This window comes from Tinamus guttatus, unplaced genomic scaffold (assembly GCF_059628265.1).
Source record: "Tinamus guttatus ecotype Peru unplaced genomic scaffold, ASM5962826v1 Tinamus_guttatus_pri_ptg000193l, whole genome shotgun sequence".
In the NCBI taxonomy this organism is placed as follows: Eukaryota; Metazoa; Chordata; class Aves; order Tinamiformes; family Tinamidae; genus Tinamus; species Tinamus guttatus.
In genome coordinates, this window is record NW_028288727.1 from 290,551 (window position 1) to 578,908 (window position 288,358).

At 37.6% G+C, this 288,358-nt stretch overlaps 2 protein-coding genes across 2 annotated transcripts; one reads left to right on the top strand and one right to left on the bottom strand.

The window, feature by feature from the left end:
• The first annotated feature begins 54,976 nt into the window (after window positions 1-54,976).
• CD36 (CD36 molecule (CD36 blood group)) lies at window positions 54,977-76,993 on the top strand. The gene is made up of 13 exons (XM_010220068.2): window positions 54,977-55,230; window positions 62,339-62,499; window positions 64,798-64,942; window positions 66,709-66,888; window positions 67,028-67,119; window positions 67,539-67,585; window positions 70,261-70,330; window positions 72,034-72,221; window positions 73,037-73,155; window positions 74,539-74,612; window positions 75,387-75,441; window positions 75,670-75,838; window positions 76,548-76,993. Exons 1-12 carry the CDS (start codon window positions 55,111-55,113, stop codon window positions 75,832-75,834), a joined length of 1,416 nt encoding a protein of 471 aa, XP_010218370.2. The 5' UTR covers window positions 54,977-55,110; the 3' UTR covers window positions 75,835-75,838; window positions 76,548-76,993.
• A 24,929-nt stretch (window positions 76,994-101,922) lies between these two features.
• SEMA3C (semaphorin 3C) lies at window positions 101,923-215,243 on the bottom strand. The gene is made up of 18 exons (XM_088523515.1): window positions 215,118-215,243; window positions 211,957-212,097; window positions 150,969-151,129; window positions 148,710-148,772; window positions 146,150-146,269; window positions 142,261-142,351; window positions 137,965-138,084; window positions 135,706-135,848; window positions 133,685-133,799; window positions 131,521-131,590; window positions 128,823-128,967; window positions 124,220-124,442; window positions 115,957-116,045; window positions 113,793-113,834; window positions 112,373-112,530; window positions 109,257-109,324; window positions 106,147-106,277; window positions 101,923-103,217 (listed from the first exon to the last, which is right to left on the bottom strand). The coding sequence occupies exons 2-18, from the start codon at window positions 212,057-212,059 to the stop codon at window positions 102,804-102,806; spliced, it is 2,256 nt and encodes a 751-aa protein (XP_088379641.1). The 5' UTR covers window positions 212,060-212,097; window positions 215,118-215,243; the 3' UTR covers window positions 101,923-102,803.
• Window positions 215,244-288,358: the final 73,115 nt, after the last annotated feature.

The window sequence follows — 288,358 nt, forward strand, 5'->3', positions numbered from 1 at the left end:
CTGGATACTAACTGAATTTACAGATTAACTCGTACAGACACAAACCATGGATGAGAATATTATCTCCAGATACAGGGCCTGATTCACCACTGCATTACTCTAGGCATGCAAAAGTCCATAGACCGTTACAGGATGCACCCATGAATGCTGAGGGAGCTGGCTGTTGTCACCGCAAGGCCACTCTTCATTAGTTTAGTAACGTCGTAGTAATGAGAAGAGAATCCAGAGCACTGGAAGAAAGCAAATAACCTGTCTTCAAGAGGTAAAAAAAGATGATCTGGGAAACTACAAGGTGGTCACCTCCATCCCTGGGAATGTGATGGAGTAACTAATCCTGGACACTATTTCCAGATATGTGAAGGAGAAGAAAGTGACTGGCCAGCATAGACTTACAAAGGGAAAACCATGCTTAATCAATCCGATCGCTTCTATGATGAGATAAAGGGAGAGTAGTGATTTTTTTTTTTCATCAACTGTCTCCTAAAACATCCTCATGGGTGATAGTGAAGTTCAGGCTAGACAAGTGGTCTGAAGGTGGACTGAAAACTTGCTAAACCCAGAAGGTTGTGATCAATGTTGTGAAGTTCTGCTAGAGACCAGTGGTGTCTGGTAGCAGTCAATACTGATGACAATACTAACATTTTCATTAATGACCTGGATAATGTGACCAAATGCACCTTCAGCAAGTCAGCTGATGATACAAAACTAGGAGGCATGGCTAACACACCAGATGGTTTCTCTGCCATTCAAGGGAACTCATCAGGCTGGACAGACAGGCTCATAAATCTCAACAGAGGGAATCACAAAGTCCTGCTCCTAGAGAGGAATAAATCCAGGCACCAGACGTTGGGAAACAACCAACTAGAGAGCAGCTTTGAAGTAGACATGCTCAGGTCCTGGTGCACAACAAGTTGACCATAAGCTAGCAATACACTCTCAAGGCGAAGGCCAGCAGAATCCTGTGGTGCAATAGGGAGATCACGCCAGCAGGTGGAGGGAAGTGATCCTTTAATCAGCCTCTATGAGGCCACGTTTGGAGTACCGTGTCCAGTTCTGGGCTCCCCAGTACAAGAGGGACATGGACTTCTTGGAGCAAGCCCAGCAAAGGGCTCTAAAGATTTTTAAGGAGCATCTCTCGTATAAGGAGAGCCTGAGATAAATGCAGCTACTTTGCATGGAGAAGAGAAAAACCAAGGGAGATCTTGTCATCCTATTATGAATATCTGAAGGGAAGATGTAAAGAGGAAGGGGACAGACTACTCTCAGTGGTGCCCAGTTGCAGGACAAGAGGCAAAGGGCACAACTGAAACATAGGAAATTCCACTTGAACACAAAAAACACTTCTTCACTGTGTAAGTGTTTGAACATTGGGACAGAGAGGCTTCGGAATCTCCTTCCTTGGAAATATTCAGAAATAAACTTGACTGTTTTCATTTTACTTGGAAAGCTAAAGCAGTTTTTGGAGGATAAATAGAATTTTTTTTTTTTTTTTGCTTTGAACATTAACTATATGCTCATCAAGGAACATTCTTACTATCGAATGTCAAACAAGAAGATAATAGACATTGGCTTACAGGATTCAGTGAAAGATAACATGTTCTGTGATATCTTTTTTTACTATCTCTTTTAGGTGTTTCAATAAAAATACTGTCACAGAAAGGGAGTAAGTCTGGAAATGGTCCTTTGAAATACAGTCTCTCTTAGAAAAGAAAATTAGCTGCATGGTACTGGCATTGTTTCTGATGATGTACTTTAGGTGGCAGTGATATACAGCATCATATATTGTGCCAACAATACACTAAGGGCATTTTGTAGCTCGGAAGAGAAATTGTAAGTAATAGAATTTCTGAAGGTTTTTTCAAAAGATCAGTTCTGAAGTCATGATCTGGAATTATTAATTCCATATTCAGATTTTGAATTTAGACATGTTAACCATCTCCTGGTCTTGGATTTTGATTTGGCTAATGCTTGGTAGCTGTGCTTGCAGAATCTTTCAGTGAATTTCTATTCTTATTTTCTATTTCTTCTGAAAATATTGTGCTACACAGCCAAGAAAGGGGATAGCTTTTCCTCTCTTACTTACCTACATTACAATTTGTCTTCCCCACATTTCCCTAAAAATGAATATTTTCCCCTTTCCCTGGTAACATTTGGAGGAATAGCACCAATGAAGGAGGAAGTTTTAGTAAGAATAGAATTATCTAAATATAATAACTTTCAATACACTTCCTTCAGTATGCTCTTAAATGAAGGAAACCTCAAAAACTTTCAGTACAATACCTGTTACAATCAAAGGAAACTCTTCAGCTATTTCAGTTGTTTGCTGAATTGCTTCTCATGCACAAGGAAAAAAAGCCCCCAAAACAAACAAAACAAAACAATACAAAAAAGTTGTATATTGCCCATTAGCAACATTTTATGAATAAAACATTCTCCTTACACCTGACATATTGATAAGTCTATATAGACCTTCATAACTACTCTTGGGCAAAATCTTGCTGAATGACAAAAATTCTAAGGACATCAAGAAACAGGTAAAGAGACTCCCAGTGCGTGCTCCCAGTTGGCACTGATATTAGCTAAGACCTATATCAACAGCAAGCTGTATTAACACGGTGCAAAACCAGAACGCTTAAACCCTGTTAAGAGTCGAAGTTTGTTATCTCTGGCACTTGGCCATGGTCATGTGGCTATAATGTTTATAGATTTAAGGTACTTTCTCCACATGTGGCTGCATTTCACTGTATGAAGTTTACACTTTGAATCGTCTATATTGTACAATATTATTTGACTGTGGTAAGAAGTATGCCAGGACACCAATCTTCAGTGATCTTTTGATCTCTCAGACTCACAAGAACAGGAATGTTAGAGATGCCTGGAAAAAAACAGTAGCTGACTGCAGAAGTGGTAATCTGGCATAACAATAACTGATAACAGGTGGAGAATCTTTGAGTAGTAGATTTACCATGGAGGGAGCCTAAAGCTATCTTCCCTTATGCCTCTGGTCCTACTCCAAGATATCATGACTTGGTCATAAAACTGAAACTGCTGAAGCTTAAGCATGATGTGATGCCAGAAACAAAATGTTCAGATAACTATCTAGCGTCTCTGGAGAATCATCCCCATACATCTCAAACCAAGTGGAATGGTATATTAAACACAATAATAGCTGTACTAAATATCTGACATAGACCAAGAAAATGATACATTCATCTAACTGGTCATACCAGCCAGATTCATAATACTAGAAAAATTTATAGAAATAACAATAGGAGTCTGATATATTTCTGTTATTCCTCACTGTCTCAAAGATAGAACCACATCTTTCAGAGTCTTTGGCAGGAGGTTCTTGGATTTTTCCCTTTAGCACAGATACCATCAGTTCTACCAGGGCATTTATGCAAAGTGCTTGATCTTGTTGACTCAAGGGTAGTCAGAGCTAAAACTTCCTCAGTTTCTTACTGGGGAATCCAACCACAGTCTTTGAAGCACACTACCTTAAGGAACTTATCTATCAGTGTCAATGTTGACCATAAAATCTGATGGAGATGAGTTTTCAGATCTTACCATGCTATCAACCTCTATTAAAATACCTTGTATGTGTAAGATAATGTGACTTAATCAGAAAATCCTCTCTGCTTCTCTGTCCTTTCAGCCGGAGAATACACTCAAATTCTTGGTTGCAGATCACGTTCATTCTCTTGTAGTCCAGATGAGTGGTTGTTCCATTTATGGATGTGCACATTGTGGGATCCTTTAAGTTGCTTGACAAGAGGGTAGTAATATTACGGTAGTAATATTATGAAATGAAGGTCTGTTTAGATACCTGTACTGGAAGAGCTGAAGCAGAACACCCCTGTAGTGGAAATCAGGGTATGCCTGAGAGATCTATTGGCTTATTACTCGTGTCAAGTACAGTGGATACTTTTTCTAATCCACCTTTTTCCCAGTCACAAAAATAAGTAGTGACAAATTAGGGGGTAGGTGGCATAGGAAAGAGGGACTCCAGAGGGGCAGGTCACCTGGGGCCTTGAGAAGCCCAGATCTGCTTCATAATTTGTAGTTAAGGTAAAACTAGTTGTGATTTCAAGAATGAGATAATAGAAAAAAGTAGTTTGGAAGGGACCTTTGGAGGTTGCTAGTCCAGTCCTCAGCTCAAAGCAGAGCTAACTTAGTTCAAGTTTCTCGTTGCTTTGCCCTGTTAAGTTATGAAATATAGAACCATAGAATCATTATGCTTGGAAAAGACCTTTAAGATCAAGTCCAGCCGTAAACCTTTCGACACCATGCCCGCGAAACCATGTCTGTAAGTGTCTCCTCTACCCGTTTCTTTAACACTACCAGGAGCAGTGACTCCGCCACTTCTCCATGCAGTCTGTTCCACTGCTTCACCAACTCTTCCCATGTCTAACCTGAACCTCCCCTGGCACAATTTGAGGCCATTTCCTCTTGTCTTAACTGTAGTTATTCTGGATAAGAGATCAACACCTGCCTCACTGCAACCTCCTTTCAGGTTGTTGTACAGAGTGATAAGATCTCCCCTGAGCCTCCTCTTCACCAAACTAAATAACCCCGGCTCCCTCAGCCGTTCCTCATAAGGTCTGTGCTCCAGCCCCTTCATCAGCTTCGCTGCAATTCTTTGGACATGATCCAGCCCTTCCATGTCTGTCTTGTAGTGAGGAGCCCAAAACTGAGCACAGTATTCCAGATGCAGCCTCATCAGCAGGAATGAAGAGCAAAGGAGAGGAAAGCTGTGGGTAGCAGGTGCTTGTAGAGAGCTAAAGCCCCAGGGCAAAGAAAAGAGCTCTGCTTAAACACAGGTAGCTGACCCTGTGCTGAGGAGCCAGCACGGCCTCGGCGGAAGCAACATGGGCTGCACACCCTGCAATATCCCACTTGGTGTGCAGCCACCCCTCCGGCTGAGCCAACACCGTTTCCTCTCCGGTCCCGTGGGAACAGCAGGCGCAGGCTGTGCACAAAGGCAGCACCCAGCCTGTCTGGCACATGCACTTCCATTCTCTCCTCACGTGCAACCACGCAGCTAGAGGTCTTGGACTGGGGCTTTCTCTCTGCGTAAGGTGACATCCTAACTGCAGTCACCACTACATTATCTGTACATGTCCTCCGTGAGAGTCACTCACACTGCCTGGAAAGAAAAGGAAAGCTCCTAGGAGGCAAGAATAGCTCAAAGCTGCAAGGAGAGTAACCGCTGTGCTCTGCTGTTGGAACCATCTCAGTGTGGGTCTCATGGGAGGCCAGAAGGGAAGAAAAAAGTAGGAATGAAGAACAAAGGGGAGAAAACAGGAAAGAAAAGAAAGAGGAAATGGATGGGTGAGAAGAGGATGGAGGAGAGCAAAGAGTGAATAAAAGAAGAAAATGAAAGAAGCAAGAGGCAGGAAAAGTCCAATGTAAGGAGAACTGGAAAGCAGAGCAGCTTCAGGAAGATCAAGGAATCCCTCTTTTTTTTTGGATGATAGAAGACTACAATTAGATTCCCCTGTAGCCTTTTCGTCTATAGGCTGACCAAACTGGGTACCCTCATTCCAGGTGCTCCAACCTCTTATTTTTCTAATTCGTCTTCTCCCATCTAGAAATCATCACTGAATGGCAAGAAAAGAAAAGGAAATTCTGTCGCTTTTCTCTATAAAAAGTTACAGTAATCATACTGTAACATTTTCAAAGTTGAAGACTTTTGTTTCATTAAGAAGAAAAGAAGGATTAAGTAGGAAAGAAACAAAGTCCATCATTTTTATTGCATTCAAAGGTGAAAGAAAAAGAGGTAGAAGAGATCAAAACTATTCAAAGTAACAAGAGAAAATATTTTTGAAATAACAAAACTGTTACCTTTTCAATCCTGTCACTCTTTCGTTTTTCAAAATATTGATATGTATAAAAATTAATTGGCCTTTTTTTCCCAAAAATCTCGGGATCATGGTGAGATGCATAAACTCTACATACTAGGTTTAGTAGACTAATTATCCTCATTTCTATATTTACAGCACTTGCTGATGCAATGGAATAAATGACATTGTGAAGATTATTGACAGCTGGGTGGGGTCTGGCTGGCTGAGTATCAGTCTAGATAAGACTCACACAATTTTGGCATGTTTACAAATATTTTGACTGAGCATAGTCTGCATTCACTGTGAACCTCTGCCAGTTTTGTGTTAGTAGATTTAAGGCTAAGCTACTAGTCCCAGATAAATGTTGTTCCAAAGTTTGTTGCTTGATGTTGCTAGATGTTGCTAGATCACCAGGAAAAAAGTAATATCCAATGTGAAGCCTTCAGTTTCCCCTGAACCAATACTCTGATTGCAGTCCATGCCTAGAGGATGTCTATGATGTATCTGGAAGAGCTATGAACTGCACTGGGCACTGATTTCCTCTCATTTATCACACAAAGAAAGCAAATAACTCAGGATCTCCCCTTTATACTAAGAATCTCTCTGCTATGGTGAGTTTAAAGTTTTTTTTTCCTGGCCCATTGCCAGTTCACCTAAGAAAGTTAAAAAGAACAGCCAAAATGTGATCCGTTGTAATGAATAAATTCAGTTAAGTCTCTGAACGGATTTATATGTATTTCCCACTGCAGTATCTGACACTCACTCCAACTGACAGATGCAGGAGTTGCATCTCATATTTTTGGAAATAATTTAGGGTATCTTAGCAAAAAATGGGGATGCCTGGTATTTCTGCTAAAGTGATTTATTTTCTAGTACAGGGTGAACAGTCAACACAATACTTTTTTTTTTTTTTTTAAAAAAAAGAAACAGGTCTTAAAACAATGGGATAATATTTTGTCAACATCGCTCACTGAACAGTCCCAGTTCCCAGTAGAGCCATACAGGATGGCCTGCCAACTCCCACATTTCCCTGGACAGCCACACTAGGAGAAAGAGGAAAATCACACAGAATTATAATTTGAGTTGTAAAACTTCTTAATTAACAAAAATTATAACCTTTCCTTCTAGTGTCAAAAGAACATGAGGGAAAAAATATTGAAAGGACTGAAACATACTTTTCCCAGAATCCTGCATTCCTCCCCTTTCAGACATTTCCCAACTAATCTACCAGACTTGCCTTCACGCTACTGCGGTTGCTTCGGCAGATATGAGCAACACACGGAATAAGAGCAGCTCTGTACTTAGCTATAGTGTCTGGATAACATTTCTGAATAGTGAAGAAAACATTAGGCATCTTCAGAGCCTGGGGAAGGGAATTTTTTAGGGAAAATTATTGTGGAAGTTGTGGGTATTTCTTTTCCATAGGAGCTGTTGCCATATTTTTATAATCCCTATGGAAATAACTATAGAAAGAGATTATTCTGCTGCTGAGATGCACTGTGTCTGAAGAAATACGTTTTACTCTTTGAATTTTTATGTATCCCTGGGAGCCGAGCAACATCTATTGCATGATATCTTCAGATCCCGGGTCATAATCCCATCTAGAGAAGATTCTCATTTGGTAGGTTTTAGATATGTCAACAAAATGTATTTCAGCAAAAGAGAGAGAGACATCCCGAGGATATAATTTGAAATTATCCCACGAAAACTCTGTCTCCTACTCAAGGTTTCTTCTGTAAGAAAAATTGCCGTTCCAGAGTAGCAAAGCTGTTTGTCATTATCTTTGTGACTTGTAACCAGTTTAGCCTCTGACTGAGCACAATACCTTCTCATCTTATTCCATGGTCTGTTCTGTTTAACTTTCGAATATCTTCAGCCAAGATGCCTAAAGTAATTTCAGTTTTGATGGTGTCCCGAACTAATCTTAGCAGCTTGATATGCCAGGTCGTGACACATGCAGCATATTCAGGAAGTACTAGGACTTTTCACTCTTTGGGGATTTTAAGAATTCTAATATAAGAATTATAGTACAAGAATTATAATTGGTGTTTTTCCTTGTTGCTTATAAAGCACTGTTATAATTAATGCAAGTCTACTTGACATTTCCCCTAGAAAAATATGCATTGTCCTGTAAAGAATTCAAGGGAAAATGGAAATTCTCTCTCTTCTCAGGTCCCACTCCCCTTTAAAGAGGAACTTAAAAGCTGAGCATTTCCTCCTGAGCTGAGCCTCCAGCCCCAAAATATTTTGTTCTTAGAGAGGAAAGGAAAAACAAAAACAAAATGCCTTTACTACTCTCCTGAATGAAATGAGCACAGCTCTCAGATTCCCTAAGCATTTGGGAAAGGACATTCTGAGCCAATATGTTAAGAACTCCACCCACATACTCCACCCCATTCAAAATAGCTGGGGAATAAAGTTTACAGGTCTCACAAGAAATGAGGTCAGGACCTAGACGCAAAGGAAATGAAAGAGTCTACAGGACTGACATTTTATGAATGCTAATAATGCCCAAGTGTTGTTTCATAGCACACAAGCATGGGGAGTGGGTCTTTGGTGGTGTTCAGTTCCAAATGCCTATAAGGAAGTGCAAACCTCAAATGATAATTATAGAGATAATGTTGAGATGGGGAACATCTTCATACCTTTAGGTAGCCACTTAGTTTATGCCTTAAAGAATGATGTTTTTGTTACGGAAAGCCACATGTTTACCTCCAGAATTAAATACTGTCTTTCCAGTTTTATTGTCAAAGTTTCAGATTTAAGCAAAATTTCTAGTCTCTCTAGGGCTTGTTTTTTGGCCTCGACAGATGCTTTGCACAAATCTCTCTATCTCTATTTTGCCCCTTTCAACCATTTATCATGTCTCAAAGCTGATTTTGTCTGAGTCTGTCTATAACTGAACAGTGAATCTACATGTTTTTGGACAATGTAGCTCTTTAAGATATTGTATGGGATAACTTGAGTTATTTTAATCATGTCCAATGACTAAAATAACCCAATTTTTTGTTTATTTTGGCAATTTATTTTGCATTTTCATGATTATTAAATCTGTTGGGGAAGTAGTTTCATGAAATGTGGAGTGAGATTTCCTCCAGGAGTCATTGCAACTCCAGTCCCTTATTCTAGAGTAAGTGTTGTGCAGCTGGTAAGCTCTGTTACTGATATTTCACACAGCTTTGTCAGGTTATTTATTTATCTGCATGTCCTCTGCTGCTCCAGAATCACCCTGATGGCAAGTCCTCTCTGGGCTGAAACACTGGCCTGAAGCCACATTTTGTCCGTTGTGACTCCAGCTCTAAGGAGGGGGGCTCACATACCTGTCACGGTCCTGCTAGCTGAGTAGTCACGTCTCATGCTTCAGTGCTGGGCTTTGCTGAGGTTTTAGGTATCATTTGTGCCTCCTCAGTTAAGTCCTCTTAAACTGCAGATACTACCTGGCTGGATTCCAACAGTTGTGATCAACCCCCTCATAAATATTCACTCATAAATATTCTGTTCAGATTTCCCCTTCATAGCTAAGCCATTCCTTACATATCTGATATATCTTAGCAGTGCTACTTGCCTTTCCAGATGATCTACTCTCCTGGAATATCTTGAGACATGTGACAGAGAAATAAATCTTCTTACTCGATATTTGCCCCCTATGGTCACTTAGTCATTGAATTTATAGGCAGCCGCTGTGCTGTTGCATTCAAGAATGTCTGGAAATTATTCCGGAATGGGATCGTATATGCTAGTGAACTGTTAGGACATTCCTAGACAATAATTTCTTATGTTCCTGACATTCCTTGGACAATTCTTGGATCCAAAACCTTTATTTCTTAGTAATTAAAACTGAAACACCAAAAAATAGATAATTTACAACCTTGTCAGTCTGAAGGCTTTGACAGTTTATGAACATGGACTTGGACTTTATTTCATTACATCCTTCTCCGATTTTTAGAGAATGCTTGAGGTTAACATCCTGAAAAGTAAATGCTGCTTTCAGATATGTAGAGCTTTCCAGTCTCTCTTTATGCCTTGCTATTTTGTTGAAATTATTAATCTGTCTCTGGTCTTTCATACTTACAGTAATTTAACTTGCTTTTCTTGCTCAAGCTGCTATCAACTATCTGCTTACCATCCTTCATGTGTCTTTCTCCTGGAACATTTGGCCATTTAAGGGCAAATCCTGAAAATGTCTTGTCACTTCCAAGATCCAAGACTGAAAGAAGTTTTTTGGGAAAAGAAAACAAAATAAAAAAGGGAAAAGAAATGGTCATTGTGCACAGAGACCTGTAACTTGTGCAGTATTGGCCTTTTCTTTTCTTTTTGTGTTTTGCAGATGGTCTAGTGACAAAAGATAGAGATGTTGTTAGTGGTTCTCTAGGTTATGTGAAAACAGTAGGAATGAGTGGAAAAAAGTAACTTTTAAAAGATGCCTGACAGACATATGCAAGGACAGAAGAGAACATTTCTGTGATGTGTACTTTGGAAAATGCTTATGACATTCCCGAGGGACATTTTTAAATATCTTACACTGTGCAATGAAGAAATGAAAGTTGCTCTTACTTTATCACCATTTGATAGCCCAAGAAGTCATCTTAAGCATAATTTTGTATCTATGAAAACAGAGAAATGCTTTTAGGCTAGATTTAGCTATTGTCCTAAAATGCACATGATTATGTAGATGTATTTAATAATAATTTATTTATAACTTTAAAGTTGTATGTTCTTTATAACAATGTATGCGAAATATGTTCATTTATAATGCAGAATCATTAATGCTGGATCAAACCCTACAAAAAACTATTGTCACTGCACCAATAAGTGGCTAAAATACCTCCAAGCACTGTCACAGTGTCAAAACATATTCGTTGACAATAGTTGCACCTATGTTCAGACAGCTGCCGTATAGAAGCCTACATCTGAACTAATCACATTTTATTCGCTTTATAGGCAATGAAAAAGAATAGGCACGTCTGGATTTCAGTTTCCTCTCACACTTGGAGCACACAGGCCTCATCTCCAGCTGCTAAAACTCTTCAGCAAGAATGATTTTTCTCTCCATACTCTCACCCATATTCTTGCAATGGTTGTGCTGAGAATGCTTATCCTCATAAGCACCCATTTTGCATCAGAATCCTCTAGTTTTTTCACTGCTGCAAATTTAGCTATTCTCCAGAGAGAATCTGATTAGTGCCCTTCCGTGCAAGTATCCAATGAAAGTTTTTATTAGAAGACAAGCTAAGAATGAACAGTTTTTCTCAGAATCTTTGGATAAAGAACTATGTCACCAATGTCCAGAGGGACTCTGAGAGCCAAAGATCATTTTCCGGTCTTAGGAGAACTCTGTGTAAAGATCCAAATGTTAGGAGTCTTTCCAAACTTTGGTGCACAAACACTGTTGACCTGTTATAGCACACTAGCTGCAGAAAGCAGTGAGAACCACCCTGATAAACTCTAGGCTCGCTGAATAAAAATTACTCTTGAATGTCATGAGTGGCTCAAAAGAAAATTTTGAAAACTGACAAAATTCAGAAACTGGCCAGACCTAGGAATAATTTCCAAAGTATTAGAATGAGAATGGCAAGATGCAATAATTTTATTGATAGAAGCACATATTTCATTAAAATAGGCCCAATGCCTGACTGACCTACAGTCACAAAATGAGGAAATAGTGACCAAGAGCAGTGAGAGATGGGAAGTATCCTGTCATGATAGCCACAAGTACTTTCGTGTTAACAAGATCTATTTGTTTATCTATTGCTTTCTATTCTGCATGCAATATAGCATATTTAATTTCAATAAATTAGTTTTATAGTCTAGCCATCAGTTTAGGTCTCACTTTTGAAAGGATATTTCTATGTCAGATGCTATATCTAGTTCGTAACTAAGAAGGAAAGCATTCTCTAGAATAATTTCTGCCTGTTTCATTGGCCTCTGGGTTGAATATTAATGTTAAAATATTTATTCAGAACTCATAGTTTTCAAAATGGAAAGAAAAAGAAAAAACAAATGATACCTCAAGCAAATCTATTTTCTCTTGCAGGATATATATATATATATATATATAGCAACTTTTTAGGCAAGTAAAATTGGCTGAAATGTTACTTTACAGGCATACCTTCTGCTACAGCAAAACAGCTGTGTTACTATAGACCAGGCTCTGAATTCCTTTGAGTCTGTGTGGGTGTATGTGGAATTTACACGTACAAAAGCAGAGACAATGATCTGGAGGAAGGAAAACAAAGAAGGTCTCAGTTCTCCACATATGCTAAGAGGACAACGAATGTACAGACATGTTCTAAATATGACACCTATCTTGGAGTTGCAGATTTGTCATAACAGACATGCTTAAAAGGAACTGTGGCTGATAATATCCAAGTCAACATAGTAAAGGAGAGGTGTTCCCAGAGATAACAATACCCTTCTAAAATAGAAGATGAGCTTTCAGCACATAGTGCTTGGTTCTGCTGTCTCCTTAGAGAAGCTTTCTCACAGTCGGGTGTAGACGCTCCACTCTGTGTGCTGGTAGGGGAACATTGCTCAAGAGCAGCTGAGCCCTTCTCCACAGTAGCAGAGAGGAGCCTGAGAGCAGTGGGGCAGGTAAGACAGAGAGAGCTACAGGTACAGAGCCCGGCATCAGGGGTGACAGAAGAAAGAAACTTCTCTGAGGGCCCAAGAAAGGATGTGCAGAGTGTATTACAACCCAAAAAAGCACTGAATTGCAATTTTCTTTCCTACATGATTGAAGTTTCTCTATTTAAAATGTTCATTCTATTTTCAAACACATATTCAAATATAAGAGTTTTCATGACAAGTGTGATGTCTTTACAAGAGTTAGGTAGCAACAGGCAAGTCATAGCATTTTCCATTTTTGTCCTCATTCAAATATGCTATTGCACATTTTTTGTTTGCTTGGTTGACCTCTTGTTCCTCAAATAGTCTTTTTGGCTGCTTGCAAAGATCCTCACGACAGTTTCCCTTTCCTTCTTGAACATTGCAGTGAAATGTCATACCACATGCCTTAATGATGTATGCCAGATGAAAACATAGCTTTTTACTTACTTTAAAGAAAATGACAAGGATTTCAGAGACTTTTTTTAGGCTGAGGTTTTTTTCTGCAACCTCCAATCATGTGGTAGTGCATTGCTTTCAAAAGGACTCCCAGGCTCCAAGGGACTCAAGAGCGAAGAAAAAAAATGTGACAGAACCAGGAAGTTGGGCACAGAATTAATCTAGAATAATTGAGGAGTGTCTAATTAACCTAGCACACAGTGGTATCTGATCCAGATTCAAAATGCAAACTCATCGATGTACACTTGTTAAGTGTAGAATGGCAGAAAAAGTTTTGTTTCCCCTTTTCTGATAAAAGGGTAAGCTCACCTTTTTATGTCTGAATTGTGATGACTTAGAAGGGAAATCCATGGGCTGTTCTGACCAAGAAAATCTGAAGGACTTCATGACATAATGTGTACATATCATCTGAACTTGGTCATGTTCAGAATTACATCATGCTGAAGAGCTAAGGATTTTCTTTATTCATCTTAAGCCCCTTAATTACCTCTCAGGTTTATCGTAGGCACCAAAGGAGGTGTGTATCCTGTGTTTTTTTCAGCATAGGAATAAATGAATTTGGGTGAGTCTCATTAACTTATTTTATATTTATAGAAGTTCATAAATTCCTGGAATATTTTACTTTTTAAGGATGTCTCTAAGACTTCAGAATAGCCATTAAGGTAAGGAGATTGTTTAGCTACTTTCTGGCTGTTTCCTTCTTTTGTTGAATCTTTGGAAAAAAAGTCAGAGAACATTGCTTAGCTGGTGATACAAAAAGCAGATGGTGGGCTAAAATCTCCTGGTATTGTATGACAATTACTCTTTTTATAATTCTTTGTCTTCTCTCCTTCCCATCTGCAATTATTTGATAATTTGGTTGCAATTTCTAATAGTCTAGAGGCCGAGTACTGTGAGGATGGAGCTGTTCAAAAAAGAATCCAGGGCAATGCTATGTCCTGCGTTAACAGACAGCCAGAAAAGACAATCTCAGTGCACCACTGGCATTGTAATTCGTGGACCGTTTTGTGTTGCACACTCAGCACTGAACACCAAGAGATCTGATCTCCACTTGGTGTCTTTAAGTGCTACAGTGGCACCAGCTGCATAATCATCTTTAGTAACATAGCTCCAAAACAACACACAGAAAGCAGAAGTCGATTCTTTAAATTGATAGAAACTAGTTGATTAGAAAATTACATATATGCATATTTCCATGCAAGGAAAAATTATTAAAAATTACCTGTTGATACTACATATGAAGAATATTGCTGTATGCCTGTTTACTGAGACTTACTTACTGGCTTCACAGCGCTTTAATAGCATTATATCCAGGAAGTAGAAATGATACTGCTATTTCACAGCCCTGAACACAGGGCTTCTTGGAGTCTTGTACTCTTACTATAAATCACTTTCCTCCTGTTTCTTGGACTTGGTCTAAAATGAAAGACTGGTACTTCTGAGAATCTCAGATAGCACTGAGTGCTTTAACTAATTTACAGGTTGGTCTAGCTCAGAGCCTCCGGTATGGTCAAATAGGACTGCAAAAGGAGAGAGGATGAAGCACAAGCCGATCCACTCCCTCTGGACTGTGATTCCCTCAGCAGTCCTGCTTAAAAGTCTCTTTATTTTCAAGAAGGCAAAAGAATCTTAGTTTTCTGTACCCCACCATGGATGTTTATCTCCATTACAAAAACACCAGCAGACCTCTCTCTTCTCTCTGAACCATTAGTGGTGCCTATTAAAGTGATTCTAATATTGAAGGAAAAGTGATTCTGATCATAGAATCATAGAATCATAGAATGCTTAAGGTTGGAAGGGACCTCTAGAGGTCATCTAGTCCAACCCCCTGCACACGCAGGGTCACCTAGAGCACGTGGCACAGGACTGCGTCCAAGCGGGTTTTGAAGATCTCCAGAGAAGGAGACTCCACAACCTCTCTGGGCAACCTGTGCCAGTGCTCTGTCACCCTCACTGTCAAGAAATTTTTCCTTAAGTTCATGTGGAACTTTTGGTGTTTCAGTTTGTGGCCATTACCGCTAGTTCTGTCAGTGGCCACCACTGAAAAGAGGCCAGCACCATCCTCTTCACTCCCTCCCTTGAGGTACTTAGATACACTGATTAGATCCCCTCTCAGCCTTCTCTTCTCCAGGCTGAACATGCCCAGCTCCCTCAGCCTCTCCTCATAGGGCAGATATTCCAGGCCCCTGATCATCCTTGTAACCCTGCGCTGGACTCTCTCCGGCAGCTCCACATCCCTCTTGTACTGGGGGGCCCAGAACTGGACACAATACTCCAGATGTGGCCTCACAAGGGCTGAGTAGAGGGGCAGGATCACCTCCCTCGACCTGCTGGAGACGATCTTCTTAATGCACCCCAGGATCCCATTGGCCTTCTTGGCCACGAGGGCACACTGATGCCTCATGGTCAACTTGTCATCCACCATGACACCCAGGTCCCTCTCTGCAGAGCTGCTCTCCAGAAGGTCAGTCCCCAGCCTGTACTGGTGTCTGGGGTTATTCCTCCCCAGGTGCAGGACCTTGCACTTGGCCTTGTTGAATTGCATACGGTTTTTCACCTCCCAGTTGTCCAGTCTGTCCAGGTCCCTCTGGATGGCAGCACAGCCCTCTGGGGTATCGGCTACTCCTCCCAGTTTCGTGTCATCAGCAAACTTGCTGAGGGAGCACTCTGTGCCTTCATCCAGGTCATTGATGAATAAATTGAACAGGACTGGACCAAGGACTGACCCCTGGGGGACCCCGCTAGCTACAGGCCTCCAACTGGACTCTGCACCACTGATCACCACCCTCTGAGCTCTGCCATCCAGCCAGTTCCCGATCCACCTCACTGTGCACTCATCTATCCCACACTTCCGGAGCTTGCCCTGGAGGATGTTGTGAGGGATATGTGTTGTGATGCCTTAATGAAACCAGAAAAGGCAATGAGATAGAAAGAGAAGTCTCCATTTTCAAGCTCAATGTGATTAACACAAATGTCTGAACAGATCAAGAGCCTAAAAAAAGATAAAATTAAATGATATGTTGTCCATCTAGTCCTAGCTCCATTTGCAGCAAAAATGTTCATTCTTTTATACAACCCTGGTCTTCGCAAATATCCATAATAACAATCAAGCCCATTATTTTGATGCATTTTGTTAGGCAGTCAAAATACTTGCATTGTGCTACTGTGTGTCATTTATTATAATGGAATTTTTGCCTCCATAATGGATTGGGTGAATAGGAACTTTTTGTCTTCTCAATTTTTCACAACTCTATAGAGCTGGTAGAAATGTATGAAATGTATGTATCGGTTTTGTTTCATGTTTTGCCTTTCGTTTTTCTTTCTTTCTTTCTTTCTTTCTTTCTTTCTTTCTTTCTTTCTTTCTTTCTTTCTTTCTTTCTTTCTTTCTTTCTTTCTTTCTTTCTTTCTTTCTTTCTTTCTTTCTTTCTCTCTCTCTCTCTCTCTCTCTCTCTCTTTCTCTTTCCTTCTTTCTTTCTTTCTTTCTGTCTGTCTCTCTCTCTCTCTCTCCTTTTCTCTCTCTTTCTCTCTCTCTTTTTCTTTCTCTCTCTCCTTCTTTCTTTCTCTCTTTCTCTCTTTCTCTCTGAATTTCTGAATTTATTTCTTTCTCTCTTTGTCTCCCAGTTTCTGCCTCCTACAAAACATAATGTAATACTATGTTCTCAATTTGGGACTGTCAGAATATAATTGTTTCTAGAAAACTGAGAAATTGAGATAAACATTCAGGTAAAAGGTGGCTGCTCTGCAGTGTATATTACACTAGAGAACCCCAACACAGCAGAAGAAATGGGGATGCTGCCATCATGTGTCACGGGCTCCCTACATCCTCCCCTTCTCCTCCAAGACTCCTTAAGACAAACTTGGCTTATGGCCCTCCGCTCAGGAGGAGTGATGAGGGCAAGGGTTCTGTGTTATTAAATTATTAGGAAGATGTTTCATGCAAATCCTCATAGGACCTTCCCGAGTTTCTGCCTCATGAGGGGTACGTACGCTCCTGCTTCAAACCACAGCCCTGACCACCCTCCCACCTCAACATCGAACTGATAAAAGTACTCCCTAGGGAGGCTACCAATCTTATTTCCCCTCTTGCCTCTGAGATTTTTTATGAGAACTCTAGTGTTTGTCCTTTCTTGGTCATTTTGCAGTTGGCGGATCACTATCAATGCAGTAGAACTCTTCCCAGTTTCCTTTAACATTGATGGCAGTTTCAAATACTGGTGGATAGAAATAAGGATGCTTTTTTTTTTTTTTTTTCTGTCTGATCTGCTGACGTGGAGTTTCCACTAATTTCCAGATACACAGTTCCGGGTTTTCAAATAAATTACAAAACTGCAATGAAATAAAAAAAGAACAATGATAAGAGATTTATTTCAGTACAGATTTCAGTACAGAAGGCAACTTTCTCTATGTACTGATTACATTGACTGAGAAAGGATGTGAACTCTCTTTTGGTGATTATATGTTGGAAGTTGGACGTTCTCTTAGGTTTCCAGATAAAGAATGATACAAGAAAAATAAAAATAGGTGACTACTGGTTAGTGAATTAAAAAACTGTTCTTCTATTCCCAGGACAGCCACGAGAAATAAAACCAACATTTTTGTTAAGCTGAAATCAAAAATTTTTACTTAATTTCATAACATAGCTGACAAACTAAAAGGTTAAAGGAAAAAATGAACACATAATTGAACTGAAGTAAAAATACTTTCAAACTCAAAATACATCATATTAAGAAATAAAGGGATGGGTCTCAGTCTCAGAAGATTTTGAAAACCTCAAATCTTGTTCTTTCACTTGTTTGGAATGGTGCTGAAACAGTTGAACACACAAGCACATCTATATTAAATGCACAGAAAAAAAATGGTTTTCTGTTTGGGTGGTAATTAAAAGTACAGCTCTAAGTAACAGAAGAGTTACCTTCTGTAATGGAAACATAAGAATAAATGAAAAACCTAGGAGCTATAGGTAAGGAAATTGAAAACTTCTAGGAAAAATTTGAGGCCTTACTGCCTCCTCCATTTTACAAGTTAGATATAATATCATTTCATGGGAAGAGTTCTGTCCTTAAGCTTGAATTACAGAGTTTACCTTTGTTTATTCTGGAGACATAAATATTTTTCCTTAGGATTGTTGCGTGATGACCTCCTCAGTGCACACCTAATATCTAGATTTATCTGGCACAACAATCCTCTACCTTGAACACTTAAAAACGTATTGTTAGAGGCAGCTCGAGCGTTGGAGGAAGCACTGAATTTTGCTATTTCAAGAAAGGGGCTTGGAGGTTGTGTGGGAGGGAGGCTGTCAGTGCTGAGCAACTCCCACTACAAGGATAGAAGAGGAAGCTGGCAAGAAAACACGAGACTGCTCCAGTGACACAGGAGACAGGGAAATAAGAATGGTGCCTGGTGCCTGGGAGGAGCTCCTCTTCCTTCTCTCCACAGCAGCATGCACCAGCTCACTCATCACAGAAACTCTAATCAACTTTGTAAGGCTCTGACATCATGCAAAAGGATTGAAGTGGGGAGAAGGACAACTGCTTTTTTTTTTCCCTATATTTGTTTTTTTAAGTAACCATCTGTCTGGCCTTTGACTAAATCCATCATCTACAAGAGCAAGTCAGTATTACTGTGGACCTTAATCACAACTGCTAAGTCTTTCTATTAGAGAAAAGGAAAAAAAAATGTTAGTTTTTCAGAACGTAATGTTGACAGAAATGGCTGCAGGTCTACTAAGGTATCATTTCTTCATCTCACGTACAATCACTTTTTATGGCAATGTGAACTCAGTATTAGCTAATTTATCATGATCTAAGTTGATAACATGGTTGTTGGTGTTAGTCCAGTATGATGAGAGTTTCCTTTTGGAAAAGTCATCAAGTATTTCTATAAAAACTGCAATCTATTGTGCTGCTTCTTTGGGTACATTTAGTACTGTTCCTGTCTAGAACTCGCTACACGTCTTTTCAGTGATTGTCTCCTGAAACACAAAATCGTCTCTTTTTCTTTCTTGTCTGTGTAAATGTTTGGGGTTTTTTTATGTGTAGGCTTCAGTTTCAAGTGCTGAGCTTGAGATTTGCATATAATATGCATACAATATATGAAAGGGGCGCAAGATTTCACAGAGTTCAAGTGTGAAACTTGCTGGAGTATGCTTATCAGTACAGGGACACTCATATGACTGGAGGAGACCCCAGCATGGTTTGCAGATCCTTATTTCATTCCAGGAAAGTGTTCCAGTGGCCTAAGTTATTCTTCAGAGTTATTTGGGAATTCCTATATGTTGTTTTGGAAACAGTGGAGGAATAGACATCTGGCTATCTATGTCCTACACTGGTGTCATATTACTATGGCTGAAGTTACACACCACTGAGCATTTTTCACAATCAGAATTCACCTTTCCCTCTCTCTTTTAAAACTTAAATGGATTTCAGCAGGACTGGGTAATGGCTATTATCTGCGGAGCATAGCTGGACATGGCTATCATCTGTAAAGTTTCCAGGAATGCTTATCAAACAGTCTCTTTTGACAATACATTTCCTCAGAATGTGAAAGAACTTTACATGCAGTGTCTTGGTTCCTGCTGTTCGAAAAAAGTTTTCAAGTTGAGTTGAATCAGTTTTCATTAGCATGGCTGTAAATTTCTTTTATATCTTATATCAAGATTGTTGCCACTACAATCAGAGAAAAAAAAAGAGATTAAAATTTGTTGGTAGTGGCAACTTTCAGGTAACTATGTGTCTTTGCAAATATGACAAATTACACGTGCTTATGCCTCCTTAAATCCAGTAGGATTCCTATGCCTTGTACTTTGGCATAGTCATCATGCCTCTTGCTGCTCAGGGAAAACGACATCTGTTCAGCACAACCACCAACTTTTCAGTTCCCACCAATTATTTTTTTCCCTTCTCACAACCTTTCCTCTTAGACACCCTGTATAAATGGAACAAGGAGAGCTTGCAGGTTTATTCTTCTCTTTATAAGTGGACTCCAGTTTGTTTTTTCTTTTTTTTTTTTTTGGTGGAGGGGAATCTGGAACTTTTCCAGGGGAATACAAAACTTGGAAAAGAGAGTTTGTTATTGTTAGAGTTTTCTGTGAGCCTTTTGAAAACATGAACACAGTTGCTTCCAGGCACCTCACCTGGGATGCTTAGGCTTTGGTGCTTCATATTTGTATTTGATAGCACTCCAATACAAAAAAGGGCAGTGACAACCTAAAATACTCAATGCAGCAATTAACATGAAAATTTTGTTTTAACAACCTGTGTTCTTATGACCTCTGTCTATAATCCAGAGAAAAAATCCAGGTAAGGAAATCAAAGTCTGAAAAAGCATGAAAAGAAATACTACCAGGGCTTTATCAAAATGGAAAAATGGGACTCTGATCCTGACTTTTGAATTAGCATTATGCGAGGACTAGTCCACTGACTCCAGGAAGTTATTCCAAACTTGCATTGAAGGAGTAGTATATCCTTCTCTGCAGTTAACCATCAAAGGATAAAAACCTCTGAGGGGGTGGCAGTGGCTGCAATGCCAAAACTGAAGAGGCAGCAGTGGGCTTTTGGCTAGCCTTAACATATGTACGTACAGCCAATGAACATGGCTACAAAGTACTCAGCTATACCAGTTTTCTCCCTAGTGTTCTGTAACTAAAGATGGTAATTTGAGTTTTTTTGTTTGCTTGTTTTCTTTTTTTTTTCTTTTTTTTTCAGTATAGTTCAGTAGGAGGATGTAAGTTCTCATAGTAATTTCTTTCCTACAAGATGACGAGCGGATCACTTTTTGTAGTAACTTTTGCTATCACATGGTTTCACAGTTAGGATTTAAGAGGAAGCTGTTATTCTGGTAGCCCTGTATTTCCCACAGCTACAGCTCAGAAGAATCAGTCATGTTACTAGAGCACAGGTCCTTCCCCTGATTGCTCAATGATTAGTTTCCACTTCCTGCTTACTTGAAAATGTGATTATTCTTCAAGATGCAGGAAAGCTCAAATTTAGAGATAGCCGGGGAGAAGAAAAAAAATGGAAAAAGGAGAGACGTTATTTTTTTTTCCAGTAAAATAACAGAACAACTTGTTCATATAAATACTGGCACATTGTTCCCAGCAGTCCTACACAAAATGCAGACACTTGGCTGCAGTTCTACACTGCTCCTCAGGCACAGATGGAGACTTAGTAAAGAAAACCTGTTTCTAGTAAGCACCACAAAGAAAGAAAATTGCTTCAATGACAACAGCAGCCACCTATCAAATTTTATTCAAAGGTAGTTAGAACAGCTCCATTTTGTGTGAAGAATTTCAATCAAGAGTTTCTTTAAAATCATTCTAAATTCAGAATAAAGGATATTCATGTAATTGCTAGATTAGTCACTTCAAAACTTCTGACTCAGTTGCTTTCTGTGTTACTTTCTCCTTAGTTTGTCATACAAACCGCACTTACTCCCTATGGCCCACTACAGCCCACAGAAAAGTCAAGGTCAAATCTTGAGGCCTATGGACAAGCTTTGTTAATTGCAGAGAGTCGCAGAAGATCACCATGCTCTTGAGGTGAAAGAACTGAGTGCTTTAGCTTTGGACATTTGTTAGTAAGTTAATCAAAGCACTCTTATTTAGAAGTGTTTCAGTCCATGCAGCAGTATAGAATCAACTCTATTCCTCCTAATGCCTTACTGTCCTATTTAGTCCTTAATGTCCTACTACTGCCAACAAAACAGCGCGAGACAAGCCTATGAGCATCCAAATCTACACATGTCACTTTGTAGAGCAAACAGTGCTCTGGATTAATAATTTGGAGGATCTGTTGTTCACAGCAACTGATAATTTTCTGCTGTAACAGAACATAGGAAAATGCTTACGCTATAAAGGGAAATGTTCTCCAGCTGGCTAATGAGTAGGTGAAGGGCCTGGCATGCTGGGCAGGAGCCTCCAGGCTGCTCGGCTTGCTGCCTGCCCTGCTTGCAGGCCTGCTTTTCTCTCTGTAGGCACTTGTCCATTGACACGTTGCTCTGGGTTGCATAGTTGGTGTCACTTTCTCCCATGGAAGATATTTCCAGAAATTTGCTACCATCTACATTTTTACATTTTTATGTATTATTAATCATTCACTTTGGTAATGGAAAAGTCTGGAGTATTTTTACAGGATTTGGAAAACTCTAGTCCCCCAAAGCTCTTACATTAAAAAAGTTTATACTTCCATTCTAAATAAATGCTTTTGACCAAACATGTTGCACACACACACCTCTCTCAATATTGGGAGAGTGAAATAAATCTCAAAATCTCATACAGGAAGTTGCTGACAGAACGTAATGCGTCAGTTGTTTCTTTTGTGTTCTTGATGAACATAAAGCATATTTCACAAACCTTCTGTGACTGATACGCATATATATGAAAGACTTCTTTTTAGAAGTCTTTCATTTAAAGACATTGAAAGACAGAAAGTGAATATCATTTTTTCTACATAAATAGTCTCATTTATCTTTTCTTGATCTGGAATGCCATTCCATATGATTAAGTAATAAAGGTTATGTAAAAATAACAAGCAGCATTCCAAGTGCACCATATTTCTTGCCAGTTCCACTATTCCTGATAAGGTTAGTTAAATATTAAAGAGGATTTATTTGAAATTTTCTCTGCTAGGTTATTTTCTCTGACCTAAATGAGATAAAACACAGAGACAGCTTGCATGTTTTCTACGCCACTGTAGAATTTTAAAATACCTATTTTATTCTTTATATACCATACATTTCTTCAAATAACAAGGCAGAATCTAGAAGATTCCTGCCATCAGGCAGTGGGAACAAGGGGAACATGTGGAGTAGTGGAATCCATGGGAGAAGTGGGAGCAGTGGGAGGAGTGGGAGACCACTTCACAAGCCATTTGTATGAAGGCTGTGGGGGGACACAGATCTTATGGCAAAGGGAGGGAGTTTGGAGACAGGCTCTCCTCTACTCTGGTACCAGCTGCCTGGGCTCTGGGCCAAGATTCTAGTTGAAGCTCAGGGGATCTTGGGGATCCCTCTGACCCCTGGTGTATCTCAAGCCAAGAATTTAATGTAGTTACTCTTGAAGGAGGAAGAGTAATTTGGGTTTTGCTAAAACATATTTATTTTCAAACGTGAGTTTCTGGGCCAGAGCAGAAGTTCAGTATCACCCGGGAACCAAATTTATTTGGCTATAAGCCAGTTCTGAAGTAGGCTAGTGCATCTGAATGATGATAAGAAGATTTTTTTTTTTTTCCAGAGGCTTGGCTGTAGGATAGGGTCAGTGGAACGAAACTTTATCTAAAAGGTGCACATAAAACAAGAGGAGGAGCAAGTCAGGATAAAATTATGAAAACAAGTGGCAGTAAAACTAGCTAGCAGCTTTGTACCACTCAGTTAAACTGCAAAAAAATTAACCACTCTTCAGTACCTATAAAGCAGAGAATATGTTGCAAAAAAAGTGTCAGTCTTCTTGAATCCCTGAGAGAAGGGGAAAACATCAGAAACAGGAAATCTGGTTCTTTAGGGCTCTGGCTTCTGGCCATAACGTGCCTGTATGCATTGCCGTAGCATGAGCAATTGCATAGTTGTCAGACTGGGAATGCTGGCTACTTAGCAGGCGTCTGTTGAGACAACATCCAGCTTTGGGATCCCAGGGTGTGGGATGCCCTGTGCTCAACTATCCAGAGCGTGGGCTGTGCTAGTAATGTGTGGAAGGAGGTGGGGAGACCTAAGTTTATTTGTTAGTGCAGGCGGCTATTTCCAGGTAAATTTCTTCCTCTCCAAGCAGTGGTAGGAAGGGGAAAAAAATGAAAGTTTGAAAGAAACACTTAGAGTGTCTAGGTTCATAAGTAGAGTGTTTATGTTCTACACTACACAATAAGCTGGATTACTGGTATTTTAAAAACCAGCACACATTTACAATTGTTTGTTTTGTTCTGTTTTGTTTTAGGACGTTCAGACTGTCAGCACAATCTCTTTCCTTTCTGACACAATCCTGACAGGATGAAATTGACCTACAGTGCCTCAAAGGCTGAATTAAAATTTGGGCAAATGCCATTAGCCTTAGTAGTCTTAGGTCAGATGTCCTGATCACAACCTCTCCTTATGAGAGATTTCAACCACTGAGGCACTTTCTGGGAGGGTTACAATAGTGTTGTGCAAGAAATCCAGGGAATAATTAGATTATGTTGGTGGCAATTTTGTAATATAAATGCCAGGGAAGTCAAACTTGTCCATGTGATCTGCTGCTCACAAAGAACTGGTGGTAAATGTGATCATAGATGGCAGTTTGCATTGCAGTGACCATGAGATAGTTGAGTTCAAGATCCAGAGAAAGACTGGGAAGATAAACAGCAGAGTTAGCACTTCAATAAAATTGACTTCAGCTTATTTTGGAAACATCTAAGCAGAGTGCCCTAGGAAGCTGCTATGAGCAGGAAGGGCACTCCAAAAATCTGGTTAGCTAGCTTATTTTTTTTAAAAAAGAAAACTTGCCACAAGCTCAGACAACAAGAACAACAAGAAAAAAAAAACTGCTACATAGAAATAGAATTTTGGCGTTTTTAAATATGTTCCCAATCCAGGAGCTGGAAAAGATTCACCCAAGGATGATTGCAAATTTACTGTCTCTCATTTACAAAAAAATATCATAATGATTGAAGGAGGTCCCAGACTGGAAGAAGGTAAGTATTTTGCTCATCTTTAAGCATGGCAAAAAGGAGAGACTAGGTTGGCATCACCTCAGAATGAAGGCAATGTGCTTCTGCAATCTGCTTTCAAGCACTGTAAGGATGAAAAAATCCTTCAGGAACAGTCAGCATGAATTTTCAAAGGATAGATCATTATGGACCAACCTGATTGTCTTCTATGATGAAATGACTGTCTCTAGGGACAAGGGGAGGGCAGTGAATATCAGATACCTTAACTTGAATGAGGCTTTTGACATTGTCTTCCACAGCATCGTATCTCATGCTAAAACTTGACGAGACTATCGTCATCAAAGTTAGTAATCAATGGTTTGTCATACATCTGGCAGCTGGTAACAAGTAAAATACCTTAAGGGTCAATATTGGGAATGATACTGTTGAATCCTTCCATCAACAGCTCAAATATCAAGACAGAGGGCACCCTCAGAAAATTTATACAAGATACTAAACTTGGGAAAGTGAATTAACATGCTGAGCAGTGGTGCTTCAGTCCAAAGGGATTCTGAGAGGCTTAAAGACTGGAGCAAGAGAAACTTTACAAAGTTACTAAGAAGTGCAGCATTCCATGCCTTCAATGCCTATGCACCACTTCAGGCTTCAGACTGATCAGATGAGCCTCAAACTTGCTCCAGAGATTATAGTGGACACCAAACTAAACACAAACCAAGAGTGTATTCTCATTATGGATAAGGAAAACTAATTTTTGAGTATAAGTAGGAAATCATGTCTAACAAGGGAGGAAGTCATCATTCCTTTGTACATGGTGCTGGTATGGATGCACATGGAATATTCTGTGCAGTGTCGGGTCATTTCACCCAAAAAGGATACCAAGATACTGGAGGTCTGCTCCAACTGCTGAGCTGTTTAGGTGCATAGAATTTAAGACCTATCAAGTGATGTTGAGGTTTTGGGACTTATTTAGTCTAGTGAAGACAAGGCTAGGGGGTGTGGCCTACAACTACATCAGAGGGAATTGTAAAAACAAAGTCAATTTTTTCTTGATAGTGGCAGACTGCAGAGCCAAAAGCCACAAGCTGAACATTATTGAGCACTAGGAAAAAGTTCTTCACAATATTTGCGGGAGTGTAGTGCAGCTAGAACAGGCTATGAAGACTTTTTCCTTGGAGGTTTTCAAGACATGGCTAATGAAAGCCACAGCTGATGTAATACAGATCTTGCTTCAAGCGGTAGATTGGACCTATGGCCTCCAGAGATGCCACTTCTAGATAACATTTTTGAGATTCTCTTTTGTTGTGGACACTTCATGACCAAGAAATGAAGTTAGGGGTGATTACACTGGTTGCTCAGATCTCTGCTATGTTCCTTTGTGTATATTCCTGTATGTTCAAAGCTATCAATAAAGATAAAATATTTCTCGTATGATATCATGACATTGTAGTTAAGGAAGTGGGAAATATTACTAGTAATAATAACTAATAGCTAAACTTAAATGAGGATGTCATATACACAATTACAGCTCAGTACTAATCTCTATTTTAGCCTTTACTTCTTGAGTGCTCTTGAAACTTTCTTTAATTTACACTCTCATTTTTTTTTCTTACTATAAGTCCTCTTGTTGTGCATATAATAGTGATTGTCATTTCTACTAAATCAAATTTTGAGTCTGGCTCACATGACTGTATTTCATTTGTCAGCAATTACTGCTGAGTCAGAGCAATCCTGAATACCAGTGTACTCTGACTCACCTCTTCTAGCTAGCAAATCAACCCTCGTAGCATGAACCAAAAATCAGAGTTTGACCTAGATAAAATAATACTTCTGATAATGTTCTATACCAGGCATAGGCATGACATTTTTGTCCCTGGGTGGATATAGAAACCGGATTCCTATCTGTTTCCTATAAGGAACAGGGACATAAATAGGTACATATTTAAAATGAGCATATTTACAATGAATTGTCATGATATAGGTAATCTTCTAGGAACTGGCTAGAAGCTCCTTATTGATTATTTCAAATCAAAGAAACCCTAGAGGTATCTGTTATCTTAGAAACTTGAATTTGATGGTGGAGCTGATGGTGAGGAGAGGGGGGAGAGCAGATGTCCAGCTGTCTGAAGCCATGTTTAGATATCTGGCGTGAGTATCAGATTAATATTTAGACTAATTGAGCAGTTCCTCACTCTCGCCTTCCTGCTGCCACAGCGCTTCTTTTGCTGTGTGTGCACTTCTGCGTGATTCACAGTTTAGGGAACATATCCACCTGGAGGTTTGTCCCTGGGAAAAAAAAAAAGGAAGATTTTGATTGCAATGGCAATCAATGGATTCTGTTAATGGAAGGGGCAGATCAAGGGACCTGTTAGATCAGGGGATTAAGATGTAGTACTTGGTGATAGATGATTAATGCTTAAGGAAACACAGCTGCTCAAGAAAAGAAGATAACTCTTTGCACGTATGTGCTAGACTAGATTGCCAGGAGACCTTCTACTTAAAAAGATACACTTTGACATCCTCTTCTCTATGCAGAAGCCCTTTTCTACCCAGGAGATACTGTTTTTTTCAGGTCTGAACTGTAGCTGTCAGCAAGCTATACATCAGCTGAAAACATTTTCATCACCCAGGAATGCTGTTGAAGCTTACCACCTGACGTAAACCATGTCACTGTTTAATAAGTCTGTGACGACTATCTGAATGCTTGCAACACACAGGTGTAATGTGTATAAAATCTTGCTTCTCAGAATGATCCTCCGTGCGGTGACCTGTTTACGCCTGTCATCCTTTAGATGTATTTAGAAGTCAACACTATTTTTTTTATTACCTTCAGAGAAATGGGATGTTAAAAGGATTCACAATTTCTCCACTGGGCCTTTAGGTGAATATATAATGATAATAGCAATAATGTTTAATTAAGCATGTTCTGTCTTGATCTAAAGAGCTCTCAGAAGGCTGAAAAAAATTGTCCAAGGTCAAGAACTGAGCTTCCTGGGATGCATTGAGTCTAATCCTTCTGGTATTCAGATTAATAGAAGAAACTCTCCCAGACTTTAGTTGCGCTCACTTCATAATTTGTCTGTAAGTTTTTGGAACACCAGATACATTAACAGAGACTTGGAGAGAGGCATTCATGTGTCTTTTAAAGGCATAGCATTGCTCTTTGAGTACAAAATTAAAAAAAAGGGTGAAGAACTGTGTAGTGCACAATAAGGTAATTAAAGGTAATTCTTTTTGGGGTAATTCTTTATTCACCAACTCCTGAAGTGAGGTAGGAAGACAGGAAAAAAAAAGGTTTTCCAAACTCACAAAACTCCTGGATGTAGTCTCATGGTATAATAGAGGAGAAATAAAAAATCAATTAGTAAATGACAGTCCTAAAGGCACAATAAAAATGTCTTTAAAGCAAAAGAGAGATAAGAAGCACAGTAAAAGAGCACTATAAATCAGGAAGAAGATGGTTGGTTAATCACAATCACCCTTTTGATTTAGGTTTCAAAATAATTGTTAAGACTTTCTTGGTAATTTAAAATACTTCTTGCAGAAATAAATGAATCTACAATTGCTACATTCTATGTGAGTATTAAGATCACTCCTATAGATACTGCTACATACATTTATGAGGATAAATACAACAGAGGAGTGTTGAATCTATTCTACAGACATCCCCGCAAATCCAGATGTAGGTTCTCTAGTCTGTGAGTAACAGAGAGGCACATACTTTTTGCAGCCAAGGTAACTGTGCTTCTGAGTGTTTAGAGGAGTCCACATTCTGACATTTCTGTGTACATTTCTGCCAGGAAAGCAGATGGCTATATGCTGTTACAGGCATGACTTTGAAAGTAGGTAACATCTTACCTGACAGCCCATCTCTGTATATACGATGTTGGTATGAAAATGGCATTGTTCATTTTATTGCTTTTGCCACTGTTTGCTGAGCTTGTTTAAACAGCTATTATGCATAAGGGCCAGAGGAAGTTTGTTCTTCTCTGTGCCCATGTTAACATCCACTAGCCACAGTTCTGTAGTTCTGCAGTGTCCCATCCTGCTAAGAACCAAACATCATATATATCTTGATTCCTTATATCAGCTGCAGCTAGTTTTTAAAATTAGATTCTTTATACAGCTAAGTCAGTATCTCTAAAAGAGCACAGACCTTCCTGAACATCCTGGGACTGTTTCTAACTCTGGTTTTCTTCACCAGGACTGATCTGGATCCCAACCCAACCCGTCCTCAGCCCATCGGGGGGTAGTCAGGGCACTGGGGCTGTCCTGGCTGCTTCCATAACTTGATCTCTCCCAGGCAGTGGGGTAGGTCCTGGCAGCCTCTTACAAAATGCTTATTGTGTACAGGTCAGTTAAGGGATAACCTTGGTAGAAGTATTGCAGGTGATTATTACATTCTTCACAGACTTTTAAATTTGAGCCCTGTGTTAAAGCTTTGTAGGAAAATTAAATAAATGGCAGGTTGCTGTTTCTACTTTTGGCTGCAGGCATTGATGCATCCTATGAAATATGCAGAAGAAAAACCACTCAAGGTAAAAAGAGTGAGATTTTTTTACAACTGTCCTCAGAAAGAGCTGAATCAGGTTTGAAGATACCATATAATTTGCCAAGATGATGTTTTAAGCATGGTAAAATTCCAGAATACGCAACCCAAATAGTGCAGAGTATTTGGTCTACACCCTGCTATTTCAGACTACGGAGCCATATATTAATGAAACAAGATTTTGTGCAATGCAGTATTCTTACCAGGAACATTTATGGTCATTTTGTTAATGACTGGCTATAATAAATATCTTTGCTTAACTACTGAAAAGACCTTTTTTAAAAAACATTATTAATCTATTTTATAGGAACAGTTTAGTTCATGCAGGTTTAAAAAAAAAAAAGGAAGTGAAGGAAGTGGAGCTTGTGTTCAACTTTAACTCCCATTGAAGACTTGAACTCAATTCCTTCAACTCTAGTGAAGGAATTTATGTGGAGATCAAGTGGATCGCACTCTGGTATAAGCAAAATTTAATCTGTAGATACATACGCAGCACATCCTCTGCTGTAGTCCCGGTCACTCTAGTATCTCTGATTCTTACAACCAGGTCTATATTTGTCCTCAGTGAGGATGGATATTATTCCCAAGAGAGTTAGGGTCCCAGATCCAGGCATTTGGCTGATGCAATTAAGTTAGGAGGTTAGTCACTTCAGCTTCCTCTTCTAGTCCATGGAAAACATAAGGCTCTAGTCACACAGACCTGAATTGCTTTTCAAGATTCCTGACTGTCACCAAAAAGTAGAGAGGGAAATTTGTTTAGCTAAACCAAGGATGATTGGGGTACATATCTGTCACTTTAGTCACTCCTTAGACATCATGAGTATCCCCCAAAACTTCTTTCACCTGCCTGTAGTGCTAAGTGCTCTAGGACTATGCCAGTACTGCCAAATAAAAAGCAATCAGAACCAAGTGAGAGCCACTGAAGCTAAGGGGTGCTTCTTGTCTTACATCCATGGTGGCTACTGCTAGTTCGGCTTATAACATATTTGTCTTAGAGCTAGTCAGAGGGATTCAAAACTTCCAAGGAGTAAACTAAAATACTAAATGTAGAAGGTTACTACTCATTCTCACTATCCAGACTTTCCTTACTTATCTATACAGATACACTCATGTCTGTTTTTCGTGCTTGACTTTCTTCTAATAGTGCACATGCATACTCAGAGCTGCTCAGATACAGGGTGGATTCTTGAGCTTGATGAATAAAGCAGGTGAACACCATAAACACCTGATCCTCTTGGCCTCCTCCGAGCATGGCTATGGCAAAAGACACAACTGCGGAAATAGGTGTGTGAATTGATTAAGACATTTACTTGAGATTTGGTGACCCTGACTACCATGTCGCTTGGGAAGAACAGCTCCCTGTGAAGGAGTCCACCTCTGCACTTGAGAGTCCATGGTTTGAGATCTTATGCTGAATTAGGCATGCTGTAAGATATACGTATCTTACATATATACCTATACATATCTAGATAAATAACCTGCTTTCCCATTCTTCTCTTTTTCTTGCTTGGATAGCTTGTGCAGCTCTTCCCTTTTCTGTGCTTTATATCAGGACACATGGATCACACTAAGAACTTCATGAGATGTTAAACATGAATTTGAAGCCTTTGAGGGTGTGCAGCTGAGCAACTTGCAAATAGTCGTTAAGGAGATCTGTGGAAAAGCTGGGATTTAATCACTCTTCCCATAGTATAAGGAAGCATAATTCCTAACCTTTTTCAGACTGAGCCAACTCTCTCTTCTGCTATTTGTGTTTATTCCAGTCTTTGACCCCTTTAGGTGCATGTTTAAGGTTTCAGGAGTCAGGGTATGGATCAAATATTGGCATCAGGTAGTTCAGAGGATGAAAAGCGGGAGAAGATATTCCAGTGGGAAAAGGCCAGAGGATATTTTACAAATCCAGGGTCTGGAAAGAACTTAGTGATACTGTTACCAAATTTCATTATTAATGTTTGTGTTACACTTATAGCCTCCCTCCCATCAGGGACAGATATAGCAGCCAGTTATCTTGACCAGAAATCCTGACATCCTTTTGTGGAATTAAAACTGGGGGAAGGATGACTATGTAAACTCAGAGCAATTTGCTGAAGTCAGTGGAAACAAAAAACAAAACATCATTTAGGTACGGAGGCAAAGAGGAAAAGATTATTATTATTATACATAAAAGAGAATAAGAAAAGAGATTAGGAAAATGTGTTTGAAAAAAATAAGAAGAATTACTTCGGAGAAAGAGAAATAGGGGGGAAAGATAATGAGAATGGCATGAATACACATGAAATACTAGGGTTTGGAAAGAAAGTTGTTTGTTAGATATACGGAAGAAGATTCCATTTTAAATAAAACAAACGTTCTTCTGACTTTTAAGGGTAAGAAATGGTTCAAAAAAAAGAACCACAAATAATAGGTGTGAATTATTTGCAATATATTAGTGATTCGTTTACAGGCTAGCAGAACATCTCTTCAATATTTCACTCATTTAGAAAATGAGTGAAACAGGAAAGGAAATTTGAAATTCATTAAAGTTCACACCCCTAAAGCCTTGAGACTCTTAACTAACTTTAGTTATGATTCCTCAGAAAAAAACTAAAACAGTGAAAGGCATCACCCTGTTAAGCATCTCATGTGACTGTGTTTTCTAATTCCAGAATCAAGTGAGATATTCCAAACAGGCAGCACTTTCAACTTTGATTCAGCAATGTTCACTGAGAAATTCATTATGATTCCTTTAATTAATCCACCCAGTTTGAATGCACCTGTCATAATCTTTAGGGGTAGAGAATTTTCACCCACTACATACATGAAAAAGGCACACCTAGGCAACAAATAAATGGAGTGCCAAATTACTAGCAGCAATCATAACATCTGCTCACAGGAGCAATCCTGCCAAATATTTGTATCATGTAATTTATTTTAGCCAAATTATTCTTCAAACTTCCCCAAAATTAATTTAGTTGAAGGGACAGAAGACTACTTGCAGAAGAAATAAGGTCTGTAGAGACTGCAGTGGAACAAGTGAGTGAAAGAGCCGAAAAACATTTCGTACAATTCATCTCAAATCAGTGTTCGCCTGCTACCCCTAGAACTGCTGCTTTGTTCTTCTGAACTGAACTGTGACCCATCATAACTGTGGGAACATTGTAACTAAGAAGCAGAGATCTAGACTCATTATACTCCATTTAATTTCAGTGACCATGATTTAATCAATTACATGTAAAGCTAGGGTCTTGAGCATTACACAAAATATCTAATTTGCACAAGAATGTAAGAACAATACAAGATCAATCAAAAAATCTATCTAGTCTAGTATCCTGACCACTAGCAAATAAAATTTGCCTAAAAATAGTATAAGAACAAGACAAGTTTTGGTGGAACACTCCTCCAGTCGCTAGAAGACTTCAATTTATAGATTTACTGAACCTTTTGATATTGAATATCTTTAAATAGATTTTTGAAGTTTTTTCATATTGCTTTCTGAAGCGTTGTAAATTAATAGCAATAAAGAGTATCTGGACTGCTTATTATGGACAACATACAAACCACAACAAATTGTGGAAGTGTGCCATGTATTACCACTGATGTTGGTATATTCTATCAACCAGTCACTGTATTCTACTAACAAATCCACTGGATCCTAGAAAGTTGCATTGAACATAATAGTTCATTTTAGTAATTCCAGTTCAAATTCAACAGCTAAGGTTTGTTTCTTTTGCATCCCCTCAGTTACTGGTAGCATTGCTATAATTGTCTATCTCATTGAAAAAAAAATAGAAAAATATTGTCTTAATCCTTTATCTTTTATAATTTGGGCTAATTTCTAAAACATTTCTAATTAATGTTTTAGATCTTCTGTACTACATTTTTAACATCTACAACTCCGTATAAAGAAGAATGACCTAAAAAGTCTTTACAAACATATGCAATATAGGGTAACAGCTGCACACAGTGACATGTTATGAAATCTTTTTGCTTATCCTGGCTCAGATAGGGATTTTTCTCTGTTAATCATTTGTGAGCATGTTTTCACAGCCTATATTTCAATTCTGAGAGACTTTGAACACTTTTTATAATATCCTTTCTCTGATAAACTCCAGTTGCTAGAAAGGATTTCAGAGCTTTGCCTTACAATAGATCTTCCACATGACGAAGGACAAGATTAATTTAAATATAATAATTTGACATTCCTGCTGCTTTGAAGAAAGCCCAGTCAGATCCTCACTGCACTAGGTGCTGGAGTTAACTATTACATTCTGCCCTAACCTAAATTGGAAGATACTATCAATGCACAGGACACACAAGGGCATACTCAAACTGAGATTAAATTGTCACCTCAGTTGTGATCTATATTCAAACAAGGCTTACATTATTGTTTAGCTGAGAAATCAGCATTTAAATACAAATAGTAGTTTGAATTTCAGTAGTTACTCATAGTTCTCACTGAAGTCAAAAGTGCCCAGTTTCTCTACCAATTACACTGTGCAGTTAGTTATCTGAATACAGAGCAGAAACTTCAACAATAGGTCACTGAATTGTCAACTTTGTTTCAAAGTAATATAGAGAATAGAAAAATGCTGATTCTCATTTCCACCTCTAATCTCCTTTACTCAGATCTATTTAGAGGTCATCCCAGCTAAAAATAAACAAATCTTAGACTGTGTTAGAGCACTCTCTCTACTAGAATTTAGTACTTGTACCTACCATGAAAGAAAAATCGTCTATTAAAGTAGTATTTGTTCCTCACTTTTACTGCAGTGGTTTCTTCATGGCCGTTACCAGGAAAACATTCATTGAAAACAGAAGTGTTAAGGTGAAGGCAAAGAAAGACCGGATTTGCAGTTGGAGTGGTGAGCGGTAGTTTTAGCTACTCGCTGTTTAGCTGAAAGCATAACATGTTCTTGAGGAAATCTTGGGCTTTAGTAACATGTTTAATGCTGTTGAACAGTTCAAGTAAGCTTTGTTTTAATTTCAAAAGCTCAACGGAAGAGTTTAAGAAAAGTAATGTTGACAATAGCATAAGTATCTGCTGCTCTTCATGAAAGACCAGATACTCCTCAAACAACATTGCGACACTAATATAACTTCAAAATTCTGCTCATTCCCTTGACTGTTGCCACAACACAAGGACTTACGATGCTGACGTGCACTTATTTGTTTATCAGGCATAGATGCAAATTATTTTTTTCAACATATCTACAGATTATTGCATTATCAACAAAATCAGTATCAAGTGTTTTATGGCAATACATTTATGAGTTAACTTGCTTAATTCAATTTAAGTAAATACTTGTTGAAAGCAGTTCTATTGCTGTGTGAGAGGCTTTTTCATACTCTGTAAATCATTTGATTTCAGGTACAGTGATTTCTCTTCCATTATGCCAATTAGCTATTGCTATTTTATTCTTTTTAAATAGGAGCAATTTAAATCACTTGCACTATTTGAAGTAAATACTAGTTTAGGTGGCAATTAAAATGGGCAGAATTTCTAATTGCTGTTTGAATGATAGGGTACTACAAATAAGAGATGCACAAAAAACAATTGAGAAATCCTTCCTCACATTTGATCTCATCTTAAATGCTGGGGCAAGGTCAGGCCTGCCTGTTTCATGATTAAGGGCTGGCTTCCTTGTTTTGTTTATCTGCTTACTTCTCTGTGAAAAGAATCCATGTGATGCTGACAGATCACCAACAGAACATTTTCTCTTACGTGATATTTTAGATTGGACTTCAGTTACTTTGATTCATATCATTTTCAGGGATTCATCAGCTTCTTAGGTGATGTTAAATAGTTACAAGCTCACGAATATTTTCTTATCTTTTTACCTAGAATCGTCAACACAAATTCAGTGCAAGGTTAGAAGAATCAAAAAAAACTAATCCATCAAAACGAGGTTATTTATAGAACACTTAAATAATAATTTCCTGCATTTGTGTGAGTTGAAATCTGTAGGAAAAGAAGTTATTTTTCAAGGACATTTTAAGTGATATCAAGAAGACTTGCAAGTACAAAAAAAAAAAAAAAAAAAAAGTTGAGACACTGAAATGCAACAGATCTCTAATGAAACCAGAGGAGAGAAGCTATCTTTCTAGGCACTCTTTTGAAGTCAAAAATAATTTAAGGAAACCTATATGCTTCACTTATGAACAATTTCTTGTCCTTTCTTTTGCATTTACATTTGAAATGTAAAGTTGGAGTCTCCTTGCTGCATACAGATCTGAATATATCATCACTATGTAAAGTTATAGAAAAGTGAGAGGAATTCTATTTTATTGAGATGATTTTCTCCTAGGAATAATATAATAATACTATATTCCAATATTTTAAAAATGGTTACTGGAGTTCGCCTGATTTATGACACTTCAATCACATTTTGCAAAAATGGTACTGTCCACCGCAAAAATAGCTTCAAGAATAATGAATTAAGATTTCTAGAATTAGACTGTTTTCAGTGCAAGAATAAAAGTATACATGTGTGTGTGTTTCTCCATAGATTTAATAGCTAGCAACTTTCTTTTCCAGAAATGAAAGCTGAGATACTCATGACACTTAACACTTTACACTGCATGAATGGAGTTTAATCATGCCAAATATTATATCTTATAATTACACATTATAAGATCCCTAATAAAATGGGGATTCTACTAGGGGAAACATTAATACTCATGGCACTAACATCCGATACTCATGATACTGATACTCATGACATTAATACGTTTTTTTTTTTCCCTTGTTCAGTTTGTTATTTTCTGTGGTATTTTTAGTATCTCTTGGGTCTTCACTTTTCCCCTATTTTTATTCTGCCTCATAGTCACGTTTGAAAATCATTTGTCTATTTGCTCTCTAGTCCCTTGAGGCTGTTCTGATAGTACTTCTTCTTAAGCCTTGTTCTCCCTTTTTAACATCAGAGTTTCCGTTACCCTTTTGCATACTTTTTGGAGTTGAAATTTGCCTCCCAGCTTTCCTACAATTAGGTATTGTTTATACGTGCCTGGAACAAAGTGATTAAAAATGAAAACAGAAGCCAAGTATCTTTGGGCTACTGGCCTCTGAATAGTCATTCTTGGCACTTATTAAAGTATGACTTGTGCAATGTCAAGATCTGTCTCAATCCCAATATATTTCTTGCTCTCGACTTCTTGCTTTCCAGCGTCACATCGGCTGCTAGTCTTCCCACAATTATTGCCAGAGCCATTAGAGACTCAAAGTGCACATGTAGTTCCAAGTCTTCATAGAGTGCAAGAAGCTTTCTTGTGACATTTTGTTCAGTATCTGACCTGTTCGACAAGGATCAGTGTCCACTAGAGCTGCCCAGTAAGGCAGAAAGTCCTTGAGCACAAGAAATAGGCATTTCTGTACTTCATACTGGAGCCCATGTGCTTTGACCTTGATAACAATGCAAGTATTTGACTCTTTTGAACAAAAATTGTGACATGGAACTCTCATTAATTATAATATCTGCATATTCCGTAAAGGAGAAGTTCCTTAAGTTGTTTAAGTTTGTGCAGACTATGAAACAAAAGAATGTTTATTCAAGATTTAAACAGGGTCAAAATCTTACTGCTTGTTACTTCACAGAGGAATACTGCCTTGAGGAAACAAGAACAGAGCAGGTACCTCTAATATTATTTTCTTAAAGGAGCCTGTGTTTTAGAAACATAACAACCAGATCTATGGAGCTTACAGCTTTTTAATACAGCTTGTATATACAAACTTAAAAAAGTAAAATCTATAAATAGTAAACTCACATATTGAAACAATAATTATATCATATACCTGTGGCCTAGTTTAAAGGACTATATTCCATACAGCTTCCTTTGCTTAGAGAAAGTCTTCCACGGAGTTTAGTTTCAGACTCAAAAGTGGGTCAGATGGGTTTGAAATGATGAATTCAAAAAATATGCCATGAAAAAAAAAGAAATTACCATTCTTTGGGGTAGAAACCTGCTACTTGAAATACAAAACTATGGCTTCTTTTGTCTAGACCTGTATATTTGTTGTGCTTGCTAAAGTAAGGACCAGCTGCTTGTCAGAACCTTCGTAAAGCCTATGGTTTTTCCTCCTTCACCTCCAATGCACTTTCTTATAAAGTTATATATTACAAACTGAGAACGTTCTGAAAGACATATTTTAAAAAAGGACATGCTGGGGCATATTGGAAAGTCAGTACTTGTTCAAAGGCATAAAGCTTTTAGAATGATGGGGTCAAACAACTTGTATTTGCCAAATTGAAAGAATCTAAACCATTCATTTTTCACAACACAGACCTCCACCATATACACTATGTAAACAACGCAGGCACTTTCAGTTCTGTAAGTAGCTAGCAATTATTTATTTGAAAAGCTTTGGACAATATTAATGTCTCAGTTTGGGAAACACTTTAAGTAAGTGAATTACAAATTTCTACTTATATTTATATTCATGACATTTGAGACTATCAGGCCCTGTCTTAAAAAAAAAAAAAAAAAAAGAAAAAAAAAGAGAGATGGTAGAATACTTCTGAGGCATCTGAATTTTGACAGTATGAATGTCTATCTCTCATGCCAGGTTATGAACCAGTCAGGAGATATTTTGCTCCTCATTTTTCAGGAAAATGGAAATAAATAAATAAATAAATAAATAAATAAATAAATAAAATCCACCCTTAATATCTTTCTTTTCTTTCCCCCCCTGAAATGTCAATCACACATGCAATGTGCAACAAAGATAAGCTTAGTGCTGCTGTTTATTTTTGCTGAACACAAATGCGATGTACGGGTATGACAAAAAAAGTCATATTGGCTCAAATACCAAAAGGCAAAAGGCTATTAAAAAATGAAAGCAGGATGAAACACTTATTTTAATAACAAAAAGACCCTTGATATCAAGTGAAACTATCTCAATTAAAAGCAATAATTATTTTCTTGCCATTTTCTTTCCCCTCTAAAAGCCTCTAAAATCGTTTGAAAAAAATATGTCTGGGATTCTTTCAGCAGTCAAATAAGTTTAGTCAGCACATAGCAAGCATAGCAGTGTTTAGTGAGTTTTAATCATTTATCAATGAAGATATGGTGAGATAAAGAGTATAAGAAATAGTGAGATTAAACAACTTGATGAATCAGAATAGGGAAATTCATGTTGTCATTATTTAATAGCTATTTAATGGTTATACAAGATTTTTCGAATATGATGAAATTCATGCTGAATAAAACCTGAGAACAATGCCCATAGGCTATTTAAATTCAAATTACATCGTTCTGTTAAGTTTTACTAACTGCAAGCCTTTTTTCAGGATGAAATTCTCCCCATAACACCTAAGTCTGAGAGCCTAATAATTCCCAACTAAAAACTGAAGGTAGGCTCTGATCAGATAAAACTTGCTTGTTTTGTTTGCTGCTTCTCCCTCCAAAGACCTTGTGAAGTTGAATATAAGTTATTTCTGAAATCCTAAAAATCCTTCCAGATCTTTGGACTGTGTCTTCATATGCATTTTTGGGAGGTGGTATGTAGAATACTGCTTCTACATAGCTTAGGAAAAAAGGAGAATATTAGTCTCGAAATAGGAAATATTTTGAGACAAACTTGTGCAGAGAAATAGGCAGACATATCATATTACTCATGGGAATTACTCTTAATTTATTGCCTACTAAGGGTGGGAGAATTTATGCCCCAGAAAGGCCTATTTTTCTCTTCAGAGTATGAAGAAATTCTAAATAGGCATTCACACATCTACAATATTGACAACAAAAGGTAAAAGGATTCACACATGGGAAAAGATGCTCTAAGCCAGGTGCTTGAGGGCCATGCATCACCTTATATCATATATTAGGGCCTTGGTGTTATGTTGGCAAAATGTATTCATAATCTGCATCCTTATTAGAGTTTACTACTTCAGTATGTCTATCTTATCTTATCTTATCTTATCTTATCTTATCTTATCTTATCTTATCTTATCTTATCTTATTTCTCCACTTTCTTGATGTACTAACTAGGGACAGATTTACACTGGATTTTGATCCTTAGAGTTGTAGGATATAATCAAGACACCTTTTCAGGAGATTTAGAAAGATGTGGAAGTGGAATTAGGTAATGTACATATGACACGTGCATTGGGACTGTACACTGGAGGTTAGAATTTTCCTGTATGCAGAATGCTGTAGCAAGGCAGGGGTTGTTCCCTTCTCCAAAACAACTGCTGAAAATAGGACAAGAGGAAATGGCCTCAAGTCATGTCAGGGGAAGTTCAGGCTGGATATTATGAAAAATTTCTATATAGTAAGAGTGGTGAAGCACTGGAACAGGCTGCCCAGGGAAGCAGTGAAGTCACCATCCCTGGCAGTGTTCAAGAACTGTGTAGATGAGGCACTTAGGAGCATGATGTTGGAGGGTTGATGATCTTAAAGGTCTTTTCCAAGCACAATGATTCTATGATTCTGTGTTAGCACAAGCCTAGTGCATATTATGAATTACGCATGAAGTGTCAAAATAATACTTAGCTGAAGCATTACTCTTAAAATGGGAATGTATTCATAGAAGAATTTCATCATAATAAAAGCAAGGTTACATAGAAATACAGTAGCCACATTAAAGAAGGATATAGTACTTCAGAAAGGAAATTTTAAGCAATGCACAAAGTTTGGCAACATGTCAAGGAAACAAATCTCTATTACTGCCCCATTTTTTGGGTGAGGTATTTGACTGGTATGAAAAGTATGGTTTGGCTAAGGTTGTGTGAGGAATCCCAGCACAGTTTCAAAGGCCCGTATAGGCACAAATGTTCCTTGTCACATGTGTTTCAGTGTGATGCATACAGTTTTCAAGGCAATGGTGGTATTTCCTCAGGGTGTTTCCATGTTGAAATATGGCAATAAGCAAGGAGGTAGCAAGACACCTCAGCTACACACAAAGTCTCAGAAATGCTTTGATTTTGAAACTGGACACCGCCATGTTCATGTATAGATATAAACATGTATAAATGCTTAAATATTTGCTGGTCATAAATGAATTATTATTCCCCCTAAGGAGGAAAATATTTGTGTTTTACTTTGTCAGGGGAATATAAATTTTTCTGCAGGCAAATATATTGTCATGTCTACTGTTGAAGAAAGCTGCAATTCATGAGGCAACATTAGCCTGTCATGCCAAAGTAAAGATTTTCATTACACATTCAGGAAAAATCCAAATGCTAGTAAATGCTGCCTCCAAATAACAAAGAAGTGGCCTTTTGCTAGGATTTTTATAGGCTGAATGGAGGAAGACTCTCTGCCAGGAAAGTACATATGAAAACCCATCCACAGCAGTTGTTTCTGTGTATTATAAAAAATTCTTACAGATTGCTTGTATATGTACAGAGACACTCATCAGGTATGTGTATATTAGAACTAGATACACATTCAAAACAGAGAGAGGGGCAGAAGATCATCTGATACATATAAACTGATAGATAACCACACAATTTCATGATCCTGGCAGGCTTCCAGGGGCACACAGACTTTAAAAATGCACTCCTTTGTAAAAACTAGAAGTCATAAATAATGTTAAAACAGCTTTTACAGAACCTAAAGTGCAGTGGAAAAGAATTTTCCTGTTGTATTAAGGTGAAAAACTGAGTTTAGAATTTCTGTCTACACATTCAAGGCTCTTAAAGGAACTGTTATGATATGGCCAAGATTTATCCTCCAGGAGAAGGTGCACACACAGTACAATATCAAAGTTTTAGAGAAAGGAGAAGAAGTCTATGTTTGAATTTGGCAGCTGAGAAAAGGAATTTAAAAAAAAAAAAAGTGCGGAATAAAACCGAGTAGAAAACCATTACCACACTACCAGAGCATAGCGTAGCATGGAAGAGCTGGTTGCAGAAGCTGAAGGGAACGAGCATTTATATGTCTGTAAGCCTGTGGTTGTTATTATCCAGAAAGGCTTGGGAGTGTCCTACTGAATCATCTCCAATATCATTTTGGGAATCTGATAAGTGACTATTGTTACTTTTTGCCTAAAACAGAGGAGCCTGAGTATAATTAGGCAAGGGGTGTGCGTGCCACCACAAATATGCCTCGGGCACTTCATGGTGTGATGGCATGTTTACAATTCTGTAATCTTTATCCCATGTAATTTTAAATACTGTTTTTAAATGCTACGTACTAAAGAGTGCTCTGACTTCCCAAAACATAGGAAGAGGTGAAGGATCCATCCCATTTCCTTTCTAGCTGCTGTGGGATGGAAAGAACAGCACTGTTGTTTTTAGTAGTCCAGCTTTTGCACTCTTCCACTGACTGGGTCTCTGTTCAGAGAAGTCTGTTCCCAAACTCACCATAGGGCTGCTGCAGGTAAGTTGAGGATGCGGCTTACTTTTCATGCTTGCTTGTTTTTTTGGCATATGGGTTAAACTGTTTGACAGTCACCAGGATGAAAGACAGCTAGGGTGGGACACCATAAGTTTTCCTATTCTGAGGCTTTAGAAAGCAGCACAAACAAGGAATCATTAAAGGATTAAAGTTCCTGCCTTAAATCGTTATTTATAATTAACCTGCTCAGGTAAGTGTATCAAAGAGCACTGATAAATCCGACATTCAGCTTCAATCAGCTTTTTGATTAAGATTACTGAGACCTAAGGCAGAAAAAGAGAAAGGAAAGTAGGAGAGAAAATAAAAATGACATGGAATACTTGGGGAAATATATATGATATTAGCAGGGAATGAGGAGATTGACAATTGATATACAGCTATAAATTCTGGGAGAAGAGAAAAAATAGAGGACAAGTTGATGGGGGAGGAGACAAGATCAGAGGAGGCTTAATGGAGGAGTGACTGCTGAGATGATAGGGTGGAAGGTGGAACAGATATATGGAGTGCTGGAGGAGGGAGGAGAGTCTGAAAACATCTTTAATAAGGAAACAGGAGCAAAAGGAAGCACGTGTAGAAAGGAAGGCAGAAGGGAAGTCTGGCAACAGGCTGAAGGCTGCAGCTGCAAAAGCCACACAGGAAGCAATCAACAGGACTCCAAGCAGACCAAAGGTAGAACAACAACATTTATACACATGGAGAGGTCAGAAAATATCGGGATGAAAGAAATTTGTCGAATTTTTTTTCTTCCTTCCCTTTCCCTTGTCCTTTCATTTTTTAACTAGATTTAGGCTTTTGGGGAGACTTCAAACAAAGCAAGGTAAAGAAGCTGATGACATTGGATGTCTCCTGAGGTAGTACATGTGGGAAATATATTACCTCTCCTGAGGTAGTACATGTAGCTTTACAGCTCCTAACATGCTGACTCAACCTGGGGTCCAGCTTTTACTTTAATGAGGAAAGGCCTTGTCAGACAGGCTGCTTACCACTGATATTTGCTGTAACTGTATGGGAGGACTTGTCCTAACCTGCTGTTTAAATGCAAAATTAGTAAGCTGCTTAGCAGTTCATCTCTGGTGTATAAAGGGCTCTAGCAAGGATCTGAAAGAGGGCATAAAGAAGAAATAGCACTATCAGTTGACTTAAATGATCCCTTAGCCCACAGTGGTCTGAAGCAAACCTGCAGAAATCATTAGAAAGAGTCCCATAAATTTGAACAACTGCAAATTCAGCTGTGATCCTTCATTCTGATCTGTCTCTGTGCTTTATATTAATAAGTTAATATAACTCTAACTATAACGTAACTTAAATCAATAAGTATAATAAGCCCAAATCCGAAGGCTTAGTAGGAAACTTCCTACCTAGCTTCCAGGGTGTTGTGAGAATTAGCTGGGATTAGGTGATGTTTGCAAAGAGCTCTTGCAAAGAGCAAAGTCATTCAATCTTGTTCCCATGGATTGGCAACGGCGACCTGATATATTGCCTCGGTGCTGGGCTGTAGCAGTGGGTAAAGAGACCAGAGGCAGAGGCTGGAGCTGAAAGGATTTCACAGAGCTGGTCTTTCTTGCACAGTAAGTGTGAAAGACTATTATCTTTGGCTCAGCGTTCTTAAAATTCCATATCACTTAAGACAGCTTAACTGCCAAGGAGTTTAAAAGGTCTCTGCAACTTGTTTTTTCTCTTTGTGGCTGATCAAAGATCAATGGACGTGGAGAGGACTGGGCAGCCTGGGTTGCTATAGGGTTGCTACAGCAACTTGATTTCTCTGTGAATAAGGAGCTAACTTAGCAGGCTCTTCTGCAACTCTCCAGTTGCTGGTGGCAAGAGTAGTGAGAGCAGTTCTTCCTCCACACAGGTATGTGACCCTGCTCCTGTGCTCAACACAGCTTCTCAGCACACAGCTGGGTATTTTATCAAGTCTGTGTGAGGATACTAATGCACTGTATAGCTAGAAATATCTTTTAACTTATTGAAAGCAAAGGCAGGTGCCATTCAGCCTCTGTTTTTTGTCTGTTTGTAGCTCTAAAAAGAGCCCTTTTGTTGAAATTTAAGAAGAAAAATATACTGCTAATCAAATTATTTCACTTGCATGCTAATATAGAGCTAGCATGTCTATGCGCATTACAATAAAAGATCAACATATTCACATTTTATTTTTTTATAACATAACTATGTATAATTGCGTGTGAATAATTATTGTATATATAAAAGTCTAGATAATTATATCATATTTAAAAGTATAATATAGGGGTTACAGAAATATGAAAATAAATATGCATAAGAGAGATATTAAGTGTACAGATAATAATACATTGTGTATACTATAGATGCATGTTAGAAATGAAATTTTGAAAATGTTGAAGGAATTATTAAATACATTAAAAACAGGTATATATGTGCATTTTTGTGCAGATTTAAAATTATAATTCATGTCCAGTAAAGATGATGGTATAAAATATTTAAAATTCCTTTTGTGATAGCAGTCCAGAGTTCAAGGACCAAGTAAATACCGTACAGTTGTATCAATTAAAGTGACTTCTGTTATTCTACTTATCTGATAATCTGATATTTTTAACAACTGATATAAATACTGTTTTTCTTTTAATTTGGTTAAAATGTTGTCTGTGTAAAAGGTGTAGGACACAGTTGCTTAGTTTGGGAGATCCTTCTGCTGTCAAGTGATACTTGAGAAACATTTTTTTATAAGCATAGTTAGGAAAATGGTCAGTAATGTAGGTTTTTTCAGTTAAATTATTATATTTCAGAACAACTTGGTCTGTAACTGATAGTTATATGCATATTTCTGCAATATAGTTTCATCTGAAAAAAGAAAGCCACATCTTAGAAAAAGTACATAATCTAAGAAGTTCAGGAGTTCACAGCTGCCTGTGTCATTTGTTGCCAGTGCACAGAAATCACAGTAAGACTCTTTTATACTGGTGTGTTTTTTTTGTAGCTGTTAATGTTTCAATATACAATAATTGTCTACATATTTTCTTAATCTACTACCAAAATAACTTTTGTAGCAAGGGTGATTTTACGTACTTAGGCTTTTCTTTTTGTGGCTGGGTTTTATATTTTGGCTGCAAAAATTAAGTAGTTTTTCAAGAAAGAAAAATATAAAATACAAAATTTCCTTTTTCATCATGTTTACAAGAGTAGCCCCTTAGTACTTAGAATAAAGCAGAGAAAATACTTTATTGCATCCTTCCTCTAAGTGAATTAAGTTTTTGTACAATACTGTAGGTTAAATTAAGCCTAGCTCAGCAGATCCATAGGGAATGGTCACGAAAGGTGACCTCCATCATAGTCTGAGCACATTTGCTTGACACAAGTCTGAGTATTGCTTCCGCTCTCAGGATGGTTGGCAAAACCCACACTGTACCTACTAGCTACCAGCTGGAGGGGAAAATCTGGTTTTCTGACTCTATCTCTATTGGCTGTGTGTTGTGGTGGTGCATTCTGGAGATTCCCCCTTGAGAGAGAATGATTAATGAGGAATTGCTTTGGCCTGTACTAATTCTCCAGGTGATTTACTGTGCTGTCCTTTTGGGTAGTATAAAATGTATGTTTCCTTGGCAGAGTCCTGGATATCTTGATACTATCCGAATGACTGACTGTCATCCTCAAAGTGACAATGGATTTGTCCCAGGACATGGGATTAGTTAGGTTAATTTGTCCCCTTGTGCCAACCTGATGAAAAGCAGGTTTTTCTGGCAGTAAGCTCGTGATTAGACTTTAATGCCTGGTGTTTCAGTCTGAGCTGAAGTCCTGGGCAATGTCTGCATGTTGCTTGGACAAGAATGTCCCTCTAGGTCTGGAACATGTCTACTAAATGCGGTTTTTCAGCATGTAGCTGGATACTGTAGTAGCTGCATTGAGAGAGGAAAATAGTGTCAATTATTTGACAGGTCTTCATCTCTTGAATAGCCAAAAAAAATGACTAATTCTTTGCCTATTTCTGCTCTACTTATTAATTAATTTAAAAAATCCCTGTAAGTCTCTTACTACTTATTACACAGACAAAATCATGGTATAGCTGGCAGGCAGAAGCTAACATAAGGGCTACCCAGGCATTCTTCAAAGCCACTGCCACTGCATGTCTGGGATGATTCATTAAGGCCACTATTTCTCCACCAGCTATTGCAGCAGTGAAAGAGTTTCCAGTTACTCCATTATTCTGTGACTTCTGAGCCAAGGAGCAGAGTTTTGCAAGAAGTGGAATATATCCAACCGAGGACAAGATTTATTAAATTTCCCTTGTCTCTCAGACATTTGCTTTCAAAATTTTTCTCTTCTATCCATGCAGACTCCTCTCTATGCCCTCCTAAGTTTTCAGTGAGAAAGGTCTTTAGCATTAACATCCTGACCCAGCCTTTCAGGTAACAGATTTTTATAGCTCTGTGCTCCTTCAGAATTACTCAGAAGACTGAGCCTAATAGAGAAACTATATAAAATAATAACTCAGTCTTACAAGATTCTTTCATCTCTATGTCCTGAAACTGTTCTGTGTTCTCACTTGACCTATAACCATTGTAGCTGAAGGGTCAAAATCTGCTATGTTGCTTCCTTTTTATGCTTTCTTCACCTGATTCATCTGCTAAAAACACTTGAAAATAAATTTGGGGGACTGAGGAAACCAGTGTATGCATGACCTCAGCAGTGAAGAACAGCATCAAAAACAGCTTTTCTAGGGAAAGAATCTTCCATCACCCACTGCTGCCTATAAAGGACCTAGGTAAGGTTTATGGACGAATGCATCCCCAGCCAGAGCCAAGTGTAACACACTGTTTCCACTCTACTGCTGCCAAGTTATCTCAAGCCAATGGTATTCTAGGATATTTTCCATACCAAGGGAAACACACACGGAGAATCACAAGGGATAGGACCTTAGCTCCTCACACTTCATGGAAGTGGGAGAACTACAGTTTGGAGTCCTTAGTGGGTAGTGAAGGTGCCACAGCCCATACATGGTGGGTAGTCTGATGAAAGCCAAGTATCTCAAACCATTTTGGAATGAGTCTGCCAAGCTATTGTGATGGGGAATTTTTACCTGCTTCTTTGTGAGGACTTTTCTTGAGGTAGCTGAAAACTGGTTGATTTTAGTGTTTGAAGTATGCCACTGGAAAGCCGTGAGAGCCAACACATCTGCAGCAATAATCTGTGATGTGATGAGGCAGAAAATGATACAACACCTCTGCGATCTTCATCCAAGCTCTCTGTAAAGTCAGGTAGTAGTAGTACTTTTATTTTTTCTCTTTATTTTTTGCCAGTTGCTTCATAATTTCTTTGCATTTAGTGGAACTTTAAAAGCAGTTGTGATATTGGTACACTGATGAGAGGAGAAGCTGACCTCCTTTGAGACTTTGAAAATGTTCTAGCATTTACCTGTTAAAGGATAGATATATAACTTAAGAAAGTCATTTAAATCCTTTATAGTTAAGGGAGAGGTGCCAATACCTCAAAGAATATGCTAAATCCTTTCCTAAGGTGTGCACTGAAGGTAGAAGGCATGAATCCCTGGAAATTCTTATGTTTCTGCTAAGACAGGAAACCAATTTATTTATCTTCTTTAGACCAATTGCCTACTTTTTATCTGGGTAAAGTTATTTGCAAGAAATATTTGTGAATAACTTTAACCAAGAAAATAGTCATTGCTATGAAACTGCCTCTTTCCTTTTAATTTGCTTCTTAGAGATGAGGTGTTGTAACTAAAATATCTGAAACATCTTAGTGTTTCTTTCTTTTAAAGTGAAATGACTATGCCTGTCATATAACTCTTCTCTTTCCTGTAGCTTTTGGTAACTGAGACACTATGAAATACAAATCACAGTGAGAGCAGTTGAGACAAGAAGTGTGAACATATCATTTAGATATAACTATTAATAATTCTGTATTATTTTTAGTATTTTGGTATTATACAGTCAAGTGCTTTGTAGGCCGTGCCTAAAGGCAGACAATGTTTACCCTAGAGAAGACTTCTACTAATAGAAGTGAAACAAATTGTTGAGGCTCTTGGGGGTGGAAAGTTCACGTGCTGCTTCCACTGTATTTTGTGAAGGAGTGAAGCACAGGAGGTTTCCAGCTCTCTAGGAAATTGGGCTATCTTTCATGAATACAAAAATTCACTCTCTGTAATGGAGGGAGACCCAGACTCTCACATGAATGCAGATGAAGTACCATACAGTGGAGGCATATAGCACATTTTCTCCTGGAGTGATTCATCCCTCTCATTCTCTTCCTCCATAGTGCCAAATGCACATGACAGAACACGAAACAGGAAGAATCTTGAAAAGTGACATTTTGAAAGCTGATGATATTAACCATTGCAGAATCTGCCCCAGGTCCTGGCAGTTTCACTAAGGACTAGAAGGTTTTTGTTGTTGTCTTTAATGTCCCCTGAAAAACTCATAGAGGGTGAAAATGTATAAATAGGAGTCTTTTTGGAGTGTGCTAACCTGCTGGCTCAGCTCAGTCACATCTAACAAAAGGATTAATGTTTAAGTTTATTTTTTATAATTTTAATTATAGGCAGGCCAAGAAAGACCTTGGAACCTCCATGACTGTGCTGTGACTCGGTAATACTAATTCATGTCTTACTGTATGTCAAAGAACTTGCAGGAGATAAAGTTTATGTTGGCATCTCTTAAAATTCAATTTATACAAATCATAACTATATCTCATCTACTCTGAGTGAAGGGGTCTTACCTTAAAATTTTGGCTGGAAGGACACTGAATTTTTGGGAATCTCATGGCATATGCATAAAAAAAAATACTAGTCATCATTAACTCCCTCTGTGTTGAGAAAGTACTCCTAGGAGAATGATTTCCAAAAGGTCCCACTGTAAGATTCCTAGAAAAAAACAGGAATCACATTCACCTCATCAGAATTATTGTCCAGGAGTTTGTTTATTTCAGGAAATGCATGTGGAGTTCATGTGCAGTTAACAACCACATTTGTCTTGCTCTACTTCCTGTGATTTTCTGTGCCTTTGACAATCACGCAAGTGTCATTTACACCATTTCTCTTTCTTGGCCATTTGTTTTCATGGCTGTAGTTTGTACTGTCATGACAATTCGGGCTTGGCATAAGAACGTAACTTTGTTTTTTTCCTTTTTCCTTGTCATCACTCTGTCCCTGTATGTCTCTCTGTGTCTCCCTGCAACCTCTGAACTCTTATATTACCCAGCGAATACAAAAGTATAAAGCTGAAAACCAATTAAGCGCTTAGGCTTTTTTTTTTTTTCCTCAATTATATAGGGAAACGATTGACACCCAAACGCTCACAGCTTCTCCTCCAGGTTGAAATCCTTCACCTGTTTTCTGTGGTTGCACCTGGCGGTCCTCATTTCACCACCAAGCAGCATGTGCCAATAGAGATTTTGCCTATACATAATAATAGAATATTATTTTACAAATTTAGCTAACCCAGTTCTTCACGTATATGTGGCAATGCAAACTTCACTGTATCTGCTGTCAGGTCTTGCCATTTACATTTTAGAGTTTAATCAAAAATGATAATAGATTGTCCCCTCTGTTATGAGCATGTCATGTTAAATTCCATATACTGCAGGTAGAGAAAATAAGCATGTTAGTGAATAATTTCACAGGCAGGTGTGAATAAGAGGAATTACTTCCTTTTAGAAGAGGCAAATCAGTAGTGAAAAAGTCAGTGTGGTTTGAGAGGAAAGCTGAAGGATTCCTGGCGAGATGTTTCTCAGGAAAGCATCATACAAAATGTCTGATTGAAATAACTAATTACAATATTCATAAAAGTACTGCATTGAAACCATAGTGTGGAGGATTGTTTCCTTCAGCAGTTAAACTTCACTTTTTAATTAGAGACCTCTGTGTGCATTTATTGCATTTTTCATCTATATAAAACTGAAGCTAGCCAGAGTCCACAAGTCTCCCTCTTGCTTTTGCTAGTAGAAGACAAAACATCAACTTCAATAATCTTTATCCATCGTGGATTTACTTAGTAAAAACAGAATAAAAGAATGTAGTTTCTTCCATAATATCATTGTTTTCAAATAGGTCAACATCAAAAAAGAGCAGTAAACAATCAGTGAAAACATCCTGCAAATAATGAACATGTGGGTTGCAATCTGCATCCAATATATATACACCATGAAAGACCAGACTGAAGAAACTTCTAGGAATATTTTTGCCTCTTATACACAAATCACTTATAAATCATTTCCTTGTGGTATTGACAAAAGTACCTGTTCAAATAATTCATTATTGTGATTCACGTAGAGGTGAGGATGCATCTTAAAAATATCTCGGCAAAAATTTACCAAACTGATGGTTGTTCGCTGTTAGCAGACACTTTGCTGAGCTATGCTCTGGTCATGTAAAGCTCACAGATACTTAAGAGGAAGAAGCATATGGAACTAAATTCATTGCAATTATGGTAAATGAGAAAGAGGATTTCATGAGGAAATGCTGGAATCTGAGTTGAAGGAAAGAATATCTTTTAAAAAAGATTCTGACATTTCCTGATTTTTATTACTTGAAAACACACTATCATGATGATTAAAGTGCAAAAATGTTTATCTCATTTTTAACACACAATGCCTGCAATAACAAAGCATTCTTTATATAGCAAGGCATGCTATGTGTCAAAGGATATTTTGAAATGCCCTCTATTTTAAAGAAGCTGCTACAAACTGGCTAGTCGGAACTTAACAATCTGAGCAATTTTAAAGCATATGGATTTTAGAGAGGAAGAAAAACCAAAAGAACCAAATAAACGAGTTCCCTTTTGTCTCCTTGACCTTTGACTCACTTGGATCAAAATTTGACAAAGATTGCAGCTGTTAAGTATATTACCACGAGATGTAGGCAGTGGCTTTTAGTCAGACTATAAAAATAGACCCCCCCCATCCCCCACCCCAAACACCAGTACAACTTAGTTTTTTTTTTTTTTTTCCCTAGCAAAAAGATAAACCGTGAACTGACGTCTCTTGGAATATATAAGTGCCTCCCTGAGAGTGTAGGGAATACGTGCTTGGTGTGGAGATTTAGCTGCTTGTCGTCTGGTAACTTGATGCAAGTCATGTGTTAAGTACTTGTACATTCAGCTGAAAAGTCAGTTGCCCTTATTCAAGGTGAGTCATATGATACAACATTTAAAATGAAAGACTTTTCCTCCAAAATAATTTTAAATTCCACCATTTTTGGTGGAAAATTCTTGGAAGTATTTAGTTGTAATATAAAATAAAATGATAGGATTTTGCAAAGCTCTGCTTGCAAAACACAGTTAAGTAGTATATGTTTACTGCAATGATTCTTTACTATGTTAGTACTGACAGTCTATGTTCACTGTTTCTGGCTTTCCCAGTGGCACTCTCTCTTTTGATATTTAATGTTCTTGAAACTACAGTGCCTGGAAGCATGTGAATTTGTAAGAAAGGCATCTTTTGAGCTGGTAGTCTTTACTGCTGCAGATAATAAGCTTGAAACTGTAATTCTGAAGTAGATCTAAGATTAAAACTGTACACATGGCTTATTCCCCATTTAGTTTTCTTTCATTTAGGACAGCAACCCAGCTTCTCTGTCAGAATTAAACTGACAAAAAGTGGTTAAAAATGACTATGAGAGATGGAAAAATCATCAAGAAAATGCAGATATTTTGTAAGGGCTTGATTTAAGTTGACATGTATGAAAATACAAGTTAATTAGGGAATAAAAGGTTTAATAATATTTTGCATCTTTCCTCCTACTCTGTTGCTTATTAATTGCATTTCAGAGGTTTGAATGGACTGTTAAAATTCTAACAAGCACTTTAAAAGTATATTCTTAGTAGTCTAGACCGGGATAAATATTTTTAATAATATTGTGGACAATCTAAACTTAAATGATGTCACAATCTCATTTATTCTAAGTACATTCTTTTCTTCCTACAATAAATAATTATTGGTTGAATATTCAGTCACTGATAAAATTACATTCTTATTGATAGTTAGTATTTTAATCCTCACTTATTTATTAGTTGTAATAGGTAAATATATCTTATTAACTTATGCATACATTCAAGTGTTATCTTGGAGGCAGTGCTTTCCATGGCTATTGTGTAATGGATAATTTGACTTGCATAAACTGAGATATGTCTAGACTATTATTGCACTGTGTTTGGTGGGAGAAGGGTCAATATTTTACAGTTTGTGAAAGGTCGGAATAGGCAGAAGTTATCAGGAACAAGTTTGTTTCTAGTTGCTTACTGCTAGTGATCGTCAGGGACATCTAATCTGTGTAACACAAAAATCCATTGGAACAGCTTGCAGAAACTTAAACAGAAATATATTTCACTGGAATATGTATTTAGGTTGAATTGGAACCTTCAGTATATAAGTCAAGAAATACAGTCTGACAATTTTTAGAAGCCCTTTTTAAGCAATCTTGGAAAAAAAAATTCAATTTGCAATTATGAAATGTATATTTCCATGCTAAAAAAAATCTTCAAGAATAGATAGATTGTTATGTTTATGTCTAAATTTGAAAAAGATCATACTGAGACAAAAAAAAAACCAAATTTGAACTCTTCAGGTTTTTATTTCATTGAGAAGTCCTACCCCCTCCTTAGATTTGCTCCAATGTGTAGCAGCAGTCAGATTTTTAAATATTCTAGTGACTTAGAGAGTGAGTTGCACAGCACCATTAAATTCATTATACCTCTGTCAATCTAAACATACTGATCCAAACACTCTACAAATATAGGAGAGTTTGTCCCAGAAACTGCCATTTAAAAACTCATCAGATCTAATTTGAATTTCTGACTTTGCTTTGAAATTTTGCCTTTAGTCATGTTATGTACTCACCTAATATAATAAAGAGCCTTTAATAACTTAGACATTTATCATTCAGTCACGCTTTTAATTTTCTTTTTGAAAAGGGCGATATGTTACATGACAAATTGGGAAAATACTCCTTTTGTTTTTTTCCTTAATGCTACCTCTGTGATCAGTCAATGTCTTGCCAGTATACATGGGAAAATATCTGATCAAGAGGACAGCTAAGAAGCCAGAGGTTTAAATGAGGTGCAATTCCTCAAGAAGAGTCGAATTTTACAGCTATAAAGGGGCTCTTTTTCTGAAGAGCCTCTTCTCAGTCCAGCCTTGGCCAATCACACTGTTTTACCAAAGTTGGAAACCAAAAGGCAGTAACCTCTTCAGAGGTCTTCCTCATAAAAAATAGTTCCTGGTCAAGTCAGAAAAGGTCACCTAGGGTGGGCTGGTAAAAAAAAGTTTGGGAAACATTCTAGGCTAGTCCTCTCAATAGTGAGGAGCACTAAAACAGCTGGGCATGAGTTTTGGTTATAATAAAGTCAGAAATAGATTATGAGGTAGAACACAGGGTAAAACCACATCCAGGTGGATTTTGTATATCTCCAGAGAAGGAGACTCCACCACCTCTCTAGGCAGCCTGTTCCAATGCTCTGCACCCTCAGAGTCGAGATGTTTTTCCTGATATTCAGATGGGATTTCCGGAGTTTCAGTTTTTCAGTTTGTGCCCATTGCCTCTTGTCCTATCTGAATAACACTGAAAAGAGTCTGGCCCCATCCTCTTGACATCCTTCCTTAAGAAATTTGTCCACATTGGTAAGATCTCCTCTCAGTCTTCTCTTCTCTAGGCTAGATAGGTCCAGCTGTCTCAGCATCTCCTCATAGGAGAGATGCCCCAGTCCCCTAATCATCTTGGATTGGAGAAGGTCTACATTGGACTCTCTCCAGTAGCTCCATGTCCCTCTTGTACTTCCTAATCTAGGTTTCCATTGGCCTTCTTGGCCACAAGGGCACATTGCTGGCTCCTGGTTTACTTGTCTGCCAGCACCCCCAGGTCCTTTTCCACAGAGGTGTGTTTTTGATGTAGCACCCACACAAGATCACCTAGCAGCAAGTAGATGGACTACATAATTTTTATGGGGATTGTATTTTTCTACAAATGCAAGGAGTAGTAGTATTTTAGTCATTCTACTTGTTCTTCCATGTTTCTACGGAGAAAGAATTAAAATACCAACCAGAACTATGTGTGCAGAAATAGTCATTGTTAACATGAAGGGACCCATAAATTGATGCTAGTCAACTAAGCAGAAGGTTTTCCAGTACAACTAAAAGAAGAGCAATCTGAGTTCAAATGTGATTGTGATGTAATTTTTATGAATTTAAGTGGCACAAGAGGACTTAGCTTGCTGATCATGGTACCTTATATGTATTCATGTGTGTCCTTTTTTTTTTTTTTTTTTTTTTAAAAAAAAGGACCTTATAACTGCAAATGACATTTACAAAAATAAAACACATGGCTATTCCTATGCCTATTTTGCCATTCACTTTTAAATCCACGAACTTTTTTTTCTTTCTTTTTTAAATCTCACTATTTGGGAATTCAGTTTGAGCTGTTCTTCTACAGCTTCCTGTTTTCTTTAGTTGCTGTGTTTGGCCTTGAAAACTTAATTGATTCTACAACTAATGTTTACTTTGAAAGTGAGTTTGAGATTATCGCAATGTGATAATAAACAGAAATTGTTAAGAATAACAAGGTCTATGGACATTGACATCTGATATGGAAAGCAGGAAATTCAGTTAGCAGGAAACCTAAGGCAAATCTAAGCAAATAAAAAAAAAAATGGAGGAATGATGAATTTCTGAGCAAGAACAAACTAAAAATTGGCCAGGTCTTTGCTTCAGTTGTCTGAAACCAGTGACAAATAGAACAAGCTATCACTTGGACTGTATGTCTCTCTCTATATAATGTCAGCACTCGTATCATTCTGATTCTCTTGATAACTTCTTTTGACAGGAGCCAGATCTTAATATATGTTAGCCCGTATTGCCAGGAAATTCAATGTTCCAGTGTGTGATGGCCAATTTATTTTTTTTATGTCCCAAAATATTAGGTGTTATAGCTTTAGAAGGTCAGAATCTGCATCCACTTTTAGAATTCTGCCTTTCTCTATAGCAATTGATGAACCTAGGTGGTGGGATGGGTGGCAGAGAGCAACAATTCATGGTCCACAAGAAAAATTCAGTCATGCCTTTGCCATGAAGTCACTGAAACATTCTGTTCCTTTAGTAGTACACTGCAGACTGACAAATACTGTCTTCTAGACCCGACAAAGCAGAAGTAAAGACTCCTCACAGCTGCCTCTCAGCAGAGACTGCTGCCCACCAAAGTGCTGATGAAGGAGTTTCTGGGAGAAGTCCAGGCTATCACACAGAAACAGCCAGGGCAGTCCAGGCTAACCCTGTAAATTGCTAATTTTGCTTGAAGTGAGAGCCACTGGACTGTGACAAAAGCTGAGGGCTATAATTCCCCTCCTTTTTGCCAAAGAACAATTTTTAAAAGGCATTTTCCTCTTGAAGAGTGTTAATTGGGTCAGTTTGCCCTAATGCAATGGAGCCAAAAATAAAGAATTCACATGCTAATACATATAGCAAATGACTCCCTTTCCAAATATGTATACAGACTCTTTTTATTTGGCACTGCCCATGTATTAAATGGGACTATTTTTGACATGTTATCTTCTTATCTGCTTCACTTATGCACTTGGTACTTTGAGCTTTGGAATGTGATTTTTGTTCACTCTCTCCTTATATTAGCAGCTTCTCTCAGGAACACTGGTCGGTGTACTGGAATCCAGAAGTGAGGAAAACTTTGAGACTTAAAGCACAGGTATTTTTACACTGTTGATCTGCATCCTGACAAAGGAGAGGAATGGGTTGTAACAGAAACTGTGGGCTCCTCACTGGGGCCATCATCGGAGCTGTGCTGGCTATCTTTGGAGGAATTCTCATACCAGTTGGAGATAACATTATAAACAAAGCAATAAAAAAGGTACAAGTTTAATTCTAATCTCTTTTAATTGTAATGATTTGTGGTTACTGAATAGTTATTATTGCTGAATATTTTGCTAATTTCTGTTTCTATCTCTCTCTTCCCTCCCCGCCCCCCTTTAAGCCCCTGATCTTTGGAATGTACACAACCCCAATTTAGTTCTGGCTCTTTTTAGTCCCCGTGAATCAGGCAGGCTGCAGCAAAACATTTTAAAAAATTATATTAATTATGTTATTATGTGTACTTGCCTTTTTCTCTTATGATTCACATGAGGAGAAGCCAAAATATTGTTTCAAAGCTGTTTTCATTAATGTAACTTGAAAATAGTAATTTTAAATTTTAATTATTTTTTGTGATTGTTAATTATTTCTTGTTTATTATGATGATCTGCTTATTTTTCTGCATCTTTTTTTTTTCTTATTTTGGGACTCACTTCATGTACTTTAATATACTTTCTGCAAATATCCTCACTAACTCCTAACACCAAATCTAATGCTAGTTACATGTATTCAGCTCATGTTCTGTGACTACATAATTGAAAGCCAATGTGCCCACAGGCTTGATCATACTCATTCGTCTCCTTGATGAATGTTTCTTGATGAGGACTGTGAAGAATAATTGAAGCAGAGCACTGTAGAAGTTGCAGAAAGTTTCTTTTACTTTTAGAGAATTTCATCTCTTTAACATGTCATTTGGTCTTAAATTAAAAATAGACATTTTTCTCAAATCCTTGTGAAACCCCCCGCTGTGAGGGCCTAAACCATAACCTGAAGTGAAAGAACGTGGAAGCCCTGGGATACCCACCATAGGTTCTACGTGTGGTCACAGTAGCTGCCCTAGAGTTAAAAATCTAGAAATCTTAAGACTTTTGGCTGATTGTTAGTCCTTCTAATGAACCATCGGGGAGCTGAAGACCTTGAAAAACTTGGAGCCTTTCTGGCAGACCACCCTTATCTCATCAGCTGTTAAAGCCAACCAAGTAGCTGGATACATGAACTTCCAGGAAACATTAAACTGTCTGTTGAAGCCCTGTCTAGACTCCAGTAACATTTTGAAAAGAATTGAAACAAGCATAATATTTTAATTTTGACAAAGCAGCAAAGCCAGTGAAAAAGTCACTGCATAAGAATTTTATAGTTCTTAGCATATTTGAAAAATATTTTTCATATTTTTTTAAAGTTCAGATAAACCAAAAAAATTAAAATGAAACACAGGCAGCTCTCAGTAGACAATGTCTCAGCCACCTTCACACAATTTGCAAGACATAATACCTATTTTTGAAAATACTTGTAATTGATTGACACATTAAAGAAATTGGAGGTTTTTTTTTGAAAAAACACATAGTGTAAAAGATGTGGACCCCCCTTCTTACTTTGAATTACTTAAATGATTTGAATTTACTTTGAATTAATCCAGAATGTTCTTTTATACTTTCATATCTGTCAAAGCAAATTATATATATTGGCAAGGTTATGGGTTCATCTGTTTACTTACAATAATGAACCTGTACACAACATAATTTGCAAATTTCTACATGTTGAATTACACCTTCATAAGCTCTAAGTTTTAGTAAGGCTAATTTTCCGCTCTACTTCTCCACAAATTTCTTCATTGTTTCAGCCTCTTATACAAATGTTAATGCAGCTTTTTTGATGTATGTAAAAAGATTCAAGAGGTCTGTATTTCTCTTGTCATTGGGATAAAAAAAAAGTTTTCTAATGAAAGAGAGAAAAAAAAAAAGATTATCACATTCCCAAGCAAAACAGTCTCTTAAAATTCTACACAGTCTAAAATCTGAAAAGAGAATCCCAGCTGTTTTCTCTGCCTTCACAAAGTATATTCCTACCTTCCTTTCCAAAGTATATTTTTGTTTGCAGAAGTTAACCACACTTAGGACACTTTATACTATTCTGAGTCAAACTATCATAAGTTAATTTGTTACAAAGATTTATTCAAATCATATAAGCATTAGTTTATTCTCAAGAAAGTTCATTCGAATTTGCTGGTATTTCCCAGTAAAGAGGGACAGCTTCAGTTTCAAAATCAACTCCATTCAAATTGCTTTTGCAATTCTACTGGCAGTAGATGGTTAAGTACTGCTGGTGGTCAAGCACACATCTCTTTGGTAGGCCAGAACCCAGAGGCCCCATTTAATCTTTACTGCAGTCATTGAGAGATTAGCCTTGGTAAATAGTGCACAGAATATCTTCCTGCAAGGCTGTGTGTTGTTCCTACAGCAAGGAGAAAGTATCTGCAAAACATATGCAGACTCAGATATTGCTAGAAACTGGAACAAGAGTCAGTTATCTCCTCGCAGACAGATACTGTTTTCCACCCTTCTTTAAAACAAACTCCACATAACACATAATACCAAAATATCACCTGTTCATATGTTCCAGTTTATTGACCTGTAACTGCGCTTCAACACAAGACGTTGTTTTTTCTAATCCAAGTTTGCTACACATATGTCTCCAACTTTACTTGGTTGAGCTTGTTCCCCCCTGCCTCCAGCAGAGAGGCTTAAAGAATTTAAGAACTGTCTATTTTTGAATCTTTTTGGAAACTGTGTTTGTCACTTATAGAGCATGCTCAAAATGACATCAGCAGTGCCAGTATCTTGGCTGGGATCTCCTGGACAATCACAGAATCACAGAATGGTTAAGGTTGGAAGGGAACCAACCTTTGAACCTGCTCAAACAGGGACACCTAGAGCACGTGGCACAGTGTGGACAAGATCAGTGCAGAGCTATTTCATTGCTGGTACTATTCATGGCAGGGAGGTTTCTCTCTTAAAAGGTGCCTTCCATCTCAATCCTAAAGAACAAAAATCCTACTTTCCCCAAACGGTGCAGCTACCTGGGGGGCAGAGCTGTGATTCTATGCAGGACTTAGTGGTTTAGAAAATTGCTAGTGTTACAGTTACAGCAAAGCTTAAAAATTTCTTGCTTTGTCTAGCATCACACTTTTATCTAGTATTTTTTGCATGTCTAGTATAATGCAAATAAAAACAAAAAAGAGGAAGTCAGTTAAAATCAGAAAATCAGATTTTTTCCATCTGAAATTGTTGAAATAAAATGTTTTGGCATATCTGTATTACTACTTTTTGTCTTTCCTTCCTTAAACACAGTGCCATTGACCCAGCAAAATCCCTATCATTTCAATTATGATTTTCAATTTTTTGAAATTTTTGATTTATTTCCTTCAGATCATCTGTTTGTTTTTGCAGCAAGGTTTAATAACTCAAATATGTTGTTAGCTGATTTGTTTGTTGGATTTTTTTATGAGAGCTTTCACTGTCTACATTAGAACATAAACTCAGAAGGCCAGTGAAAGCTACAAAATGTTGCACAATATTTTAAATTCCTTATAAATTGGTAATACTGCCTGGTATATTTTAACATAACACTTCAGTGCTGCACTCTTTGTATAGAGTCCTCAGGGTTAGGCTTTGCTATTTTTAGCCATAAAGCCATCAACTGTATCTACGATAATATTTAGTCATCTGTCTCTACATACTGTTACCCAGTACCTCTTTCACCTCAGCTACTTACTGCAATAGAAATACTTCCATTTTGGTTCTTTAGTAAACTGGTGAGGTTAAAGCAACTGCTGGCTCTTAGCAGAACATAAGGGATCTAATTACACATATTCCAGCACTACTGATAATAAACTTCATTGGCTTCTGTAACTTTTTATGTTCAAGCAGTGAAAAATGACTAAAAATTTTCTTCCAACAATGCCTGAATAAAACAGGAGAATCATCATCACATTTCCAAAATGCTAAATGTCTATTCCTGTTTTCAGCTTTGAAATGGAAGAACAAGATTATTTGTTCTTCTGGAACTCAGCTTATTCAGTTTTATAGAATTGTGATGTTTGTTTTCTCACATTTATGCCTGCAGTAGAGAACATATAACATATAAACTAGTAGCAGCCTTCTTGCTGTCTAAAGTATTTGAGACACAACATTTGTGAATTCCCAGAAAAAAAAAATCTTTTCTCTTTTATTGATCAATTGTATTTTGTCCTTCTCCAGAAGCCATGACGACTGAATTTTATACAGCAAGCCACTATTGCTGGCTGACTCAGCAATATGGATCAGCTGATCCGTAAAAATATATTGCTAGTTGATCCATGAAAACTGTGAAAAATAATATTTGAGAAACAAAGTGGATAAACTTCCATTGGTTTCATCCAGACTCTTGCACAATTTGGGCATGGGATGAACTTGGCTGTGCAGCAAAGACATATTGTATAGTTACTTTTGCTACTGCAAGAACAGTTGACCTGTGTAAGGTATTAGAAATTACAGAAGCTAAAGTAAGTTGACTAGGGAGTTGGTTTGGATTATGAGCTGCAAATCAGTAGGGATTACCCTACCTTTCATCAGACCAGTGGAAGCAAAGCACAGCAGTTTTAACAGGGAAATATGAGTATGACCCACTGCAGAGAGGGAAACTCTGTTTAGGGCTGGCCTTACCAGTGGTCATCTAAATGAAAGCCAAGAGCTTGCTGGTGTTAGGAAATTTTATTATTAAATAAGAACATGAATGAGGATATAACTCTATATCTTCTTGCACTTTAAGTCACCTCTAAGCACGTAACAGAGACGCATCACTGTCACGGGAGGAGTATGTTGATACGCACAATGGCTCAAAAGAACTTAAAACGATGGCCTTGCTCCCTTCCTCCCTTTCTTTTTTTTTGTCCTATTGCTTCACTTGTGCCAGCTCTGGCATTCATCTGACCTTTCCCCTGTCCACACAAGGGAGCCAAGGAACTCGCTGGCAAAAAGCCAGAAATCCAGCAAAAAAAAAAAAAAAGAGGAAGCAATGTTACCCTGGTTCTGCACATAGACTCTGCTCCTGGAAGACTCATGGCTGGCACGAAGCAGGAGGAGGCACAAGGTTCAGATAACTGGTGGGCTGCAGATCCCTCTGACCCAGCTTCCTCATGTTGGCACATCCCTGGGACTGCTTTTGCAGTGCTCAGTCTTCTCTATTGGGATTTGCCAGGGCATAATTCCCATGTCAGGGTGGCTTTTCTCGCATGAAAAGTGTAGGAGAGTGCCTGGTTTGGGCACTGAAAACAGTAAATTTGTTCTAGATCAATAAAGAAAGTACATAGTATTGTACAGTGAATTGTGGTGAGCATAAAAAGGGATCTTCACTTAGCCTACAGTCTCAGTTTGTATGGAAAGCTATTCTCACTGTGGTAAAAAGCTGGTGTAAAGCCCTGCACAGTGTTTTTCAGCTTTCCCTTTAATAGCAAAGGTAAGAGGAAAGTCAGACTTATCATTCTGACAAAATAAAACCATTTTTATGGAGTAAGATATGGGTGATCTTATCTTTTATATTCTCACAAGTCAGTTCAAGTTTGTTGATTTCTGGAGAAGTGCTGTGCTGTGTCTTCTTGGCTATGCAACTTCCAGGAATCCTTTCCATGCTGGTTAAATAGAAGCAGTAGATTAAATGCTCGTGTCCCCAGATACTGATGAGTTTAGACTACAGCCAGATTCCAATCAGACTAAACTGCACATTTCCATTATATTAACATACATTTCTCAGAACCTTTGAGCAATTCTCTCTGACAGCTGAAAACAATTCCAAGTCATGAAAGCATTTATCATTTCACCTATAAAAAATCACAGAAATAGACAACCAAGGACATGGTATGCCCCACCTCCAAAAATGCCTTAACGCCTGGATTGCAGCTGTGTCAGAGTTGCTGGCCTCCCAAGGTTTGCAAAACAAGGCCAAAAAGAACTTAGCTATAGTAAGGTCTCAATGCAAGACCTCGAGCTGATAACACTTTTGCTGCTGCCAAGTTTCCTTTCTCTCTCACAGAAATGCACATAAAACACAGACGCTATGCAGAGGGCAAGCCTCATGTTTCATACCACCAGGGCATTTATAAATCCGCCATGTGAAGAGCAGACAAAGCCCCATCTGTGGAAAGTGTTCTCCAAGGCATTCTCACTGCAGTGCTCCTTAAGCAGGAATCCTCTTTTTTTTGATGCTGCTTTCTAAACAAATCTAGTGGCATAAAATTATGGTAGAAAGAATATGTGGCAAATGGTAATTTGAAATGTCTTTTCCTTCTTCAGAGCTCTCTGGAGGAAATCCAGCATTTTGTTTTCTGCTACCCTGTGAGCTGCGAAAATTAACTAATCAATATTGTACTGTATTGAACAGAATTTTATCATTTGGATTTAGGCAGCTTGGACTTTTCTACTTATTGCAAAAAAAATCTGAATTTTTGCCACCAAAGAGAAAATCTTCGTTATCCCAAGTCTCTGTGAAAATCACAGAGAAAAAGGACTGCAGATCAGGCAGAGTAGACATCCCCCCTGCAATAGTAGAACCATATTGTCTCCTTTCACTGTCTAAATAAGTACACAATCCAAAGGACTTTAAATGCATTTAGCATATTTTGTCCGTGTACCATAAGCATAAAGTGGTTGGTTACTCTAGAAGACCTTTGTCTTGTCCACACATTCATATTTTGATGTCATTTCCTCGATCTTGCAAACATTCTTAATGGAAAGTAAAAGCGGTGACAAGAATTTTCTGATAAAAAAAATAGTTCTGCAACACTATCTTCTTTTTCCATGTGTAAGATGGTTTACTACAAGACTAATGCTCAGAGATAACTCTCCGTTTGTCTCCTGGGATATGAGCAAATGTATGAAAACAGATTATAAATTTGAAAAACCGTTGGGTATACTTCAGTCGTTTAAAGTTTTAACTTTTAAAAATATTCAGTGGATTTGATATTTGGGAACAAAGACAATGTCCAGTCATGCCAACAGAAATTGCTTGAATTGAATTTGTTATGGGCTGCAATTGCAATTATATCATATTTGTGCTCTGTTATTCTAGGGAACCATTTTTTGCTCTTACTCTTCAGGAATGTCAGGCTGCATTTACACATTGGCCAAAAAATGTTTGCTTTATGCCTCATTTGATGATAAAATAGCTTTATTTTACTGTTTTGTTTGTTTGTTTTAAACCTTCTACAATCATCCAGAAAGTAAATGCTATCTGTCACTCTTTTTTTTCCTATGGCTAAGTAGCATTTTTTGTCCTTGTAATTTTTGTGCTTATAGGACGCTGTCATTTCAAATGGTACCATTGCTTTTGAAAATTGGCTTGTGCCAGGAAGTTCAGTTTACAGGCAATTTTGGATCTTTCATGTTCAAAATCCATCAGAAGTATTAGACAGTGGAGCAGCTCCTAAACTTGAACAAAGAGGACCTTACACGTATAGGTAAGAGGAACACTCTGAATATGTGAAATATCATATCTTTTAAAGGCCAGAGAAAGTTCTGATGAATTAGAATTTGTTCTTGAAAGTTCAGAGAATTATTGCAGTCAGACTTGACAGAAATGCCTAAGATATTTGCAGTTACTTACAGCAATCACAATCAATTTCTGTACTGGATATCAAAATAGGAAAAGGTATATAAGAATAGACAATCAGATGTGAAGCTTTTTGCTCCTGTGAAGAAATGAATGCTTATTAGAAAGTTATTCAGCATAAAAGTACACAGGCATGTGCATTTGTTGCTAATCAGTTTTTGCCAGCCTTTTACACAAGCAAGAAATCTGTCAGATGGCCTAAAAATGTAAGATAACTTGTTAATTTGAATAATATGTTTAGTATTATCCTTTATGATGAAAGTTTAGTTGATCCTTTATGAGCATTTTTAATTTATAGGGGTTCCTTACCAAGTTTTTCTGTGAAGAGCATTTCATATTCTGAATGTACTTGCTGATGCCCAGATGCAATAGTGCAGCATCATTCCAGAAAGGTTTTAATCATTTGTCTGACTCCAAAAGTGATTTTACCATAGGACTAGTTCATGCTTCCTACATCATTAAGTCCGGTACCTGCCTCTCACTGGCACAGTAATCGTTTCCTGAAGTGATAGGATATTACTTTATTGATAGATTTGGAGATGTATATACATGACAATTTTGGACTGCATCATATGAAGCTGAAATGCTGTGAGAGCTAAAGGAGCATTCATTTCCCATTGGAAGACCTTGGCAATAGAGAGCATGGGAAAATATAAGTATTGGTTCCGTAGGAATCAGGAAGTTAAGCAGGATGGGATGACAAAGTAGTAGTTAAGAAATGCTGGGGAAAGTAAGTACCTGCCAAAGAGAAGTGCTTTACTTTCTATAAAGGGTGGTGCTGGTTTTCTTAAGGGTTAATCTCTGCATCAGGATCAGAAGAGATTGTGTAAGAAACAAAACTCCTCTCCCTGCTGCAGGTCCCCCTCACCCATGACATGAAAGATATTTCACTTCCCTGCTCAGGGTTATCAAGTCTGCCTCAATGACTGAGACACTTTAAATCTCCTCTTGAATATTTAGCTATTTTATTACAAGCAGAACTACTGCTTTTTTTGTAAACATATTCTCCCTGGGATTCTGACGGAATATGGGAGACTTTGTTTTAAGTCTTTTGTTTCTATTCAGAGATAATGCTAATTAGAAAGCAAACCTCCAGTCTTTCAGTTAGTTGTGCTATACATTAGGCAATTAATTGAAACAAAGCGCACAGAAAACACTCCCAAGAAGCCATGATCCCAGCTTCTTTTGGGATAAGGCCCAGTTGCATTGCTTATTTATGTACTGTGGAAAAATACTGGATGAACCTTTTGATCCCTTTATTGGCCATACCGGGAGATCTTATGGAGTACATTGAAGACCCTTTTGGGCCCGCATCCCTGCTCTTTTTGTGTGTGTGTTTGACACCAAGGGGTGAGAGGGATGAAAAATGCTCAGATCTTGTCCTCGCGCAGAGTCCTAGTGTGATAGCAGCTCACCCCACAACCAGGAGCTGGGACGAGTTTCCTGGGCCACAGTACAGACTAATATCACAGTGTCACACAGCATCTGATGGCATCTGTCCCTGCAGGGGGGCGACAAGCGGATATGGAGTTATAAGCATCATAGGTCAGAGGTTTGTACTGTAATCATCTCCTAATGGATATATAGGTACTTAAAGGCACATTTGAGCAGCGCTTTTGAGAATCTCAGTGGTGCTGAAAGGCTGCTTATAAACCCATACACACCTATGAAATGTTAACAAAGTGACTCCCAATATTAACTTATCCTGTGATCTCCTTCACTGCAATTCAGGCCTACAAAGCTGATCTCAAAAGTGTTTTTCAACTACTCCCAGTCATCTTACTCTATCAATATGCAAGAAAACAATGTGATTGAAGCACAGTTAATTCAGAAAAAAAAATTAAAATGTACAAAGTTCTGTACTAAAATAACATGTAAAAGTAAATACGTATTAACATTTTAATATCATGAATAAATTTATATTAGACAGCAGGGAAATATTTGCAAAACAAATATTTTACATTAAAAAGTCATAAATGTTCGTAAATGAGAAGCTTTTTTTTCAGTGTCATAAATGGTCATAAAATGTTAAACATTCTTCAAAAATGTTCGTCAGCATTTCAGAAAACTTTGAACTTGTATGGTTATGTGCTGACTTTAAAATCAAATGTTAAATACAGTCTCTTCTTTACTTTTTCATTTCAAGGGTACGCTATTCACCCAAAGAAAACATCACTGAAAATCCTGATGGCACAATATCCTACATGTTGCCTAATGTTGCTAGTTTTGAACCTGGTATGTCTGTTGGGACAGAAAACGATACTGTTACATGCCTCAACCTCGCTGTTGTTGTAAGTAAAGAAATGAAACCATAATACAATCATATCTCTGTGTTCAAGGAAAAAAAGAAATCTGAGGGTACCTTGAGGTTACTTCAAGTTTTTCCCATCTCCCAGGGTAATGCCAACCATATTCATTTGAGAGTTGATTGTTCAGTGTCAGCAGAAGCACGGTTATCTGCTGGGATGAGATATCCCAAGGCGTCCTTCTACGAGCATTAACAGTATGAGGCAGGGCTGCCATACTCTTCATAACACTGCCGCAGCTTCTAACACTGGTGCCAGATAGCACCGCTGTGGTGGCTGTCCCTGAGCATCTTGTCCTATTGAGATGTCAGTCCTTTAAAGAAAAGTTCAGTAAACACCGTGTAAACAGGACTTCTCACTCTAGACATTTCTGGGTCGTTCAGGGGCCTTGCCTTGCTCACTGGACAGCTCTGACTTCAAAGCAGACATAGATCTCACTTTTTGCTTCGCAGCCTTGTGGTCAAAACGCTCACAGAGGAGATCTTTCACACTTGGCCAGCCTTGAAGGGAACTGAACCCACTTCTCCCCTATCTTCAAATTTAAACTTACCCGCGATTTTGGCTTGCTCTGGGTTCAAGTTCAGACAAGAAAGAAAGATTCATGGGTAAATAGAAAAAAGAGAAAAGAAAAGAAAAGAAAAGAAAAGAAAAGAAAAGAAAAGAAAAGAAAAGAAAAGAAAAGAAAAGAAAAGAAAAGAAAAGAAAAGGAAGAGAAGAGAAGAGAAGAGAAGAGAAGAGAAGAGAAGAGAAGAGAAGAGAAGAGAAGAGAAGAGAAAAGAAGAGAAGAGAAGAGAAAAGAAGAGAAAAGAGAGAGATTAACAGAGACATAACTCCGTCTTGCTTAATTTCACCTTCTAGCTGTCTTTGACTCTCCAATTCCTCTCCCCATAGTGCTAAATAAAAACTGAGAGTCCACTCAAAGGCCTGGGTTAGACTTTTATTTTAAGTGTCACTTGTTTTTACACGAATTTGCTCATCAAAATCATTACCATTTCCTGCTTCACCAGACAGGCCAAAGTAGATAATTTCTGTTTGCTTTCCACAAGCTATTCAGTGACTTTAAGGACTTGGTTTTGTGCAAACGTCTCTGCAAATGTTCATTATAGTTAATACTGGTAAAACACCATGTTCCTCTCTGTTGAAATAGGAAAAGCGTATCCTTTATTTATAATTAAAGCTGCTCAGAAAAAAAAAAAAAAGATATGTTTTCCACAAAAAAAATGTATTTTTTCTGAGAAAGAAAGTAATGGAGAGTCTGTACTTAGGCAGTGCTATGCAGAAGGCACTCATATTGCTATTGGTATGATTTTATTACCATAGAGAATATGAAGCACAGCCAATAAATAATAAGGCTCATATTACACATACATACATGTATGTAATACACATAAATAGTGTGGTTGAGTCTGAAGTACATGACATATGGAGGTGACATAGAAAAGATAAAAAAGTAGAAGTGTTACAAGCTTTTTTATATGATAGGGACTTGAGATAAAAAGAGATCAGGAATAATCTAGTGACCTGATGTAAATAATAATGGCAAATTGTCTGTTTTTATATGAGCATGCTAATTGTTTTATTAATGAGTGTCAGCTTTAAGTAGCTATTCAACTTTGAGTGAACTACAACTCTAAAATTTAGCTTTAATTGCCAGGTTTTCCAGAGATTTCTTGGAGTCAGTTTCTATATTTTTGATCCAAAGCACAAATAGAATTTTATGTGAATCATTAACCATTTTATTGCTGTTGTAGGCTGCACCAGCTCTGTACACAAACAATTTCATACAACTGCTATTAAACACTTGGATTAAAGCTTCTAAATCATCCATGCTGCAGAATAGAACAGTGAAAGAAATACTGTGGGGTTACAAAGATCCTTTCTTGAACAAAGTCCCTTTCCCCTTGGACCCAGTCCTGGGAGTCTTCTATCCGGTAAGTGAAACCAGTGAGGGGGGAAGGCCTTCAGCTACTGTTCTGTGAATAAAGATTGAGACAACTGCTGTTAGGAAGAAAAAAAAGCCCTTGTATTACTATGTCTAACTGTTATTCTTTCTTCTTGTGTCTGTTACAGTATAACGGCACATCTGATGGACTTTATAAAGTTTTTACTGGGAAAGATGACATAAGCAAAACAGCAATAATTGAAACTTATAAGAATAAAAGGTACAACATCATTATATATATAAATGCACACATTTTCAAAATATGGATTGTAAGGCTTGTTTCACTAACAAGTACAGTTAAGTGGAAAATCTACAGCAATTCCAGGGAATCAATACCCAGGAGCAGCAAAATCACCTTCCCTTTTTTATACTCTTATTCTGTTGTGAGCTTGGATCTAAGACCTTATTTCTTTGATATAAAAAGTTACTTCAGTTACGTATGCTTAGTTAGCATTAGTTCTCTCCCTTTTCCCCTATTCTAAGAAATCACATAGTTTTTCTGAACACATGAATTAACATCATTGTCCTGTGGCTTTGCTGATGAATTAAGGTTATATTGGACCAGTGAACAGAATGAAAGGATTATGTGGTATAATATACTACATGCAGTATGACATTTTTCTCTTTTTAATCTTAAAGGAATCTTTCATACTGGGAAGGTCAGTGTGACTTGGTTAATGGCACAGGTGAGTCTATTAAATTTTTTAAAAATTTCAATATTTCTTGGTATGACAGGGAACAATTCTCAAGTTAATTCCCCTGGGCTTTTCTGTACACATTGAGTTCTGTATTCTGCCTATTAAATGTCTATATGAATATGTATGTATACTTACTACTTACATACATAGGTGTTTATTACCATACAGATATAGATTGTTACACATTATTATGCATTATTTCATATTTATATATGTTTTATATACACACATATGCTTTTCAGCTACAGCAGACAGGAAGACACTCCAGAAAGGAATTCATCTCTCTTTCTTTTAGTTGTCTATGTTCATTTTCTTGACTGCAGCAGTTGAAAGTTATCTCTGCCTTGCAATGCTGCAAATTCACTTTTACTGTTGAAGAATAACATAAAAAGCACCATAATGGATTCAAGACAAAGTTTTTCCTGAGTTTGAAAAGATAGCAAGAGTTAATGATCTGCAGAAATTGAGGTGGCAAGGGAAAAACCTCCAGACAATCATCTAGTTTGGAGGCCATTAGCAGATAAAAAGGGAAGGAAAAGATTAGTCTGGAATCAGTCAACTGGAGAACATTTAAAATCTGCTTTTACAATTAATATAAAAACAGTCAACCTGTTCAAGGGTGTATTTATTCAAGGTGATATATTTGTTTCTTCTTGGTGAGTGAAAGTGTCACTTTGAGGACATCAGAACCCATTGAGTCTGGCTAGCAGATGTCATGGAGCAGGTTTTTGTGCTAATGAGAGTCTCACAGGCAGAGACCATGAGCTCATTCATGGGGAAAAGGGCAGAACTATATTTAAAGATGTGTGTAGCATATCTCTCTATGAAGCATTAGCTGAATGAAATTCAGAAGAAGCCACTAATTCATTTGGTGAAAAATAAGCAGCAGCAAATGACATTGGACATTGGATGATCATTTAAAATATCTCTATGACTTACTATTTTCTAAGGAAAAGATAGGAATCAAGTAGTGGTCCGATATCCAAAGAGAAGAAAGGCGATTTTGTAAGAGAGGTAGAAGAGAAACAGCAGAGGCAGAAATGAATCTTATGGGACTTTTTTTCTGGCAAAAAGCCACAGAGGACACAAGAAACTTTGAGCAATTTAGCTTGCATGAAAACCTGCTCCCAGCAGGTCATCAAGGAGAGGACCTGAAAACAAGCAGGTTTATTTTTGCTGTACCATTTTAGCTAAGGAGATCATTCTCTTTATATCTCATAGCACATGACAAGCGTTTTCAAAGTATTTCAAATACTTCACAAGAATTTGAGTTGCTAGAAAACTGTGGATCAGGAAACTTCAGCTCCTTTTTATACTATGTGAATACTTTTGAACCAGACAATGTTTTCTTAGGTTCTGGGACTTTTCTTCTACCTTATGGACCCTGAATCTCTTTTCCCACTGTCAGCTTTTTCTTCCTGCACAGTTGATAGAATTAACACTTAGGTAACTAGATTAGGAGCTCGAGTACAGTGAAACACAGAGCATCGTTACACAGTTCATGTGAACATTCAGTATAACTGCTGTTGAGAAGATCTGTGTTTAGAGACTTTTACATTGTCTTATATGTATGTAAGAGAATTGCTTTGTATATTGTAAACTTTCACATCAAAGAGGAGTTTTTGAGTACCATACTAAAGCAAATAACTGGATAACAAGATTAAACAATTTTCTGGTACAGGACTTGAAATGAGACAACTTTTTCAAACTCTCCAAGTCTTCCACAATTCAGAAACAGAGCATGTCTCTAGGACAACTTTGGATCTTCTTTAAGACAAACTGCTTCCCTCAGCATTGCTCAAGTGACAGTACCTAAGACACTTTCTCCCTCTTGCCAGCTTGATTCAAAGACATCACAGTTGTTTTTGATTCTTTTGTTATGGCTGCTGAATAAGAAACTGAACAGAAATTCTAGCAAGAAGTAACAAATGTAATGGCTAGAGGGTTGTTGCAATGCCTTGTTTTGGAAAACTGCTGAGATTCCTCTTGCCTAAATCTAGACACCCGCAATGAAGAAATGTCTGAATTATCTACGTCTTTTTTTTTTTTTTCACTGAGTGTAGAAAAGCTCTCACCAAAGTTTTGTTCCTCTGACCTATTTTGCATGTCTACCACTGGATCAGGTGAACTTGCTCTAGAAGAATTTCATTTTCTCCATTAACTGTATAGAGGAGCTACACTTAGCAAAGAAGAGCACCAATTGGTCAGTCTTTGGTGAAAAAAAAAATTAGTTCAATTTATTAAATATGTGGCTTTGAAGTCTAACTCCTGGTGAACCACGCATCTTTAGAAAGGTATTAAACCTCTGGACTGCCTATACCTCGAAGCAGTGGTAACAGGGAACAGGATTCCTACTGAGCAGGATTGGTTTTTGTATCCTCTGTTTTAATTGGCATGATCACGTAGCTTCACAGCAATGAAAAACTAGATCTCACAAACTGGCCTGTCTTCAAAACAAAGGTCTGTCATATCTGCGAAGGTACCTGTCACTGTGCAATAACTTAAGTAAATATTTTCTCTATAAATGATTCAGTTTTATTGATCATTTTTGTAGTTTTATGGGAAAGCAATAGCTGAACATTGAACTATAAATTAAATCATATCTTGTAAAGAAAATTGCTTTAAAGCTCTAAAGCTTTTTTTTTTTTTTTTTTTTCTTACAGACGGTTCATCATTTCCACCGTTTGTTAAGAAGGACCAGATATTGCGCTTCTTTTCCTCTGATATTTGCAGGTATGCTGTTCCCTTCCTGCTCTGCATATGTCCTTGCATGTACCACCAAACTGCTCTCTAGTTTCAGAGGGTCACTGCCTGGGCACAGGTTGTTGAGACATTTCAGCACAAATATTTCAGCAGAAATGTTTCACCTAAGCACCAGGAAATTAATGTGCTTCATTCATGATTTACAGTCTGATTCTTCCACTTTTATTTATGTCAAGAAGCAAGCTCTTTATAGTACCTGCTAGTTCAGGTAGTTACTGATTCAGGGATACCTCTGCTTGATTTCGCAGAGTGAGATAATGGTTCACAGAATGAGACCTATGAAAGACATTGAGGTCCACTGGGTTCAAAGTCTTGAACTTCTTTCAAGACAGGATCCAGCTTAAAACCTGCCTTATTTGGCCTGAGAATGCAATTTACCCCTAGGAATAGATAGATCAGGAAGTGGTCAAGCTCATCTTGAGGATTTCAGTAGCACACATCTATGCAAAAGAGAGCTCACTGTCAACAGCTACATACTCAGAATTGCTTTCTCACAGGATATTTTGGTATATTTTATTTTTATGTATTTACAAACTAACAAACCTGCTTAATTCATCCCATGCTGATAGATTTTCAAGCTGCTGCTTCTACTGTAACTATCCAGTGTCCCCATGTTCTCCAATGGGATAGCTGAAAGCAATGTTAGAAGATCTAAAGTGCATGAGAGTATATTTACTTTGGGAGGTTCAACCACTTTATTTATTTTGCTTCCTAGAAACAGCTTCTTCCTTTTGACTAGGTTTAAGGTGGACCATTTGTTTTGAAAATTGATTATTTTAAAATATATATATTTTACATTAAGTTTTAATTGTGAAGCAATTCGACCCCCCAAGCTGGAAGACATTTCTCTAACTGCAGAGAAGTAATTTTGTATCTTGATCCAAATTTGGATCAATCTTTGGATCAATTCGACACTATTTGAGAGGTACCTCTGACTAACTCTTCGCACAAATACTAAAGAATGAAGAAGAGCAGTAATGGTCTCCCAAAGTTTTGCTGTTAAATGGTTCGTGGAAAGATGTTCTGGCTATACTGCAAGACTTAGAACCCTTGTTCTTCTTGGCTATAATACAAACATTGCACAAACTGCATGAGTATTTAACAAACAGACCTATATAATAGATGATAATAATTTGGCAAAAAGAAGCTTAAGTGCTATTCTAATTTGTATGCAACAGAATGAGATATATGGTTATACCCAGCATACTGTCTCCACCATGAAGCTTAGATTGATATCATTAGGTCATAATAAAAAGAAGAAAAGTAGCAGAGGTGATTTTTTTTTGATGAGTATCTATAATGCAATCCTAAAAAAAAAAAATCAAGAAACATTTCATAATCACAGTATTTTCTCCGTAGATAAAAGAGCTGTTAATTAGTTTACAGTTAAATATTTATTAGTATAAATATTTTTGTCTTCCTTTTTGTGTATTCATATGCCTCCCTGTGCTTGTATATTTCTTCGTGCTCTTCATTACAGAGGATCCCCTCTGTGAACGGCTGTTAGCAACAACCTGGCCATTGGCTCTCTGGAGCGATTTTTTTACTATAAGGGAAAGACAGTCAGAGGGTCCTTAAGCAGTAATGCCATGGGTTCAGATTTGAAATCCAAATGACTGAGACATATTTTGCAGTCAGGTTTATCTCACATTTCTCATATTTCTTTTATTCAGATCGATCTATGGAGTTTTCCATAGCAAGCAGAACGTGAAGGGGATCCCTCTCTACCGTTTCACAGTTCCCCGTGAAGCATTTGCATCGCCTACTGAAGTTGCAGATAATTATTGCTTCTGCACAGAACAAGTCATTTCAAAGAACTGCACACTAGCTGGAGTCCTAGACATCAGCGCCTGCAAAGCAGGTAGAGTAGTGACGCGGAACTGCTGAATAAGCCATCTGCCTAGGGACGTCTATCTAGGTCTACCTGGCCTGTAACTAAGGTGTTACTTACTCTAAGGCCCCAAGCACTTGTGTTTATCTTGTGAACTCTTCCATAGATTGCCTGTGAGTGCTTTCACTTTTCCATAGCCTTATTTCTCAAAATAAAGACACAGGAATTTCCATTTTACATACTATTGTGAAAAATAAAATCATGATACTAAAGATGGTATGTTGAAATTGTAGAAATGCACAAATAGAAAGGAAAGAAGAGGGGTTTCATAGCTACTGCATAACAGCCAGAGATAGTCACAGTCTATGTATCTGTGGTAATTTTAACACACAAGGTATTAACCACATGAGAAGCTGAGAGGTGTTGTTGGCTTAATTTAGCGCAAGTATAATAAACTGAACACATATAGAGTCTGAGTTTGGTGAGAGTGGCTAACATGAGTTCCCTTATGGTTTTCATCCTACTGAAACAAGATCATGGAGGCTGGTAAAAATAATGAAGGTCTTGTTCTCACCTGAGTGTGAGAATGGAAGCACTTCCAGCCCCACAGCTTAAGCAATCAAATGATATTTGCCACTATAGTCAATTTAACTATGCAAATTTTCTTCATGCAAGTAAAATTACAGAAGTTCACAATTTTTTTGTTTTGGTCTATTGATAGTATTAGAATTTCTTGTGCACCTTTATAGCTAAATATGTGTGCAGGGAAAATAGTCTTCAGAAGATAAACAATGAAACAAGGCTTAATGACTCAAATGAGTTTATCTATCTTCTTCTACAAACAGGACGACCAGTGTATATTTCTCTTCCACATTTTCTTCATGCAAGTGATGAGATATTACATGCTGTTGAAGGCCTGAACCCAAATGAGGAGGAGCATGATACATTTTTAGACATAGATCCTGTAAGTCTAAATAGTTACAACCTTCAACTAAGTTAACTAGCAATGCTTAAATTTAGTAGAATAAATCTTTTAACAAAGGAATGAACAAAGGAGACAGTATTTTCATGCTTTCTTTTTCAAGACTTGCTCACAAAGGTTTTTAGTTCTCAGCAGGGAATATTTAGAGCAAAACTTTTTCTTATTCTGACTTTTGAAGTTTTCAAAATAAATTTGGATTTTTACTCATTAATAATACTGGATTAAATGGATTCTGAAAGCTTTAATGTATGCTATGAGGTTAACCTGTGATTTTCAGGTACTTTAATAACATTCTCTTCTACCAAAGCCTTTCTGTTCCTTCTGTACTTTATGTCTTTCATTTTTCCATAAGTAGCAATTTTGGTATAATTATTTTCACAACTGAACTAAAGGAAATAATACAGATCAATTTATTTCCAAGAAAATAACTAGAACTCTGAAGTGCAAACAGTTGTCTGATTGTAAAACAGATTTAATATATTTGTTGTAACTCTGACTGTCAAGTAAAGCTCCTAAAACGAATGAATTTAGAATGAATGAATTTAGGAATTTAGTCCTGACTTTGGTGGTCTCCAATTTCACATTTACTTCTGTCCCAGTGCTTCGCATTCCTGATTTTAAGTGTGTTAATCAGAGTCGTCTGAATTGTATTATGAATTCTACGGTTTCAAAATTTTATTTTGCTCTGAATTGGCATGGAAAGGTAAAATTCAGAAATTTTGACCAAAGCATTTTTTTAGTCATATAATCTGATAGTTAACAACCTACCTTCGGTGAGGAGATCTGAATTCAAGTCCTTGTTTCACTCATTTAGAATAGAGACATCAACCACAAATTTCCTAAACCTGAGCTGAAATACTCAAGATTCTGTCTTTTTTTTTTTCTTTTTTTTTTTTTTGGAGGACAGTGTGAGAAAGAAGTAGATGAATAAGAGAACTCCACTTTTGTTTTAATATGCTTGGAAAATACTTTCAAATGTTAATGTTTCTTCTTTTCTGTACCATGCAAATTAAACTTATCGGAAGAGAACATTAAGCATTTTCTCAAAGGGGGGTGGGGGCTGAAACTGATATGTTTATATGAATCATTATAGTATCAGGATTGATTTAACATTTTTCAACACTAATACCTTTGATATTAAACTCCTGATTGCAAAAGTTGCTATAGTAAATCCACAAGATCAAAATCTCTGGGAAGAATGAAGCACTCTTGGAAACATACATGTTTTATGAAAATGTAAACATCAGAAGCATAAGAACAAGATTTTGTCTACTACAATGCTTCTTGACACAGTTCATAGTTTGGGCTTATGTCTCCAATTCACTAAATATAAAGTCATACATTTTGTTTTCTTTCTGTCCTTAGATCACTGGTTTTACATTACGATTTGCCAAAAGGCTTCAAGTGAACCTCCTGGTAAAGCCTGCACCAAAAATTGAGTAAGTACTATTTCAGTATTATGTTTCTAAGTACTTTCTTCAAGATTGTTGATTGGTCTAAAAAGGTATTTATAGAAGTGAGTGTGAAAAGAAGAAATGTAAATACCTTTCCAATGCCTTTTCAACTTTTTTTTTTTTTTTCAAAAATTACAAGTGTGACTTTCTGGTGAATATAAATTTAAATGAAAGGGCAAGCCTTCTATTGCTAGGCACTACACTACTATTTTAATGCACATTTGATATCCACACAGAAACTCACAAGAGAAACATATACTTAAAGCTAACTTTCTTACAAAACCCTTTCTTACAAAAAATGAGGTCACGAGGACAAAGATCTATTTTCTGTAATAAATCAAATGAGAGATATAATTTATTAGTTCTCTGTCTTTGCATGGATATTATTGGCAGGGTTAAGGGGCTGCTAGGCTTACATGCACAGACTTAATGCAGGCTGGGCTCCAGTACATCTCATAGGTGAACATCACACAGACCTTTATGTCTTCCCACCAACACCTGGACATGTCCGGCCTTTAGTCTCTCTGAGTATCTACACACAGAGCACTAGATAGAAAGATATAGTTGCCTCATAGGTAAAATGGCTACTATTAATTGTAGGCTTTTTGTTTCCAACTCAAATCTATACTAAGGTACTTCCTGGAAGATAGCCATGTGGTTACTGCAGATGAAATATAGTTAAATGGAGACTGGGACTATGTACCATACTAAGGGTTTGCCATACCGTAATGTCATACTTGTTTTATTTTCTCATTTCAGAGCTTTATCAAAAGTTAAGCAGGCTTACATTTTTCCTGTTCTTTGGCTAAATGAGGTTAGTATATTTTTGTCTACTAATCTTCATTGTTAATACGGCAAATCATGGAAATCTGTTAGCAACAAAGAAAAGAAAAAAAAAACAGATTAATGTAACCTTTTCAGTCATGATAACCTGAAATCAGTCAATTAAACTGATGTTATAGTATGTACATGCCAAGAATGTGTTCAAGCTGGAGGACTTGCATGTTCAGCTTTCACCAATGATTTTCTTGCACTGTTTCAGTCTGCTGTTATTGGGGATGAAAAAGCAGAAATGTTCAGAGGTAGAGTCACCAATCGGATCCAGATGCTGAGTATTCTGCAGATGGCATTAATCATCGCAGGCTCTGTGCTGTTCCTTGCATTCATGGTTTCCTATTTCATCTGCAGATCAAAGAAATTAAAATAAGTAAGTGTTAATGGTGATTTTTTCAGCAACATTTCCTCGGGTTTTCAAGAAGTTAAACATTACATAGTTAGCTTCCTATTTTTCAAGTGCTAGTAAGGTTCGGTTATCATTTCAGTTCTCATGTTACTAATGATCAAAATACCTTAGCTAATGTTTTCAAATTTGTCTCCCAACCTTATCTTTCAGGATGCTATACCCAGGATAGGCTGTTGGGAATTTCCAAAAAGACAATTTGATCTTTGTGATTCAATAAAAAAAGACATTTTGTCCAAGAGAGCTGAACTTTTCAGGAGTGCCCTGCATTTCTGCAGGATAGAGGCCACACTGCTTCAGACTTCAGTGCTTTTCCAGGACATATCCCTGGCTGGGTCAGAAAGTCCTCTGTAAAAGCATTTTTTTTTTTTGTAAGTAAGTGGGTTGGGTAAGGTCTCTTGGATAGTCTTTCATTCAGTCTTGCATTACTTTCAGATTAGACTTACTAGCTCCTGGACTTACCTATCCCATTAAGACTAAATACAACTCTACAGTGGGTAGAAAGACGAGTGCACTGACATCAGTAGAGATGAAGAAGTCTTTGGGAATGATTTAAAAAAAGTGCAGAAGAATGAGGACTTCATTGAAAAGTGCAGTAAAGAGCCATTTTTAAGGCTACTGCTTATCTCATCAGGAAGAGTACTTATAACTTGCTAAATTCTGATTTTGTTCCATTACAGGTAAGAAAAAAAAAGTAAGAAAGAAAAAGACTTTAGAGGTAGGCAAAAAGACAAAAGAGACAAAAGATATGATCCAAGGCACACACAGTCTACATTTTATGGAATTCAACATGCTTTTCCGTTCTGAGAAGACCAACTCACTAACCCAGATAAGCTGATGTTTCCAAAAGCCCACATTTCTGATGTCACTAAAGAGGCTACCAGGGAAGTAACTTTCAAATAACTTTTATTATATGAACTTTGTTACAAATTTAAGTGACAGTAAAGCAGAGTGCAGCTGAGATGCTGTCCGCCTTCTGCCATTTATGCAACTTGCTACTTTTCTTCGTCTGGGATTCACAAGACAAATGAAAGCCAATTGCTGGTGTTCTGCCTCTGAGCATAGGCTGAGGAATGACAACGTTGTTGAGCTCATGTCGTGCTCTAGATGCTCTAACTGCAATGTTTTCCTTCTGTTCCTTCAAGGAATGGAAGCTGCTGCAATAGAACTGCTCTCTGTCCTCTCTTCAGGGATGTGAATTGTGTTAAATGTGAAGTTTATTATGTAAAGTTACTAACTGTAATAAATGATGTTAACAAAAGACTGATGAAAATATTTGCTGGCTCATGCACACATGAAGTCCTCACAGGTTACCAGGGTCACCAACATTTGGGTTTATGTCTGCTACTGATCTCCCTTCTAGCTCCCAACCTGCTCCACTGCTTCCTGCGAGCTCCTCTTTCTAGCTCTTCCCTCACTACCAAGGTCTGCTCTGCCCTAAACCCACTTTGCCTGAAGCCTTCTGTAAGGAATAATCTGATAAGATGCCCTGAGGCTCAAGAGAAAATATTCCAGAGTTCTAGATAGAGGAAAGACTGAGATCATGATTTTGATAAAAAATCAGACCATCCCACCTCTTTGATATAGTAGAAAAAAAAAAAAAGAAGACAGGTAGTCCCAGGTCTTCACAGATTAGCTATCTGCTATGAGGAAAGATGTGCAGTTATCTGTTTAATGAGGTGCACCAGCCAGTAGGCAGACAGCAAGCACTGCCATTTGTGTAAATGATTTACTTTTTCATTTAATTTGTTTGCCATATCTTAGGAATCAGAAGCATTGGGATAGTTTTTCAGTAAAGGAGACTAAAATGTTGTGATTTTAATCCCGTGTTCTCTGTGGACAGGGCTGTCTTATGTCCAATGGATGCATTAGAGCTGGTGGATCAGAGAAATCCCAAGAGAATTTTCTTGAGGGCAAGGTTTCATACATGGTTGCATTATTTCTATAATGATGAGTTGGAAAAGTTAAGCAAGAGGGCAGGAGATGTGAAACAACCACTGCACTGAAGGGAAGCTGTGCTTTTAAGTAGAGAGCTAACATGATTGATTGCTTGTGGTTCTAGTAAGTGAAAAACAAGCCTTTGCTCTCTTCCTACATCACTGCTGGTGCATGTATAATACCATGATCCTGCAGTAGCCCAGGGACGTTTGAAGCAAATTAAGTCTCCCTAGAAGCCTCTGGACTGGTCAAAAAAAGTATGAGGACAAATATAAAGGCTTTGCTTGAAGTCATTAAGTCACCTCCTCTTAAGATGTAACAAGCAAAGCTCTGCTATAGTTCAAGATCTGACATCAATTGTTTTTCTATAGTAAAACCATTTCTTTTGTACTAGAGTTTAGTGGTGGGGTCTTTTCTTCAAAGGAATAACAGCAAAGGCCCCATTGATTTAGATATACTAGCATTTCAACTTCATTTTTTGGCTTGAAATCCACTGGCACCAAAACAGCATTTGCTCTATTAGTGTTGCTTTGCACTATTTAGTGATCCAGCAGCAGTGATCCATGAAGTCAGGCCACGATTTTAGATGTCTCAGGGCCCAATTTTACATGCACACAAATAAGTTTGTTCATATGTATAATCTCATTGATGTCAATGCAGGTTTGAGCTAATAAACTGTGTTCAGCACCTAGACTGCACTTGAATTACAATTAATATTTTTCTTTGTCCAGAGCTTTGGTTACAGTTATTTTTAATTCATGTTATTACGGCTAATGTTAATTATTTGCATTTTTTTAAACCACATGTGGAATAAGCACTTACTAGAAATTTTAATGAACTCAATAAAAAGAAAACAAAGCTCAGAAATCTTCTTTCTGAGATTCATGTCAAAGTGTAAATAAACTCTTCTGTGTTGGATACTGAACTTGTATTTCTTTCCTTGGTGTTTTGGGTATGTTTTTCATTTCCTAGAGACTGATTTTATAAATTGATGAATAAATGAGCTTCAGATAACTTTACTATATCCATGTACTCACTGCCCATCACCAAGTTCCCTTTGGTGTTCTCCCCTGATGTGTCATAAGCACTGGGGACAGAAATGCAGCATTTATATTCTGGATTACCGCGAGGAGCAGGCTGTGCATTTGAGGGCAGAGCACTGGCATGCCTAAACTGAGCATTTTGGGAGAGATCTCAGGATACAAAGCTCCAAGAGAGGCCTTCTTCCAGCTCCCTTGAATGGGAGGTGTCACAGTGTGGGTACACGAGAGACGTATTTCAACACCCTACACCCTTCTGCTCTTGGTGCTGGCCAGGCAGGTTGCGATGGGAGGGGAGCCCTGGCAATGCTTGTGCTCACGTTCTCCACCCGCCCTAGCCCTTTGTGGGTGAAAACCACTGGGTGAAGCCTGGCCCAAATTCTGGCCAGCCTACGTACTCCTACACCCCAGAGCAGGTGTGCCAGCCCCAGCCCAATAAAGCCCTTCATCTCCAACTATAATTACCCTTTCAAAGCTTTTCTTAAAACCTGTTCTTCTCACTAAGCCTACCAGTGTCTGTCCAGGTCAAGTAAACATGTTACTACACCCTGGAAAAGAAAAATGATGTTTTGCTTGTCCGCTTAATGAGGAGACAAGGCAGAGACTTGTTTTATTGATAGATGCATACATTGTCAGTATTTAATAATGAGTGACTTTGATAACTAATGAAGCTTGATTAGGGCTTTGTTTCAGTTACCAGAAGCAAAAAGCAGATTACTCACATTTACAAAGCGCAAACTGCACTTACAGATCTCTTTTCACACCAGATGTCCCTGATACTCTGTGGCAATGTCCTCTCCCAGCCCAGACCTAAACAAGACACATAGCAGCATCAGGCTGCAAACTTCCCTCACTTTCCTTTCCAAGAAAGAACACAAATGCTTTGTAGTGGGCGCCACCCAAAGGGCATATATTTTTTCACAACTTCTCATGCATCACTTTGAGCACGACTAGTCCAGAATGATGCTGGCTAAAATTTTGTCATTTCTTCTTCTTCTAGTTGACACAATCCTGCCTAATTATGTCACCTTTAAATCAGTGTGATAAAAAAACACGTCCTACACTGCTGCATACCAGATTGTCAGCTTTCTGCTAAGGCAGAAACTGTGGCCCTAATGATACGTCGGAGTGTTTTGCTGAAGCTAGGATTTCCTTGGATTGTGAAGTGGGATTTACCGAACACGGAGTTGATGCAACAGAGGCGCACCCTGGGTTTTTCAGGGCTCTCTTTCTTGCCCAACAAGCACTTATGTAACACTGAGGAGGTATGGGCAAATCAGGACTTTTACATAGACATATGGACGCTTTTATATGTGACTCAGGTTTTGAATGCAGTTAAAACACATTTGCAATCTCAGTCTTACTGGATTGTTTGTGGGTTGTGGGTAGGACTGGGAAAATCTTTTTTTTTTTTTTCCTTTATTTTTCTTCAGTAATTTTTCCAAATAAAATGTTCACATATTTTCCTATTTTCCCCATTAGATATTTCCAAAGGAAAATTTCTTCGCTATTTCGTGGTGTTAGAAAAAAAAAAAGGATTGCATGACTGCATCTTGAAGCAGCAGTTGAAGAGTTGCTTCTACTCTGGATTCTTTCATATAAAACCAGATTTTTTTTCTCTTTTTTGTGATCTAAAATCAAATGTGGAAGTGTATCCTCCTCCGTATGCTCACCCTGCAGACATAGCTAATTGCCTATGCACTGCAATGCACACATTGGCTCTGCATTGGAAAATTACAAATTTTCACCCCAATTAATGCACACACACAATCTACCTGACTATAATGTGGCAGCAGATGCAGTTTGTTCTACAGCTTTGCTGATCTCAGCCTAGTTGTCTTTACCACGATAAAGTGACACTGTTGACATTCGTGGACTCACACTGATAGAAAGCAAGTACACGAAGGGAGTCAGAAGCTTCTATTATTATTGTGAAACTCACTCAGAAAGAGCCTTTGACAAAGCATACGCTTCAAATTAGTGCCAACTCAGTGCATTTAGGAGGGTAATTCAGGAAGTTTAATCCAGCCACCATCAGCAGCAGACAAAAACTTCCCTGAGCACCAAGTAGTTTTGCTGAACTGATGTAGACACCTATCTTCTGGATAAGGTCATTTGTTGTCCAGGGGGATCCTGAAGGAGCGCAGTGTGTATGATCTTTCTTGCTTCAGTGGCAGAGAATAGCAGGAAAAAATAAATTGATGAGTAAGGTGACGTAGACCTGTTTAGCCTTAAGAAGAGAAGATTGAGAGAGGATCTTATCAATATGTACAAATACCTGAGGAGAGAATGGAGGGAGGATGGGGCCAAACTATCCTGGCCTAGTTCTTGCCTCCTCAGTACAAGAAGGACTTTGAGCTTCCAGAGAGTGTCCATCAGAGAGCCACAAAGATGATTAAGGGACTGGAGCATTTGTCATATAAGGAAAGACTAAGTGATCTGGGCCTGTTTAGTCTGGAGAAAAGAAGGCTGAGAGGAGATTTGATTAACATGTTCAAGTATCTGAGGGGTGATTGCAGGGAGGATGGGGCCAGGCTCTTCTCCATGGTGGCCAGTGACAGGATGAGGGGTAACGGGTATAAGTTGAAACATAGGAAGTTCCACCTCCATATGAGGAAGAACTTCTTTCCTGTGAGGGTGACAGAGCCCTGGAACAGGCTGCCCAGAGAGGCTGTGGAGTCTCCTTCTCTGGAGATCTTCAAACCCGCCTGGATGCCACCCTGTGCCACGTGCTCTAGCTGTCCCTGCTGGAGCAGGGGCCTTGGACTAGATGATCTCTAGAGGTCCCTTCCAACCTCAACCATTTGGTGATTCTGTATCATCTGGGTTCTAAAAGCTCCTATTCTTAGTAGAATTCATTTAGATTATGCTTGCTCAGGGTAAATGTGCCCTGTCTTTCAGGTCATTCTTTCAACTGAAGCTTAATTTGTAGACATTAATACAGGAAGATTAAAGGGATCCTCACCATATATTGAGCATTGCTTGGGAAATAAAAAATATTTTTATACTGGACTTTTACTGGACTAAAAATGGAAGTAATCCTAAAATATACACTAGAAACTCTCTACTTCACTTTCCAGCTGGGTGTAGGAACTGCAACACAAATGTTAAGAACACTTTTTCCTTAAAAATGAGACAGATTTACCACTTTTGGGGATTTACATATTCTGTGGCCCAGCACACTAATTTTTATGAATCCAGGTATGACTCCAATTTTACTTCACCTTTCTCTGAATCCCTTTCTAAAGCTCAGCACCTTTAGCACTGGCTACCAGAATGCTTAACATCTTGTTTAATGCTGCCGAGACCCACCAAGGGCATGCTTCTCTGGAATGCCTGAGTGAGGAGGCTGGTTGCAGGTCCCTGGTGTCTGACTAAGCCTCACAAAAAGATAAAGAAAGGCAAGTCTGCACAGACAGTTTAGCACGGTAATGCCGCATACCCACATGGAAAAATTTCAAGAGAGTGTTTAGCTCAGAGTCTTCTGCTGAGCATGCCATTCGTGTAATTTGTGCTTCTTAGCATCACGTGCTTCATTAGTGGTCTGTGGCTCTGGCTGAGGTAGTTGAGGGCAGATGACACTAGGTCAAAGCCAGATAGCAGGTAACAGCTGGTATTCAGTAATGGCTGTTCATTCACTAATAGGTGAAGATTGGATGCTTTAAATTCTCAGCCTTGACTGAAACTCAGAATGAGTCAAACGGATGAATTTTAACCACCTGTGGCGGTAACACCTTAAATTCATCCATCCGAATTTGTATGCCAGCCTCTCTCACATAGCACATGCAGCAGACAGTTTAAGCTACTCTCTGTCGTCCATCAGTCTGAGTTGAGACCTGTTAAATGGTTTTCCGAACATTTAGCTGTCCATAACTGATACTATACATCAACTGAAACAGTAAATGTATTTGGGGAAAAGGAAACAAAAACCAACAAAAAAGAAAGAAAAAACAACAACAAAACTAGGCAGAGGGAATTGTTCCAGAGGGACATTCCAGAATCTGGAACGTCTTGTCTTAATGATTCTCCAGACTTCTCATCCTGGCCGATCACTTTTGGGAGAGCATTTCCTTTTGTTTTCCCCTCAGACTTGTCTCATCATCCTCCTTTTCCGGGCAGCACTCCCTGAAAATATGTATTTCAGTATAACTCGATAGTTACATTGTTCGATAAGAAGCTACTTTGATAAGAAGCTGCTCAATCTCGCCATTGATTATTCTCACTCATTATGCCAACAGTGCTGATTGATAGGCATATGCCTGATCAGGAGCTTATTTTGCAGCCCTAATTGGCTGTTGAGCCTTTTGTGAGTGCATTACTGGAAATTATTTACTATGCACTATTTCTTCCTTAGCAAACAGTTTTAAAATAAAAGCTACGAAGTGGGGAAAGACAAGTAGAAAGAGGAAGGAAGGCCAACTCCAGTGGCAATGACCATGGCTTCCTACAAACCCAACAGAACAGATGTAACCGCAATTTCTGAGTCCCCCAGTGCAAGACAATGGGGACAGATGTACTCTGAAATACCAGGGTAAGGAGCACGGCCACACTTGCAGGTAGGAGCATGCGGGTGGGTGGTTACAAAGTGAAAGAGGCTGCAGAGTAGCAGGGGAAGAGTCATCAGGATACATTCATGGACTCCCACTGATAGAAAGCAAGGGAATCAGAACCACGGCATTGCACAGCTTAGGGCTCCAGCATCACCAGGGATTTTGCTGCTCCCACTCACCAGCTGCTTGCTGCTGATGTCCCACCAAGTATATGAGTGGTGTATGCATTTGCAAGCTAACCAGGGAAAGCAGGAAAGGCAGGGAAAGCAGATTATGAATAGCCTCAATTCCCTATCTGTATAAATATAACACCGAAGGACATCTATTTTTTTGTTTAAGTTAAATTTAACTCCAAATAATCAAAATTGCTCCTCTGACCAAATTATCAAACAATGAAAGGACTTTGCAATTCCTGAGCACTGCTGTTTTAACCTCAGGAACTCAATCCATTTGCCAGGTGACATCTAGTGCCATTTGCAATGTGAAAGGACATCCCAACAGGCTGCAGTATCCAAGAAGGGCCTGAGTCTCCCAGAGAACCCTTACCATATGATTAGTAATTCCTGGATGTCTCATATATTCCAGAGTAGGCTACATGGCACTAGGGAAATCTTCCTTGACAATATTATAAACACCTTCTGTAGCTGTGTTTTTCAAGACTGGGCTCTTCAATGCAGGTCTTAGGCTGAGGACAAGACAGGAAGGAAGATAATAGGGGGCACACTGAAGTCCTGGAAGATGGTGGATTTTGTTTGTCTAACTTTGGCAGAGTCCCACTGAGACTGCTGGGTTTGCACGTTCCCAGCTCAGGCACCCATTTCTCCCTTCCCAAGAAGTCAATTTACCATCATAAATATGGGACTAGGTGCCTAAAATTTAAGCCCTTTTCTGTTTTTGCTTAATGTCCTTTAAGAGATCATTCTCTAGTGCTCTTTCTATGCAGAAGGGAGAATGAAAGAATATTATAAGAATACACACCTATATAGTTCTGGAATATATTCAAGCAACTCCCTCTTAGAAATCTCTTCTAAACATCTTTCACAGCTGCTTACTGGATGTTCCAAAACACCATTTAAGACAAAATGCTCTGTTGCAGCTTGAAACCTTAAATGGCCATTAAGGTGTAAAAATGTAAAATTCACAGTTTTGACTGTAGTGGATTTCTTGCAACATGTGCACCCATGCAACAGCACTCAGGAACATAACACGCCTGCAGCAAAGGGCATAGGTCAGTAGTTTGCAATTCAGTAAGTTGCTACACAGATTGTAGGAGCAATGGGGAGGTCAAAGATAAGTCCAAGAGGAAAGACTGAATATTTCTGAATGAGAAATTAGAGAGTTGCACACTACTAGCAAACAAATGCTGAGCTAAAATAGGAAATCCTCTGCCTCACTTACTTGTGGCTTATTCTTTCTGTATTTAGAAAGCGCTTCTCCCTGGGTTCTTCTTCACCCAGGAAAGGAAAATGGGATGGGTAAGAGCTTCAAATCCCTCCTGCTGATTCCTCAAAACACTGACACTTGCTGTTTTAGAAAAGCCAGGATGAGACTCTGAAGATTTTCATCTCAAATGTCCTGCTACCATTACACTGTCCTCATAAATAACCCTAGAACTTAGCATTTTTCACACACACTATTTTTGCAGACATTTCATGTGGTCCACTTAAATTCCAGGCCTTGCCATGCAGTTTCTGTAATGAGCACTAGATGGCAATGCTACATCTAAGGCTGACAGTCTAAAGCTCTCCAAAATGCCTGTTGAGGCAAAGCTGTCTCTACATTGGGTAAGGGTGGATACGCTTGGACGTAGTGAGATTTTAACTGAGGCCCATTTTTCCATTAAATCTAGCGCATAAAATAGGTATTGCATCACTGTCTCACACAGCTTGGTAGTGTTGCAATAATTACTTAATTTGCTCATATATGTTCATATAGGGGCTCTACAAAAACCAGATATTATAGAGAATATTTGTTTAAAAAGTAATTGCTTCTGAAGAAATAATAAAATACATGAACTGAGAGAAATCCCACGCCCTCAGGCCTGAAACTAACATATAAAAGATTTCACTATGTGACTGGTGTCCCAGGTGGCCCTGTTGCCTCCTTCGCCTGTACCAGAAGCTTAGAGAGACAGGTTGAACATAACCCAAAAGGACATACAGTGTTTGGCACCTTCATGTTGAGCAACACCAACTTACCATACTTAGAGCAACACATCCCACTTTCCAAGGCTCCCCCTGTTTTATACTCCATTCTCCATTCTGGTTATTCACCTTACCTACATCTCTCTGCTTCTCTTGGCTGTGAAGATATCTGACCATGACCTGTTGGAGCACTTAAACTCAGTTTTAGTTCCACTGCTGAGAATCCTTGAAATGGCTCTAGATGCATTTACACAGTTTGGCAGTTAAAATATTCACTTAAATATGGTTACAGTATCCCTCCTGGATTTTCCATTGCAAATCTGGCCCTTAAATGAGATTCTGTCTTCACTGCAGAATATGTTTTAGAAAAAGGAGGTTATGTTTCTATCTTCTGCATCCACAAAGTACATATATACTACAATAAAAATGGATGGACAGACAGAGAGACAGTTGAATGTTCAGGTAACATATCTGCACAAATTAGCACCCAATGAATTGCGCGCCAGTGCCCTGAATGACAGGAACTAAAAATTTATGGAGAGTGCAAACCTGACCTGTCTGTAGCCTACTTTCAAAAACCTGTCTACAGGCTTTCAGTAGGGTTTTCCAGTTCAGCAGTATTTGAGCTATTCCTGATCCCAGCCACGCAAGCCCTGCTGAGAACTCGGCAGCTCAGCGCAGCTCAGGGGTGATTGAAAGCCTGTAGGCTCAGAGTCCAGGCAGAACATGCTCCCCTCTGAGCAGAAGACCCTGCAGACATGCTGATTTTCAAAGTTAGGCTACAGGCAAGCCAGGTCTGGCTGATGTTTTGATTCACCTGCAGCCATTTATTATGGAAATAAAGTATTTATTATCCAGCTGAGTGTTTACTGATCAATTTATTGTCTCTAACCATAACATGCATGCACTTCCCAGAGTTTCAGGCATAGAACAACATCCTCTCTTTTACTTAGAACATAAAATTTCTTAAAAAACATATTATATGTTATTCCTTATATGAATATATTTTTAAAGCTAAAAGAATAAAAATATAAAGCTACATGAAAAGACTATTAAAATGATTTATCAAAAATCAATTTCCCTCACAAGAAAAATGTTTTGATAATCATTTCAAATAACATTTCAATATTGATATAACTGAAGGAAGAGTTGGCAACTTTTGAGTCCCCCTTGAAATTCAATCATTTAATATCAAATCAAAGAAGTAAAAATAAAGTCTTGTTGAGTTTGACCAGCTCTATTTCCTGGGTTGATTATTTGTACATGTGTGGAAGAGGTAACATGTATATGTGCATGTATGTGTTTGCATATCATTACTGACCTAAAGCTCAAGCACAGAGAGATGTTGGAGGTTTGTGCTTAACTAGGCAAGGGCTCTGATCTCTCATTCCAGTGAGATGACGTGCTAATACCTAGCTGAGAGCACTTCTTATAGCACTCAGGAGACCCTTTACGAGGATTAATGATTGGTTTATTTTTCAGGCTTACTGTAGCTATCATCACACAGCTTGAATTATAAAGACAGAGACGCAGCACTAGGCTCTAAATTCAGTTCTCAGAGAAAGACAGGCCAAGAAGTCACCCTAAAAGTTATCTATGTTGCTAAACAGACAAGGTGCTGAATGATGGACTTGTTCAAGATTCAATCTCTGTTTTTAGTTTCAATGCATGCCTGGATGTCCTGAAGATATCATTTCTGTTAACCAGGCCTACGTCTGTTAGGAGAAGGATGTTGGCTGTTAAGTATGCTGTACCAGCTGCAAGTGTTATGGAACTTTCTGTTAACAGTTGTTGGACTAGGATTTCATTCTGAATATTACAGTCATTTTGTATAAAATTTCTCTTATGACTTTTTATATGTAATTATCAAATTGGTAAACTGGTCTTTTCATATATTTTAAATATGGAATCAGTACCTTTAACTAGTGGCTGAATTTGCTTTTGGTGTACCTACTTTTTGCAGAAGATCAGCAAGTTTTGAAAAACTTTATCCAGATGAACTAAACTTGCAGCAGAGATGACTCTGTGGAGAGCTGGTGAAGGCGTTTGTGCACATTGACACAGAATTTTGTAGCCATTATTCAAATCAGATGTGCAAATAAACTTTGCTGAGCTGTTAGGCATGACCGAAGCTAGGCACGCGGTGGCTGGGCTTTCCTGCTGAAAAGGGAGCATCCAAGCTGAGTGTTAATGGGCAAGGACACTATTTGCAGGACTGAGGAGAGTGGAGGTGTGTTAAAAATGACAGATACGTAACACATCTCCATTACTACCTTTGTCAGAGACGATTCATATGCAGCTGCCATAACACCAATTCACATCCAAGCTGCTGCTGCACCATGGATCACGTCCAGCTGTTGATACATAAAATACTGTTCCTCACTGATTCCATCTTCAAAAATCTGCTTCCTCCACAGTGGCCACTGACAGCTTATCCAGACAGGCAGAAACAACCAACAAGCACCAAGGTCACAAACACCTAAGGTGAAGGAAGTAGTTTGCAATCACAAAAAGTGAAATTACTCATCTTGATAAGGAAGGTATTCCCCATTGCTTCACTGAAAACACACCTCTGACATTGCACACCCCATCACACCCTCCTCAACCATTTCCTTCAGCCTTGATAACCACCCACTCTCTTGATAACAACTTTTTTTCCGGCACTGTGCGCTCCTAGCACCTGGAATCCCCAGCTAGTAGTGCTGGAAAAGTAAGTGGTGGGGCAAGAGGGGTGCATTTAAGTTGATAAAAGATCTCCTGGCATTTCATCAGATCAAAGCCCTGTGCTATTGGCTAATGTTCCCATCTTAGCTCAGCCCAGTGAGAGTTTGGGGAACAAGCAGTACTGACACATAGCAGAATACTGCAAGTTCTTGCTTTTGTCCCATCTGACTCCACCTACTCAGATGAGATTGATAACATTTCTAAGCACCTTCACTTGAAGAATTCCCATGCTTCAGCAGGAAAACCTGCCCATCCCGTTCCCACTGCTTTTCTGTGCAGGGCATTCATGATCTACCAGTGTGTCAAGCGCTTGCTCAGCATGGACCATGGGTCAACATGAGGAGCTGGAAAACCCAAGGCTGGGCAGCCTGGCCATGCTGAAACCCATGGCTGGGCCCACCTCTGCGAGAGGCACAAGGGTCTGCAGGTGCCTTCAATTTCTCAGCTTTGCAGGATTAGGAGAAGTATTTGAAAAGAGTCAGGAATATCTTGGCAGAATAGACACATGTTAATAACTGTAATATCCACAGATAAACAAGAAAACTCTTTACTCTTTTTCCAGGCCGCAGCCTCAGTGAAATCAGTTCTTGGTGGTCACAGACAGGCCTCAGGCCTGCATTTTCCTCAGGTGACATTTTTGTCTTCCAGAACATAAACCTTCATTCACCATGCATTTAAGACCCAAATCTTCAAAGAGATCTAAGCACTGAAGCACTATTTACATGTACAAGGCCTGTTAATTTCAGTGGTATTAAATAAGAATTAGTCAGCTACCAGTTGATCTTAGGCCAAAGCTCAAGTTCCTCTGGTTATAAAGAGCCTTTAAAATGCAGCCCCAGCATGACTGATGCAAGACCAGCTTATATCCATCAAACCGAAAAGAGCAGCTGATAAGTACAACTGAAAGCTGAGTGTAATGGATGCCATTTAAATAGCACAGGTTGGAACTGCAAACCATGTGGAGCTATTGCAAATGTTTAACTAATCCATACATGTGGTCCACCCCAGCTCCCATGAATGCAGTGGAAGACTTTCCACTACCTCAAATCAGTGGGTGTTCAGCTTTTTACTTTAACGCAAGATTTCACACAAATAAGAGCTCCGTTTTGTTGTTCCCTTTATTTGTTTGGAGATCAAAGGTTGGGTACTGCTAGGTATGAAACTGGCCTTTATTTACTGAAGCTTCAAATTATGCTCTCCAGTAAGAGCTTTTGGTCTTCTATGATTTTTTTTTCAAATGAAAATCAGTGCTTTTCAGTCAAAGGTTAATAAATGTACCAGCTTTTAGCATCTGGAGAAATATTAGTCCAAAATAAATTGTATGCTTCACATATTGTTTAGCTCTGGCGTGGTCATTTGATTCCTGAGGAATGAACACATTCTGTGCATGTAGGACAAACTCTTCACCCTAAGAATGCAATCTAGCAAACACCAGCTGTTAAGAGTTTTAGCCAATAGGGCAGGAGGAGAGAACAAAAAAAAAAAAAAAAAAAAAGGCTAGAAAGCTGTATTTACAGCTGCGTTAACACTTAATACCATGAATTTCTTTCAGACTCAGAACAAAACTGACCTTTAAGAGTAGCAAACTTGGATGATAAATGCAAAACAGGGACTGACTATGGAAGCTCTGATATAAAGCAGGTTTTATTCTTACATTGCTTGTCAGACCCTCAGCTTGGAACTGCAAGGCACCATGCTTGCCGTGCTTTTCCAAGCAGATGATAAATCTGCCTGCTTTATGTGGCTTGATATGAAAGCATGGCTCGTGCTATTCTTTCAAGTAATGAAAACATGCCTGAGACCGCAAGATTTTGTCACAGATAAAGGAGGTCCATCTGACATTGCTTTGTGCTCAGTGATACTAAGGGCATTGAAGTGCTGCTGGCCCATGCACACAGTCACTTATTGATTGAATCTGCAGATCTTGTTACAGCAAATGACATTCTGTGCCCTCCTCCCTAATTACTTAATGAAATCCCCTTGAGTTGCAACAATTTCCATATTGAAGTGGGTGGTTCAGGTGTAAATGTAATGAGTGGAGCTGAAGCAATCCCTTTAAAAGCAGAAGCATAAGGCCAAAGATTGTTTCCTATAATTAAATTATATAATTTAAAAACAAGCTGGATAAGGTGGGATGTTGTGGTTAATTAGGTGTGCTGGGTGGTTTGCGTTACTATGCCATGAAAGGCACTGCTAAGGTTGTGCTTCAAAAAACAAAACAAAAGCTTCTGGAGGTCTGGTAGATGGAAATGGTGAAAGAAATGGTGGATACTGTTCCTCCAGTAGCCCAAAGAGGTAAACAATGGTCACCAAAATGGTGGGTATCTTGATCATAGCCTGGCAGATATCTTGCAGTGTGACTCCTTCATGCGTTTTACCTTGCTGATGTAGCTAGGGACTGAGGCTGGTTGGTAAAATCATAGGGTTATTTTTCACCTAAAGATTTTTGACATTACACTGTCTTTTATAACTATCAGGCAGAAAGAGGTACTTGTGAGTCATGGTTCCTCTAACAAGTTTAGGCCTATCTGATAATGAATATGCCACAAATGACAAGAGCTTATTTCTAACCCTTTGAGCAAGGAATTCAGACAAATAGCTCAGACAAATGTCATCCCTCATGATCTTAGGTGTGCTTAGGGCTGCCCAGCACCAGAGAAAAGTTTGCTTTGGATTATTATTTAAAGCTGTTCAGCCTTTCAAAGGATGTCGCTTTAGGAGAGCTATGTCTTGAGGTTGCTGCATCTGCTGCTAGATGCCCATATCTGAACTACCATCTGACTTACCTGATGTTTCCTGACTGCCTGTATCTGAGCAAACCGATCACTTAAGCTTGTGGAATTTTGAGGATTTCCACAAGGGATATTATTCCAACTGCCAGGCATGAGCCAGTAGTGTTTTCAGACTGTGTGCAACCCCAATTGAACACAGAGAAGGAACAACTCTACTGCACTTTTAGACAGGGTCATAGAATCATAAAATCATTATGATTGGAAAAGATCCTCAAGACCATTGAGTCCAACCGTAAGCCCTTAAACTGTGTCCCTAAGTGTCTCATCTACATGGGTCATGGTGCTAACTCCCAACCTGGAATCCATTTCTCTGGACTGTGTTCAGACTGGTCCTCCACTGTTTCTCAGGATGGAGCTGTTTTAAGTCTCATCCCTTGCGGAAGTTGAATGGCTTTGCATGGGGAAGCAAGAACAGAGAGGAAATGAAATCTTTGAACCTTGATACTGCAGTGCGCAGGCCTCCCATGCACCACCAGTGAAACCAGCACCCAGCTCTCACCATTGTGAGGCTGCTCTGTGCATTCAGCCCATTGTCTCTCTTCATTTTCTTCCGGGTGAAGCAGCCTGAGGCTGCGGACCGAGATTTGCTCAACATGGCTCTTCCAACAGAAGGGCTGACAAGAGCAGATCCCACATGCATAAATCAGCGACTGCTGCATTCATGTGATGGTTCCCTGTCCAAGCATTTTAAACTTACTCATCCTGAAAGTGTGTTAATGTTTATTTTAAAGCCCTTTGCCCTCATAGAGGTATTGTTTTTCTCAGTAGACTGCACTATAAACAGCTGCATCAATATTTACCTGAACAGAAAAGTATTTACTCTGTATCAGTTCTCTGCTTTTCTTGTGCATTCTCCGGCTGATGAGTTGCAAAACAACATATCTTCATTTCTTCAGTTTTCAGACAAGATACAAGAGGGATCTTCCTGCTATTTTGCAAGCATACAGCCACATTTATGTCACTGACTGAGTTGCCATCAACATTCTTTGCTTTTAGGAATTACCGTGTGGAAGGAGGCATGCTACTTGGATGTGCTGTACTGCAGAAAGCAAGAAGGTGTCGGAAAGGTAACTAGACTAGTAGCTAGTAACTAGTAGCTAGTTTCTGGTTGCTAGGACTAGTAACAAAATACCAGCAACTGTTTCAGTACAAAAGCAGGGTGCAATTATTGTATTTGTCTGTGCTCTACACTTAATTGCTGTAACTCATTTTCCAGCCGTTTAAAACCTTCTTTTATCTTTTCAAAAAGGCTAGTACATAGTTCAGGGTAGGTGGTGAAAAGCAAAGCTGAAAATACTGAGGTTAAATATCCTCTGAGACTGGCGTTTTCATTTCTGCTGTGGCTGTGTATGTGTGTAGTTGCCTGCGGAACAAAGTGAGATCTGGGATGACACATTTGTGCTGAATCACGACCAATTTTCTGACCAGCCAAATGGAAATATAAATTCAAACACACTGAACTGTGTCTGCAGCTTTTTTCTATTAATCGTGTCACATGTTTCTCTGAGTAAGTGCATCCGAGCGAGCTACAAACAAACAAACAAACACAGAAAAGCCAGAACTGCAGAGCAAAATGAGCCAGAGAGATCAAAGGTCAAGATTTGTTGCAGCAGGGGAAATTAAATGGCAGAATTAATACAAACTCCTATATCAAGGAAGATAAAATAATCTGCAGTGACACTAGGCAATAGGCTGTTCCCAAGCAGCTGTATCTTATTAAAGGGGATTTTTAAAATGTGTATTTTTTCAACTTCTATCCTTAAAATCATCTCATTATTCAATTAATCAGGCACCATTAATCCTTGCTGAAGAGGTCCTGGACTGAACTGCAAAACTGACTCATTTCACGGTTTCTAAGTGTGAAGGCACACATAAAAACAAGGCTTAAATACTCAACAGTAAGGAGAGTATGAGGCATGTGCCCATTAATTTGGCACAGAGGTGTATTCTAGCACCACCTAGCAAACTTTGGAGGCAACTTCAAGTCAGCAAACAAGCCAATACTGTCACTTTTCATCAAACTGGCAATCAATAGTATTGTCGTGATTGGTGGATTAACTAGCGTGGCTGTGGGACAGCCAGGATTGCAGTCATGCACATCTCCATTTGGATCATGGCTGGGTTCATTCCTCTATGGATGTAATTTCTTTTATAAGATTAACCCTCCAGGGAAGAAACTATATATATAGGCATCGTGTTAATATTTGTCATGGAAGTAATAAACATCTTGTTTGGGAATTTGAGTGTTTTCATGTATGGAGATAACTCAGAACAATAAAATTGCCACAGTTATGCCTGAGACTTGTCAAATATAAAGTCAACAGTTGGGTGTATCTTAATTTCTCTTTTTCTTCATAGTGATGGAATCCAAAGGTGGTTAGTAAGTTAATTCTGGTTTTGTTTCAGATTTTTGTCTTGATAGTACAGAGCTAATTTTTCTCTGGTTACTTTATATATATACACACACATATATATGTATATATGCACACACACATATATATATCTTCAAATAATTTCTAGTTATTTTTTGTCTTTGAAATCCTGACTGTATGGCCTAAGTGACATACATGAATAATAAGTGTTCTTGTAAGTCATTTGGAATGAACTTATAAAGAGAGGATGTATAGTACTGGTGGTCAGGTGCAGAGAAAGATTTCAAAAGCAGAAGACCCCAGACACAGAAAAAAAGAGGAGTGTGCATACTTCCCTGAAAGCCAAATCCCACAGACCTTATTTATCTCTCACTCATCCAAGCTGTGTAACTGGAGTCAGTAAGAGTTTTCACTAGTAACCTGGCTTAAAAAACTGTAAATATGAACACATTGGACCAACCTGCAATCTGATCTGTCTTCAAGGAAATTTTGCTGAATCTTTTTCTTGCAACTGGGAATGGAAACTGTTAGGTGATGTGGGAGTTTATGACATCTGTACAAGACCCAGGGTATTTCAACATGAACTGCCTTGATTTGGAAGTCTGGATCTTTCCTGAACGATGCATTTCCTGTTCTTTTCCAGTTGCTAAATTTCAAGTGCAGTGTGATATATCTTAAGTACCTCCTTCTTTAATGAAATGTGGGTGTATGGCTGGCAGAAAACATTACAGAAATGGTTCTTCCATCTTAAACTGAAAGATGTCCCAACCCAGCCTCAAACCAGAGCTGTCCTGGTTATCACAACAACCCTCCAGCCCAAGGCTGTCTGTGCAGCTTAGTGCTTTGTCCCAGTAAGGGGACATTATGGCCTAGAAGGGAAGGCAAATTATGGCCTAGATCCAAAGGGTTCACCATGGTTGCTTTGCAAAATTATGGTGATGAAAAGCAGCTGTGAACTGACTTAATCAACCAGTTAAATGGCGTTTATGGCTGTTTTGGCTTTCTGGGATAGTGCAAAGTAGTTGGAGTGAACCAGAGGAGGCCCAAGGTTCCCGGTCTGTAACGATGGTACTTGAAAGGAGTTTGCACCATCTTCCTTTCTTCATGTAGCGTCAAGTTCGGCAAAATCTGGTACAAATAAGGCAGGGGGGATGCAGCATCTGCTATGGCATGACACTACCTGCCACAATCTGCCTTGTCCTCACCAGCCAGTAAAAGCTCAGTCAATTGCAATTACTTCAGAGGTTTCCCTCAGAGTGAGATTTATTCTTGGCATCCAAACCTGAGTGCTCTCAATGCAGGAAGGCTTGTAAAATTTCCAAGATTTCTGCTGGCTGACTTTATAGTTGGCTGGAGGATGCAGGGGAAGTTTCTGTTCAGCTTATATGGTTTTCGCCATCGTGTCGTTAGCTCCTTTCAAAATAACAGCTTGCCTTCTTGACAGGAACGAATAAACTGGCAAGGCAGCTCTTTCTTTGTTAAACTCTAAGCAGTCTTCAGGAACACTAGAAAATGAACCGTCTCTAACTCCATTTAGGGCTCCTTGGCCCGTGCATGCTGCGCCACAACAGCAACGATGACAGGAGACAACTAGCATGCTCCAGCGTGCCAGGTGGTCACCAAATGGCAGCAAGCATCAGCCCCTACTTCTGCAGCATTAAATAATCCACCAGGCATGTTATTCCTCCTTTAACCATTTCCTGGTATACTATTCCAGGCATTGCTTGGGCCAGGACACAGCACATGACAGATCCATACGTAGGTAAATATCATAAATCTCTCTGAGCCTTAGAAATCTTAGAAAGGAAAGAAAACTGGTGGGCTCCTTTTATCCTGTATATGTGGAGGATTTGTTGCTGTAATAATGAAGGTGATCTTTGTTTTCCATGGCAAATGCCTTTCATCTCTTAGAGGAAAAAAAAAAACATTCTTAGGAACATTTTTTTTGTGTGTGTTCCACTGCTTTGGATAGTTCAGACTAATTCTTTTCATAGAATCATAGAATCGTAGAATGCTTAAGGTTGGAAGGGACCTCTAGAGGTCATCTAGTCCAACCCCCCTGCACACGCAGGGTCACCTAGAGCACGTGGCACAGGACTGCGTCCAAGCGGGTTTTGAAGATCTCCAGAGAAGGAGACTCTGGAGAAGGAGACTCTTTTGATTATTGACCTTTCTGAGTTAGAAAATAATTGTTCATAGAGAAAAATTAAGTGAATATACTTCAGACTGGCAATCTGTCAAAATGTTTGTCTGTTAATATGATCTATTTATATTTTTCCTCTCAATTATTTATGTTATCTCAAGTTTCCTAAAACAAAATGTTTGAGCTTGGACAGGGGTATCAGCAGGCATGGAACGTGGAATACTTCGCTGTATGAATGCTGTCCTGAGAAAACTAGAACAAAATATTAGCCAGATGTCTTTTGAGTGTGAACATACACATTCAAGTAAGTAGTCGGGTTCTGATATTTATTCATGAGCTCAAAGCCTTCAAACATTTTGCAAGTATTTCTTTATGTTTGTTTTTTAACTAACACTATTAAGTGGGCAAACTTGATAAAGTCAATAATGTGCAGCATCTGTTGTGTACTATAATAGGTAACATATCTGAGAGTAATGTAATGAATGGAGTTTGTAATTAAAACAACCAAATTAAGCTAGCTCTTTTGGGAGTACTAGTATGAGTTTTGCTGAGGAAAGAAATAAAGAAGAGAGCATACAGAAAAGCAAGAGAAGAACTCTAGAAAGAGAAAAGCTTTTGAAAGAGGAGATGGTTGAATATTCAGGTAAAAAAAAAAAAAAGAGAGAGAGAGAGGCACAAAAGCTGTCCAGAGGGTGAATCGAAACTTCTCTATGGGCAATCAAAGAGAAATGAAATAGACTTTCAGAGCTCAAAGAACCATTTTTTTTTCATTATCTAATAACAATTGGATAATGGCACATGGCATTACTTTGTTTGCCTGTGAGGATCTATTCCTACCTGCTTGTCATTCTAAGTAAAGGCTTAAAAACTATTGTGAGTTTTTTGGTTTTTGTTTTTTTTTTTCCAAATGCATTATCAATTTCCAAACTACCCTAGGCAGATACTATAGATAACACATACTAGAGTGTATATAGTACTTTTTGCACCGGAGTCTTATTAGGCAAAAGGAAAAATGATGCCCCAAGATGTCCTAAGACATGAACTTGAAAGCAGGTAAAAATGCTAGGTCCTTTAGGGATCCTTTGAAATGGAGACGTGGAGATATTTTCAGCAGATAGATACTGGAAAAAGAACCATTGCAAAAAGCCAAGGAACAACATCTTTCCAAACAACGTAGGAATCTAAGGTTAAGTAAGCATGTTTTTGTTTTCTCTTCCCCCATACTACAAGTTGCTCATCTAGAAAACAACATTTCTTATTGACTCTCTCATTGACTCATTTCTCAACAGCACTGGCCATGTTTTTGCTTTTCCTAAATCCTTCTGGATATTTTGGAGTGTTGTAAAATGTCAGATATTTTGAAATCCCTTGGTCTAAACTATCTTGAACGCAGAGCTCAGTAAACATTCTGGTTCAGTTTTAAGGCTGGTATTCAAACCAAAAGTACTGAAGCTGATATAGTTCTTAAGAATACTTGAAATGCTTTTTGCTTTGTAAAGCTGTATGTGGAATCCAGTAATGAATGCTGGGCTACAGGACAGTCTATCACTGTAAAGCAATTATTTGTTGACTGCTGAGCCAGCTGTGTTGAATTTACATCTTGGAGTGTTCAGAATGCCAAGGCATCTTTAAATCTCAGTCTATAGCTTACAGTAGAATGTTAAATGATAGCATATTTTTTATTTTATTTTATGCTGTGCTATAGTTTTCTAATTCAAAAAAAAAAACCTCATTGAGGTAGTGCAGAAGAAGGTAAGAAGGTAAGTTAAAAAGGGGATTCATTAGAAGGAAGTATTTTTGCAGAACAACCCATTTATCTTTTAAAATACTCTCAGAGACACTGTTATGCCCACAGAGACACTGATGTCTTTGGATCCTGAGGCTATATTCTGTTTGCGTTAAAATAGAAACAAGACTTACATTAGTGTTAAAGGAAGCTAAATGTATTAGCAAATACTGTATGATAAGGAAAGCTCCTCTGTGTGCATGTCCTTTTATATATACACATATCTATATGGAACCCACTGGTAAACGTGTGTGCATAATTTTTTGGGGGCTCACATCACATGAAGTCATAGCTCCCCAGATCACTTTGGGATACAGGATAAGGGCTTAGCAAGCCAGCTGCAACACAAAGAGTAAAGAAATATAGATCTCTTGAGACCTAGTCTAGCTTTAGACAAAAGTCATGGTGCATCAAACTGCTTTCATGGCCTGCCTCACAGAATTAAAGGCGGTGACTTAATTCCATAGGCAACAATTAATTCCATAGGTAATAATTCTGCTGCAATGCTGCAAACCATTCTGCTGTCAGTGAGTCCTTCTTGTGCTGGCAGTTTATGCAGTTCTCTCTGGGTTCCATGCAGGAGTGGTGCCTTCAGCACCGCTGAAGTCGAGAAGGCTGCATGGGGCAGATGCATTGCACCAGCTGAAAAAGAATCCCAACGGGCATTTGAAAGACAAAGGAGAAAACTTAGATCTTTGGGGATCTGATATCTGATGTCCTGAAGGTTAGATATTAGGAAGAATTTCTACATGGAAAGAGTAGTGAAGCACTGGAACAGGCTGCCCAGGGAAGTGGTGGAGTCACTGCCCTGGCAGTGTTCAAGAAACGTGTAGATTAGGCACTTACGGACATGGTTTAACAGGTGTAGTATTGAGGGATTTATGCTTGGACTCAATGATCTCAAAGGTCTTTTTCAACCATAACAATTCTATGTTTTCTGTGTTATATATAAGAAATGTTTTTTTCATCTCAAAGTGTTAAAATCTTAACTGCTCAGTTTTCTAATCCCTGTTTTCTAGCCCAATCCAGGCACCTCTCCAGTGAAGTGGGACTGCTGGGGACCTCAGGTTCAACTCCAAGCTCACTTGCACACTGAGGAGGTAGCTCCCTAATATCAACACAACTGCTTAAAACTAGCCAGTATGGAAATCTTGGAGTGAGGTAATTTTATCCTCCTCACACCTCATAAAACGTTGTAGGAGACTATCTATTTGGGTTTAACGATGCAGAACCTTGTTCTGAAGGTCAGTATTTGGGACATTTAATTTCTAATTATTGTCCCAAAGAACTGAGCGGGGCTTGCCCTTTCTTTTTAAAACCCATCTGGAAAAATAGGCTTCAAGAAGAGCAATAATGACACTGCTAAGACAAAACATGCAGGAAGAGGGCACGGAGGTGTCAGGCAGTCAATTTCCTTCCAAGGACAAACCAGGCAAGGGGATAGCACACATGGCTCCCTAACATGCAGCCTCCCATTCTGCCTCGCCTGTAGAGGTTGTTGGTGAATGTCTCGCAGCTGAAATGAAAGAAAAATCCCAAACAAAAAAAATAGTTTTATTTGCAGCTTTCCACAGAATGCACTTTTTTTTTTCCCACTGAACACACTTTTCATTGAATTTGCTCTACAATGGAAGAATGTTGACCTGTTGATACACAGGGTCTTTAAACAGCATTGTTTCTGAAACGGTTCTTCTCTTTTCTTCCAGAAATCTGACTATGTTTGGTGTGCAATATATGCAAAAACCTGATCAGGTGTAATACCTAAGGATGGGGTATTTTCTTGGATTTTTTTTATGAAAGCATATGGAATTACTATAAATTCCTTATTTTCAGCAGTCATCTATAAAGGGGACAACAGAGCAAAATTTTAAGTTGTTGCAACACACTTTATTTTGTCAGGCAAATAGTATTTTAGATAGTCAATTAAATAGCACTATGTTATACTACATTTTATTCTTCTTACACATGATATAATGCATATTCACTGTAATTACAGTTTCATCATGCTAGGAACTTATACACATACCTACACTTTTAAAAACAGCGTTTCCTTAATAAAACCCACATATCTACAATAACAACAATTGCAAAGAACACATTGTTAAGTCAAGGTTTCAGCAAACTTTACAAACTACATAAAAAAATAGCTAAAAAAAAGGCAGAGAACATATCTTTACATTTGGTGAAGTTGTGTCTAGAAGTAATTTTGCTTTTGTATTTTTTTAAGGAATAAAATTATATACATTATTTAGTAATCCTCAAAAGAGGAAGTATTAAATAGCACAAACAATATTACAGTCCTAAGTTTTGGTGTTACAATAGAGGGGCTATTTTAAACAAATAAAAACCACTGTCTATTCTGTACAATGAGGGCCAAGCCCTCAGCTGATATAAACCGTAGTACCTAAAGGGACAACAAGGAAGTGACAATGAGTTTATACCAGCCGAGAACGTGGCTCCTGACTGCTCTATACACAGGAGAAATCTGCGAAAGCATGGAAGCTTGGACCGGTTACACATTGATAGAAGTTGATTTTATATATATATACTTATATATATGCTGAAGTTTTCATGCAGCAGGAAAAATGTTAGTTTAAGTGTAATCCCTTAAACAGTCATACCATAATAATGGTATATGAAGCAGCTTTAAAAATATTATTTTATAATCATATGAAACTCTGAGCTATGCTGATTGTTTTAACGGAATCCCCTATTGCCAAAATTCTAGTAGAAAACAGTGTAACTATAATTTCTGAGGCCGAATGGGGACCTATTAAAATATCACTGTACCTAACCACTTAAAGAGTAAATTGTACCCTTAAGTACTTATTAATCACTGTATTTCATCTGGAAAGAATTATGATCCTCACAATAGATATTAGTATCACACTAACTCTGCAGTGAATCTGCTGGGGAAATAAGGAAGAGCATGGTAGCATACAGAGCATATGCACTAATGTCATTATAGGAGGTAGTTTCACTTTGTGGCACTCAAATTTTTGGTTTTGTAACTTAAGCACTTCAGAAGTTGCTCATTCTCAAAAAAAAACCAAAAAACAAAAAACCAAAAAAAAAAAAACAAAAGTAGCTTGCTGCACTGAAAGTCAGCTGGGAAAAAAGTAACTCACTTCTCACTTTAATTTCACCATCTTTTTTTTTTTTTATTTTTTTCCTATTTTCTTTCTTTTTTTTTCTCTTTTTTCTTTTTTTTCTTATTTTCTTTTTTTTCTCTTCCAGAATCTGCTTTGGTAGCTTTTGAGCCAGATTCAAGTTCAATGAAGTCAAAGTTTCCCTACAGTTTCCATAGGGAGGACGTTAGATACCAGTGGCTGCGTATCGTACAAATATGCATTTAGGCCTTATGATTAAGAAGAGCACTTAAATACATGGTACAGTGTAAAAATGTAAGCATTGCTATCCCCTTTGAAGCAAATAGTGAGCATATGCAGTCAAGTCCAAGAGCTCCCACCAGAGCTAAGGGGAATTAGAGACAATGTTTAAGTGGTTTGAGCAGGGCCCTCTGCCCAGATATTCTGCATCGGATGGTGATAAAGTGACATACCCAACTTTGGTATCAGTTAAATACCAGAGTTAACTCCATTGCACTAGATCTTAATTTATACTGGTATAAATCTACAGATGTCCTCCTAATTCCTGCAAGAATTACTCCCAGTGTAGTTTAGAAGAAGCAGAATCAAAATAATGCCCAAAGAGTTTCAACAAGCGTTCATAAAAATATTTAAAACTATACTTCTAAATACAGTATCATCTGTTAATGGAACTAACAACATTTTAAAAATTATTTTTCTTCTCTGGGTGCATAAGTTATTTTCCGTCATTTGCTTAGAAATGTACATTTTCTTCAACTGAACATAATTAATTAGCTTATATTTTTGTATACATAAAATATCACGGAATTAAACATCATCTTTCTAAGGCTATACATATTTAATCCCTGTTCTGCCCCTCCTGTGAACTGATCCACTGGATTCCAGAACTGTCTCACATAGTGAAATGACCAAGATTTGTTGCTACTTTTTAGCATTAATGTTGATCAAAAAAGGTGACAGTTTTTCCCATGATGGTTTGATAAATGCACACCTACCCACTCTTCTACTAAACATACTTCATTAGAGCTGACAGCTACTTCATACACAAAACATTTTTGTTTAAATCTGCCTTTCAATTTTCAAATTTTCTTTTTATTTTTGAGGTTTTGACCCAAACTTTTTTTATTTTCCCCTCTTTCTTTTTTTTTTTTTTTTAACTTTTCCTAATCCTCTCAGCAGAAAGCTGACAAAAAGAGTTAAATTATGGAAAAAAAATAAAATCAAAAAGAGTAAAAAAGACCAAAAAACATGATTGGGGAGGGCTTTAATTTAAAACAAACAAGCAAACATACTTTGAATGTTCAAAGCAACTATGTGGACACAATTGAAAGACAATATTTTTTCAAAATTTTCAAATTTAGCATCAGAAGATGCTCAAGACTTGTCTTCACATTGAAGACCAGGTCCAATAAAATTATGGAAAACTTTAAAGACAACCTGTGAGTTTCATTTCTGAGTAAATGGTATAGTACACCCACATTCTGCATCTGAAAAACTTGGGAGTGTAACTCTGAAAAATAGTTAAAATACCTAAGTCACTTAGGTGCTTTTTAAAATTATACCTACAAAGAACATTCTCATGCTAGCTTTGTGCCACTTATAAAGCTATGTAGTGTTATAGGGCACGCTCTATTAATAGAAATCAATATGAGCAGACATATTTTAAGTTACATTCCAGAACTTATTAATTTATTACAACTCATACTATGCACAATAATCAGTGTTTCCTCTGATAAAGTATAAAAACAATTATTTATTTCTGTTCTTCTACCTGTTCCTTCATTTGACCTCTGAGTGAAACATTTCTACTGTACTTTACTCGCTTCCTATCTGCATGCATTCACACGATTTGAACAATGATTGAAAGCTGTAAACCCAATATTGAACCGTAAACAAGTAGAAACTCATGTTCTTAAACGCAGTGCAAGGAAATCTTAGTACCATTCTACTCTGCATCTTAACCCAGATTCTTTCCCCATCCTTCCGTTAGGTACAGTTCCAGACTCATAAAGTAATACATTGATTTTTAAAAAGATTTCTATTCAACAGTAATTAAATATTGAGATGTCAAATGTGAATCTGGTTTAAGATAAATACTCAGTTTTGTGTCTAGGACAGGGCTCAGCCTAGTGCCTGTAAGCATCTAGGAAATAAAATGCTCCAATATTTTTCCTTAAGTTCCTTAAGTTACACTGCATTTTGTTGTGAGGAGAATCTTTTCTGAGGCTTATTGGATCTTCATTTAAATTTTTATCAAGTTTGCTCAAATTTGTTCTCAACAGGCAAATATAAGCCCCCTACAGTGAGGACAAAGATATCTGTTGCTACCAAATGAAATTAAGATCCAGGTAACTGATTCCTTCTGTTTCTACTTTTCCTGCTATTAATAAGGGCCTTTAATTTGCTGTAGTCCCCTCTCATCTTCTGGGACTGTTCCCTTTGCTGACCTTGCTGTCTGCTGTCTTTGCAGTACTGATTAATCATCTGCATTTCTGAATGGCTGAATGCTCCCACAAAGTCCTTTGGGTGGAACTGCAGCGCTCGTACTGAACTGGCCCAGGTCCAAGGTGACCACTTGTCAGTCATGAAGGCCACCATCTCGGAATCCAACACTTTGAAATTGATCTTGGCTAAGGTTTGCTTGAAGCTGTTCTCTGTGGCAATGCAGTGGTAGAGTCCTCGATCAGTGTCTTGGACAGAGCGAATCAGGAGACCTTGATCAGTAGCTATGATCCTCTCATTAAGCTTGACCTAAAGCACAAAAAGGCATAAGAAAATTTTTAGAGAATGTTACAGAAATAGGCAATGCTATGCTGCTATGTCTTTTTTCAAATACCTTCTTTTTTATGGGCTTCTATTCCTTTCTAAAAGCATTCTATTTTGCTTTAGCATGTGTCTCCCAGTGATCACCGTTATTGCTAATGTTAGGAGGTAGCTTTCCTCAGTTCAAGCAAGTGTCTTAAAGGAAAATTTTCAGTATTTTTGTTCACTATGTTACAGGAGATTTGATTGGGATGAAGGTAAACATGCAAACCTGGAGATTAGATGAAAGAACTGAGGCTGAGAACGCTAACTTTCATTTGCCAGGGTTACCTCCAACATGAGAAGTTGTGCCTGTGACTTAGTGGAAGAAAGGTATAGAATAAGGCTGAGAGTTGATCTGCGTGAACAAAAAAGGTAGTGAAACACAGATATATGGGCAGTGAGGTGGACTGAAAACTGGCTTAATTGTTGTGCTCAAAGCAGCACTACAAAGTCCAGCCTGTCAATAGTACTGCCCTGCAGGGGTGGATAAGGTAGCCAGTATTGATAACATTTTAATTAATTACCTACATGATGAGATCAAGTGTACCCTCCACAAGGCTGCAGATGATACAAAACTGGGAGGAATCATTGAGGCACTGGATGGCTATGCAGTCATTAAGAGGGACCTCTATGAGCTGGTGAAATGTACTGACTGCAACCCCAAGTTCAACCAAAGAAAATGCAAAGTTCTGCACCTGGGGAAGAACAAATCCATGTCCAATATAAGCTAGCATCCAGCCCTCTGGAAAACAGCTCTGCAGAGAAGAACCTAGGGTGGACAACAACTTGACTAGCCAATACTGCGCCCTTATGGCCAAGAAAGCAAATGGTAACCTGAGCTACATGAGGAAAAACGTTTCCAGCAGGTCAAGGACCTCCCCCTCTACTCAGCCCTGGTGAAGATTCCTCTGGAGTGTTGGTTCCAGTGCTGGGCTCCCCAGAATTAAGAGACACATGGACCTACTGGAGCAAGTTCAGCAAAGAGCCAGAGATGAAGGGTCTGAAGCATCTCTTATTTGATGAGTGGCTGAGAGAGCTGGGACTGTTCAGCCCGGCAAAGAGAAGGCTCAAGGAGGATCTTATCTGTGTTTATAGATATTTGACGGGAGGGTATAAAGAAGATGGAGACATACTCTTCTCAAAGGTGACTAGTGACAGACAAAGAAGCAATGGACACAAACTGAAACACAGGGAATTCTCTCTCAATTTAAGAAAACACTTCTTCACTGTGAGGGTGGCTAAGCATTGGAACAGGATATCCAGAGATGTTGAAGTCTCCATCCTTGGAAATGTTCAAAATCCATTCAGGTTTTGATATGGTTGTGTGTCACTTGCTCCAGCCTGAACCTGCTTGAAGAGGGGTTTTGAGGTAGATGATCTCCATAAGTCCCCTCCAACTCCCACAATTCTGTGATTAAGCATATGGTTTGAGGGTAGACTGGTTCATATGGCTAATTTCCAAAGAAATCCATCTATATTGCTGACTCTATGGCTTGGTATAAAAGTATTCATAGAGACAGTTCTGGACTGTGTCCCTGTATTACTTGGAATTTGTTCATTAGGATAGTAGAGAATTGCTGTAGGATTCTATTTCTAGTATCCTATTTCAGCTATCATCTGATTATAAAAAACAGTGCACATGTGCCTTTGCATATCAGCTCTGAAGCGCTAACTTAATCCATTACATGAGATTATCACTTCTGGTGTTTCTGGGAAAGGCTTTTCTTTTTTTGCCACTGGACTTTTCTTATATGCAATTCTTTTCAGAATTCATTTAAAAGCTATTCTCTTGTGAACATTTTGAGTTAGATTCTGGGGCAAGATTTTTTTAAAATTCAGAGGGATTCAGCTTAGCTTGAAACATAATGACTCAACCCTTTGATTGTTTTATTTTATTTGCTGCGACTTAAAACTTCATTGATTCTGCTGAAGTTATTGAACATAACGAAAGCGTTCAGCTGAAGTAAGGAGTTAAATGATTACACCTACATTGCTAGGATGGGGCTTGAGTCTTACCAGAGCACAGAAGAGAAAGAGGAAAGAAGGATTCAGTGGAAGGCTTGTAAGTCCTCTCTGATATTAGAAAATAGCCTGATATGAGAATACTGCTTTTCAGTATTTACAATCTATCAACAGACACTTAATTACTTAATTTTTCTTTACAAAGAAAGTTCCTTTTTATTCATACAGTAACTGTCTTGGCTTTGAAATGGATTTTTCCCCCTTTCAGATTACTTAAGGAAGGCCCATTCCCCATAAACAATCATATTGTATATTGCAGTGCTGAAACCTGAGAGCCTTAGAGAGTGCAGTAATGGAAACTGTGACTGCATCATAGTGGGAAAATGCTTTTGTCAATACATGCTCTCAGCCTGAACTACTTTCTTGCTAAGAAAACCTTTCACTTTTCTTCCACTTTTGCCTTTTATCTCTTCAATTGCACTCAGAGTCTACTGGATGCGGACTTTTTTTCCTGAACTTTTTACAGCTTATTGCTTTTATGCCCAATTCCTTGGTTCAGTTAGATGTCCTAAGTGCTGCAAACATTTGTTTTGCCATTAGTAAGATGTGAAGGAAAGATTCTTTAGTTAGTTCCCTGTCTTTAGGGCCAGGCTGGAATTTTCTAATAGGTGTCCTGCCCTGACAGAAATCAGCAAGACTGATGAATGGGTTCTGATTATGAAGACTCTGCCCTGGTGTATGCAAGAAAAGTGCTGGCCACCATCCTGCATCCATGCAGATACTCCAACCTGCTTCACGGTAACAAGATTGTCTTATGAAAGGCAAACGCTAAAGGCAAAAGCTATCTCGCCTTGATCAGGGAAATGGATTAGATGATCTCTTAAGGCCTCTTCCTACCATTCTGATTACTCACCTCTTTCCTTCTGTCATTGTCCTTCTGTAGTAACCATTTAATAGAAGCCTGAGGAGATTTGGGTGTACATTCAAGAAACGTGGTGTTGTTTTTTACTCCATACTGGACTATTTCTGCAGCATTTCTGTATGCTGAAAAGGAAAAGAAGACAGGTCAGGTTACTGTAAATGATAGTTTGATATGGAAATCAAGTAACTACACATTTGCATTATTAGCAAATATATAATTTTCAGGTCATCTGAAATATGCGTGATCCTGATGCTGGCAAGCTGTTAGTAATTTAGGGCACATATTTTTCATGGAAAAGGAATGAAATGTGAAGAAGCATAGCCAATTTCAAATATCAGTATTTTCAGTCAGGCATGGTCTGTTCTGAGAAAGTAGGATGCCTATAGGCCGACAGATAACTATGTTTCTAGACTCCTTACTGACTTGTGTCTTGCCTGAAAAGTTCTGCTGATTGAGAACCTTTAAGAGGAGAATATTCTTGAACTCTGTTATTCTTTCTCACAGACAGAGTAACTATCTGGAACTGTTCAACGAAAAATGAAGCATTTATTCAGTTTACAGTCTAGGGCAATATAGTTGGTGTGATTCAATACTGCACTATCCCAGGTGTGTTGCAGTATCACAAGGAGGCAAGAGAGGGCAGACTCTACTCCCACTCAGCCATCTCTGTTCCTAACAAAGCAAGAAAAGGATTTTAAATCAGAAATGCAGTGGTAGACAAGCTAGCAAGAGAGGCCAGGACAGATTTATCACACTCCAGCAACACAAAAGGCAAATGCTGAGTGTACGTCATTGCTTAGATTTACTGCGCCCCTTCATAGTCTCCATAAATGAACAACTGACAGTTACCGATAGGAACTATCATTGTTTTGATCAAATATTTGTCTTGAAAACATCACACTTCCAGATTTAAAAGTTTACCTCAAATATGAAATGCAAATTGGATTTCTTGATTCAAGAGCAATGGATACAGAGTGATATAAGAAATGGAATCACCCAGAATTCTAAGATGTCTAGAAATCAGACTGTTTTTATACAATCATGACTGTTTTCCCTCATACTGAACTTTATATCCCATTCTTTTACCTTATTTCATCAACTGATATGTGAAATGGAAATCTATGCCACTAAAATAGGGAGAATTTGTTTGACTTTTGTCCTGTAAAGTACATCTGTGAAGCTGAACGAAAATCCACTGTAATTTTCAGAATAGTGTGGAAAGATCATAAATTAGCAAAAAGCTTATCAGTGGACTGGTTAATAGAATGTAGCTGAATGAAACATACTCAAACAATAAAGGATTTTTACTCTTTTTATATGCTAGTATTAACTCTATCACAGAAAAACATTTTTATCTATTTAAGTGCTCAACATATACCCATCCTTCTTGCCTAGACCATGTCACTACTACTCTGTATCTGCTAATGAAAAGTGAGAGAGTACAAATACATTTTCCTAATGGCCCTAAGAACTAACAAAAGCTTAACAGGAAAAAGGAATTCACAGAACATTTTAAAAAGTCATATAAACCTTACTTCTTGATGATCTATTTAAAAATAGAAATATGCTAAAAGTGCTTAGTTTATATGAGCTAAGAAATCTAAGTCATACAACAAATCATGCTTAAAGCTTTAGTTTAAAATTATGGTTCCTTACAAACTTGGGTGCTTTCTTGCTATAGCTGACTTCCAGTCTTTTTGTCTTTTGGATAGATTTCATTTTTCTCCCAGCATAATTGTTTTTCTATATATATCTTGAATTATATCTTGACTAAGTCTAAGTTGTTACTTCTTTTTATTTTTTATTCTTCAGGGGGAAAAAAAAAGGAAAAAAAAACTCTGCCACCTACCTACACTATACCCCACTGTTGTCCTGGCCTCACCAAAACATCCTTAAAAATTGCTAAGACATCAACCCGTAAATAAATCTACCTTAAAACAAAACAAAAGCCCACAAGAACTCTGTATCCCAGAAACTAGCCAGGCTGACAACCCCAAAGCTGACAGTTGACGTTCTCACATTTTCCAGGCTGAAAGAGGAGACACCCACCCTTAGCACATACAATGAACTGTGGCCACTGCACATGCCTGCAAGGTAGGAAACTCAGGTCAAGTTACTATACAATTCAGAGCCCCAACTTTAATGTGGATGTCTCAGAGCTCAGGTGCATTCTCTAATCATGGGCTCATCTTTCATAATCACATGCTGAGGCTTCAACTTCAGCTAAGTGATCTGAGTCATTGGGGAAGACTGGTTGCCTCTCCGGACTGGCAGCTGTAGCAGGATTAGCCACATTCTGGCTGGGGGAGTTATGGCCTGCTGACTAGGAGATTCCTAGTTGAAAACTAGAGGTGGAAGAAGCTTGATTCTCTAATGTGTGCCCTTGGTTTGATGGGATAGGCTGTCACAGCCTTGCTCAGACATGCGGGGGTTAAAAGAGACTGTACTGCCTTGTTGTATGTGTCTACTCTAACTAGGTCTTTGGCCATATTTGACTGGTGTCAGTCAGCCTGGAATAGATGTGGAAAGAGTTAGCCAAGAGGGGCACCACTGTCCACCCTCACTGTGACCTGACTCACTAAACAGTTGCACAAGCGGAATAAGGGACTTCATTAGAAGATTTGGAGGAATTTATTTGCCTATGTGAGGGTAGAAAGGGAAGACTCATAACTCAAAAGGCAGGGCTAGGATGGTGTGTCTTTTACCAGCTGTTTGCTGAGGCTTATGTTCCAAAATATGACTCTCTCTAATGTTTAGAAAAATCCTGGGAGCCAAGACTTAAATGTATTAAGGGACATTAATAAAGACTGAAGGGATTTAGAAGCATAACAGCCTTTGATTTTTCTGTACTTGTTTCTAGTCAACACTGTCAACCTCCCATTTCTTATGCTATGCCGTGGTTCAGCATTTTATTATATATATGCAGGTTTCATATAAATGCAAGGAAAGATGTCAAAAACAAAACAAAACAGAGCACAACTCAAACTTGGAAAATAATTATGCTTTCACAGTAAACCACATAGATAATGTGAGTGATGGTGAGTCATATAAGGAAAGCCTTGCGCTCTTTTTATAGCATGAGGATATCTAAATTATAGTACCTTTCAGGTTGAAACCTCGGCACTGAGTCATAGGGTTTCCATGTCTCACATCTTGTCTACGACTCCTCCTGAAATATTGTGCAAACAAAAAATGTTATTCCAAGATAGTTACACTTTTTTTTTTTTTCACTTAGGTCCAGTATTAGTGGAAGTTTTCATATCCTATGTTGAGTGTGTTTTTCTACTGGCAGGCACACAGAGAAGATACTATTTCAGAGAACAATCAGTTTGCAGAACATTCTAAAGCTGTTGTACTTTTGGTAGGTAAAGACATTTTGCAACAGAGGTATAGAGATGGAAGGGTTCAAAACGATATAGAAAATGGACAGAGGTTCAGCCATATTTAACTGATGTCCGTCAATCAGGAGTAGCTGGGGAAAGCAGCAGTCAAGAGGAGCAAGGTATTTGCTACTCTGTGTACCCTCACTGACTGAATAAACAGTTGTACTGACAGAATAAGGGACTTCATTAGAAGATTTGGAAGAATTTATATTCTTGTGTGAGAGTAGAAAAGGAAGAATCGTAACTCAAAAGGCAGGGCTAGGATGGTGTATTGCTATTCTAGTAAAGCTCAGAGCCAGAACACTGAGCTGGAGGTCTGAATTCCACTGAATTCCAAGGTACTCATGCTGGTAAGATCATTGGCAATAGTGTGGCTCATAATTACCATTAGAGACTGAGGATCATATTTAGGATGCTCTTATGAAAATGGCAAAGGGGAGATGATTGGGGAGATCTCTCGTCTATAACTGAACCTCATCTATATCATGCTGACAACATCTTTTCAAACAAACAACAAACCAACAGAAAGTTATTACTTAGTGCAGCAGGGAATAAGACCTGGCTCATCTGAAATAGCATTCCTCTAGCAGGTCACAGTTCACAGAACACAATACATAAAAATTTCAAAGTTAAATTTTTGTTCTCAAGTTCTGTTAGTTTGTTTGCTTGAAATTCATAGGTCAATATTTATCAAATTCAATGAAAAAATATACTCGTAATAAACTCTACTGCAAAAGGATGCTTTTGGGATAGGTAATAGCCGTATTTTCAGTTATGCACTAATGATCTACGAGATCAGAAACCATAAAAAATCCCTAGAGCTCCAGCGGTGCTGAGTGAAGGGTGATGTCTCTGCGGCCTTATTATATCAGACACTGCACAAACACTGAAAGACAGCCCCTATAATCTCATGTCACCTGATGCTTTGCTATACTGTTTTAAAAGGAACCATTTGAAAGGTAGTCTTTCAAAGCAGTAATTTCTGACATTCCAAGTATATTTTTAATGCTTACTACCCCAAATTTCACATGACTTGAGCTCTTAACCCTCATGAACTGTACAAGCGAGTCAAAGGGGACAGTGAAGAATTTTTCAGTGAACTTCAGGATCCCTCTGGTGCCATGAGCTGCTTCACACTAACAAAGATAAGATGCCTATTGCATTAAACTAATTATGTGAGGGTAAACTTACAGTGTGATATTTATCTCCCCCCAAAAAACAGAAATATTTGGTTGAAAAGCTGATGTTTAGAAAATAAAGATATGGTCAGGTGCTTTGAGGCAAAGCAACCAGGGTGAGGAACTACAATAATTCATGGGAGACAGAAGTGGTAAAAGAAACAAATGACCAAATATATCTAGCAGAAAGATACTAATGTCTAGACTATGAGCCTCATCTCTAATTACTAATGTTTATTAGATAAAGGGCCAACTCATTTCCTTAACATCTAAAATACAGATTTTTTTTCATGGTCCATGGTGTTTATTTTGATTTGAAATAAAAAGCAAATTGCAAACAAACAAATATATAAATAAATACGTAAGCAACAGAGCAAGCCCCAGTGGAAATAACTATGGGGATATAATAGAGGTGGCAACGAATGCACTGGAAAAGACTGGGTATATCTGACCACACAGTTACGGCCCACTATGCTAGTGGGGAAGAGGGATGACCTGAGACTCGAGGAGTTTTCTTTTCCTTCCTTCTGGCCTTCGCTTCATGGAAGGAAATAATCAGGTCACAGACTGGAGGCTGAATTGGCGAGCTAAGTGAATGTAACAGACAGGCCAAGTACTCATTCCACCTTTGGTTGCTATATGGCAAGACTAGTTTTGCTCTGTAGTCTGAAATAAGAACTGCTTCAAAAGGAGAACTTTACAATAGAAAAGTAATCATCTTTCATCCCAAAGGACAGCATTGCCATAAGCTGGCTGGTTCACCAAAGCAAAGACAAACTTTGCCTCTTTCTGTCTCCCAGCTCCCTCTAATTTGGTAAAGAAGCACATTAATGGTAGCTAGCCTTGTGCATTTGCAACCTGGATGCAAGGATTGTGTACGGTGGCACATACTGAGTAAAGCCTGGGCATTCATCCAAAAGGCTTTGCTCCTCTGCAGTAATACTTCATCATATATTGTGTAGCTTTGTTTGCATATTCAGTGAAAGCTTAGTAACATGAGATGTCACGACAGCTCCCTGCTATTAAATATTTCCCTTGGGAGGGGGAAGGAGGCTCCTGTTTTGCATAAGAATTACGAGATGGAATATTAGCTGTTGTAAACTAAAGAGAAATTGCTTTTCCTGTATGCCTTAATGAATGTCACATCAAACCCCACAAATCTAGCAGGCATTGCATTGAAATCAAATTTGCCTAAGCTTCTCTAGAAATAGTTCTCTGTAGGAATAAGTGAGGAACAAAAAGAAATAAATTATTCCTCAGATAGCCTCAGAGATATTTGCAGTATTTAGGAGATATCTTAATTACATACATAGAGCACAACTGAATTTAAACAAAGGAAACAAATACATTTCACTGACTGCACGTGTATGAAAGGGAAGGATTTATAGTAAGGGAATAGTTCTCCCTCCATTTCTTTTTACAATCTTTAGATTTTCAATATTAAAAGGCAAGCTCTTACCATATACTGCTTTAGCATATGCTCCTAGGTGACGTACAATACCAAGCACAATAGCCACACAGGTATTGTTTGTACATGATCCATAAAATAAATGACATCTCACCTCTGTATCAGATTACAGGGCCCCAGGCTATATAATGGAAGAAAATCCCTATACTTTCCTTGCAGACTTCCCTGGGCTGTTAATCCTGACTCACCTTTTCCCTGTGGGATAGAACCGGGAGCAGGAACTGCCGTCCCAGGCACAGTAAGGGTCCCGGGCTAAGCAGCAGTCAGCACAGGCGGTCCCGTAGATATGGCAGCGATGCAAGGACACCTGGGTGACCCCCTCGTCTGAGCTCACATACAACTGTTGCTGCATAAGGAAATGAAAAGATTTATTTCAGATGTGAACCTCAGTGGAGGAGTTTCACCCAAGATGAAGCTCACGCACCTAAAACCCTTTCAATTAATTTTGCAAATAACTCAGTACCAAGAAGGGAACTGCTAATGATATAAAGCTAAAATAAACAGAAACCTCCAAGGTGGATAGGCCTATAATATTTCCACCTTCCTGTTAGAAAACACTTAGAAAAACTAGGGAATGTTAATGTTTTCTGGGACATTGAGTGTCATTGTTCTGCTCTGGTGCAGACAGGCTGAGTTAAACTGCTCAGATTTGAGAACATGGTTCTTATTTAGCGAGGATTATTGGCTTGAACCTTTGAACTAAGTATTTTCTCTGCATATACTCACTTAAAGTAAATATAATGCAGAGCTCCTGGTTGGATTCTCCAGTGCATAGATTTCCAAGGCGTAAGGCCCAAAGATTACACTGGAGCTTAGGGCCAGATTCTGTTAGACTTATTATTACTTGAAGAGTAAGCCAGCAGAACTGATGTGGTAAGAGCTTTTGCAAAGGAAGTTCAAGTTGAATAGGTCAGCATCCGAATAGGGGCCAAAATGATTCTTTTATTCAGAAACAATTAAACAGTATTTCTGAAAATACAAATCAATCTTGAACAAAAACCTGTAGGTCTATCCTCCCTATCATTTTGTCATAAAACTAACAAATTACACCCAGTTTATAGTATTGAGTAGTCTTCACTTGTTAATAACTTTGTAAAATGTTAAGCATCATTTTGTTTATAAAGTTACGGAATACAGATTCGTTTTTTTTCTTGTCTCTTCAACATTTCTGTAAGAACCCTCTTGCCTATGATAATCAAGCGCATTGCCACCATTGTCACCACCTTGACAGGCAAGCATAGTTTCACACAGGCTCAACATAGCCTTTGTTTTGCATAGACCAGCCTTACAAAGGAAAGTTTCAATTTATGAGTTATATAAATACGGGAAGGTTTCATCACATAATGGTGTTTGCCATTAAACAAAACAAAACAAAAATATTGACAATTTCAATGAATTGCAAATAGCAAATCATGAAAAAAAATGTTTTAACCTAGTGGCTCTGAGGCAAATACATATCCGATATATACTTCAGAAAGATTTCTTGGTATTCACCAACTGAAAATCTGCCTGCATTTAGTATGATGCATCACGTATCGTATTGTAGTGTCTTTTAATCAATTTTGTTCTCAAGTAATAAGCACTAGGTAAGCTTTCTCTTTTATTTACCTTTTTAGATGAAATCTTCATTGATGTTATTGGAGAATTACTCTGAAAGACAAAATTCCAAATTGTGTTGATAAAGACTCTCTTGCTGGTACCAACATGAAGTTTGATAAAAAGTCTTATCTAGTTAAAATTTAACTTTGAACATCTTGGAAAGGCATCATTCACCCCTACTCATTTTTTTGCTATTTTCAGAGCAAAACAAATTACATAAATGCAGTGACTATCTCACCAAATGCATAGGCTGAATTAAACTGTATTATTAATCATCATATGCATCAACGGGTTTCTGTACACGTAATGTCAAACTACATCTCTATTACCAATACAGGAGAAATATGTGTTTTCAACCAATTACTACACTTTAGAGTAAGAAACAATGTTTGTTCATTGAAGCTGATAATATGGAAAAAACATACAAGAGCTCATGAATATTTATCACATGATCAGGATAAGAATATGTCATATTTCTTCCACATATTATCTACAGTGCATACGGCTTGGTTGCCATCCATCACATACTCTCAGATTATAAATGACTTACATATTAAAAATGGTATGTGTGTTATCAAATGCTTGCTTCAGACGGACAGCCCTGTATCCTGCTGTATGTCAGCACTGGAGTCTATTACTCTCTATGCCTAAATAGATTGTTAAAGAACTTGAAAAGGAGTTATCATATTCCTTGCCTTAAGAAACTGGAGTCATTTATTATTCTCAAGGTAATAAAAATGTCCCTCATTTTTTAAAGCTTAGTATTGTCTCAGTCACAAAGAAAAGCCATACCGATGGGTCAGGATTAATTGCAGTGGATTGAGAGCACTGCTAAGAGGCCAGGGATAAAGAATCTGCATGCAGCTCACATGGATTGGTAAAGGTTTGAAGGACTGTAAAGCTGCTGCAGTGTTTCATGACCAACTGGTTAGGAGACCCAATACAAACACAGTATTGGATCTGAGGCCACATTTTCCTTTCCCTGCTTCTACTCCAGAAATCAGTCTGTGCTTTGCTTGCTCTTACTAGCACCAAGCTGGGGATCTCATTGCTCCCCTCCTGGAGAGTCATTAACATGCTGCTACCTGACCTATATGCCCTACTGAACTGTACAGCTTGCCATGGTAGAGGTGACAATATCTTGATTTTGAGGATGTGGATAAAAATGTCTCTGTACAGAGGTGCTGGAACCCTCTAGGTTTAGAGTCAGGATTCCTCCCATCCAACCCATTTATCTGCTGTGTTAGTTTATGTTTCTGTAAATGGAATTGGTATTTCTTGGCTGAATCCTTTATGTAATATTCATCACATAACTTTATTTTTTTTAAGAGAAGTCTTCAACACAGATCTAGGTGGAGTAGTAATGCCTCTGTAAGGGTTAACACCGAGAGTGTTCAGAGAGATGGGTTTTGCTGCCTGTATAGATAACAAGGTATAAACTCTTTTTTTTTTTTTAATCTATCTGAGGAATGAAAAAGACAAAGAAAAGCCCATGACAAAATCCATAACTAAACTTACAGATGCATACTACCACTCGCCCTCATACTACCTGTTAAAGAATAGCCCATTCAAAAATTTGTAAGGGCTTTTTTTAACAGGAAGGTGAACATTTCCTTTAGGTTATTAAGCTGCGACATCCTAGAAGGACGGATGAAGGCTATTTTGTTATTTTTCCCTGTATTTATGTTTCTTTTCAGCTTATGTTGTGTTGAGCTTGTAGCTTTTTTTGGTGACTTTGAAGAAATGGAGTTAAGAAAAAACGCTAGTTCAGTTCTGCAGCCCAGAATCAGAAAGATTATCAGATAATCAAAAGTAGTAGAAAAACCTTAGATTCCATCTGCAAATAGTGACAGTCTCACTATGTGATGCCAGTGATAAAAGGTTCTTTCTAGAGCCACTATAACCTGACCTCTTAAAAATGGGATTATCAAAATCCTTCTAGACAGGATAATAATACTAAAAAAAATACATGAAAAAAGATAGATCTTAGCCTAGCTATGGTTTTCACAACAGTAGACATTTTTGTATTCCTCTTTGAAAGGGTATCAAGCTGCCAATATGTGCATTCACTTGATCTTCTATCAAGTCATAGTTGCGCTTGCCAAAGTCTTTCAGAACAAGACATTTGTATGAACATACATATTGGAAGAATAAAAGCAAGAGCAAGTCAAACCTGAAAAACCTCCAGCTCTTCTAAAATGAGTTCTCCACTTGCAGAGAAGTTAGTGGGTAGGACAACAACTTTTTGAACAGTTCCTTGGTCTGTAAAAGATGAGAGAGAAAAAATGAAAATATGTGCCAGCAACTATGAAAAAAAAACAAAACAAAAAAGCAACAAAGCAAATACAGTAAGATAGAGAATGATATGAAATATGCTCATAAATCTCTAGGGCTTGAGGCCAGAAAGAACCAGAAGATGATCCTTTGAAAGTCATAAACTGCGGATATCTTGATCATAATTATAACAAGTATCATTCTCACATATCATCTTGAGGAAGTCAAGAGTTATGGCCATTATGGTTACCAGTCTACCCCAAAAGTCCAATCAAAAACCGCATCTGGTGCTGTACAGTAACAGAGAGGGAGGCAGTATCTACCCTAAACATCCTAAAGTAAAAACATGTCCTGATAAATGGCCAAAAATGAGCTACTGCAGAATTTAATATACATTCATATTCATTAATCACATATGACAACTGGTGACATGAAAGGTAAATATTCTAATGAATAACTCAGTGTAACCCAAGAAAGTAAGGAGAAAGACTTTTTCTTCAGAAAACTTGAACAATAAATCCTTTATGTAGCAGTAGGAGTTATTGTTTTGGTCTATGGGGAAAACAGGAAAGACATGGTGAAGACTCTATAGCTGCTTCTTTATGGTTGCCCTGTGTTTTGACCCCCCAATCAACTCAATTTGAAAGTGGCACTGAAGTAGGACAAGTGGGGAAACGGCAGTGTTTTTGCAGGGAAGATGTGCTGACTAGTCTCTAAGGAGATATTTGTGATTAGTTTGCCCATCTTGTCATGTGAAAAGAACATAGGAGATACAGGAGTCAATTTGTAAAAGCATTCAAAGGCTGCAACACTTTGAAATATTACTCATGTGACAGAAAAGGCAGGCTGTGAAAAAATCACAGGGACAGGGATGAGGTATTAAAATACTAAACAAAGAAAGTAATTTTATTTGATAATTTTTGCATCTCTTTATTTTGAAAAAAGAAAAACACAAAGACTTCTTATCTGAAAGGACTTGAAATTAGTCTGAGCAGAATAAATCTATTTGTTCAGTACTAAGCCTGAGGAATGAGACCACATGGTATAGATTCTATTTTGTCTTCATAGGTTTTATGAAACATAGAGTTGTGCGGTTAGTAAAACATTAGTATGGCAAAATACATGTAAGCAGCTATGTGTATTTTTATGAATTTGTGACTGAGGAAAGGAAATCTCAGTTTCCCATTTGGCAATTCACAACGTTGACAAAGTTAACTGAAAGTGTGGTTTTGTTTTTACTTTTAAGGCCAGAGACTAAATTCCATAGCTGGAGCTGCAGGGCAGGTTGGTTATAGTAAATAATTTACATCTTATTTCCCTGGTGGAAGGTAGCAAATAATCATACATTTACTTTAAAACGGAATTAAGGATTACAGACAGAATATTCATATATAATGACCTGACCACACACACAGAGTTCATTGCAGTAGTTTGCTGTTTAAAAAAAAAAAAAAGGAAAAGGAAAAGAGAAATTGAAAGCTGTCAAGATTTAAGAACGTGTAGCTATCAATTGTACATGTTCTGAGCACATTAGGCATGAATTTTTCATGAGAATTTGTTCTGTGGAGAACATTTATTCTTATTATACAATGGCACGATAAACTAGTTCCTTCCAAAGAAATTTTACTGAAACTAAATCCTGTGATAACACAGCTGCGGTCTAGACTGGGTGCCAGTATTAGCAAACCTACAAGAACTTGAAAGAGATTTACTGAGTGCCAGGGCCTACTGAAGCTTTAAACTGCTGCAGAGCCTTCCATATTTGGAGCTTAGGAGAAGTGTGTGCCTGTGCGTGTATCGTTCTGCCTCTGCTAAAAGCAACCATCTACCCCCAGATTTTACAGTCTAACTCCAAATTACTTTTCCTTCCTTGCCTCCTTTTATCAGGGCCCTTTGACTCCTTACCATTAAACCATGCCATCTGAAGAAGCTGCAACCTGCTGTGATTTTTTTCAGCTCCCTGCAAAGTGTCAGCTTCCTGTGACCCTAACTCACAGGGCTCAAGCATGGTTACCATACCTGCAATGGAGAGTGAGGCTGAGCCTCAGAAAAACTAGTTTCTTTCTTCCGTAGTTCTAATAGTCTATTAGTGCATGATACTCACTTAAGGTTCCTGTATCATCTTCAGTGGTCAAATGAAAACAGAACCTGAGGTAAGATTATAGCCTGGGCAATGGCACAGAAAATACTGATTGTGTCTGAGGCCAAGTCCTTGTGTCCTAATAACCTTTTCCATTTGCAGACTGGGTTCCTATCTACCTTTTTTGTCACACCCTGGCAAAATACACAGAGTTAATGACTGTTTACTTTGAAATCTATTCCCCTTTGACTCAATATTTTAACATTCCCTTCAGCTAAGTATTTTACCATTAGGGAGAGATTCTTGTGAAAAAAGGAATATTCCATTGTTTCAAAAGAATTAGAAAACTTAATATAACATTTTAAGTAAATGCTCATGTTAGAGAAAGTAGGTAGTAGAAAGCTATCCATTAAATAAAATCACTTAAGGAATTCCATTAGTCTACATATAAATATATATTGCATATTTCCAATAATGTCTGCCTTGTAAGCTATAGCCCTCCAGCCCATTTGAAAACAGTTTTACAACTGTTACTCAATCATTTCATTGATGATGAAGCACAAATATTTGTGCTTAAAAAATACTTCCTACTCCTTTTTCTCAGTAGTCTCCATTATAAGCACAGTAGCTGTGAAATCAAGTTACTTTTATGTGCTCATGTCAGAGACTTACAGGACATCTGAGTTTTGCTGAAAATCTTGTTTGCTTATTTCCTTTAATGGCAAGGCAGCAGACAAATCCTAGGTCAAAAGGAAGGTTGGCAAGTAACGCACACAGGAGATATATGCAAAAGTGCAGTGCTCGAGATGTTTCCTAGCATATTTCACAATAGATAATCTTTTGTGCCGTGAGCCAGACATAATGGATCACTGAACAAGTATCAGTCAAATTTTTTCACGTTGAGGTCAAAACATAAAATTATAAGATAATCCTGCTCAAGTCATAAAAGACCATTTCCCTGTTTACTTATGACTTCCAGAAATTCATCCGAAAACAGTTTTACATTGGTATGATTTCACATAGTCATGAAAAAGCCACTGAGTCTGTGGAATAACAAGCCAACACTGGAATGTACCAAGCAAGGAGGCAGATTTATGCTCACCATTTCCCTGACTTTTCACCTGGGCTTGTCTGCAGCCCAGCAAGTCTGCGAGCTGACAGGGGGATGACAAATGGAAGAGAATCTCCCTCAAGCTGACAGCAAGGTGACAAGGGCGACTAATAATGACTGTTTTTGCGTTTCAAGCCTGCTTGAACCTGCGGTCTCCCAGCTCACCAGGAGTTGGAATGTGATTGTGATCACATCTCCCCATGAACACTGGGGAAGGGGGAATGGCAAGGGCATAAAGAGCACACATCCAGCAGGCTGGAAAGTGGAGTTCAGGGTACATAGAGTGGAAAATAAATGGCAAAGGAAAGCAGTGTCTGGGGAGGGGAGAAAGAGAGACAAATTTGGAACAAAAACCCTTAAAACACAGGGCAAGATTGTGTGCTAGTATGAATTAGCTTAGCTTCCTTGACACCTGCTGAACGAGTCTTGTTCAGTCTTGTTCAGATCACGTCTTGGAGCAGCTGGCCATGGATAATGGAAAAGGTAAATTTCAGGGAAATGGCAAGAGAATATACAAAGTGCTGTGCTGCAACACAGTGGTCCGAGTTTAAGTCGTGTTCTCTGAATCCCTACTAATTTTCTTGGCCCAGTTCAAAGCGAAGATGGTAATTGTTGGTACTGTCAGCTTCAGAGCGGTCTACCCTCCATCCCTGAGCCACATCACATGCACAAAATCAACAAACAAATTATAAAACAAACAAACAAAAAATGCTTTTCTGTATCTTAAATATCATGCCTGCAATGGACACTGGCTGTTGCTCTGCTGGGAGTTTGGTAGAGACCTCCCACGGTAGTTCCCTTTACCAATATGTCAAGCAGGTTTCCCTTAGAAATGCTTTATGAACCTTTAGAAAACTTTTAGAGACTCCTTTTACCTGATAACAGCATATTTTTGGTCATTAATATGACTTGAGCTTGATGAAAACATAAAATAATGAAGAAAAAAGTTTTCAGAATGCTTGAATTTGCTTTAACTTATAAACTTCTCAGACGTATCAAAGCACCTGTGATTTTGGCAAGTTAGCAGCCAGGGCTGTGAGCTGGCTCCTCAGGTCCTGCTGTCCTTGCATGGCTGTTCAACATCAGGACCCCCATCACAGCCATTTTTCTTCCCTGTGCTTTAGTTTATTTGTCTGTAAAATGGGATTGTAGTGTTGCTGTGAAACCTTGTGCATACAAGCATTTCAAGCTATGTCAAAGAGCAAAACTGCAGGTACAAATATTTAATAAGCTAATGCTTGAGGGCAAAGCTTTCATGCAGTCCCTGCTCAGTCAAAGTCCAGGGACGCACTGATCGTCAGTCTGAATAAAAACTGAATAGTTTTTGAGGAATGAAAAAGGTGTAGAAAAGCCCTCTTTAGAAGTCTTTCTAAATGTCTGTGAAGTTTTGGATGAGTTAGCACCAGTAATTTCTGAATGATTCATCAACTATGCGCAAAAGGATGGAGGAAGCTCCGCATGCTGCCCATTGTCACCGTTGTGCAACCCCAGTTTCCCAAGCTTGCAGACCCATAGCTGTGGATAGCTTATTTGTGGGAGGCAAGCTGGCTCTTCCAACCAGATTACCCATCTCTTTTAGAATTGGTAGCTCATCAGATGATTTTGAGTATTCCATTACTGGAGACTACCAATGTCAGCAAGGGTTAGTCTTCCAAAAGGACAGACATCATGTGACAGCACGAAATGAATATTCTCAGGAGTTAGTCACATATGTGACACAATATTACATCCTTATGCTCTGAAAGCACTTGCTGCATCCAGACTTTCAAATTGAGGACTGCACCACAGAAGGAAAGATAATAAGAAACATCAATCAACCTAATGCAACATCAGATGCATGTGGTCCACATTAATCATCTGAGTAAACCGCATTGAAATCTAAGTGTCCTTTCACAGCAGTAATTTAGATCTCTTTACAAAGAGCTATGTCTCTTATCTTGATGTCTAGGAATTGAATAAAAAAAATTACTGGTGCTAAAGGCTGCTGAATGCACCCAAGTTTGACCCAGATATTTAAATATTTTCATAACACTACGAGCCATTAAAGAAAAAGAAGCTCAGTGTCATGATTGTGCAATCTGGCTGTACTCTGACCAAAGGCTTTCGTACTACAAGCAGGAAGTGGCATGCTTAAGAAATAAATATTAATCTCAGGATAATGTCCTCATGTCGCTTTACTGCTGCTCTTAAAACCCAACTGAAAAATTTTAAAACTAATGGATATATTTGGGGAAAAAAAAAAAAAAGAGAGAGAGAAGTTGTAAGGTTGATTTCTTTAGGTACAACTGAGTTAAGTGACTACAGTGAAATCCCAGGATGGATAAAAAGAAGTGCTTTATGATTAAATTGTGGCCTACCACAGAAATTACATAAGTGAAGCAAAACTCTAAGCTCAAATTCCTGAACCAAGTATGTTCTTACTGTAAAGGGAAAAGGTATCATCAGTTTTATCCAGATCAGATATGGAAATGAGTCAGTGACTTGCATCCAAATAAATTATCTCTCTGGTTTCTATTTGGGAGGGTAAAGTATATAGCATTCTATAGCTATCTACAGTTAAAGAATCACTGCTTTTCTCGTTTGAATCGCTCCATTTCAAAGAGAGGCAAGCAGATTCCTTTTGACTTTGGATAGACTTAACAAAACTAGCAAGCTTTGTCAAGTGCTTTGGGAATCTTCAGGTTGATAAGCACAGAGAAAACCAGAGATCGTTATCATCTGAATGGCGGTGTGGAATGCTCAGGAACAATGTCTGTCTGTGGGATTTATTTCCTTAGCTATGTAGCCCAGAGAGAAGGGGGGAAAAAGCAAATGTATTAACTGTTGCCATTGATCAGCCCCTGTGGGTGCAGCACTTTTGTCTGGACGTGTAAAGGGAACACTACATTTAGTTCACATTAATGTGAAAAAACAGCACAGCTGCCTATGCCCGCTTATGCCATGGCCACTGGGGTTCTCAGAGCTTTCCGCTCCTGGTGTTCTTCTCTTGCATTCAGGAACTGATTTATTGCTGAGGCTATAGAGGAGGATGACAGGAAAAGTTAGGCATTTTGTGTGCTCTGCATCTGGCAAGATATAAAACACTGTGATTTCAAGCATGAGACAGGTCACTGACAGTGACAGACACGGCTGGCAACATCTCAGTTCGGCAGCAGTAACTCATCAGTAGAACCGTGCGCAACTGTCACCAGGTGCCAAGTGCCCTTGTCTGTAGGGTGTCCAGCTCCCGGGGAAATTATCACATGAAATTCTCCTGCACACTCTGGGATTTTCCAGGGTGAACTGACACCAAAGCGAATCCCTTCCACCGCCCCTCTGTCAGCTACTATCTTTCAAATCCTCTGGAGTCTCATGCAGAACACAGAATAAAGGAAACAAGTTTATTTTCTCAGTGTTTGAAACTTGATCACTTTTACTTAAAAGGGCTGGGAAAAGAAGTAACTTTCATTGCATTGATTTATTCTGAAGAACCTAGAAGCTTTTAGTGTCTCAGGGAGCTCTCTGTGCCCAGCTAACATGCAAGCAAGCAGTGAGATCAGTGCATCCAGGATAAGCCAGAAGTTAAAAGCAACAAATATTGTAAAGTGCCAGGAGCTGTAATTTATCTATTTGTCCCATAATTAATCTTATGTTGATGCACAGAAGAGGATTAGCAAGACATAGGCACAAGCTGAGGTGTGTTAATGCCTTTAATGAACCACTGGGATAATATATGAGACTATGCTAGTCACTTAGCCACAGTCAGAGGCTAATTAAACTATAAAATTAAATGGTCTGTATTTATCTCTTGCAGTAGGGTTTTATGAAAGGCAGTTTATCAACTAACTATCAATCAATAATAAAGAGTTAACTTGAATTTTATCCAATATGCTTGGTTTTGGCAGATATTTATCTGGAATATGGTATTTAAAATATGTATTTCTCCACGTAGCTTCATCACATGCTGGATTTAATTTTTGAAAATATTCTGCACGTTTTAGCTGGAAAAATTAATGAAATGCTGACTATGACTGTACTTTTTCTTGAGTGTTTCTTATTTCCAGTATTAATTGTCATTACTACACTAAAAATCTTATAATGGTTGGAAACATATATGTCTTATCCTTTCCACTAATCTTTAGTAGAACTTTCCTCCCATTAACATCAGATGCTTATATAGCATTTTAAAACAATGGCACCAGTATATAGATAGATAGATAGATATAAAATCCTTAAAATTTCATCTGAAAGACTTGTTACAGCATGGGAAACTATACGGCAAAATACAGGAAAACCTAGAGCTTCTTTTATCATAATCACATTTTATTGTGCATTACGACTTACGATACAGTAAATGGAGATCTAGTAAAGGTTGGACACAGATGCAGGAACATGTTTCTGTTTTCCTATGAGCTTTGGGATGTTATCATAGAATCACAGAATCACAGAATGCTTAAGGTTGGAAGGCACCTGTAGAAGTCATCAAGTCCAAACCCCCTGCACACACAGGGTCACCTAGAGCACGTGGCACAGATGTGAATGAATCTTAGGGTCTAGTCATAGTATTACTTTGCTTGTCTGCTTTAGTCAGGAAAATGTGATTTATACTGGTATATTTTGAAAAATTAAATTTGACCAATATGAGAATCACTTGACCTGTTCCTTTCAGACTTCAGAAGCATAACACCAGATTCAAATTTGATGTAACTACAAACAAAATGTAGGCTATATTAGAAAGAAATTATTTTAGAACACTTGGATCAAATCTTGTACATCCACTGCTGCTGGGACTTCAACTATTTGTTTATTTTTCTTCTGATAAATACTTCCATATTTTACTTTTTTTTTGTGAAGTTATTGTTTCTGCCTTTGTAACATTTTGATCAGATATGCTTGCACAAATACTTTTGAAGGCAATGAATTATACAGATTGGAGTTGATTGCAAATTATAATGCAGTATAGGAAAATGACTTTTGCTAAGTTTGTCTTACCTGTTCCAAGAAACAAGACATGATATCTTCCATCAGCGGCATTCACACGGTCCACAGCAATCTTTGTATACTTGTAGTCTGTTCCTATCCGAATGATTAATGGCCTCTTGTGGATTGGGTAAATGGGATTAAACATCAAAGGGTGATTCCTGATGAAGGTCACAACATCGTCTGGAAACTCTTTGGTTGTCCGCATATTGGGTGTGAAGGCTCCTCCCGGACACTGTAAGAAACACGCACAGTAATGCTTAATAATAATTTCCATTTATCGGAGACTTTTCATTTCCAAGCTGTGTACAGATTTTGACTGATAGTTGACAAAGTTCCCAAAAGAGCACTTCAGATGCTGTCTGAAAATAATTATATTCCAATAATGGAAATGAAGTACTTGAACAGCTATGCTTTGAACTCCCATCAATTCAGATAGAGTAAACGCAAACATATTTTTGCCCTATTAAAATCCAGGTTGATGGCAAAGATCCATGTATCCAAATCTATTTCCACATTCTTTATGCTTCCATATGCTGCCCATTGGGAAAAAAAAAAAAAAAAAAAAAAACCCGAGTGAATGGTATGGGAAGATATCGAACTTTTGCAGAAGGTTGGTATAGAATTAGTACAAGTCCAAAAGGTAAAAGTCTAATTGTAATTTTGTCAATATGCCTGTAGTCTGAAAAGATTTCAAGGACATCCCATGTTTTAGCTTCCTTATTTCCCCCATTATTTTGATTATGAGACAGAGAAGGAGACTGTGACTTCTACTGAAAAAAAGCCAAATTAAAGGCTTGGATGACTCCCTTATATCTATGAAATCAAATCATTCAAAGATAGATCTTATCTATCTTTTTCCTGTGTATGCAGTGAGGAGTAATAGAGGTCTGTGATTACTCTAGATGTTTTTTATATGTAATAAAGAAAAATCTCTGTTACCATCCCTGAGACCTCCTGGATTCATACAGAAATAAAATAGATCTCAGAAACCTCAGGTAGCAAGTGAGAGTGAAACCAAAATAAGTAGAGTGAAAAGAAATCAAGAGCAATGTCACTAATCGCTCCACTGTTCAGGACTCATTGATGCTAATTTACATGACTTCTTCAGCCACTGCTACCCTACTTACCATCGATGCTCCTGAACTCGCATTTTCCTCCTCAGATTTCTGAGCCATGAACCTTTTCTATAAATGAGTTATACAGAAGTGTTTCAAAAAATATATTTTTTTTCCAGATGGAAAATGCTGATTTGTTTTATCTGAAATATTTCATAGAAATGTGTTTATTTCAGTGAGGACAATTCTGAAGTCTAGGAAGGAATTTCTGGTCAAAACCACAGACACAGAAATAGCTAGTAGTTTAGGCAGAGATTCACCTCACCTGACTTCTGCTGTCTCAAAGTCAGGCATTTATTCTTAGTTAGCCATCTAGGTTTCCTCTGTAGTCAGTAATTCAGACTAGATGGCTTTTAGATGACTGAAATTACATAAAATGAATCATACTCTGACAGACTGGGAAATTCACTGGGGAGATATGAGTCATGTGTCCAACCTACCTGACTTGAACAAACATTAGAAACTGGGTCTTCACATCCCATGGGAGCCCTCTAACCGCTAGTCAGGAGTGTCAGTTTTACCCTCACTGCTAAAAGCTGTTCCATTTCGTACACCTAATTAACTATTCATTCAGCAATATGGGGAACCAAGTAGAGAGGGGACTTCAGCCTCACCCTGGGCTTTAGGAGCAACTTCTGGGTCAATTAGTATTTAAATATTTATACAAAGTGGAACTGCTCTAGTAGGAATTGTTTTAAAGAGACTGCTCTGCCATCAGTTACCTTCATCGGGAAGAACCAGGACTCCACTCAAATATGAGTCTCTTTTCCCAGATGAGGTCCTTGACAATTGATTCCTCTGAACTCTCATTTTTCCTCAGAGTTTTGGTTTAACTCTTATCAGGAATGACACCAAATGCTAACCCTCCTATGACTGCGCACAAAACTGAATTCTTCTTATCTCGTTTGCTCTACGCCTTTGCCTCTCTGCACCTTTCATCCCCAGTCTTCTAGACAATATGTGGAGCTATCTGCTCAGATAGGAACCAGTGGTCAGAAGAGAACTGTATTCATAATTATGAGGGCTACTAGTGAGAATATTCTTTTTGACAGTGGTCTGCTTGCACTCCACTTCCAGGTCTGGAGCGGTTCCTATTTCACTTTCAGTCCACATTAACTTCCTTGTTCCAACAGTTCAGCTGAAAGAAGACTTTCTCTGATACCAACTATCCTCCCATGATTCTTGATCAGGAGATCCTAAGACTTCTGCCTGTGTACAACCAAATGTGCATCGTTGTTTTGAGCAAGTCCTTGGAAACTTCCTTTTCATTCCTCTTCATTCATTTGTTATGTCCTGCATAATAGCTCTAATATAAACCAATACAAACCAGGGAAACAGAATCATTTAATTTACAGTATATTCTCCAATATGCTATAGGTACAAAAACTATTTTTGCAAACTCTGAAAAATGGAAAATATCCTCAAACATCACTGAACTTAGGAGGAACCTGCCAATTATGTAGTGTTTTTTTCCATAGTCAGTTTAGCTTGTGGAGAAATAAGAAACCATTGGTATTTAGTGAAGGGCAGCCAAACACTCCAGGGTTGATTATGGCCAAAGGAACATATTGCTTTATTTTATTCCACTCAAACTACACTGAAGTCTTTTCAGTATTTATTCAACGTACATTCACTTCTGTCCAATGGTTAGTATGATTATCTTTTTAGATAACTCTAAAGTAGGATTTTCCATGTTATATAAAAATGCATCCCTGTTCAGTCCAGCATCCCAGAATATAAGTCCCATAAGAAACAAGCTCTCCTTCTATAGTCTTCAAGCTTGATATTCAAAGTTAAGCCTTTGAACACATCCTATAAGCACCTAAACACACATATCCTCATCTTACATGTGTTAAGTCCATAGCTGAATTTTCTTTTTCCCTTTTCATTTTGCTGCCCAGTTCCTCCAAGCCCCTTCAGGGCCTTATAAGTCTCTGTGAGATGAACCAAGAATAACATGCCAGTGATTCAGAAAATATATACAAATACAACATTCTGAAGTAGCAAGAAACTGAAATGTGACTAATCACAAGATCGTGAAACTTCCTGTTTAAAGGGACCATTTGCTTTGTATTCTTGTAAAGTTTAAATTTAAAGTCTCAGTGAACTCATGAGATTAGAGCTGTATGGCAAAAAAGGTGGTAGCATTAAAACTTGACAGAATGTTAGTCCTGATTAAATCTAGAGACTTGGGGACATGAAGTTCAAAATCTTGTAGCTAGTAAAAAATGGATTAAAATGTTGTGAGAAACTGTGTAAACAGGCAGAGCTATTACATCCATCTAAGCATTAGTGTACAAGAAAGAGAGAAAGAAAGAGAAGGACAAAATCTACAGTGTAAAGAAGAAAATGAATAAAAGTGTTGTGCTTAAAGGTTCTTAACAGCAATGTCTGGCAAATTAAAATAAAATGTAATTTTCTTGCTGAATGAAGCAACAAAGCATTCATATAAAAAATAAAATTAGAGCTACATAGTTGAGAGCTGATTTATATTTTTGTGAACATTTACTAATTCCAATACATAAGGAATTATAAGAAGACTTTACGGGGAACAGTGAAAGTCCCCACATTGACCTACTTCATTTAGGAAATCTTAAATAAAGAAGACCCTAGAGAGAGTTCATATAGCCTTCTCTAAAACCAGAAATATTAGACTTTATAGCTTTGCTACATCTAAATTAAGACCATGGCAAATAAGTAAGTAAAAAACCACAAAACTACATCAACACTGCACTTGAATATGCCCTAAAGTGTGAGTGTGTGGGGGGAAACAAATACACTTTTGTTTAAAAGCTATCCTAGAACAATTCTGAAAACCTTGAAACTCTCATGGTTTTCAGAATCAATTGAATGATTATCAATCCATGTTGCAGCGAAAGAAAAGTACTGACAAAGTTTTAAGAGATGCTAAAAGTAGCCTTACTAAGAAAGGCTACTATGAATAGATTGTAATGACAACTCCTCTATTTCAATGTCTCTTCTCTAATAGTCTTGACTAGTCTCAACCTGACTAGTTGAATGGCAGTTTCAGAAACTATGTCCTTCTATCACAGTTCCCCAGTGTCCTGGTGGAACTACTAAATTATGGAGAACTAGGGGAAAAAACACCCTGAAGACATAGAAGTTTGGATCTTGTCTATAGTGCACAATCTTCCAGTGCTGTCTCTGTATTTTAATCACTTTATCTATTTTTGCTCAAACATAGACATGAAATGCATGTTCTAAAAACATTATTGCCATCTAATGAAGTAATTATTACTATTACTTGGGCAGAGAGAACAGGAGAGTTCAGTATTTTGCACTGTTTTCAGTTCTTTCTAGAAAATTTCCACATACTAGGTGATTTTATGGCAAGCTGAAAGGCAAACAGAACTGTTCTGAACTGCTACTAAATGTCGTAGTCACATACAATCCCATTCTCCTGGAATAAATATCTATTAACTTATTAAACAGAGACAAGTAATTGGCAGGCCTGCGTAAACATCTTCCGTACTTACAGTGCCAGGTCGCGGATATGGAATTCTGCCCTGATATGGAATCAGCTGGTGGTTTGGGCCCTCCTTGTGTGCAAACGGCCCGTTGAACACAGTCTGGATGTCAGATAAATGATATACACACACGGCTGAGCCCTTGAAAATGGAACTGGAAGAGAGTAAGTAAAATTTAGCACTTTCATATCTTTCACATAATTCTTCTATCATAATGCATAGTTTTGTGATGAGAAACACCCCCAAAATAACATATTTAATACAATCTAATGCTTCCATAGCATAGATTCAACATATTAAACAATCAGCTGATTTAGCTTCCCAATATGCAACATAAGTCTCTAAGGCTGAGCACCTTTTAAACATCGACCTGAAAAAAGAGGAGGCTACTATGCCACTGATGGAACAAAAAAAAATTCCTACTGTTGAATATAAAAGAAACACAATCTGGCCCAAGTTAAATCAATGGCAAAAATATTGCTGACTTTGGTGAGACAAGGGTTTTATAAACTTAATGCTTCCAAGCTTAGCACAGGTTTCCAGAACTCCACACCAATAAATTAACCACAAGGCCTTCATAAGCTCTCTGAAAGACATGGCTAGAATGTTAATCAAAACTTCCAGCACAATTATGGTTGGTTAGTGTATTATAACCAGTTGCCAACTTTTCTATACAAAATGAGGACAGGTTGTGGCTGTAGAAGAATTACTCCTTTATAGTCTAGCAATCCTTCCCCAGAACTGGTTTCACAAAGATATCCCTTCAGGAGAGGTGAATGTTGATGCCTTCTGAAGAGAAAATGAGGAGTCATCTACAAGGAGGGCTTGCTTTTCCACTGTCTCTTTATTCACCCAGATAATATCTCTGATGCCTCCTCAGACAACACAAGCCCTGAAAGGTCTCCATCATCCAATGATGAAGAGCACTAACGGAATAATTCCCAAAGTGATCCTAAGACTATCTGGAGTGAAATTAAATCTTCCTTTCTTCTTTCTCTGTATAAGAGGCTTGGCATATTTATCTTAAAAAAGTGGAAAATCTAGTATTAACTGTTTGAAGAAAAAAAATCGCTACAGAAGAAAATTGAAAATACTAAATGTTCAAATTTGCATTTATAACATATAGTGAGAAAGTTAAGACAGTGCTACTGGCAATTACCCAACAATCAACATTACTCTTGGCTCTATACGTATTAGCAGGAGGAAACTCTTAGGTGGATTATGGTATTTGTGGAAATTTTAATAGTTTTTAATAGGATTTAAAAATATATTTAATGATTTGGGATGTTTTACTTGCTAGATTTACAGTAGATCATGCCACCAAAATAATTTGCCTCAGTATTACATCATTTACCTCAATAAGGTTTAGGTAAAATTATTAATCATTATTATTTGGAAAGATGTTTGTCTTGATACTTTTCTCAGCTGTAGGTCTTCAGAGGTGAAAATAAAGAAACTGTTGGAGAGTAAAATTCATTATGACTGCTGTATTTAATTATGTAACACTTTCAATCTACAGTCATAAAGAAAAAAAGAAAGAGAAAACACAAATCACAGACCACGTGGTTTGAAACCAGAAATGCACATGAATGTTAAAGCTTCAGCAGAGAGAGAAAATGGCTTGAGATACAGAAATATGAAAAGTTTTCTCCTTGTTGCCACCTTATATGGTCCTTTGACTCAGCCTTTATTTCCAGTGCAGGAGAATACCAGGAGAATTAGGTAAAAGTGTTTCCAAACTGAGACATGTTGCATCCATAACCTAATCATAAGTGTGGTTTTACTGCTAAGCATAGACTCAGCATTTTTTCTTTTTGTGCAATAGGAATCGTAAAATATAGACAGCACCAGATGTTTACAAGTTATGGGATTTTTTTTTCCCCACTAAATGTTATAAAATCATACTTTCCTGGCTAGTTCACATATCTGAGAATGATGATTCCTGTATACTATCATGGACAGAAAAGCCTGTCAGGCTAAAAAATGTCTTTTTTTTTTTTTTAAATGGAAAATGCCATAAAAGGAATTCATAGAAATAAGCCTTAAAATAAGTTTTGATCACATAAATGACATGAAATAAAAATTAATAAAAATTAATAAAAACTCTCTTTGAAGGTAAATAGTACAGGTTGGAATATCTAATAGGAAGTATCCATTTTCATTCCATATGTTTTCAGTATATGCTGAGAACAAGAGAAAAAAAAAAAAAAGGAAGAGATGGCAGATACTGTAGGTCCATCAGGTCTATCTTGGTTGAGGGATTCATCATAGTAAGGCATATCTAGTACTTCCATTACTCTTGGGAGCTCAAAGTACATTTCTTAATCCAGACATAAAGCTAATACTTCTGACTGATGACAAGAAATTTAAGGCTGTGAGTTGTAACGGATGAAGGAGGTGATCAGACACAACAGAAGACTGTCTTTTCTCAGCCAACTGCAGCTGACAGGGGTTATCTGCCATCTGTGCCATCATTTGCCAACTGAGAAAGTGGAAATGATCTGTATGAATCCATTTAAGAATTTTAGGTTTGTGTTTTCAGGTCTGTGTTCAGAATTGAAACTCTTACTTCTGCATGGAAAGGCTAGTCACAGGAGACATACAAAATTGTGAAGAACAGTCTTGACCACAAACCATCTCTTTCTATATAAATATAGAAAATTGGATAGGTCTGAAAAGTATTTTTTTTTCAAATCTCCACAACTACCTTGATGTCGTAAAAATTCCATACACAAGTGTTGTTCTGGGATTATCCATTTCTAAAAGAAACACATCCTCTGTAAGAAAGAAAGAAAAAAAAACAGTTTTTGAATAGTTACAGTAATTTTATTTTCCAGTCTAAATAATGACTTTATTCCTACTGAAGCCCATGGTAGTTTTGTCTCTGACTTGAATGAGAAAAAGCAAATTTATCATATGATTGGACCGCACGGAGAAATCCTGCACTCGAACACTGGTAAACAGATTTTGGAATTAACTGCACTGGAATTAGCTTTCTGAAGAAAGAAGACAAAGGTTTTCAAATATGTTTAGCATCCATTTCTCCCATTTCTCTCAGCTGGATTTCATTTCAGCAGGTTGTTTAACAGTAGGAAAATGTTTAAATTGCAGTAGGTCAAAGACAAAGTGTTCTCATAGTTGGATATAAGCCAAACCAGGAGAATTAGGTGTTTTATCTTCATGTACTTACTCTTCCACGATCTCATGTTTGACTAAGAAAAAGGTCAGGATATGAATGACAAGTAGTTTCCCAGTAAAGACACACAGATATAAAACACTGCTCCTATTTTGTGTGGATTTATTAACCCCACTATGCAAAACCATGCCTACTTACTGAGTTTACCCAGTTTTAGCTCTGATTTGTTTATTTTTTCCAATACTTAAGTGAAAAATGTTCTTTGGTCTCTGATATTTTCTCCTTAAGAAGGTACTTAAAGCATAATCAGGTCATCCCTTAAATGTCCTTTAAATCAGACAAAAAGACTCAACTGTTTGAGTTTCTTACTATAGGAAAGGTCATCCATTCCATTATGAGAGTCGTATATTAAACCTCTGAAAATTCTTAGCATGTTCTTTTAAACACGTCAAACCTTGAGGACTTCAGTGTATAACACTGGTAGTGTTGTGCCATTCTGCACTGCAGGTAAAAACAAAATCATCCCCTTCATCCCTCCCAGATTTTTCTGCATTTACAACTATGGATATAGTCTTCCTCTTGGCCAACAGATTGTGCTAGGAGCTCTTACTGAAAACAGAATCGTATTCTGTATCACCCTGTATTTTATCATCCAAAAAAAAAGAGTTCTAGTGCTTCTAGTAGACCAGCAAATCAAAGCGCTGAAATATTAATTCCTGATTGCTAAGAAATTTTGAAAGTTCTTTAGGAAAGTACCTTATATTCACTTAATTACATCAAATTAGTATCTGATTATTTCCCCATTATGTTCCATAGAGATCTATGAATCAAAAAAAGTACACCAAATATCTGTAATGATACCAAGTCAGAAAGACTCTGAAATCCATTTGTTTTGATGAAGATCAGGATTAATGTAACAGGAGAGGGATGGATTACAATGCAGAGTTTGGAATCAGATGAAACCCCACTGTGGGCTTCATTAGCTATTTATGTATGTATATATTTACACTTATAGATACCAATACCCATACCAAATTTTCCAACACCTAAATTTAGAACTATGACTTTGTATATCACAGCCATGGACAATATAGAATTTGAAACTTTGTGATAGTGGTTTTTGGCACTTAAGGATCAAGATCTGCATTTAATTCATTCCTTACTGAGAAGAAACCTTATTTTGATTGCTGTATAGACTAGTAACTGAATGTCTGCATTGTTTCACATATTGAACTGACGGTATAAGTGTTTGAATAAATCCCAAGAAAATATATTTATTCATTGTATTTTTGCTAGTGCTGGTAATGGCATTCAGTAGTATTAGCCTAAGCTATCAGATAGAGTCCTCCAAAAAGAACCGTATTGCAAAAAGTCTGTATGTTAAGCAGTAGTATAATAAACAGTTTCAAAGAAATATACATAAAAAAAATCTTCTATTATAATTCTAGATAGTAGAAAAATAAAAATTACAGCACTTACATGTTTCCTTCTAAATATTAATTCCTTACATGCATATGTTTTAAAAAGTTAACATTATTATTTTTTTAGTTCAAAGATATAATGCTGATGACTCAGAGAGAGGTATGAAGAAATCTTTTGTCTTCTGCCCCAAAACTTAAAAGGAAATTTGTCATGGACCTCTACAGGTCCAAATATCACTGTGGGAATTTTAATGCTTAAATATGTTCAGGGTGGAGGACTTAGATAAAACTTTGTAGAGACTTTCTTTCCATACCTAATTCGTCGAAGTATGTTTCTGTTCCATCTTCATCCATTACCGAACACACAAGTCTTGCTTTCAAGAATGTTGTCCACTTGTTTACAAGACTACGTTGACCACCTGTGTCATTCTGGAAAAGAATATTATTTTCATTAGAAAGAAATACAACATAGGTAATAATTTATTGGATTTTCCCACATTTTTCTGGGGTTAATGCTTACCATCATTAACAAAATATCAAATACAAAAAAAATAGATAGCCTAAATCAGCCCCCCTCATTGAAACACTGTAGACCTGGCTGAGAATAAAAACTCATTTTCTGAGAAGATTTTCCAAGCTGGCCTAGCAGGCTTGGGATGACACTTGATTTTGAGCAATAGGCTACAGGCACAATCAGATTAATTTTACTTTATGGATGGAGAATTATGAGAGTCAGCAGTGAACTGAGAACAGTCACTGCCTTACAGTCCTCCCCATGAAACCCTTGTTTTTCTTTCATGTCTTTGAAGAAGACATTGCTAATGTGACTTGTCTCCTGGTGCTACCTCCTCTGTGAGCACGCTGCCTGCTCGCTCGAGGAGCTCTCCGTATCACTCCAGTGCAAAGGAGAAAGAATAATTACTAAAGCAGACAGTACACACAGAGATGATACCTCCTGACTCATTTTGCTGATGAAGGACTTAAATAAAAGCATCATCTCAGAAACACTATATCACAAAGTCACCCAAACGAAGGGAAAAGGGACAATAAGGAAACTATATAAATGTGATTGGTCCAAAATGCTGCATGTTGTTCCATTGGTGCTCCTGGAACCAGTAATGAGACTTTTAGAGGCACTCACAATGGGCATTTTGGGGGGTCTCTTTTAGCACCACTGTATTAATCTATTTGGTCTGTCTCAAAGGTTTTGATATCGAAATATGATAGTATGTAAGTATGTCTGGTTCAGATTCGTATTCGTGGCTTTGGGAATTTGTCAGACTTCAGTATAAGTCTGCATAGTCTGAAGCCTCTTAGAAATCATCTGTGCCTTATTATAATAATAACAATAATAACACAGATGTAATACTGTGAAATGTTGTCTTGCAAAATACCCAAAAGGGCCTTTAGGCACCTTCACAAAAACAGGGGGATTATGAAACAGATTACATGCCTCCTCATGCTGCCAGAGAAGGAGCTTAATACAATCCCATACGTGCCCTTACACACTGCACAGCAACATCACCAAACATCTAGTTCTAAAGAAAATACAGATTAAAGAACAGGAGCACCCAGACCCTGCCAATTATCTTCCTGCTCTTTCCAAAAGAAAGAATGAAAAGGCTAGCAGTAATTGTGCATTTTACAATTTTGCTCTCATAAAAAAATAAAAGTGCTGCATTACACAAGAGATATTAATAGCTGCTTCAATCATTTTTCATGTACACTCAATTATAAATACAAAAAGGAGAGAGACAATGAGGGATGTGGTGACCACAATCACAATTCCTGAGATTAATATCTGCATTTATATTCTTAGAGTTAGGCTCATACATATGTCAGTGCAAGACCAGAGAAAGGAAAAAATATTGTAAAAATTAAAGCAATGTTTGAAAGCTAAATCAACCCATTTAAAAGCTGGATTCTGATATTTCCATTAAAAAAAGATACTGTGTGTTTAGGGGTGAAAGCTTTAGCCTTTTTTATTGTTCTGTATTGTATTTGTTTCTACACAAAAGCCCTACCTGATTCATGCGAAACAAAGTAAGTTTGGAAATTCAACACTGCTATACCTATTCTGAGCCAATCAGAGAAATATACAATTTCCTGAATTGCTACATTTTCATATCAGTGTAACAAACTAAATAACAAACTGAGGCCTTAACTGTGTATTAAATAACTTATCTTCTTAATTATGAATGTGGAAGCTGAAAACATAAATTTGTTTCTAATATAAGTTAAAGGCTTTTCAATCATTTTCATGAAAGAGTCATTTAGCTTATCAAATTGCAGTAATTGTTTGTCACAGCAACCTGGTACACAAAACATTTCTTACTGGGCATATTCTTGCAATCATTGAATGAATTTGCTTTGTGCTGCCGCTGTTGTCTGTGAGTCTTTCTTTGAAGAAGAAGTAGACTTTGGCATCATTGGGGTCAGTGCCATCTGGGATAACATGAGCATCCACAAAAATAGGCTCTGAAATGAAACATGCCAGAAGATGTATCAGTATAAGCAGTTAACGTTTTGACAGTTACTGATCCCTTTAAGGAATTGCTATATAATGCATATAGATGCTTTGCTGTGGCAGGTTGTGCTTAGTTCTAGCCTCGCATCACTAGGTAAATTGTTTCAATGGTTTCAAGCATTTCTGCTGCATCTCATTTTATCCTCAGATCAGATTTTTAGAAAAGTAATTCAAATGCAGAAGCAGGAGTTCATTATAGGATTTAAAAGACTTTGAGGAAGAAAGGAGAAAAATCAGTGAGTTATCAGGGTACTTTAGGAAAGATTCTTGAAGGGAAAACATAAGTAGCTGAAAGACTCACTAGAAAAAATAAACAAGATACTTTAAAAATACATAAATAACAGAGGAAAATAGCTCTTGGAACACTAAAAAGAAATGAGGATTTACAATCTTGAACAGCAAAGTTTCCTTCAGTTCATATCAGAGGATGTTAAACAGTGAAGCATATATGCCAAGCACTATAGGGGAGCACTAAAAGAGAAAAATAATGAAAATATGGAATAGCATGCATGCAATTTTTGAAGGACATATATACACCTAAGGTTAGAAAACACAGTAGTACTATTACTAGTATTCTCCTTTAAACTGTACATCTTGATACGCAAGTGACTGTGTATTACTTCAACGTAATCTTTTACTAGGCAACCCCTATTGTAGTTGCTACCTGCATTTGCTTTTGGCAATTTCTTATGCTAAAATCTACTATAAATTCGAGGGAGACCTCAGAAGACCTTCCCCTTTGTCTGAAGGAAGAGGTGGGCCCTCCTTCTGTCTGAAGGACCTGTTTAATGGTTATGCAAGATTGCTTGATTGGTTGAAATTTAGTACAAATCTTGAAATGACCTAATTCAAAGCTTTGATCTCTGATGGAATATTCATGTCTATGACTGTGGCATTTATGTGTTCTAATGTGGCCATTCTCAGTTACTATATCAAGTATCATGATCCTATCTCTAAAAGAACATGGATATAAACTGCCAAATACCTCTTCTGAGCATGTATATCAGAGAGATTATCCAGTAATTAGATATTTTAATGGTGTTCTTCCCTGATTCACACTGTGGTATGTCAAGGTGTATAAGACAGTAGAAAATAGTAGAACAAGTTTCGGTTGTTTCGGTTTCCCCTTCATAACGAATCCAATATATTCTGAAAAAATAAATTGTAATCCTGTGGTAGCAGGATTTACAGGTATACACAGGTATTACTAGAGTCTGTACTGGAGTACAGAACTTACAGAAGTCACCTTAAAAAACAGCTAAAATAAGTAATTCATGTTTAAGAACTTAAAGTATGTTTTTGAGATACTTGAAGAAAGTTTGTTTATACCAACATACTTTGAAGACTTTTATAAACTGAACTATTACGTTATTTACTCCCATCCTTTGACATCTGCCTTTAGTAAGAGAGTCCGCCATCATTTTCATTCAATGTAGTGTAACTGGAAGGAATCACAGAATCATAGAATCTTCTCATCAGTGAAGTTAGGGAGTGTTTCTACATTGATTTCAGTGAAGCCAAGTGTTAAGTTTATGTACACAGAAGCTGGCTTTCTAATTTGTTTGCTAATCAATTTCTTATCATAGAAATAAATGTCAAAAATTGTTACTCACTTAACTAATAATAAGACTCTCTGCTAAACACATTTTGAGTACAGTTGGGTGGGACTCCTCCATAAGAGGTAGATTAATTTGAATTGACTAAAGTTTGTAATTCATTGTAAAAAACCTTAGAATCCTACATTCTATTTTAAAGCAATGTCCTAGGTTTTTAAGGTGAAAAAAGTACTCCCCTAGAAGTTAATCTGCCTGACAACTTGTATTGTGAAAGGTTTTCCTGCACTTTCCACCAGATGGGGTGTCCCATGAGGCAGTGAGTCTTCTGTTTCAACACACCACATGAAGTGCACTGTGTACAATATGTATTTGCACACATTTCTTCCTCATGGACTCACTTTATAAATTAAATTCAGAAGGGTGAATAAAATCTATTTATTTTAAGTAAGTGAAACAAAGCAGGGCTTCTGTGAAATAGATTAAAAGTTTTGGTAAAACAAACCCAACTTACCGCTGAGCCACTTTGAGTTGTGTTGATCAGTTCTCACAGCATTGCGTCTAGTTAGGCTGCGGAAAATGGCAGCATCTGTCCCCATGAAATCAATATACATCCCTGAAAAAAGTTCTTCATCTACAGAGAGTTGAAGGAAAGGGAAGAGAAAATAAATGCAATGTTATGTCTCTTGGGAAATCCATATTTAGTGATCTATTTTTATTTTAAACTCTTGCCAGCTCTTTATTTGCATAATAGTCTATGCACTTAAATCTTGGGTGGTAGGAATTAGGAATGGTGTCGCCTCTGATTTACAAAGACAGAACCTAGACCAAGAGAGAATCATCAGATTTTGCTCAAGGACTTTAGGGAACTGCATAATTAAATGCGGCTGAAAAACCACATATGTGGTGAGCCTTTCTTTGATACAAAGATTTAGCGACTGAACTTTCATGGCTAAGTACCATTGGAAAATCAGGCTAGTGTTATCAAAAAGCATCACATTCAATTTTTAAAGTAAGTACTTAAAAAAGCTTTTTTTATTATGAGAGTAGACAAAATGACTGGGCTAAATTTATTGCTGGTATAACTGGCACAACATCTATTGCAGTCAATGGCCCAGTGCCAGTTTCTACCAAGAGTATTCTCAAGGCTGCCCCAGGCAGCCTCAAGCCGACTTCAGTATTGCAGAGGCTAGACAATCATCTTATTGAACTTTACTCAGTAACATGGTGCAACAATTGCCCCCTTTTACATACTTGATTCTAAGCATAGGTCTATTTTGTATGAACAGAATTAGACATGAGACACTTACATTAACAGAATTATGAACTTCTGCCCTCCCCATGCAGGACTGAAAATTCAGTCCATCTGTCAGACTGTGTATCTCTGTGTGTGTGTGTACGAATAAATATACATATATATAATTATAATTATAATTACATATACTATCATTTTCCACTCCATGAATAACCAAGCAATTTCTACTGACTAATGGCAATGAAACCCCAGAGTAGAAAACAGTAGCTAAAATAAACTTAAACTTTCAGAGTGGGAGTGGTGGCTGAATACATTCCAGTACAGCTGGGTCCTTTGATTGATGTTTTTGTCTGAATTCCTGGACTACCCAGAGAGTGTGGTCTATCTGGCAAGAGTCACAGGTTCTGAAGTGCTTAAGGCTATTTTAAAGCTTTGATGTGTGTGTGTGTGTGTGTGTGTGTGTTTGCACACATCAGTATGGAAGACTATTGGCACATGAGAGAATTAGACTCTTGAGATTGTATTTTTCTACTACCGGTTACAGCCCAGGCTGAACTCCACTACAGATCAGTTATTGGATTATCACAGCCATTCTGCTTTTGTCTCTCCCAGGGAAGAGCGCAATCATACCCAGAGGAACACCTTCTCTTGGGGTGAAAAATATAAAGTGTCACACTAAACAGTGTATTTGATGCTTGTCTGTGAAAAAATTACATCCTGAATATATAATGACAAGAATGATCAATACTTAGTACTAAGTGGTTCTCACTAATTCACAGTGCTTTTTATGCACATATATACATTAAAGTAATGATGATAATAATATGTAATTCTTAATCCTATTACATATAAATTCTACCAGATATTCCTTAAGCAAGACTCTACTTGCTAAACATGTACCAGATGACATCTGTCAGCTCTGCTTCCTTTTAGTTAAATTCTTGAATTACACATTTTTTTTTCCCCACAGAACAACTAATTTCCCCTACTTCTCTTTGTTATTAGAGGAATTACTGAATTGATGAGGTATGTCTGCTTATGTAAACACTTCAGGGCCTTGTTGGGGAAAAAGGCATACATCTTACACAGCAGTTATGCCAAGCTTCATCAAAGCACATTTTTTATTGCTTTGACGCAAAAGTGTCTTTGTACAATGGTAAATCGTACCAAGTTCTAATTTGCTTTTATCCTCTGAAGAGTGAAACAGCTTTCCTGTTTCATTCTCTGGTCATATTGTGTGTTATGCAGGATGTTAGTAATGCCCCAAATTGATGAGATACTGCAGCTATATTTAAAAATGGTTCTTTTATTGTGTAAGAGTTACCCAGTCTAGCAGCATTTCCCATCTTCTGAAGACAGGGTAAGGAATTTCTTTTGCAGAAGAACCCTCACAAGAGAGTTCAGTACCAGGGCTTTCGTCCCCATCATTTCTAGGTCATGCTGTCAATTATAAAATCATCCCAGTTCCAGCATGGATATTGAGGCTGACTTCATTCAAGCTTAATGTTTTTGAAGTGACTGTGTCTTGTAGTTGCAGGGAATTCTGAGAAAGAGCATAAAACATAATCTGTAGGAAAGTCTTAAAAAGAATTTGACCTCTGTTGAATAATTTAAACCTTGTAGATGAATTATATCATAAAAGATGGGTCCAACACAGAGGGAGGTCTCTTCAGTCACATAACTCAAGGATCAAGGAAGATAATGTAAAGTCTACTAAGATGAACAAAGCTGCCATAAATCTATTACAGGAAAAAAATGTTAGTGTTCAGGAACAGTATACTTTGTACTAAGATTTCATGAAATCTAGAAGGAGTGAGTAAATTTTATTTTTTAATGATAATGATTCACTTAATAAGACCAGAATAGCAGTGAGGAGACATGGATAAATCAATCACTGGATTTGAACAAATGTTTTCTTATTCAGTGTGTACCTCTAAACACTGAACATAGATCATTGGTGAGATAAAAATACAAAGGGAACAAATTGCCTGAGAGGTATCTTGGCAGCATTTTCCAGTCTTAACATTACAATTCCCCTCCAGGTCATACCTCTGTGAAAGAAATTATTTGTCTTTTATACTATCAGCAATGAGGAATCAAAAAATATTATAATTTATAGTCTGAAGAATAGTGATAATAGAATATATCAATTTATGGTAGAATACCTTCCTTATGCTCCATGAGACCCAGACTTTTAAGAGAATATCTGGTGCAACACAAATATAATTCTCATTGATTTCAGTGGCAGTCAAATGACAGACACACCACACATTGCTTCTTTGCAAACCCTGGGTCAAATATCTGGCATTCTGCATGCACTAAATTCTCTTTGCTAAAGGGAGTGTGAAAAATCTGTACCACTGCTGTTCCCTTTGCAGCCATGACTATTGCAAGAATTAGGTACATATTCAGATCTTGAGGCTTCGGATGCAGAAGCCTGTGAGAGTGTTGGGAAGGTGAAGGGCAGCAAGGAGGACCCGTTGCTCGCCTAAGGGCTAATCCCAGCTTGGCGGCAGCCCAGATGTCCAGGCAGACCCCCGTTCTGCCTGGTTGCCCGTCGGCACAAGTGCTGCAGGGAACCTCCCACCAGTGGAGAGTCAGCACAGGGGAAACAAAAGAGTTGACAGGGCAAGTCTAATGAACTAATGCAATGTTTAGTCATCTAAAAGTGCCACAACTTAGCCCAGTTCTCGTTTGTGAGCCAGTGGGGAGTTTCTTGGGGAACCACTGACTCAGTATGCCTGCTGAAAACCATCGGGCTGCTCCTCAAGGATGTCTACAGGCTAATCTTCTGTTTAAATATACATATATATATATATATATAAAGGGATTTTCTTTTGCTGATGACTTGGGTTATACAAAGCCTATGTCTCCAACTGAATTACACTTATGTGTGTAATAAGTAGTAGGTGCTAATAGGTACAGTAGTTACTGCAAAGGAAAGTATCTCCCTGTCACTGAGCACAGTTGCCACCAACCCACAAGGATATTTTAGGTGTGCCAGTTGTATCACTCTCTGGCCTTTCATAGGGAAGAAAATTGCTAAATTGGTTGGGTATAAAGCCAACTGAGGAATGAAGAGGCTTGTAATAGCTGGTGGGCTCTACAGCAGAGATGACAAGAGAAATGAAATTCAAGCTTAAGTCTTCAGGATTTCTTTTCCTGTCTACACTGACATGTTAGAAATGATTAAATGAGACACGAGCACTGCCCATGATGAACAAGGTCAGAAACTGTTCAAATAGAAATGCTAGACAGGGTTACAGAAAGTGGAAACTAACCCTGGGAAAAAATGCATATCCTGGAAAAGCAATAATCTTTTGTTTTCTGTTCGTCTCCCTCTTTCTCTCAACAGCTAATTTCTGCATTTTGTTCACACATCCATCCCTAGCTGCTTGTTAACTTTGAAACAACTTCTGCCCATCAGCACTAATGCAACAGTCTCCTTTTCAAAGCCTAAAATCTGTGCCCAGCTCATCTATGGCATCTCCCTATTCCACACTATGAATGATAATAAGGAGTTAGACCTCAGCATCTCAGAATGGTTTTACTTACTGATCATAACAGACACCGTGTTCACATTAGGGTTGAAAGAGCAGCGTCCCTTCCCTGATTCACACTTGGAGTCAATCCTGAAGATTTGTTCCTGCAATGTAGATGTTCATGTCACTTCTCATTTTAGAAACCTTCGCAGATAAAGCACTTTTTCTTCTTTGCTATTTCCAGCATTAACAGTGATCAGCTCAGGACTGTCTGCAATTTATCTTTTCCATGCAGATTTGCATCAACTTTTTAAGCAATTTCTCACATTTACTCAGTTATTTTCATGATTCTAGTTATTCATTAACTAAATTGAAATAGAGATTTTATTTTCCTCCAGCTCCATTATACTTTGGAGCTTTGATTGTTCTGATAATAATACAATAACATTGGTGAAGATTAATTCTGTGTTTCTGAAGCTGTTGTTTATTTGCCAAATACATGGTGATACTTATATTGGTTTAAAACATTTATAATAAAGCTACTAGAATGAATGTTAAATATAAATCTTTTATGACAACTGTTTTGTCATAGTACAAATATTTTGCTTTTTACTGGGGTATCAAGCCTCCAAAACCCTAAATCACACTTCTTTTATTCAGTGCCATTTTTTGGATTAAACTCAGAGCTCTAGTTGTATAATGATCGATGATTTACTAGTATCTCTTTTGAAGGCAGAAATCTCTTGGAAATTTTTTACTGTTTCAGAAACTTGGTAAGGGGGTTTCATTTATATTTTATGGGATTTAAAAATAGGAAATATATTTGGCAAAGTATAAACAATCTAGACAACAGCTTGAAATACAGACAGTCTGAACATCTTTAGACTATACCCTCATCTTGGCACAATTCTTCACTTCCAAGTTCCCAATAATACTAGAGGGCAGGTTTGCTGAACAAAAAGGAACCACTGGGTCCAAGTCATTCATTGCAGACAGTAATGGAAGTAGATATAGATCTATAGCACCTCTACTCACATTCCATTGCACACCACATGAAAAACTTGTTCCTAGCATCCTATTACAAACTTAGCCTATTTAATAAAAGGTTGAAAGACACTATTGCAAAGGAAGGAAAAAAAAAAAAAAAAACCAAAAAAATTTAAGTATCTCACTTTCAGTTGACAAAGATACCAAAAAAACTTTAAGTATCTCACTTTCAATTGACCAAGGTAGCTGACCAAAAATGCAAAGGAAGGCTTTTGTGATGTACATACCAATGTTGTACATATTAAACTAAAGCCAGCAAGCAACTCCTTATATCCTCTTTCACTGCTAATGCAAATCACAATAGAACCGGGATGCCACATAGATCACTGAGCAGCCATCTGGTGATAATAAATTGTAGACTCTACAGATCTGTAATGCTCTACTACAACTGCAAGTCTTGTATTCTATTATCCCTTATCTCTTTTCCCTATCTTTTGTTTTGCCTGATTTAATCATCGAGATCTTATCTGTCACTTTAGAGTAAACTCACTAAACAATGATAAAAGTTAACTATGAAGTTTCTACTATGATCTTGTGTTTCGTTAATGTTTTGATGTTTGATGTTAATCTATATTTACTATATTCTGCCACTATTTACCAAATCAAAATGTGCAATACTGTATTATTAAACTGGCCCCAGGACAATATTTCATTTTAATATATATTAAACTACTTATTTACTCTGTAATTAATTCACAAAGTGATTATATTTGCTTCTGTTTGCAACTGCACTGTTCTTAGAATATGTTTGTGTGACTAAAAAGTCATTACCAAAGACCAAAAAATCCAGTATGCAGAGCAGGAATTATTTTTCAAAATTTGCTTCAGGGAAACATGTTTTAATAAACAGAGAAACATTCTGTGTCATTGATGGACTCACTTTGGAGACAAAAGAACAAAATAGGCCTTGTTCTTATGATTGCTGGATATGACTCTTACTGTTAGGCTTTGTAGCTCCTAGAGAAAAACAGATGTTCTTTCTAAAAACAGCAATTTTGCACCTGCAAAAATGGACTTCTGTGCATGGAAAACTATTAAAAATTTAAGGTGAAATGATAAAAGCAAAGGAGAAAGAATTTTCACTCTTTCCATCAATACTACATAGTTCTTCACCCTTTTCTACTAATTAGGCATGCATTTATATATGCAATAGGCTCAAGAAGGAAATACTTGATTTTAAACCGTTATGCTATTGTTGGCCTGTGCAGTAATGGCTTGGAGAATGCAATGTCTACAGTCAAATGTCTGACAGACTCCAGACGTCTGAAACATCAGTTTATTTAATCAATTGATCATAGGCATGTAGCTATACAGACAGGCTAAGGGATGCCAATTCTGCTCTTCCAAGTTATGCCTTTTTATATTAAACTTAAGAAATTTAACATCTTGCATCATCTGGAAGTCTCATGTCTTTTATTGTTATTATTTTCTCCAATAGAAATCTCATGCACAGCAAGCCAAATATCAAGAGAGTCAAAAGTTTTCTGGATTATGATACTACTGCTTAAGCTTACAAAAGGGTATTGCATGTATTAGAAACAAATGAGATCACTTCATATGTTTCAAATATATTTTCAATAAATAAATTTGGGTAATGAGTTGCTAACTGAAGAAAACAGACCTCTGTTTCACAGTATAAGCAAAATAAGATAATGAAGATTATGCAAAGCAGAGGGATGGATTTATTCCAGCAATTCTGCTTGCTTGTGCTTTTTAAATCCAGGCCAATGAACCTCTGCTTCTGGATAATTCATTAGGAGTGAAGGTGCAGTGATTCAGACTACATCCTCTGTCAAGGAGGCTGGAGCCAGATAACGATCTACCAAAAGCAGCTGAGATCATCCTGTGCAAAGCTACCTGGAGAAGGTAGGTTGATTTATTGCCTCCCTGGCAGCCTCTGCAGTAGGCCTGGGTCTTGGCCAGAATTCCTGTCATACTCCCAATGAAACCAGTGATGAATTTCCCACTGTCTCACCTAGAAGCAAGCCCAGCTTTTAAAGTTGCCCTCTCATGGCAAAAGTCCAGGTTGCAGCCTCTGATCTTGCTTTCTAACACATCTGCTTCCACATTGCACAGGAAAATATACATCACACCCCTGTGCCGGCGGATATGAATCTGACCCAAAAGCTACTGAGGTGCTGGATCACAGATAAATGCTTTTCTTTCTCCTTCTGCTTGCTTAATTTATTACCTATTACATTTGCACATAAACAAACATTTCACTTTCAAAGCATGAAATCTGGACAATGTATTTATGAAACATCTGGTACTTTGTATATTTAAAATACACAGTGAAACTGAATACAGAAAAATTGTAGACCTATTTAGAGAAAATGAGATTTACACCCTTGAGGACCTTACAGTGAGGAGAAACCTTGCTAACTTCATCCTGGCAGAATCTACTGGGGCAGAACTTCTGCTGGAGATGAAAATTCACTGGGAATAGGACCTGTAGTAGGGTTGTACCTAAGTGACATTAAACTAAGTAAGTAAGTCCAGCAAACAGTCATATAGCTGAATAGTTAATCAACTTAAGTGCTTCTTCCAGGAATCAGTAGGTAATTCATGGTAGTATAAGAAGCTGGCAAACTGCCTAATTTGCCTTTTATGTAACTAGCACTTTCTTTACAAGGATTTCTTCAGAAATTTCAAAATTCAGAAAAAAAAACAGATAAAATAAATGTTCTTATTGAAAATACCTCAATATTTTAAATGACTATTCAATTTTCAGATTAGTGTCATATCTGAGCATAGTTTCTGAGCATGGCTTTATATCTTGCTGGCAACAGGATCATTAGAAGAACATGGATCTTTGTTTTTTTTCTATTTGATCATAGATTTGTGCAGTATCAGAATTTGCATAACACTAAAAAGACCAACAAGACAAGGAGGGGATAAAACAAGAAGGGACCCACCTCAGACCTGCGTCCTCTGTTGACATATACACACACGGGGCTGAACGCTCCACTACCGCAAACGTACAGGTGCGTGCGGTTGTAGGACTGTATCACACGCACAAAATTTCCACAGCCGTGCTGCAGGGAATAGAGACAATACAACTTCACATTGGCAAACGTTATTAGATATTGGGAACTCCAGGGAATCAAAACAGGTGGTAATTTTAATAGTGTCCTAAAATTTTAATAGTGTCCTTGTAAAAATGTGTTTTACAATACAACTTATTGTAACTAGTCACATTAATATGAATTTACTTCCTCTGCCTTTTTATGCTCTCTATAAAGCTAAAGGATTGACCTCCACTCAAGGCCTTCAGCCAACTTGCTTTATGGCATGATATTTTTGAAGGATCTGGAGGACGGGTAGAGGGCTGGTGAGCCCTTTGCTTTCTGTGTAACAAAGAAAGATGAAGTAGGAAAACAGTTACTGAGTTTGGCAGTCACTGGATTTCAACAGCTGCAGACTTCTGTTTTCTTTCCTTGCCATTTTGTGTAGTCTGGGAATGGGGCATGGATAGGGCACTAGAGAAGAGCTACAGAGGGGTAAATATAACTTTCTCATAATCACACTATAATCTGATTTCCATCCACAGACCCTGAATGTCGGGAAGAAATAGAACCTCTGCAGGAAAACAAGAAGCTACCTAAGGAAGATTCTTTAAGACAGTCTCTCTTTCCTCCTATTTTATTTCATCATAGCTGGAGATAATAATTAAAAACCAAAGCAAACCCAAATCTCAGATCCCATATTTATGCAAAGAGATAATTTCTAAAATATTAAAACTCTGAACAGCGTGTTACATGAGCAAATTCACAATTCATTGTTGCCTCACCTTGGCACTGATCTTGAAGATCAATAGTAACATCTCCAAGTAGTTATGAGAATTGAAACAGCGCATTAATCACATGCACTAACAATTTACCATGTTTTATACCCCTTTCTTTTCTTGTTCATGTTTTTCTGACCATGATGAGCTGTTAATGTACTTTAGGTTAAAAATACAGAATTTTTTTTTCTGAATGTTTTTCTGAGATCCCCGATCTATCTTCATGTGTGTCATCAGAAATTTTCAGGGAAAAATCAATTGAATTAATACATGTTGACCAAAGAAGAGTTCATTTTCCTTTGAAGGCATTCACATTTTCAGCTCAGCAAGAGTTGGTACTCTACTAGGACACCAGAATCTGGTGTATGATTGTAAGCTATTTGGTGTTCATAGAAAGAATTTCCCTAGAGGGAACACTGTGCATCACCAGTAACATGTTTGCTCACGCTGTATCAGCAAAACCTTTTTACCCAATCAAAATACATCGTCTCTCTAAAGCTGAGGGTTGTTCCTAATCTTTTCCATTCTCTCATATACAGACATGTTAGTTTGGCTCAGAAGTGGCTTTAGCACTAGTTTGCTATTGAAATCTGGCTTTTGTCAGCAGTATTATCCATCCACATTATGGTTGTGGAAAGGGCAAAAAAAAAGGACTGAAAAAAATAAAAGGACACCTTCAGCATATAAGTAACATATATGCCAAAGTGCTTTCTCACTTATATATCCCCTTTAAAATGGTTATCTCTAAAGAACTAGAGCTAGAAACAAAAGAGCTAGAAATAAAATTATGCTAAATTCTATTAGACACTGCTCTAATGGTAAACAGTCAAAAGACAACTGAAGAGAATGAAAAAAAAACAGCTTTCTGCATTTCCTTACAATTTCACTTTGTCTTGTGAGGAAAATTTATGTATATGCAGGCTGTAAGACCAAACCACTTTAGGAAGGAAACAATGTTCATACACAATTCTACCAAATACAATATCTGGTATATTGTACCACCAGATCATATTCTACTGGGTTTTCTAGATTGCTCGTTTCTATCTACTGTCTATAGAGAGAACTTTGAAAAATTATCATCTGATGTAGGAGCCTTGGAAGATGTTTACTTATAGCTCTAGGCTTTGGTGCAAGACAGCTCAATATAACCTCTCTGGGGTTGCCAGTTTCCACCATTTCAGAGACCATCTTTACCTTTCTCTCGGAAACATAGTGGTTTCCAGATACGTATATGGATATTGCTTTACAGAATTAATAAAAAGACGTGTTGGCATTTTTCTGCGATAAGCACTACGTGCTATCACAATGCAGACAGGTACTATCCATCTGTTAAGATCCCATCTGTAGGGACAGACAGACAGACAGCACATATATGGATACTTAACTTTAAATTATTCAGCACCATCTCCAGAACATGCTTCAAATACCATTATCTTCCAAATCTACTAGTTACAAAAAAGAAATGTAAGGTAAGGAAGTTTTTTCCATTTGTCAAAGTCTGAAGGTGCATTGTGTTTACATAGCATGAATTTTCATAAATTCACTTTCTCGTTTGGCCTGCAGAATATTTAAAAAGGCAAAACAAACACCTCTTTCATTTGCTTTTGGCTGCACTCATGGTGCTCTTGCTTTATTGCAAAGTACGTAATTTGTGTGTGTAGGTGCATGCGTGTGTGTGTATTATAACTTACCGTGGGATCTTTGCCAGCCATTTTGCACTCTTCAACCTTGTTTGCTGATGCTGGCCAGAAAATCTGTGAGCAAAGAAGCAAATTTTAAGTAACTTATTATTGACTAATTTATTTTTAATAAAAGAAAGTGCAGTGACTATTGCATTACATAGTTTATAACAAGAAGTTAGCATTTTGATAGCTTTTGCATTTTCATTCTAGGGAAAAAATACTTTCATTCATAAATGAAAACAACTCTCTCTCTTAGAATGCAATAGAATAGTGCAGCAGGTCCTTGGCTGATAACTTTTTTAAAGTTAGTAAAGACTCTGATTTATGCTATTTGGCCCAAATACTATTACACCTTTTAGAGGTACGTTAATCAATTTATTTAGTATATAAAACTGAAAACTGAACTAACTTGGTAAAACCGAACTTGAATAAAAGCTTTTAACGTTCTCATTGCTTGTACATGACACAGATTTTAATCTTCATCATCTTAGCTATTGTTCATCTTCTTTACTTTTACTCAACTTCTAGACACTGTTCTCAATGAATAGTGCGTAAGTGCAAATCTGCTTAAAATATTAAGATTTCCAGATGAATTTAGTTAACTTTGCACTGCAGACAACTTTTAAAAAAGTACCTCCATCTCTGGATGTTTAGCCGAACTCTACTTACTCACACGGAAGTTTTTGAGCTTCTTCCATTATTTATTTTGATTTTGGAATACAAAGGACATCTATTAGAAACTAATCCCTAGAAATGTAGTAAGTGGTGGAGCCTGAAAACATTTTGCAAAAAGAAAACTTTGGGCTTTTGCTTTTGATTGATGGTTTTTCTTCTCCTTTTTTTTTCTTCTGTGTCTGAATGGATCATTAAATTCCTTACAGCTTTATACTGCAGAATATACTTTGTACAAAAGATGCAAATCTATGAAACTGAACTCCTTACAGAATTAAAAGCAACGTATTATGAGAGGGCTGAAATGGACAGAGTGGGAACTCTACACGTTTCCAGATAAAGGTAGCAGAATCACTGATGAGATGTGAACTATCAAAAAGGTCAGATAAGCTATTTCAGATCAAAGAAGGTGGCTCCGTTACAAGATGGAGATTACTGTAATGTTAGGAGGAAGCAGGACATGTTCACATCATCAAATGCATATGGCAGAGAGGTGGTCTCCCTAGACTCCAACGGCTATCAACTCAGGTGGACAGCCATGTCCAGAGGGTGAAACCAAGCAAAGCCTAATTTAAGTGCTCCTACTCACCCTCCAGTGGGGTCCACTCTCAACCTGTGTGTCTCTGTCCCTCTGCTCCTGAGGCACAGCAGTAAAGCCCACAGACCAAAGGATACAACGAATTTAGCAAAACAACGCCTAGCTGCACTTTTGAAGGTATTGTAGCTCTGATAGTCTAAAGATAGTCTAAAGGCTAGGCATGGCCTGTCAGATGGTAATATCTTAACAGTCAGGCTTCTGGGCACATGAATACTTCTTCAGTTGAATTACTTTAAAAACAGAGAAGCTGGATTTGAATTTCATCTGGAAATTCAAGAATTAGAGAGAAATCGGTGGACTTTTAAAAAATGTGTGATAGATTCATTCTTTTCGTATGCAGGTTGCCTGCTACAGAGTCTAAGGACATACAGTGTCCTTAGAAAACAGCATCTCAGGAATTTACAGAAGGAGCCCAAATACGGGACAGCAGCAAGAGTGAGATTAGGGTCATAGTGTCTAAAAATGCAAAATAGAGAAGTCTCAGCTATCCAAATGAAGGGCAAGGGCTGACCCAGACATAACAAAGGTTGAAAAACAGCTCAGAGATTAGGCTTCCAAGAAAAAATAAATACGCTTGGAGGTTCACGTTAGCTCTATCTGGTTATTTTTCCCTTGCGGCCTGAAAAAGAGAGCATTTAGCTATATGTTCTTCTGGATAATAGACCTCTTTTCAAAGTGCATTTCTAAATTATCATAAAGTGTCAAGAAGACTGGAAAAATTTCAGCTCCATCAAATCACATGAATTTTGCTTCTGAGGCCAAACCATGCTAAATGTCACTTTGAAACAAGTAAACTGGTCAAAAGCACTGTCTGAGGCACAGACATGCTAATGTTTCCTTCATCTTGTATTACACATAAAACAAGTACTAACAGTTCGACAAGGTGTGGGCCTGGGCTACTGCTGTCTGCAAACTAATGAAATACAAATTGTTCCTCTTAAAAAAGAATGGTATGCAGTAAAGAGATTTTGGATTCTCAAAATAAATGCTGAACTTACACTGAGAGGGTCCTGGCTTATATTATTAATATTCAAAGACAAAATATGATCTTTGCTGCCCACATAGATCCTGTCCTGATCTTCATCCATAAATAATATCCTGTAATCCAGGGGATTGTGGGATATTCTGTAATATTCAGAGGTCTTAGTTTCTTGCAGTTCTGTAATAGTAAAGACGACAAGTTAGTAAAGAGGTTCAGTTGCCTTTCTTAGCTTCATGAATGCATATCATTTTAAACAAAGAATTCTCTGAACACAGGCACGGCCAATAAGAAAACAAAAGGGCTTATCAAACACTTGGTTATAAGTCAATGATTGAGTAAAAACAAATGTTCATCTCCCAATTAGAATGCATTGTTCTTGTAGATTAAGTAACTAGGCATATCCCATAAAAATCTGTGATTATTTTCTTCATTCAGATAATGAATTCCTGTTTTAACAGACATAATTATTTACAACTTTGGCTTTTAAGGCAGATCATGCATTAACTTAATGAATGGATTCAATATATTTTAAAATCTGTGACAGCCTTAGACCACAAGATCAGTCAAAACTACCTGAGCACAATTTATTTGTATTTCATAGCAGAAAAGCTCTTGGCTTTTCTGCCTGGCTCACCAAGAATAGATCTCAATAATTTACAGCTTTTCTTTTCCTTCATCACCATAGATGGTTTATTTTAAAAAAGGGGAAAATGCATTAAACCAAGCCTAAATGGGTCCACTTATTCGGTTGTTTGTTTATGGCACCTGAACCAATCCATCAGAACTGGAGATTTAACTTTTTTTTCCCCACATGAAAGTTTCTTCAATGAAATGAAGTGAAAATCATCCTTTGATCTCAGTAGTGCAGGATCAGGCCTGTTACTGCAACAGTACAAGCATTTGCAATATAAGAATTAGTTGCTGCCCTTGAGAAAGATCAGCCTTCCTATCTTTGCTTGGCCAATATGTATTGGCCTCCATTCAGATTATTTTTCTCCTTAGTAATTACAGAACGGATATTTCTCAACAGTTGAGAATGAAAAACCAAACTTCAATAACCATTTTTTTCCTTATTCAAATATTTAACTTATAATTAAGCTTTCCTGCCACCTGAGCATTATTGGATTTTGTTTCCTGTGACTTTAAAAGAGTGGCAAGTACATAATACATCTGAAAATGAAATGCTTTACTCATAAATATGGAATGGAGTCCACAGCCTTTTTGTAAAGCTGAGTGCCTGGGACAATGTGGTTTATCACTGTCGCTAAAACCAGCTTTTGTTAAAAACTAAGTTTTTGCTCATTAAATACATATAAAAGATAAATGATTAATTTAAACTTGATTATCTAAGTCTTTCAGATGACTAGATTTATAGGGATTAGAAAAAGAGAGAAACCTCTCCAAACAGTACCATTCCCAGGTTTTTGCTTCATTAACAAGAAAGAAAAAGATTTTTTTTCTGCAGAAAGCATGAATTTTATATGAACTTTTATTTATTTGGAAGCATATTTTCATATTTGAAAATTACTTGGTAAACAAATTCTGATCAGCAGTAGACTACATACAGCCAAAGGCTGCAGTCTTGAGACTTTTGTCTACTACTGATCTAATGACTGAAAGAACAGTTAACAAAATATGATTTGAATTGATACACTTTTTACCACAACTGTCAAATAATTTTGTAGAAAGATGAAAAATATCTTCTTTTAAATCATGTTTCCATTCACTTAAACTTCTGAAAATTTTCAGTTGCTGTGTTGCTCACATGAATTCATTTTAAAATTAAAAATATTCTATTTCATATTTTTCAACAAAAGATAAACTAACAATCAAGATTTAGTGTTTGTATCTAAAAGTGTAATTTGAAGCAGTAGTCATTAAATGTATATGAAAACTGACCACATTGTATGCAAATTTTACAACTTGTTTTTACATCTTTGAGGAATTGGTTGTTTTACTCTATCTTAAAAATCCTCGAAAGTTTTGAGGCTGGGATTTGTATCTGCTTCCCCAGACGCACCTGGAGAATCAACAGTATAGTGCAGTCCCTTTGATATCTCTGAAATTTTCGGATTGACCTTTCATAACGAGCCTGAGATTCTTGCTCTCATCCCTTTTCCTGGCATCCCTTTGGATTTTACTGTAAGATTTGGCAGAGACATAAATAGATATTTGATGTTTCATGATTCTCATTTATGGAAATCGACTGGATGGTTTTAATTGCTTTGCAGTGATATTATCCTTCGTATGGGACGTAAAGGGGAATCTGCCTCAGCCAAGCTGATGACTAGGAGAATACTTTATGCATGCTACAAGCCTATGGAAATGCAAAGCCATCTATATGAAGGAAGGAAAGCCCTAGACTGCAGTAGAACACTGCCCTAAAAGATATACTCTCAAATAGATTTGTTACTTTTATTTCCTTCAGTGCTGAAGCTTACAGTTTATTAGTCTCTTATGGATCCTCAAGAAAGTGGGGAGGGAATTTATAGTTGACCAAATTCTCTTCTCCATTAACAAACCTTACCACCTAGGAAAACTGAGTTTTTTTAAAGATCTACTATTCTGGATGCTATTACTTGGACACAGCAATGGGGGGAGAGACATTGTAAAGTCTTCCACATTCTCTTCATCTCCTAAAGGTTTTGTAAAAAATTATCTAAACATTTATTGGCCTTCCAGGCAAATTCTATTTCATGTTTTGGGAATTTAGCCAGATATTCTCAAAGCAGTAAACCCTGCATGGAGAATGATGTTGCAGACAGTTAAGCCACTTAACACTCTGTGAATGTTAATAGTTTTGCTTGCCAATCAAAGTAAAGATTGTAATGTAGCCCATATGTAAATAAGTCTTCCTTAATGATACAAGAATAACCTTTGTTCATCCTTTTTCTGTAGGCCAGTGAATTTAGTTTTTGCTTTCCACAGATAAAACTGATACAAATTTGATTCCTAATGTTAGAAATCTCATTTTAAAGGGCAGATTATGTAGCTATCTTCCCTTTTAACAAAAACAAACAAACAAACAACAACAGCAAAAAAAACCTCACAAGCTTCAAAGAACTCTCTCCACAGAACTACTATTATTTTTCAGCTACACATTTTGGGAGATTCCAATGCTTGAGAGTTCTCAGTGTGCACAGTGTACAGCTTACAATTAGACAGGCAAGCACTTACTCTTTAATTATCCTTGCAACCCACCACATAAAAGTCAAAGAAGATATTATAGAAAAAACGTTACACTTTCACAAGAGAAACAAAAGTAGTAGTATCTCTATTACTGGAACCAAGAAAACATTTTGGCAACACTCAAACTTACTGTGTTGGCCAGAACAAAACAAACTAAATACATTAAAACGGAAATCAAGGAATATGGAGATCACTCTCCCACTAGCACACATGGCCTGTTATACTTGAACTGTGCAATCTATCTATCTATCTATCTATCTATCTATCTATCTATCTATATATATTTGTATATGAGCTAGATCCATTTATCAGATAGTTCTCTGAATGTCTCATATCATCACTCAACACTATCCTTTCATCACCCTTAAATTACAATAACTGATGTCAGACTGCTGAAAAAACAGCCTGGCTCTTCTAATGTAAGGGATAAAGTAACCCCTAATCTGTAAAATATGATCCTAATTTAAGAGTGCTTCACAGAATAAAACTTATATTAATACAGGTTTTTGGTACTCAGGATAGAGAAACTAACACAAATTTTATCAAGACCTCTCCAAAATACGATTATTCCTACTCACAGCGTTCTGTAAGAACTCATGACTGAAAATTGCAAGACAAGGAATAAATATCTTTTCAGTTCACAGTTTGGTAAGCTACAGTCCAGGCACGCAAGCTTCCCCTGCCCACACTCAAAGCACCAAATTCATTCACAGACAGGTGAAACATGGAAGAGAGCAGACTTCTCCACACCATAACAGCACTGCATTTCCAGTTTAGAAGGGCTTCTTTGAGTTAATCATCTCAGCTGCTCTGTCAAACTTTTAATTTATATACCCTTATGGCAAAGTACAAGAAATTTAGTATGTTTTCCTCCTCTTTCCTGCTGGTATAGGGACAGTCTCAGAGGTTTGTTTACATGGGGAACCTCTGCTGCCCAGACTGGCATGGGTTTTATGTAGCCTTGGAGATTTGGAAGTCAGCAGAACTATGCTGAAATATAAAATTGCAATGCAATATCTCACCTTCTAGGAACTGGAATAAAACCAATTTTCTCTCTCTCTCTTTTTTTATTCCATAGAAATAAACATTTCAGTAGAATAAAATTTTTGTTATACTATTGAAATGAAATAGCAACATTTTATTCATGGTTCACTCCTGAACAAGTGAAAAAATCATATTCATATAAATGTATTTAGAGTATATATCATGTTGCTGCATTGAATTATTATATATTTTTAAAATGTGAGTGAATCTGCAAAATATATTTCAGCTAGAAGAAAAGCTCTGCTTTATTTTGTTCTAAAATATTTTTACTTTCTGCTTTGTATTGACTAACCAATCTTTTTTGTGTCTATGTATTAGGAAAGACTGGAAATGATCTAGTTAAAAGACATCATATTTCATAAAGATCTAATTATTTTAACTATTGTTTTCTTGGCCTTATTCCTGACTTTTTAATGTAAAGACAGTTAACATGGCATCTGTGGAGAAGTATGTTATTTATAACACTGCTTTTCATCCATGAGAGTATCCACTGTGACTATTTGTTTAATTCTATGCTTCCTAAAGGGAACAAAGAATGTCAGATTATTTCCTTTCAAAAACTACAGAACAAGTCACCTTGCACTGTCAACATTCTTTTGCTATAAAGATGTCCTGATTTCTTCTACTTATGGGGAGGAGAGCTGTAAAGCATTTTGCCATTGGTCATTCAAGCTGAAAACCAGCCCTCAGAAAACTCTCAAGTGAGGCTGATGATAAGTGAGTATTTAGTGATTGGATGAAGAGCCATAAGCAGTCAGATGTGCTACCCATCAACTCCTTGTGTGCATTAACTGCACACACCCGACAAAGCTCAGGTGGACTTGTGACCTTTTCTTTATCTTTTTGTATTTTCTCATGTCTGAAAAGTCTTTGCATTTTTTTATGCTGTTTGAATGAAATATCACTTTTTGATAAGAATAGGCAATAGTAAGAAAAGGTAATTGTAAGAACCGGAAATCACAGATGAGCACACTTGCTAGTTTCTGATTCCCTCTGAACAGATCTTAATTGCATCTTCATTAGAAAAAGGAGTGGGTGAGAGGGGAGAAAATAGATTTACAAGTGCTCATAAAATCACAGGCTAACTAATTAACAAGATCACTTACTGGATAAGGAGGAAGGGAATTCATACAGTGCAGGCTGAAACAAGAGTTCCCTTTGCCTCTAGCTAACTTGTATAATTTGCTTGCAGAAAACTTAGCTGCTGTATTTGGAAGGAAGGTAAATAACATGGAAATGTCAGTGATATCTAAATGAGATCTGGTTTCACTAAACAGCTTGAATATTTGTTGATATATTTGTTGAAGGAGCAGAAAAAATGGAATTTAAATAGCAACGGATTTAAACAGTTCAGTCTTTTATAAATAGAAATAATAGTACAAAGGTGAAGTCTTCAGAGAACCAGGACCCAGACATAGGTCTAACATGTTTGAGCACAATCAGTCACCTTGGGCAGCTCAGCATACACATTAGGAGCAGTAAAACACTCAATTGCTCTTTGTGAAGGGGGCCATGTGCTAGGAAGAAAAGACATACCAGTTAATAGTTGACCTTAAGCAAAGCATGGATATATGTCAATAGATGAGTCCTTTTTAAAGCTTGCAAGATACATAAAAGTTCTAAAATCACGGTAACTTGTAGATTAGAGAGAAAAAAAAAGGAGTATTAACTGCCTTTAGAGTTTGGGGTTATTAAAAAGTGGGATATATATGCATGACAGGGTGTAGCTTTATTGTCATTTTCTTAATGCTATTTCAAAAACCATCAGGAATTTTTTCACCTTTGATTTGCTGCTTTGAAGAATGAGGAATGAGGGGCAGATCCACTGAGGTGTGGGCAGCTGCCAATTTTGCATAGGAGGAATGTGCTTTTTAAGCAAAGGCAAATACATGCTGAAAGTCACTTGCTTGTGTGTGCGGCAACACATAATGGAGTGTCTCTGTGATACATTCATCAGTCCAAGACATCTCATAAGGCTAAGTGTACTTTTATTGCAGATTTACATTATTAAGAGTGGGAACTACTATAAGGCTGAAGGAAAAATTTGATTTGCAGAGATATTGTCACGGTGCAACCATACCACATTCCACAGTAGAAGCCCTGCTCTAAAACAAAGGGAAAAATATGTCAACTTTTTTTCCAAGTTGCAACTGCATAGTTATTCCAAGTCTTGCCAAATATTCCAATACTGAGATGCCTTCATTGAGAATTATGCAAGACCACCCACACACTCCTGTTAGGCAGTCTCACTAAGCTGTAGACACTTCTAGGCACAATTCTCAGATTATTCCAGCACTTACCTCACTGTAAACTTGGAATAACCGCGCTGAAATCTGTAGGTATTCCAATTTGAAAGATGAAAAAGAAAAGTGAGCTTCTATATTTTTAGTTAAAAAGAAAAAAAAAAGAAAAATTGCATGCAGTTATAGCTTTATTGGTCAACTTATCCTTTACTTTATCCCTTCAAATCATCATAGTTTGTATTCTTTCAGAAGAAAATATCACAAATACTGATTCCACTCTGAACTTTCTGGAAGAAAATATCTAGTTATTCAATTGCCTTGCCCTTTTGCTGCCCACTAATCTGTCCAGTCTTAATTATTGTCTTAGGTCCTCAAATCAAAGAGGCAAGCTTAGCAAATACAGAGAGTAGGAGTAAGAAGTTTTTGGTTGCTAAGTATGACATTATTTTAGATAAGAAGAAAGAGGGAAAAAGAAAAGCCACATCCATGGAGAAGTCAGACACATTCCATATTATTCCACTTTTTCTGGGAGCATTATATCTTTCAATTTTTCATTAAAATATTTTATTATATCTGTTCATTTTCTCCTCATAGAGCACAATCACTTCATAAGAGGAACAACTGTGCTTCCTCCTGTGAAGCTCATTCTCATACAGCAATTTTCCAAATAGCCATCAGAAAGACTTTGGTGGAATCAAGCCCTGTTTGCAGACACCAAAACTCTTTGATCCAAATTTAGAGAGAGACATGAGAAATGAAAAAAGGGGAATTACTGTAACTGTCTCCTCAAAGAATGAATTAATAGTGAAGCTCACGCTATTCTCCAGCTCAGACCTGGCAACAATGTGATACTCACATAAATTGTTCTCCCAATCCACACCTCTTTTCTGTGAGCAGTTAAACATCTGGGAGCAAAAGGTCTGAGTGCACGTCTCACTGGTTTTGAATCTCATTCAGTATTATTGTTGTGAAAAAGTAATTTTTTTAGAATTAGGTTTGTTTGCTTAACTATTTATTTACCACAAAGTGATATGACAGCTGATGTCAGCTGGGATATTTCTGAATACTGGGTAAAGGTAGATGCTTTTGAAGCTAGAATTGTCTTTCTTTGAAAACATCATTGTGTTTTTACTTTCTCATTCCAGTGCAAGAGCGCACTGTGCAGGTTTACGCAAGGAATCTGTACATATATTTTTATATACATATATGAAGGTATCATCTGTCCTTTGCAAAACTGATGGAGGCAGCTATTCCTAACACAATACATTTTGAGGTGTTAATACACTTTCACTGACATATCCATACCTCCGAATTCGAATGGAGGACTGTCAAATGTTCCAAAATATTTGACCTATTAAACAGTGAAAGTAAAATAGTAGCATGTTACTTTTTTTTTTTTGACCTGAGAAGTTCCACAGCTTTCTCCACTTACGTGCACAGTCTTTACTACTCTCTCTGAACATATTGTCGCTAAGCTGCAGAATTACTTTGGCTGCCAGACCTAATAAAAACCCATTGAGAAAACACAGCTCAAGCCCTGAAATATTTCATTATGGTTTCTGTAATAAAGTAAGAGCCCACTTCATGGTGGTAAGATGAAGAACTCTTTTAATTATATTCTTTTCTCTTTCAGAGAGCAACCTCCTTAGAGATTCAGCTAATCTCTGTGTATCAAGGATTGGCATTACTGCCCATGCTACAGTAATCCTTTCCTTTATTGATGTTATCAACTTCAGTTCCATTTTTAGGCCCCTGGCTATGTCACTTTATCCACAGATCTCCTTAAAAGACATTGGTCTTTCCTTCAGCATTTTTCACTGCTATTCTGCACTTAAAGAAAGAGGAATCTTAGTATATGCAATCTCGGTAACTGTTTCATTACTATCATCATCATTTTAATCAAATTAGGATTAGTGAACAGGCAAACATCACACATAAAGAGACACAGCTAAATCCCAAGTGCTTATATTTTATTCTTTCTTCAGTAAAATAACGTAAAGTTTACTCAGCCATGAGCTGAAGAAGATTTGGAGGGCAATACTTCATATTCAAAAGAATTTCATTAATAAATTAATTTGAATGGACTGGTAGATTAAAGATGGATATTTACAGACAAAGAGATCCCTAAACAGAGAGAGATGCTTGGAAAAGAAGCCAAGTTCTCTACAACAAAACTAAGGAACCAGCTACATAGGATGGTGGGTATCATATAGAACTACATAAAAGCACTGCTGCTGATTTTTGTGTGTTTTCTTTTTTGTGTGTGTTTATCAGCCAATGTGTAGCACTGGTGTCTACATATTGGATACTCTTCTCTATATACCAAGTTTAGAAAGTTACTAAGCTCTGTTTTACATCTGGGGAGAAAGAAAGGACAACAAAGCAGAGAGAGGTCAACAAATGACATCTCCTTTCAACAAACTGCTAGTCCAACCTCCTGCCAGAGCAACTAACTAACTTTAAGAAGAAAAATAGCCTTCATTCACTGTCTTTTCACAAATATATTTACACCATCCCTCACTACGTATTTCTATTTATACAACAAAAATATTACAAGAAAAGAATACTTCTTCACAATATTCTTCATTCCCTTTCCTGAACTTCTGTGTTGCACCATACTGTTAAATTATCCCTTGTAGTCTAATTTGTTCTGTTTGGGTCCATTTTATTTTGCATCCAAAGAGGGCCACCCAGTCATTTCTATTAGAAAGAAACAAACTGCTTTCCGTTCGTGGGCGTTTGAGATACCTCCTGAAGCCAAAGAAAGCTTGGTTTGTGAGAAGAACAAAAGTCAAGCCTATCCTTAAATGTTTTCCTGTTTTTTTTTTTTTTTTTTTTTTTTTTTGGAGGAGCGGGGAGGGGGGATGGAGTGTGGGGAGGGCTGTGTCTGGTGTCTTTTTTTTTTTTCTTTTTTTTTTCTTCTTTGGAATATACTTTTATGGTGTATCCAAATCTTAAGAATAGCCATGTGGTTACACTAACATGAGACTGCACATTAAGGCTGCGATATCACAGCTTGCTTAACGGACACAGCGTCATGTTTTCTTATATTTCCCAGTGAACTTCAGAGGCTGGAAGCAACTGAAAGCTAATTTTATTATCAGTGTGCACTGTTTCTGTTGCTGAACCCCCCTATGATGAATTAATTAAGACTTAGTTTTCTTCTCAGTGTCAATTTGCAACAAAATACTTCTAAACTTACATGTATTTAATATTATTAAGCTTAATTTATCCATGGTTGGATTTGGAAGCTGGTGGTGAGTCTCTCACTTGAGTGTCTTTAATTAGATGTGGCTGTGCCTATTACTGACTGATTTGCAGTAGAAAGAGGGCTGCATCTGCCCCTTTGAGGGAGACGTGTTCAGCAGGTAAACACACTCGCTGTTTAAACACACAGAACATAACCGTATTTCACTATTTTCTACCATGAAGACTGACACAAAGAGTGAATTTAGGAGCACATTCCAGAACTGCTCGCTGCCATCAATCTTCAGCTGATCAGCAGCTGGTATTTGGGATGCACAATAAAACGGCAAGTTTAGTGAGCTCGCGCAGTTGGGTGGATTAGAGTCCACTCAACCCTAAATCCTGTTCTGTTGGCATTTTGCTTTTTAACTTAAGACATGTCACATAAACTCTGAGTTACTTTCCTCATACGTAAAGCAGAGATAGTAGTTTGATATATATTTGACTGTGTTGTTTTTGGTTTACATTTGGTAATATATGAAAGACCCTTTGAAATTAAAATGAAATAGCTGGAGGAAGTTCCTTCAGCTGTAATTCACATGCAAAAAAGAAGGATTTTTTTGTTTGTTTGTTTTAAGTCCAGATTCTTCAGACTTAATAAGCCCAGCCAAAACTCTGGTTGGGATTTTGGAGATAACTTTTATGCTTTTCTGTTTACATTTCATCTGAACGGGAAGCCATTTAAATAAATAAACCTTCTGCAGTCACTCACTCCATGTTTAAACTAGACTTGCCATATTTATTCAACAGGATGATCATCTAATATTTGGCCAGGAGAAGGAGTAAGTATAAGAATTCTCCTTTTTATTTGTTCACTGATATGAAAGTTTCAGATAAAAGCTACATGTTTATTTTGAACTGTGAGCTACGTAGCATCTTGTGACTGTAACTCACAGCTAATTCTAGGTTCTAAAAGGAGTGATCTATTAGTTCATTCATCAGCAAAAGAGTAAAAGTAAATGATTGCCTTCAGGTAAAATAAAGAATTGCCAAGAGGATAAATGTAGTCAGTTTAAGTGCTACGTGAATCTCCTACAGGCTCAGTATAGAAAGAGCAGGTTTGAGGAAGGAAGGACTTGGATGGTATTCCAGGCCAAAAATGAGGCTATTGAGATTCCCGGCCAATAAATATTGGGAACACCATAGGTATAGGATAGGTAGCATAAGAAGAGACATCCCCAGCCAAAGGTGACATGTTTTTCCCATCTCAAACAGTAAGCAAACAGTGATACATTACTAAACTTTCTGCACTGACAAACAGGACTTGACACAAGAAATGGAGAGCTCTGACATTGACCTAAGTAAGTTCTAACCCAAGCTTTTGTGGGTACTATATATTAATTTCATCTGGACTTCATAATCTGTCCATTAAACCAAACTGATATTAACTTGAATTACACAGAGTACATGATATTATTTCCATTTATGTCTACAGTAAACTATTAAAAGAACAAAGTAGCGACACAAGTACTCTCAATATATAACTCTATGCCCTGAGTCCTAAAACAAAACAGCATTCTCTCTAACTTTGAAGGTAACTTTGTGTCAAAATTTGTGCATTTTGGCCCTTGTCCTCCTAAAACAAGGAGGATTTGTTTCATGATCGGAATAGGGAACTATAAGTTAGAAGTCCTGGGCACTTGCTCTCTGACCTTGAACAAATCTCACACTCTCCATTTACGTCAGTTTAACCATCTGCTTTATGTTTATAATAACACTTACCTGTCTTTCAGAATTGCTATCCAGTTCAGCTAATGCATGTTTGCAAAAAGACATAAACAAAAGGCCTTTTTATGTTGAAAGTATTATTCTAATTCATATTCCTTCTAACTATTTAGCCTATTGCATAATATATTTAAATCATTTTGATTTTACAGGCACACGTGTTAGTGTTTCTGTGTTGTCTAAAGGAAGGCTGCTAAATGCACAGCCCATTTCAGCTTCATTAAACAGATAATGCCATAAATTCTATTATAGTAAAAAGGAAATCTCTACAAGTAGAACCAGGTGATTGTGACAGAGTAAACAGTAATGACTTTTAATCAGAATTTGTTTACTAAAGGCATGTTAACTTCAAGAGATTCTTTAGATTTGCTCACAAGGAGGAATGCCAAAAAAACAAACTTTTGAACTCATAGCTTGAATCCAAAATATTTTTTTACAGGTTAAATATTTTAGCTAGTGTTTATTTAACAGGTATTTATGTTATAATATTAAGGTTTTATATTAAAATATATATTTGGACGAGTTCCCTTACATAGCCTCACTTTCACAGCACTTCACAGTAGACTGTTTGTCTGTTATTAAAAATTAAAATAAATTCTTAAACCTTTATCTTCACTGAACTGATCTGTCTCATACTGCTCCTCTTCTTTCTGTTTGCTATTCAGTGCTGGGTTCTTTGGTGGTTTACTAGAACTGAAAGTTTCCAAAGGCAGGAGTGCATCAGATAGATACATACTTGGTATAGATTTTTTAAAAAAATGTATTTTGGAAAGTATTCTGTTCTAAAGTGTAAATAAAATCTATTTGAGAGTCTGATCTGGAGCTATATCTATATCTTTCTGACTTGATCTGTAAAAGTTATCAAACCCATTCTTTTTGTAAGAATTTCATTAGAATTACAAGCCTTCACACAACTGAGAGCTTTATTGTAATTGGCTAGTAGTATGTCAACCTTATTTTCCACTAGATTTTAATGGTTAGGACCATTAAAATCAGAGCTCCAATGGCATAGGATTACCTCACAGCATTATGAATCAACTCATAGCTGTCCAAACAAGCCAACTGTTAAATGTGCAGTCTCCAAAATTATCAAATATACCATTTGGCTGCAAGCAAAAATTCAAAAATTGCTGAAATACAGGCTCATAACAACAAATGACCTGAAAGTTCAGGCTCCTGACATGACTAATAAGTTAGACAATAGACAATCAGTCTTGAAAATGAAGTTTGCAGCATGACAATAGCTTCTAAGTTCATTTTGATAGTGGTACCTACCCTAAGGTAGCACTGAGGAGAACGTAAGTATCCAGCATCCGGGGAGAATATTTTAGGCCTTTTGTCTCGCTTGCAGAAGATGCATTGGCTGCTACAGTGAAGCTGGCATGGGTAAGGCTTGACCCTATGAGCCATATCAGGCTCACCGAAGAATTCAGGCAGAGAAATGCTTTTGTTCTGCAATAAACCTTGGGTGGATACCTCCATCAGCAAACCAATGCAAAGGCAAAGACCATCTTGGGAATGACCAGCTTTGTTTTTCTGAATATCATTCCTGAATTTAAGCTCCTGATTACCACCTAAATGTCAGTTTAGTATGCAAATAAAATTGCACTAAAATGCTCTAAGCAGGACGAAAATTCCACAGACAGGACTGTTCTCAAATTGCCATGATACATCATCTTGTTGGATTTATAATCTTAGAAGGCAAGTCAGATAGATATGTGGAAATAGAGGAAGGGAAGACAATAATGTATGTGCAATGTGAATAGATTTACATTTATTTGCTGATAACATAAAATCACATCTAATATCCTTCTGCTGCTCACACAATAAACCAAAGGTGCTGAACATCCCTATTTATAGCAGCAATCAGAATGTGATTTTTTTGTCTAAGTAAAAATCAGTCATGTGAATAAATGTTTCCAAATTTAGCCAAGCTCTATGTCACTGATATCTAGATATGGTTCACAAAGAGCACTTTGCTGACTATATAATTAATAAAATTAATAAAATTAATATAATTAATAAAATTAATAAAATTAAAATAAAATTAATAAAATTTTTCTTCTTTCAATGCTGCCTTCCTTTCTTCAGTTCTCTACCAAGGCAAAGGCTTTTAGCTGATATGAAATTGTGCACATCAGTTATGAACTTTGGTAGGCTTTCAAACTTTGGTTGATATTTCTCCTTCAAAATTCTGAAATACAGTTAATAAACAACAATTTCTGGTTTTGCACCCCAAAAAAAAATTGCACTAAAGTATTTAGTCCTTGAAAATTCTGCTTTGCGCAGCTGACATCAAAAATGCATTCAAGTTTTCAAATATGATAATTTGAATATCTGAGGTTATTTATAATTATAGTATTATTCTAATTAAAGGAATACTAATTGACTACATTAATTAATAGTGATAGTGTGCAGATGTGTGTCTAACAAGTGAATATAGTGTGTAATGAGACTGAATCATTTTTTTTCTGCTATAATGATACTGCTACTCCGGAGACATTAGTACTTAGCTAGCTAGATTTAATCAAACAAAGAAAACTATGTCAATAGCCTTGGGAAAAACACTCCAGTCAAAAATGAGCAACTATTTAAACAAGTTTGCCTATGTACTAAAAAAATACAAAAGGCATAAAATAACTGACAGATAGTTTAAAATATGAGGACATAAAATAAATGCATTGCCATTCTGGAACAGACTGAGTATTAATATTCTGAGACACTCATCTCTTCTGCTACATGTCAAGGTAAAAATGCTTAATTATCCTGTTTGCCTATGACAGAACACTATATGATAAGAGATGTGGCATTTCTGATTCCATCTCATGGAGACAATGTTCTTGTATCTTTTGTCTGCCTTTGTGAATTCATAAAGCCATCACACTTATGTCTTTGTCTTGCCTTTAAAATTATAGTGAGTAGTTGCTAAAAGCTAACTGACTTGGCTTTTATCCAGCATTCCTAAGACTTTTCTTATTGGAAAAGCACACATTACTGATGGCAAGGACATGTTAGATTAACTCAGGCTCTGTTATTTGCCTGCTGCATACTCTGGACATGCCACTTCTCTGTCCCTGTTCCTCCTCCTGGTCCTGGCCAGTCTTACTTTGATTATAAACACTTTGAGACAGGGCTCCAGAGAGTGTGTAAACCTCGCTGCAGGAGGACAGGAACAGTACATTATGTAATTGCAGTTTCTGGCAATATCAATATGAAAAGCTTTACAGTCATTTAGATAATTTGGAAGGGGGTTCATACAAATGCCAATTCTTTTTTAATTAATTTTCTTATCAAGATTTTTAGCCAAGAGAGTTTAGCTTCCTAATTTGCTTATTAAATAGTCAGAGCAACATATTTATTTAATGACTGCCTTCAGGTTGCCTTTAGTCTGCTTTCCTCTACTAGGAAATCCCTGATAAATATATTTTCATTACTATTTGGTGGCTCAACCACACTGATGACTCAAGTTAAAGCCAAATCTTTTGTGACATTTAGGATTACAAACATTATGAGTATTATTTTCTGGAGGAAATAAACAGGCAGAGAAACAGATAGTGGGAAGTGAAATGCCACAATTGTTCTTAAGCAAACCCTTGTATAAGGTCAAAAATCCATGGTATGTAAGCAGAAACCACACACCCAAAGTCAGAGTTGTCATTAAAACAGACCTGTAAACATTACAGGAGGAGGAAAATCAAGTGCATTCTTTCAAAAAAGAATGGCTCCACCACTGTCAACATGTACACTCTTAAGAGAGGACTAGGCAGGTGCATTTAAGAATCTGTTTTCTGAGAATGGAAATGCACTAGTCACCCTTTTCATTACATATAATCAGAAATCAAGAATATGTGAGTTTGTCCATGTAAAGATTGTGTTTGTCCATGTAAAGATTGGCTCTAGGAAGTCATACAGTCTGCTATAAATATCTCATTTAAGAACATAACTTAGGAGACCAGTTTCCAGAAGCTCTCACGGGAGAAAGAGAGCACAAGATAATTTTGACTCTCTGAGACTTCCTCTGAAGGAACCTGCCTCAATTTACTGACTTGAAAAGGACTTGAAGAGGTGAGGCTACAACTTATAAGTCTTTCTCAGTTTCCTCAAGTTTGCACTTGCTGTGCATAAGGGCACACATTAATGGTGTCAATTCCCTGTGAGAACACAGAGCAGATGGAAATTTTACTTTCTTGCATAAAAGATCATAACCATTTTTCAAAATGCCAGCCCCAAAGGTCAGTGGTTATATTTTTTTCTTGCAAGTATTTTTAAAATGCTGCAATGTGATACTTTCCTGTTGTTTTGTGATGAATTTGAATTGAATTACAAGTTGAATTTGTAATGATTTACAAAAGTCATTAGCAATATGACAATGAAAAGCTGTAACTTTGATTAATAAAACTTCCACATTCCTTTTATTTCCTTTGTAAGTGATTACACTTTTTCAGAGCTGATCCAGCCTCTGTAGATCTTTGCATCTGTGATGACTCCTTTTGAAATCAATGACACCCACAAGATTCCACTGTAAAACTGTGGCTATGTTTTCCCTTTTTATTTCAAGCTTTCAACCTTGTCCTACTGAACTTTTATAAATTTCAAATAGGATCCAAGAAGAATAGAGGAGCAGATTTTCATCTGCTACAGTCATAATATAGTCCAATCTAGTAGAGTTTTTAGGCATGAGTTTAACTTAAAACATACAAGAAGCTCCATTGTGACAGAAAGACAAGTTAAATGTCTTCAAAAGCTCTTTTGGGCCAGTCTTTAATTTTAGGTTACAAGGAAAGTGAGGACAGACAATCCCATATGAGGGAAAACAGAGAAAACAGACAAGGAAATGAAAACATTGGGTCAGTTATTACAAATGGGAAAAACAATGCCAGCAATTTAAAATACACAGAAGTTTCCTACTGAAAGTTGGGAAGATAAATTTTAGCTAGAAGTTGTAAATAAACACTGGGCTGCCACAACTATGAATCAATATTCCAGCAGAAGAAAGAAAATCATCAAGAAATAAAGAGATTTATGAAGAAAAGAACAAAATAAGATAGGCAATATAGCTGAAAATTGGTTAGCATGCTGTTTTCCTCCTCTTGTCTTTGTGCAAACTTGCTTGAATATGTTTAAGGACCTCCATTTTACAGAGTCTGTCTGGACTGCGGAAACAAAGAGGGATAGTGAAAGTGTATTTCTCATACATACAAGATGCTAGTATATTTATCTGATACAATTTATTTGCTTGAAACATTATTAGCAGTTTTGTTTGACAAATAATAACATATTTGAAATTCAAAGCAAAAATCACAACTCCTTTTGCAACACACCCTACACAAGTATAAAGCAATTTCCGTCTTTGAATATAAGTCAAAGAGGAAGAACTGGAAACTTTGTGAACATACATATTATACATATGTATAAAATACCCTACTAGCATCTTGACCTCTGTTTAAGTGAAGTGAGAAATCATCTGTGAACACTCAAAACACAGGTACACTGATATTCTGAAAAGAAACAAGCATGCAACTGCAACACAATTTATGGTGCAAATAACCTCTAGATAGAGCATGCAAAACGGCAAAAGTTTGTTACTTCAACATTTGAAATATAAACCCACTTTCTGCCACATAGAAATCTACAGACCAGTGTTAGGTTTTCTTCTACATCTTATTTGACATTTTTTACTACTTTCTATGCTTAACGTGGTTTCCACTGAATGTATACTAAACTTTTCATTACTTCTGTTTCCTATTAGCACACGTTTTATGTCACTGCATTACAATGCTATTACAAGGCATAAACTCATCACCACCCTGAAAACAAAAACAACAGGAAGAAAAGAAAAAGAAAAATCCAGATGCACATTTGGAAAAAAAAAAAAAAAGTTCTAAAGCTCCTTAGAAAAATATGTGTTTTAGCCATAAGTGTATTTCTTGGCGAGTCACTGTCCCAAATGCAAAATGTAAGGGTTTTGGCCCCGAAAGTAGAAGAATTATTGAAACAGCCACTGGCTTTCAACAGCAGAGATGCACTTCAAAGAAAATTCAGTGAGTGCAGAAGACTAGATGTTTACCCTTGTGCAGTCAGATGCGAGTAGCAGGATATGCTGGGCTCTAGTTAACCCTGCCATCCTCTTTTGTGTCAGCCCAGCAAGGTGCAAAAGTTTCATTTCTCTGAAAACTGTCACTGCCATGAAGAGTACTGCAGAAGTCAAAAGCTCAGAGAATGCAGTTTTTACAAACAAACAAATCCTGAGCACTTGGCAAAGAAAAAGACAAGGTCAGAGCAATCTGAATACATAGACAAGTACAATCTTTTTTGCCAAACATTGGCCTACACTGATAGGAATGAGCAGAAGTAGGACTAAATATAATTCGGAGCTCACTCTGTTAAAGGAGATTGTGAGCTGAAGATTTAAGGAAACAGGACTTTGGCAATACTTCCTTGAACTCTTTGTACTGATTCCCACTATTCTTCTACGGCTCAGCAGAACAAGAAGACAAAGATCTGAAAAATCATGGGAAATACAGTAGTAGCTTATGTCTCATCAGAGCACAAGTAGTTTGATATTTCCTAAAGCTCTGCAAGTCTCACAGTTACATTTGCAGCATCTTTCCATTGACAGAAACCAAAATATGTTTTCAAATACAGCAATGGGCAATTAGCAACACTAAGAGGCTTATGCTTGCTCTTAGCTTGCTTGCTCTGAGCCTCCAGACCTCCCACGTTTCTCCTCTTTAACACACAGGGCTCCACACATAGGGCCATATGAATGTTGGAGCATTTGCCAAGGCCATGCTCTTCCTTCCAGCCGCCAGGACACATGATGGGAGACTCTGAAGCCAAGAACCAAGGATTTCAGCCAGGAAGCCTCCCCGAGCTCTCCAGCTTGCCATGGGGCACTGCACCCTGCTCTTTCTGCTTGGGAAACCTCATTTCTCAGCCACGTCTGGCCCACGTCACTCCAGTTGTGGTGGGAAGTCACCACGCAGTACTGGGAAAGGGATGGTGGGGAAGAGATGGACATGAGGGTGGCCATGGGAGCGCACTTTGTATGGGAAGAGTGGAATTTATGAGACACGCACCATCAGCAACCAGACAAAAACTCCCCTTGGTCTGCGCAGGGCTGAGTGACAGCCCCATGTATGCTTTGTCCAACTCAGGGACCCCAAAGCCAGGCGGGAGGAGGAAGCTCTGCAGAAGGACTGTGTACAAGGACTAGGCTGTTAAACACTGGATTCATCAGGAGCAAACTACATCTTGATTTTATTGAGTCTCTCCTCCATATTACAACTCCCTGGGCTATAAAACCAGGTCACATAATAAGGTTTTTGGTAATGTTTCCCAGCACAAATGTTTCACAGAAGCTTGTTGCCTGAGACTGAATGGGAAAATCAAATACTAGTTAAAAGTGTATAGGTCTTTATGGAGTTGTATCTGTATCTATTACAACCAGGATTAGGTTGTGTACAGTTAGACCTGCAGGCTAAGTAATGGCAGGTTTAATTAATTTGTTAAGGCCATACTTTAGTATTCAGCTTCCTAAGTACAACAATTCCATTCATCCGTGCTGGCTGAAAAGTAATAATTGCCTCACAGCAAATCTAGCTATGAGACAATGCAAGCATTCAAACAGCACAAAGTTGCATGCAGCAATTAGTTAATATGGTAAAGCTAATAAAGAAGTGTTCATAGAGCAAAAAGTGATAGAAAACAGTATATTAAAATAATAAAATGAACATATTATTGCAGTTGGTAAACAAACATTTCATCTTGCAATTATTTCCTTCTCCCTGCAGGAAAACTTACAGTGGCACAGATGGAGTCCAGGAACAGTTTTAATCTTGCTATTTACACACTTCCCAGGAAGTAGGGATGGAATTTGATTACTTAATTTTTGGAGATTTTCATCTCAAGTAGGAGTGGTTCACTTGACCAGACAGAAGTACCATTCTGTGACCCAAATGAGCTGCTTCAGCATGAACCTTATTATCACTCCTCTCCTTCCTACACCCCCTCTTTTTTTTTTTCTTTCAGTCAAAAGGAGTATAGAACGGACACTATTCAAATCCATCTCTATTTATTATTTTTAGTAGGCTTCACAAGAAAATGTGGTGGAAGGCAGAAAATGGACCACTATTGCCAAAGACTCAGGTTAGTCCTTCTTATATATTATTTTGTATAGGTTTTATATAGGCATTTTTTTTTAAAAAAAAAGACTAACTAGCATTTATTAATACAGCAGGCAATAAAAATAGTAACATGTAGTAACACAAATGCAAGAATCCCAAACTCTTAAAAAGCCTTAATTAAGTCTTATTACATGGCTCTGAGAAGAGTCAGTCTAGTAGAGACGCAGACGAATGGTTTACAGGCACAGGTTTATAGAGTTATATATGGGATCATACTATTTGTTTTAAGCCTTCAAACTCTAGTAATCTGACCTGTGTTTAAAGTCTTCACCTAACAGAAAACACCTCCAAAAGGAAGGGCAACTTTTATTTGCTCATTTTTTGTGACTTTTATTTGGTCCTACTGATTTAGAAGAGCATCCCTCCCTCCCTGAATCATCATCAGCAGCAGCAGCAGCAGCACAGCTGGGTGTGTCAGGATATGGACCCAGGTCTAATTAACTCTCTAGTCTCAAAAGCTGCCAGGCTCCCTGTGCAAACCAGAACAGCTGCAAAGCATAGTTGGAATGATGTCTCAAGCTATCTGTAATGCACATTAATTTACTATGTGTGGAAAAATATACTGTGCAATATTTACAGTTAACAATATAACAAAGCTATGCTTTGACATTAAAGAGGTCTTGCACAGCTTTTGAATACATATTTAGAAACTTGTCAGTAATTCCAGTTTATAGCTCATGTTTCCCTCTACCTATCCAGATGCAGACATACAAAGGTATCCAGCTATATAGATTTGGAAAAAGCTTGCTGGTGCTTTCAGCAGTACTTGGCAAGGCTGGAAATAAGCGTTACAGAGATCAGTCTTCATGATGAAAGCTAATTAGGTGGCAAAATACTTAGGAAAACATGTACATTAAGAATAAGCAAAATGAGCTTTTGAAAAACCTTTTTAAAAGGGAAATGTTTCCCATGACAATGGATCAATTTTAACATGCTCATGCTTCGTATACTCAGTTTTCCTCATTTATTTTCCTCTATTGCCTGGACCTTTTACAGGTACAATGGCTTCATAACAGTTCAAAATACTTATTTGTATGCTGGCAGTGCAGCAGATTATCAACAAGCATAAAGTTGGGCAGAGGAGTCTTACATGGTGAAACCTCTGAATGTGAACCTTTTTTGCATGATCTGTAACTATTAACAAATATCTGCAGCTTCTTGGCCAGAAGAAAAGGAGAAATCTCAGAAAAGCAAAGGTCCTGGATCTCTGGGATCCAGGCTTTTCTGGTCCTTCAATACAGTATTTTAGTAAATGACAGTCCACCTATCACTCCTAAAATTTGGGGTCCTTGATTTTTTTCTTTTTAAACTATTCTAGGACAACAATTATGACAGAGCAGCATATTTGTAGTATATTCACCATTTCTTTGTGAGAGAAAAATGGAACAAAATAGCACTAAAGACCTCACTGAGCATGGAGAACTCACTATTAATGCTTGCGGTATTTTTGTTCTTAGTATCAACCTAAAAACAAACAAAAAGAAAACTCGAAAAAGAAGCTAGGTAGCCTATTATTGCACACTTGAATGCATTTCAAAAATGTTCTGTTTTTGTTTGATGATCCTCTTTAAATTTTAACTACCATTAACGAACATTGAATGACTTAATGACCATGCGACTTGGCTCTGTGATTTACATATCACTGACCAAAGCTGTGCTGCTTGGCAGTATAACAGACTATAATATCCCCCATCGAAACAGCGAATCTAATCATCACCTGCCAATTCTGCCTGATAGTCAGAATACTTGCTAATTAACTATATAGAAAAGGTCAAGGAAGGAGGCATCAGAAAGGAGATTCCTGTGGTGAGGTCCTATGTACAACTCGGTTTGACCAAAACAGCTACATCTGGACAAAATTAGCACTCACACTGAAAATTCTTCGAACTCTGAGATAGTTTCCAAAGTGGCTTGAATACAAAAATATATATGTGTATATATAAAAACACACACGTACTAGGCAGAAAGACTGCCAGCCAAGTTTTCTATAGGGCTAATCAACAAGACATATGAGAATCTGTGACATGTCTACCACTGTTGCACTGTGTACTTTAACCAGGGGCAGAGAAAAAGCATGTAATGTGATTAAGTAGAAGATGCATACATCAAAAAAAAAAAAAGAAAAAAAAAGGAAAAGTACATTGTCATCTTTGTAGTCATATTAAGCAGTCAAGAATACTGAGCTCCAAGATGTAAAACACATGGCTAAGGTTTGTAATTCACAACACAAGAGTCTAAAAACATAAAGAATCTCACTATACCAGCCAGGTTAAACATTTAAATTCCAACATGAAAAATTATTCTGTTGTTAGTTTCCTTACCAAATTCTGTTAACTTCCATATCACCACTTGGTGAGAATCACTATAACAGCATATATCAGCTTAGAAAGAAGAATTTATGTTCTCAAAGCATCTTTCCAATATTTACACTAACAGTCTCTTATTGATTTTAAGTTTACTAGTTGACAAGACCTATAACTTCAATTAAACCCTAAATGTAAAGACCATGTCCTCAATATTGTTAGAAAAAAAGCCAGAACATAACATTACTTTAAAACTGACATGATCTCATGTAATTCTATATAGCTTTCTAAATCCAAAATTTAAGTCTGCAACCGGCAAAAGACTTACTGTTAAAAGCTTTACACATTTGTTGTTCCCCTTAAAAGAGTGCAGAGAAAGGACATATGTGGCACGTGCTCAAATTTCTTGTTTCCATACCCTTTTTGCAAAATACTCTTGCAAAATAAGACACTAACAGCGTGATGCCAAGTGCCTTAAGGGTCACACTAGGTTTCCTTCATTGGACTACAGTGATTATATCATGGTGCTGTTGACATGCAGCCATGTCCCAACAGCTGCTAAAGAGATGACAGGATACCATCTGTCAGGAGAGCCATGCCCAGCTGCTGTCTAATCTGAAGATTACTTTGCTGACACGATGCAGATGGCAGGAAAAGCTTCATTACCAGGTTAGTTAACCAAGTCAAATGAATCCAATGTTACAATTAGCAGAAGACTTTCTGGGGCTATAACAGTGAGGCCTGAAGAAAATGGTATTTGTACTAGGGTGCAGAAGGCACTGCAATCCACCAGGCAGAAGAATAAAAGCTAAAAAATTACTTTAAAATCTGAGGATCTTTGCTTTAAGGCTGATAGAGCTCTCTGCCAGTAGCATTTGCTCTTATAAACAAATCCAGTTGGTCCTCTCAGTTTTTCCTATCCCCTTGTGACAGCATAGGCTCTCCCAATGTGCAGCTGTGTATCATGGACCACTATTCTGTATCATGGACCACTGTGCAAGGAGACAGATGGGTCCTGCTACCCAGCTAGCCACGGGCACCTCTTCCATGAAGGCCCACAGAGAAAACTTGATTGTGTGAGAGAAGCCCTAATTCCAGAATGACCAGGAGAGATTATTTCTGTAGATCCTATACATAGCTTCAGGAGCCCAGATAAGCAATGAAAAACGGTTTTCATTGTCTGGAGCATCAGTCTTGCCCCTCTTATTATTGGGTTTTTAAGTTTCTTGATCACCTTGCCTATTAAGGAAATTGGTAACACCTCCATGGACTTCAAAGAGTGCTGTTACGTTGACATTAACAATCCCACTTTCCATTCTGCTACTGCCAAGAAAAAAAAAGTTTCCTGTAAGCACGAGGATGCTAAAGCTTTCAATAAAGCTTTCAGCTTTACATTACTATGATCTTGTTTTCTTTGTAATTCACACTGCATTTTTTTCTGATTGGAATAAATTATATAGATTTTATTGCCATAATGTGTAAACTATGAGTGGAATTTTTCTATATAAAAGGCTTAGCAATGCAACTGACTTTCAGTAAGATTAATACTGTTAGGTTTTAAGTGCTTCTTAGAGCCCCGCCCTCTACTAATTTTTAGTAAAAAAAAAAAAAAAAAAGATAATGTCGTCTCATTACAGGGGCATACTTTTATACTTAACTGATATGTGTAATCCTCCTGTCTTTGCCAGAACTTGTAAAATAATAATAAAAAATTATAAGAAGCAATGCCAAATGCTGGAAAGGAACTTTGTTTTAATCATGTGGTTAGTTTACAATTAGCAAATGCAGTAATTCCATTTAAGGTTATGAACTGAGGATGTAGAACTCAAAGAAGAGTGCAGCTAGCAAAGAAGCTGGATGAGTAATGTCTTCTTTTCTTCCCCCCCGCCCTCCTCAGAAGAGGTTTCAAATATCAAGGAATGTGGGGACAGTATTATAACAGTTGCTCTACAATTAGTCATTTTTTAGAATGCTTTCTCTGCATACTATTTTTGATAGAATTATATAAAATACTAGATGAACAAATTATAAACCTTCTCTCCACCAATATATTATGAGTAGCTTTAAATAACTTGCTCATGAGTATACAATATCTTGCAAGATTAGCAATCAGCAAAGCTGGTATTCTCTTCAGGTCATTATGTAAAATATATCTACAGATACCTGAGAAATGGAGGTTTGAGTCTTGAATGCTAACTTTCTGTGGACTACGTTGGCCCAGATTGTGCATTTCTGAGTACCCGTGGAGGTGAACCAGGCTCCCAGTCCATACAAAATAAGAAATGTTCTTCTACCTTCTTAGATACCCATAGGCACCATAACACCTGCAAGCGTCTCTCAGATGGTCCATGGTGTAGTGTCAGTGCTGTGTTAGCTTTAATAAGTTACATCAAGAGAGCAAGGGTACAGCTCAGAACATCACAGTAAAGCTGTGACCCTGAAGGGAACTGGATCTTGGTCTACAAGAGGCATCATGACCTCCTGGTCAGACTTCTGCTGAAACATCTCCAGGGATAAATGTTATACTGCTTCCTTAATCATTCAAGCTTTGATTAGGATATATTATGACTTCAGAGAAGCAGAAGGGTGATGTATTACTCTACTGTTTGCCCACGATTTTCCAGGATACTTCCTGGAGTATGGACAACTGGAGTGACTACTCTGTACTTCAATTTATCAGTCTGATAATGTGCCCTGCAAACTTTTTGATGCTTATTTCTCTGAAAACATTATTAAAATACCAACTATTATTATTTTTATTGCTGTTTCCACCCAAGTTTTGCAGCAGCAGAATGGGCCTGGAAAATCTTGCAGAGAAACTCTTTGTCGAAATTCTCTGCATATTTCTGCAGTGCAAGCTAGACAAATCCCTGTAAATATACTGGCTTGGCTCTCCTTAATTCTAGAAACTCTAAAATTTTCAGAGAGTTGGGAGAAAACACATTTCATATGATCCAGAACATTTTTTCCTTTTGAGGGTATGTATGAAATCAAAGGATACAATAAGCTTCCCATAGTGTTTTTCACAGATCCAGCACTATTGTTTCATTCAAGTATTGCTTCATTCAAATATTAAATGCATGTTGCTAGCATTTCTCTTACTGAAAGCTTTCCTTTCTTTTTTAATATTGCTCTACTAACAGCAAAATCTACTGACAGTGAGAAACCACTCTGCCCACCCAGTGTTTGCTGCAACAAAGTTCAGGCAGTATTAGTTGCTGTCTCTACAACATCCTAAATGCAGGAGGGAAGAGCTGCCAGTAGCCATTCCTTTTTTCCCCTCTGCATTTTATAAAGCAGCAGCAGCTCCAAGAACAACTCTCTGGCAGGGGGCTCTACATGTTGACTTGGAAACTCATATCTGATTCTAATCCAAACCAGCAGGCTGCGAAGAAAACCATAGTCTCTCAAGTGCAGCAAACATTTCTCCCTCACCACTGGCCTATTGAGACATTGTGTCATCAACAATTTTATTGTCTCAGAAGGTCCATGTAATGTACCTGGCAGACACCAACACTTTCAACTGTAATGCAAACCTGATGCTTCTGTCGTGTGTGTGTGTCTGTGTGTGAAATGGAGATTTTTTTTTGTTCAGTGTTCTAAAAAGCATTCTGTTTTACACAGAAACATACAGAGTCATTTAGATAACAAAATAATCAGTATGACTGATCAGGAGCACTTTTACCATCACAGCTACACTTTATTGAAGTTCCTTCCTATAGCTGTAGTACAGGATAGTAATATACACAAACACTACAGGCATATTTAATCAAACCCCCTATTATTAAATTTTAAGTCCCTAAGACCGTAACAGCAACCTACTAAATCAAATACTTGCGTAACTAGGAATTCATCTATCTAGCCACTGGATGCCTTTTCTACCATCTCCTTCCATGCTCCTAAACATTACATCGAAAGACTTTTCTCTCTGCATATAAAATGCACAAAGGTAGAATACTATCTTCTAGCCCTAAGAGTATAGTGAAGGTTATTATTTTTGAGGCTTACACTGCTTCTAAATGTACTACTAACTAAACTCACACTGTAATGTCTGTAGCCTGTTGCATTTCTGATATTATTTAGAAGCCTTTATAATAAAGGGAAAAAAAGTGGTGTTTTCCCGAAGTAGGGCTGAGATATCAAAAACTACACTGCTTTAATAACTGAACATTCTCAGCACAGAAACTCTGGAATTAGAGTTGCTCCTTTTTCCTCAATATAGGTAATATTAGTCTAGCACCTGGCCTGAGAACTGCAAATCTAGTTTTGCACTTTCCCATGGGTGACATGGGACATTTTCAGAGGGGCATTTTACTCTGGATTCCAGGGGTATATCCATGATTAAAGAACCTCACGATAATAAGACTCATAGTGTTATCTACACAAAGGCTTTTAGTTACAGCAGTTTCAAACAGTCAAATAAGTTCCCCCTCGGTCCCTAATATTTTCATAATCGACACAATTAAGTAATTTTACAGCTGGAATCTCATCAGAAAGTAGATACTATATATATTCACCACATTAAGTATTCATCATTCCTTGTGCGAGTAACTGATAAGAAGAGCTAACAGGCAAGTGGATTTGGCCTAACATGCAAGGGAAAGGCTGACCTTTGCAAAAATGTGATTGATGGAGTCAAAAAAAAAACAGTACATTTACAGATTGCACTGGCAACGCCTCCCCCTTTTATATATCCAGCAGGCTTTTTACATCACTAGCATTCTAATCAGCATTTACCTTATGCTTCTACCAGTCAAACCCACTATTTTTGCTATTCTATTTGTATTATTGCTTCCCCATAGACTTTACTGTTTATCAGCAAAATGAGTCACATAACTCTAGCATGACAATTTCCTCTAGTTTCCAATTCAGGTGCGACAGCATGTAGGCAGTCAGTCCAAATAAGACATCTGTGTTGAACCTCAAATAAAAATAGTAATAAAAATCAAAAAAAAAAAAAGAAAAAATAGCAAACCATCAAAAGAGCCATCAAAAGGCTCAAGGGCAGTGAAAGTCCTTCTGTGGCATCAGTAATTTATTCACTCTTTCACATCTGTATGGGATGATCACTAATTCAGCTCAATCTTGGCCTAAAGGTACATTCATATCTCCTTCTACACCGATACATTCTGAGTATATGTGTATTTGTTGGACTAAATGTCCCTCACAGGATTCATATCTGAAGGTAGGCAGATGTAGGCTTTCCTTGACTGGGAGATTATATGAGGTAATATTGACATAGGCAAAGGAGTCATACTCAAGCATTTGTTAAATACTAGCCCACCTTCTACACGCTTTCATCATAAATTCACTGAATCAAATAATTCATTGTTGATGGAAGTTTGGTGTAAATGAATAGTCCAATTTCAAAACTAGTGAATATTAGAGACAGCCTATTCCAGAACTTCCATTGTATAGTAGAACTTTTTACAAATCTTAATGGCACTTTTAATCAGGTAAATGCATTTGAGGCACTAGCAAAATGACACTAGAGTTGTTATAACAAAATAGAATTCTTTTCACATATTAATTTTCTCATAGTTATTTTGTTTCAGGACCAAGTAGCATGTGAAAATGTGTCAAAAACCACATTTTCATATATACATACACCATGCTGGCAGTAGCAGTTTTCTGACGCAGTTCTAGCCAAATAGCTATTTCCAATAAGAACTTTTTAATAAAGATAAAGATGAATAACACACAATTAAATTATTGCTTTTTGCACTTCTCAGGCTGAAAATCACAGAATCACAGAATGGTTAAGGTTGGAAGGGATCTCTAGAGGTCATCTAGTCCAACCCCCCTGCTCAAGCAGGGACACCCAGAGCACGTGGCACAGGGTGACATCCAGGCGTGTTTGGAAGATCTCCAGAGAAGGAGACTCCACAACCTCTGTAAAGAAGTTCTTCCTCACATGAGGATGGAACTTCCCCTGTTTCAACTTGTACCCATTACCCATTAAAATGTGATCAACCTGCTTCATTTATTATGTACTTTACAGAATAGTATATTACCCATAAAGCAAAATGAACCTGCATACTTACTCATATTAATTACACTGGGTAGGGTCCAAAATCTGATAATCTTTCTCATTCTGGGAAGCACGTGATTCTACAGCACGCTATGAACTTCAGCTTAAACCAGCATGCCAGGTTCATGTTCCTTCTTTTAGTACATTAGCTCTTGAACTTTTAGTAGCTGCTCTTTAGATATGCTGCCTTCTTCTCCTGCCTTTTATCACTGCATCTTTATACAGTCCTAATGTCCTGCTGCTGAGTCTTCTTCGAGGGCCTCCCACCACCTTCTGCTTCTCTCCTTTCGCTCTGGGCTTGCTACGGGCTACATGGAGCTGGTCCTCCTTGATGCCTAGCCAAATGTGCCCTAGGGCTCTCAAGTTTTGACTCAGATCCACAGCATCCCCCACTTCCATTACTGAAAGTCACGAGTGAACTGGTGCATTTTTACAAATGTATGTGTGAAAGTTCAATATTCATGTTCATTTAATATGAATGACCAAAGGCATTCGAGCATCAGCAAACACGGATTAAAAGTGAGCAACCCCTTAGCTCACAAGGAATTCTATAAAGCATAAAATCAAGTTCCAAAACTGCCAAAGCAACAGAATTGTCCTGGAAAAAAAAAAAAAAGAAGAAGAAGTTTTATTTCACTTTTTCACTTTAAGTTTTTCCTTTCTGATGCATATACATATATGTATGTATAGTCTCTTCCAATAGCTCAAGTTGTATTTTCTTTGGGCATACTGTAGTGTTTAAATTTCTGGCTCAGTTAAAGCCACAGTAAGAACATGGGACATCCCTAGGGGTTTTCCAGAAATATAACTAGGCATCTTCAATGCAGGCAACTGAAATCATAGTAGGATTATGGGGGAAAAAAAAGTATGAAAACTGAATGAAACTTGTGGGAAATAGCAGATTTGTAATACTACACACCACAACACAAACGATGGCATCACTTACACATGGCAGGCATCCCGGCCCTGTATCAAGAAATAGGCAGCCTTGCAAAAGCAAGTGAAAAATGAATTCTGGTGCCACCATTTGCTCATTAAGAATCTCGGTCTTATTGCCACTGACATTAATGGCAAAATACTAGCTGATTTTAGGGAACTAAGATTTTCATTTTGAAAAGAAGAGATCCATATTAGATTCAAAAATTATGACAACGAGCACATTTTTTAGAGGAAATTTTCATTTATAAGTTTGTTTGGATACACATTTCTAGATATATCACTTTTTGTTTGTTTAATAAACATTCCATACAGCCCTGGCATAGACTGGGGTAGAAAGACCATCATGAGACAATAACTTTATAGTATAGGTACAAATACATAGGATATATGTATGTGTGTATGCATTTTTATATATATATATATATAAAAGTATAGATACAAATACATGGAATAGATTTTCATTATAAATTTCACGTAAATGGAAAATATTATAGAACTCAACAGTATCAAACACCAAGATTCTGTCTTCCTGTAAAACTATTGGGTAAAGAATGGTTTTCATATAAAATGTTAGAGTTTACAGTGTGCTGCCAACTATTTGACTAGTGTCTATTTTAGCAAAGGCAATACATGCACGTTTTATTTATTATGCTGCTCACATGGGAGCTAATGGACCAAATTGAGCATAAGAGTGAAGAAGCAGAGTTGGGAAATATCTCAATATTATTTATACCAACATGTTGAAATGAGGTCAGATCAGATATTTAGATATCATTCTTACAGATATTTAGATTTCACTCTTACACATGCCTATTCTCATCTTTTTTTCCCCATACAAACTGTTTCAGTCTTCAAATATTTGCACATTTTTTTCTTATAAATTTTTACCTCAAATCACATAAGTAACTTACTGTCCTGTCCTTAGGACATGATGAATATCTAATAGCCACCATTGCTACAATAATTTTGAAAGCTGTTATCAAGCTCCCTTCTCTAACACTATGAGTTGTCTCTTTTACAGACTAAACAAACGTAGTTATTTGAAGTTTCTTTGTCGGCCATATCTTTTATACCTCTTATCAGTCCTGCTGCTGTCCTCCAGATTCTCTTCACTTTTGCCTACATTTTTACCAAGCGTGATGACCAAAATCACACTCATCAATGTGCAGTAGTATTTGCCTCCTGGCAAAAATAGCCTGAAAAAGGGCTTTTCTGTGAATTTGGCTGACATATTTATTTTATTAGTTATTCAGTTTGCAAATTGGAATGCCTGTGACATTGATGCCCAATTACCTTCCAGTCTCCATTTGCACATTTCACTTCTTCCCAATTGCACACACAGATTATGAAGTTCCCCTTAGTAAATTTCAATGTATTGATTTCATGCTGCTTTTCAATTCAACAAAATCATCTTGAGCTCTGGCCCTATCCTCCAAAAACCTTGAAACTCCTTGCAGCATGTTGTCATGTGCAAATGGAGAAATTCTATTTCCCAGTCAAGTCGTTGCTTACAATGTCTAATTGGAATAGTTTCCAGGCACACACTTTACAAGCACTCTAGATAAGTTTTCCCAGTCTGAAGCAAAGCAACTATTTCTACATTATTTTCCACCCACCAAGCATATGTTAAATTAATCTAAACTTTAGTCCTATAGTTTGCTTTTCTGAATTTGAAATGGACAATGTTGAGTCAAACTGTAACAGATACACTTATTTGCTCATGTCCTTAAAAACAGATACTCTAGTTAAGATAGAATATAGATATTTATGACATAATTTGTTGCTGATAAATCTATTTTGGTTGATTGTCTTCCCCTTATTATCCTTCCAATGCTTTCAAACTGACTGAGAAAGCAATTTGGTCAATTCTGGCTTTTTTGTTTGTTTGTTTTCAATATCACTGATGAATCTGTATTTTTCCATGCCCTCTGTTTACCTTTTTTCAAAGAGCAGCCTCATCTTTGCTGCTCCACTGAGTTGATCCACTTGGACATTAGCATCTTCTATGGACTCTTGAAAAGATTTGTGAATGCTGCATTAAGGAGGTAAATAAAAGTCACCTATGTTACTAAAAATATAAATCTGTTTTTGTCAAACTATGAGAACAGAGCCTGGCACTGTGGCAGCTGTAGCCAGGGAACACTTGCCCAAACAAATGCTGAGCTTGGGTGAAGGATGGAAATTACCAGGGATGATTCCCAGCAAATGGTTTGGATGCAGATGCCTTGTTTTGGAGACAAAGATAATTTATTTGTATAGACCCGGGATGTTCCATGCCAAAAGGCATCAGGAGCCAAGGAATATAATTTTAGAATGTTATATTTACAAGTGCAAAACCTAGCTTCAGAGCTTAGAGATTGCTTGTGCTTTCCTGCAAACTTAATCCTCCTATCACACTTGAATATATCTAACATCTCTAAATATTCTTTAACTTCTTCTTCTATTATGATCAGTGTCCCTCTCCCTCCCCATTAAAATAAGCTCTTCAAGTTGTAAGCACAATATGGCTATTTGCTCTTATTTCTATTAACTATGGATCTGTAGTCTACCTTCACATTCCCTCGTCATATCTGATGGAGATCTATCTGCATATCAAGATCTGCAGGAATAAGAAAAACATTTTGGAGTACTTTAATAATCCAGAATCAGTGTTATAATGAATCCTGTATCTGCTCTAAAGTAACACTTTTGAATAAGAGCAGTTCTTCCATTCTTCACTGACCCTTAAATTAATAAACGGTGTTTTTAGACCCAAGTTAGGTTTTAGTGGATTTATTATTAAAAACATACATTTTGAAATATTTTTGTATCATTAGAAAAGGTTCTTTCAATTTTCTTTAAAGTTTTCTTGCAACACAAAGAGAATTCAAGGAGATCTGATATTAGCATTTATTTGCACTCTTCGTAAATGTATTTGTTGACCTTGTTTTAGGTAGGTAGGTAATCAGATTTTTCTACTAATTTAATAGCCTGAAATGGCCTCTCTATCACTCTTACATGTTTTGTAGATTCTACAAAGGTTACCCAACTCTTTTGTTTTCAATTGCTTAACTGAAATTGTTTGTGCTAAAAATTTCCACTCCGGCTGTCTGCCTTGGGCTGAAACTCTGGAAATTACCAGCCAAGCATCTCTACTTTTATAAAAAAGTACAGGAACTTGAGGAAAAAATTCTTAACAGTGAGGGTGACAGAGCACTGGAACAGGTTGCCAAGAGAGGTTGTGGGGGTCTCCTTCTCTGGAGATCTTCAAAACCCGCTTGGATGCCACCCTGTGCCACATGCTCTAGGTGACCCTGTGTGTGCAGGGGGGTTGGACAAGATGACCTCTAGAGGTCCCTTCCAACCTTGAGCATTCTATGATTCTATGAAAAGAAAGGCTAGGAAAAATGCATCATGCAGATGTTCACATGAATGTCATGTCAGTGACACTCATACTGAAGGTCTAAGCATCCCTCAGGTAGAGTTCACAAACTTTACAAGGATGGCCCTTTTATTTTTCTTTCTTTTTTAAAAAAAACGCCCATGTGTGCCACAAATGTGCATCTTTTTGAAAAATAATGCTTTGCCCATGCCTTGTGGACACATAAAGTAGGTATGTCCCAGTCTGTGCCTGAGTGGACCAACTGCGACAGGTGCAACCCATCATCTCAGATGGACTTTTCCCATAACCCCGGTTTCACACTCTTTATCCTCTTCTTCCAACACAACAAGGCCAGGCAGGAAAAGGAGGAAGCCCCCGCAGTCAAATACAATGACTTCTATCAAATACAGCTGGAGTAGAAGGGAAGTCAGCCTATGATCATGACTGACTTCTCTAGGTTTGGTTAACATGGGACATCTTACTGTTACTACAACTTAAGTGGCAGAGGATTGTGTGATTTCAAGAATCAAATACGGCCATGATTTTCATGGGTATTAGGATGATGGCATGGATCAGAACTTCAAAGAAGAGGAAAGAGGCATTCAAAGTGCTTTTAAAAAGATTGTTGTTAAAAGTTCTCCATTCATTAGGCTTTGCTTTGAAAGAAAATGTAGTTGCAAATTCAAGCACTCAGAAGATGGAAACTGCCTAAATAACATGTAAGTTGATCTCAACGCTATTCTTAATTATGCCACAGTTAATTCCAAGGTTGGACATAATCTATGAATAAATGCTATGATAGTTTCATAATATGTGATCACATTGTAGGCTGTCTATTTTTCCAGCCTTTTAGTTATTGATCTGATACTTAAAAAGTTTGTGATGTTTTCTTCACACGGCCAGATTTTTGAAAGATTTTGCAACAAATGTAACACACGTGCTGACTCATGAGTTCTATTTCCAGGCCAATATGAAGTGGGGAGTCCCTTGAATCGCTAACCTACTATACTAAAAGGTTTCACATTTCACAAACTGTTATATTTGCTGATCTTTCATAATACATTTTGTCAGGTTTTTACTTCTTGTACAGCCTGGGATGTTGCATCCTCTGAGACAGAAAGCCTCCACAACAACATTTAGGCCATGGGAATCTTTTCTCCACTTCAACAGAGAGTGGATCAGATTTTAAAAAGATGCCAAAAGATGGTCATTTTATGTATTTCACAGTGCCACAAATGTTCCAGTGCTCAGACAACATGCATTGCTACTGTGCGCACTGAATCATAAGGACACCAGGTTTAGTCTGCAAGGCTGATGTGTATATGTAAGGGGTCTTGACCTACGCATACACTGGAAGAGAGATTCCACTGCTCAGAGCTAAGGTAACCAAGACCTTTGAAGTCGACTATGCTTATATGTAGCACACAAATAATACAGTGGTTTTGTTCCTTGCTAGAGGAAATTCTCGTATTTAAAATGTTCTTTGATGCTCCATGTAAATTTGCAAACAAGAGGCCACAAGTCCTCTCGATGAAACTTCAGTTGTAAATACAATATGTAAAACAAGTGGCAGGAAGAATCTGGAAGAGTTTGAAATAAACAAACAGAAATATCACCAAAAAAAAAAAAAAAGTGTCTTAGTTACTTTTTAAAAACTCAGCAAGGCCAGCTGTGGCTTCCACACATTACAAAAGGTTGTTTAAATAGCTCTTTTTGGCTAGTTATTTAAGCTAAGAAATCCATATCTGAACAGGAGGCTGACTAAACTATGTTTACCATTTTTTAAACAAGCTATCCACATTAGAATCCAGCAAAGTTAGGAATGACTGCCCTATCTCCCACATAAAGATTCACCCATTTCTAGAGCTGAACTCAAACTCTAATGCGTGGATATAAAATACCTAGTTTTTATTGTAAATAATGAAAAATTATTGGAAAGGTCTGTCTCAAGATTCACTATTATATAATATGGGGAGGATACATAATTCTGTATGATTACAGAAGTCAGACATCGTGCGTGACTTGATGAATGTGTGTTTTCTAGTTAAAATCTCTCTCTAGTCTCTGCTAACCATAACACACAAACTAGTCAAAGAAATGTATGCTATGGTTGTTCCAAGCAACACAAAGAAAGAGCAAGAGTCTCAACATACCGAATATGAAAACAAAAGAAAAACGGTACATGTCTTTAAACCACAGTCTACAGCTTCTTTTGTACTTGGCACGGAAGACCACTTTTCCACTGCTCTGAAAGAGGTAGTGATATGCTATACTAGAATTTTTTTAACTCCTGTGAGAAACGCTAGGGATACGGTGTATTAGCTGCAGTGTTTGAAATAATCCGTCTGTGGGAGCAAGTAGGATGTCATTAGCAATACAGAAAGAAGGGCTTTCCAGTAACACACAGCATAGAAGCAGTTTGTTTCCACAGACTTTGATCCATACGATATTTCATCAGTGGTCTCAACAACAAACCACAAAAAATGTCAAGGTAGGATTCTTTCAAAAATCCCATTTAAGTAAGGCGCATTACATCTTCTCTCTTCAAAGTATGCATAAATCCCAGATCTTGACAATCTGTGGATGTTTTTGTAAAATCCAAATTTCACATGCATATTTATAACATTGATTTTCTGCAGATTTTTTCCAGTTTTATCCAAGTCCAGCTTGGCTGATTCTCATGGAAAAAAAAAAAAAAAAACACAGACCAATGTACACTGAAAGTATTTCCTGGTAAGGTCTCCAGTGTGGTAGTTGCAGACACCCTGCTCTTCAGAAAACAAATTACCATTTTTATTAGCATTTATAAACATTCATCTTTTGCTGCCTTCAATAGTTGAATCAGACTAGCCAATCCTTTCATCTAAATGAGTTGCTGTTGCACACTATACCATTAGCTTATATAAACCTGCTGCTGTAAGCATCCATTACCATAGCCTGGTAGTGACATATTGATTTTCAAGCTGGAAATACTTCCCTTGAGACTCAAGAGCATATGGCTGTTTGTTAGATCTGCTGGGTAAAACATGTTGATAGTTAAAAGTGAAAAAATAGTTTATTTTAGTTTTTAATTAAGTGTTAAAAATGTAAAATTGTTGAACTTCTTAAAACAATAACCATACAGCTTTAGTACCTGCTTTTTTGGAGGGGTGGGAGGAGCGTGTTTGGCTGAAAGAACTTCAGACTGGATCTTCCATAGAGTTTATAACATATAAAATGGGTGAGAACTGGAGCTATGATCAATAGTGGTATCAGGTAAAAACTGCTATATCTTGAGGTAGAACAAAGGATTGAAAAGCAGCAACAAGTAATTATTGACAAATTATAATTGACAAAGATCATAATTAACAATATAACTTTTGTGCATAGTCTGGCCAGACTGCCATACAATCGGTAGCAGTCTTTCTGTGAACTCTTCAGTGGCTTTGCATAATGCTTTATGTAAGAACATGAAGAAAGATGTTCTGTTTCACCATGGTGTGCCCTCCCCAAAACAGCTATAGTAGGCGCCTAGAGGGAGAATCAGTGAAAATTATTTTTGAAATGAGACACACATAAGGTTATATCTAAATGTCAAAGTTTAGCAAGTCAGATTTATTGAAACTTTTTGACTGATTTATTTGAAACTTTTTAGACTGGACATAATGAATTAAATAAAGAGGAAGATTTAAATATTTCAATGAAATTTCAATGGAGGCACTTAGAAAGGATGTGTCAAACATTCTTTTTTTCTTTTTTTTACTTCCCAACTTTTGACAAATTGATGGGACACAACCACCTCACTGAATACATCCATGAACTTTGACCCATGTTGAAAAGTAAGTAGTGTCCTGTTCACAGCAGATAAGCAAAGTATATAAATCATATGAAAGAATAAGGTGAATGTTCAGGAAATTACATTTTAAAATTGCAGTCTAAAGGCAAAGATCTGATCATTCAATCTGTCAAGCCAAGGTTCTTTGGATACAAGCTCCAGTCTTCTGAAACACAAGTGCACTGGAGCATCACTAGCTGAGGAAAACAGTTCTTATTGCAAGGGTGCAAAGCAATTTGGGCACCTTAAGACCAACACAAAGAGAGAAGGAAGATATAGAGTTATCCAGTAGAAAATGTGAAGGACCTGTTCCGATATGTTGCGAACCCAGCCTGCAGTGGGAGTGGTATAATTGCTGCATAACACCCGTCAGAACATTTAGAAATTATGAAGCAGCTCTGTTTTTGTAATGATTAAGGAAATTCAAATCGCTGAAAGGTCCCCTAAAAGGAACAGGAGCTGGCATATCGCCATGCAAGCATTTCTTTTAAATTTCTTTTAAATTTCCTCAATTTAGGTTTTCAGCACAGAAGATTCTTGCATTTAACTGTTTTACTTCCTCACTCTTCTCTCCTTCCTTCCCATTTCCTCCAGGAATTAGGCTAGCAGCATACTGGACTAGATATAACCTAATTTGGTCTCACTAATAATTTTAATATTGATATGGAAGATATTTTTTACCCAAAGATTACCCAAAGCTGTATGTTCTAGACAAAGACATACTTATACTGGAAAACAAACAAACAAAAGTAACAAAAAAAAATGACAGTCACTTATGTTTTAGAGAGACAAAAATAGTTAAAAAATAAAAATGCATATTTTGGATCTGTGTACAGATAGATGGATAGATAGATTACAGTTGAGTATTCCAAGAATCTTTGTAAGTTTCCCTGCTCCTGTCAGAGTTGGTTGCAATGACATTCAGCTAGAAGATTCAACAGTAGGAGAGGAGAAACATTGTCTTGCAAAGTTTTATTTCCTCCTTGCACACTCCTTGCCTTCAAACACCAGAAAAGTCACCCCATTGGCAGCCAGCCAAGATCCCAAATGGCCTCACTATAGTCCCGGTGTCAGAGAAATTTGCCAAGGTCTTCAGCAACCACTAACAACAGAGCAACAGCTTCCAGTTCTGAGGCTCCCCACAGCTCTCTCCCCCATAAGTCCTTTTAGAATACTCCAGTAATAGCAAATCCCATCAAGAAAATTACATTTCTAGACTATTTTATGCATGTTAAATCTCACAAGAGGCAAGAAGGTCCCTCTTGGGACATAAGCAGGTTGCTTTACAAACACTGCAGAAAGAAAATGTGGAACACTTCCAGCAGTGGGAAATTTTTAGTTATCTTCAACACGATTAGATGGATACACAGTTCTTCCTACCTTTGAAGTTAATAAATTGTCCACAGAGATTAACTAAATTAGACTCCTTAAGAGAAGTCTAAGGTTTTCCATGACTTCTCTTCTGAAACAAACCTTTATTTCCCAAATTAATCCATTTCAAAACTCTCCTTGCTGGTTTGCCCATTCTGAAGCACAATCTACTTTCTTATTCACCCCCCTCCGTCACTCCACGCTCTTCCTTACTCGCAGCCCTCGGTCACTGGTGATTAGCAAAACCTGCCGCTCGGCACGTTTGCAGATTGTGCTAAATGTCCACTTGGTCCAAATCACTCTAGGCTGCAACACAGGCCTCTAATCCCCAGAAATCATTACAGTCCTTAAAAAAGTTCTCCCTTCTTAGAAACTTAAAAGTGTTTTTTAATCATTTTTAACAAATGTTGTGAGTCTGGTATGAACAGAAGCTGCTCCTGGGCAGACACAAGGAAGTTGAATCAATATAACCCACAGCCGAAAGCTTCATGCAATTACATTCAGTTAAGGGCTGTCTGAATAGTTTTTATTAACGCCTTTTGGCCAGTGGGTTAGAAAACAAGCACTCAAACACTCTGTGCCTCCTGAACTTCTCATAGCTATTTCTGACACATCTTTAAAAGTAAAGTTCAGAGACTTCCAAAAATACCTGGGTGAGAATCGCTGCCTGCTCACAGTTGCCCTCTTTTCCTGGGGATGCTCTGCCAGCACTGAGCCAGCCGCAATGGACGCGGGGATTCCCAGGAAGTGGATCACAGAGCAGGTCTCCTGATCTGGGCTAAAAGTCACACTTGACACTGACATCACTATTTCCAACCTCTCCTGCTTGCAGAAGCCATCCTGCTCTCTTCTGCTCCTAAAGCACCAATGGAGCCTTTCGGATTTTTCAACAAGTAACATTAACCTGTCAGTCTGGGTCCTCTCCCTCACATGTAAAAATCGTTCAGCAGATGGGCTGAGTTTAATATATGCTGACAATAGCAGTACACTGTATTGTTTTGGAGAAAAAAACAATCATCAACAACAAAACCTCTAAAATACCACGCTATATAGGAGCAGACCCAAGTAAAATCGAATTCACTCTTTTGATATTGGTATAAAAGTGTAAAGTACACAGGCCCAAACCAGCCTTGGGAAGAATAATCATTACCATTACTGCAGGATTATAACACAAAACTCTGTATTTATTCTTGGAAAGTAATCATGGGAAGAGATGGGGGAGTAAATGACAAAAAAAAATGCTATGGAAGATGAGAAAGGGTTGATTTACCCTTCCTTGTATTCAGTTCTGCTGCCTAACCCATACAGCAATGTGATAGTGCAGAGCTTTCTGCTATTGTGTTTACAGGTCTTGATGCCATTTCTGTAGCTTACTCAGTGGCTCTATCATGCTCGGCCTCCTGATATGCTTAATATTGTGCAGTGATCTCACCCAGTTGTTTTGGCTCCTCACAGTGTGCACTGCTTTAAAGCCCAAGGCCAAATTCTCGGCTGATGCAACTCCAGTAACTTCCATCTAATGATTCCAGATGAAAATGTAAGCATTTTGGATCTCTTATAATGCCTCCTCCATTTTTTTCATACCTTCAAGGAAGTGATAATGTGCTCAGAAAGTGCTGCCTACATTAATTTAGTCTACTTAAAGAACAGCAGCATCCAATTAATTAAATACTGTTAATTAAACACCACTCCCTTTTGCACACCTAAAGAGTACTGCACTTTAAACCTGCCTGCTACATGAAACACAAATATTTAGCCATAAAGCAAATGAACAAACCAGAAATTCTTCTTATTTTGCATATATCATGCAACTGATTTTATAGTCCTTTGAAACCTGTGCAAGTTAAAAATGCCTTTCGGCATCTTATGCACCTAAAACATAAACAGAACACACTATAAGTCTAATTGATCTTGTCAGTTTTTCTGGTCCATTTTTTTCTGGACCATATTTTGCAAGGATGTACTTCCTAGAAAAGAAATACCTAAAGCATTAGGCAGTAAACAAGCTGTTGTCGAACATCACAAGAGCCTTTCTTGGTTTCTATTTTGTTTAACAAAATCCCTTTCACTCCCTTCAAGTGCTTGTTTCTCCTGGTGCCCTTTTAAATATAGCTCAAAGAACTGATGGATCAGCTGAACTTTTGCAAGACTGCACATTCCTCAGCAGTGCAACTCCTTTTTCGTTACACAGCAAGCAACAGGCACAATGGGATGATTTTCTATGAATATTGCATAACAGGAATAAAGATGCTGCTGCCGTACTCTGTTCTCATTTCCTTTCTATCACTATCATTTTCTGCAGAGTGTGAAGAAAGGATGAACAGCTGATGAATTTGGTTAATGTGTATCCTGGTCTCCTTTCTGGAGAACATGTCGTGATGCCACAAGAGAGGCTGAAGAAGCAGCAGATTTCTAAGTTACGTGATGAGGAGTGCTGGCACCAGCAACACTTGGGTAAGGAAATTGTAATACATCAATCCTGAGGCTCAGACAAAACTTTGTCCTTTCTGGTTATGCATGAAGCTGTTCAGACCCCAAGTCTATAGGCCAAGCCAAAGCCCTGCTTTTGCAGGAGGCATTCTGCAAAACAGATGTATGCAAGCACACATGTAGTTTATATGCAGAAGGGATTCAGAGTTGGCAGCAAAGCACTGGTATGAGCAAATCTGGTGAAATCTGCTTTTGTTGTACTCTTCCAACAGTGATAGCAATACTGACAGTATCATTCACTGAGACAGAAACCCATGATCGGTTCCTACATCGTTTGCTGGCAGGACTAGGCCTGTGTTACCTGGGAACCTTCCACTTCTGGTCCTCATGCACCAAGCTGGAGAAGCAGGAGGCGCATCCCTGTGCTCCAAGAAGTGACCGCAGCACAGCCGCCTGCTCTCATCATAGCCCAGCATGGCCGGGGTGACCCACTGCACCCTAAATCATTCTGCCTCAGGCATCAGGAAAGAAATTACGGAAGTGACCTCCAGGGATTATTTCCTTATTTAAATAAAATTGGAGATTTCCACCTCTGGTCAAACTGAATGGCAAACCCCAGGATGAGATGATTTGCCAAGTTGGATTTCCTGCTTCTGTCCCAGAGCATATGGGGATCCCACAGGGTAAGCATAGGACCAGTGCCTCAGTATATGAAAAAGCTGAGAGCAGCCCTAAAAAAGCTAGAGCAGCCCTACTGTACTGGTACAGCTGTTGTGTCAATGTCAAAGTGACAGGCTCCAGGAAACAGGATACGCGTGCAAAGCACGCAAAGAGTCCAAAGTCTTGGGTCTGCAGCTTTACTGTTGCTCAGGACAGCACTGAATTACCAGTGACAAGCTGGGTGCCTAGAGGCTTGGCTAAACATATTTTTATCATTTTACATCTAATAAATAAATACAGAGGGCAATGGGGTATATCCACTGAGTTACTTCAAAAGAGTTATTTACACACATTAGATTAACATTAGGACAATGCAGATATATGCACCTGCAAGAAAGAAATTTAAAAAGGCCCCAAGTTGTATTTAGCATTGCTTTGAACCCTACCTGGAGGAATCCCATCACAAAACAGCCTTTAACCACATCAAGATTATCCACAGAATAATGAACTCACTTAGCCAGCTCCTCAGCATTAGCAATATGAAGGAAAACTGTCATCAGTTCTAAACCGTATTCAAGAGAGCAAAGAGATTGAATTATGAGGAAGATCAGAAAATGAACAAACAAGGCAAAGCAAAGTTTGGCCAGCAAGGCCAAAAAAAGAGATTGTAAAGCCGCCTAAAAGTTCTATGTGCAAGTGCTTCATGTGCAAATGTGAGAGGATTAGGATGGTGCACAAAAGTATAATTCACTGTTACAAAGAACCAAAAAAATAGAAAACAAAGAGTCATAGTTAGAAAACAATTTTGTTCCTGAAATAACAGCTCAGAAAAGAAGTTTCTATGCTTGAGATATTTGTTATTAAACTAGAGAAAGCACTACAAAAATGTGCTGGAGCAAATACTTTCACTAATATAGGGCGGATTAGAGGAGTTAAGAATTTCTAATATTTCTGATTTCCTTGATTCATACATTATAAGGCACTTATTTTCATTAGAATTGGATTTAAATACTGATTTTTTCTCTTTCCTAAGTCATGATGTGTGTACAAATGTAGACAAAGTGGTGGATAAAGAAGTGTGAGCACATGTATTAGGAAAAAGAAAAGCACTCAGTATCTTTCTCACCTCTGGCAAAAATAATAAATATTTCAGTATCTATGAATATCTGAAATAAATAGCTCTGTTGAATAGATATCTATCCTGTTGCTTGAGGGAATAAGACCCAAGAACAAGGAAAGTTAATAAAGCAGAGCCGAACTCTTTTCTGGCATATGCTGGCATCATTTCATTAGTGGTAAATGCAGCTGCCCCCACAGACATTAGTTGAGAAGGCTGCTTGAATGACAAAGTGCGAAGAGGGAATCAGCCTAAATGTGTGGTTTTGGATTTTATTTTTCATTGTCAGCACAAAGCATGATTGCAACACTATAGAATTTTTTATTAATTACTCACTTCAGAATTAGGTTGTAAGTATGTAGTTCCCTGCATTTCACTGTGATTTTCAGATTGTTCTTCAAGCTTTAAATAGTTTACTTCAAGCCTTAAAATGCAGAGTGTCAAACAACAATTTAATTAACTTTGCCAGAGTTTGAAAAGAGATACTACACTAGAGGTAGCATGCAGAAATAACAGTCATAACTGCAAGAACTTTGAGCTTCCAAGCACATCAGTATTCCCTGGTGGCATGCCCCAAATTAACTAAACTTTGCCATCCATTAGCCAGCCTAAAGTGAGACCAAACCGTTAGCAGTCTTCCCAGATGAAAAGCTTCCACATCCAACCTGTGTGATGTGACCAGGAGTTAATCTCGGAATTCATATGTGCAGAAGGCAGTCGGAGAGAGGATTTGGTGGCACAGGGGCTGAGCACATCCCTTTGGTGTGCTAGGAGATTCTCCTGGCACTATGCAGAAGAGCAATATGTCTGGCTATACTACCTGCTTGGGAACAGGAGCACAGACCCATGTCCTCCAGTGTCCAAAAAAGAGCTCTTACCAGACAGTTGCTCCATTTTACAGAACTACCAATTAATATAGAATAAAGATGCAATTATGAGAACAAGAAACTGCAGCAGCAAGTTGAATCTGATTTATTGTCTTTTATGCTTTTCAGTCTAGTGCAATTAATTTTGTATTCTTTTTTGTACAGCTGCAGAGCTCAGAGAGGAGTGAAAAGCATACTTGAGTTACCTTACAGCTTCTACTTACAGCAGTTATCTAGGCAATGGGAGCTGGAATTGGAAATTCTGCCTCTTTTCTTCCAAAACAAGGTAGAAATAAATCACTTTTTCCTCCTTATTTAATTTAAAATATTACCTCTCACAGAAAGGAGAGTAATCTCTGCTCAGTCTATTGCATGCAAACTACACAGACACTTCTCAGACTATAAGCCTCACTGTACATCCCAGGCTGAGGAGGTACCTCTGCAGACCTGAGTAAGACAACTAAATCCCAAGATATGTGATGTATCCCTCTGCATTTCTCCGCTACCTACTTTTAGGCAATGGTGACTAGCTATGATGACTTTTGGCAGCACTAATGTATCTGACAGGGTTCGTCCAGCTCTCCACCAGCTCAATAGCAAGCACGAGGATCAAGCAAAGGTTTGGGGTCCCACTCTAGGGACCAGGCACCAAAAACAGTTGTTGTCAGACACCCTGGCACTTCCTTTGTTGTACCTAGCCCTGATGTTCTAGCACTGTCTGTACGGAGTATGGAGTCCCTATACAGTATGTTGCATGCTCCAGCAGGTAATACATACCAAGTAATTCCCTAGCAAACTGTCTTCTGCAGCACATCCACTAAAAATTATCCAGAAGTTTTCAGATACTAATGTTGGAGACCCTGGTCAACTATTGGGCCACTTTACTTGTTACATAGTAACCCAGGGGAATGAGACCAGCACACTTTATGTTCTCAAATCACAGCCCATGGGTTACCATGTCACACTGCTACAGTGATCTCTCCCTTATCCTAGAGCTCACAGGACAGTGGATGAGAATTTTAATGTTGCTGCAGAAGCTAATCCAGCCTATCTGCATACAGAATATATTAATTTCTGATGCATCTTCTGCCTAAAATGCTAGTGCATTTACCCAATAGTCTGAACACAAATTCTTGCTCCAGTTCTCATTTCTTCCTCTGAGGTAAGTATAGACATTGCTTATTTAATGAGAGACATGAGCTTCCGCTGGATGCTTAACGCATTGAAAAGGCCATGGCATGTGGCTACCAGGCTTATAAGGTATGTAAACCACGCTATGAAAAGTTACTGTATTCCTACTCAATGGCTAAAGGCACAAAAGAACCATGGGGAACTCACTCTCGCTTTTCTTTTTGGCTTTAGTAAAACAAACTCTAATTCTTTATTCATCGAATTACTATCTGCTACAGTTTGAAGTTTCCTTGAGCTTTAGTCTCCTAATGAAGTTTAATCTGCCTGGGGCTTAAAGCAATAGCAAAAGAGCATATTGTGCGCGCTCGTGCATGCAATGTGCATGTGGTTTTACAGCAAAGGAAGTCTACTGAATAGCAGGGGCTAAAATCAGTGAAAGACGGAAACCAGTCGATTGCTCTTCTGTTTCCAGATGTCAAATTTTACTCTAATAAAATAGATAGTATTTCCTTATAACCCCATTAGTTTTTCCTAGGCAAACTGACAATATCAATCACTGTTCTGTGAACCTGGTCTCCATAACTTAGGCTTTTCTTCTGTGAGAAATACGCTGAATACCCGTGTATAGAAACAGGAACCTTGAAGCCCTGTGGTCAGAGCCCTAAATGTCTTCTTCTCTTTTATTACTTGTGTAGAGAGTTTGACATAGAAGGCAGAAATTTTGTATCCAATTGGAGAAGGCATTAATTGTGAAAAAAATGTCAGTGCAAGATATATTTTAGCATGGCAAAATAGCATGCAGTCCCTTAAAGTGCTTGGAAAGAAACAACAATAGATTTTGTAAACAAGAAAAGGGCATTACACTACAGAAAGAGAAGGATCGGCTTTATGAAATCCTTCTATAATTATATTATTTGAAAGACAGCCAAAGAGGGGGTGGGGGAAGAGTACAGAAAGCAGAAACCCTTTCTTCACTTTGTGAAAAGTCTGTGATTTCAGTTATGATGTCCTTATATGAAACTGTATGTACAATACAAATCACCAGATTTCTGGTCCCACTATATATAGTGAACCCACTATACAGTGTGGAATTCTTGAGCCTGCACTGTTTGCACTGCTTAAGATGATTCAGCAGGTCTAGCTGAAAATACAGACTAGGAAGTAAAGCTGCAGGCCTAAAAGCACTTACTTATACTGCAGAGGATACAGTTATCACCCTCAGACCTCATAAGGTCCTCTTTACTCAGGTATTTGCAAGTAACTAATACATTTTATTCTTCCAACATCCATATGAGAAAAACAGGCAGCGTCAGCAAAAATGGTCACACATGTATTAGTTGTATAGCGTTTATAAACATATCTAAGTATCTAATGGTTCCTCTGAAACACTAATTTGCCTTTGCTGTAATGAAACATTGAGACAGACCATTTTCATTCAAGATACTCTTTACCTGAGGTTTTTTTTTTCATTATTTTATTTTTATTTTTGATTTTGATTTTTTATGATGGGACATACTGGAAGAAATGGCCTTACTCTCAGTCCACTTCATCAGAATCTTACTATTTCTGAGCATCACAGAAAACAAAAAAACCTTCATCGGTTAGCTATGAGCCATTTAAGTGAGCCCAAGTGAGACAATAATGAACCACTGCTTCCCATCCACCCCCATGTTACTCCCACTGTCTAATCACAAATGCTAGCCTTGTTCTGCCAAAAGAGAGATAGTGCTTTGCTTTTGATTTCACTTTCACTGAAAAGAAGGGAAAAAGCAAACCTGCAAACCCATTCTGTCTCTGTAAATATTACCAAGTAGCAGTCACTTGCACAGGCAGTGCAGAAGGCCAACAAGCAAACACGCTCCTTTTTCCTTTCCAAGAGAATGGCAAGGACTGTTCTGAGGTTTGTGATCGCTCCCTGCTAATGCAGCCTCACTTGCACAGCCTGGAAAGCTCTGATGAGCCCCCTGCTCCCACCACTGCCACACCTAAAGCTGGGAAATATGAAAAAAAAAACATAGTAACATAAAAACTCCTTCTCAATTTCTTTTTATTCTGACTTATTCATTAGGAAGCTATATTTTACCTCATAGTGAAAATAAAACACTGAATATTCTGTCACATACCTACTGAAGGTGTTCAAAACTACACTATTCTCTTAGGGTGGCAGTGATTAAATGTTCATTTTTAGAGGAAATACTGAACCCATAGAAAAAAAATGGTCCTGTTCAGTAACATCTTTGGACTTCAGAAGATTCTTTTTTCCCCACTAAATAAATGTCTTTGTTGCTGTTTTGCTTTTGTGTTGCCGGATGGAAAGATGTACAGCACATGAAGACTGCTACTGCACCAAGCTGTATGCTGTGCATAAACCTCCATGGACCAACCACTTTAAAATAAAGTACACTTGTTCAAAATGTATAGAGAGGCAGAAAAGCACGGTGATTTTTAAGTTTCATAGCACAAGGTACCTAGTTTTAATTTCTATATAATATCCATAAAATTGAACTCCAAAGGAAAGCTAGGAGGAATATCCTTTCTGTTCTTTTTTTTTCTTGACAATAATTTCCTCTGTTTTTAACATCTTGGCTTGTTTCTTTCTGAGGGTCTGTCATATCGAAACTGCTGCAGCTACTCTGGAGCAGCAGTTTTTAGTTGTTTCAACCCTGAGTTACTAGTAAAAAAAACAACAGTAACGAATACAAAAACACACCCTGCAAGACTTTTGCACATGCAAGCAAAAAGACTCAACTGTGTAATGCCATTTACTTTAATTATGGTCTATAAAACAGAACAGCAATAAATCTATTATTCCCTTTATTTTAATTTCCATCTCTTTTTTCATATGCACCAGAAGACAGGGATGGGAAGGTGTGGCAGCTGAACAAAGAGAAGCAGAATATTTTGCTATGAACTGTGACCTCCAAAATAATTTTTTAGAAAAGAACTATTGTTTTTTCCAAGAAAAATCTGTTTGATATTTTCTACCAATAAGGAAACGATAAAAGGATTTTTTTTTCCAAACTTCATTTGAAAAGGGAATAATTTTATTTGTACTTCAAAACAAAGATCTGTTCTTCCACTCTTCTGGTCTGCTTTATTTTTGTTATTTATTACAGGAGATAACACCTGCTCAGAGCTCTTGATCACAGAGCTTTTGAAGACTGATGGGATCATCAAGTAACGGTGATTTCAATGGCTCTGGGATCTGAATCTGATATCCTTAGGATTAAGGAAGATCACATGAAAAGGAATATTTCTTTATAGACAGAAATCCACCTATGTTTTACCAGACAGAGAATAAATATGTCTGAAGTGTGGAGCCTTGCCCAGAGAACTGATATGTCTCCCCATTAATTATTCATATACAGTCCATTTTACTCTCATTTTGGTATTAGCAAAGTGACATAATGTTTTGGGTTTCCCTGATGACAAGAACGAATACACAGTATTTTTAATTAAAAGGGAACTGGTAATGGATACTTAGGCTTTTCTGTTAAACTTCTTATGTAGATTAAGCCATGGGCAGGGGTCAAAATGCATCCTCAGAAGGTTATAGAGAAACTTCTTTAAATTATGTTGGCAGCAGACTAGCACATGAGACACAGCCTTAAGAAATACACATGAATTACTGTGGGATACAACCTTACATCTGTCCACACTCTCCAAGAAAACTCTGAGTCTTACCCCACTAAAGTCAACGAAAACTCCCTGTCAGCCCCTGCCCACAGTAGGACACCAAACAATTCCATAATCATTAATAAATAGATATAAGTATACATAGTTTACATACGTTGACATATGTATGGTCCTGATTCTGATCTGACTCAATTTTAAAGTGTCTCAGTGATGAATTCACTCTCTTATAAACAGAGTAGGATTCTCATGCATTTTTTGAGAAACATAAAATTTTCCAGCCTGTTGATCATCTTGTAGCCATGTTTATCTCCTTCCAGAAATCTGTTCAGCACTTTTTATGTTTTTATCTGTGCAAATGAACCTGGAGAAGGATCAAGATCTGGGGAGCATTTACTGAAATAAGCAGCACACCATAAGAACACAAGGGTCTATTCCAAAATCTAAAATTATTACAAGGGACAAAGAGAGTTTCTGAAGCACTGTCATGCAATGAGAGACTGCGAGAATTGTGTTTGTTCAACTTTCAAATGAAAATATGAGGGGGGAAATCTTGTAGCTGCCTACCCTATTGCTCTCTGTAACTAGGTATAGTGGGACAATCCAGAGAAGGCCATGCCAGACTCTTCTTGGAGGTGCACACCACAAGGGGCAACAAACACAAGTTGGAACAAGGGACATTCAAGGTAGGTATGAGAAGAAAATGCGCAAAATATTACAGTGGTTAAAAACAGAATGCTCAGGAATCACCCTTGGAGATAGCAAAATTCAACTGAGCACAGCCCTGAGCAACCTGATCTATTTGGACATGCTTTGGGCAGGAGGTTGCCTAGATGACCAACTGCTGGAGGTCTCTTTCAACCCCATATTTCTGTGATTCTGTGAAAGAAAAGGAAAATAAAGAAGTTCTATTAAATAAGTGTCAGGAGGAGACCATAACTGCACTACAGAGAATGTAAGGCAGCCTAACAATCAATAAAGTTTTAATTCCTTTTTCATATATTCAAAGTAATACAGTATCAACAACATGCCTAAAAAGAATAAGGTCAGATGCAATTGTCAGTCTGTGAGAATTTTTAATGTAGGTTCTGCAAAAAACTGTGTCTGTGTGTGCATCTGCGCCTGTGTGTGTGCATCCATGTCTTTGCGTGCATTTCTGTTTATTAATGGACTAAGTTTAAGGTTGCAAGTCACCAAAAATAAAGAAGATACCACAGCTAGGGCAAATATAGTAAGATATCCATATGAAATAAAATGTGGTCATTTTGCTAAAAACTTTTTACTCTGGACTTTGCAATTTTAATACTAATTTTTATACTTAAAATATTCTTGTTATATACATGCATCTGTTGTAAGTCAGATAATTTAAAACTTGCTCAGAAGCAGATACATTTTATATCACCACAAACATAGTATGTACAGTAGATATTTGCTTTATCTGCTGTATGAAACATTATACACATAGAAATGCACATTTGGAAAATAAACTAGAGCCAGATGTCACCATAAGAGATCTAATGCCTGCTTTGGTATGAAAGGTATACTGTCAGAAATGTCATTTATTTCGTTTAACCTTAATTTTAATTTTGTGCCAAGGGAGGCTGATGGAATTAAAAACAATAAATAAAGACAAATTTCTGTATCTGAGAAAAGAGAATTTAGTTATGTTCTGCAAACTCTGTCATCACAGTTGCAAGGGCCTTATGTAGCTGAGCATTGAGCATCTTCGGTGATGGAGATTGCCTCTCTGGGTAATTTGTTTTGAGAGTCAAACCCTTCAGAAAATATGTCCTAATATCCTAATCAGAATTTCTTCTGCTAAAACCTGTGACTTTTGTCTCTTATCCAGTCACTGTGCACTTCTGAGAAGTGTCAGACTCTGCCCTCTCCACAATTCTCCCACCAGAGAGTTGAAGACAGCAGTAAGATCTCCTTTGGCCATACTTTATTTCTTTACCTCCTAACTGAGCCTAAAGAAAATACACACTTGTACTGTCACTTTCTTCAATGTGGCAAGATATCTGGATACCTGATCAGGAGATACCTGAAGCCAGCTTCAAAGGAGCTGGAGATAAGCTACAGCAGGCATTATGGCAATATGCTCTTGTGCAATGTAAGCTGAGGATGGAAAGCACAGCTCAGTAAACTTGTTCAAATTCCTGGTGCTTGTGAATAATCCCCACAAGGACCTTTCACCCCTCGCTGATTGCTACATCACCGCCCTAACTCTTCAGAGAGTATTAGTTGCTTTCTTGAAAGAGCTTTTTACACAAAAAATAATGTTTCATAGTCTGCTATTTTTCCTCTTCATGTTATCAGAATTGCACCTATTAGCCAAGAACGAGGCCCACTTGGCACAAAATTTGTTTTCAGTTACTCACCAAGCAGGTTGGGGCTATCAGAGACACAGAGCAGAAAAAATAAGCAGCGAGAACAGTAAACACTGAGTGGCCACCTTGTTTATCCAGAGTGCTGCTGTTTATTGATGTTACTCACAATCTCAAGTTTAGCTGATGGGAGATGTTTCCTCTCGTATCCAACCTGATCTGAAAGGGAGCTTTCTCCAGCTGACTAGGGAATCTGTCAACAGCCATAACCAAGCCATAATCCTTGAGCAATTCCTTTGTTCCTCCATGTAAAGAAAGAGAATACCATAAAGCAAAGGTCCTGTGCAGTCACCCCACAGAGCGAGTGAAAAGAAAAAACTCAGCTGTTTGGGACAAGCCCCAGGCAAGTCTAGCCAGACTTTTTCACCTGTTTGGGGACAAGATAAATATGGAACTGAGTACAAAAGTAAATCCAAAGAGAAGGAGGTGGGGGAGGAAGGAAAAAAAAAAGTCGGTAACTTATTTCAAATAGGCAAGGATTTTGTAGTTTGTTTTTTGTAACATCACGGTCTACAGGCAGAGCAACCCACCTTCTCGCAACAACACTTATACTGCACATCTCCTCATGCAACATTGCATTGCTGCATGTTGTGACAGACATCTTTGATTAATTATTTTGATTCATACGTATCATTCTGTGCAAAAATTCCTTTAAATATATAGATGAGCATCTAGGTAGAGGAGAAGGCCTGATGTCAGTAGAGAAAAATCAGCAAAACATCTCCCTGTGTGCTGCTTTTGTGGCCTGAAGGGGAATATACATTGTGAGATGGATGGGCTGCCTCATAATCAGCTTTCAATATCTGGCCCCAACACTAATTAAAAAAACATTTAGCAGAAGCATGAATATAACAGTGGAAAGGAATCTCATCATTGTACAGTGCTGGATATATATCTGGCATGCTTTCCTTAAGTCGTGCAAGGGAGGACACTTTGGCAATGGCAACCTAAGAATCTGGAATGAAAGATATCCTTTTTTGAAGCAGCAAATGGAAATTAAGTCATCATCTGTGGCAGATCTCTATATGTGCAAACAAATACAGTTCAATAACTTCTTTTTTAATTTTTTAATACCATTAGAAGACCCCACAGCCACATATCTGTAAACTACAAGAGTAGCTATGAAACCTGCTCCAATATTGATTCAGCTGGCACAACTTTCCTCTATAAAACCCTCTTCAGAGGTCTTCCATCAGGGTGGTCTGTGCTCCACAGCTGCTGGGGAAGATGCTGAATTCCAGTGTTTGCCCCTCTCCCCCAGAGCTCGCTTCTATCAAGTGGAGACAGTAGCAGCTTTAGCTAGTCCAAGTATGTGCATCACACAGGCATGATGCTGATGCTTCACACACTCAGTGTCCATCTGCAGTGCGTTGGGACATGAGAAGTAATTCATCTCTTAAGGAAACACTTGTGCTCCAAGCTAACACTCTGTATTCTCAAAGGAAAGGACAGGGAACCAAACCGACGCCTTTAGTTTGGTGGACGTGGATGGTTAGACCTGACACTTGACCATGTTCACCAAGTTTTTAAGTCTTCTCCTTGCTTCATCTTCTGATCAGGACCAGCATCTACAGTAATATACTTGACCACATCTGCAAGTTTCAAATGATTGTTTGAAAATTGATATAGTTTTAACACTTCAGGCAGAGAATTCTCCAGCTGCTTGTGTGATCTTACTGTCAGGGACTTAATCTCAGGAAACAGTAGGGAAAAACACTGTAAAACCATCAAATGAGATAAAAATCACTGGGACTTGTTCCTTCCATTCTTCTATTGTACTTTTGATAATTATGATAAAGAAAGTCCTAAGTTGACAAATGAAATAATTAAATAAATGAAATTTCTACCAGAGTAAAGAATGGCTGACATGCTTTTCATCATAAAGAAACTTATTAAAACTGTTACAATGATAAGATATTAAACTAGAGTTAATGGCTTTATAGGCATGCCATTTTCATATTTTATAGCCATGTATGCACAGCTTTATTTCCTAAACAAAAAACACAATAAATCATCTCATGATGGTTTTAAATTCTTTTGCTTTGCTATAGGTTTGTCTGCTTTAGGAAAGAAGAAGAAAAAAGAAAAGGTGCATTATTTTGAACAGTGGCAGGAGGTGGATTTTTAACAGAACGAGGTTAAAAAATTTCAGCTGTGTTCACACTGAAGTCACTGAGAAGGCTAAGCCCAGGATCAGCTCTCCATGACAACTACATTCTTCTCAAGCCTCAGAAAGTAAATTTTTGAAAAAAAATGCCAGGCCTGTCCTTGAAAATAACATCTTCAGTGGTTGGTAGTGAAAGGAAGGAAAAAAAAAAAAAAAAAAAGGTGCCATTTTGAAGATGCAAGTGCTCGCATTTTTATATGCTAATTTGATATTGTGTCTTTTAAGAACACTCTGTAGTAACACAAAGACCACCTTAAAAAGCTGAAATGATACAGATATAGGCTGGCAGCTTCAGGGCAGGAGGAATTTTGACAGACTGTAGCACATTTCTAAACGTGCTACGGAGCACCATGGGCCACTGAAATGCACCAAAAAGGTGACACTTCATCAAAGAAAATGCTGTTTTCCATTCACTCTCTGCAGCCCAGTAGAGGACAAGGTAACTCCAGCCTTGTTTATCCTTTAAGATCCGTAGTTGTTATCAAGGAATTTTCAAAATCAGTTTTAGGCACATACCTTGTAAAATGCTTGCCATCAAAAAATAGAAAGTGGAGTCATCCGTATTGATGCATATATGATATGGCACACACACGAGGTTTTGAATACAAGTAATTCAGCATTAAAAAAAGGATTACTGTGGGATTATGAATACATCTATCCTACTATCTATCCCTCTTCGCTTTCAGTTTTGTGTGCATATTATGTACCCTGCAATTTATCCTATCCTTCTGCTGTTAAGAACTTGGCATTCTTGGTTTGTTATATGAGAAGGAAAGAAAATGAAGCTTGTCATCCCTGGCCATTACGTCCTGAACAAGTGATCAGACACTTACATCACGTATTTCCTTTATCCCTGTAAATCTAGCTCTGCAGCTCTTTTAAATAGGGCTACCGGGAGGGACAGACTAAGTTACGTGAATGTTCAAGGAAGGAAAATATTCACCCAATTAAATTTATTCTGAACTGACAGAAAAATGATTTATTTTGCATAACATGATGCTTTTAAGAGCAAATGCATTTTTCATTAAGAACGGTAAAGGAAAATGGTGTTATTAAGCAAAAGAAAAAAACACACAGATGGTTCAGAAAAATAGGTGACTAAGAAAGCCCTTTACTCTCAGGGAAGGGTATGCAAACTTTTTTCTTTTTTCTTCTTTAAGTGTTGTTGGGTTTGCAGAAAAATGACCTCGCATATAGGAACCATGCAATTGCAAAGTAAATACTAACTAAAATGATGATATGAAAGATAGATGTAAGTGAATTTTAACATGCCACACTACAACTACTGTGTGATTCTAAAGGAAAACCCTTTTTCTTCATTTTAGAATGCCAATTTGACCCTTTTAGTGGCTGAAAGTGATGACTTTAATTAAAGAATATTTGGCTCCAGCTTCCTCTAGATTTTTTTTAAATGAAATTAATTGCCAAGACACATTTTTTTTTTCCATTAAGCAACTTGGCAAACCAGGGTGATTGTGATGTCTTTCCATCTACATTCTAGAAGATAATTTTTGTGAGGCAATCATTTATCCCAGAGTAACGAGCAAGCTTAAACAGAACAACTCAGAAGTCTGTGTGCATGTTCCAAATTATTTCTAAATGTTCCATTTTGCAAAATCATTTTGCACTTGAAATTTGCGTTGTGATTAAATAGTTCACATAAAAGTATACCCTAAGTGCCCCCCCAAAAAAACATTATGACTTTCTCGTGATTACTGTGGTCAATAAAAATATCACATCACACTCCAAGCGAACAAAAGAGTGTTGTATCCTAATATGCTGGTAAATTGTTTTGGAGAGGATCAAGAGCTCAGTCCAGAAAGCTGCTCTGGGGCTAAGTCTCAGTTCATGCTGATTTGAGGGCAGTGAGGAGGTACATAGCACATGCCCGGTTTGAGCCTCACCTTCTTAGCTGAAGATCTCACACATTTCCAAATACAAATTTCATTCTTTTTCACTCCCCAATTGAATAGGCTGCGCACTGGTGAAAAGTTGATACAGATCTTTTTCTATCAATATCTTTTAGCAGGGGCTCATAGCAAAATGCTCATTTTAGAAAATAAGGAAACACCCCGGACTACAATTTCTTATAAGTGAGATGTATAATGTAGTAGGACATCTCTTCAAAATGTTGGATCCTGTTTGTATTAATAGAAGGGACTTGTCTTAGAAGAGATAGGTATTTTAAGATCACTAGTTAAAATAATTTATATTATGTTTTCCTGAAAATAATGTAATAGTCTGAGGCATTAATCTATGTAATGAAGCAGTCTTTGTAACATTCACTTTCTCATCTATAACTTATTTGCTGAGTGAGAGTAGCTGTCGGGAATATCCCGTATTTTAGCTATTGTACAAGTTGTGAGTATAAAGGCAGCTGCTATGAACCACTTGAGAAGCAAGTGATTTTTTTGTCGGAACATTAGTCTTATATCCACAGGGATAAGAAAAAATAAATTCTCTGAAAGCATCGATGGTCCTGGCTCTAGGGGAAGGGCAGTTTAGTGGGAGAGACAGAGCTGTCACCCTTCTGTGCTAGCAGAAGTCTAGCTCCAGCAAAGCATGAAGCAGGATTCTTGCAGTAAGCAGGCTCTTCTTCCAAGAAGAAACTGTATCACTGGTCGATGAATTAATGGCACAAATGAAAAGTTTAAATTGAAATAGGAGGAGGAAGGACAAAGCATTTAAGCACTCCATCAATCACCATCTTTCACTTCATTGCTGGGACCATACACTTATTTTGACTTGTCTACTTCACAGTAAGAAAGAAGATCTGTCGCTCTCGGATTCATGCAGGTAAGGGAGTATTTTTCACTCCTCAGTTGCCTCCCTGAGATCCCAACTATGTAACATGACGAATGAAAGAAAATGAACGGCTTCTATTAACCTGAAGTCTGCTGAAGCCACAGCAGGATGAATGTAAGAAGAGAGAGAAAGGCACAACGTGAATCAGCAAATGGTGCTTTTATTGCAAAGGCCTTTGCCCTGAGAACGGGCACCTAGCCTTTTGATTAAGAAGTGTTACTGAGAGCATAAGAAAGAGCATGTTATTAGGAGCATAAGAAAGCTAGCACCAAAAAGAAGAAGAAAAAAATCCCAACACTTTTGGAGACATGGCCAGTTCAAATGATGGGATAAGGTCTCGGTCTATGTATTTATTCATGGCAGGATCTCAGTCAACACACTTCAATTAAAGGCGTAATTACTGTGAGTCACATCACTAATTATATCTGATACACAAAAAGGCCTGTGCAGTGCCACATATCAAAGTGCACTGTGAACCATCCAGTAGGGAAAAGTCTCACAGAAAAGCCCTTGTTACTGATGTTCATATAACTCTAAAAAGGACAGCATATTAGAAATGTCTGCCTTTTTCCTCTTCATTTTTTTTAAATTATCTATGCAGAGATGCAGCATTTGCCTTAGACATGGAGCAGAAGGGAAAACTGTCACAAAAGAACAGTGAAACTGGGCAAAATAAACTGCTTTATTCTATGACAAGTAGAGAGAACTAAGATGAGATGAATCTGCCAAAATGTTTGAAGATAAGGCTTTAGTTTTGCCAGGCTGAAAACAACAACAACAACAAAGAACAAAACAAAACAAAAGAGAGAGAGAAAGAGATGTTTCAGATACAGGTGACTAATAAAGAGAATAAAAGGACTGAAGGCAATGAGTCCTCTCTTAGATAATACATCTCCTTTCAGAGGGTAACAAACACTCACATAATTTCAAACTTTGCAAGATTTGGATGACATTTATCCAAGAATAGGATTACATTTATAAGATTTTTCCCTGTATTTGAGGCCTGATTAATTAATTACCCCAAGCACTGGAGTTATTTATGCTTTCCTATGAGTTTATAGGGCAACTAATGAACTGGAGCAAACCTTGCCTGTGACCTCAATTCTGTTACATGAAAGTTTCCATAACTGAAGTCATAGCATATGGCACATGCAAGCTAACTTTCAGTACAAAATTAATGCACTTAATTTTCCTCTCACAAAAACTTAAAGAATAATGAGAGTGATGTCAACTTAGTACACAGGATTTCTACCTCTGAAACTCTTAGGAAGAAAACTGAGCTTTGCACAAGGTGCTTCCTTTGATACTTTTTTTGGAAATAATTTTAAAATTTAACTCAGTCTATGGGAACAAGTACACATACGATGTACTGCACTATGTCTAACACAACTCTGTTGCTTTTCTAATAACAGGAAAAGAAGGAAACAGAAATGTCTGTGTGCAGAGAAGAATCACAAACAACCCTGAAAGGCTTTAATTTGCTAATCAGATATTTGTCTCTAAACAAGACAAATAAAACTTGGTTGTCAGTTCCATCAGATGCAAAAATGCCAACTTGCATACTTACAATAAGAACTAAGTCTATATTTTCAGCTGGTGGTATTCAAAAGTGAGCTGACTTTTTAGATAACCAGACTGAGACATTTGAAAATGAATTTTCACTTGGTTGGTGCTCAGCGCTTTATAAATTAGCATTGCGTAAGATCCATGAGGCTGAGAAAAGTAACAAGTCCGCCACTTTTGGGGAGAAAAAAAAAAAAAAAAAAAAAAGGACCCACAATTTTCTGAAAATGATGCCACTACAAAAACATTCAAGAGCCGTGCAAATAAACAAAAATAAAAAAAAAAGAAATCCATAGTTCTCCCTCTTTTAAGTATTCCTTTATTTCTACTTTATTTTGCAAGCAGCTTTCATTCCTCAGACACCACCAAATAGCCAATAAACTATCTGAGCATAAACCATTGCCTACTGGACTGTCATCAGGACAAAGTCTCCCAAATAATAAATGAACTTTTTATTAACTGTGGTAACATTAACATTACAATGAGGGATTGTTTAAAAACAAGTTGTACTGCTGTTGCTCAAGAGCTCAAAGAAAATGGCTCTCAGTTCCTTTATTTCTTCTTGAGGGTAACCACAGGGGTGGCATTAAATCTTTTAAAATATGTTGACAGTTGAATAAGTGTTGCTGTTGCTCTGGTGACACTTTATGCTTTTTAATTGTCATTAATGAAGCTGACTGATACTTTCTTAAAAGTTCTTTACATGTTCTAGTAATTTTCAGACAAAAAGAGAAACAAAACTGTCTGCAAATTAGCCTTGAACCACTTCTCATACAGAATTTTTGTTTGAGAGAATGGAAGAATTTGCATAGGAAATATCTCCTTGACCAGACATTTTGGGTAGGAATGCACAAAATGTTCCCAGTAAACCTTGATAATTGTGAAATTATCACTTGGTTGTGCGTCTCCCTATAAATTTGAAGTTCAAAGAAACTTTGTTTAAGTTCACTTTCAAAAATAAGTATGGGAACTACTCTGACTCATTCAAAAAATCTGATGTTTCAAAGGCATAGCCGAACTCATTTTAGGTGTGGAGGAAAAAATAATAATCATAATAATAAAAATGAGCTGGAAATGAAAGAAAGTTTGACACTGTTGTGGAGTCCGCAAGTTCATTTCTTATTTTGATAATACTCCCACTGGCTTGGAGAAATATTTTGCCCATATGCAGCCTTAGAGAGTTAGTTCCTAATTATCTGTTCAGAAGCATGTAGCAACAAGGAGGAATGCATGTGGCTTATGAAACAGCAGGCATTATACTTGGTAGCTCATAAACAGATAAGGGAAGTCTTCTGCTATGAGCAAAAAATAAATTACCACTCTTTAAATTATGGTGGGAAAACCTTTCTAGGGTTCAAAGAGCTGTAGGAGGAAAGAGAAGGGGTAAAGGGTATACCAATAGTCCAGAGATCCTGTTCATGGCCGCCATCACAAGCACCCTACATTTTACATGGTTCCATATTAACATGGTAGACGATTGACCAACATTGCTCAACAAGCTTCACATCTCTGCAATTTCAGACTCAGAACGATTAGAGCCACCTTTCTACCTCCAGTGCCTCCCAGCCTGCACTCTGCAAGAGTAGCTGTCATACAGAACTGATGGGCGAAGCCACTGCAATTAAACAGGACAACTAGATTACGATAAATCAGTCTAGGCACATAGCAGTTCCCTTCACCCAATTCTCCATAGGTCCAGTCCTGTGTATAAGCACCTATACCTGTGCAAAGCATTCAACGCGACTGACCTTTCCTTTTCCCCTAGGGAATGACTAAACAACAGAAACCAGGTGCAAAGCAAAAAAAAAAATAAATAAATAAATAAAATAAAAATAAAAAAGCAGACCGAGGAGGAGTTATGTAAGAAACTGGGATTTTCAAGATAATTAGGGTGCAGAAAGTAATAATTTCTTCTCTCACATCATACGCACATTTAACAATATCTCAGCTAAGTTATGAAGTACATTTTAATTAGACGGAGGGGCCATGCTTTTGATTTCAAAAATAGAAATTAGGCTTGCAATCCTTCACCCATTGAAGTTAATTGCAAATTCCCTCTTATCAGACACTTGAGGTATTAATCCAGACTTACTTTTTAATTACATTTGATTCTTAATGAAGTAGATGGCAAAGAGCAAAAGCAGCCCATGATTCAATTCACATTTTTATCTTTCCTGATGAACAAGAGAGTAGGTCAAGATACTCACTGGATTTTCCCATGAGAAATGCTGCAATGTGAATAGACTCAATTGACTTGCTCCTGAAGGAGCAGCTTAGCTTTGAAAAACATCACTCATTTTCTTCGCCTGTATAAATTCTATACGTTAAACTTATATAATTTTAGATACTAAGCTAAATCTAATTTGGATCATGAAAAATACCCTGTAAGTATTCTAAACTTTAATGACTTGCCTTTATTGTCTGGTATCTGGAAATTTCACCTTCTCTCTTTATATCAGTGCCAAAACAAAGAAATCAACAGAATAGAAATTTATAACACAGTGGGACTGCAATCTTGTCGTACCCAATCTACAAACTCTTTTTACATATGAAAAGTTGCTTCTTGCCATCTGGAGATCAGACTTAAAAACAAGCTTACAGTTTTCATGTTATATTAAAAGTTTAGTCCTGTATGTCAGATATTATTTGATATGTTCTAAAAGGCATTTTACACTTCTTATGACTTTGAAAGAGTGTTAAAAATCAAGTACTTAAAAATATATTTTATTGGAAGAAGAAAAAGTGTAAATGTTTTTCTATTTAAAAACTTGGGATCATATTCAGCAGAAGTCTATGATTATAACCTCTAGCCACATTTAAATTATGAGAAGACAAACGGAAAGTATTAGGGAAAGCAAATTGTTCATGTTAACACAGTCATACAGTATGGCAGGTCCCAGGGGACACTTGCTCTCCGCTAACTTTTACTGAGAATAGAGACTGCCTGTTCTACCTATGCAAAACATTGCCTTAAAAATCAAAGGCATGACAGAGGACCGCACTTCAGAATCACACTGTAAGCAAGAGATCTCAAACAGGAAAACAGGATTATTTAACTCTGGACACAATGTGAGAAGCCGAGTTAGTCTGTTCTGCCCAACTGTGACGGAGGTGCAAGTGTAATACACATTTACCACCAAACTTGCTCTTGTACTGAGTTGAGAACCAGTGCTATATACTTTAAACCAGCATGATCATTTGACAAGTCCTTATTGGAACACAAAGTCACCACAGCTTTACTTTAACTCATGCCTACTAAGTATTGGGCTCAAAAGATTAATGCCGTACCCCAATATCAGCAAAATCTTGCAAATGATCAGTTGATCGGTTTACTATTTGTGGAAGGCCTAACTTGGTGAGGTCTCCTCCAGGATGGTGTCCAGGCGGCATGCACAATTAATATCATTGTTGTGAGTGTATTGGTTACTTAGTAGCTTTCTTAAAGCGATTCCTACAAAGACTGCTCAATGTATGCAGAATATTCACATAGCAGGACATGGCAGCTGCAAGGCAGTCTTGCACTTGTGAATGATACAAAACATTCTAATTCCAACAGTGTTCATGTGGGGCCTAGCAAACTCCTGGGCCTCAAAGACAAATCCCAGAACAGGTAGAGGGCTGAAGAAAGCAAATGTCATTATATTGAATGACAGACAATTTCTGATTTAATTTAACAGATTAGCCCATGCTTTGAAGGATTCACATGTTCTGAACTGGTGGCCAAAAAATCAGGACTTACGACAAGGATTAATACTGGAAGAATGGAATCCACTTGGGTGTTTTGATGAGTGAAGCGACAACAGTTAATGAAGTCATCATCAAAACATAGGCGGCCCAGGTACGTTGCCCTTTCTGACTAATTCTTCTTATGCACTGTGTTATAGACTAAGTAACTCAAACACGTTGTGTCTTCAAGGGAGGATAGGATAGACTGATAAAATGAGTATGGTCAAACAGGCCTTAGATTGCATTTCTTCTACTATTCCAAAAAAAAGATTGTTCTTAGATTTCCATACAAACCCTCAAAATTACAAGACAAAGACTTCAGAGAATTTTCATAGAAGTGCAAGGAAGGACAGAATTTTCACAACACATGCAAACACCAAACAAAATGTTAACAGCTGGCAGGAAGTCTTTTCTGCAATTAAATGCAGGATTGTAGAGTGGCTACCTTACTACTAAAGTAATATTGAAATAACCAGAATAATGAAGTATTGCTCAGCATTTTAGAGGTGAATGCACCTCTCTTGAAAACAAATATTTTGATTGCTTGTTTACAGTATGTAGACATCAGTGATTGCAAAATGCTAAGTACATCCAAGACACTGTATGAAGCACACAAGGAGCGATATTTTGCCAAAGGACTCCGGCGCCTTGCTAACTAGCTTGGTAAACCTTCAAGGAGTCTGATTTTCAGAGTATAAAGTGTCACAGTTGGGCAACAAATGAAAGTAACTCAAATTGCTAAGCATGTCTACCACATGCCATGTACTTCATGTGCTATTATAATTCCAGAGCAAAATTAAGGATAAGAAATAAAACCTTTAATTGTTAGTACATCATAAGAACCTTCAAAACAGAGAGAAAGGATGATTATTTAAGTACCTATAGCTATAGCAACAATGAACTTCATGTAAGAATTAAATTTAGATTAGAGGGTATCTCAGCAGCACATCAAAAATAATAATTTTGTGCACAGATCAAATAGCCAATTTCTACTTATTGAGATGACAGGGCAAGAAGAAAATGTTCAAGGATAACATTTGCTTAAGAATGTTTATCTTCTTTCTTACCATTGAATGTTAAAAACACCCTTGCTTGAGGCTGAGAAGATCCTTTTACATGGCTAGAGTAAATAAATATCCCAATCAACACGTGCAGTAAAAGCAGTGCCATCTCTTCAGATTTGCAACTTAATATCCAAGAAATGAAACCTGAAAGAAAGAGAGGTCATGTCACCGTCTTTATCCAGCTATGTGCAGCACCAAAAACACTACAGGCCAATCTGTGTTAAAAAGCTCTTACAGCTGAAGTCATAATATGTGATAAAGTGAAGAAGCAAAGCATTTCTGTTTTCTTCTTTATGGATCTGAAAATGGTTTTCTCCAGCCATGTTCTGTGTCAGCACAAAAAGGGCTGGCTGCCTGTTAGTATGAACCAGCAGAGACAGGCTTTTGGTTAAGACCAACTTAGATTGAGTTTATTTAAATAAGGACAATTCCACCTGCTGGAAAAATAATTATGCTAAATGTCAAGGCAGAGCAAAGCAAGGACAGGAGATAAAGTTTCACAAATAAAAAAAACCTGGCTGATATTTTTAGACCTCTCTCCTTACTTTACATGATGTTTGATCTCCCTCTCTTCTCCCTGCCCTCCTTTTAAACATTTGAAATCGAAGGCGCTCAGACACCAGAAGCTAGAAGTTTAGGACAGTTCAGAGCTCTAGGAGTCCTCAACATCCTTTTTAAAGGTGAAGTGCTGACCACACACTTCACTCATTTCAATATCCTTGAAATCAAAAGCAATTTGACATGCTTGAAGCTATTAGTCAACATTTGCATTTGGGGCTTGCTCCTTTCAGGTGCTGCCCAGTTGCCTTGGACTTCTCAGGGCACTAACACCACTCTGTACTAGGCAGTGTATAAATACCTGACACTGCTCTTACTCACGTATGTATACTGAAACTACACTCAACTTCTGAGCTGTTGGGCTCTTCTTCATAGAAACAAACACACATCCCAGATCAAGTCTCCGCATTTTCTTACACCAGCAAAACTCATGCTGGGCCCAAGACAGAGCTTAGGGGAGCAGCAGCACTTCCCCAGGGGGGGAAGCTGACTTTGGGTTGAACCCATAAAAACCAGAACACATCCAAACTTTAATGGTCCTGAGCTGCAATGCTCAAACATTTGCACAAGTCTTAATCTCATCTAACCTTCACCTAAATTGCTGGTGTCAATGGATTAACATTATTTTTCTCCAGATCAGCTACAAAAGCCAGAATAAATCACACACTCATTTTTAGTCCCATTCTTCTACCCCTCATATACACAGGCATATGTATTATGCATATACATCTTTTTTTTTTTTTTTTGTCGTCTGCAGCAGCCTTTCAATGTTATTTGATGGTATTTGATAGTGGGATGATATATATGATTTGGTGGTAACTGGAAGCATCTTGAAGGAGGCAAACTCTAAGGCCAAACAATAGCATCAGAGGCTAAAGATTGCTTGCTTGAGGAAGAGTTTTCACGCAGTCATCTCTATTCCTTTTACCTCAGCTCTGCTCTAGCCTACAGTCCCTCCAGTGGAAGATAGTATTTCTACATCCTTGTTGGTTAGTCCCTCTGAGATTCACACCTGTCCTGCAAGAACAGGCTGTGACCACCAAACCACGGCAGGAAGCAGCTGCCACGCAGGGAGGACTCCAGGTCAGCACCAATTTGGGCTGGATCCACACCACTGACTTGGAAGGAAAAGCTCAGTATCTCATTACTAGCTCTGTTACTCCATATCCTCTCCCCGTAAATCATTTTTAGTGGCTTTATTCTGCACAGATTTCCTCCTGATCCAGGGGGCAGGATGGAGAGCGGCAAGGGCATCAGCCCTGCCCACGCTCGGGAGCAAGGAATGCTACCGCTCTGCTAATGGGCAAAAGCACTAGTGGTAGCAAATTCCCAGATAGGGATCTGGTCTACAGGAGAAACATATCCATGCTGGCTCTGTTCCAAATAATTCTTTATGGCTTTGTTAACTAATAAAATGATAGTCATTGAGTTTTTGCCAAAAATAATTCTTAAGCAAGCTACCCAAACTCTGTAACTACTGTAAGGTTTTTGATTTAAAACTCATAACTAGCTCATAGAATATCCTTTAATGTAACCCTTTTCTGAGGGAGAAGTGTCTTTATATCCTGATAAGATTGCTTTGTCAGGCCAAAACAAATAGTCAATCACACTGAACATGTGATTTAACAGATGCAGTGGGATTAGTATTCTACAGTAGTAGCACTGTGCTTTCTTTGCAAGACGGATGAAAAGTCAAGGAGGGAAGAACTATATGTCTTTCTCCTTAAATGATATTGCGAATGATCATAGTAATAGGAACAACAATAATAACATCCTTTCAGCACTTTCCCTCCCACTCTCATGTCTCCTGCCAATTCTAAAGCAATCAGTTCCGAGTGAAATATTGCTACATTTCATTGCTCAAATTTCCAGTCTTCAGACACACAAAAGTGACAGGCAAATACAAGATTCCAATTCCAAGCTGCATGGTTCCTACCCATCTGTTAGATACATAAATAATAAATGCACAGTGTGCCACAAAGGTATCTTAGGGTATCTGTCATGTGAATTATCTGATGGAAATGGGTTTGATCTCAGGGATTTACATACCTGCAAAGTGAAAACAAACTCAGTTCAGGTTTGAAACAGATTTGGACTTACATCCCAGTTCTGAATTTATCTTGGTAAGTCATGATACTATATTCAGCCTGCCCTGTGCACATGATCTCTTCTGACAACCTGCAGACCTAAAGTCTTGGAAGTACTCTTAAAAAAAAAATCTCATAGGACAGAGGAAAAGTAATATATAACCCCACTTCTGCTCCCATGCTGTTTTCCAACTGTTAACAAATCAGCAAACCACTACTGAAGTAACGTGGTGAAGTTTTCCTGATGCAGAGCTCCCTTTCAGCGTGCTACACTGCTTTGGGAAAGTATTCATAGCTCTGCTGTAAATGCTCTGCAGGTGTCATCTGCTAGAGGCTGAGTCTCGTAGTCCCCATAAGGAAAATCATTAATCAGTAGAAAATGAAAGAAAAAGGGGGAAAAAAGATTATGTAGGTCCGGAGAACAATGCTTTAACTACCCGTGAGCAGTAGGAAAAATTCAGTAATCACACACATTCACATCGATTAGATCAAAGAAAGAGAACTTTCAACGTTGCTTACCCAGCTAGTGGAGGAACCAGCAATACAGATTGCTATCTGGTCTCTATCAGTTTACAGACTCCAATCTTGTTACCAGAACACTTTAACTCCAAACCTGCCTCATGGCTAGGAGGGAAGGGGGGAACAAAAAAATAAAAAAATAAATCTTTCTTCCCGGTAGTTGCAAAGGTTCCTCTGTAAAATAATCCGTGGAGGAGGGTTCTCTTCTCCGCAGCCCTCAGTCTAGCACTAGGAGTGAGCGGAAAGTGGCCGCGTGGGGCCGGTGAACGCTTCGCTTTTTGCCTCGCTTCGCTTTTTGCTTTGCGATTGCAGCCCTGTCTGAGCTCCGCGCGCGTCACCCCGCGCTGCGCCGCATCATTGCTCGGCGATAGGGGCCGGAGCTCATAAATAGCGGCGAGGCCCCTCCCCGGCCCGGCCGGCGCTGCGCGGGGCTGCGCGGAGCCCGCGGGGCGGGGCGGCCGCCTCTGCGCGGAGCCCGCGGGCGCGCACGGGGAGGCGGCCGCCCCCGCGCCGTGGGGCGGGCGGGAGGAGCGCTCGCACGCGCGGAGGGGGTTGGTTTTTTGGAGGGGAAGTGGCCGCGCAGGTGCCCCCGCGTCTCGGTGCAGCGCGGCGGGACGCGAGGAAAGTCGCCGGGATAAAGTTCCCGTCGCTGCGCAGCAGCCGGGACGCCGCTCCCGGACCGCCCCGACGGCCGGAGCAGCCGGGACCGGGCACCGCTCCGCCGCCGCCACCCGGGGGTGTCTGGAGGAACCGGGATGGGATGGGATGGGATGGGGCTGTCCTCTGCACTCCTATCCCCGTGGAGCGGCCCCGAGGGGAGCCGCGCTGCTGGCGAAGGGCAGCGGGAAGCGGCCGGAGGAGGCCGGTAGGTGTCACTGTGAAGAGAGGGAAAGCTGTCGTCGGGGGCAGACACCCCAGGACACAGGAGGGGGCCTTGGCGGTTTATCTTTTTTTTTTTTTTTTTTTTTTTTTTTTTTTTAATTCGGTGTAGGATACTAGGAGTCACTTTTGCTCCACCTCAGTTTTGCCCAAGACACTGAGCTCTTAGCAAAGTTTCCCTTTTTGGAAAGAGACTTGTGCTGAAAATTTTATCCAGAAAACACCAGCTGAGGATGAAGCCCGTGAACAGCAGCATAGCCCCATTAAAGCTGATGGGATATTGAGCTTTGGGCTATTTGTTAGGCAAGGTTTGTGCATGTGGTGATCTGGGCTGACCCGTGTGGTGCAAATTTCCAAGTGCCCAGCATTGTCCTATGATTGCTGTACTTCAAGGAGCAGATCTTACCCTGCTCCATGTGCCACAGCTCAGGTGTGTGGCAAGGGAAATGGGTGCCTGCAGGGAAGCAGTACCTGCCATCAAGTTTTGTTTCCTGCTCTTACGTGCTCCAGTCGTTTGCTTGGCACAGGAGCAGTCAGTCCTACTAATCATTTGGGCATGTGTCTGAATACAGAACACTTTAATTTTGTCCCTCTACGTGGGAATCTTTATGGCCTGTGTCTGTAGGCCAGTTTGTGCAAAAGGTCATCCACCTGACGTAGGGTCACGTATTTTGGAGGCGGGTTCTTGCCCAAGCTGTACCAGCCTAGCGAAGTTAGTGTTTTCTTAACATTAGAAGGCACTTGCAATAGTGAGAATGTAAAATAATGGGATAGGCCTTGCTCTGAAATAAAACATCAGATTTGCCATTGATTTTGCCAGAAAATAAGTGCATATTTTTAAACAGCTTGACCTACTTCAGATCATATCCTGAAGGCGAATTAGTTGATGCCATCAGACAAACTAAACTCTATAAGAGTCCCTAAAAATGCTGATGTTTTTGCAGCTCTCCTCCTTGATACAACTAAACAGCACAGAAATAGATGGACATTTGCTGTCATAAAGAGCAGTTAAACTACATTATCAGAAAGTTTGCTCAGTCAATGACCAGTTAATATGACTGTGTTAATGTGACGTAAAGCTGCTTATCCTTGAAATGTGGTAACAACCATAGGCCTCAAAGTCTGACAGCATCATCCAGCAAAAGGAGAAGTCACTTGTCTGCTTTGGAAAATCCCCACAGATAAGTGCAATTAGAGCTCACCACGCCAAGCAACACCAGTGAATCAGCCAATTCGGTATTCTTTCTTGCTGTGGTGTTGCAGGGTGATTCAAAGGAGAGCACAGAAAACCACAAAAGAAAATATGAAATAACCTTTCTTTTACCAGACATTTAGTAAGTTGGCAATACTAGTCAAGAAAGAAGAATGTTACCATGAAATGCTAACTCTGAGCATGCTGATGGCAATTTACATTTTTTTCCTCAAATATTTATGCCATTAAAAAAAAAAAACTACATAAAATCCCCCCTCCCCCAAAATCTTTTGGATCACAAACACTCCTAGCATGAGAAAAGGGTAACTAGAGAATATTCTCAAACATAAATCAACCTCAACTTTAACTAAAGTCACTTGTGTCTGTCAGGACATTTGTGTATATGGACACTAGGGACCCATCTGGCTATCTGCATTTCTTTTGGACGTGTATTAACTCCATGAAAGAAAAGGTAAAATGGAGCAGTGAGGAAAATTATGGGGATTTCCGACACTCCTTCAAGGTCCTTGGGTTTATAAACTAGCAAAGGAACTACAAAGAAAAACACAAAACTTTAATCTCTAAGATACCATCATACTTATATATCTGTTAGGCAAAGCAAAACTATGCTAATTTTAAAAACACAAAGCAAATTGAAACATGCAATAAGCCGTATTGATTTATTTGTATTTAATGTGTGCATATGTGCAGGTTGGAGCAAGATAATTAACTTTAAAAAGAGATTTGAACTTCGCAGCTGGGCTAAGTGAAATGGTTAAAGTTTTACTTCAGATGTTTTGTAATAGCATGTATTAGCTTCAAGCAAAAGTAATGGAATGGAAATTACTTTTCCAAACTATGAGGTGGGGTTTCAGTATTTGCTGGCATGAATCAGCCCTATGAGTGAAATGAAAAGTATGCAAGACACTTGTTTTCCAGGCTGTATGTTTTACAGGCTAACACGGATATAGATGAGGACAAATAAGCTTGACTCAACTTTGCAGACCACTTTTAATTATGCATATATTACACAAAGCATACAAGGTGTTTCATAGTTTGTTTCTGGTTCTGATGAGCTATGCACATGAGATTTCTAATGAAGTGCAGTTACTCCAGGTTGTCCTTACTGCATATAGTAGAACTGGAGTCAGGCTCTTCGTCTCAGACTCAGAATCTGAGACTCCCACAATGTGAGCAGAGTGAGAGGCAAATCCCTCTGGCCAAAACAAACAGATGCTTATGTTGTTGTTTCTATGCACGGTGTTTGCTTGTTATCTGTACACACCATACAAATGGACCCTGGCCTACCTTTTGACCTAAAATACTAAATGAAATCATGAATGAGAAAAGCGAAGGAAGGGGAAGGCTGGAATGCATTCAATTCTTTACTCAGCATTTGTGTTTTTCTTTTTTTTTTTTTGGGGGGGGGGGTGGGAAGGAGAGATTCTTTCCCACTTAGATTTCCAGCTCCTGAAGAACTGAGCAGATTATATAAACATTAGGAGATGTAGGCAAATAGCTTTAAAAGAGGGAGCTGAGAAACCAGAAGTTGGATGAAGAAGGTAAAGAACAAGACCTGCTGAGAGTATAGGAACAAGGGAGGAACATGTTGAGACATTTGAGCGGAAGGATGAAAATGTGAAACTTGGATCAAATAGTTTCACTGGGTTGGCAGCAGCTAGCCATTATGAGGAGGTTTAGTAATCAGTTTCTGTCCTAAACACAAACATGATTCAGACAAGAACAAATAAGAGCTATGCAAAAAACAGGTGAACATCAAATGTAATCCATTCCTTGCTTAAAAAAAGGGAAAAAAATAGCATATAGAGTAAGTGTCCAGATAGGACCGAAAAGAGAAAATTGTATTAGCTTCTCTTTCCTCCCTGCTCATTTGAGTGTCAGATCCCTTTATAGAAATACAAGGTCATTTGGTAATCCAATTAACTTTTTTCTTTTTTTCTACCACATTACAAGAACTGAGTGAAGTGTGAAATATCTCAGCTGTTCATGATAGGGAAGCTATTGGGCTTTGTCTTGAAGGTGTGCTAAAATAACTATTTTTTTCTTACTTGCAGTCCAAATATTGCACGGGGCGGTCAAGATAAAGCTACTGATGATACTGTTGTGTGGCCAAAGATGGCATTAGTCACAAATAAGGGCTTCTCAGGAACAGCAGAGCTTTATGATCAAAGTCAGAGCCTTATAAAGCTGCTATGTAGTTAATAGTAAATCATAAAACTGAATTAATCAGATTTTGTTTGTTTTTACTGTTACGGGCTATATGAAAGTTCATGTGTAGGGGAAAGTACAATTCACAGCACAATGAAGATATGATGTTTAGGAACAAGATTAATGTTAATTAAGCACTGTTAGCTTTATAGGTCTGGAGGAAAATGTGATGATCTTTGTATGATAAAACTCCAGTTGTCTCCAAATACATTCATCTCCAAATGGCTTCCCTGGAAGTCAGCGTGCCAGTACTTCACAGTGAGCTCAGTCAATGAACAGATTGATGATAACTGTTTAGAAATTACAAATAAGTATTTCTGTGTCTGCACAGAAGATGTAAGCTCGTGCTGGTATGCTACCACCCTGTCAGTGGATAGGCAGGTTTCTAGGTTAGATAGAAATCTAGGTTTCTAGGAGAGGCACTCTCTTTTGGTCAGATCTTCTACTTTTTAGCACATGAGGTCAGTGATGCAACCAAAGCCGATGGAGGTCTGCTTACACAAAGCTGTTTTTGTGTTTTTAACAATTCAAACAAGTCATCATCACTTTGCGAGTAGATTAATAAGATGTCTTAGGAAGAACTGAATGAAAAGAGATACTCCTTGACACATCAAGAATGGCGTCAGGTCACATAGGCTATAAATATAAGATAGCACAAGTGCATAGCGTATGCACAATAATATTTATGTATCGGAAGTACTTGGAATTAAAATCCCATTGTGCAAGGAGCTCTACAAACACACAGTGAACATAAGCAAGATTTGTCATGGAGTAGCTTTTAATCCAAACAGGCAAACAGAGCTAGGAGCAGGGAGGAGCATAGGATAGAGAGGGTGTTTCCAGTGTGACCTACCAGTCTCCAGAGTGATGCTTGATATGCTGCTGGCTGTTACAAGGCTCAGCAAAGCTCAAGGAGGTGCTCTTACTTTGGATAGTATTGTGTTGTTCTTAGAGCATCATGTCAATCTCTCTTCTGCAGAAAGAAATCATGATTTCTTTAGATTCATTTTAGTGTTGCCAGCAGGTCAAGGGAGGTGATCCTCTCACTTGACTCAGCTCTGAGGAGGCTGAACCTGGAGTACTGTGTGCAGTTCTGGACTCCCCAGTACAAGAGGGACGTGGAAGTTCTAGAAAGGGTCCAGTGTAGAGCAACAAAGATATTTAAGGGACTTGAGCATCTATCTTATAAGGAAAGAAAGACTAAGTGAGCTGGGCCTGTTGAGGCTGGAGAACAGAAGGAGAGGAGATCTGATCAGCATGTATAAGTACCTGAAGGGACAATGTAGGATGGGGCCAAACTCTTGGTGGTGACCAGAGACAGGACAAGGGGTAAAGGGTACAAGTTGAAACACAGGAAGTTCCATCTCCGTGTGAGGAAGAATGTCTTTACTGTGAGGGTGGCAGAGCCCTGGAAAAGGCTGCCCATAGAGGATGTGGAGTCGTCTTCTTTGGAGATCTTCCAAACATGCCTGTGCCATGTTCTGTAGGTGTCCCTGCTTGAGCAGGAGATTGGACTAGATGATCCATATAGAGGTCCCTTCCAACCTCAACCATTCTTGATTCTGTAATTTAGGTTTGAAACATAATGCTACAATCTCAGGTGTATAAAACTACCCATTCTCACAGTGGTCCCAGATCTGTACTGGTGTATTCCTCTTTCCTACTATCCTTTAAGGTTAAATGAAGAGTTGCAAATGCCTACCTTGCAGTCTAATTTATTTTCTGCATTACTAAGCAGCATTACTAAGTTTCACTGGTGGCATTTTTCAGTTAATTGCTCACTGCATATTGTCTGAATTCTGCAAGCTGTTAGTTGTGAAGAGAAGCTTGGAGGGTATAATAGGCATAGGCATGTATGTGCCTTGTTCTTCTCTAAACACCTCTTGTTGGCCTCTGCCTTACTGTTTTCCTTAAGAATGCTTCTCCTACAGTGATGAAAAGAATCACAGAATGGTTAAGTTTGGAAGGGACCTCTAGAGAGGTCTGCTCTGAATCAAGGTTTGCCTTTGGAACCAGCATGGTACAGATGATGTTATATTGATGTTTTAGTTGGAACATTATCACTTTGTTTTACTATATAGATCTCCCTGCATTCTTATAAAGTCCTAAATAAGACAAAATCGACGCTCTGGCTTTATAGTGTTCTGTAATGTATTCTTGTTACTATTAACCCTCTACTTCAGTTTACATTGTCGTTCATACAAGGCCTTTAAATGTTCATAATTCACAGGGACAAGTGCCCCAGCTTTCTTTTCTTTTTGCCATTAGCGCAATAGCTGTTTTGAATGGCTCTTCAAGAAATGCTTTTTGCATTATAATAAGCGATCATATTTCAGTCATCAAATCCCTATTTCATGAAAGCCACCCTATTGTATTCATTAGAATGTATTGCATAAAAAGGATGAGCAAACACTTGGCCGGGATAATGAAAGTCTGTGAAGTCAATGTATGCTCACTGGAGTTGGAGAGTCTGTTAAATTTTTGCCCAATTCTGGGGCCCCAAGACGGGATGCAGTCTAATATAAAAAAGCATTGAATTTTCAACTTAATATTGAATTTTCTTAGTTAAAGAAGGACACTGAGATATCTATTTATTGTTTAAGCAGGTTAAAAGTATACATTATGCCTATTTTTACATTAATTGCTCAAAGGTAGCACAGTCTTCATGGAAGCACCTGATGCATAAGAATTAGAGCATCAGATAAGCTAAGATACTGAATTAAGTCTCAGAGTATTCTTTGACACTGAAAAGTTTCTCTTGTTTTAACTTGGCTCTTGGCTTCATGCTCGAAGAAGCAAAATTGAGAGTGAGTCTACATTTTTTCTTCTCTCACAACATAAATACTCCATTAAATATTTATCATTCTTTGTCTCTCCCTAGAACAGCTGTTAATTGAATCTTTATTTGAATCTATTAGCAGTAGTTTGTTCCGACCCAAAAAGACAAATATATATATATATATGCATTATCCTTGTCCATTACAACAAGTAATGGATTCTTTTAATTTGGAGTCTCTCAGAACTTCATTTTCTGACATACTATTACTTAGGATATATCGATCATGTATCTCATTGTCCTGTTTTCTAAAATTTTATAATTTATCACCTGTTCTCTGCCTCTATGGCACTTTCACTGATAATTGTAGGGAAAAAAACCATTTTGATAAGTAGAATACAAATTACTTTCAGATATGCTTTGGATATTCTCCAGCTTGTCACATCTTCTATTTTTTTCCCATTGGCATATAACTGAGAAACATAGATATCCAACAGTATTCTGTTATTTACAGAAATTGATAGATGAATTGAATTTGGTCAGTTTGGCATCTGGTTAGTTCCATGAAGAATTATTAATTAATGATAAATTAATTCTCTAGGGGAAAGATTTAGCGTTGACTTTCAATGTACTTCTTTTTATGAACTCATTAGGAGTTGAAGCCTAATCAGCAATTGATGCAAAAAATACAGTTCTGGTGAATTCAAAGAAGTCCACTGAGTTATGAATTGATAAATAATTTTAAGATATTATATGATGTTAACATATATACATACATATATATATATATATGTATATATATATATATATATCTTTGTAAGAACTAGATACATTGCCCGAGGTGATGATACCTCAGGATTCATCCTGGAAGCCCTAACATGAAAAGTGAAACTCGTATTCAACACAATTCTGAATCAGTAATCTCCTTCTGATTTAGGATGAATGCCAAGATTTTGCAAAATTTATTGCATAACAAAGATATGAATTGATAGACTACATCAATAACAACCCGTAAATTGAGTCATCAGCAGTATATTTGGCATGCTTATTGGGGAAAGATTGGAATCAAAAAGCTCCTGACTCTTCATGTTGCCATAGTGGCACACACAGGGTTGTAAGTCTCCAGGACTGGCATCTGTCATGAGTAGGACATTGACTCCAACTGTGGAATGACCTGTGGATCCATTTGTATGCCTGGACAAAATCATGCAAATTAGCAACTGCTGCTTCTCCAAAACTCTCTGTTTTTCTGCAAATTTTGTGTCATTGCTAGGATTATAATTATTACTTGGAGGTATCAGGCGATATGGAAAATGGAAGTTTACAGTTACATGTAAACAACTGGAAAGTAATAGACCCTAAAAGGAAATTATACTTATAACTTTGTCATGCCTTTTAGATGCAACAAATTCTTTTGGCAGGCACTTCCATCCAGAGCATTTGACACACAAGATTCAAGTAGATATAGGCATGCAATACTATTTCATACTCACTGGGGAGTAAGTATGTTCCTGCCAGACAATTTTCTCCTTTTTATTAAGAGCAGGCGCATATATTAATAAACTAGTAAATAAATAAGATAATTTTCTTTTTCTGTTGTTTTAGTTCTGTCTTTAGCACAAATATTATGGGTCCTGCAAACACATTATGTAGAGATCTCATTTCTTTTTCAGCCCTTTGCTAGTTCCTTTAAACACACAACTGCTTCATGAAATGTCATTTTAGTTAGTTAACTAGAACTGTCTCTGAAAACAAGCAGTGTAGGCAGGTAAGAAAGAGCTATTGCAATTTCTGTCTTAGAAAAAAATGTCTGTTATCACTTAAAGACTCATTGGTTTCCATATGCCAACAGATAATGGTTTCCTTCAGTCTCTTTCATGACATTGCTCCAAAGGGAAACTATAGTCTCCTACATGCTTCAGACAGACACTGTTTTTTTCCATTGTGCCTGCCCTGCAGACAAAAGTTATATTGAGCTTGGGCCTGATTTTAGACCAAATGAAATGCAAATGAAGTATTTTCTATTCACCGCTGTAGTGACTGCATGAAGAACTGAAGAACTTTTTTTTTTTTTTTTTTCTCTGACGTAGGTGCATAACTCTGCTCTAAGTTTCTCCTGTGACCTTGGTAATTCCTATGAGGCAAAACTCAAAAGCAGACAACAGGATTCCATTGCCTTGCGCTTTCTCTATCTATCTCGTCTATTTTAATAGTTTTCTTTTCAGAAAGTATCTGCTTCTCAACAGCTATGTTTTACCTGATGCTATATTGCCCTTAGGTGGAATCTTAAAACTAATGCATTATGTATCTCAAAGCAAACATTGAAGAGCTTTTAAGCAGACTTCAGCAAAATTCAGTAGCATCAGAACATAGCTTTGCATTTGATGTTGTACAAATTTACCTTGTCTGAGCCAGTGTCACGCACTTATCGTATAAGGATGTGTCATGCATTCAAATCAAGAAGAGACATGAGTTTAGCAAGCTAGTTAAAATGGAAAGGGATATTACAGATAAAGAACATTTACCCATAGTATTTTTTTAATCTTCAAACTCTGTCAGTGAGCATTCAAAGAACAATTCTGATATGTGAAAATATTCTTTTAAAGTGCAAATAAATATTTGTGAGCCACTTCAAACAGCCTCAGGACTCACTGCCAGCTTATCTTCATCCTTGGGTTAAAAGTTTTGGATAATGAAGACATTCTTGAAAAACAAGTCTATCAACAAAAACTGCATGGAAAGAAAATGGGGTTCAAGTTGCTGAATGCTATTTTCATTATGAATAATTCGCCAGACTCTATTTAGATCTTAGAGAAGATGTTGATTTCCTAGTTGCTGTTAAAATACACATTCACTTTGAATAAATTTGAAGATGCTAATTTTCTTTTTTTGTACTAGAAATTCATTTTTGACAATAATATTTACTAGTGAGGATGTATTTTAGTCCTGGCTATTGACTGTTTTTGATGGTTTGCACAGGTGCAAATGGATATAAACTGCAATCAAAAGAGAATAATTTAAATTTAATTAAAATTATTTAATTAAATCTAATTTTAATGTCACCTTTGAACAATCACAATGAGTGAGTAAAATGATTTCCATACTTGGGTTTGGTAACTTCTTATCAGCATCTCAAAATGCATGTACAGATTAGCTGCTCTCAGTGTATATTTTTATGCATTCAGATATCCTTCCAAATATTCCAAACAGAAGTATTTTTTTATATAACATGTAGTAATATGAGAAAAACAAAAGAAAATGAACTTGGGATTTCCTTTACCATTTGATTTTCTTTTTGAGGATATCTTTCCTGGTATCTATAAAAGATAAACTATAAATAATAGCATTGGGAGGAACCCAGAGTAAAAAAGTTAAGTACAGCAGATATTTACAAATTTGATATCTAGTTATCCTAATCTCTAGAGAAGTTGGACATATAAAGTATGCTTTAGTAATGTTTATAGATTTTTAATGTGCGTCAAAATAGAATGACTCATAAAAACTTTATTTTTTAATCTTTAGTACCAAAGAATCAAATATTTTGTTATTTAACATATACAGACAAAGCCAGCTACTAAAATTGCTTAATAGTGCCATGGCTCTGTAATCAAAAGGTTATATTTTACTTCAGAGATATCTCCCTGAGGATAAAACAAAAAAATCTTCCAAGATATCGAAGCTGGTCAAGAAAGTAGGTCAAAGTATGTCAAGAAAGTCATAGTCTGTAGTAAACAGCTGAAAGTGTTTGCTCATTCTTCCTGTCTGCCTAAATTCTAGATCTTATGAGAGAATCAGAGAAAAATTAGATGGGGAAGGGTGAGCTGCTGAGAAAAATTGCCAAGCAATCCTAAAGGTGTCTGTCATCAATTGTGTCTGTCATGCAGTCCTACCCACCTGCAATTGGTTGCTAGAAATGTCTGCTTGCTGCATCCTGGCACCTGGGAAGCGAACGAAATCATGGAAAGGTTGGAAGGGTTCCCAGGAGGCCATCTCGTTCAAGCCCCTGCTCAAAGCAGGATCAGCTTGGAAGTTAATTCCAACTTCTAAGTTAGATCGAACTGCTCCTTTTCCAGTTGGCTTTTGAAAATTACCAGAGACTCGTGTTCTGCAGCCCAAGGGCAACCAGAGCATGAGGCATCTCCTCATGTCTAGCTGGACTTTCCTTCAGTTGGCTCCTTCCTTTCCGTGTGCTCTCCAGCAGCAAAGGCTCCATATTCCCCATTCCAGCCCCTCTCATGTAGTTGGCTGCTTCTGTTCAAGCCATTCCCCCTGGGTTTCTCTGCCTGCTACTTTCATTAGCTCTTTCTTGGCTACAGGCCAGCAGGGCAACACCAGATTTCAGCCGAGTCTGGCATGGCCTAGTGGCTGTTAGGAAAAAGTTGAGGTTGGGATGTGGGACTGAGAGAAAATAGGGTTTTCTTTTCCTGCACAGCAAAGAGGATCCCTGTATCCAAGACTAAGTGGGCATGGAGGACGAGGAAGTTGTCTGCTTTTATGTACAAAACTTTCGGGAATTCACTTTTTAAATGGCAAACTTAAGAATTGGTGATGATTTCAAGAACCATCTTTATCAGATGAAACCGCCTCAGCTCATCCCCAATTGGAGCCCAGATACGTAGGCTCCATGATGTGTAGTTTGAATGTATAATTTAGAGTTTTAATTTTTAGAAAAGGAATACGTAAGAGTAGTCTATGAATGGATACCTCTCTGGCAGTCTGACCAACCCTGTGTAAGGGAAGTGAACTAATGAATGTATACCATATGTTTAGCTTGTAGAAGTGGAGGCAATCCTCACTGACTTCAGAGAGTCTCTACTTGTTTACACCAGCTAGGAGCTGGCCTCGTGCATATAATTTACAGTTGAATAAATGCAGATGTTAGCATTATACAAAACTTATGGCGTTTCAGGTTACTTTTATTAAACAAGGCCGCTAGCCCACAAGTTTGGATTTGGCAGCACTACACTCTGCTGCTGTCTGAGAAGAGACATGGGCTTGGACGTGAACATGGCATTTTGGAGAAAAAAAAATGTTCACATATCCTAACTACAAGAAGGTTTACAGGGCTGGGAGTGCAAGGAAATGAAAATCAAAAAAAAAAAAAAAGGAATTTGGAATCTGAAATGATTGAGAGGAATGTGACAAGATAATCTACCTACCTGAAACTCCACACCTTGCAATGCTGGCCTTTTGCCAAAATTAATTAACATGAGTTAATGCACTATATATAGCATTTAGCAATGCTAAATATAGCATTGATATGTGCTAATTTACCAAGGACAAATTGAACTGTCTCCAATTTTATGTATGTTCACTGTATTTATGCCCACCAGAGAAAAATAGTGTGCTTTCTGCAGATCATGATGTTTTCTAATTGCAGATGTCCAGGATATCACTGATTTGCATTGAACAACTCACAGCAATCTCCCTGGAGTCAACGAGTGCTCACACAAGTGCTACCCAGGAAGGAAAGAGTTGCAAATATCAAACCTTCAGTTACTTAACAGCACTGACAATACTGTAAAGCCCACGAGGGCATGCTAATTAGGTATGTGGGAAATAGTTGTCGTGATGATGTATGTTATATCATTAGGAGAATATACAGTGCATTAAACTTGGCTGACTTTTTCAGCAGTGTTTGCAAACAAATCTTCTGGGATAAATAGAAAATGCATGATACTACTGACAACAGTCTAACCAAACAAATGTCTTATGGTACATGCTAACATGTACAATATTTGCTGTAGCTACGGCTATACCGTAACACCCAGGAAGGGTTCCCCTGAAGAGATGGGGGAGAAGAATGAAGAGAGCTATGCATGACCATGAAGAGAGATAGGCATTTGGTTTAAAAAGCGTAGGTGGTTTGTCTCATTAGGTACTGGCTTAAATACCTGGAGGATCAGGAACCCAGGGTTTGTTGTCACTCCAGGAGAAAGTAGATGAAGATCTTCACTACCACTGAAGATTAATATGATATCATTGCTTGAGGGTTATATGATTCAATCTCTGCTGTTTGTCTTGTGTTTATTTATCAGCAATATCTGCACATATAATCAAGGTAATCAACTGAATCAAAATCCAGTTTTGTCTCAGTGTATCAGAGTCCTGCATACATTAATGAGTCTTTACATACAGTCATGAAATAAAATTCAATTTAGGAAATCCTCAGGTATGGACTCTGCAAAGGTTACAGCAGACTGTCAGAATTAATCCTTCTGGCCTTTTATTTTGTGAAAGTTCTAATCTAAAACACTTTTGTGGAGATAATTATTGAGCAATGCAAAAGACTTAGTAACTGATATTTTAATATAACTCAGAGCAAGGGAGAACTCTCTTCAGCAGTCAACAGGTTTTTCCATTCCATCATTTGATTCTCTTCCCTCTTTCTCCTTGGTTTCCTGTATGCTTTGCTGAAGAATTTACATGCTGGAGTAGATGCACTGGGTTGGCTAGATTCAATGAAGGTAAAGACAGTGAGACCTGCAAAACATTTTGTGGCTTCTTTCTCTACTTTTCCTGCTAAAAGGTCATTTCCAGTCCGAGTTCCAGGATGTGCAGACCTCTGAAAGCCAGGCAAGGCATACTGTATACATACTGTATTCTTTTGTGTTTTTAACACACGCACTGTAACTTCGACTTGGTTGCCTTTACCATAGCTTCTGTTGTTGGTAGCCAGTGTAGTATACAATTGCTATAAGTCTCTTTGATCTTCTGCTCAAACTACACCTTATTCTGTTTTACCGTTTAAAACTAGCTATCCAAGCTACCCATTGTTGTACTTTCTCACACTACTTTAAAGGCAGTCATCCACAATTTAAATACTGGCATTAGCAAGGAGTATGGCAGTTACTGTTTTAGTTACTTTATTTCTTCAGTACTGCGAAATTTTTCTTCATTCAGCTATATTTTGCCTATTCAGAGTTCACATTTCCAGGACTGTATTTTGTGTACCTGAATAAAAGTCCTTACACCATGTATTATAACATTTACACTTGTCATAGTAGAAAATGTGTCTTTGGTCTCCCTTTAAGCTGCCAGATATCTGTACTGAGTTACTCTAAAACCCAAAGGAATCACAGGATCTAACAAGGAGTGAGAGCATTGCATGCTCTATACATGGGAATGGGAAACCCTGCCAAAAATTTGTGTTGGGAGCTTTGTAGGAGCTATCCGAACAGGAACTGAAAGGAGGGTGGTGAAATGTCCAGGTCTTATATTCCTTCTTTCTTACACCAAAAGAAAGTATTCACCCTGAATTCTCCTTCTCGATTCTAATTCATATAGGAAGACAACTAGTGATTCTGGGAAATAGCATCAAATGATGCCTCCATTAGTCAGAAGAAAAAAAAAGAAAAAAAAAAAAAGATCACAAAATGGGAGATTCTGACTGTGGTTGCTATTTGGTACAGATGTAATGTTGAATTCAGGGTTCAGGAACAGTGTTTCAGTGGTGAGTGACACAGTTTTTGAAAGGAGTACATTTCTTCACAAGTTAAATTCCCAACTTTTGCACATTGGAAGCCAGTGACTTTACCAGACTGGTCTCCAACACCCAGAAATTAGTCATATCAAAACATAATTTCCTGTGCCTCATTAATACGTCACCATGGCTATTTTACAACAGTTAACACAAAAGCAGAAACTTACAGGTTGAACTTCTGAGCCTCAGTCCCAGTTTTTGACTAAACTTTTGTTTCAACAGGCCTGCCAGAGTTGCATAATGCCAGAAATGCTGTTGTTTTTCTCCCATGCCTCCAACAAAGAGGAAGAAACTAGCTCTTGGGACTTCGTGCAGAGCATGCAGCTAGGGCAGTGGTAAAGGACGGAGTCACATAACTGTACAAATGTCTCATAGGAGCCCACCATATCCTACCTGTTATTAACTGTGAAGTTTGATGCTTTCTTATCCTCTTCACAGAGCTGAGTACGGCCAGGCATGATGGATATAGGACAAGACCTCCTTTGTCAGCTGAATATTTCCTGTCCCATTGCTGCAAGAAGACATCTAAAATGATCTGAAAAGCTACTGAATCACCACTATAGTTGTATAGTTATATAGCTGCTACTTTGTATATCGCTACTTTGAATAAAGTCCCTCAGGTTTAAAGTACACTGACCGGGGGTTATAATTCTTTAAGTTCACCGATACAGTAGTTCTATGAAAACATCAGCTCAGAGCTTGGCAGTGATCAAAAAAGCAAATTAATGTCAGGAATTGTTGCAAAAAGAAACCAAAAACACAGAGAAACAAAAAACATAATGATGCTACTGTATGAGTCACTGGTTAATCTGTGCACTTTTATACTTCTGCCATCTTAGAAAAAAAAAGACAAGGAGAATGAGAATGAACAAAGGTATCGAGCAGCTTTCATGAAAGAAACTTCCAAGAAATTTGGGCCTTCTCAGCTTGGAAAAGAGAAAACTTAGAGCAGAGACAAAAGATCTACAGAACAATGTAGAAAACCATGGAGAAGGTAGATTTCTTTATGTTTCTTCCAATACAAGAGAGGGACCATCTATATTACTATAATCTAGTAGTTTCAAAGTAGACAAAACAAAGTGGTTCTTCCTTGAACAGGTTTTATCACTGCAGAAGTCTTTGCCGAAGGATGCTGTATTTGCAAAGTATTTATATAGCCTCACAGGCAGACTGGACAAGTGCTTAGAAAATAATTCTGAAAATAACTGGATGCATAATATTCATGGTTATATGTCATGACTACTTTCCCTCCTTCTCCTCTTCCTTACATGTCCACAGGTGAACATCTCTGGAGACATCACTAGGCTAGGTGATGTCTTGAGTACGGTGATGTCTTCAGTACGGCTCTTCTAATATGTAATGAAGATTATCACAAAAGACGTGGCTTACATTTACTTAGCTCCAGTGATGCTGCCACCTGAAAATTTTCCACATGGAAAGTCCTTTTCTTGCATGCTATTCTATTGTTTTACAAGGATCAATTTATTGAAGAAATCTAGCATAACATGCCTGGGCATATTGACTCATACAGGCAGTCATACAGGAGTTCCGAAAATAAGGAATAATAAGCAAGTCTTCTTCAAACTTTGCAATTAACTTGATCTTACTCTCCTTTCTCTGTTAGTGGTAGTTTCATGGTGATCCATAAAGTTGGATGAGTCATAAAGCTGGTCATATGCCATACTAAGTGCCCCATAATTTACTCAAAGTCTGATCTTGGTAAGTGAGAACACTCCCATGACATCTGAAGACTTGCAGAATTGCCAAGCTTTGCACTTTAACCAAATTGATGATTTGCAAGAGCAGAGACGTTAGTCTGATGGTCCTTGGCAGCCCAGTCCAACTAAGTGGAAGTACTGTCTATAGTGGTGCCTACATTTTCTCTCTGGTTTTAGAGGCATGCGGTATTTTTCATTTCTCCTCTCAGAAAAGTAATGTGCTAAGTCAAAATGATTCATGTTTCATATCCTATATGTGGGTGCATTACAATAAAAAAGAAAGCTTGAGACTACTTACAGTGCTGCAAAGCTGAGTTGTATTAGATAATATTAAATGTAATGCATTAACTTTATATAAGTGACCCAGTAAGTAAAGTTTCTCGTGTATCAAATGTATATATCAGTAAAGGGATTCCACTAAATGGCTTAGAAACATAGCCTGTGACAGAGTATATTATGTATTTTGAATATGGAAGAAGGAGAACAAGCTTTTGTTACAGAGCTCATAAAAGTGCTTCAGAAGATTTGGGGAGGGCCTGCTGCGAAAAAGAGCACTTAGGAGGGAGGAGGAAGCCTCTCAACAAAAGGAAAACATTCACCTATTGAACTTCCCTATAGCTCAAGGAGGAAAGAAATTAGATCACTTACCCCACCCCCCAGCAAAGTACTGACGGATTTTTCCTACATGCTTATAAAAGGATGTATAAAATTTGCAGATGATGGGATATATCTCCCATGTCGGCAGCTCTGAGCATCTTGCATTCAGCAAGTTCAATCGGATGATGTCAGCTTACCCCAATGAGGCCTGAGTATGATTTTCGGAGCCTTCCTAATCTGTCTGGATCATGGACACAGATAAATATTTCACATGACATCTGGAGAACTGAAAAGCTCTTCTGGATAAAACACTGACATGATACACTGAAATATTAGGAAATGGCTGCAGTTATTAAAGAAATAAACCCCCTTTAGCCGGCTTTAGAAGCCATCTCAGGAATCCTTCGACTACAGGAATAAATTCTACGATATTTTAGGCCAAAACCTCTCAGTAAGCCCAGATATAGGCATAGTTATTCCATCAAAGACAACGGGATTACTGTGGATCTCTGCTCATGTAACTTGCCCCTGCGGGCAATGGCAAGTGCCCAGCAGCATTCCCATGCCTGACTCAGCACTTGTTTCCATGGCAGTCCGGGCTCAAATGCGAGGAATGTCAGGGTGTGAACAAAAAGGAGAGGTTTTACATTACCCCCTTACTCCACTGCTGTGACTAACACTCACATTCCTCACTTCTATGTGTTGGCAGTAAGTATTGATAGAGTTTTGAACTTTCAGGCTTGAGTTGTTTTTATTAACAGTTACGAAGACAGTTGTCTCTACCAGGCAGTCCTTAAAAAAAAAAAAGAAAAAGATTTGGAAGATATGTCAGATTATAATTTTACAAAGTCAATTCCCATCTGTCTGGCAAGGATGCAACAGATTTCAGGGTGGATTTTTTTTTGCGGGGAGAGGGGGGTGTTGCTGGTTTTGATTTTTTTTTTTTCCTAAATCTTGTTCTTGACCAGGTGAATTCTGCAAAATTTTTTGGCAGAAAGCTGTGGACTACCTAAGGCCCATTTATCTTTTGTGATTGTATTTAGTTCACTGTGACAAATTACAGTGATGTATGAAAGTTAAAGTTCTTTTTGATAAGACTCATCTTTTATTTTGCTAAGGATATAATTTTAACTGAATCTCATTCCATTCCAGAAACTGATTAGTAATTTCTAGTAAAGCCTCATTCTAGAGTGCATGTTCTCCTCTCTGATGAATAGAGAACAGAGGGTTATCTCTTCCTACTATACTTTTCAAACATTTTATGATTGCTAGTTTAGTTTTATTGCATTGAGTTGATATGAATAAACTGCAAAATATTTAATATTCTTTTATTGGCATTATATTTTTATGTTCTTGGTTCTGAGACTTTCAGGGTGATTTTGGCACTGACCAAAAAGAGATGATTTATAGGGTTTTTTTTATATATTTATATAAATAAAAGGGTTTTTGAGCAATTTTTTGTTGCTTTGGCATGGCCATTGTCCTGAATAGCATGGCACAGACATAGAGGAAGATATAACATGAAAATAATGGGATTGTACAGGTGTACACAAAAGAAGACTACAAGGCTATCGGAGGGAAAGAAATGTGCCTGCAGAATATTTATGTTATCAGTAAAGGACAAACAAGGAAGCATACATAGTTGTCTCAGGACAAAAAGACAGAAAAAAAACCTATTATTTTATTTTTAAGATAGGAAATATGATTTGGTAACACTGAGGATCTTCCCAAGGAAAATTAAAGTAAAAACAGCACTTTAAAAATCAATTTAATACCCAAAACATCCTGAATCTGCTCAGATTAAAAACAATAGCAATTGTTATGTTTGCCACATATTCTAATTTGTTTGCTTCCTGTGCTTTGACAACAAATTTATGTACAGTGAGGGACTGCATTTCTGACGAACGGGAGTGAGATTTTTGAACTGCCTTAACTAAAAAGTCTATTGCTTTGTATAAAAGTTGTTAGAATTTTCTTCCCTTCTTTCCTACTACAAAAGTGTATTTGTTTAAAAGCTACAGAGAACTTCAAAATCTCAGACGTCAAACAAAAAGCAAGTGGATCCATGACCCTGTTAACTCACTTAAACTGTCATCTGTTGTTACCAGCTCCACTAATACTTAGGGGAAATAGCTGCTTTTTTTTTCCCCCCTCTGCAAACATTTGTTGCATCTTGGGTCAAGCCAGTTGTTCAAGGTCCAAATAAAGAGGAAGCCTGATTTTATGGTATGAGTCATTGAATTTATGATGCAAGCAGTGTCTTTTTGTTTGGGTTGGGAATTTTAAAGCATGATTGAAAGAGCACAGTGACAAATTGCGTACCCAGCTAACGCGTGGGGATCCTGGGCACGGCATACCGTGGAAAGAGCAGTGACACACATGCTGAAATTTTCCACTGGTAGTTCAAACTGGAAAAGTGCCATGTTGTTATAGTAAATAGGATCACAATAGGCCTCTGTTACTGTGCTGGACTTTGTCATGTCGGCTAAGTTTACCGAATGTTACTCAGAGCTTTAAGAAAATAGTAAGTGCTTCAATGTTTTGGCATTTCTGTTTTGGATTTTATCTCCTTTTTTGGAGCAGAACACATAAGTGTGTATCCAAAACACAGGTGTGAAGTTCTTAGTGTCCTCATAATTTTTTTTAAGGTACGTACATGCACACACAACTATCCCCAAGGAGCTTGGTTAGATTTTGACAAATGTCTCAGCTACCCTGATTTCACTGGGAGACAAGAAAATCTGACTAGGACTGTGAGGAATTCACCTGTTTCTGCATATCTCCAACAAAAATTACTACAAATTGACCTTTGATCCTTAATGCCCTAGTTATTTATTCTTGTTTTACCTGCACAATATTGAGAATAGAGCCTGCATACAGTCTCTCTCTTGGGGACCTATTTCATTTATTCTTTGTATTTCTATATTTGTGTTCCATGGGCTTCTCTTGAGTAATTAGAGAATACTGAATCTTCTAGCAAATCTAGCTTGAATCTCTAAAAATATCTCCTTTCTGTCTCTGACTATAGTTGCCCATTTGGTTTATGCTTTCTGGAGTTGTGATAAGGGAAGAGGTCCATCTGGGTTCTTTCCATAGAGGAAACCCTAAAGTTAAGAAATTTACTCGTGTTAATGGATAAGAGTCCATTGGAAAGTGCTTCTGCATTCCTCAGAGGACCAAGCTGAAAATTGCTCTGAAATTTAGAGAATTGCATCTACATCATGCACTGCAACAGGGAAGAACAGACAGGGTCTCCTTGCTTTTCTGCCCAGGAGAACCTTTGTAAAAGTTACAGAGCTACTTTGAAATATCCAGCTGAAAGCAGCCAATTCAGATGACCTCAGAATAAAACCATTTACTGTTTGTATTTTATTACAAAATACAAAACCCATCTACTGTTTGTATTTTATTACAAGAAGTAATTTCATAACTTAATATTGGATCTAAATCCTGAAAATTCTGTGTATCTCTGGTGACATTCTAACGACCCTGAATTTTCATTGTTCAGTATTTAAAGCCCTCCCTTGGCTCAATAGATACTAGGAAAGATATGTCTTCATCCCCACCACCCCCCAAATACCTGCAAGAGGAGCTCAGTACTTCACTGATTAAGCCTGGCAATCTGTCCTATTTGGAGCTTTATTATTCCAGTGGAGGAAACTCCAACAAGAGTAATAGTAATAGCACTGAGATATCTGCAGGTTATGTGGGCAGAAAGGAAAAACAGGTGAATACAAAAACAAGTTCAAGTCTGTTCTTTTTGGCCTGATGGTTCTTTACTTTTAAGGAATGAACATTCCTTAATGTTTATTACCTTTTAGCAGAAGTGCAAATATTCTCTAGCATTTTTCTATTTGTGGTATAAATCTGTGTGATTTGTCAATGACATGCTAATTTTCTTTAGCATTAAAACTAAGGGTGAGTCAGCCTAATTTCCAAGAAAAGCATCATCCAAATTTCTGAACATTAACATGTACAAATGTTGTTAGAATCTATTGAAGAGGAGAGCTAATGTAAAAGTACAGAAGTATCAAAGCCAGAGCTTCTGATTATGAAGAATTTGCAGTTGCTCTCCTGCTAGGTTATAGAGACAAACCATATAATGCATTAAAATAACTGGATCTGAATCATTCCATATTTACTGAATATCTTGCAATGATGTTTTCTTCTGTTTGCATTATTTAGAAAATTATTGCCAATTCAGATGTCTGGAGCATATTAGAATTATATGTATGATACAAACAATAAAAAATAGTTGATTGAAGTCTCACCCAAAAAGAAGAAGCAAAATATGCCTTGCTGATCACAGTCATAACAAGAAATAACAGGCAATTCTTTGTGCAACCACTGTCTTTGAAAATAACTTTTTACATTTATCCATTTCATTTCGCACATGGCTATGAATGACTAATTTTTTTAAGAGGTTGCCTTTAGAACCAGTCACCCTTCAGACAAAGAAGTCTTTCAAGTATGCTCCATTAAATGGCTATTTTAGCTTTCCCCATCAGGAGTGACAAAAGAGAAATAGCGTTGATTCCACTTTTCATAAATGTTCCTTACTACAACATATACTAGACATAACTCTAATGATGCATATTTGAAAACCTGGCAAGATAACTGAGACAACTTATTTATAAAACATGGTCCAAGATCTCAAGTTTATTTAAAAAATTCTTAGAAACATGCTTTCAGAGAATCCAAGAATAAGAGTGGTAGGTTTAAGGAGAAAGGGTGGGAAAAGAATCTTGATAAATCATTTTAAAAGTTTCTTTTTATCCTATTCATTATAATTCCTGAGATTTAAAAAGTACTTTTTATTTGTTATGACTCTTCCTCAGCATTTTCAGATCTCTTTGGAGATTAAGTTCTGCCCAACGGTGGATAGAGTCCCATTTTGCTTGAGAACATTAGTGATAAATCTTTTTTTCAATTTCTATAAAACTTGAAAAGGTTATCCATAAGTTATTATAATTTCAGACACCTTCAGCTTGTTGACCCTAGTTATTTGGCATCAAATCACTGTAGCGGACAACTTCATCATCTGATGTGACTTGATCTTTAAGGCCATGATGGGGGATTTAATTAATGCCTTGATCTTTAAGATCAAGTCATGCCCTTTTTAATTGATGTAAGGAAATAAGAATGAGGGAATGAAGTGACTGATTCTTGTAGTAAATCCTGTACACCCAGCTGGTGCCCTGCTCTTTATTGGGCTGTATCCAAGAGCAAAACCTGCACTCATGGGCAAGGGTGGTGTTACAGACTTGGGCCACGGAGAGCCACCTCTGGCTGAATGCAAAGCTGAATCGTGCTTTTGGGGTCAGATCAGGAGGCAGTTTTGCCCAGCAGCGCTTCCAGAAGGTGATGAAAAGTCAGCTGCTGGTTTCTGCTTTTAAACAAAATAGATTTTTATTTTACCACAGTCATACAGAGTGGAATGGGAAACCTCAATTTTACATTGAATCTCTCTACCTTTGGAAGGTGTTTTTCCTGGTCATGTGCATGTACCTTTTTACCTGCATGTCTCTTTGGAGTCTTTACCAAGCCTGGGATTTCCATATAGTTTTCTCAAGTTCTGTGCTTGGAAAAAGACAGGTTAAGCTTCAGTTTTATGGACTGAACATGAAACTGTGCTCAGTTATAGCATTTGTTTCTGCCTTTATGAAACTATAGTCAAAGAGAAAATTAGAAAGACATATCGGTTTCAAAACCTGTCTCCATAAGATGTTTCATTTTTAAAAATAATTAAATTCTTTTGACTGTGGTCTCGATTTTATTTCAAAAGAAATTATTGAAGAAAAAATAAGAAATCCAATAATTTTAAATTTGGCCAACCTAAAGCCAGTAGACATATGGGGAATAATCTTGCAGAACTTTTATGGAAAATGAAGTCTGGGGTGCCCTTTAAAATCTTTTAAACTCTATTTCTTTGTGACATTTATTCCAGTTATATATCCCTAATAAGAATGTGAAACAACAATAACAATTTCAATTTTTTTGAGTTCTTGTTTTTAAGTGGACATTTTCTCAGACTAAAAATATAAGAGAAATTAGACAAAATATTCAATTTTAGCAAGTTCCTGAATATATTATTTTTCTGCTTATGCTTTTGAATTTTTTATTCCTTTTATATGTAATCATAAGAATGCTTTATATGAATGTTTGTCCAATTTGTCTTAAATATTTGTATATTATTTCCTGTTGGGGAATGCATTATAAAACCTCATAAGAATTGTGTATGTTAAAAATAAAAACAAAAGTATAATCTTATTTGTGTTTGCATGCAACTAATTTAAATTACTGAAGGAGAATATGTCACTTACATCAGTATAAATGAAAGAAAATGTAGACCCTATAATTTAAAATCTATTTATCCAAACATGATCATTTTTTCCAGTAAGCCACTATCCATAAATTTCTTATAAATTATAATTAGGATTGTAAATATCTTTATATATGAATGTAATTTTTATATATCAGTTTAGGAATATCAGTAAAAAGTGTAACTGAGGGCTACAAGCTGTGATGACAAACAGACATTTGACCTAGAGCAATCTATAATGATAGATTAACTAATTATTTGCTTAGTCTGTTGCTCATTTATAGCTATTTCTAAATATAGCTTATATATTTAAACTCAAAAAAAAAGTTTATGTAGACATATTTCTTTTATTGGTATAAAATGTAACCAGACAAAAACCTAACATGCTTACCAATTGTATCAGTCTTCTATTCAGAGAGTGAAACGGATAATCTCAGGTAACAGAGATAAGTTTTAGTTAAACATTTCAATAGATGTCTATGCATCTATATGGTGCATAGTTTGTTTCAATATTTGAGTTCATAAAGAGTTATGTATAAAAAGAACTTTTAAAAAAAGACAAAAATTAATCATACTCTTAGAGTTTTACTGAATAGAACAAAAACAACTAGTATCAAAACATGATCCATTTATGACTTTGTGGTCTCTCTTCTTAGCTTCTTGGTTACATCCTCTCTAAAGTTAACAGATGATTAGATTTTCTATAAAATGTTGAAAAATTCAATTGGAAGGAACTATATAAATGATTGCTGTTATTGTTAATGTGTTGTCATATAGGTAGACCAATGCAAATCCAGTTTGTATTACAAGAAAATTGTAAGTGCGCATCGAGAACAGATTAGTTTTTAATTTTAATTTTGTTAAATTTTAATGTTGATAAATACATTTTTGTTCTTCAAAATGATAAGTTTAATATTATAAAATCACATGGTAAATATGGCAAGGGACAATAAATAATACTGTATGCATATTAAACATTAACGTTCCAAAGTTTGTTTTGTTTATTAGCAATTTAAAATATCTCTTTGACCCTAATTCATATATTTGGGTATAGCATGAACTGGGCTATTTTTTAGATCTCGCCATAATGGCTGCCCTCTGTTTTTATAAGATGTAAAATCTGCACTTACTGATAAAAGAATACATGAAAAGGAAAGTAATTCTGTAGTATCATTGAGATATTTCATTGTAATATGTATCAATGAGACATTACAAAATTCGTTTACATTTTGATATAAGGAGATATAATGGGGGATATAAAACACTACATAAAGTTTCTAGCAAATAATGTATTAAATGCATTTTGGTGTGGTTTTTCAAGTGAATCCAAATATAGATATATATATGGCTTATGACAAGTTCTGTAATAATTTAGCACATTTAAAATGTGATAATGAATAATTAATGTTCTTAAGCAGTTTAATGATACACTTCCAACAAGAAAAAAATATGTATTTATTGGAAACAGTTAATTATATTCAGTACTTATAAATAAACTAATGATTACACAGCTTTTTCAATTATACCTCTTTTAAAATAATTAGTACAGGAAGTTGTTACTGAAAAAAAATGATACTGAAGTGAGATTTAAAATCGTAGATTAAGTATGCTGCCTTTGAAACCATAGATTAAGTATGCTGCTTTCCCAGGTTAAGGATGTCACCAGGAAACTTCCCAACCTGGTTAGACTCACTGACTATTATCAATTGATGGTCCTACATGTGGGAGGAGAAGTGGCAACACACAGCCCGAGGGCCATCAAAAGGGACTTTAGGGAATTGGGGCAGATAATTAGGAAATCAGGTCCGCAGGTCATATCCTCTTCCATTCTTCCCAGTGCTGACAATAATATAAAAAGAAATAGGAGGATAAGGTCTATTAACATGTGGCTCTGTGCCTGGTGTCATCGTCACAACTTTTTTTTTTTCAGTAACAAGAAGCGTTACATAGGCGCAGACATGATGGAATCTAACGGGATCCATCTTTCTCAAAGGAGGAAGAGAGCCCTGGGACATGAGCTAGCAGGGCTCATTGAGAGGGCTTTAAACTAGATTCAAGGCGGGAGCAGGATATCATCAGGTAAGCACGTTATGGGGTAGGCAGTGGCCTGTCATGCTATTCACAACCGCCTAACTCCATAGCCTGTGTAGGGTGCCCTAAGCCTGAAGAGGGTAAATGGAAAAACAAGAGAACTTCTAAAGGCCCACATGGTCGAGTTCCAGCTGCCCTAGCTGGAAAGAGAGGCACATGGGGTGACCAACTCAAATGCCTCTATGTAAACACACGCAGCATGGGGAATAAACAAGGGGAACTGGAGATGCGTGTGCAATTGCAGGACCATGATCTCATCGCAATTACTGAGACATGGTGGGACAGCTCTCATGACTGGAACGTGACCATGGAGGGCTTTAGGCTTTTCAGGAAGGACAGGCCAGGAAGGCAAGATGACGGAGTTGCTCTTTACGTGAGAGAGCAACGGGAACGTAAGGAGTTCAGCATAGGGGAGGACGAAGTGTGGGGTCAAGAGCCTGTGGGTGAGGATTAAAGGGCAGGCCAACAAGGGCGACACAGTCATGGAAGTTTACTACAGGCCTCCTAATCAGGGAGAGGAAATGGATGAGGCCTTCTACAGGCATCTGCAAGAAGCCTCATGATCCCAATCCCTGGTCCTTATGGGGAACTTCAACCACCCTGATGTCTGCTGGGATAATCAAACAGCTAGGAACAGACAGTCCAGGAGGTTCCTGCAGAACTTGCAGACAACTTGCAGATAATTGGAAAGCAGCTCTGCAGAAAGGGATTTGGGAGTCCTGGTTGACAAGTTAACCATGAGTCAGCAATGTGTCCTCATGGCCAAAAAGGCCAATATGATCCTGGCCTGCATCAGGAGGAGCGTTGAGGGAGGGGATCCTGCCCCTCTACTCAGCTCTGGTGGGGCCGCACCTGGAGTATTGGGTGCAGTTCTGGGCTCCCCAGTACAAGAAGGACATTGAGCTTCTAGAAGGAGTCCAGCGTAGAGCCACAGAGATGATTAAGGGACTGAAGCATCTATTGTATGAGGACAGACTAAGCGAGCTGGGCCTGTTTAGGCTGGAGAAGAGATGACAGAGGAGATTTGATCAACATGTTCAAGTACCCAAGAGGTGACTGTAGGGAGGATGGGGCCAGGCTCTTCTCCTTAGTGGCCAGTGACAGGACAAGGGGTAACAGATGTAAGTTGAAACAGGAAGTTCCACCTCCATATGAGGAAGAACTTCTTTCCTGTGAGGGTGACAGAGTCCTGGAACACGCTGCCCAGAGAGGTTGTGGAGTCTCCTTCTCTGGAGATCTTCAAAACCTGCCTGGACACCATCCTGTGCCATGTGCTGTAGGTGTCCCTGCTTGTGTGGGGGAGTTGGACTAGATGATCTCTAGAGGTCCCTTCCAACCTTAACCATTTTGTGATTCCGTGATTCTGTAAGTCCAATGCTAAGTCATAGTCTTTTAGATTTTATTTTAGAGCCAGCCAAAGGGGCTAAAAAAAATGCGAGACCAATTTTTACTTGATATGGCATTACTGGGTTTACTGAGAGCCTTGAACTGTAAGCTTTGACCAAAGAGAGAAGATCTTTTAATGAATTGCTTGTTCAAAGGTGTGATGTATAGAAAATGTTATTGAATTTCAACTCACTGCTTGCTTTGGGTTCCTATGTCAACCTGAACTAATTTAGTAAGGATGTTGAATGTTGTAGCATCCTGTTTTCAGATATCTGGCTAACAAAATGGAGATAGTGTTAGATTCTTGAGATTTAGTGCAAATCAATTTTATCTGCCATTGGAATGATAGCATGGTCTTTGGATTGTGCAAGGACTGAAATAACAGAAGTCTTGCCTCTGTCTAGGTCTTATACGTTTCTTGTTATCTGGAACATACACAAACAGAAACTTCTCTGGAAGATAATTGGCACAGTAGAGTCATACTTCAATTGTGAAGCCAGTTGCTGTACGAATGGGAATAGATCATTACTGGAAGTGCTTGACTCTGATGACAACTTTGAAAAATATGGGTCTAGAGCAGTTATTGTGGAAGATATTTTGTTGAAGCAATCTCACCAAAAAAAAGGAATACTGGATTCTAGATTCTCATTTGTCTGGTGGGAATTAACCCCTATCACACAACTCTCAATGTTCTGCTTATACCACTATGTATAGGTGCTGAGTAAGAAATTTGCTAGAACAGAGCTGGGACAATTTTTCATTCCACATGATAAATATGCCAGGTTTGGGATAAAATTGTAAGAATCAGGTAGGTAAGAAAGTACATGTACGTGCTTGAACCAAGAGCCCTTCCAGCCGAGAGCTCTGACCCTTAGATAACCATGTCATGCTCTCACTGTTATGTTTTTCTTCTCTATCCTGATGAATCTTTCATTCTTTGCTGCACAGTGAAGACATTGTGGAGGAATGAAGGAAAATACACCTTTTCCTCTTCAGACTTCCAAGGTATCCATGAGAAAGCAGTACGTATCATAGCTGCCTAGCTTACGGCCGGTTGGAAGAAGAAAGCTCTACTGTGACTCACGTATAAACCCAGACAAATCTGGCAACTCTAGTTCTTCAATCCCAATCTTCAGAAATGCAATTTGAATTCTTTCTGGATGAAGAGAGAATTAAAATAGGCTCAGCTTCCTCCTAGTGGTTTGTCTAGCATAGGAAAATTGGTTTCCTGGCTTTACGTAAAAATGAAAGTGGCCACAGCTGCATTTGATGAGATGCAGGATCTGACTATTTTACAGATTATATGCTCTGAAATGCACCTGTATCCTGTCACTTAGACTGTTGTGCCAGGGTATAATTTATTTCTGGATCCTGATCAGAGGTTGGTTATTTGGTCAGCAGTTTGCTGAATTTGGGTAGTTCTGAAAACACCCAAGGGTGTGTTTCTGTAGGTAAGAAATACTGTAGTCCAACAGCAGGAAATGTCTGGAATTTGGCCCCTCCCCAGTTAGAAGGCAGTTAAAGCTCTGGTTTTCTAGATCACAGGTTTGGACTGAGATGTTCTGGTTCCTCTTAAAAACTGCTGTTGTCAATTCAAAGATGTCTTTTGGTCAGGTTTGACTGTGTGTCAGACAAAGTGCCTTTGCCCTCCTCTTATAAAACAAGGATGCTCATACAGCGCTATCTCTCTGAGTTATAAAAGACTTTTGAGCATGCAGTATCTTTATTACCACTGAACTTACCATTTTGTTTCTTGTTCTGTCTTCTGTTTATATGACTAAGTGATGCTTAAAATCTTGTCTCAAACTGAGACACAGTGAGGGAGAATGTGGTCTGGCACTAGGAGGGAGAAATACCATAGTGCAAACAAAGGAAATCTCAGAAATGAGGTTTAACTTTGAACAATGACTTCACTAAAGCAGAGGGTAAAGACATGCTTGTGAATTAAAGTTTGATCAAGTAAGCTTCACTTTGTATTATTCACATTTAATACTAAGAAAATTATGATAAATAATTTGCATTAATCCTTCCAGTCACAAAAGTCATGCAAAATAAACCTTAATCTCTTCTCCCATTGGTTATACAGCAAGTATCACATCTGACTTCAAGAGCATTACTTTTTGCTTTGTGTTGGATACCTTGACAAAGAAGAAGGCTGATAATTATCTTTTCCTCTTTAAAAAGAAAATTCCTCCAGATTAGCTACTATGCTTTAGGAAAGCATGGTACCAACATTATGAGAACATAAGATGAAAAATGATAAATATGAAATCAGAATGAGAACATGAAGAATGATTCCATATCAAGATTCTGCCCATTATTCCAATAGTTCTACCCTCCTTTGTATTTTTTTTAACAAGAAAAAGTATGATAAGTTTTTGCCCCCTCTGAAAATTGTTCGGCTCCTCCAGCCACTCTCTTCCTTCAGAAGCTGGAATTTCTACATAGTGTTTCTATACGTTAGCACTTATTAAAGGTAGCGTAGCTTTTACACAAGCCAGGCAAGATTGAATTATTATTTATCTCTCTTCTAGCGATATAATTTTGTTTGTCATTCTCTTGGTAGAAAGTACTTTCCCTGTGAACTTAGTTTAAATTGTCTGGAAAATTAAAAGCCAAAATCTAAAAGCTGACCTGAAATTCAGAAAAGATATATATAAGATCTGTTTATTATAAATTCAGTCATTACTTGGAATAAAAATAAATTCACAAGGATGAGACAATGTTAAATTGTTAACAGATTTTCTATCCTACCTGAAAGAAATAAAATTCTAGTGCTCATCTGGGAGAAATATGGAGCCAAATACATACACACATTGCCTTGCTGCTCTCTTTTCCCCCCAAGTGATTTTTCTTTCCTTTCACAGCTGGCTGACCTAATGGGAACTCAAAGGCTAATACAGTGAGCATACCCTGAGTGATTAGCTGTGTCATTTAGCACTGGTTCTCTACTAGGGCAAGTGCGGCTTCATGCCTCTCTGAAAGGCAAATCTCTTGTGCAGCTCTCTGCCTTGTGTCATCAAACAAGACTGAAGTGGGTTTTTGTTTTGTTTTGTTTGTTTGTTTTTTACAAAATATTCAGCTTTCTGTCCTTTTCCTGGCAGTGATGGTGTAGGAAGTAGGTCTAGTTTTTATCCTGAACCACTCCCTTCCTCTTTAGGTCTTGCAGCTGTGGGCTGGCTTTTAAGGACATATGCATATAGGGTTGAACTTGTTTTGTCTGTTCTCCAGGGTAAGTGGATGTGAGCCAGCTCTGATGTGTCAGCTAGCTAGCTATGCTAGCACAGTGCTGTACCAAATCTACTGAGCTTGAGCGAGACTCTACAGTTATCACTGAAGTGCAGTGATAATCATCTTCATAACATATGGATCAGACTAACATTGGGTCAGGCCAGAGAAAAATCTCTGTAGAATTAGCATGGATGTAATGCCAATCTCTGTCTAAATCTCCATCCTGTTCCTGCACAAAGTGGAGAAATAGAAATAAAGGAAGTCCCTTATGCATGCTATCTTTTTCTTATTATTTAACCTTTAGGCAACAGGGGTCAAGCTATCACTAAAACAACTGTAGAAGAAAAGAAGCACCATTTGTGCTCATTTAATCAATGGAAAATTGTTTATGTTTGATTTCATTTGACATTGATTTAGTGTTTAACTGATAATAACTTGGCATAGATGCTATTTAGCAAGATCCTTTGCATTACTCAGGAGTTGCTTTATGGATACAGTGAGGAAACTGAGAAATACAGGTTGAAGATGACAAAAATTAAGATTTTACTAGGTACTTGACAAATAACTTTGTCATATTTCAAGTGAGAAGGATTATTTAAGTATGTAGAAATAGACAAAACAAGAATGATTGGCTAAACAAAGCTAAAAGTAGGCAAATTCTAACTGGGGAAGAATTAAAGGTACTCAGAAGTTTGTTTCCCAGTAATACAAACTAGCTGTGGAAAATTAGGAATTCTTTATCTAATGAAGTCTGAAATATTACCTGAAGGAAATTTCTTTGGCAGGGAGAAATAATGAAATAAAATTACTTTATTGCTATAAGGCAGAAAGAGGACATCTCAAGCAGACTAAACTCCAGGTTCACATGTCTGGGTGCCTACATATGAGTTAAGCATATAAGCTACCATTACAATCTTTGTTCAATACTATCACTAGAGTTTAGAGAAAGAAGAAGCCAATGGAGTGTAGGTATCTACATTACTGTGGGATGAATCACATCTTAGACTTACTGCCTGTAGTCCCTGAATCACCTAATTACAATTTAGATATTTAGTCAACAGTTATATTTTAGGTAGGTGTATATGCTTAGGTGTGACTCTGGAGCCAGGAGCTGCAGGGAATGGATGTCCCTCACAAAGAGGGAAGCTATTGTAATTTTGTCAACCAGGGTGCTGCAATTTTAGCACCCAGGAGTGCCATATAAAAGAAGGCCTTGTTCAAAGACATACCTGTGATTACGTGGGGAAGGATGTGGATTTACAGACAGACTCATGAAGTGATGCAGTTCTATGGAGTAAAATGTTACCAGCAATACTGCAAAATAATGCATTCTGTTTCATCCTGGATGCAGTTAGGTTGAAAAAATGAAGTATATTGAGCCAGGGTACCAGACAAAAATAAAGTAATTCCCCCAGAGTTATGATTCGGGACAGGAAAATTAGGTATTCCTGTTGTCAATTCCTTTTCCTGCGCGGTCCATTTCTGTAACCTTGTCTGTGATAATTCATGCTACATATGTACTAGTTATGTCCTGAGCTTTCTTTTGGAGTGCATCAAATAGCCTCCTCCGAGACAAAACCTATGTGCAATTCTGAAAATAGCATGCTACAAAAAAGAATGAAAAAGCTCCAAAAGCAGTACAGATGAATCGGCACCAAACTTAGCTCCCTTTATGCTACATGACATTTCCATGCTGTCCTGACAAGCCTACATCTCCGCATCCTTCCTACAAAACAGCTCTGCTGTCATTTCTTGCACTTTGCACTGAAAAAACACACACATATAGTAGCTATGTCTTAGGGGAGCCGGAGCTACATATGAAGTCAGACAGACGTGAGTCTCTCAAGTGCTCCGTAGTGGGTTTCCCCAGTGAGCTTTAGAATGAGAGCGTGAGCATGTTCACAAACTGCACTGCATCAGCTTCCTTGAGGAATCAGGGACCACTGGCTGGGCAGCAGAATTGAGCACAGTAAATATAGCAGTAATGTATTTAAGATGGGATTTTTTAAAAATTCCTTTTTTTTTCTAGGTTTCTCCATTCTGGCTACCTGTATTTAGGAAGAGAATGCAAAACCTCAAAAAAAATGAAGCCCGGAAATCTCAACTGGCCCAGCCAAAAACTGGTGTACTCTAAAATACAGGTCCCAAGGGGAGCTTTGGATGTCAGGCATCTGTCTAAGAAGTAGCAGATTTCAGCAACTGAGTGTCAGACGAAAGCTGGGAACAGTATGTAGAAGTGTGAACACACATGTGCGGATCTGTAAATACTTTATTTCTTCAATATTGTAATGCCATTGGTCTCAAAACTCAGACCCAGATTTACTGTTTTCTGCTGTAAAAAGGCAGGTCTGTAATGCTATGATGGAGGGAGTGCTTTGCATCCTTCCTGTTTTATTACCAGGACACAGCTCCCAGGGTCTTTCACTCTCCTATAGAAATTTTAACTGGGATTTAACTGGGAAATGCTTTCACCTTTATGCCGTTGTCTTCTTTGAGATGGTTCTGCTTGTGCCTCTCACATTTTAGCTATTTTGTTTTAAATAGAGTACAAAACCAAGGAGAATGATTTGTTAGTATAAACATTACTGCATTCCCTGGGTATGGTTTCCCTTTTCTAAATATTTCATAAATTGTACAAGATAAAACATGTCAAAGGAACATATTAATAACTCTGAATGACAGAACAACCATGATCTAACCATTGCGGCATTTCCCTGGAAGGTAGTAAATATACCTCAACACCTGAAGTAAAAAATTGATCTGACTCACACTGATAACAGTAATGGATATTCGAGTGATTTTTTTCTTCAGCCTAAGTGTTTTTTTTTTCTCTCTTTCTCTCCTTCATTTAAGCACATAAATAAAAAAATCCTGCTTCAGACAGAACCATGAGGGAGGGAGAAGACGGGCTTGTCAGTTGACAAAAAAAAAAAAAAAAAAGCATTTCACAGTTTTTCTACAGGCAAAAGTCTTGTTCAGAGAGGATGGAAATCTAAACATTGATCTGTTCAGAATTAGCCCAATAAAGATGGAATGTTCAATTTTGAAACTTGCTCATTTTACACAGAATTGGCAGTTTTGCCAATTCCATTTTCTTATACATTCTTTTTTTCCAGAAGTAAAAATTATATATGTATATAAAAAAGAAATTAAGACCATTTTAAGCCTTTAGCAAGTTTTAATTTCATTAGGGTTTAGAAATAGAGAAGAAGGGGGGTGGGCAGTAAAGGGATTTTTAAATGCTTTTTCTTTTTTCAGCTGTATCACTATTCCTAATGAACAGGAGCACAGACTAGGGGGCCACCTCAGCACAGAGTAGAGAGGCAATTACCCACCTCTTTGTAAGTGTTCCTGCAAATCACAAGGCTTCAGATCTCCATTAATTTTAATAAGTGAGAGACTGAGAAAATCAGTGCAAGACTGAAATGGAAAGTTTACTTTGCATTTTTTGAATAGAGCTTCCTTAAAGGAAAAGGAATAGTATCTCTGCATGGTTGGTACTGCCTTTTTTTTTTCTTTATGACTGATAAGAAACATATATACTTTATAATTTTTTTTTAAGATAGAAAATACACATTAAAGATTTTCTTTTTAGAGTTAAATAAAATCTATTTGGGCCTTTTGAGTATGCAAAAATCTCCTTGAAAATTCTTATAGGTAGTTTCCAAGATTTAAATGACAACTACACCACAAACCTCTGGTGAGCAATGAAAAGTACATGAAAAAATAAAATAAAAAAGAAAATACAAAAAGTGACAGTGTCTCAGGTTTAGATTCACTAAATAAAAAGCTGAGTGTTATTTTAATTTTGTTTTAATGCTGCTGGATTTCCAATCGCTTTTTAACTTACATTTCTCTTAGTTTATTGCATTGTGGATTAAAAATAGCAACAGGCAATCTTCCTTGCATCAATGTTCCCCACTCAGTCCAAGCTTACTTCTCAGTTTGAATCCAAACTTGAAAAGACTAGAACTTAGTAATCTGAAATGTTTAGGGAAGAAGAAAAGGATATAACCTTCAAGTCTAGGTTACACATTTTCAGATTCTTTGCTGTCCGCATAGTTACAGAATACCTGTTTTATTCAAAGCATTCAAGATGCAGAATTTGACTTCACTTTGTCACTCAAAAACAAGAAATCATTTGAATGGATATTCCAATTTACTAGTATAACAAAGAGCCATAGCTGGTCCTCATTCACATTCTAGATTCAAATACTGAGTATTCAGAGAAGCATATGGACTTTGTATATAAATCAAAATTGAACCCAAGCTCTATTTTTAACTGAACCTCAATTCTAAATTCTTATTTTTTCTTTTTCAATAAAATTAATGAGAGACATATGAAAATATGTTAAAAGAGAAGAACAATCATGCTGAGCTGAATATGAAAGCATTTGGGAAACCTATAGGCTCAATGCCAGCAGAAAGATCTTCCAAGTTCCATCTGAACAACTAGAGTCTGAGATAGATAGATGCACTATTTCCAGACCTCAAAATATGCGTGTATGCACCAGGGGATGAAGAAGACAGACTTAAGAAGGTGAAGTGGAGTGAAAAATATCTGTTGTTACTAGAAAAAAAGAGATGATCATTTTATATGTTCCTTACAATTCTGTGGAAGCTACCTATAGACTTGGCAGTAGAAGAGGACATTAATGAAAGTTCTATCTATTTTCGCTCAGAGGAGAGGAAACAATTGCAACCTTAAAAAGAATCCCCCAAACAACCAGCTTCTGTCATTTAAAACAATAAAATTTGGTATAGCTTAGGAAAAGTTACCATCCATGCAAGTGCGATATAGAAAGCCTATTTGAAATGCTGCTCAGTCATGGTCCAGACGTTACTAGGGTTCAAAGGTTCAGTGTTCTCAGGATTACTTGGGATGCTATTGTGAAATATCAAATCTTTTCCAGCTTCCCAACTATGCAATTTCACAGTAAGAATATTTTTTTGGCAGAATAATATAATTCACTTGCACGGTAGATTACTGTAAATTTTACCGCACCTTTTCTGAGGAACGTCATTGTTCACTTGAGAAACAAATCTGAGTTACCAATACAAAACTATAATCTTCATGTTTTTTCCCTGTGTATATATATATATGTATGTGTAAAAATCAAAAGTTTGGACTTTGTATAAATGAGGAATGGAAAGGGAAACAGTTTTCACAGTAGCAAAACTCTAGAAATCCATAAAGTAAAAAGATTTGTTGGTTCACACAGCTAGAATATGGGCAAGTTGTACTGTAGTCTAAAGGAGAGTTACCCTAAATACAAGAAAGATAGATACAAGACATGTGGGTGAAGTGTGAACTTCAGTAAAATATTGTCATACTTCCACTTGAGAGTTTTTTCATTAAACTAGAGAAAGTAGGGATTTATAGAAACTATTTTTGAGAACTAAGGAAGTGACTATCGGCAAATGTTGAAACAACCTAATTATGTTAAAAAACCTCAGCAAGTTTTTCAGATTTTAAAAGGACTGGTATTGAGACTCATCTAAATATTTTCATTTAAAAAAAATGATGACAAATTTGATAGGTATCATCATATACATAAAGAACAATCAGAACAATCTGAGGATTATGTGATAGAAATGGGATAAAATGTGATAATATAAAATTCAAATGAGTTGAGAGTAAAGGAAGTAAAAGTAAAGTACAGAGTGATTACTTTCATATGCTGGATGATGAGAAAGCCCTGCATACAAGTCAGTTTCTGGATGACTATTCTTCAACAATATCTTGAAACAATGGAAAATACATATGTGATACCAAGATATATTTGATCAGATATTTCCAGTAGAGGGAAGGAAATATTAGGGCAATATCATCACTTTTCTTTGAGACAACATCTGTGAAGTGTCTGTTCAGTTATACTTGCTGAGTCTCCACAAGAGATAGATTGTTATCTCACAAAATTTCTTAATCTTCCAGCTTTAGGCTGCAGTGGAATTAAGGTGAAAATGTTGTTTCAAGCAATTAGAATAAAATTATCAGAACGAATGAATGAGATGATAGCATCTAGTAAATAATAGGTTTAATGGCAGATATTTTTTCTTTGTTCTGGTATACATAAAAATGAACTGCCATTTTAAAATAAGCTAAGATATATTAAACAAATTTTCAATGCTTATCTGTGGCTTTACTTATTTTATAAGCAGATTCACTCACATTATTAAAATCTGATTATAGTTCAATAATATAATTCACTTAGGAATTACATGAGGAGAATATATCCCACTGATCTGAAATATTTGGGGCTTGAACTTGGGAGTGCTAGATTGATATTACTAAATTCTGAGGTGTTTAGCATTTGCCAGAATATATTTGAACTAAAACACATTATTATCATTCTCATATTTTTGCCTCAGTAAAATTATTTTCTGTTAGTTCAGATATTATAACTTAACTCTACTGGTTTGGACTGGCCCAAATGCTTTTTTTTTTTTCCTTTCATTTTTGTTCCTTCTTTTTTTCAGTGCCAGTAAGTATTTAATAAAGAATTTTCCAGAGCCAATATATTTAGGACTTAACTATAATTCTCCACCTGACAAGTCACAACACACTTTTGTTTTTGTGGCTTGTGTTCATGTTTATTCAAATCACTTTCACTCAAAAACTGAACTACAAATTTTATGGGGTTCAGGCTACCTCAGGAGCTTTCCCAGACTATTCCTCATTTCAGTTTGGAAATGCCTTGAAAATAGCTTTATTTTTATTATTTCACAACCTCCAATTTTATTCCTGTGTCAGAATTTGATAATGCAGGCCAGAGGTAGAAATCATAAAAGGTCAGATACTTTTACAAAAAAAAAAAAAAAAATCCATTTTAGATAGCTAAGGCTTATTGCCCAAGCTTAAGCAATTGTTTGTACATAGCAATTAATTTAAGAGACTAATATTTCTGTTTTATTCTGAGTCTCTTGAATGAGCTTGGACAAGTGCAGACACACTATGCCTTAGTTTCCCTTATTTTGAATGAGAAAAATGCGAACTTCTTTATAAAACTTTTCAAATCTATTAATTATCAAGACTACAGATAAATATTTGAATGATGACTGTGGCTATTAATGTTTAAACCTTATAATTCTTGCTGTAATTGAGAATAAGGAATTGTCAAATAAGCATAATTCATTCTGAATTTTTTTATTGGTGCATGTACAGTTCCACTAGATTGCTTTGAAATTGTCACTAACATTTTTAATCATGTTTTTCCTCAAATAAGTCATTCATAAATTGTGTTCCTTTTTGTATTAGTGATTAAAGATATATGTTCTACATGGTTGAATCAATTATTAGTTAAACTACATTCTGTATCAAAACCTAAACTGAGGACAAAAGGTTTCATTCCCTTGCTGTTTATTTTCTTATACCCTAATTGTAAAATTTAATGATTATTTTTTTAAAGGAAGTTCCCAAACTCTTTGGGAACTCTCTTCCAGTTTCACAAATGCCTCTGTTCAGCCCAGAACAGGGCTCTACTGTTTGACTACTTGCTATATACCTAATATAATGGATTATAACTATGGTACCTGACATATATCACGTTAACTAGTACATTTAGACTTTTTATTAAACATAAGCAGCTTGAAAAGCCTAGAGGCCTTCCCACACATGGTTTTATACAACAGATCCTCACAGTCTAACTTCAATTTCTTGCTGCACAAAACTCATCTGAAAAGTGCCACCATTTGCTAAATACCACTGAGACATAAACAATTGATTAAAAATGGGCATGTGTCACCTGATAGAACAGGAGAAGGACATCTTGTCTCCATCCTCAGCTAAGGAAAAGGTATTTTGTTTTAAAGAGAATGCACAGCACTGGAAATTTGCTATTTAGCACAGCTGTAGCTATAAAATATCGCTTAGTGTTTGCAGCACATTGAAAGCTAAGCTTTCCAAATAATTTTGGTAGCAAGCTCTGAGGTCAAGGTCTGAAGTGATTGCTCAAAAAAAAAAAAAAAAAAAAAGGAAAATCAAAAAGCAAACCCCAGCTAAGCTGCAGTTTTTATAACTAGACATTTATTCCCAGCAAGTACATTTAGAATAGCCAACTTGTCTGAAAGTTGGCATCTCTAAAGGGTATTTACCTTCCACCATGACAAGAAGTAGAAAACACTACAAAGGCAGGCTTGGTGTTTCAGTAGTTTGCCAGTCACTGCTTTTAGAATAGACAATATACAACAATACTTCTGGTTATCTGAACTTTTATTGGAGGGAAAATAATAAGAAAAATACATAAATTACAAAACTTTAAGCATTTACCTAACTTAAAGCTATTAAACAAGGCAAGGCAGAAATAATCTTTTACTAGAATACTAGACCAGGCTAAAAAACAAACAAACAAAAATTTAGGTATAGGAGCATTTCTTTAGCTGTAAAACAGAGGCAACAAACTTCAATTTGAAAACAACTGTTCTGGTTTTTATTTGATTTTGTGATGGAATGACCAGCTGGATAGATGAGGGGAGAGCGCTGGATGTCGTCTATCTCGACTTCACCAAGGCTTTTGACACCGTCCCTCACAACATCCTCCTGGGCAAGCTCCAGAAGTGTGGGATAGATGAGTGAACAGTGAGGTGGATTAGGAACTGGCTGGATGGCAGAGCTCAGAGAGTGGTGATCAGTGGTGCAGAGTCTAGTTGGAGGCCTGTAGCTAGCGGGGTCCCCCAGGAGGGACCCCCCAGTCCTCGGTCCAGTCCTGTTCAATTTGTTCATCAATGACCTGGATGAAGGCACAGAGTGCTCCCTCAGCAAGTTTGCTGATGATACCAAACTGGGAGGAGTAGCCGATACCCCAGAGGGCTGCACTGCCATCCAGAGGGACCTGGACAGACTGGACAACTGGGCGGTGAAAAACCTCATGAAATTCAACAAGGCCAAGTGCAAGGTCCTGCACCTGAGGAGGAATAACCCCAGACATCAGTACAGGCTGGGGACTGACCTTCTGGAGAGCAGCTCTGCAGAGAAGGACGTGGGCGTCTCATGGTGGATGACAAGTTGACCATGAGGCAGCAGCGTGCCCTCGTGGTCAAGAAGGCCAATGGGATCCTGGGGTGCATTAAGAAGAGCATCTCCAGCAGGTCGAGGGAGGTGATCCTGCCCCTCTACTCAGCCCTGGTGAGGCCACATCTGGTGTACTGTGTCCAGTTCTGGGCTTCACAGTACAAGAGGGATGTGGAGCTGCTGGAGAGAGTCCAGCGCAGGGCCACAAGGATGATCAGGGGCCTGGAACATCTGCCCTACGAGGAGAGGCTGAGGGAGCTGGGCCTGTTCAGCCTGGAGAAGAGAAGGCTGAGAGGGGATCTAATCAGTGTATATAAATACCTCAAGGGAGGGAGTGAAGAGGATGGTGCTGGTCTCTTTTCAGTGGTGGCCACCGACAGAACTAGAGGTAATGGCCACAAACTGAAACACCAAAAGTTCCACATGAACTTAAGGAAAAATTTCTTAACAGTGAGGGTGACAGAGCACTGGAACAGACTGCCCAGAGAGGTTGTGGAGTCTCCTTCTCTGGAGATCTTCCAAACCCGCTTGGATGCAGTCCTGTGCCACGTGCTCTGGGTGACCCTGCATGTGCAGGGGGGTTGGACTAGATGACCTCTAGAGGTCCCTTCCAACCTTAAGCATTCTATGATTTTATGATTATGTTATTTAATAACAGAAAAGGTAGCTGGTGTCTGTGAAGCTGAGCAAGATGTAAACAAGGGAAAATCACAAGTCCTTTAGACTGATCTTTTGGTACAAGAAGAAAGAAGAGAAAGGATAAGCAAATATAAAGTTTTCTTAAAACTTTAATGTGATTTTATTTTTCATTCAGTCTATTAAGATTTTCTCTTTATCATTAGTCACATTCATTTGTCATTAGCCACACTGACCATATGACAGCAGTGCGTGCTACACTCTGTGGGAATGAGCTGAGATCCTTTACAGTTGGCTTTGGAATTTTGGTTACATTATTTTGTTATCTACATTATGGCATTTTTTAAGGAAGAAAGAAAGACATTGAAAATCTTGTAGCAATATTTAAAAATCTTTGGGAGCAAAAAGATGCTCCACAGTACTCTATCTGGGATCTTACAATTCTGCAGGATGATGAGTGGTTTTTCCCATTGAAGTAACTATTTCCATATCTAATGCCTTTCATTACTTTTTTTGGATAGTATCAATATCTTTTCGAAGATGAATCATAAAGGTGCATAAAGAAAGATGGCAGAGATTAACTTCTATTGTGGAAAAAAAAGATTTGCTTTCCCCATATCCTAATTAACTCTGTCATGTAAAAGAGACTGCAGGTGCTGCTCTCTCTGGTCTCTTGAAAGATTAACCCAGATCAAAATTTTGGCTTCATGAAGTCAGTAAGAAACCTCCCACTGACTTCACTAGAGTCAGGAGGGGTAACCTTAGATAAGTGTCACTTTGCTGCCTGTCCTATTGTTTTAATAAAATTAGTAAAAGATGTTTCTAAATCAGATTTACAGATGTATAGTTTTCAAGTCCAAAATGTTTTTGAATGGAAGCCGAAACACATGTTCCGTAAATGACTGTAGTATGTTTGGGATATAGTTAAGTTCAGGGTGTGTACAGCAAGAGAAAACAATGAATATATTAAGAAGTGTTTACCACAGCAAATCCTAGGCAACAGTTTTCCCTTTTAGAGTTATATGTAAGTGAGACGGTTTCTCTTAGAATTGATGAGAATGAAGATTAAACAATAGTGGAAGGAGATATCAATATCTATATGTCCCTAAGTAGTGGTGATATTTCATAATTGATATTTATCATTTACATTAGAGTAGATGGAGGTTCAGCTGGATGCCATACTAAAAAAGGAAATAACCAGGCAAAAGTGGTGATGACAGAGACAAAGAAATGTGACCAAAAGTCACAAGTGACTTCAGAAGGAGTGTTAATCATCAGATGTTAATCATCAAATGAATTAAACAGTCTTTTTATATTTTTTAATTTTTATATGTTTTAATTCAAGCCCTATAGATCAGTAAATGTTAAAATATTTGAGATTTTGAATGTACTTGTAAATATTTACCAGGCAATTCTCCAGTTTGAAATGATTATTAAAGATATCTGATTTGACATTAATTTTAGGATATCTGCTGCTATTTATGTTTCAGAAGGGTGTTTTTGACCTATTTTTCACCAACAGAAGCTTGATCTCGTAAGAGGGCAGAGCTCTAGGGAAAAAATAAAAGTTACTTGGAGTCAATAAAGGGATAAAATTATATTAGATGAACTTATTGGTAAAATATCAACTGGTAGATTAGCAATTGGTAGAATATCCATAGTAGAATGCCAATAAAGGAAGCTAAAGCAAAAAAAAAATCTTTTTCTGTAGAAGTTCAGACTAAGAATATCTCCTTAGAAATAAGGTTTTCATAGAAATAAAATAGCATGGATTATTTCTTAAATAAAATAAGTAAGATAGAAAATGCAGTAACCAAATTCCTTAAAGAAATTTGTGTCAGAAATCTCTGTACTATCTGGGCACTAGACCAAAGCAATTTGTGTGTGGTCATCTGAATGCAGAAATGATATGCAGATCTAATTGAAGAAAAGGGAATTTGGCCCACTGAGATGTTGTTTACCAGTCAGAACAGAGATTTAAAAAACAATATACAGCCTTGTCCTCATTCTAATTTGAAGATTTAGAGTAAATTAAAGCGTGCTCTGTTTAGATTAGTTTTTTTTTGCCAAATGCCCCTGTTTACTTGTACTGAGTGCTGCTCAAGACATAGAAACAGACATACACCAGAGACATTCTGCATTTGAAATAGTCCGATAACAGAAAACACACTGTATGCTAAGGGGAAATGTCTGTTGATTTTGCTTTACTTTTCATTCATTTACTAATTTTGTTAGATTTTAAGCCACCTGTATTGCTTTGACCATATTTAACTACAAGTTGGCCAAAGACATGTATAGAAGCAGAAGTAGCTTAAATGGGTGAAAATCTTATTGAAGAGCTAGAAGTAAGACAAACACTAGCAGTATAAATGAAATCATGAAGATATGAAGGCTAAGAAAAATAAAGTGTGTGACACAGAAAATGTTTAATCAAGCATTATACCTAAGTGCTTTGCCAAGACTATATGGTAAAGGCAATGCTCAGAACAGATTTCATCCCTCCTGCTGAAAGAAATGTAAGATCAAAATACAGTCAAAGACAGACAGCCCAGGAGAGAGCGAGATGCTGTACTTAAGTATCTAAGGTTCAAAGCTTGGTAGTTTAACTTACTACCTTAACTGGTATTAAGCAAAAGTGGGCAGCAGTCCCAGATGCTGGGTCTGCAGTCTGCACCAAGACTGTGCATTCCTTCAGTTCTCTGTGATAGAGCAAATATTAACAGAGGGAGTGTGTGTGTTTCTCCAAGGTTAATGTCTTACCAGTGGGACACAATCTGTTTCCCATCTTCCTCGCTGACCTCTTCTCTTTCCACCAGGGAAGCCTGGAACAATTTCAGCAGTAGGTATGTAGAGTCTGCTTCCTTCCCAGGCCCGTGCAAGGATCAGGGTTCTCTGTGTTGAAAGAGATGGGTTTGAATCCCTATGAATAGATTAAAATATTATTACAGTCTTTTTTTTTTTCTTTATCAGAATTTTAAGGATTTGGGGCAAAAATAACATCAAAGCAGTGTCATTTCCTTCCTCCACTTCCCTAACCTTTTAGCAGCATGACAAGTATAGAGTGTTCTGACATCTACCCTGCAGACAGGTCCCGCTGCCAGTGTAGGATATGACTTACTGTGAATATGTAGGAAAACAATGTTGTCCCTCAGGAATTCTTTGCCTTCCTCCTTTTTGGGATGAATTGTATAGGAAAGGATTTTGCTCCAAGTTGTCCTGGATTAGGAGACACAATCATCCCATTTTCTCTGAATATAGAGCATGTCCAAGGTTTCCCCCTTTGCCCCAAACCTTCATTTATTTAAGGTTTTTATTTGTACTGAACGCCTTGTGTTAATACTAGCCCTATCGCAGCACACTGCTGGAACGTACAGTCCTGTCCTAGATACAAATGTTTGGCACAATGTTCAAGCTTGGATTCAACTGTTTATGAGTTTCCTCAGCAGCATGACAGCACTGTGTGATTAAATACATTAAGCTTTCTCCCTGCCTTACTTTAGTTTATGTTGACCAAAAATGTGACATTCAAATTCACCTGCTTGGAACCTCACCAAAATGAATCATCACTATCTTGTTTAAAGTCCTGGCTCTGGAAACATGCCAATAAACTGGCTAAGAAAGCCAAGCTATAAGGAGATTAAAAAAATAGATATCTACGTGCAGAAAAATAGAGCAGTACAGCACTGTACTGACGTTGTGTATTGGAACAGATTTTTTTTTCCTTTTTCGACAGACTTTTAAGTGCCACAATTCTTAAGAGTTATGTAAAAATTTGCATCTGCTATTTATAATATAGACACATCAATAATAAATCTCCATAGACTACACTTTGTATCAACCAGGTGCGACACGATCAAGTCCCAGATTCTTGTTGTGTCATATAGTAGTTTTGTGCTGGTTACGTGTCTATTTCTGCCTTATTTGAGTGCAGTTCACTTGACTGGTCTCATAAGATGAAATTTCCTTAACTTTTTTTTTTCCAAGGTATTTCAAATTCAGCATTGAGAAACAAACAAACAAACAAAAAAACCCAAAAAACAGAACCATGATCTAGGAGGCTCAAAATCAAGACATCTAGACCCAAGCTTTTCGAAGTTCATGGTTTTTAGACATTCCTTTCTAGGAAGTATATTTAGGTGAACAACCAAGCTTTCTCCTGAAACTCCTGACCTTCCAGGTTTTGTGTGACCACTGCTCCTGCAGGTTTATTCCAAAGCCTGGTTATTCATTACTTCAGTTTTCTGATGTAAATTATTGAAGTTTTACAAGAAGAAAAGAAAAAAAAATGAATTGCTATTTAGAAAATCTTTACAGATTTTTTTTTTTTCCTTTGGCAGGTTCTGTAGAAGCAAACTACTGAAGGGAACAGTTTGTTTATGTTTAAAATTAATATCCGAAGAAGGCTCACATAAAAAAATAGATTTAAAGTGAAGCACGGAAAAGAAAGAAAGCAGGTATGATGAGACTCAGGAACCACCATAATCAGGAAGTCTATCTGCAAGGCTGTGCCAGTCTTGGGGTAAGAGGTGTGAGACCAGACAGGTAAAGCCAGCTTCACTCTTTACTGAGATTCAGAGTCAGCTTTTATTTCCTTCTGGCCCTGTTCCACAGACCACAGACCTCCAGCACTTTAGATGGAGGCGGCTGCTAGTGGCCCTTTACTGGAACGTGAAATATGTGCCTGTATATTAGCAAAAACTGAAACGAAACAAAGCAACGCCCAAAATATCTGTTATTCACTTCCTGGGCAAATGATGTAACTAATGGATTACTACAAAGGTAAAGCAATCCTTTTCTCAGCACATGTTCCTGAAACAGGATAAAAATAATAATAATAATAAAGGCATAAAACTTGCCAACACCTAACTCCGGCTCTAAGAATTGAACAAAAAGTCATCTACCTTCTACTTTTATCTTTTCACTTGCTCTGAGCTACTTGCAGAGCATGTGGCTTTGGATCTTACTCACCAGTACCAAGGTTCCACACTCACTGCATGGGAATACTGGGCATCTCTTATAAAATAAGTTATTTATTTCATTTGAGGGGACTGCAGTCCTGTGTGCAATTGGCCATCAATCCTTCAAATGCTTTTCTTTTTCTTCTTTTTCTTCTTCTTTTTCTTCTTCTTTCTTCTTTTCCTTCTTTTTCTTCTTCTTCTTCTTCTTCTTCTTCTTCTTCTTCTTCTTCTTCTTCTTCTTCTTCTTCTTCTTCTTCTTCTTCTTCTTCTTCTTCTTCTTTCTTTTCCTTCTTCTTTTTCTTTTTCATTTTCTTTTTCTTCTTTTTCTTCTTCTTTTTCTTTTTCTTCTTCTTTTTCTTTTTCTTCTTCTTTTCTTTTTCTTCTTCTTTTTCTTCTTCTTCTTCTTTTTCTTCTTCTTCTTCTTCTTCTTCTTCTTCTTCTTCTTCTTCTTCTTCTTCTTCTTCTTTCTTTTCCTTCTTCTTTTTCTTTTTCATTTTCTTTTTCTTCTTTTTCTTCTTCTTTTTCTTTTTCTTCTTCTTTTTCTTTTTCTTCTTCTTTTCTTTTTCTTCTTCTTTTTCTTCTTCTTCTTCTTTTTCTTCTTCTTCTTCTTCTTCTTCTTCTTTCTTTTCCTTCTTCTTTTTCTTTTTCATTTTCTTTTTCTTCTTTTTCTTCTTCTTTTTCTTTTTCTTCTTCTTTTTCTTTTTCTTCTTCTTTTTCTTCTTCTTTTCTTTTTCTTCTTCTTCTTTTTCTTCTTCTCTTTTTCTTTTTCTTCTTCTTTTTCTTCTTCTTCTTCTTCTTCTTCTTCTTCTTCTTCTTCTTCTTCTTCTTCTTCTTCTTCTTCTTCTTCTTCTTTTTCTTCTTCTTTTTCTCCTCCTCTTTCTTCGTCTTCTTCTTCCCTCTCTTCTTTTTCCTTTTTTCCCTTCTCTTCTTTTCTTTATTTTTTCTTTATTTTTTTTATAATACAGTTTATATCAGTAGAAATTTTGACGTGAGAAAAAATGGATTCTGCAGAGCAAGAGAAATTGACAGAAAGAGAAATAAGCTTTCTTCTAACTAATAATAATTGCACCTTAGCAGGACTTCTGTAACTGATTTTTGGAGTCATAGAAGGAAGGAAGAACTAAGGCAGTTTCATAGTGGGAAGACATGTAACAGTGCCTCTGTAGACACATTCAAGTTTAATTAGGAAAATGAAAAATTATATAGATTACAATAATAACTGGTAGTTCATTAAAAAAATAAAAGACTCAGTAAAATGTAAGAAGAAGGGAATCAAGGAAGGAAGGAAACTAAAACCCAAAAGTATTTTTTATCTTTTTTGCTTGAACATTGTTTCCTCATTCAAAAGGTTTTTAATGAGAAATAAGACAGAGGTTTTTTTTTAAAAAAAATATTTGCCTCTTTTATAGTAAACATTAGGAAAACATTGAACAGCGCTAAGAACTATACTAAAGTACACCACACCATGTTCCAAGTAAATTATGTACTTGAGATGCCCATCCAGAAATAGTGAGGGAGGATAAGATGGTGTGTTCACCCTGATACAGCTCAGTACTGGAAACCAACATGAGTTAAGGTCAAAACTCTATTTCCTTAGCACTGTCTTCAAGAGAATTGTCTACCTAGTGCAGTGACCTAGACTAAGAAGGCTAGATTTGTTTTATAAATATTTATATTTTACATGATGGTAACACTCATTAATTGCTGATTTGGAAGCTTATTCAAGTCCATCAAAATATGGGTCAAAGGCCTGTTCAAGCCTAACCCACCCACCTCACTAATGGAGCAACTCCTGGGGCGAAGCACATGAGAGATCCAGCACCACATCTGGTCTTCTGGGCATTTCAAGTACAGTGACCCATCTGTAATGTGAGGAACCTGGAGCAGTCTTTGGAATGATTCACCCTTTACATACTAAAAACTTTAGTATGTAAACTGTCTTCCTTTAAAGTTAGAAAAATATAGATTTTGTGCTATAATTTTAAAATTATTTAAGTGACCTCATTAAAAGGTGGTGCAGTTTTGTCCATAAAAGTATTTAAAATTCAAATATTTAATCTCATTAATTCACATTACTGAAAGTGTAATCAATGGTGAGAAGTACCCTTAAGGCAACAAAAATATTTTGCGAATGAACATTCATCAGTGTTCTTTGGATTACCTGGTGCCTTGTTTTATATGTTCTTTTATAATCACGATTTTTGCTTGGAAGAATGAGAATTATTATTTTTAAGTAATTTTCCTTAAACTCTCCTCAGTATGTCTAAACATGAATGAAAAAAGAGATTTTGTAGGTAGTATGCTCATAATCAGTAACAAAAGTAATGACAACCGTCTGTTGCTTCTTCTGCTTGTTTACCAACCAGCAAAAGCATTTGTGCAAACAAATAATGAAGTTATAAATATATTCCCTTGGATTATACTGTGCCTAGAAAACTGGATTACTGGCAAAGGATTCAAGAAAGCTCTGTCTGGTAGTCCAGAAAATAAGGTTGAGCATAGTTTCCATTGCAATGAGCATCTCTGTGGATTTGTCCAAAATAGTCAAAAATAAGGTGCTTTCCCAGTGCATCCAAATAAACAGTTAATAAGGAAAATGTATCCCACTTTAAATTTTCTATTTATGAAACCTCTAAATGATAATCCTGACGATATTCATATAGGTTGGCCCAAACACATGCTTTAAAAATCTGACTAGCTTTGTCACATTCAGTTATATGAAAATCATGCTCCTGCCTCCAAATTCATAAGAATGGTGAATTTGTCAAGAACTACTTTTATTAATCTCCAAGTTTTAAAGTTTAAGATACATTTCCCAGCTTTTTAAAAAATGGAATGGAAGAAGTTACACTAGTGTAATTAGCTGTTTCCAAAATCTGACACACGAAGTAAAATATCACCTTAAAGATACAACTGTTATTGTCATTGCTGAAGCAAAATATAATCATCATAAATTAATAAATAAATAAATACAATTATGAAACTGAGAGAAATTGGGATTTCATTGTCTTTGCTTGAAAATGCAAAGAGAATGTCTCAGATTTTAGTATTTTTGCTCTGTCTTCAGTGAAAATTCTATTAGCATAATGTGATTATATTATATCTTTTTTTTTCTTGTAGGTAGTCTTTTCTTGGAGCTTCCATTGGTTATTTTGTATTATCTGATTTGAGAAGTCTGTACTTAACTCAAATATTGACTCTTGCTCCTTGATTGGTTGAGCTTCTCTGAGGTAGTCAGGAAATAGGTAATAACCATTATTTGTATTTTGGGGTAAATGGTCTGAGAGTAATAAGAACTTTTCAGAGATGGATGAATGCCATGGAAATTTTTTTTTTTTACAGAAAGGATCAAGGAACTATAGAGATGATATTTATGCAGATTATCTTTTTGTGAGTAACATTTCCCCTGAGGTCAGTCCAGGAAAGAATTTTCTTTGCTGATAATAAGCCTTTGGACATTTTCCCAGGTAGCGGAACTAATTCATATGATGCATTTGTATGTCCTTAAAATTAAATTTTGATATATAAACTTACTTTCTCCTCAACGTTGTGTTTTTAAATACCACTCCTATGCCTGCAGTTAAAATTAATTTTGTTATCCTCTTGCTGTGGCATGTAGAATCTTTTATCTCTGAGGTAATTTTTTCATTGCAGAAGTATTTTAAACGATTGTTTGTTATAAACTAACAAATATAAAATATATACTGTGATTTCAAATTTAATGTTCAGGTATTTTTGAAAGAAACTAAAAACAAATGCGGGCTTAATATAATATTATGCCTATTTACATAGGAAACAGGTTTATGTGAATTAGATTAGCCAGTGAAGTGAAATTTTCCTGGGTATGGATCATGTTATACTAAACAATAAATACAACTCCAAAGATTAGGACAGCTGCTTTATAGATATTTAGAAGAGGTAATAGACTCACTAGTAATGATCTCCAAATGGTAATTCAATTTTCTTGCTGTTGAGAAAAAATAAAGGTGAAGAAAATCTCACAAGAAAAGCCTTTTTTTCTATCTAAATATATACTCAGTTACATCTTGACCTTGGCAGACTGTCAGCTGTGAATCAAGTATTTAGTTACTTTCTTTGTCTTCATGAATTATAGGTTAACAGATGACGATTTGGATTGCATGCTCTCTGCTTTCACTATTGCCTCACTCTTCCTTGTCTCTGCCGCTTTGGTGATTTATTTTTCAAAAGTACACTTTCCTCAGCCGTACTTGGGTCCTCCTCTACTTCCATCAGGTGTTATTTAAGCACTGTTTCTTTCCATCCCTACCAAGCCTAACTGTGTATTCAGGCATTATAATATGTGCTGTAAACACACCTCTAAATCTATATATGCCACAGATTTCAAATTAGTATTCTCAACCTATCTTGCTGCTTATATTTCTTGTGATCTGAGAGAATGAATCTTGGAAAAACTCATTGCTCTAACAAACAGAAACATTTTCAGTTTGGTTGTCAGAACAAAAATGAGTTTTATTCAAGCTAGAAAACATTACTCCGGCCCCTACTTTTGTCTGAGATGAGTTTGCACTCATTGCACCTAGGAAGAAGGGAATAGAAAGCAAAGTTTTCTCCTCTCCTCTAAGGTCAGCAAGGACTGAGTCATCTTTTATACAACATAAGGCAATACTCAGCTGCCTAATCTGATTTTTTTTTTGTCTGTATCATAAGATTCAGTGAATCAGTTGTAAACCTTTGTAACTTCCCCTTCCTTTTTGCTGCCTGAGGGTTGCCTGTGACGCACACGTAATCACAGCAGAAATGGTGGCATATTGCAAAGCAGAGCGGTGCCGGTTGGAGGCAAAGGCTGCTCCCTGCACTGTGCATTCCAGCTCCATGGAGCAACTTCTTTAATGGTTGGAGTTATTCCTCACTCTCCAAATAATGGATGGAAGATATCAGATAGGTGAAGTATCTTTATACAATGACTCAAGCAGAGCAGGACAAATAAATCAATATTTTGTATGTAATATCCTCTCCCAAAAAAAAAATAGTTTTGACATTTAGGGAGGTAGAAGTTAATTCTTAGAAACTTAATTTCTTCAAATAGTAAGTTTCTAAGGTAGCCTAATAGCCTAGTTAATGTGCTCTGTCATTGTGTGCTGGAGTTATTTAAAAAACATCCAGAATAATTTGAACGGACAGTTTTTATTATGGTTAGAAATTGAAATAAATGAGTGTAATGCTCTGAACATAGAAGGAAAGACTATTAGTAGGGAAAGAATGATGAAAGAAAAAGACCAGAAGAAAGTCAGGAAAAGTCAGTACTGCGAGTAGAGAGATGTACTGATCAGAGAAGTGAAGAACCAGGCGATTGTAGCAATGACTGGAATTGAGAGAGTGATTCCAACCGATTGCTTCTGAAAATAGAGTTTTATACATATATAAATATATATGTGTGTGTGTGTGTATATACATGCATACATATGTATATACATACCTACATACATATGCATACATACACTTATATATGCATATATACACACATACATATATATGTATTTGTCCTGGAGTCAGATGGTTAAACATTAAACCCAAAACGACTTAGCTATGGTCTAAATTAAGCCAATTTGTAGAGCAAAAGGGCAAGTATGAAAGCTAGTTACAGGACTGTTTACGAAGCTTTCTCATGGAAGTATAATAGGCACAGTAATCCTCAGCACAGCTAAAGGGAAGCCATACTATTTTTCTTAAGTTTAAGAAAAAACAAATATATGTATGTCTGTATTTATGTATCTTTGTTTGGCTATATATTGCCAGGGCAGCTTTGAGGCACAGATTGAGCAGGCAAGTCCTCAAACAGGTTAGAGAGGTTGGAGGAGCAAGACTCTAGGCTTCACTGTCTGTCCAGGACACTTCCATACTTAAGGACGTTGTGGGTAAGGAGCAGGCATCCTGTTTCCTCCTGAGGCCCTTTCCCCAGGGCTCTGGGTCTGCCTTATCCTCTGGGCTTTGCCTGTTCTGGAGGAGGGAGGAGGCGAAGGCAGCAGTGAGGCAGCAGGGCCTCATCTGCCTGTCACTGCTGCCAATTGCTTCTCTTAGTCATTTGCCAATGCCACAAATTGAACTTTAATGTTGTATGGATGAAAACAAAATCCTGTGGGGCAGCAGTGCATTTTTACTGATGCTGATGAGAAATTCTGAGCCAGGCCTGTATACCAAAGTTAAAATTGTATGTTACCGCTGTCAGTGGAAACAATAATGAAAACATCACCATTGCTCAAGTTTCACTGGGGGAAGTGCTTGAATTTTGTTTCTTCTCCTCCAAATGCTAATAATAACAAAATGTCATAATGCAATTGCCAAATGTATATCTTTCAATAAGCCAGCAGGAAGTGGGCTCAGAAATGACTTGCTATGTGCTTAAAAATAACCCAAAACAATCCAAAAAAACTACCCAACTGGTGCAGAACAGAGAAAAAAAAATGTGTGTCAAGATCTGTTCAAAAGTATCTTGGAGGGGACAAAAAAAGAAAAAAATCTCTGGATTCATTTCTCTCTGGAATGAATAAAAAAGGAGCATTCCATCTGAGCAGACCCACCCTTTCAAGATATTCAGGAGATATCTGATCTTTTCTGCTATGTATAAATATCATGAAATTAGATAATGAGGATGTTTGCCTTCAGTTCTTATTGACTTTACCTCCAGAAGACAAATATTCAAGATTTAAGAAGTCAGGAGACTTATGTTTGCTTGGGAAGAAATCAAAACCTCCAAGGTTTCCAGTTCTGTAAGATCTTCCTTCCTGTGGTTGTCCTGAGGTTCTTGTTTATCTCTGGCTTGTTTTTCCATCCAAGATAATAGAAGAGAGATAGGCTTTTATATCTGGAAGCATAGTTTATGAGTTTATAAGTGCAGGGAAAAAAAACCAGTAAAAATCCTAATTAGCCAACTAAAACTATAAGGATTTCTTCTTTGTCAGTACCAAAGACCTGAGAGAAGTTACAGAGCCAGAAAATAATAGAGTGCTGTGATGACACTTTGTATGTAACAAAAAGTGAAATAGTCTGGCTACTACCACAAACCATACTGCACTCATATACATGTGACTGCATATCCAGAAGAATTTTGGACTTCTGACTTTCTTTTTAGAATTTCTTGAAGAAATAACAGGGTCTTTAAGAACATAAGTCTATTGGCCTACAATGTTTGGAAACAGAATTTGGGCCTTATGCAGAAAAATATGGCAAGTCTTGATGTAACCAAAATCTGAAGAAAAGCTCACTGGAGTATGTGCCAGAAACAGATTTTTTTTTTTTTTTTCCATCAGATTCTATTTGTTTTGGTTGGCAATTCCTCTACTAATAGATTAAATGGGTGAATGACCATTTCCCCTCTGTGAGACCAACTGGCATGACACAGCTGGCATCCATGTGCTAAATTTTTATTCTCAAAACTGTACTGCTTCATCCAGACTGCCTTTTAAGCGTGGTTGTCGGCATCATTAACCTCCAAAATCAGTCCAGGTATTGTGAGTTCTCATTATGGTTGGTCCAGACCAAAAGAAAGTTCGGAGGAATGCTAGCAATTCAATAGTACACAATTACCACAGGACTCAGCTGTGTTTTCACAGTAAAATCATTCTACTAACTGAAGTCAGAATTCTCTTTATTTTCATCAGCATTAATGATGAGACTCACACAAGTAGGGATCCTAGATGAGAAATGGTTACAGGTCCTAGATGGCAAGATGCCTTTTCTGATGGCTCAAGATAGCCCTACTGAAGGTGACTTAATAGTGTAGGAAATGTACCAGTTACTCAGAAATAATTTTCTAGAACAAACACAGCTTTCTTATTCAATATTTCAGCTCCTTTATCTTACAATGGCAGATAATTAACTTTTATTTTTTAAAAGATTGATCACTACACTGAATATGACTAAATAATTAGCTAAATAATTAGGACATATAAAATTACATAGTGTGTCTTCAGCCGAGGCATGCTCTGGCATTTATCTGAGCTAAGCAAACATATATTTCAAGTGCAACTGGTTTGGGACAACATGCTGGAGATATCTGTAATACAGCTTCCTTTTTGGTTGGGTTATACCAATTTTGTTAGAACGCCCAACCCTCATGGGAAAGGCAAGAAAATGGCAATAAGACCACAAGAACAGTTCAGGCGGCACTCAGCAAAAGGGGAAAAGGACACATGCTACGTGTTTCTCAATCTCACAAGCAAAAGGTCTTGGACAGGTCTGTGAAATGGGTATGGTCTGGGAAGTGATCACATCAGGATACGGGTGCTCCTGTTGCCTTTTTAGATTGTGCTTCTACTGCATGTGACACAACAAAGATTACTCAGCCAGAATATGCTGCCCCAGTCACAGTAATATTGTGCTGGATTTTCCAGAGGAACATTCTGAGGAGAGTGGTGCAGAAAGTCACATTTTGTTTGAACTCAGTGGAAATATTCCAGATTCATACCACAAGTTGGAGCAGTTCTCACAAATTATGAGATAGAAAATATTCCTTTTTCATGGAAAATAAAGAGAAACAACATATGAATACTCCTGAAAGGAAATAGTCACAGAAGAATTAGCACCCAAATGACTTTCCAACGTCCCTGAAGAGGAGAACATAGATCAAGGCGGTACCATCCCACCCAAGCTGCAGAAGGACAGCACAGATGCTTCTCCCCAGACCTCTTCAATAACACACAGGCTTTTATGGGACAAACTAATGGAGCAGCTGTGCAAGCACAAAGGGCAGAAAAAAGTGGTTAAAAAAAAAAAAAACACTCAAAATTCCCAAGCACACTTGACATTCCACCTCGCGTGTGGGGCTAGCAGATGGAGAGCCAACACATTACTGAAGAAAGCAAAGCTGCAGTGACACAGAAGAAATGTCAAAACTTGAAAATAGACTTGGCGCTGAGGGGATAGCAAAAATTTATGATCAAATGATGGATGAATAATACAAAGTGACACTATACAGAGAAAATTATGTCCCTGGAGACCAGCCCTCTTTGGGTAAACCATCCGAGTATTTGTCTGTAATCTATGTTTGCATATAATTCTGTAATTAATCATATTATTTGGAGGTATCTGCACCATTTGTGAGGCTTTTTCATGCAAGTGCAGGGTTTTTATGTAGGTTTCATACACATATCCCTATATATTTTCTCCTAATGTTGACACCGGGTTAGAGGTTAAGCCTCACTTATTACACGGAAGTGGAAAAAGGGCATCTTGCAAGTTTCAGCTACTGTACCTTTAAAAGCTACCTATTCTTACAAGTTAAACACATTATCTATATATTAAAATCTTTCTAATAAATCTTATTAATGTTGGGTGTGTACCCACAAGAAGACAAGAGGAGCTGGGAAGGATTTTCCGGTCAGGTTCTGCTTACCTACGTTCTTTGAAATCCCAATTAATTATATAAATACTGAAATCTGTATACTGAAAACCATACATACATCTAAAACCTAAATTTCCAACTTTTTCGTAGAGTCTTTCACAAGATATAAGCTTTGAAAGTAGTTATGGATGTAATTAAGCACTCCACAGCACTAATTTTTCATTTTAGTAGAACTGCATTTTCACTAGTGAAATTGTCTAAATATAGATCTACATGGTAAATCATGTATGTGACAGTTATTTCTGTGGGAGGCACCAAGAACCTGCATTATGACCAGTTCAGCTTGGAACAGCACTTTAAAGGAACAGGCTGGATATTGTATACACACAAATGAATTTTTATCTGAAGTCATCTGTTTCCATTCAAGATTTTTTTTGAAGACTTTTTTTTGAGAAAATACCATGATTAAAAAGGAAAAAAAAAACTATTTAAGAGATTTTATTAGCCTCTTGGATACAAGTCTTCACTTATCTCTCCTATAAATTAGAATTAATGTTCACTTGGTACATTAAAAATATGTTAAAAGCATAAAATAGATGCCTGTACTAGGCCCTTTAAATCACATCAAGGATAACACTCAAATTATAATGGCTGATATATAAAAAAATACAGTGTATATATAAATTATGTCTTACTCAGAGATAGTGAGATCATATATCAGATAGTCTTGGGTGGCATTGCTGAGAAATACTGGCTTTGTAGTGACAATTTTTTATGCTTGCAGAAATGCAGGGGACCACATTTATGGTTACTGTGAAGAATATGAGCAAGGAAAATGTACAGCTTCTGATAGCCAGAAGATTCTGTCCACCAGATTCCTTATTTGGGAGATAACTTTGCGATGTCTGAACCATTGAATTCCCTTGCATCTTACTCAGTAACAAGTTGCAAACTCTTGGGAGTCATGTATTACATTTTATGGGATGTGCCATGCTGGTGATAAAGACTTAACTGTGTTTCTCACGGATGTAAAATTAGGGTCACTAATGCAGTTTAGAAGGTGCTGCCTCATGTTGGCTGTGTTGCATGGTGACCCCGTCCCATGCTACTCCAGCCACTCACCTGGCTCAGCAACAGGAGTGCGGCAAGAAAAAGTGCTCATGAGGCGCATAGGCCTATCCCTGAGTTCAGGCAGTGGCATAATTTCACAAAAGCTAAGGGATTGCTGATTCCTATTCAGAAGCAATTGGAGTCTACTTCTTCACGTATCATACAATTAAATGTTGGCAAGCAAGATGCGGAGAATCCCCAAAGCACACATGAGCTCGATCAGCATTATAAACCCAAAGGTACAGATTGTGTTAAACACGGTCTATGGCAATGCTTGAAAGCAGGGTTGCACGTATGCCTTTTTCTCTTATTTTTTTATAGATATTTGCTGCTTGCTGCAAGAACCATAAGCTTTGGTATACAGTTGCTCTTTTATAGTCTGATGATGAAAGCTAGCTGTGATGTATGTGGGGTTTCTGTGTTGTTTTGTTTTTTAAAGGTGGGCTAAAGAGAAGTAAACATCCACATAGGTTATGTGAGCGAATGAATCCACAAAGGACAATTTTTCCTTTGGCTTTTTTGCTGCAACAGTTTTTTTTTTTTTTTTTTTTTTTTTGAACTGGAGCTTTTATACATGCAGATTCGTGGCCTTATAATTTATGTATTACTATTTTTCTGATCTGAGTGCAAAATACTGATGAGACACATGCTTTTGACTACAAACAGTATTAGGTTTGTCTTTGAAAGACAAGATGATAAAACTATAATATTCTTTTTGCCTATATAACAAAGGCACGATCTATTGCTTTATTTATTTCCCATTACTATCAATATCTGTAAACATAAACAAAATAAAAAATATATATTTTCTGGAAGACATGCAGAGATTGTCAAAATGTTTACTATCATGACAAGTATTTCCAGCCACTATTCCTAACTCCTACTATAAGCAATGCATAGTCGCTGACAGGAAAAAAAACTGTGTTAATGCAACAAGTCTGATATATTGAAAACAGACATGATTTTATCCATGACTCGGTGAAAAAGAGTACATTACGAGATATTTGGAGCCCAGGTTCCAGCTCAGACTTTTGTCCCCCCCCTGAGAGAGGGAGAGGCTGTTGCTCAGAAGCAGTGCTTATATCAACATGAAGTTCTGTAAGTCACAGGCTTTTATTTAATATGAAGTCATGAAAAAAAATGTATATTCAGATTGCTTTGCTTTCTCCAGAATACTTCTGAGAGCAGCAGGTGCTGCATGTAACATGCACAAAATCAGTCATCTGAATGAAAGCAAGCAGCAGACTGCAGACTTGAGGAGCACAGTGATCAGGACCCATCACTCTCCGCTTGTCAGGGCTTAAAGGATTTTGCATTGATTTTTCAACTTTAACCTTTTGATAGCCAGAACAACAATAATCTATCCCTTCTGGCACATTTAACATCTTAGATGCTCGGTATCCTACATATGGTCTGACTGGAGGTGTCACCTTCCTGACCTGTGCAGTCCCATTAGCATTACCAACCTCAACATAGCACCTAAAGCAGTTGAAGCACCAACAGCAGGTGCTTGCCAGGGTCCCTCTGACACATATTCTGGGGCAGCCTACCTTTGATCATTTTTGAATTCATTTATGTGTATTGATTTTCTGTTCATGAATTAAGGAGATCTTGCGGACAATTAACCCTTTCAAGGCAGGTAGACTATGGATGCATGCTTATTTGTGTGATCCTAGAGATCAGCACGTGGTATCAATGTGAACCAAATTATTTCTCCCTAAAATTGTCATCTTTCCAAGACTCTGTGGAAGCTGACTTTTTGGAAGTTAAAATTAAAGGCTTGAAATAATGAAGCTATTAATATATTTCCTTAACCGGAGAAAGTCATTTAGAAACATCCTGGACTTCATGCATCCTCTAAGGAAAGCATAAAGGTCAGGCTATTTCTCATAAAAGACATATTTTCAAAATAGTCTGGCTTCAGCAGAAAAGACAGGTTAAAATAGTTCTTTATTCGGTTTGAAGTTATTTTTAACACGGTTCATTTGAGTTATCCAAATGGCAGCACAGCCATACAAACAGTTGCATCAGTTGGATCAACTGGAACAAAGTGCTATGAAGATGGGAATCAGCAGCTGGAAGAAGGAAAAGAAAGAGAGACTTGCATTGATTTTGCCTCCAAAGCCATCATGAAACCATACCCAGAGATTATTAAATGGATCTCTATTTATGTAAAAAGAGCAAACAAGGATTGCTGCCCAGACAGACGTATTGCAAATAATTCCACAAGAGCTCCAGTAGTTTGTTCAGAGACTGTGTGCGGTTCAAAATTTGTAAAAAGAAGCTACAACTCAAGCTTTTGGAGATTGTTCTTGAGAAAAGATAGGACTGTCCTTCAATTCCTAGTTACACAGTGAAACATCTATGCGACAAAATGATTACTGCCTTAACATTAAGGTTCAAATGGACAAATATTCAGAGAGAAGAGTGTAAGCTATAACATTAATATAGTCAGCAACTTTTTTTTTGCCAAAAGATGGGCCTTCTCTGCTCTTCATGCATTCAGCAGAGTACAAATTCCAGCATTACCAGCGCAGAGGTTGACCAAAGGGAATCACTTGGAATGACTTAATTTCCAATAATTTCCTTTGAGAAGAACACAAAGGAATTGGTACAAGGCAAACTGCAACAAAACAAGAAAGTAGAAGAGAAAATAGGAATATAGGTGAGCTACACAGGCAGAATTCTGTAAAAAACTTAATATCTCTTTTAGAAGGGAATAAACATTTAGGAAGATTGTGAACACAAATCTCTGTATACCACAATGATTTTCTTTCTTGGTAAAATATGTTGAAGAATCACAGTTTATCTCCTGATATAACTTTTCATTTCTGCTATAGCCACAAGGCTATGTGGTCTAGAGATAGCCAAACAAATCAAGTCAGTAGGGTGAAAGGCACAGAGCAGCACACTTTGTATCCCAGGGCAGTATCAGCTCAGGCCTAAAATAGTAGCAACGCATGAGAGCTATGCTGTTTCTAAATTAATAAACTATGACTCTATTATCTTGGATGCAGTGCTACACGCATACTACACCTTGTTTGAGAGCTGACATTTCTGGATAACTTTGTAACACACCACTGTATGTCATAAACATATATATGGTATATAAAGAATAAAGGAATGCCAGAGAAATATGGAGACTTGAGTACTGAAACAAATCTTTGGTATGTTAAAATGTCCAAATTTTTCAACCTAAAAATTTTATATTTTGCTTATGATGTTACTATATAGCACCAGAACATCTCAGTTTTCCTCTACAGCAGTCTTCTGCACAGGCAGCAGCACAGGTAGAAAATTGTTAAAAGACAATTATGAAAATGTTACCAGGGAATAGATTGAGAGAAGTATGAGGGAAAAAAAAAAAAACTCAATTTATTGATAAAAGCTACATTAAGGTGAGTAAGTATTAATTATATTTTTTTTTCCAGCTTCAAAATGATGAGGGAATAATCTCTAGAGATCTGACAAAGGAGAAGTGAGATAAACGTAAATCAAAAATAAATGAAACATCATTTTGTAGTGTAAATGATGTGTAGGTATGAAATACTACATTGAATCACTAAGACCGCAATATATTTTTCTTGTCGGTCCCTGGCAAGGTATTTAAAAAATATATAAAAAAGAAGAATAAACACAAGTCAGTAGTTTCTGTAATTCTTTGAATTTTTATTCAAGCAAGAGATAACAGGAGGCATGGAAGATGATATTTCAGAATCTTTTCATATGGACCATGGTGAAGAAATATATGAATTACATCAAATATTTGCAGTTCAATTCTCAGGAGCCAGTGAGAATTTTTTACATTGAAAATAAGCAAATGTCTCTAGTCACAACTTGCAGAGGGCTCAGACGTCATATGCCTTACACAATATTAAAAAGGGAGTGCTTGGTCAAATGCCATTATTAACTGAATGTCCCATCTTGGCTACACTTTGTTCACATGGGGTGTTTATTAAGGAGAGCATAAAGAACATAAGTTATTGGTGATGGTGCAAAAGCAAAGTTGTTAAATGGTAATTGTGCAATCTGCAATGATAATTTCACAGCCATGGATATCTCTTGGGGACCACGCTAGATCACTCAGCAGCAACACAGATCTAAGTGAGAGCACGTGGAAATCAAGCAAGCAAGAACAGTATTAGCTGGGGTTTGTACGTTTATGGGGGGGTTTTACTGGCTGTGCGAGAACAGATGTTCCCAAGTCCAGCATGCAACATGCTGGTTAATCCTGAAAAACATTTTGAACAAATCTGAACCAGCAGAGTGGTTTATACTGGATCAGAGCTTTGTGGCATGCAGCCACAGAGCTTTGGATCTGACAGAAAGAGCCCTAAGGCCAAGTTTTCTCTCTTTTTGAACCACAGCCCAGGTAAACATGAAAATAATTTTTGTTCCATAGCACCATACTGCCATGCTGAATGGTTTACAAATGGGACATATGTGGTATCTGCAATATAGAAACATTGTATTTTCCTTTAAAATGGAGTGAAATTGGTGTGTCAGAAGAATAGTCATTTCTTCTAATTAGGTAGCAAGAGCATAGTGCTAATCTCATGCTCTTTGTCCCATGCTTATATTCATTGAGGGATGGTGTCTGGTTCTGTTCCTCACTGGCAAAATTCAGCCGTAATGACAGCACAGTTTTTCCCTGTTCCTTACCTTGACCTTTCTAGAAAAAGAAATTACAAGGCAAATAATAAAAAAACAAACAACTAAACATGTGTCCTTATGCAGATGGTTAATACTGGCATGCAGCTGATACATCTATATTTGTTTGTAAAAGTAGATTACTTCTTTAAAAATTATGTTGTAACATGCAGAAGACAATTTATTAGTGAAAATTAATAATAGATTACTCTTGCCATGTTACTGTTGTTGGCAAATAATCATAAACTTGATTATTTCTTATTTCCTTCAAGAAACTAAATTTAGTGAATTTCCTGAACTCAACCTCCAAGAACTAGAACCTTAATTCTAAACATTTATCTTAACGAAACTAACTTTAATGAGATTCAGGATTTTTTTTTGAAGGGGAACAAAATGATAAGAAAACTCTTTGCGTGAGACCATTTAAACATGAAACAACATGTAGCAAACCATCAAGTCTATTGCTTATGTCCTGAATAAATCATATTTTAATAGCAGTCAGGAATCTCAGCGCAATGAGATAGATTAATGAATACTGAGGGACAAATGCGGCTTTCTGTGACAGAGAAGTAGTGCTAACTGCTTCAAGTAAAGAATCCCTGATTTCTTGCCAGCAAAGCACATTTTTTTCCTGAAAACGTTTCTCCTGAATCTCCAAGTCATTGGAGAAAGTATTTCACTGGGGGCCTGCTACAGCTCCACTGCAGTCAGTAGAAAGGACTCCTTCTGGGACTTGGATCGAGTCCTTACTGACACTGAAGGGTGGAGTTAGCAATGCAAAAAGCTAACTTTTCCAAATCTCACTATCTAAGACCAGATGTGCAAGGCAGGAAACCATATGATTAGATTCAAACAATAAATAAAAAAGGAGTAACCCTTGTTTAGAAGCATTTTCCACTAGTGGAGATTTTCTAACCATGACAACATAGTTCTGCAGGATTCAGCATTAAGTCATTGACTCACTGAACTTTTATCCAGTAAAACCAGCAGAACCTTTGGGGAGTCAGGATTAACTGGAAGAACAAATGTAAAAGATCACTTCACGTCCAGCTAAAGCCAGAAAAGGTTTTAGTACTGAACTTTCTTCTGGTTTTCATTTTCTGCATTTTGAGTTACTTATCTTATTTGAATCTGCTATTGCAGGATTGTTTTAACTGTTACAACGGTGTTTCCAGCTAATAAAATTAGATATTATTGAAATTAAGTATGTTCCTTGAAATTAGTTTTCCCTTTCTTCCCTCCTTCCTTGCATTTTTCCTTTACCCCCTCTCACTCCCACACTCTGTTTTTGTTTTCTGTATTAAAAAAAAAAAAAGTCTTCTAGATCAAACTGAAAGAAAAAGGAAAAAAGAGGAAGAAATATATTATGATGTCAACAGAAAATGAAACCAAATCAATCCATCCAAAGGGGTTTGTGTATGACAGCCTTACGGGCTGCAGCAGTTCTCAAACCCTGGTGGTTCCTGAAATGGGCATACACTGTGGACCAGCCTCTATTTTACACCTAGTGAAGAAGTGCCTGTAAAATGGCCTGGAAATATTGTCATTCTGATTTGGTAACTTTTAACCAGTGCCTAAATGAAGTGGAAGGCCAATCTGCATTCTTTTTACTTCCCATACCTTCCATGTCTACGAAGGGGAATAGTACCTCTGACTACTGTGATCATTTAGTAACATAAGATGATTATCTATGAAATGGTGGAGAGAGGGAATTATGAGGTTAACACATAACTGGATCCAGCCCCAGAACCTAGTAAAATACATGGTCAGCTTTTGCAGGAGAAAAGGGCCCTCTGCTAATAAGTCTTTAAGGCTCAAAGTTTTCACAACTGTAAGTAATTGGATTAGTGTCTGGAAGCAACCACCAGGAAGGGGGTGCTGAACACAAGCTGATGTCTTAGACATGCTTGAAATCTCTAAATTTACCAGTCTCTCCTTACCCATTTAATGCTGCTGTACAGGAATATGAGGATTTATACCTAAGCACAAAGGTGAGCATTGTCCTGTTTTCACTTCCATTCATTTCTCTGTCAAGGAGGAAACAACTGGCATCTGGACCTGTAATCCAAAGAACAGCTACACAGAGCAAAACGCAACTGTTATAAATCCCAAGGCAGAATCTGTGAAAACTTCTCTCTCCCTTGACACTATTATCACATTTATTAGTATAATTAAAGGATATTTGTAATGTTGCAATAGTAAGTGAAGAATAAGGTTAAACACTTTCCCCACCCGCACCCCCATTTCTCCACTGAGGAAGGTATTATAGGAACACAACTTTCCCAAGAATAAAATCAGCCAGTTCTATTGTGTCTAAAGAAGTAGGTTTAAAAAGAAAGAAAAGTAGCAACATTGTTAAGTAATTTATGAAATTAATACGCCATGATACAGAAAGCAGAGGAAAGGTTTCTAAGGCTGTAGTTCAAAACCATTATACATTCTGTATGCACTGGCAGAATCAACTCTTCAACTTGATGGAGGTCAGTCCTGTTCCAGCTGAGGTCATTCTGATTAGTTTAGGGTGGCTACTGAGCCAGCTGGTAAACAGATGCTTTCCTATAAGTTGATGGTTTAGAATAAATTAGGCCAGATGCTCTGATAGTGGTTGACAAGAGAAAACTTGATAAATACATTGTATTTTCCTTAGTTATTTCTCTTTGTGATTTGGAGGGGAGCAGGAAGGGTAAAGATATAGTTATTAAATCAAACAAGTTGACAACAAATAAAAGTCATGAACTGATAATGTTCATAAGACCCATCTTTAGTACACCACAGACCTGTCATCCCACCTTGTTGCTGCAGTCGTAGTCACAACCGTGTAAGAAAAGTGACCATTTTCATTTATGTGGCAGTTATGGTGATCTGAGGCATCAAGGAGATCTTGGGCACTAGGTGTTATATAATCAAGTGACGGGCACATCTTTGCTCAATACAATGAAATTGCACTTTCTTCTGTAAAAACTATCCTTATTCCTTCTGGAAGGCACAGGATGGACTCTTATTGCTCAGAATTACTCTCAGTATTTTGTTTGGATGATGCCTAATGCTATTTAACAAATTTTTAGGAAAATGGCAAAGATGTGTATGTTTGTACTCTCAATGAGCAGTAATTACTCTTTTTTCTGTCCTCTTTTCCCCTCTCCTCTTCTTTCCTTTATTTATTTATTTCCCCTCCAGGGACTTCCAGGCCTATCCTTAATTAGATTTTCTCAGAGAATTTACAGTCCCTGTTAACTGCTGGCTGTTAAGCAAATACAAACACTGATGCATTGAGCTCAATTCTCCTGTCGCCTCCTCTGTCCCCTCGCCCTACTCACCCAGTGGCCTTGCACCAGAGCAAACAAGAGCCAGCTGGGGCTTCAAGGGCTCCCACGGCTTGTTTCTCTTGTTAAATGATACCTTTGTGAATTGCCTTTTCTGTCGGCATCTGGTCCTGAAGTGAGGAAAGCAGGGGTGTGGAGACAGGGATTGAGAAGGGAAGGGGGCTCTGTGCAAGTACCCGGGATCTGCAGAGCAAAAGCACCTGTTAGTGGAAGTGTTAGGTCTGCCCAAGTTTACAGCAAGAGGAATGAGGCTGTTGCCCTCCTCTAAGCTTATCAGAAGATGCCGAAGGCAAAGATTAATGCTGGGTTTCTTTAAGTCACAACCACCAGTGCCTATGGAACAGAAGCTGTCAAGCACATCAGCATTTCTAGGTGCTATCGGCGCTTATAGCCAGCATGCCTCATAATTTTGTGACAAGTTTTGACTTGGAAGCATGTCATCTAGAGCATTAAAATGTCAGCATGTCATATATGCAGATGCTTGGGTTAAGGCATAAGTTAAATGCTGAAATGAACTTGAAAGCCTACCTTGTTGTATGAACTTAAAAATCGCAATATAGAATAGAAATTAACTGTGTGGTCACCAACTGGAAGACATTTTTATGCCTTACATAATATACAGAAATATCACACTTTTTCACAGAAATGTGAATCACACTGTGTGCAAATTAACAGGACGAAGACAACGCTTCACAGAGTGAGGAACCTGGTTGTGGGATGGTGCAAAAAGCTGCGGCTAGTCAGAAATGGGCTATATGTAGTATATCCTAAAACTTTGCATTATCATATATACTTAGAGAATGGAGGAGAAGCAGTTAACAGAAACTACAGAGAAATTCACTGCAGCTGAGAAATGACTCTGGAAATTGAAAGCACTCTCTTAGGCTTTTGTCGGCAGATGTCCTGCCATTTGGGTTCAGCACTGTTCACGCTCTAAAATCAAAATCACATGAGGGCCTTGGGGAAGCAGAGTTTTCAAACTGCTTCCCACTATGATCTGTCAGAAGTTTTCCATTTAGAAATACCACCCTGGACTGGATGTTGTTAAGATCACAATTCTGATCCTTTCCTAATAAATGATGTTTCACAAGGATTTCTTCCCTACTGATATATTTTTTTCAGATAATTTTTTATCCTGACTGTCAATTTTTTACTTTCATTCAACTCATTCCTTAAGACAGACTTTAAATGTGCTACTTCCCTAGAGACCTTAACCCTTTCCAGAACTATGATGTGATTTAGCTTTAAGGAAACTTTTTCCGCCTCCAGTTAAAAATGTTCCTCCACAACTTTTTTTTTTTTTTTTTTAACATCTATATGGAGTTTTGCTTTCAAAGACTTTGGCTTTGCATTCACCTTTGGCTTTCATGAGCCCAGCGGGAGCAGTGGTGGCAGAGGTCGCTCCCCGCAATGCTTGGGAGTGTGCAGCCCCTGTGACCACTGTCACCCCTTCCAGGTCTGTCTCTCCTTGTTCAGCCAGATACTTGATCACCAGGAGGACCGATACAGTTCTGCATTTATTCTTTCTGCCTTCAGGAGCATCTCAGGCACAATATGTGCATTTTCACAGATATATTCTTTCCTAGTAGGGGAAAAAAAGACAAAAATGGGCAACATTTCTAATTTGACTGTTTATTCAGTGGCAGCAGCAAGGAGCCCTACATATAGAGGAAACCAGTGTGAAGCCCCACTTCATGGCACAGTTTCTGCAGTAGGGAACTACAGATTGCTACCTGACCTCATGTATCTGATCTCCACGTCTTGGAGACTGCTAGTGCAAATACTGCACTCTAAACAGGAGAAGGTTTTTTTTTTTTTTTTTTTTACTGTGGTGGTAGTTGAACACTGGAAGAGATCACCCAGAGAGGTTGTGGAGTCCCAACCTTTGAAATACTCAAAACCCTCTGGACACCATTCTGGGCTACAGCTGACCCTGCTTGAGGAGGGCAGCTGGGTTTCCAGAAGCCCCTGTCAACTCCAACCATTCTGTGATCCTGCACTCCCGTATAGGACAAGGGGCTTTGTGAATGGGAGAAAAGTAATAATCCTGCAATGAAAGTATATATGATACTACAAGGTAAGACTTAAATGGTCAGTGTACATGATTTGTCTTCCTTATAGTGGTTTCTGAGCTCCAGGGATGCAAAAACAGGAAGGACTTTGTCTTATGCATTGAAGAACTACAACTGTGGAAGCCCCAGCACCTGATCCCTTAGGCCTAGCTAAGGTCAGCATCTCCAAGACCTGACCTACAGGATTAGGGTCCAGGTAGTGGAATGCAGTGACTTTGTCCAAGGACTCTAACAGCTATTAAAATGCTCCATTTTATTCCTTTTCAGCTGCTGTATCACTTCGACTTATGCACTATTATGCCCAGAGATGGATTCTCAGTGCATTACGAACCATGGGTAAAGAAGCGTTTTTCATCCTTTCTACATTGCCAATCTTACTCACACAGACCTACCACAACCTAGTGTCCTGCACTATATAATAAAACACTGAAAAGAAGACAAGCGTAACCCAGATAAGATTTGTGGTTCACCACATGCATGGCAATGTTGGCACTGAATCATCACGCCAAACAAGTCCTGGTCTCGAGTGCTGCTTTACTCTTATGTGTGAATTTTATCTAAGTGGGTCTGACAGTGATATATGCTGAGGTCTGCAGTGTCTAAATTAAAGTGTTTATATAAAGGAATCAATAAACCTCAACCAATTACTTTAAACAAAATACAGAAGAGTGACAATTTCAGGACAGTAAAATGAGACTGAATCAAAGAAATTATCTAGAGCTGTGGTGCCTTGTTTGCTTCTGTTGGTAGTTTGTTTTATTGTTTGTGGTTATTGAAAGGTTCAGAGATATTCCTGAATCTTTATCCTGAATGGAAAAACCCACATATCTCCACAGTTGCTTTCTGATCTCTCATCCTGTTTTAGATTATGTTTATGATTAAATAAATAATAAAAAAAATCCTAAAAGACAAAAAACAACTCTCCTACTTTATATTATTTTCATATGGAATTTATAAGGGGTTAATAGGTGATTATTATCTGTGATAAGATGCAAGTAATGTATTATAAATAGTTAAGAGCACATCTGCAGAAGATACAGAAAGTTACAAGACAGCTATTGATCTGCTTGACGTTGTAGCAATTGACTGTGATGTTTATTAAAGCATATGGTTGTTGATCCAGAAAAAAAGAAACCTGGAGAGTGGACAAAGGGAAAGGAGGACTCAAGTGCATGAACTTTCCTATCATCTTACCTTATTCAGTGCAGCTTGGCTTAACTTCTCCAAAGGGACAGCTGCTCTGCCTACTCCTCCAATAATTTCCTGCCCATGAATTCAAAGCAAGATTAAACTTTTATGTTGTAACCTATCAATCATAAATGAAACTAGTTAAATTAAAATACATTCTAGGTATTTCCATCATGAAAGATTTAATGAAAAAATTTTAACATAGTTGTTGATTTCTAAATGTGGATCATCTTGTAACCTCCAGTATATGCCAGCCAACAAGAAAAACATTTTTATCGCCAGAGCTGTTAAATACTGCCCTTGATTGTTTACAAAATACTGATAGAAATTATGTCTCTAAAAGAGGCAGCATATTTGATCTTTGTTTTGACATGGAGCACTTGGAATTTATAGATATACCAGGATTCCGCAATGAAATTTAAAGCACAGCTGTAAATATATGTATAATCTTTGGCAAGGTAAATGATATCCACTGAATGTACAGCACTTTCCAAAACACCCCTGGAATCATGTTATCCTGTAGATAAGATATAAACTTTGTTGGTTATCAAAATAACAATTACAGATGCAATAAATATGTGACTCTTTCTTTACTAGTAAAAAATGCTATTATAAAAAATCTGTTTTCCAAAAGGTTTAATGCATGAAAATCTTGTTAGTACCCTCCATCCTTGTAAAAAATGAAAGAAAATACTATCCTTTTCAATGCTTTAAATTTTCATTTTGCTTTTATAGATTTTTTTTTCTCAGTTTTCAGTGGCTTTTCAATTTTCGTCTTTTGGTACAAAATAACAAAGCTCTGGAAGGTCTTTAGCTTTGACTCTGAAACTGCCTTTGGTTGTAAGAGTATAGTCTCTGAATGAGTGAATAAACTTTCAGGATCAGAATTCTTTACTTCTCTTTCTTTCCCTTCCCTCCTTGACTGCAATTACAATTGTAATATCTTCTTAGTCCAGGACAGCTTTGAATAATAAGAGACACCTATAAAGAGATGAGTAATTTAGCTGTGTGGCCTGGGAAAAGGGTGCACCATGTAGAATATTACAAAATATTCAGTTCCATTTTATTCATGTGTGTGGTCTTGCATATTTCTTGCCCATTATTTACATTATACAGTTTCTTTTCCAGATAATCACAATACAGTATATAGCACTACTTTCCTATTTAACCAAGTTCTTTCTTTTCGATCAGAAAGTTTGGGACTAAACTAGGATGTTGGATGAATGGGGGTTTCCGATGGAAGAAGTTTCTAATTTTAAATATTCGAAGTAAATGATTTGTAGTAAACATTTAAGAATTTGTATAAAGAGTTGCATTTGAAGTTGATTAACCCAAGGGGAGGTTTTCAAGAAATTTTACTCAGGAAAGTTCATGTTTTTCAGTCCTAGCAGAAAGAATAAACTCGCATATTTAATCTATTTTAGTTAAGTACACATTCTTGAATATTTTATTTTTTTCCCCCTAAATTATGCTGTTCTACTATACACATATATATTCCTCTATGAAGAATAGTGAGATCAGATATACTTCAGTGAAGCAGTACTCCTTGTGAGTGAAAATAACAGAACAGAGGTATTCTGTCTATCGCCTGTCTTGATGCCTTCAAGCCTGTCCAGCCTGTCTATTTTCAGACTTTCAAGCCTCTTATGAAGCAGTTTCCTGGACAAAAAAATCTTTCTTATTTTCTTTTTTTTTTTTTTCCTTCTCCCACCTCTCCACCCCCCACCTTTTATTCCTGTTTTCAATCATATTGCCAGTGTCCTCAAGCTCTTATGCGGCTTCCATTACATGTTTTTAGGTAGGTGTTCTAGGTGCAAATATCCCAGTGCTGTGTGGGGATTCAGTCCCAGGCAGGACACCTCAGTCCAAATTAACTCAGTTTTACTGTCATAGGTGGTATACTTTCTACTTAGAAAACACACTTTGTACAATGTCAGGCTGTTTCCACATATGATCTTCACTTTAGCTTCTCCTTGCTCTTGCAGGAATATGTTCCCCTCTCCACATCTGGCAGGTATCTCCAAAACCTTATTAACACCATATGCGGTGCATTTCTTCAGTTTCCTAAAGCCCTTAGCTTTTAAAGAAGTCTTGTAGAGGCTTTAATTCTCAATATATTTCTCAGTTCCAGTGTTATATTCAAATTAAGACCTAAATAAAACTATGCCTGCTTCAGGCGTGCTCCTGTCAAGCTCTCCTGTATTGAACTGACTGAAATCAAACACCTTCTACGTGTTTTGTAGCCTGTACATCCAAGCCCAGATCTAGCAAGGTGAGCGTCTCATCACGGCAAGATAGCGAGGCTTTGGACATGGCATGTTCTTATTTTGGCAACTTCTGCACATCCGCCCTGTGGATATGCACCCTTTGCTTATTATTTTAATGGCTCCTTGTTCCTCTGTAGGAGTCTCCTTCCATGAAGTTCACTGCAAGATCAGAGCTCATGTCAGAAACTCACAGCAACAGACAGTCATATTTGGAGCTCACAAGAAGTTAACAAAAAGATTCCACTCTTTTAACATCAAAAATATACTTAAAACAGACCAGATGTGTTCCTAAATACAGAGATGAGTGAGGAATAAAAGCTTCTTTTATTCTTGATAAAGACATTCATTTTTAATTGCAACTAGTGATTTGTTCTAATTAAAAGCTGTATTATGGTCATGATTTGTTTGGGCCACTGTGATTTTCTGTTTGACAGGATCATTTATAATAATTAAATAATTTACAAATTAAATGGGCATGAGAGAAGAGCAAGGGCGTTAATTTTTTTCTGAAAGAAAGACTGAAATGAATCGCAACATTATCCTGATTCTGGTACAACTGTTTCAATTTTCAAACCGAACTTCTATTCTTTCCCTCATGGATGTTTTAAAATGTAGTGTGAAAAAAATAGGAATGAAGATAAAATGGGAGAGAATATATAGGTCTGAGTATGCTGTGCAAACAAAAGAATAACAGTAAAAATACAAGACCATTTATTTTATCTATTTGTTTATTTCGAGCTATTTAGAAATATGTTGTTCTGCCAAAAGCCTGACTGCACATGCAAAAACGTGTGCAATAAATCTTGAGAATTAAAGCTCACTTTCATATGCTGTGGAGAAAACAAACCTGTTGGGGAAGAACTTATGGAAATAACCAAAGGCAAAATCTGTCCTCAGATGTGTATGTTGCTTCCAGGGTAATCAGCAGAAGGACATCTGCATCCCTTGTTTCAGTTCACAAGATCTCCACATCACAATTAAGGAACAGAGTCTAAAACTTTTCAAAGTCCTCAGATTTCTTGCTGGTGCAAGCTGGGATCCCATCCAGTTACAGGTTTGTTCCTATCAAAACCAGCATTGCCCTAAAGTGTATAGGGAGTGAATTGTGTGCCTTTTTATAATAGTAATATGAAATAATATCCCATACATCTCCTTCTTGCACATATGCCCTGGATATTTTTTTCAGGTTTCTCTGACCTTATAATTTCTCCAAAAACAAAAGAGAACAAAAGGTGGAGGATTAGAAGAACCTCATTTCCAAAGACAGTGGCTAGACAAACTGAGCCAAAAGTGAAGAGTGTTGTAATTTCCCGTTGCCACAGTTCAGAGCAGGAGTGGTTCTGCAAACTTTCTTTTGAAGTGAATTGAGCTCTTAGGCCATCAGCAGCACAGGGCAATGTGTGCATCACCCAGAGCCAACAGCTGCACTTCAAATCTCGGCTCGACTACTGACCATAGGCCCAAATCCACTGAGCATTCTACTGGAAGTTCATGGGTCTGCTCAAAGTAGAGTTGTGGCTGTTAGTTTTGACTTACCTCTCAGTTCCATTTAATTTATTTCTATTTTGAGTCAAAATTATATTTTTACAGGGAAGTGAATACTAGTCTTTTGTGAAGCAGGTGGTTTTCTGAATAGGCCCTCTCATTTCAAATACTCTGAAAGAAATGAGAGTTCTGTGGTTTGCAGACAAATAAGTCTTAAAGGTTGTACATTTCTGCCTTCTGAGTTGACCTTTTGTTACTGCTGAGTTGAAGTCAGCCATGCAAGACCTGGAAGAACAAAATGGGATTAAATTTCAGAGACATTAAACATACCCTGTGGACCAAACTCTTCAGTGCATGACCTAAGGAGTAATTCTAGCTCACTGCTACACATGGCAATATGTAGATCCTAAAATCAAGCTCATTAAGATATTTAAATAAACAAAAAAGAGAAGAGGACCAAATGGGAAAAAGTGGAAGCAAATGAGCAGCAGCTAACAGAAGCTCTGCTTGGCAGCTACATCCCCTCCAGAAACTGATTATGTGGTTATTTTCATATCTTAAAAAGAGTCTTCCTGAAGAAAAAGTTAAACACTGAGAGAAATAAGTGAATTGAAAGAAATCAGTTTAAAAAAAAAATAATGACTTGGGCTGTGATTAGGACAGATTTGTTCTGTAGAGATCTCACCTACTTTAATTTCCTGTTCTACCTGGCTGTGATCTGTCCCTCTTGTTTCTTCTGCAATACAAGATCTGAAATTCAGCAATGATTTCACATTCTCTTTTGCGAGTTGATTAGAATGATGTGAAATTAATGCAGCTAAAACCAAACAGTCTGAGGGCTCAGTTTGAAGGAAATCAGCATTCTTCTTTGGCCTGGGAATCTCAGGAAATGAGATTGCATCCAAAGGACTGCAGATGTGATTGCAGGTCTCTCTGCTCATTTCCCAGTACTACAAATGATAACACTCCCAAAATTGAGTAAGACTAAATTTGAATAAAGAGAAAACAAAGCCTTCTCAGCATATTTCAGGGCATTCTTCAATGTGCCTAGAGAAGAGCCAGAAATGTAAAGGCACAGGAAAAAAAAGTTGTTTTCTTCTCAGAAGTTCTATGAAATAGTCTCAAGCGAAAATCTAGATCTCCGTTTAATCTTTGAGTAAACTTGGTACAGTTCTGAAAACTTTCAAATGTAAGAGAGGAAGAGTAGATTTTAAATCTGAATCTCTTACTATGTATATGAGCCTACCTTGAAGCCTATCTTTGCTTTTAGTCTTGAATGAATATGTGGTTTGGCTGAATCAAGAATTCTCTGTCCTTTTCCCCTTCTATGATGAAGAGGTCCTATTGCTCTGCCTCATGTGTTTTTGCTATATGAAACTCAACATTAAAGATAATCTGCTTTTCCAAAGGACTCAACTATCTCTCATGTAAGATTAAATCAATCTGTAGCCCCAAAACTTTTTTAAAGCTTCTACTAATCAATCGAAGGAAATGCTGCTATACAATGCTAAATGCTGAACTGGTACAGGCTCATACTGCTGGTTCAAATTTGTTCAAAATATTTTGATAGGGTAATTTTGTCCTGGCAGACTTGAGATCCGATCAAGTGTCATCTGTTCTCCTGCAGCTACACAAAGGCAGCCCAAGCACCATATGGCGTTCTCTGGCACGGCACACATGCCGCAGCAGAAACATGATCACACGTTTGTACCAGACCTAGATCCGATTCCTATTGCTTTCTAGTGCACTGATCCAGTATTAATGAATATGGAAACACTAATACTTTGCCTTTGCTCTAAAATAAATAACCTACTAATATTGAGTATTGAGTTTTGCCACCAGAGATGTTAAGAGTCCTTCTTTCCCAATAGAACTAGAGTTGTTTTTTGGTTGCTTTTAGGGCTGGTGAACAGAGAAATAATATGAGAGACAAGGGACACACCATGTCAGGGAGTGCTTAACCAAGAGATAGTTAGTTATGGCTGCAGTTATGTATCTGCTACTGTAATGCCCATTTTCTGGTCCTTCAGTTAAAGCTAGTTCTTTCAGTAGCTGCTGCAAGGAACTACTCAAATGGTTTACACAGACGTATACATGCACACACCGGACACTGGTCTTTTCTTAGAACTTTCTGGCCAATGTCCAATTAATCTTTAACTGCAAAATTTATATTTAGGAAGTGCTTTTACTGTGACCTTTCCTCAGAAAATGGATTTCAGTCCTGCATAAGTGATTCAATAAATGTTAAAAAAGTAATGAATAGAGAGGCTTGCAGTCTTATGCTAAAATATTCTCTAAGGAGCATTTTTTATTATTTTTTGAACCTCATGTTTTACTTTCACATATACAAAAAGCACCCATATATTTCTATCTGAAATGTCATTCATTTTATAAAAGTGGACTAATGAAAGAAGGATAAGTGAATTTGAGATATGCTAATAAGTTGTTCATAAATACTTTAAATCTACTATAACTTTTACAAAGAGACATTTGGGAAGTTTATTATCAAATTTTTAAAGAAGGATTTCTGGAAAATAATCTTTTTTTTTTTTGAAAATTCTAACTAAGTGTAAGCCTAAAATAACTTTTGAATATGTTACAACTCTGATTTGAGAAAGCCAAAAGTTTTGTTTTATTTTCAAAGCATCTTGAATTACTACTAAAGGAAAATTCTCATATAGTAAGCTGTTTGAAACCTTTCCATTAAAAAAATAGAATATCAGAATTCATTTCTTAACAGCAAAGCAATTTTGTAATGTTGCACGTGCATTTTTTTTTCCTAGGGAAGATTTATGGATCTGACCCTAATCAGTTCACACCTGGGTAAAATGAGTGTAAGCAGATGTATAATGCTTCTGTTATAATGTGGTATGGTTTCCACTCACAAGGGAAATCCTGGCTCCAGCATAGTCAAAGAGAGTTTCTCATGTTCATTTCTTCACACCTAATTCATGTTTCATCTTTAAGAACCATCGATTTCACACTAGTCTAAATGTTGCTACTCTTACTGGTACAATTGCCAGATCATTCACAATGAATATTCTTACTATTGCAACAATTCAGATTTTTTACTTTATCAAGGGCCAAAATAATGGCTCATGCCCTAGTTATTTCCTGTCTAGACTACTATACTGGTCTTTTGGACAGATTTCCTGCTTTCAGTATTGTTATTTTCAAACAAAAATGTACAAAATTCTGTATCTTGTTTCTTACTTTTCTAAGCTCTTAAGGAGATAACAGACTTCTTTTCTTGGCTTGTAGCAGGTATTAGAAAAATACCTCCCCCCAGTGAAGAATCAATCACTTATTTACACGT

What these genes read in the sequence shown, in the direction of transcription:
- CD36 (XM_010220068.2), top strand. Translation starts at nt 55,111, where the DNA reads ATGGGTTGTAACAGAAACTGTGGGCTCCTCACTGGGGCCATCATCGGA. An exon ending in GCCTCAACCTCGCTGTTGTT is followed by an intron (nt 64,943 to 66,708) that starts GTAAGTAAAGAA and finishes TTGCTGTTGTAG; the next exon opens with GCTGCACCAGCTCTGTACAC. An exon ending in GAAACTTATAAGAATAAAAG is followed by an intron (nt 67,120 to 67,538) that starts GTACAACATCAT and finishes TTAATCTTAAAG; the next exon opens with GAATCTTTCATACTGGGAAG.
- SEMA3C (XM_088523515.1), bottom strand. Translation starts at nt 212,059, where the DNA reads ATGGCACTGCTTTTACTGCACGTGTTGATTGGGATATTTATTTACTCT. An exon ending in CACGGTGTCTGTTATGATCA is followed by an intron (nt 138,085 to 142,260) that starts GTAAGTAAAACC and finishes AACTCTCTGTAG; the next exon opens with ATGAAGAACTTTTTTCAGGG. An exon ending in CAACTCAAAGTGGCTCAGCG is followed by an intron (nt 135,849 to 137,964) that starts GTAAGTTGGGTT and finishes GTTTCATTTCAG; the next exon opens with AGCCTATTTTTGTGGATGCT.